Below are 220,489 nucleotides of genomic sequence, written 5' to 3' on the forward strand. Positions count from 1 at the left end.
GAGTTTGATTGTTACGAAACCGTCGGTGGATCATTATTGGGTCAATGTGCCATTGATATATCAGAATAGTGCTGATATCTCATTGTTTTGATGAGATATGGGCTAATTAACTTCGCAAGTGGTGTGGCTTAATCTGTCAGATTTTTAACTTCCAAATGACTTGGCCTGCCCTCACCAAACTTATAGCATGTGTGAACATTGAAGCCCTAAACACACACTAATATTTTCATGATTTCTGAAGAATAGGGGGCGCTGTAATTGATGGTGTAAAATCTGCCTTTTTGGCCTAATTTTGGCCTTTTTCACTGTCGTCGCAGCTACAGGAGCAATGTTGAAATAGACATTTTTCATTTGAAGACCAAAATAAAATACCTCTATCTGATATTGTTAAAAATTGCACAAGCCATGCCGAAGGAGTTATTTTCGTTATTGATGTTGAGTGGTATCATGTTTAGTATTCCAATTTGATAAATACGTTTGCTCATAAAGCAGAAGATTAAACAACGACCAAATGGACCTCAAAAGGTTCCCTTTCATTTTTTTCTTTTTATGGGTGTTCTTTTGAGCTATTTATTTTTTGTGATCCACTCACTTCCTCACATGTGTTCACCATCTCCACTGATGGTCAGACTTCAAATGTGTAATTATTTTATACATCAAAATGTCATGGTTTTGGGCTCCTCCTGTCCCTTTCCCCCCCCTACTGGTCTTTAGTTATTCATACATCGTGTCCACAACTCACCAGCTGAGTCCCATTTTCCATCCCCCTCCTCTCACACCAATTGTTACACACCTGTTCCCCATGACGTTAATTATTCCTGCTATTTCTAGCTCCCCTTTCCCTTTGTTCCCTGTCAGATTATTTTGCCACCCACACAGGAGACACACTCCTCAGTCTTTACGCCGAGTTTTGTCCTACCGTGTCTTGTGTTCATTGTCTAGATCCAGCGTCCGGTCCCGCCGAACAGGAGGAGTCCCAGCTGAACTACGGCCAGCCGGCTTTGTCGGGAACGACAGGCAGAGCGCTCCTCTCCCCAGCCCTCGACCTCTAATGCCCCGTTTCACCGGGAGATCTTCTGTTCCCCTTTTTCTCTGAAGACCTCAGTTGCTGTTTTTGTGCCTGCCTTCGCGGCGTCCTCTAAGTTTGCACCTTCCTATTAAAAGCATTATTTTTCCTGCATCCCGCTTTTGGGTCCTCTCTCTCTCCACACCACAGAATAATCTGACCAACAATGGACCCAGCGGATGAACACCCGATTCGTGCAGCTGTCGAAGCGCAAGGAGCCATGCTCGGGAGACACGACTCGGAGCTAGCCGCTGCTCGCCATGCGGTGGATTCCCTGGCCGCCCAACTTTCGGACTTGTCCGCCCAGGTCCACCACCTCAGGAGAGCCTCTCCTGCTGCTTCCAGGGACTTGGAACCCCCAGAGCCCAGGGTCAATAATCCCCCCTGTTACTCCGGTGAGCCCACACAGTGTCGAGCCTTCCTCACTCAGTGTGAACTGGTGTTCTCACTTCAGCCTGTCACCTACGCTAGAGAGCGAGCGCGAGTCGCCTACGTCATCTCGCTCCTAACCGGACGCGCTCGTGAGTGGGGCACCGCTGCATGGGAGGCTGGGGTTGACTACATCACCCAATTTGACTTGTTTAAGGAGGAGATGATACGGGTGTTCGATCGATCGGCTCATGGCGAAGAGGCTTCTCGCATCCTGTCCACCCTCCGTCAAGAAGGACGCTCAGTTGCGGATTATTCTATCGAGTTCCGCACCCTATCCACCACCTGCGGCTGGAACGAGCCGGCGCTCGTTGCGCGCTTCCTGGAGGGCCTCCGGGCCAGCATCAAGGACGAGGTGATCGCCCGTGAGCTGCCTACTCGCCTCGACCCTCTTATTGAACTGGCAATAAGAATCGAGAAGAGATTTGACCTTCGTCATCGCTCCAGGGTGGTGGACATTCCTCAACCGGCCGCCTCCCCCACCCACTCCCACCCTAACCCCCGGGCTGAACCGGAGCCCATGCAGCTGGGTGGACTGCGCCTTACCGCTAAGGAGAAGGAGCGTCGCATCACAAACCGTCTCTGCATGTACTGTGGCGCGGCCACCCACTTCGTGTCAACCTGTCCAGTAAAAGCCAGCGCTCGACAGTAGAGGAGGGATTACTGGCGAGCGCTACTTCCATCTCTCCGTCAAAATCGTGCACCCTGATTCCAGTAGCCCTGCGGTGGGCGGGGTCATCGGTCTCATGTAACGCCTTAATAGACTCTGGGGCAGAAGGGAATTTTCTCGATGAGACATGGGCCCGAAAGCAAGGTATCCCGTTGAAGGAACGCGGGGGGGTCACCCCCCTTTTTGCCCTAGATGGTAGCTCCCTACCTAGGGTCCACCTCCAGTCCACTCCCTTATCGCTCACTGTTTCCGGCAATCACCATGAGACTCTTTCCTTTTTAGTGTTTCGCTCCCCCTTTGCCCCGTTAGTGCTGGGGTACCCCTGGTTAGCCAAACATAACCCTCATATTAACTGGTCCACTGGTTCCATCCTCTCTTGGAACCTGTCTTGTCATGTCGAATGTTTGTTGTCTGCTAACCCCCCCGTCTCTCCTGTCGCTGTGTTACAGGAGGAGCCGGGTGACTTGGCCGGGGTACCGGAGGAGTATCATGACCTGAGAGCGGTCTTCAGCCGTTCACGGGCTACTTCTCTCCCTCCCCATCGTCCATATGATGGCGCTATCGACCTGCGTCCCGGGACCACGCCCCCGCGCGGTAGATTGTTCGCCCTGTCCGCCCCAGAACGCGAAGCACTAGAGAAGTATCTGTCAGAATCCCTTAGCGCCGGAACTATCGTGCCTTCCGCCTCACCTGCTGGTGCCGGTTTTTTCTTCGTTAAGAAGAAGGACGGCACTCTGCGTCCGTGTATCGACTACCGGGGGCTTAACGACATAACCATTAAGAATCGCTATCCCTTGCCGCTCATGTCGTCTGCATTTGACTTGTTACAGGGAGCCAAGGTTTTTACCAAGCTGGACCTTCGTAACGCGTACCATCTCATCCGCATTAAGGAGGGAGATGAATGGAAGACCGCGTTTAATACACCGTTAGGGCACTTTGAGTATCGGGTACTCCCGTTCGGCCTCGTCAACGCTCCGGCCGTCTTCCAGGCCTTAATTAACGACGTTCTAAGAGACATGCTGAATATCTTCGTCTTTGTTTATCTGGACGATATATTAATCTTCTCCCCGTCCCTCCAGGTCCACGTACAACAGGTGCGCCGTGTTCTGCAACGCCTCCTCGAGAACCGCCTATTCGTTAAGGCAGAGAAATGCACCTTTCACGCGTCTTCCGTCTCCTTCCTCGGTTCCGTTATCTCAGCCGAGGGGGTGAGTATGGACGTCTCTAAGGTAAAGGCGGTTACGGAGTGGCCCACCCCTGACTCCCGTGTCGCGCTCCAGCGTTTCCTGGGCTTTGCTAATTTTTATCGACGTTTTATACGCAACTTCAGTCAAGTCGCAGCGCCCCTTACCGCTTTAACATCAGTAAGGTCAGGTTTCAAGTGGACAGAATCCGCGCAGAGAGCGTTTGATCGTCTCAAATCCCTTTTCACCACGGCGCCTATTCTCGTCACCCCTGACAGCTCCAAGCAGTTTATTGTCGAGGTCGACGCGTCGGAGGTGGGTGTTGGGGCCGTCCTTTCCCAACGCTCCTCTTCTGATAATAAGGTGCATCCGTGCGCTTTTTTTTCTCACCGCCTTTCGCCCGCAGAGCGCAACTACGACGTTGGTAACCGCGAGTTGTTGGCCATTCGCATGGCTCTGGAGGAGTGGCGTCAGTGGCTGGAGGGCTCTACCGTGCCGTTTGTCGTTTGGACGGATCACCGCAACCTAGATTACATCCGATCTGCGAAGAGACTTAATGCTCGACAGGCTCGTTGGTCCTTATTCTTTACCCGTTTCGACTTCTCCATTTCGTTTCGTCCGGGCTCTAAGAACGTGAAGCCCGACGCACTCTCACGCCTCTTCGATTCCCCAGACACCTCCTCCGCGCCTAAGGAGGTCATCCCCCCCTCACGAGTTATCGGGTCTGTTGTCTGGGGAATAGAAAGAATTGTTAAACGCGCCTTGTCTCACTCTGTCGCTCCGCGTAAGGTACCTAGGAACCTCCTTTTCGTTCCCGTAGTGGTTCGGTCAGCTGTTCTCCGGTGGGCTCATACCTCTAAACTGACTGCCCATCCTGGCGTCAGGGGAACACTGTTCACAATTCGCCAGCGCTTCTGGTGGCCCACTCTCGACCGTGATGTACGACGTTTCGTCGCCGCCTGCACCATTTGCGCGCAGACTAAGTCTAGCAGCGCCCCGCCAGCGGGATTTCTAAGACCGTTACCCACACCGTCCCGTCCGTGGTCTCACATTGCCCTTGATTTTATTACTGGTCTACCCCCGTCAGCTGGCAACACAGTTATTCTCACGGTCGTGGATCGATTTTCTAAGGCTGCGCATTTCATCCCCCTCGCTAAACTCCCCTCAGCCAAGGAGATGGCCCAAGTCCTTGCTACGCATGTCTTCAAGCTACACGGTCTCCCCACTGACGTCGTCTCGGACTGGGGCCCTCAATTCGTGTCCCTATTCTGGAAGGAATTCTGCCGTCTTATGGGTGCAGCCGTCAGCCTGTCCTCTGGGTTCCACCCCCAGACCAATGGTCAGGCCGAACGCACTAATCAGATCGTGGGTCGTCTTCTGCGTAGTCTGGCATTTAGTAACCCTTCCTCTTGGGCAGATCAGCTGCCATGGGCAGAATATGCCCATAATTCGTTGCCGACGTCTGCCACCGGCCTGTCCCCGTTCTACGGCTGCCTGGGTTACCAGCCTCCCTTGTTTGCCTCACAGGAGGCTGACTCTAATGTCCCGTCGGTAAACGCTTTCATTCGCCGTTGTAAGCGCACCTGGAGGAGAGTTAGGTCCGCGCTCTGCCGTGCCAAGACCCGCACTCGCAAGTATGCCGACAGACGTCGGGTTAAGAGCCCTAGGTATCTTTGCGGTCAGAAAGTGTGGCTTTCCACTCGTAACTTACCCCTCCAAACCACGTCTCGCAAATTGGCCCGCCGCTTTATCGGACCTTATCGGATTTCCAAGGTCATTAATCCTGTCGTGGTCAAGCTCAAACTTCCCCCCGGTCTTCGTCGCGTCCACCCTGTCTTCCATGTCTCGTGCATCAAACCGGTCGTACGCACTCCCCCCCGCGCCCCCCGCGCGCCCCCGCCCCCTCCGGTGCGCGCTGAGGATGAGTCTATTTACACCGTGCGTAAACTCCTGGATATGCGCCGGCGGGGTCGTGGTCACCAGTTTTTAGTTGACTGGGAGGGCTTTGGTCCTGAGGCGAGGAGTTGGGTCCCCTCACGGGACATCCTGGACCGCTCTCTGGTTGATGATTTCCTCCGCACCCGCCAGGTTCCCCCCTTGGGAGCGCCAAGCGGCGCTCCTTGAGATGGGGGCACTGTCATGGTTTTGGGCTCCTCCTGTCCCTTTCCCCCCCCTACTGGTCTTTAGTTATTCATACATCGTGTCCACAACTCACCAGCTGAGTCCCATTTTCCATCCCCCTCCTCTCACACCAATTGTTACACACCTGTTCCCCATGACGTTAATTATTCCTGCTATTTCTAGCTCCCCTTTCCCTTTGTTCCCTGTCAGATTATTTTGCCACCCACACAGGAGACACACTCCTCAGTCTTTACGCCGAGTTTTGTCCTACCGTGTCTTGTGTTCATTGTCTAGATCCAGCGTCCGGTCCCGCCGAACAGGAGGAGTCCCAGCTGAACTACGGCCAGCCGGCTTTGTCGGGAACGACGGGCAGAGCGCTCCTCTCCCCAGCCCTCGACCTCTAATGCCCCGTTTCACCGGGAGATCTTCTGTTCCCCTTTTTCTCTGAAGACCTCAGTTGCTGTTTTTGTGCCTGCCTTCGCGGCGTCCTCTAAGTTTGCACCTTCCTATTAAAAGCATTATTTTTCCTGCATCCCGCTTTTGGGTCCTCTCTCTCTCCACACCACACAAAATGATCATTTTTACATTAATTGATAAAAAAAATCTTGAAAAACCACATTTTGGATTGTCTTATAAATATTATTATTCATGTTTATATAAATTTAATTGAATTAAAAATGATTGAAAAACAACTTGATCAATTTGCTCATTGTTTTTATTTTACTTTGAGACAAAGCAACAGAGCTCTTCATGATCAGCAGGGTCCTCTGTTGCAGCTCTCTAATGGTACTGTCTTCCCAGGGACGACACCACCACAGCCAAGAACTTCTGGAAAGCTGCCTGGACTTCTCCAGTGAAGGCTGCACCGAACTGAGCAGCAACCACGATGGTCAGGCAGTCGGAGAGGAGCTGCAACACAACGAGCATCAGAAACATCAGCAGCTGGTCCTCTTTTTAACACTAGTTGTTGAACAAGATCATCAGCTGAACGCTACCTTGAAGTTGTCGGGGTCCACGTGCAGTTTCTCGGAGTGCAGCACGCTCAGCTCGGCGTAGGCTGCCTTGATGTTGTCCATGTCCTTCACAGCCCGCTCCAGTCCGTTCAGAATAGTTACTCCGTGTTTTGCTACCAGCGGATTTGCCGTGATGGCTGCGGCGTTGTAGAGGTTGCCAAAGTTACCGAAATACCTCTGAGTCCATGGGTAGACGACCAGACACCTGAGGAGAACACGTCAGTGTTACACAGTTAGATGTGGGGAGAGGGAACATGTGACTGAAGGACATCGTGATATGTTGAGGATTTGGTCTCATGCACACCTTGTTAACACAGAGCCAAGACTCACCTGCTCAGAGCTGCAGGACCCACGACATTATAGTCGATCTTGGCGAAGATGTCCTTGATGGTAGCGCGCTCGAATTCTGTCCATGCAACCATTGTGCTGATTCTTCTGTGCTGCTCAGATGATTCTGCTCTCGGACATCAGATGCTCTTTTTAAAGGCCCCCTGCTCCCCTCCAGCAGCAAGTGACTAGATGGGCGGTGGGCCGGCCAAGGTCTGTGTGAGTGAAACGATGATAATAGAAGGGCGTATCTTCTCCGCCTAGTTATCTCTGCATGAAACAGAGAACAAGTAACAGCTGTAAAGTGTCCTCCACAGCTGCACAGAGACCAAGATGCAAATGTGCAAAGGGCCTCAGAGCCACGATAATTTATATAAAAGAGATAGTCGGTACTCTAAGAGGCAACAAGAGCCAAACTGTAAAAAAGGAGGAGGTCAAATACTGTTAACAGCTGTCCCCTCCTTGAAGTTCTGAGCATCAGAACCTTGGACAGCGATCTTTACATAAAAAAATCATCTTACATTATACTCCACTACATCATTGGACCACTTTAAAACACTTTATTTTCATTTATGAAACAATGGATCAAGTGAATGTAATGAGCCCCACCTTTATCAATTGAGTTACTTTAACACATCAAAGATTATAGCGGTGATGTTAAAATCGTGAATCTGAAATGTGGCATTTCTTTCACTTTTACTAATTTAAATATCTTTCATTGCTAATATACATTTTTTTACATAAGTCACAAAACAAATACTTCTTCCACCATTGTTTCGGGGGTATTTTTAATTTGGAGTTCTAATTCCCCCCACGTGAAAGCTGATGGTTTGAAAAGATCTTGAAAAGTTCCAAGAAGCTCGAGCGGCACAATGAGAGGTTTTTCCTTATCTCATGGGGCTGCAACAACACGTGTGGAACGCCTTGCAACATATCTCAGAGGAGGTACCGGGTGTGTCCATGCTTTGTTTCAAGTATAAAAACCTCTCGAGTTTTGGCAGCATTCAGCAAGACTCATTCAACAACCAAGATGACCACTCTCTCCGCCAAGGACAAGAAGGTAGTCAAAGCCTTCTGGGCCAAAGTGTCTGGAAAGTCGGAGGAAATCGGCAGCGATGCTGTTGCCAGGTAACTATGCTCATGAGCTGAGGGACGTATCCAGAGCCTTTAATGACGCGTGAACGCATAACCCATTTGTTATTGATGTTTGTCTTTTTCACCCAGGATGCTGAGGGTGTACCCGCAGACCAAGACCTACTTCTCCCACTGGAAGGACCATAGCCCCTCCTCCCCCGATGTGAAGAAGCACGGACTGACTGTGATGGCTGGAGTTGGAGAAGCTGTGGCCAAAATCGACGACCTCAAAGGAGGTCTCCTGAACCTCAGTGAGCTGCATGCCTTCACTCTGCGTGTGGACCCGGCCAACTTCAAGGTGCAGAGACGGACTCACTCCGAGACAATGAACTGTGATGCAGAGTCTTCCTCAAACCTGGACCGAAGAGCGGACACAAGCCTCCATGTATGTAACATATGTGTAATTGTTTTGTTTTGACAGATCCTCTCCCACAACCTCCTCGTGGTCATGGCCACCATGTTCCCCGACGACTTCACCCCTGAGGTCCATGTGTCTCTGGACAAGTTCCTGGCTGCTGTGGCTCTGGCTCTGTCTGAGAAGTACCGATAAACAGCAGGAGAAGAGGCTGCATAGCAGGAGCTCACTGTGCATAATGATCAATAAAAGCATCCATGCAAAAAACAAAGCTACTGTTGTTCTCTGGTTACTTTGAGATGGATTGTGTCATGTGTCAAAAGTCGAATCTACAGCGCAAAGCAGACTTTAACAACTGCAACAAGTCGCAGTTTACACTCATTTAAACATTAGAGCATTAACACTATAATCTAATATTTCTGCTGTAAATTTATCAGTGTCCTCGCTACGAATAGTCGTAGAGGAACCTATTGTATTTCAAGGAATTATTATTAGGGTCCTCGCTACGACTAGTCGTAGAGGAACCTATTGTATTTCAAGGAATTATTATTATTATTATTCTCACAGACCGCGGGCCTTTTTGGGGCCTTTATCATATTCAAAAAGTTGTTAAATTTGGCATGGATATCTGGACTGTTAAAAAAATTGTCTCTATAGCGCTCTCTAGAAATTTCTAAAAGACCACACTAGGCCACTTTCCGCCCCCAATGTACGATCAACTTGAAAGTTGGCACACAGGTCCTCTTCTGCATGCTCTACAAAAAAATCAAACATGGTATGCAAATGCGCCTAACTAGGATTTTCCACCATTTTGAATTTAGTGAAAAACTAATTTTTGGCAATTTCTCCTAAACGCCGAGTTTGATTGTTACGAAACCGTCGGTGGATCATTATTGGGTCTATGTGCCATTGATATATCAGAATAGTGCTGATATCTCATTGTTTTGATGAGATATGGGCTAATTAACTTCGCAAGTGGTGTGGCTTAATCTGTCAGATTTTTAACTTCCAAATGACTGGGCCTGCCCTCACCAAACTTATAGCATGTGTGAACATTGAAGCCCTAAACACACACTAATATTTTCATGATTTCTGAAGAATAGGGGGCGCTGTAATTAATGGTGTAAAATCTGCATTTTTGGCCTAATTTTGGCCTTTTTCACTGTCGTCGCAGCTACAGGAGCAATGTTGAAATAGACATTTTTCATTTGAAGACCAAAATAAAATACCTCTATCTGATATTGTTAAAAAGTGCACAAGCCATGCCGAAGGAGTTATTTTCGTTATTGATGTTGAGTGGTATCATGTTTAGTATTCCAATTTGATAAATACGTTTGCTCATAAAGCAGAAGATTAAACAACGACCAAATGGACCTCAAAAGGTTCCCTTTCATTTTTTTCTTTTTATGGGTGTTCTTTTGAGCTATTTATTTTTTGTGATCCACTCACTTCCTCACATGTATTCACCATCTCCACTGATGGTCAGACTTCAAATGTGTAATTATTTTATACATCAAAATGATCATTTTTACATTAATTGATAAAAAAAATCTTGAAAAACCACATTTTGGATTGTCTTATAAATATTATTATTCATGTTTATATAAATTTAATTGAATTAAAAATGATTGAAAAACAACTTGATCAATTTGCTCATTGTTTTTATTTTACTTTGAGACAAAGCAACAGAGCTCTTCATGATCAGCAGGGTCCTCTGTTGCAGCTCTCTAATGGTACTGTCTTCCCAGGGACGACACCACCACAGCCAAGAACTTCTGGAAAGCTGCCTGGACTTCTCCAGTGAAGGCTGCACCGAACTGAGCAGCAACCACGATGGTCAGGCAGTCGGAGAGGAGCTGCAACACAACGAGCATCAGAAACATCAGCAGCTGGTCCTCTTTTTAACACTAGTTGTTGAACAAGATCATCAGCTGAACGCTACCTTGAAGTTGTCGGGGTCCACGTGCAGTTTCTCGGAGTGCAGCACGCTCAGCTCGGCGTAAGCTGCCTTGATGTTGTCCATGTCCTTCACAGCCCGCTCCAGCCCGTTCAGAATAGTTACTCCGTGTTTTGCTACCAGCGGATTTGCCGTGATGGCTGCGGCGTTGTAGAGGTTGCCAAAGTTACCGAAATACCTCTGAGTCCATGGGTAGACGACCAGACACCTGAGGAGAACACGTCAGTGTTACACAGTTAGATGTGGGGAGAGGGAACATGTGACTGAAGGACATCGTGATATGTTGAGGATTTGGTCTCATGCACACCTTGTTAACAAAGAGCCAAGACTCACCTGCTCAGAGCTGCAGGACCCACGACATTATAGTCGATCTTGGCGAAGATGTCCTTGATGGTAGCGCGCTCGAATTCTGTCCATGCAACCATTGTGCTGATTCTTCTGTGCTGCTCAGATGATTCTGCTCTCGGACATTAGATGCTCTTTTTAAAGGCCCCCTGCTCCCCTCCTGCATGTGACCGGATGGGCGGTGGGCCGGCCAAGGTCTGTGTGAGTGAAACGATGATAATAGAAGGGCGTATCTTCTCCGCCTAGTTATCTCTGCATGAAACAGAGAACAAGTAACAGCTGTAAAGTGTCCTCCACAGCTGCACAGAGACCAAGATGCAAATGTGCAAAGGGCCTCAGAGCCACGATAATTTATATAAAAGAGATAGTCGGTACTCTAAGAGGCAACAAGAGCCAAACTGTAAAAAAGGAGGAGGTCAAATACTGTTAACAGCTGTCCCCTCCTTGAAGTTCTGAGCATCAGAACCTTGGACAGCGATCTTTACATAAAAAAATCATCTTACATTATACTCCACTACATCATTGGACCACTTTAAAACACTTTATTTTCATTTATGAAACAATGGATCAAGTGAATGTAATGAGCCCCACCTTTATCAATTGAGTTACTTTAACACATCAAAGATTATAGCGGTGATGTTAAAATCGTGAATCTGAAATGTGGCATTTCTTTCACTTTTACTAATTTAAATATCTTTCATTGCTAATATACATTTTTTTACATAAGTCACAAAACAAATACTTCTTCCACCATTGTTTCGGGGGTATTTTTAATTTGGAGTTCTAATTCCCCCCACGTGAAAGCTGATGGTTTGAAAAGATCTTGAAAAGTTCCAAGAAGCTCGAGCGGCACAATGAGAGGTTTTTCCTTATCTCATGGGGCTGCAACAACACGTGTGGAACGCCTTGCAACATATCTCAGAGGAGGTACCGGGTGTGTCCATGCTTTGTTTCAAGTATAAAAACCTCTCGAGTTTTGGCAGCATTCAGCAAGACTCATTCAACAACCAAGATGACCACTCTCTCTGCCAAGGACAAGAAGGTAGTCAAAGCCTTCTGGGCCAAAGTGTCTGGAAAGTCGGAGGAAATCGGCAGCGATGCTGTTGCCAGGTAACTATGCTCATGAGCTGAGGGACGTATCCAGAGCGTTTAATGACGCGTGAACGCATAACCCATTTGTTGTTGTTTGTCTTTTTCACCCAGGATGCTGAGGGTGTACCCGCAGACCAAGACCTACTTCTCCCACTGGAAGGACCATAGCCCCTCCTCCCCCGATGTGAAGAAGCACGGACTGACTGTGATGGCTGGAGTTGGAGAAGCTGTGGCCAAAATCGACGACCTCAAAGGAGGTCTCCTGAACCTCAGTGAGCTGCATGCCTTCACTCTGCGTGTGGACCCGGCCAACTTCAAGGTGCAGAGACGGACTCACTCCGAGACAATGAACTGTGATGCAGAGTCTTCCTCAAACCTGGACCGAAGAGCGGACACAAGCCTCCATGTATGTAACATATGTGTAATTGTTTTGTTTTTACAGATCCTCTCCCACAACCTCCTCGTGGTCATGGCCACCATGTTCCCCGACGACTTCACCCCTGAGGTCCATGTGTCTCTGGACAAGTTCCTGGCTGCTGTGGCTCTGGCTCTGTCTGAGAAGTACCGATAAACAGCAGGAGAAGAGGCTGCATAGCAGGAGTTCACTGTGCATAATGATCAATAAAAGCATCCATGCAAAAAACAAAGCTACTGTTGTTCTCTGGTTACTTTGAGATTGTGTCATGGGTCAAAAGTCAAATCTACACCACAAAGCAGACTTTAACAACTCCAACAAGTCACATTTTACACTAAATTAAACATCAAAGCGTCAACACTTATTTAATTACTTAAGCTGTAAATTTGTTTTAAAAATAAATGGGAAGTTATTTGACTAATCAATATTCATTGTTGCTACAAAACCATGAAATATTTGTTCTTTCTTTCAAATAATAAACTTAGCTCTCCTCCTCATTTTAAATGTTAAAAGAAGATCTGTCAGTAAGGGTGATTTATTTACAAAAGAATTGTTTGTTGCAGCCTTACTCATCATTTTTTAATACATTTGAATCATGTTGTTACATTCTAATTATTTATAGATTTAAGTAAAAATGAAAGAACAAAACCTCAATTAAAACATAACTTTTTCTGAAATTAATGTTTTCATCAGAATTCTAAAATTGATTGACTCTTTTGTGAGCCACGAGGAAGGAATTAGCATATTTGTACATATGAGTATTATGATGACTTCAACCCGACTCTTTATCAAATACTTGCTTTCAAGGCTTCTTTAATTGCAACAATGTATTTATCATCTATTTAAAGTAAAACTGATATTTGATTCCAATCTAATTCTAAAACAATTACACAAACATTAAAACTAGGGCCGGGACTTTAGCGCGTTAATTACGATTAATTAATTACAATGTGAATTAAGATTAATTACTTAAAAAATAACACATTAAACATTTTTTATGCATTTTTACACTTATTTTTTGCACAGCGGAACGTTTCTCACTGGATGAGTTTCGGAGGACCGATTATACTGGAGCACCAACTAGCGTTCATGACTTCAGACAACAACAAACCACTGTGAACATGAACGAAGAAGCTGACGAGACCGTGTCGGTTGGCCCCGTGAATGGGAAATCTTATTATAATAAACAAACGGATGGAAGCGTCGATAAGAGGTTGTGTGCCAGCTGTGCAACAAGGAATTCACATCGAGCCTCAAGTATCACCTCAACGCAAAACAATTAGCAGCTAGCGTGGACGTTAGCCCGACTACGAGTACAAGGACCCACACCCAACCCACACTGCACCAGATGACTGGTTTAAGGACCAGGGTAACTAAGTCCACGTCTGAAAAAATAACCAATGTTCTGAATGTACTTAAAAGTATTGGTCTACTTAAAAAAACATGGTTTACAGAAGGTCTACTTACCTATAGGCTACCTGAATTTCTGAAAGTACTAGATTTCTAAATATGCTATTGCTACACTTGACTGATGGAATTGGTTGAACAAAAATAAAAATCCATATGAAAAAAATTACTTCTCACTGTTCTCAGGTCAAATATTTATGCAATTAAAATGCGATTAATTTTGATTAATTAATTACTAAGCCTCTAATTAGATTAATATTTTTAATCGAGTCCCGGCCCTAATAATATATATATATCATATATATTGACCTTACATATATTTTTTTATAATATATATATATAATTTTTAATTATAATTTAATTTTTTACCTATTATTTAAAAAAAATATTTTCTGTGACATTTTTTGACCGTACATATTTTGACTTTTTTCACAATATTTTTTTTCTGGAAAATGATCTTTGATGGAGCAACCTACACGTCCCTGTCACTAATGCCAAATGCCCCAAATTTCTGTACTTTAAACCTTATCTGGGTTCAACCCTCAAGGGACATCGTGGCTCTTCCCAAATCCTTTTTTAGTTTTGGATAACTGACATTTATAAAAAATCATAATGGGATATTGCCCCAGAGACGGATTGGTGCATCTTGGAGGATCAACCATGCTATTCATCCTTCCTGCATTGGTAAAGGCACAAGTGAGTTGAATTTGAATGTAACAGAGAATTGGAGGGTGGATGCACTAAAAAGGGTAAACAAATCTACACCCTGTGCCAGACTGTCAGTTTAAGGTTGTCCACAGGATGCCCTGAAGTAGACAAACATGTGATTGTCTTGAAAAATGCCCTCAGAGGCTGTAATAAGTTTCATGTCAGTGTGACCACTGAATGAGACACATCTGCTCATCTTTACTGACTCATCCGGCCTTCTCTCCCGTCAAAAAGGTGGAACCCTATAGGCTATGTAGCATGGCTAATAAGTGATAAAAGCTTAATTAGCAATTAACATTAAATTTAGTCAATTCATCATCCAAAAGAATCTTCATCATTCTTGACAATGCCATCATAACTCAAGTGAAGCTTGAACCCACAACCTACAGGGTAAGGACAGTAGCTCCTCAGCTATTGTGCTGCACTACCTCACCATGCACAAATTACATTTTTGTTTCTCGTATTTAACCTTGAGACTGCTACTCAAACCTCAAAACTCTTTCAATCCAGAAGTGATGTCTGCATGAAGGGGCATGAACCCACAACCTCAGACAGCAGGTTGGAGCCTGCAGCCCTTCAGTTGTTCCCTTATGCAATTCAAGCACATGCCTCATTGTGTCCGTTTCTCATATTAGACCTTGGGATTGTTTACTAAACCACAAAACTGTTTCAAAGTTTACAGTTTGAAGCCCTGACTGCAACCAAACCCTCCTTCTGAGAGAGCAGGTTTGAACTGAGGATCCTCCACACTTCAGCCTTCCTGCTATCTCCCTGCACTGTTCCACCACACACCTGTTGATGCTTTTGAATCCAACCTCAATTCTCATAGATTCTCAGGCTGGAATCCACAACACAACACACTTGTCTGCTGGAATTGGTTGAACAAAAATAAAAATCCATGTGAAAAAAATGACTTCTCACTGTTCTCAGGTCAAATATTTATGCAATTAAAATGCGATTAATTTCGATTAATTAATTACAAAGCCTCTAATTAATTAGATTAATATTTTTATTCGAGTCCCGGCCCTAATTAAAACGTTATTTTGTTTGTATTTTTAATCACACAACGGTGTCATCAACTTGTGTTTTGAATAAGCTTTCATTTGTCTTTTTTTTAGAGCATTCGTCTTCTGCTTTAACAAAATGTCATCAACGATTGTGTTGCCCTGAAGGTCAGCTTCTGTGGATTATTATAAAGAAACAGACGACCTGGTTCATGAATGAATAACTAATGAAATGCATTTAGTGTACACCATGATACGGCCACTTTTTTTATACGCCAAACATTAGTTTGCATGTTCTCCCCATGTCTGCCTAGTTTCTCTCCAGTTTCGTCCCGCAGTCCAAACACATGCTGTTGGGGTTTGGTTAATTGGTGACTCCAAGTTTACCGTCTGAACTTCTGATCAAGAATCACTATGGTTACCTTCGGCCCTGCTTGGCAGAGAAGTCATAAAAAGTCAACTGGCTCGAGTTTCAAAATTAGGAAGAATTTAATAACTAGCAGAAGTAATGAGCAATATAGGTACAAAGATAAATAAAATATGAATAGTGCAAAATAGAGATGTGCCCAGGTCCAAGTCTCATACGACCATCAATATTGGCTCTGCCTGCTCCTTCTCCAGCTCAGCTCTTTCAATCTCCGGGGGGGGGGGGGGGGGGGGGCGTGTTGCTTGTGCTGCAGGCGTATGTGATTGGCTGCACATTCAAGCCAAGCTCCTCCCTTGTCAATTCCTTTCTTCTCCAAGGCATCACATGACTTCACCCTTCTGGCTCCATCTGATGGTCGAATCTGAAATCCCTCACTGACCTGACCAATCCCTTTTCACATATTACTGCAGAACATCCGATGCTTACATCTTTGGCTTAAAGCTTTGTCATGTAAACATAACATAGCATGCATAAAAACATCACATTTCATCACATTTTAACCATTGTGTTTAACTCAGTTCTATATGATCCAAAATCTGAATATTTGCCTCGCAGGGCTGTCTTACATCCTTTGCTCATTCACTACTTTACAGGGGAAAAACTCCCCAAAAGCCTTCTTTGGGGATCAAATTGGGAGAAATCCATAAAGGACGGAAATTAGCATCCCTACCCAGGTTTTGACATTACATCGTGACTGAAATGTTAATGTATGCAGTAATTATATTACCTAAATTACTGTAAATTGTGCTTGATTCACGTTGCATCCACTTCATCTAACATGTTAATGTAATAACTACTATCCAACGTCAACAAACTACAATTCTACGCTAAACATTTCTACCACTAGGTGTACTCTACTGCTTAAATCCCTAACAGTGTGAAAGTGAGAGTGAATGCATGTCTGTCTCTCTATCAGCCCTCAAGGATGTCCCCCTCTCTCAGCCGACATTAGATTGACTACAGCATCCTGCGACCCTCTAAAGATGACCGGCATAGAAGACTGACTTGAATATTATTATTCATTGTCATACAAACTACATTAGACATTGTTGAAAGACCACTTTATGGATTTGCGCACTGTTTTATTTTACTTTGAGACAAAGAAACAAAGCATTTCATGATGTGGTGGTTCTCTGTTGCAGCTCTCTAATGGTACTGTCTTCCCAGGGAGGACACCACCACGGCCAAGAACTTCTGGAAAGCTGCCTGGACTTCTCCAGTGAAGGCTGCACCGAACTGAGCAGCAACCACGATGGTCAGGCAGTCGGAGAGGAGCTGCAACACAACGAGCATCAGAAACATCAGCAGCTGGTCCTCTTTTTAACACTAGTTGTTGAACAAGATCATCAGCTGAACGCTACCTTGAAGTTGTCGGGGTCCACGTGCAGTTTCTCGGAGTGCAGCACGCTCAGCTCGGCGTAGGCTGCCTTGATATTGTCCATGTCCTTTACAGCCCGCTCCAGCCCGTTCAGAATAGTTACTCCGTGTTTTGCTACCAGCGGATTTGCCGTGATGGCTGCGGCGTTGTAGAGGTTTCCAAAGTTACCGAAATACCTCTGAGTCCAGGGGTAGACGACCAGACACCTGAGGAGAGCACGTCAGTGTTACACAGTTAGATGTGGGGAGAGGGAACATGTGACTGAAGGTCATCGTGATATGTTGAGGATTTTGTCTCATGCACACCTTGTTAACACAGAGCTAAGACTCACCTGCTCAGAGCTGCAGGACCCACAACATTATAGTCGATCTTGGCGAAGATGTCCTTGATGGTAGCGCGCTCAAATTCTGTCCATGCAACCATTGTGCTGATTCTTCTGTGCTGCTCAGATGATTCTGCTCTCGAAAGATCAGATGCTCTTTTTAAAGGCCCCCTGCTCCCCTCCAGCAGCATGTGACTGGATGGGCGGTGGGCCGGCCAAGGTCTGTGTGATTGAAACGATGATAATAGAAGGGCGTATCTTCTCTGCCTAGTTATCTCTGCATGAAACAGAGAACAAGTAACAGCTGTAAAGTGTCCTCCACAGCTGAGATGAAGATGCAAATGTGCAAAGAGCCATTATAATTTATATAAAAGAAATCGTCGGTACTCTAAGAGGCAACAAGAACCAAACTGTGAAAAAGGAGGAGTCCACAAACTGTTGAAACTTTGAGTCATAGCCTAAAGAATGCATAATGACTGAGACGGGAGAAAACAATGTCAGTGTTTTACCCAGAGACAGACAATGACTTAATGACAGCTGCCTGTCAGTGTGACAGACAGCTGTCCCCTCCTCGAAGATCTGAGCATCAGAACCTTGGACAGCGATCTGTGCATTTATCGTCAGAATGTTGAACGATCACCTAAATCACTTTTGTCAAACTTATGTTTGTTTTTCATTTCTTCATCCGGCACCAACATCAAAGGACACATCAAGGGGGGTTTATGTATGATCTCAAAGTGATGATTTAATTCCTTTGTTTGAGCCAGTAACTCCTCACAGCTCACCAGGCCTGAACAGATGCATCCACAAATCTTAACCAAAAAGTATTTGAAATGATGAAGTAGAACCTTACGACCTGAATGGGAAGCTTTTTAAAGTAAAAGAAATGCATACAGCGGGTGAAAAAAGTATTGAACACGTCACCATTTTTCGCAGTAAATATATTTCCAAAGAAGCTACTGACATGAAATTTTCACCAGTTTTTGGTATCAATCCAAGTAATACATACATACAAAGAAAGTTGTGTGTAATAATGTAAAATGCCACAGGGAAAAAGTATTGAACACATGAAGAAAGGGAGGTGCAATTCAGACCCTTCTCAGTAAAAATTAATATCAGCTGGTTCAGTCCCAACTGATGGGCAACAAAAAGGTCTCATTGCTAAGGTGTCACACAAGACACATCCCATGATGGGTAGAAGCAAAGAACTGTCGCAAGACATGTATGTATGAATTACTTGGGTTGTTACCAACATCTGGTGAAAATGTCATGTCTATACCTCCTTTGGAAATATATTTACTGAGAAAAATGATGATGTGTTCAATACTTATTTCACCCGGTGTATGTGTAAATTTACATTGCTCTTCCGGTTTTCACAAATCCAACATGGACTAAAGGGTGGATTCAGGTATATTGGGACATTTTTTGTAATTGTATCTTCCTGTTTGATGCTGACCACACCCCTGTGTGATGTCACCTACATTATGTTATCTGCTTCCTAAGCACCCCTAACTTTACCACATCAAGGCATAAGTAGCATAAGTCCCAAATTACCCGATGTCCCAATATACCTGAATTCACCCTTATATTTCACTTTGCATCTTCTCTACCTCAATTGAATTGCTGTATTTATGAATGTAAATATATTTAATTGCTAATATGCATACTTTTTCATGAATAAAAACAATAATACTTCTTCCACCATTGTTTCGGGGGTATTTTTAATTTGGAGCTCTAATTCCCCCCACGAGAAAGCTGATGGTTTGAAAAGATCTTGAAAAGTTCCAAGAAGCTCAAGCACCACAATGAGAAGTTTTTCCTTATCTCATGGGGCTGCAACAACACGCGTGGAACGCCTTGCAACATATCTCAGAGGAGGTACCGGGTGTGTCCATGCTTTTCTTCAAGCATAAAAACCTCTCGAGTTTGGGCAGCATTCAGCAAGACTCATTCAACAACCAAGATGACCACTCTCTCCACCAAGGACAAGGAGGTAGTCAAAGCCTTCTGGGCCAAAGTGTCTGGAAAGTCGGAGGAAATCGGCAGCGATGCTGTTGCCAGGTAACTATGCTCATGAGCTGAGGGACGTATCCAGAGCGTTTAATGACGCTTGAACGCATCACCTATTTGTTGTTGTTTGTCTTTTTCACCCAGGATGCTGAGGGTGTACCCGCAGACCAAGACCTACTTCTCCCACTGGAAGGACCATAGCCCCTCCTCCCCCGCTGTGAAGAAGCACGGACTGACTGTGATGGCTGGAGTTGGAGACGCTGTGGCCAAAATTGACGACCTCAAAGGAGGTCTCCTGAACCTCAGTGAGCTGCATGCCTTCACTCTGCGTGTGGACCCGGCCAACTTCAAGGTGCAGAGACGGACTCACTCCGAGACAATGAACTGTGATGCAAAGTCTTCCTCAAACTTGGACCGAAGAGCGGACACAAGCCTCCATGTATGTAACATATGTGTAATTGTTTTGTTTTTACAGATCCTCTCCCACAACCTCCTCGTGGTCATGGCCACCATGTTCCCCGACGACTTCACCCCTGAGGTCCATGTGTCTGTGGACAAGTTCCTGGCTGCTGTGGCTCTGGCTCTGTCTGAGAAGTACCGATAAACAGCAGGAGAAGAGGCTGCATAGCAGGAGCTCACTGTGCATAATGATCAATAAAAGCATCCATGCAAAAAACAAAGCTACTGTTGTTCTCTGGTTACTTTGAGATGGATTGTGTCATGTGTCAAAAGTCGAATCTACAGCGCAAAGCAGACTTTAACAACTGCAACAAGTCGCAGTTTACACTCATTTAAACATTAGAGCATTAACACTATAATCTAATATTTCTGCTGTAAATTTATCAGTGTCCTCGCTACGAATAGTCGTAGAGGAACCTATTGTATTTGAGATTGTGTCATGGGTCAAAAGTTGAATCTACAGCGCAAAGCAGACTTTAACAACTCCAACAAGTCGCAGTTAACACTTAATTAAACATTAAAGCTTTAACACTATAATCTAATATTTCAGCTGTAAATTTATTTTAAATGATTTTCTTAGAAAACCCTAAAATATGAATTATTTCTGTATTCACACAAATTATTACTGTAATTTAGCTCTCTTTCTCATTTCGATATATATGAAATTAAGAGCTGGGGTACCAAGACACCAAACATCTGGGGACGTCTCTGCGGAGACTTTTAAATCCATGTTATTTAGGTGAAAATGGAGTGTACTTGTACGGCGCTTCTCTAGTCATCCGACCACTCAAAGCGCTTTAACACCACATGATATCATTCACCCATTCACACCTCTTCACACACTGATGGCAGAACCTACCATAGACAGTGGCACCTGCCCATTCACGCACTGTAGTCGCAGCTACAGGAGCAATGTTGAAATAGACATTTTTCATTCGAAGACCAAAATAAATTACCTCTATCTGATATTGTTAAAAAGTGCACAAGCCATGCCGAAAGGAGTTATTTTCGTTATTGATGTTGAGTGGTATCATGTTTAGAATTCCAATTTGATAAATACGTTTGCTCATAAAGCAAAAGACCAAACGACGACCAAATGGACCTTAAAAGCTTCCCTTTTATTTATTTCTTTTCATGAGTGTTCTTTTGAGCTATTTATTTTTTGGGATCCACTTCATCACATATGTGTTCACCATGATGGTCAGACTTCAATTGTGTAATTAATTTATTCATCGAAATAACATATTTTTACATTAATTGATTTAAAAATTCTTGAAAAACCACATTGTGGATTTTCTTATAAATATTATTATTTATGTTTATATCAATTGAATGAAAAATTATTGGAAAAAAAACGTGATCGATTTGCTCATTGTTTTTATTTCATTTTGAGACAAAGCAACAAAGCTCTTCATGATCAGCGGGGTCCTCTGTTGCAGCTCTCTAATGGTACTGTCTTCCCAGGGAGGACACCACCACGGCCAGGAACTTCTGGAAAGCTGCCTGGACTTCTCCAGTGAAGGCTGCACCGAACTGAGCAGCAACCACGATGGTCAGGCAGTCGGAGAGGAGCTGCAACACAACGAGCATCAGAAACATCAGCAGCTGGTCCTCTTTTTAACACTAGTTGTTGAAGAAGATCATCAGCTGAACGCTACCTTGAAGTTGTCGGGGTCCACGTGCAGTTTCTCGGAGTGCAGCACACTCAGCTCGGCGTAGGCTGCCTTGATGTTGTCCATGTCCTTCACAGCCCGCTCCAGTCCGTTCAGAATAGTTACTCCGTGTTTTGCTACCAGCGGATTTGCCGTGATGGCTGCGGCGTTGTAGAGGTTTCCAAAGTTACCGAAATACCTCTGAGTCCAGGGGTAGACGACCAGACACCTGAGGAGAGCACGTCAGTGTTACACAGTTAGATGTGGGGAGAGGGAACATGTGACCGAAGGTCATCGTGATATGTTGAGGATTTGGTCTCATGCACACCTTGTTAACACAGAGCTAAGACTCACCTGCTCAGAGCTGCGGGACCCACGACATTATAGTCGATCTTGGCGAAGATGTCCTTGATGGTGGCGCGCTCGAATTCTGTCCATGCAACCATTGTGCTGATTCTTCTGTGCTGCTCAGAAGATTCTGCTCTCGGACATCAGATGCTCTTTTTAAAGGCCCCCTGCTCCCCTCCCTGGCTTGATGGGCGGTGGGCCGGCCAAGGAGCCCACCATTTCTTAGATTTGCAACATTGATAACAGTAGAAAGACTTCTAAAACCTTTCAGACAGAAATACTACCTTGGTCTATTGGTTCTGGTTCATTAGTTGTATTCGTTTGCCCAATAAAAACCTCATTTCTGAACGATTCGGTTTGAAATAAGGAATGGAACTGTTAAATGTTACAGGGTTGGTTTTAACAATCCGCTTAAAATTGTCGTTGAAGCACATTCCTCTCGACATGAGAGCAACTTTCTCTTAATATTGATGGTTGTGTGTTGTCCTTCTGATAATGCACACTTTTGAAGGTTGCTGTTATACATCGACTTCTAGCTGTTTTAATTTTGAAATCGATCTGTTGCCTTGGTATCACATTATCGTGAACGAATTGTTTTACTCCAGATCAAGAGTGAACTGAATATGTTGATTCTTTGTCTGAAGCTGCCACCTAGTGGTTCATGAGGGGAGACAAATATAAGAGTCCGTTTTATTTTTTACCTGCACAGAAATGTATGATCCCGTCTTTGCGTCCCATAGAATCAACAATTTAACCGAATATTGTACTCGTTGTAATAACGTAAATGTTAAATGTTACATGTAAATGTTAAATATAAATCTAAATATTAAATCTAAATGTAGATTTAACATTTACATTTATATTTAACATTCATATATAACATTTAACATTTATTATTTAACAACTTTGTGTTACTGCCAAACATTGTACTTGGAAAAGTTGTTGCATGTATTTACATGATTTTGTCTCTAAATGTTGGAAAAAGTGACATGTGACTACTGTCCTGGTTTTTTATTCATATGATAAAGCTAAATGTACGAAAACTGCGCAACATTTTAGAACGTGCAACATTTTACAAACGGCGCCCCATATTCTTTTACTTTACTTTTACTTTTTTGTTTGCGTGTTTTCATTATCTGTGTGAGCTTTAAAGTGGATGTTGGTGTTGCAGATTGCAAGGTTTTATTTGTTGCCTCCCTTATGATTTTATCGACAGGTGCGTCCCGGAATTGTCTGCAGGATAGAGAGCCTGGCGTGATGCAGGGGCATCTGGAGCAGCACGGACCTTACCACTTGCCTTTACCAATTTCGTGTCCTTTTTTATATTTCTTTTGAGGTGCAAATGTTTGTTGGAATTTCAACCCGTTTCTCTTTCTTTAATTTGTTTATTTACATTTTCTATTTATTTTGATCAATCTATTTCATCCCCAATGCCTCTATGGGCATTAAGACGCCACCTCTCCCCAGTTAAAGCAATGTCAAATACACTTAAGTAATCACATTTAAAAAAATATAAATGATGAAATACAAATAAAATTGATTTACTGCAAATCCAAACATATTCAACAACAAAAGACATTCAAATTACTTAAATAACTGTTCAATACAATCTCAACAATCTACAGCCAAGACGATGTCTGGAGCTACATTTTTAGGGGGAGAACGTGCAGACTCCACGCGGCGGGGCATAAAAGAATGCGTCACCCCAATAGAAAAGGTCACACCCACTTTGGGCCCTCATTTGATTGGACAGACAGGTCCGTTGACATTGTTTATCATTAAAAAAAATATGGGTTGAGATAAATAACTGCAATCTTCACCTAGAATGACTTTTAAACGCTGCTATTGTCACGTCGGCTGGTGCAGGTAGGCAGGGAGGGAGGGAGGACTCAGAGTTTCCAGACAAGCGCTCTTTAATAATTCCGAGGATTGCGGACTGACGTGCACCATCAACAAACGATGACGCGACAAGGGACACCAGGCACACAGGGTTTAAATACTTAAGGGAGGTGCAGGTGATTGGACACAGGTGGAAACAATCAGACAATCACAGGACAAGACAGGAAGTGAAGTTACCCCAGGGACACAAGAAACATGAAATGTTAGAATATTTGGGAAAAACCCCTAAATCTGTAACAAGTATAATCCCAATCACAAAATAACGACGCTCTTGTTTTTTCCCATGCACTGTACTAATTGGTTTTTGTGACGATTTAAATGTCATAAAAGAAGAAAACATGTATTCCATACATGTACACCGAGCCATCGCGAGAAGTTTATCTTACGCGACCTGCAGCATATAGTTTGGAAGGTGTCCAAATGCGCTGCTGCCTATCTTGGATGCGGCTCGGGTGTGCTCATGCACTGTTTTTTGCAATATTCTAAAAAAGTTTATCATTCAATCGTCAAGTTAAGTGTCAGTTCTAGGATGCATACGGCCTTCTAAAAAGGCTAAACTGCATAAGCTGCTTCCAGAATACGTCATTTTATCTCAATTTATTCCTGCCTCGAATACCAGTATTCACTCTTACAAAGTATTTATGGTGCCGGTGATAAATCCGCAGAAATATAAGTGTATTGTTGAAAGTTCTTTGAGTGAACATTTTTATTTTAGCATTTCTTTTACCACAGGGAAATAACTATTAATGATACGAAGAGCGCCTATAATAATAATAATAATAACAGTAATAATAATAATACACGTAACACATAATGTGATCATTATATTATGATGCATAAACATTTAAAGGTGATGCTGATAATACTGTTGTACCCTTCTTAAAACAACCATTTGCAGGACTTCTTCACTTCTTTAGTTCGGTAAAGTTAGCAAGATATTCACAGATTCAGACTTCACGGTTCAATAGCTCGTCAGCGAAACGACGATAAAACACAAACGACACCTTCCTGTAACCTGTAGTTATGTCGACAACCAGCTACAACCCAAATAACCTATAACTTGACCAATACGGACCAGTGCAGGAGCGGTACAAATCACATTCATCTTAACGAGTGGCCGTTCGTGAGGTGAGTGCGCAGGGACCGTCTGCAAAATGCAATGCGGAAAAACACATTACAGAAAAAATCAATAACTTCACTATTATGAATGCTAGAACCACCAAAATCATAATATATCTCCACGAGCTATCCATAATAGTGGAGTTATTGAATATTTCTTTTTATATGCATTGTACTTGGCAGACGGTCCCTGCGCACTATTCAATCGGTGAATATCTTGCTAACTTTACCGAACTCTTTTCTTTCATCTTTTTTAATTCATAATAAAACATTGAATGGTTTGGAACGTCTATTTCTCCCCATAATGAGAGAAAATCTATCACTTTCACATCGCCCTGTTTGATAAAACCATGAACACACACAGTGATGAGTGGTTGAATTGTTTCATTTATTTACTCCATTGAGACATGACCATCAACAGAGCTTTTCGTTAAGAGCGTGCGGGCTCTCCGCTGCAGCTCTCTAATGGTACTGTCTTCCCAGGGAGGACACCACCACGGCCAGGAACTTCTGGAAAGCTGCCTGGACTTCTCCAGTGAAGGCTTTGCCCAACTGAGCAGCAACCACGATGGTCAGGCAGTCGGAGAGGAGCTGCAACACAACGAGCATCGGAAACATCAGCAGCTGGTCCTCTTTTTAACACTAGTTGTTGAACAAGATCATCAGCCGAACGTCACCTTGAAGTTGTCGGGGTCCACGTGCAGTTTCTCCGAGTGCAGCACACTCAGCTCGGCGTAGGTGGTCTTCATTTCGTCCATGTTCTTCACGCCGCGGTCCAGTCCGTGGAGGATTGTCGTTCCGTGTTTTGCTACCATCGGATTTCCCATGATTGCGGCGGCGTTGTAGAGGTTTCCAAAGTTACCGAAATACCTCTGAGTCCAGGGGTAGACGATGAGGCACCTGAGGAAACAGAGAAAAACAGTCACAACTCAAAATACAGAACTGAAGTCTCACACATAAAACATAGACATAAATATATAAAATAGAAAACATGTCTCACCTGGTGAGAGTTGCAGGACCCACGACCTCATAGTCCAGCTTGGAGAAGATGTCCTGGATGGTGGCGCGCTCGAAGTCAGTCCATACGACCATTTTGTCAGCTGTAGATGTGATCCACTACTGCTTAGTCGGTTCCTGATTCCACTTTAATAGACCTATTCAACTCCTCCCCCAAATATGAGATTGTTATCTCTACCAATCATTCGGTCGAGTGGCTAAGTGGGTTGGCCGAGTACGGTTTTGCAAAATATGATAAAGAAAGGGATCATCTGCTCCGAGAAGATGAAACATATATTTATGGGCGTGATGTGTAATTCGGCAATATTAGGATAACAACTAACCCACACCCCCTCGTTGTAAGAGGCAGGGAGTGATAGCAGTTACTTCTATAATATTTAAACGGGGAAACTGACCATTAACTCCAGGTGTCAACTTGTCATACATCAATGAATAAAACCAAAATATCCAAATATTCGAAGAAATGTGAAGAAATGTACAACTTAAACACGGATATAGCTCTTTTGTCTCATAAATTGATCTGTTAATTACATTTGTCACACGGATGTGTAATGTGCATCTAACATTATATATTAATATTCATTAATAGTTTTTACCATTCGATAATTGATAAGATAATGAAATAAATCACCTAAAATAGGAGATCAGGAAAACAAAAAACGAAAACAAAATCAATAAATTCTCAATCTTAATTACTTTTAGAATATAGTGTTATAGTCGTTTGTGGTCTAATTATGTCAAACGGTTATTGCTAATATGATGATTAACAGCCACACTTAATGCACTTGTTTGAAACCAAAAGGGTCTCATTTTATAACCACTATAATGCTATTCAATCACTGTGTGCAGACACCAATATGCACACATATTTAAATACACCATCTCACAACTGGCGAAAATAACGTATTAATAATGCATGCAAAAACTCAAGGATTCAAAAATGGCCGTGTTTAAAAAAAAAACTATAGAGTTTGTGGGAGGTTTATCACATGTCGACTGCAACATATCACTTGGAACCTGTCCAAATCTGGCTATCTAGAGGTGGCCGGGGACGCGCCCCTGCGCTGTTTCGTGTATAAAACACCCAACGTTTGAGCTGATCGTCATTCAACCAAACAACCGGCAACAAGATGAGTCTCACCGCTAAGGACAAGGAGGTAGTCAGGGGATTCTGGGCAAAGGTGTCCAGCAGGGCCGGGGATATCGGATCCGAGGCTCTGTCCAGGTAAATGCAGACTGCAGGAACTGTTCCTAAAATACCTGTCACTAAAGAGCTATTCAGCAGTCGCTTATTCACTCGCGCTCTTGTGTTCCTCAGGATGCTGGCGGTGTACCCTCAGACCAAGACCTACTTCGCCCACTGGAAGGACATGAGCCCCGGATCTGAGCCGGTGAACAAACACGGAAAGGCCGTGATGGGTGGAGTTGCAGACGCTGTGGCCAAAATTGACGACCTGAATGCGGGTCTCCTGAACCTCAGTGAGCTGCATGCCTTCACTCTGCGTGTGGACCCTGCCAACTTCAAGGTAGACGTCATAGGATTCACACAAGCTTCCGGTCGAGACCAAATTTAAAACCTGCACCCTGTGGTACTCAGAGCCTTTAAGTATTTTATACACGAATGCTTGGTCATGCTTTAAATTCAATTCCGCTCTTTTCACAGATCCTCTCTCACAACATCCTCGTGGTCATGGCAAGTCTGTTCCCCAAAGACTTCACCCCTGAGGTCCACGTGGCCATGGATAAGTTCCTGGCTGCTTTGTCCCGTGCCCTTGCCGAGAAATACAGATAAACGGTCGACAGGTGCCTCTGGCGCACAGCAGGATGGTCTTTGATAAGATGCTCTCTGTCAGTCTGAATACCAATAAAATATCAAATGCAATGAACATGTTTGTGTGGAGTGAATCTTTCTCAATCCGGTGGCCTCCGTTTTTTAAATGGGTTAAACTCAGGTCAATTGATATTGCAATAACGATATTAGGACCTAAATGCAATAGAAAAAATAAAATATATCACATTTGACATATGACGAAATGAAATTTAACATACTTAAAGAGCAAAGTATTTAAAGTATTATCTAATATTAAACCAAGTAACAGCTGTTAACAGCTGAAAACTCAATATTTCAGAGTGGTTGCCCACTTTTATTTTTGTGCTGCAATGTAATAATTGTTTATTTTCTACCCCACTATATTTAAAAGAGAAATTTCAGTAGTATAAAAATAATAGATGTGATTAGATTATCATTATTATAAGTACATTGTAATAATACAAAACAGGATTTTTTGATTATTGGAATCATAATGTAAATCGTGGAAAGCGGTCATTTTGACTAAATTATAAATGATATAATTATTAATATAAGATTTCAGCAGAAAACACGTACATTTTTTCCTTTTGTTTTGTATTTATCTAATTAGAGCTTTTCGTCCACATGGGAGAGTCGATGGTTGCAGCTTGGTCTTCGCTGTCTTTAATGAAAGATGGTTGAATGGTTTTGAATGTCTCTTTCTATCCTGCATTTATTGTGAAAACGGCTATTGTTTAATCATAGACACAGACAGAGTGATTGAAATGCTTATCGTTTTATTTATTCCATCGAAACATGACAAACAACAGAGCTTTTCGTGATCAGTATGTGAGGATCCTCTAGTGGTACTGCTTTCCCAGGGAGGACACCACCACGGCCAGGAACTTCTGGAAAGCTGCCTGGACTTCTCCAGTGAAGGCTTTGCCCAACTTAGAAGCAACCACGATGGTCAGGCAGTCGGAGAGGAGCTGCAACACAACGAGCATCAGAAACATCAGCAGCTGGTCCTCTTTTTAACACTAGTTGTTGAAGAAGATCATCAGCTGAACGCTACCTTGAAGTTGTCGGGGTCCACGTGCAGTTTCTCGGAGTGCAGCACGCTCAGCTCGGCGTAGGTGCCCTTGATGTTGTCCATGTTCTTCACGCCGCGGTCGAGTCCGTGGAGGATGGTCGTTCCGTGTTTTGCTACCATCGGATTTCCCATGATTGCGGCGGCGTTGTAGAGGTTTCCAAAGTTACCGAAATACCTCTGAGTCCAGGGGTAGACGATGAGGCACCTGAGGAAACAGAGAAAAACAGTCACAAATCAAAATAAAGAACTATATTCTTACACATGCTTGCGGAGGAAAACATTTTAAAAAGAAAAAGAAAACATGTCTGACCTGGTGAGAGCTGCAGGACCCACGACCTCATAGTCCATCTTGGAGAAGATGTCCTGGATGGTGGCGCGCTCGAAGTCTGTCCATTCGACCATTTTGTCAGCTGTAGATGTGATCCACTAGTACTGAGTGGGTCAGTACGCGATGCAATTTATTAAAGAGCGTTTCACCCCTCCCAATAATTTGCGATTGGAATTCAATCCAATCATAGGATAGAACGGTTAAGTGGGTTGGCCGAGGAGTACGATTTTGCCAAATTGATAAAGAAAATGTTAAGCTGCAATTCTTAGATTGTGTCTGAATCAGAAGAAATTAATCCTACATGGCTGAACATCAAGAAATGTGTCTGTCATGATAAGACATTTAGGCAAAGTCTAGGTTTGTTTGATGCCAAAACGCACTAAAAACCAGGCTGAAAGAGACCGTTTAACAGAACTATACTTTCATACTCTTTTACTCCACAGCTATCTGTAACAGACTGCAAAATTCTGATTTAACTAATATAACGTCAACCTTTTGAAAAAACATATATTTCATCACTGCTAATAATAACATCCAGTTAAAGTGTAATGTGACGCGTTTACGGGCACTGTGTTAAATTTGTCTGTTAGTAATAAATTATACAAATCTAGAAGACGTTAAAAAAAAGTAAATCATGCAGTGGGGGCTCTATTTTCCGTCAATGTAATATCGTTTCATGAAAATCCCAACTTATTAATTATCTTCTTTATTGCGTTATGCAAATACATATAAATGAGATGCATCTTTTTATTGTTTTCCTGCAGCTCACTTTCGATGTGCACTACATTTTTTAAATATCATAATACAAGGCAAATAATGTTGTTCATTTTATTTTGACCCTAAATGGTTATTAAGCATATTTCCAGATCGGCCATCTTAATGTAGACAAGCGTGAAGAAGATCAGACGAACATGCAAGATATGCGCAGGATGGACGGACAGACCAAGGGCGTAACCATGAATTACACTTTGGGGGGGAGGGGGGTCCAAATGAATACCCTTCCCCATAGCTTTTTTTGTCAAGTGCATTGCCTACAATTCTATATCCATATATGCCTGGCCACTGCTTTCAGCATGCCTGTCTCGTTCCCTGGCTCTCTGTGATGTCTGCATTGTGACCACATGTCATTTAAAAAGCATTCATTAGTGCCGTATATGATGCAACATGGAAAAAATGTTTCAGATACCTTAACTGATTTTTTATTCCCAAACTCCCAAGAACATTGAAGGAAAACCACTTGAATAATAACAATTTGTAATATATTTTCAGGTAGACCACAAGGGAATAAACCTTAGGGAGAAAGATGTACAATACATTGAGTTCCTAACAGAGATCTTTCAAATAATTGCGAGTAGCAAGCCAGGTGGGAAGGACCATTGCAGGGAAAACATCATCAGATAGAACCACCATCATCATAGGGTATAGGGTAATGTTATGATGACAATAATATGATTTAATAAAAAATGTATAATGATAATGATGATAGCAGCAACAGGTGTCAGCACGGCCATGGCAAGAGGCAGGAACCGGGTCCAGAGTGAACCATGATCCATGGAAACCTGTGAGGCAAGAAAGCACAAATGTGATGCGCATTAATGTTTACAGCAATAGATATGGAAAAAATCAATGGTGTCAGGGGCCTTTGTGGGATCGTTTGTCCAACATATAGGCCACATTTGCTGTTTACTATTGTAGTGATATCGTATATGTTATACCATCACCAAACACACAGTTATTAAGACCACAAGCGGGATGGAGTAAAGCACTGACCATTGTCGAAATACGGGGAGGAGGATCCAATAAGCAGCCTCTGTTTTAGCCGAGCACTTTTCAAAGTGACACAAAACAATCTCAGCCGTGTGACATGGAAGTGCGGTATGACCCCAGGCCTCGACGTCATTTCTAGTTGAGACTTTAATTCGTTCCCGTCGCGTTTTCGCGTCTGGCAGACAATAATACGCCCTTCGACGGAGCCAACGTCCGCCGTCAGGTCGAAAGGTTCGCCGGGGAACGACCTCGTTGCGTCGTGGCTAACGTGTCGTTAGCTAGGATGCTAACGTGCCGTTATTTAGGATGCTAACGTGCTGTTATTTAGGATGCTAACATGACGTTCAACCCCTTCGCCGGGTTACCAGAGGACCGAAAGTCCATATACAGTCAGTCACAAAATGGCGTGTACAGAACTGGCGATAAAACCAGCCCCATTAGCGTCATACTGGTTAGCTCTGGCAGCCGGGGCAACAAACTGCTCTTTCGGTACCCCTTCCAAAGAGTGGCCGAATGCCCGTCGTCTGTGACAGGTAGGCGCAGTGTACCTGTTAGCTCAGGAAGCTCCATTAGCCGGAGAGTCACAGTTCAACCCCGAAACGCTAAGTTACGTTAGTCTTTATTCGGGGAATAATCTCGGGGCCCCTCGACTCTCACATACTTATTCATTAACATATTGAGGACAACAGTTTCAAACAGTACCCAAATAACTGCCCACAACCATATGGTGCCTCCGTGATTCTTTTATCACGGAGGCATCGTGATGTTGTTGTGCATACGTCATTGTGGTTGTTTGAGCTTACTGTTGTGATTGGTTTTCGTGTGTCGGTTATTCTTCCCACATCATTAAAAATAGTTATCAATTAGCTGCAGATAATTTACCAGCATACATGCCTTCAATATATTTTACGTTTAAGTTAACTGGCTTTACCAAACACTGGAAACCTGCCTCTGCAAAGAGCAACAACCATAAATATTATACTTCATAAAGCTAAAAACCTGACACGTGACGTTAAGGTTGTTTCTTTGAACAAATGTTTTTGTGACTTGAAAGGGAAAAACATTTTGACTAATGTGTTTACTTTTGTAATTTCTGTATAAATAATCACGTGAACTGACTAATCCTATTATTTATGTCCACAAGCAAAGCAACGAAGTCCATATGCTCTGATCACAACCGGGGATGTTGTTGAAGATCCGGATGGCGATTCAAGGTATTTATGGGGGTCTTTATTTAATATTTAAACTAATCTTAAACTGAGCAATTTGACTAGGTGGGCACAGCCCATTCTAAGATCCAAAATTAATCACTTAGTCTCAAAAGGTTTTACTGCGCTGTGTTGAATCACATTTTTTAAAGACCGTATTGCATTATTCAAGATAATTTTAGGTGCAGAACCATATCTAATTTAACTAAATTTAACTCTTTAACTGTTGGTGATGAAGTGAGTTTTTCCACTGGGCAATTCATCATGAACAGCTGTGCTTGGCAATACATCAACATTATTTCAATATCGTTTTATCAGATGAGATATTGTTTTTGATAACGTAACATAAATTGTCATTTCTGAGATAAATTGCTCTTTACTGTCAAGGAATGTCATCTCAACAAAAGAGACTGGTGTATTTGTTTACTTAGTTATTACATCCACATTACTGACTATCTGTCAAGAGTCTAACTGTTAATATTTTGTGAAAGCACCAAAGATCTATCCTAGAATATTAACAAATTATCAAAGTATTTAGTTAAACCTTTTTATTATTAACAGACTGAGGAAGATCAAAGATTTTGATGTCTGTTTCATGCTTCCACTTTACAGATGGTAGTGCCGGTCGGTTGTTGGTCAGCTGAAGTTACTTTGGCTTCAGGTCCGTAGAGAGAAGATCATTCAAAGTATTTCAAATTCAGCTCACTAGGCAATAGGACACAAAACTCTCCAAAATAAACAGGCTACGGTTTTGCAGCTTTTAACTTTATAGAGAGGTTAGCTAAAGGTTAACATTAAAATCTGGAACTGAGAACACATCATGCATAAATGAAACAATTTAAAAATCAATTCTAGCTGTAGTATACTATATATTAAGACACAGAGCAGGCCATGGACTCACAGCTTTTGGGCTTTTAAGATGACAATGACCACATTAATATTCCGTCAGGGTAAACTGGTAATTTGCTTGAATCAACCTGCAGACGAGCATTTTCACATCACACTATGACAGGTTTGTTGTGTTTTTATGCATTCAGCCCAACTGTGTGTTGCATTTTCCCTTTTGTTTGCTTTTTTTCTTCTTTTTTATGGCCCAATTCCCATTTCAGAGAACAATCTCCACTAACTGACGAACAGTTGGTAGAAGGGTAAGACCACATCATTCTAAACCACCTTTCCTCCGCTTAGATCACCCATGTCTTTTTTTTTTTTAAATCCCCTTCTTCTTTCCTATTTTGTGTCCTTTATCAATACCCCACCCTAATCTCAGTAAAATCCTTCATCAGTAGCAGATCCAGTCAATCGGTGCTTTGGTCAATTCAGGACTGCAGTTCTGCTTTCGTCTGTACTGTATGGCCCTTTGGAGAGAAAAGAAATCAAACAGTTTGAAACTATAATTAAGAATTAATTTAAATTCATTATATTAGTTAAAAAAAAAAACAAGACTAAATATATACATCAAATGCAAACTACAATAAAGCAAATACAACATGTTATTTTTTAATTGTGCTGTGCGGTAAGTCTGAAGTGTGTTTAATTGGTTTCTGAAGGTTAACGCCTTCATTTGTGTCCCTTTGATTGCAGCATGAGCTACTTAAGTCAAACCAGCATGTGTCTTTAAATTTCTGCATCTGTTCAACTTCGCTGTTGTTGCAAAGAGGCCTCTTCCTCTTTCCTCCTGTCCGATGGCCACATAAGCTTTTTATTTTATTTGTGCTGTTGAATTACATTTACAGGCAGATACATCTTATTAACGCAAACCCCTCTTATAGACAGGAATGTGCACAATGTAAGCAGTTCATTGAAAATGTCTTACTTGTCCCAGCTGTTGTTGTGCTTTAACCTCCCACCACACTGTGCCACACCGTTTTTCTTATTGAGGATGTTTTTTTTATCTTCTTTAAGGTTCTCGGACATCATCCTCGCCACCATTCTGGCCACCAAGTCTGAAATGTGTGGGAAAAAGTTTGAACTGAAGATAGACAATGTTCGATTTGTGGGTCATCCTACTCTCCTTCAGCATCCCTCCATCATTCCAGTAAGGAAGAAAAAAAGTATTTTTTCCCCGTATTTTTAAAAAAAAGATGTAAGAAGTTTTCGTTTAGATGACTTATTGTCAAATAAATGACATCATATTGAAGATACATTAACTGTAAATGCATAGTTTGTGAACACTACAGAAGAAGTGATGTATTGTCTTTAGAATCACTAATCTAATCGTTTTGGCCCTTAACTTCTTCATTATAAACTGTATTTGTGTTTATTTATGTGATTTATGATGTCAATTTTAAAAAACGTCTTGAATTCTATACATTTCTTTATTTTACAATTGTTTGTATTAATAGTGTCTGCCAAATGGCTCCCATGAGTCCATAAGACTATTTCTTACTCCATATTTATGTCAGCTTTGAACTCACCTCTCATGCTGCCAAGATGAAGGTATTTCAAAGGGATATTGATATGCCTGGGCAATTTATCAACATTATATTGATATTAAGATATCAGATATGAGTTGTTAATAATATTTAATAGAGAATTTGAATATTTCATTTCCTACATATTGCCCAGCCCTGGTAATAGGTGATAAAAAAATGTAAAATGCAATGCAGTCCAATAACATTTTTTATTAAACGGTTCCTCATGTGTAAATATCAGCAACACCTTTCATTTTGCAAAACAACACCTTGTTTGTGACTTAATAGGTCTCTGGTCAAAATAAATTTTATTATAATTATATATTATTTATTTATACATTGTGCCGGTGTAGCTTTTATTTTGTTAGATTTGTTGCATGAATTATTTATATATCACATTTAAATCAACATGATGCACATTTTACAAGTTTTTTGTGAACATGTATTTTATGCATTTAATGAAAAACCTATTCTATCCTAAGCAGGTTTCTAAAACGGATCCTTCACCCAAGAGAGAAATGCCTACAATGATCTTGTTCAGTGTGGTGTTTGCACTCAGGGTAGGAAATGACTTCAAGCTAAATAATTTGTAATATTCTATTAGGTTTAGAATTGTACTTGTGTATAAACTTCAATTTCGCATATCATTTAGTCAGCTGACTGTGGGTGGGACACCCACATTCGGTGTTCTGTTAATCTGTGTTTACTGTGAACGGGACGGGTGTGAGCCAGTGATAATATTCCAGTAAACTCTCACTATCTGTGAGAGCATGGGAACCAAGAGGGAGTGGGGGCCAATGCACTATGCTTAATCATGCTGCCCAACAGGGGACCGCCTGTTCCTGCCCCTGCTGAGTCACTGCAGCCAGTCAGTCCCAGTACAGCTGAGGTCGAAAAGTGCTCAGTCATGTTTTCAAGACTTTATCTGCTCAGCAACTGTTGTATTTGTACCCCGAACAACAAAAATAATTTTGGCTTGTTCTAACATTGGTTTAATTTCACAAAATTTCACACAATTAAACCATTCAAATTTGTTTACCAATAAATTATTTCATAATAAATGTTCATTTATATACATTCAAATTGTTTATTTTTGAATCTACTCTGAAAGAAAAGGATGAATGCTGATCCACCCAGCGATGCCAAGAGGAGCTGTTCATTTTATAGATTTGGTCCATCCACACTGACATACCCAAGATAACAGAATATTAGAAATACCAGTTTGATGTCTACAAAACCCCTGACTAAACTTCAGTATATCAAACGAGTCCTACTGAGGACGTGGTTCACTTTACGTAATAGGTCTCCCTCTCATCTTTGGCGTCTACAGGCGAATGCTGACCCGTCTGTCATCAGCTGCATGCACAACTTGTCCCGCCGCATTGCCATAGCCATGCAGCACGAGGAGCGGCGCTGCCAGTACCTGACCAGAGAGGCCAAGCTGATGCTGGCCGTTCAGGATGAGATCACCACCGTGACCGAGAGTGAGATACACAAGGGTCTAATTGTGTATAGCTACTCATTTATTGTTGCGCAGTATAACTTATCAGTATACTAATGTTTTAATAAAGTGTAATAATTTCTTTCTGCGTTTTTCAAGCGGATGGAAGCCCCCAGTCCCCATTCAGACAGATTCTCCCCAAATGTAAACTAGCCAGGGACCTGAAGGAGGCCTATGACAGGTGTGTGATTAGATGTAATACATTGCTGTTTTTGTTTTATTACCCCTCCTTCTTTTTTGCCAGGCAGGATGCAAATTGTTCACATAGCTGACCCTAACGTTCATGTTGTTGCAGCCTTTGTACAACTGGCGTTGTGCGACTACACATCAACAACTGGCTGGAGGTGAGCTTCTGCTTACCCCACAAGATCCACAGGATCGGTGGCGCCTACATCCCCCCTGAGGCGTTAGAGCGCAGCCTCAAGGCAATAAGGTTCGTGACTAAAATAAACCGTTTATACGGTGATCTATTTGGTTTTGGTCAGCAGTTGTGGAATTGAAAATTCTCTATCATAACGAACCACAGACACTCCGCCCAACCCCCCGCTTCTCAAAGTGATATGCAGATCGAGCTTTAAGTCGCATAAGTCATGATTATATTCATATGTTATGTTTAAATCCAACTTTTAGTTTATTTTAGCACTATCTATTTGCAAATATAGTTTTCTTCTTTTTACAGAAATGCAACATCTCTTGTATGTTGAAGAAAAAATGTGAAATATGCTTTTTTGCTCATTTTTATATTGTCAATTTATTTTCAACATATTTCGTAATCGAACCTTAAAAAGCATCTTATTGTTTTTTTTTATCTGACTCAACTACGAGACTGCCTCGTCAAAGAAAAATAACAATAAGAAGGGATGAACTCATGATTTTGTCACCCTTATACTTAGTCAGCCACGCAAGCAGCATCAGTTATTTTCAAAGGAGTCTTGTGTCTTTAACGGCTGATGAAGGGCTTGTAAATTAGGAGCTTCAATGCTGACTTACTGCTCAAACCTTCTGGAGAAACCAATGAAAAGCTTTGTGTGGAATATACTGCCACCTATTGTTACTTTAGCATAAATACATCAGAGTTGTTAAAAAATGCTCCCTCTTCTATTATCTCTCTTTAGAAGCTGTAAAGTGTGGTCGGTTTGTGCCTTTGGATACTCAGTTGTTGCGTACACTATTCCCATTTGACCTGATCTGTTGATTCAGAAGCTGCGTGATCTGTCCTTTGATCCTTCAGACCCTATCATGCCCTGTTGCTGCTGGAGAGTGAGAAGGCACTGCTGAGCCAACTTCCTCTGGACTGCTCTCCTGCAATGGTGCGCCTCATTAAAACCTGCTCAGCGGTGAAAAACCTGCAGCAGCTCGCACAAGATGCGGACCTGGCTTTACTTCAGGTGGATACAAGCCAAAGGGCAACCATGGGAGAGATATCGGATTGTGCTTTTTACACACAGCAAAGAAATGTATCAGTAGATGCTGTTTGCCCAGAGAGGTGTTGATGGTGTTACTGCCATCTAGTGGACAGCAAAAGTAGTTTCGTTTCCTTCCACAGTTGGATTTGAATTGCAAATTGTCTTCCTGTTTGAATGATTAGATTTCACATCATCCATATCATTCTTAAACTCTTTTTCCTCTCAGATCTTTCAAATTGCTGCTCATTTGGTTTATTGGGGCAAAGCAATCATCATCTACCCGCTGTGTGAGAACAACGTCTACATGCTGTCTCCTCATGCCAACATCTGCCTGTGAGCATTAAAAACGATTACCGCAGAGCTGATGAACCATATGTCGTTATGTTGTTATAAAATGTCCTCGTATTAATAGCCTTCACTTTACAACCTCTTTGAAGATTGATTTTAAAGCGGTGTCAAAGGGAGACGCTGAAATAATGTCTTCCATCTCCCCCGGGGTAGATACTCCCCGTTGGCTGAACAGTTTGCCCAGCAGTTTGCTGGTCATGATCTGCCCTCCATGCTGGCCAAGTTCTCCCTGCCCGTCGCCCTGGCTGAGTTCAGAAACCCCCTGGAAGCTCTGGCACAGGAGGTAAGACTATTAGACAAAGAATTAGTATCAAGTACAATGACGAATCAGGCAACAACTCTTAATATGTGTACATCGAACATTAAATAAACAATAATACATGTGGCTGGAAAGTGAGACAACCCTCCTGGTTCCAATGTAAGTCAACTCTATTCAAAATTCTCTATTGTATAATTTGTTTTCTGTTTCTTTATCGGTAAAATAATTAGATTTTTTAACCCAGAAAGAAAAGAAAGTCATCCTCTAAAACTGAAAAGGGGGCAATTTACTTGGAAATAACAGGCTTTTTTTCTAAAAAATGAAGCAAAATTGAGGTAACATTTTTCTGGTAAATCCCTGGCAGATAGCAGATTGTAAAAGCAGAACCATCTGGTGTTTTCCTCTGACCCGTCCTGTTCTTGGCGTGGCTGTGGTCGATTTAAAACATCTGACCCGGTCGGGGCGACGATGCCTCACGGTGTTTATCGGTGACGTTTGCTGCTCTGACCAGGCCCAGCTGATCCAGATGGTGGTGTGGATGCTCCAGCACCGCCTGCTGATACAGCTGCACACCTACGTCTGCCTGCTGGTGGCGCCCAGCGAGGGAGAGCCCGGGTTGAGGGATGAGGACCCTCCGCTGGCTGCCCGGGTCGGAGGCCGCAGTCTCAGCACCCCTAGTGCGCTCAGTTTTGGCTCCCCGAGTATGTGTCCCCCCCCCCCCCCTCGCTGAGCTCTCTCCTCTGCCCATCTCTTAGAGGTGTAACATGCCGATACCTAATCTACGATCACCTTTCTGCTTCCCGTGTATAGCCAGCAGTGATGACATGACCCTCACCAGTCCCAGTATGGACAACTCCAGCGCGGAGCTGCTGCCCGGCGGGGACTCTCCGCTTAACAAGAGGATGACAGAGACGCTGCTCGCCAGTCTGTCAGAGCACGAGAGGCAGGTTATTCTCAACATCCCTGCTGCACAAAACCCAGAGGATCTGCGCATGTTTGCCAGGTAATTATGCCACAAGTCTGTTGCTGTTTCTCAGCTTTCCGTTGGCGCTCTATTTTCAGACATGTTAAAAGCCCCTCTACGTTATCAAAGTAGGGCCGAGTGCCGCCGAGATTTTATTAGACCCATCTCGCACAGGGTGACTCATAATGTGCTCACATGGTTGCTGTTATTGTAGAGCCGTAAGGCGCCTCAACAGATGGGATGCACCCCAGTGAAGTCAGTGATTCATGATGTTGTTAATCGCTGTTAACGCTTTGTCTCTTAGGAAATAAGATATTTTTGCATTAGTTTGGAGAAAAAAAAAAGTGAAATTATTTCACATAATAAGAAATTTAACAAAAACAAATTTGTCTGGAAAGTAGAGACTACTCGTTAGTTCTGCATGTGTATAAAATAGGAAATACATCACATTTCTGTTTGAGCTATATAAAAAAAATATCTTAACTGCTTCCAGGCTGCTGCACTATTTCCGGGGCCATCACCACCTGGAGGAGATTATGTACAACGAAAACATGAGGCGGTCGCAGCTCAAGACACTGTTTGACAAGTTCCGCAGTGTCCTTGTGGTGACCAACCACGAGGATCCCATTATTTCAATCTTTCAGTCACCCATGGAGTAGTCGGTATCAGCTCTCATCAACTGGAAAATGTTTGAGAGCGGCTGCGCTCACAGCTAGGTGCTATTGCTCAGCAGTGCTATTTTAATATGAACTGACACAATTTCAAAAATGTATAAAGTGTTCTTCGCCGATGAGCCAAATGTTTGTTTACAATATTAAATTATTTTGTACGTATCAGAAATGAAGCGTTTACTCTGAACGTTGGAACTATTGGTAGCCTCCCCCATCCCAGATGTGTTAGATCGTCTGTATTTACAGATTAACAGATGGGGCCCACTTTGTAACAATCATTCCAGACCTTCAGCTACCTCGCCTCAGGCATCCCAGAAGGTGGAGAGAAAAAGACCGGAAGAAAGAGAAGGAGCCTAAACATCAGAGGCTATTTACGAGGAGACAATCAAAAGGGGGGGAAGAGAGTCACAAGAAGAGAATTTCTGTTTATTAAAAAACAATGACGGAAATCCTAAAACCAAAAAAGTCATGAGTAAAAGATGTTGATAATGGCTAATAATATTAATTAGTAATTTAGCCGACTTAAACTCTTATCTGTTAGTTTAAAGTGAAACTTTGCATCAGTACCATGAAAACATCTTGCACAAGATAATCAAGACATATAACCACCTTGTCTTCCTTTTTGATTTTTTTCTGCTGCCTAAATGTAGAAGTCAACAGAAGGGAACAGATGGCCGAGTAGTTAAAGGGATCTTCCTGCTACGCGTCCGACCCGTTCATTGCATTCCCAGACCGCCTCTCTGCCTCTCTATTCGCCACGCTCACACAGGGGTGGCCTCGAAGATAGAACCGCCACGGCTTCTTGGCCCATTCCCCGTGAGATTCAATTCCAACGCTGGGCGCCGACACAATGTCGCGGGGTTCCGGCGGAGTGGCGCTGGGCTCCCTCTCCAGCCACACGTCTGGGTCGGAGGCCAGGTCTCTGCGATCAAAACAGCGGGATATATTTAGGGCCTGGCACAGCTTGGAAGGGCCGTTGCAGAGCTCCTTTTCCTTCAGTTGTCGGGCTCCCGCTTTGCGCCTGGCCGCCCTCAGCTCCCTCATGGCGCGTTGACCCCGCAGAGGCTCCAGAGAGCGCAGCAGCACGGCGGCACCCTCCCCTGGGGTCACAGCACAAAGTATGCATCAGTCAAACAAGGCTCCACTCTGTCTCCGTCCTCTGGCCCTTTCATACGCTGCGGTTTTGACCTGAGATATGTTAACAGTAAACACTTGGAATTGCCCGAACCAAAGAAGAGCTTCATAAAATGTGTCCGTTCGCATGCTTCAGTAGAAGTAACGTCCATGGCCTTTACCTTCGCTCGACACGTTCATACAGAGGTAGATGCCATAGATGGGATACACGTAGATGGTGCCGGGCTCCATGAACATGGCTGCGTTCCTCTGGGTGCGTTTGCCTCCAGCGGAGTGGGACGCTTTGTCCTCCCCTCCGAGGTATGCTTCTGTTTCCACTATTCTCCCCCGCAGCTCGGTGCCATCTGCACACCGGCGAACCAGCTCCTGCAGGGACAGAGAACAAGACAGATTATATTTTATTATGATTAGTCAATTGATTAGTATATTGATAGAGATTTAGCACAAATGGCAAAACATTATTTTGTGTTTTAAAGTCTTCTGTCTTTAATATGCATTTACTTTACTGTGGATCTCACAACCAGACATTTCACGATGTGTGACCATGGCCTTCGTGGCCCTATTTGTGATGGGCAGTTAATTTCAGTCCTGTATTACAGATGAACGATCCGGATGCATTTTGTTTTTTTTTATATAAGGGTGTAACTTGTCAACTGAATTCAATGTTCTTGATTGTTGGACACAATCTGTCTACCGATCAATAAATGGCTCTTGGTTATCATTACTAAACAAATGGATGTAAAAGGTGAGATGGCAGCATTACCTTGCCAAGCAATGCTTTAGCCAAACTGATACAGGGTTGGTTGAAAAAATCCTCCTTAAGTCTGTGCTGACATAATTCCGTCTCAGCACTTTGAGGATATTCACACTGCTTATTCAGTTTGGCAGGTGAAACCTTCAAATCCGTGGGATTTAATCCTAATGCGGTCTTTCTTTTTCTCCCTGCCATCCAACCGTAACCGCGAAACCCCTGAAACGTGATAAAAACCGCTTTTAACAGTTTTCAAATGCCAGCAGCACGTTTCTAGATAATTTGGACCATTTACGCACAGCGCTGGTCCCAGTAAACAGGAAATAACGACGGTCGTGCGTCTCTTAAAGGGGCCGCGCACTATTTCGTTACCATTCAATATCAGTAATTACGTGTGTTTGTCCAGGCTGTGAGGAGGAAGGTCCACCTTCCTACAGTGTTCTTAGTTTCCTTAAAATGGCAGCAAAATGTCCCCCCACTCCTCGGCCTGCCCTTAATATCTCCGCAGCCTTTTGATATCACTCCGCTGGTATAGGAAATGTTATAAATAGAGCTGGTTATGTTCATGCCGCCCTGGGCCCAGGAAGTAGACAGCGCCAGGTTGGCCCCAGGCTTCGGGTCCATAAAATAAAACAGGAAATCACAATACAACATAGACACGAGACAACCTGAGTGGCACCGCTTCTTGGACATGACATGCCAGCAGATGTGTTTCCTCTTACCACTGCCATCGGTTATTTTTGCATGTCTCAGGTTTCACTTCCTAAATAGCTCATTTCTTCTTGAGGCTCCATGTTTCTCTGCAAGTCTGTGGCTTCAAATGACTGATATTTATATACCGAAACCTTAAAAGTCTAAAAAACAGCTGCAGCAATTCAAATTTTTCAGATTCTGGAGTTTACACAAATGAAGTGAGAGCGAGATTATCTTACTCTCACTTCATTTGTGTAAACTCCAGAACGATAACAATCAAAATCTTTCACTAGCACTTTGAAATTGCATTATTGGAAAATCCGATGAGACTGAAAGCATCAGAAGATCATGTTTTTTCTGTTTCAACGTGCACATTGTTGTCACTAGCTTTGCTGCAGCTGTTGGCAGCTGGATGTGAGTTTGTGTCACTTGTTGTTCTTTTAAAAAGGGTCAAATGCGAAAAGTTGGCACATAACCATCCAAATCTTTCACTAGCACTTTTGAAATTGCATTATTGGAAGTTGTGTATTGCAGGACTTTGAGTGAGTTATGAAATTCACTTCATTGAAAAATGTAAATGTCTTAGATGTTCCTGTCCTCGTGTTCCTCCTGATTTCTTAGTCACACCTACGTTCACCTGCCCACAATCATGATATTTATGTGCCCTGGCTAACGCAAAATAATTTATGAAGTAATCTGTGCACATATACTTTAGAGTCAATCATGAATGGTGAAAGGCACCTGCACAAAAACAGTTGATTTCATATGAACATTTTGTTTATGTGTTTAATTCTGTAAATGGAGCTAAGTGTGTTTTCTTTGTGCTCAGAGGTGAGTTCAAAGCACGTTTTCACTGTGCAGATATAATGAACAGATTGGAGAGACTGTCCAACTGGCTCCAGTTAGACCAACGTGGAAGTTTCATATGTGTGATCCCATGCAAACTCAGGGACCTTCCTTGTTGCTCAGCTATAAAAACATCACATCAGTCTGTTGAGTTCACAGCTCGTCAGGTTCAACATAACCATGTTCTCAATAGCTCTGCTGCTGCTGTTGGCAGCTGGATGTAAGTTCCTCTTGATTCATCAAAGTCATTCCTTATTCTTGTATAACTTGATGTTAAAGAAAAATCTTTTTTAACAGGTGTGAAGTGTGAGCAGTTGACGCAGCCGGCCTCTGTGACTGTGCAGCCCGGTCAACGTCTGACCATCACCTGTCAGGTGTCTTATAGTCTAAGCAGCTACCTCACAGCATGGATCAGACAACCTGCAGGGAAAGGACTGGAATGGATTGGAATGAAATATACTGGAGATTCATTCTACAAAGATTCACTGAAGAGCAAGTTTAGTATCGACTTGGATGCTTCCAGTAAAACAGTGACTCTAAACGGACAGAATGTGCAGCCTGAAGACACGGCTGTGTATTACTGTGCAAGAGAACCACAGTAACACAAACCATCAGTACAACTGAACAAAAACCTCTCAGTGCCTGAACACTTGTTACACAAAGCCACCAGAGGAGGAGTCCTCAGACCACCAATGATTCAACACCAGCTCACTGTTACAGCAGTTTAAATAACTACATGTTACAATTACTAAAATTCTATTCTATGTATTTCCTGAATAAAAAGTTAATGACACGTTTATTACTTCAATGGCATGCCCTGAATTTTACGAGCAATAAAAATAATTGATTGGGGTTTTCTTCAGATCTTGAGTTAAAAGCTTAGAACCAAACTTTTGTCAAACCTGGACTTTAAAGAGGACTCAGATGCAGAAGGACGGACGTGTTAAGACGTTTTTATTAGGATCTCTCACACTGAGTGACAAAATTAACACCTATGAAAATTCTATAAAATCTATAAAATGTATTAAAAGAAATTATCTATGAACAGAACATCACTCATTACAGAGGAGTACCTATAAACGTGAATTATAAACTCAAAACCACTCCCTAAGGAGGAAAACAAATAATGCAATGAACAACTCGAGACTATTCTTGTCAGTACTCGGGGTGCGAGGGCAAGGAGGGAGGACTCAGATGCGGAGTATTTGTTGAAAAATAAAAGGACTTTAATCGTCAAAACTCAAAATCGCTCCAACCAAAAAAAGGGGAGGAAGGAGGAGAAAACAAAACAGACAAAAAAAAATAACAGGGACCTGGACTTGAAAACACAAATGACTTACTTGACATGATACAGAAGGTCAACATGTAATGACGCCACACAAGACAAGAGACTCACAGGCCTTAAATACACAAGGGAGGTGCAGGTGATTGAACACAGGTGGAAACAATCAGGCACGGCAGACAATCACAGGGGAACACAGGACAAGGCAGGAAGTGAAGTTACCCAGGGACACAAGAGACAGTGAACTAGAAAATAAAACAAGACAAGAACCCAAACCGTGACAGTTCTTGAGAAAACTCACAAACAAAAATTCACTTTCAACGGAGTCTATCAAAATAACTATGAAAACTCTAGATTAATCTATTAAAACTTAACAACAGAAAATCACTCGTAAGGAGGTGGAAAAAAACGGATAAATGATCGAAAGAAGCAAAACAAGGGTTACTGAGGCTGTGGTGGCAGGCTTGGGTGAACGAAAGATCAAAACACTCAGGCTCAAGATGATTGAACACATGATGATGCAATAAGACAAACATTTACTCCCTGGGCTCTTGCAGGGAAACATTTTCCTCGTCATTGCATTTTAACCCTCTCTGTTGTAAAGCACCTCACGAAGAGGACTTTACTGTCTAGTGTAGGAGTTCTTCTCAATTAAAGTGAAAACTTTGCTTTAAAAAGCAATATAACATTGGCTTCATCATTTCTGGATTATCTTGTGTTACATTAGACAGAATCCTCTGAGAGTGAAACATATTCAAATGTTATAAAGGGACTAACAGTAAAACAAGGACAGAGGACACTGTTGAATCAAAGAGGAGGAGTCAATGCAAAACTCAGATGTCTTTCTCCTCTACTTATGTGGCTGCAGAGAGGAGGACAGAGGACAGTGGACACACAGTTAACCATGAAGGACTTTAGGACAGGACTGCTGCTTTTAACTGTCTTCTGCTCAGGTGAAGAATTTCTCTGATCTTGATTCCACACGTTTCCACTTGCTGTTAACGTATCACATGACATGCAGATCTTCTTCTCTTGACAGGTGTTGATGGTCAGACTCTGACACAATCCGAAGCAGTGATTAAAATGCCTGGAGAATCACACAAGTTGACTTGTACAACATCTGGATTCACATTCAGCAGCTACTGGATGCACTGGATCAGACAGGCTCCTGGAAAAGGACTGGAATGGATCGCTTACATCGGCAGATCTAGTTCTCCTATTCATTACTCCCCATCAGTTAAGGGTAGATTCACCATCTCCAGAGATGACTCCAGCAGTAAACTGTATCTACAGATGAACAGTCTGAAGACTGAGGACACGGCTGTGTATTACTGTGCTAGAGACCCACAGTGAGAGACAATGATGAGAGAGCTGTTCAAAAACTACTTCCTCTATTCACCTCGTCCACTGAGAACATTCAGACGTCTCTGTGTCACTTGTCCTGAACCAAAGATATAATGAAAGTGTTTATTATTTTATTACCAAAATGTCAGGGTGTATTAAAAGGATACAGATTTTAAATATTACATTACATATATATTTTTTTATAATATAACGTTCATTTTCCTTTACATTTTTAAATAATCCAAGCTAAGACAAACTAACTACAAAATATTTTGTTAATTGACACTGAACAATGGCCCTGAACCCAAATGCACTACTCCTGAGACGAGGTTCGAAATCAACGTTTATTTACAAAAGGCAACAAATGAAAATCCCTCTCAGCAGAGGAACAAACCCTAAACTACATCTAAGAACCAAAAGGATCTAGAAAATAAACACTAGGCTGAAAAAGGAGCCAACAGAAAGCGAACCTGAACAAGGTACAAAGAACAAAGCAACACTTGTCAAAGGACATTGGTCCACACGGGTTCTCTGTAACGTGGGACAAGACCAACTGGCCCAGGACAAAGGGAGACGCAGACAATACACACACAGGGTAAGGACACAGGTGGAAACAACCAGGGGCAGAAAATCGGTCCGGCACACAGGGGGAAGGAGCAAGTTGCCTGAAACAAGAGGAGGGTTGATTTTCAAAATAAAACAGGAAGTCACAAGACAACGTAGACACGAGACAATCTGACTGGCATCGCTTCTTGGACATGACATGCCAGCAGATGTGTTTCCTCTTACCACTGCCATCGGTTATTTTTGCATGTCTCAGGTTTCACTTCCTAAATAGCTCATTTCTTCATGAGGCTCCATGTTTCTCTGCATGTCTGTGGCTTCAAATGACTGATATTTAAATACAGAAACCTTAAAAGTCTAAAAAAACACCTGCAGAAAATGAAATTCAAATATTCATTTAGATGAAGTCAGATTATCTCCCTCTCACTTCATTTGTGTAAACTCCAGAACAATAATCATCCAAATCTTTTGAAATCTTTTGAAATTGTATTATTGGAACATCCCATAAGACTCAATGCATCAGAAGATCATGTCTTTTCTGTTTCATCTTGCACCTTGTTCTCAAGAGCTCTGCTGCAGCTGTTGGCAGCTGGATGTGAGTTTGTGTCACTTGTTGTTCTTCTTATAAAAAGGGTCAAATGCAAAGAGTTGACACATCGAGTGCTAGCAGCTTACATCACAGGCTGCATTGATAAATGGTTTCCAAACTTCAAATAATACTTTGACTTTCTAAAAACTGAGACACAACAATGACACTAAATTACATTATGTGGAATATAAAGAAAGTCTTTTGGGAGTGAAAAAGTTGTGTCAGTTTTCTCTCTCTGTTACTAAAATGAATTCCACTCTTTTCATCTTTGACTGACACCTGATCCTTGAACTATTTCAAAGATTGTTCCTTCATATGGAGAGAATTTTCTATTTCAATAAAGTTATATAACTATTAATAAATTCTTTCTGCTGTGTTTTAACTGCTGAAGAGTTCCAAACCATATGTTTGTGTAGAGAACATTAATTGTTTGCAATAAAGTTGTTTTATTAGAAAGAAAATGTAGCTACATCTCTCTAACCTTTGATGGGATTTGTTTCAGTTGTCATTTTGTCTCTAACCCCTCCTGTCTTTTCTGTTCCTGTCCTCGTGTTCCTCCTGATTTCTTATTCACACCTACGTTCACCTGCCCACTACCTCACCTCGTCTCCCAGTTTTCTCTCTGCTCTTGAGTCACTCCGCTGCCCCAGAAACGTAACAATCATGATGTTTATGTGCCCTGGCTAACACAAAATAATTTATAACGATTAAATAATCTGGACTCAGTACTTTAGAGTCAATCATGAATGGTGAAAGGCACCCGCACAAAAACAGTTGATTTCATATGAAAATTTTGTTTAATAATCAGAAAACATGCCAAACAAGCAACAAATTTTCTTTGTTAGCAATTATGAATTAATTGAGAGTTTCTTATTGAAAGAAAAAGTTGACATCTGTTTAAGTTCTATAAATGCAGCTAAGTGTGTTTCGTGGAAGTTTCATATGTGTGATCCCATGCAAACTCAGGGACCTTCCTTGTTGCTCAGCTATAAAAACATCACATCAGTCTGTTGAGTTCACAGCTCGTCAGGTTCAACATCACCATGTTCTCAATAGCTCTGCTGCTGCTGTTGGCAGCTGGATGTAAGTTCCTCTTGATTCATCAAAATCATTCCTTATTCTTGTATAACTTGATGTCAAAGAAAAATCTTTTTTAACAGGTGTGAAGTGTGAGCAGTTGACGCAGCCGGCCTCTGTGACTGTGCAGCCCGGTCAACGTCTGACCATCACCTGTCAGGTGTCTTATGCTCTTAGCAGTCACCACACAGCATGGATCAGACAACCTGCAGGGAAAGGACTGGAATGGATTGGCAGTGAACGTGTTGGATACACCTCATACTACAAAGATTCACTGAAGAGCAAGTTTAGTATCGACTTGGATGCTTCCAGTAAAACAGTGACTCTAAACGGACAGAATGTGCAGCCTGAAGACACCGCTGTGTATTACTGTGCAAGACACCCACAGTAACACAAACCATCAGTACAACTGAACAAAAACCTCTCAGTGCCTGAACACTTGTTACACAAAGCCACCAGAGGAGGAGTCCTCAGACCACCAATGATTCAACACCAGCTCACTGTTACAGCAGTTTAAATACATACGTGTTGTTACAATTACAAACGTGCTATTCTATATATTTCCTGAATGAAAAGTTGATGACACTTTTATCAAATGCTAACATTGAATTTAAAAAGCAATGAAAACAATGAATCTGAGTTTTCTTCAGATACTGAGTTAGACTCTAAGAATCAAAATATAGCAACAATTTGTTGGTGTTATTATTATTATTATTATTATTATTATGTATTTCTGACACACTTGAATGGGAATAACCTGAACTTTAGTATGTTTCCCACAATGGAAAATACAATTGTTTGTAGTAAGTTGTTATTTGTTGTTGCTGTTAAGGTGAGAAAATAACTTTGCTTTGTTGGTTTTGTAAATGTCTGACCTGTGCTATATTTATGTGGCCTTTATCAAAATGATGCTCTGAAGAATAAGTTCATCTACAGCAGAGACACTTCTCCCTCCAACAGTGACTTTAAATGCACAGAATCATCAAACTGAGGACACAGCTGTGTGTTGCTGTGTGCGTTATCCCTCAGAGATACAAACCACCAACAGACCTGCACAAGTACCAGCAACCATGTGACTCACCCACACACTGTCAAACACATATAAATAAATACATTATGAAGCAGTTTTTTAAGAATTCAAAACCAAAAACCAAGACATTAAAGATACTGTTCCCCATTTAAACTATAGTATATACAAAGTAATTATCAGCTCAATATAATAAAATTAGAAAAATACATTTGTACTTTTCCTATAGCACAAATATTTTTACATTATGAATAGTTGTCATTAATTTGGAGCTTTTACATCACCCTTCTTTGCTGTTGTGTACTCATTTAATTTCACCTGCTTTCCATTTTGTCTTTTGAAACCTGTTGAGGGAGGTTCATGCAAATTGTTCCTTCCTTAAAATCATGCCGTATGCAGCTCTAATGTCATTGATGACGCAGCAACTGGGCTACTAATATATCTTGAAAACATTCAGAGCAGAACACAGTGGATGAAGTGTTAACAAGTGTTAAAACACAATGGAAAATATGATTTTCTGGAGTTTGTTCTTCATAGTTACTATTAATGGTGAGAACAGTTTCTGCTTTAACATGTGGAGACACTCACTTATCTACCTGTGAGGTGTGCTGATTACAATGTCTTTTCTTACAGGAGTTTGGAGTGAGATCAAACATGAACAGTCTCCCTCCGAGGTGAAAAAACCTGAAGAGAAAGTGAAGATGTCATGTATCATATCAGGTTATGACATGACAGACTACAGCATTAACTGGATACGACAGAGGCCAGGAAACGCTCTGGAGTGGATTGGGTGGATGGACGCAGGCAGCAACTCTCCTACTTTTAGCAGCTCCTTTCAAAGCCGCTTCATCATGACTGAAGATGTGCCCAAGAGCACTCAGTACCTGGAGGTCACGAGCCTGACAGCAGAAGACTCAGCTGTTTACTTCTGTGCTCGAGACACAGTGACTGAAGACAGTGGAGCAGCTGAACAAAAACATCCACAGACAACAAACAGCAACGTTGACTTGAGGAGATTTGGGTTTTCTCACAAACTGCAAAAGTACTTTAATATATTTAATATCTTCATGATGTTGCATCACTCACAGTTATATATAAAGTGTTCTTTCACTTGTAAACAAATTAATTAATTCTAAATGACTAATGACATGAATGATTAATTATATGAAAATAAGTTTCCAAGTGGCTCTCTGGTTGGTAGGATCAGGGTATATTTATGTTTCGAATACTCTGGAGCTACTTTTATCGATACCGTGTTGTAATAATAATAATTTATTATTTTATTTATTTATTTAAATTAAACAAATAAATTCAAAACAGGATAGGAATTCATTCATAACTTAATAAATAATTAAATGAATACACAATATTGTTTGTTTGTTCAGTTTTGTTTCTATTGTTTCAATGCCTCTATATGCTGTTACTACTACATCTAAAATGTCAAGATCAAGAACATTATTCTATTTTTATATATATTTTTTATAAATGATAAAAACACACTACTTTACTGACTCATTTGGCCAGGAGGAAAGTTTACAAAATCATTTTGTTGAAATACAACAAGTGGGTCTTATTCTTAAAGTGTTGACTTAATATTCTAATCCACTAAATAACAGCAAAGCGCTCATGAACTAATTCAATCTTCAAGTGGTTCACCTCGGTGTCTCCGTTAGTGTTGCAAATTATATTTCATTTCTGACCAATAATCCCTGAATGTGTCACACATTTCCTTTAATGTAAGTGAAATTGAAATGTCTGAAAATCTAGAGGAACGACTCCTGACTTTTCTCTTCTTCAGCCAACAATAAAGTGAAAGCCAAGCTGGTTCTAGTTCTCTGCTCCCTGTGAGGAGGAGTCAATGCAAAACTCTGATGTCTTGTACCTACAAGAGGAGGAAAGAGAGCAGAGGACACACACAGTTAAACATGAGGCACTGCAGGACAGGACCGCTGCTTCTAACTATCTGCTGGGCAGGTGAAGCTTTTCACTCATTCTGTCACTTCATAGAGTTGGAAACCAGTTGAAGTTTGTGTGATTCTCTCTGTGCTGATTAATGATTTCTCTGCAGGCGTTTCCAGTCAGACTCTGAGTGAGTCTGAACCAGCGCTGAAGCTCCCAGGAGAATCCCATAAACTGACCTGTACCTATGCAGGAATATCAGATGATGATGCTCATATCAGCTGGATCAGACAAGCTGAAGGAAAAGGACTGGAGTGGATAGCCCACATTTCTGCTCCCAATGGACAAAATAAATATTATTCCACGTCTGTCCTGAATCGTTTCACCATTTCCAGAGACAACGCCGTGGACCAGGTGTCTCTGCAGATGAACAATCTGACGACTGAAGACTCTGCTGTTTATTATTGTGCTCGGATGCCACAGTGATGCAGGAAGCCACACAACTGTACAAACACTTCACCCATTTCACTGTGTCAGTCGCTGATACTAAGGATTTATAAAATACCCCCTAGTGTTGATTGTTGGAACCAGGGGGAGACACTGGAAGGATGGACTAGATAAACTAGAAGTTCATTCAAAGTTAATTTTCATCATATTCAGCAACCGTACTATCTCACTGAAAAGTAATTGAGGTAACAAATATGTTTTCACTCCTTACGTTTTTGTCCTTTCTGCAAGTTGTGTGCAAGTAGAGTGTCAGGAACGGGGAAGGCAGAGGCAGGCGGGAGGACCCAAACACAGACTTGCAAACAAAAAGGTACTTTTAATAATCAAACTCATGCAGAACATCCAGAACACACACAGGCTGCAGGCTGCATACATGCAATGACGCCACCAGGGGCACAAGACACACAGGGCTTGAATACACAGGGGAGGTGCAGGTGATTGGACACAGGTGGAAACAATCATGGACACTGCAGACAATCACAGGGGATGACAGGACAAGGCAGGAAGTGAAGTTAACACTACAAAATAAAACAGGAAGTATACAAAAACCGTGACATAGAGGAGGGTCAGCGCCATTTAATTTGACGTCCAAAACCCACTGAACACTGAAAGCTCATGTCATCTTTGTTCTTGATTAAAAACAAAAACCCTGCTGAATATTTGTCTCCTGTTTACTATGCTAATGTATTTTCAATTTGGTCAATTTTTGGTCAATTTTTCAAGTAATGGTGAATTAAAATGATGCCATAATGTTTTATTAGATTAATGTCTAAATCATGAGTTTAACTGTGATGAAGTTCCAAGTCTCCAGCTGTGTGGGAACTGTCTCCTCTTTGATCCCATCTGTCTCTGTGGACCAAAGCTGTGTGGAGGGAGCAGAAGGTGTGAACTTCTCTGGAAAATACATTTTTTATTCATAAGATACTTTGTAACTGATCTTCTACCACAATTATAAAACAGTCCAAATAAAGCATATCAGCATGAACTGCAGCATGAGGAGCCTCTGCAGACAGCAGCATCATTAAAGTGAAAGTGAAACTATGTGGGGTTGAATCACACGTCTGACACACAGTCAGACACGTCAATTGTGGTTTGTGTTGATCAAATCAAACATTAACGCAGTGGTTAAAACATCCATCACATTCTTTATTGACCCTTCGACTGACAGCAAATTCTTATTTTGGTATCATCTGTTCTGTTAAAACAATAATATTCAATAATAATAAAGCAATAATATTTTGTACATATAGAATTATTGCTTTGATCCTGTGAATTTACCCTCTGAGGGACTAATAAAGGATTCTTATTTCATTTGATATCATATTTTGTTTACTATGTTTGCTTCTCTTTTGATGTGATACTGTAGGTTACATCATATTTGGATAAAGACGTCACTCAGCCATGTGGAAATGATAGTGTGCTTGTGTTAAACAGAAAGGCTTCTGAATGTGTCGTTGTTACAAACCAACAAGCGTTTCTTCAGTTTCCTGGTGATTCTAAACATATCATCTTCCTTTCTGCACCTCTGGGACCACACCGGAAACTTTTTAGAAACTGTCAGAACTACAAACTGCATTCCAGCCTTTTTATGTGTGTACCTTTATTTAAATTGTATCCTTAAACTTTAATTTAAAAAAAAACAGCGATAATTATCACCCTTTCAATACAGATGAGTTTTTATAAGAATCTTACTTTTTAAACTGTTGTTATATTTCTAACTAATGTTTTTAAAGAGAAACTACTGTCATTGTTTGAATATAAAATGACTTATTTAAGTTTTACTGCAACTACCTTAAACCCTGAAGTTGTGAGAGGTAAAAAAGTTAGAAGGAATTTAATTTGAAAAGAAGAAAAGAACAGCTGAACTGTGAGGGTTTGAAAAAGGAAAGAACAATAATACAATAATGATAAAAGTATTTCTTGTCTCACCACATAACAGTAACTTGACAAAAGGATAAAATTAAACATAGCCATTCAAATGTGTTACAAACTATAAAACAACTGCTGTTTTAAATTAAATTCAATTCCTTTCAGTTTTTCTGATTCAAACATGTGTTTACCATTCTGTATGAAAGACACTTAATTTAACAATTAAATATGGATTAAAAAACATATAATTTAGGAATCTTACATCCTTTTCAACCGTTATATTGATTAGAATATGAGTTTGTTTTTAGTCTTACCCACTGCTGACAATACGTTTCCAGTGCAGGAAGCTGTGGGTGAGGTTTTTGTATTAGTGTTTATCACAGTGTGGGTACGGGGTGGGGTGGCACTGAGATATTCATCCATACAAAAACCTAAGAGCAGAAACTTTAAACTCTCCCATTCTCATTGTGATAAACCAACAGGAAAGACTGTTTTTCAACTGGAATGTAAAGTAAGTACTTCTTTTTATCACTTTTAGATGGATATTAGTCATTAAAAGTTAGTTATTAAGTAGATTAAAGTCACAGAGATAAATGTCATCATCCAGTAAATCAACTTTCACAACTGGTTAAGAATCAGAAAAAAAGAACTCTGAAAGATACAATCATGTCAATATTTTGGGCAAGTTTTTTTGTGTATTTCAGCCACTTAATTACATTTTTTAAGGTATTTTTCTGGTACGACAGGTTTTTGTTGAGCCAGTGACAGGAGATGCATCACTGTGATTACTTCGACTACTGGGGACAAGGGACTGAAGTCACAGTATTGTCAGGTAAGTCACATTTAAACATTGTATTTTTACATTGTATTTGTTATTTATTTGATCTTTAGTGTTAGAGAAGTTTAAATTATGGTCTTATTTGGCTTTACATAAATGTAAAAACCATAAAACAGAGCAGGCAGATGTTTTTAACACAGCTGTTCTTAGAGAGCCTTTGAGAAAGTTATTGTTTGGCAATAACTTTTAATGCAGGTGAAGGTTTTAGCTGAAATGTATTTAAATGGATGGTAATTGCGGCTTATAAACATTTGCATGATTTCTTTATAGCTATTGATACATAAATTTACATATAAATATGTATACATACCTAAAAAGAATAACTGGCTTTTTTCCTTAAAAAATAAAACTTAAACGCTAAAATCCATTAATATTAATTGGCATTTGGAATATTTAGAGATAAACTTTTAATTTCTTTTTTTACACTTACAACGACAACCAAAAGTATTTAAAATTTTATACCGTAAGCAGGGCATAATAAATAAATGAATAGGACATCATAGGAATAGCATATAATATATATAAAAATATTTCGAATATTCTATTTCAATGAGCTCTGTATATATATATATTATATTACATATTATTTTTATTTATTATTAAATATTTTGTATATGATTATTTACTAAATGTTATCTTTCAACACCCAACACAATCTTTTCCTTCATGTCAGAATTTGGACTCAAGATAAATGTTTGGGTATTAAATGACTTCTTCCCAAAAAGACCAAATCAGATAAAAGCAAGACATGGCTACACTTTTTTAATTGATTAATTAAGTATTTAAACAGGCAGTAATTCATACAAGTTCTAATGAATAAACCCAGATCCAGTATCTTTACACAATAAAAAAGCTATTTTTTCTTTTAGATGTATTATTTACCTTATTCACCTTACTTATTTAAGTCTTTAGCTTTATTATACAATGATATTTAATATTTTAATGATCCACTTTCAGAAAAGTAACTGATCTGTGTATAATCATTTCACTTTCACAGAAACAACATCACCAACTCTGTTCCCTTTGGTGAAGTGTGAACCTGACGGTGATAAAATCACCCTCGGGTGTCTTGCACACAACTTCTACCCAGAGAGTCTTACTTTCCAGTGGACCGATGCCTGTGGGGACGCTCTGACTCCTGATCACTATCCTTCAACTCTGAACAACAACAAATATACAAGAGTCAGTTTGGTTAAAGTACCAAAGTCTGACTGGAATTCAAGGCACTCTTTTCAATGTTCTGTGACGCACGAAGGAGGCCCAAGAGGTTTGACACTGGGAAAAAGTATGTAAAGTTTTTTTTACTATCATGGCTCCCTTTCTGCATGTCGAAGAATACAAATGTGTTATTTTTAGAAAAAGTTCTTCATTAATTACTGTTTCTCATGTTTAACCCAATCTGACCAATTTTACATTCATATTTTAAATGAATTATTACAGACTGATCTGTAGACTGATGGATATTTCTGCTCTTTCCTCCACACGATTAGAGGCCTCTTGTTCTATGACAAGAAATATCACAATGACACTGAAACCAACAAGTCTCCAAGACATTTTCATCAACAACCAGGCAAAGTTTGAGTGCAGGATTAAAGGACCGGACAAGAAAACCATTAATCTGATGAAATTCACTTGGCAAATTGATGGAAATGATGAGACGGAGAACATCATTGAAACAACAGACTCCACAGGCAGCAAAATCAGCACTTTGACTCGAAACCACACTGAATGGACGACAATGAACAAAGTGACCTGTTCTGCTACGGACCAAAAAACACACGTTTCTAAAGATCTGATCTACCAACGAGGTATGTTACTAAGTGATAGAGAATGATTAGTAATCTGTAAGTCTGGGGAGAAAGACAGTTTATACACACAAAATATGATCTAAGTTTAGCAAACGCAAAGCTTGAATCTGAACCTGTTCACTAAGGAGAGTTTCTCTTTCAGATGATGCCCCAAAAGTAACAATCCACATCCTCCCATTCGAAGACGTTGAAAATGCTTCTGAGGTCACTATGTTGTGTCTGGTCTCTAGCAAGAAACAGCAGGATGTCTACATCGCCTGGTTAGAAAAAAAAGGAAATAAAACCGAAGTCTATAGCGATGGCATCGACTTCCCCCCTATGAAGACCAAACACGGCTTCTCAGCTACGAGTCTTTACACCACCTCCTTGGATAAGTGGAACAAATACGTCCAGTTCTCCTGCAACGTGTGGTCACCTGGTGGTGAAAAGATCAGAGTGGTGTCTCAGTCCGTTATTAGATCAAATGAATGTAAGGATGTGTAGATTGAGCCTTAAATGTGTCATCTTGTGCTAATGTGCTGTCATGTCTGTGTCCTCTCTGTCATGGAACCCGTCTTTGTGATTGTAAAAGTAACAGCCAGTTTGTCAATTCACTTTGGTTTGTCATCGTATGGTGTTTGAATCTGTCTTTGTCACATCGTCCAAGAGCTTGATAAATGTGTTGACTGTTTCAAATAAATGTTGCATGGAAACAACGTTGTTATATGTTCATGCATGACTTCAATATTCTGAAACACATGTTGTACGAGGAGTTTTTAGCTGATACCTCGTATACTTCCCTCTTCCACTGTTCACATAGATCAACGTAACACATGTTGAGAGTGAACAATGCTTGATTTAAGTTTATGAGCACTATTCAAGTAAGGAATGGGCATCTGTGTGTTACCTTTGTTCACACACACACAGACACACACATCTAACCCACCCATACCCTCCTCTTCTTAAATTCTATTCCAGCTTTAAAACTGCGTGTCGCTATGAGCTGCACAGATGATGCCATTGATGAAGATGAGTACAGCAGCCTGTGGTCCACCACCTCCTCCTTCATATTCCTCTTCATATCCTCTCTCATTTACAGCATGGTGTTCAGCCTGGTCAAGGTAAACATGCAGACTTTCTCTGTGTTTCAGCTGCACTGAGAACTTAAGAAAGTATAAGAGACGATACAGGATTCATAGATTCACTGAATGTGGCCAATGTTTTACTGTGAAAGTTATTAGAATGATCCCAAAAAATGATGGCATCAATAAGTCTTAATAAAATGTGACTAAAGAGACAAAAATGAATACACATTACTTATGTAATTGCTTATCAGCAATATCTGATCTGCTAATGGACATCAAATGATTCTGTCTGAGGGGTGAATTGATCCATCTGGTAACAACAAACCTGTGACTTTAAGGGTCGTGGTGTAGAATTGCATCACTTTCAGTGAACAGAACGTATTTTTCCATGTGGAATCAGCACATGTGGCTGATCCACATCCAGCAGCAGCAGCAGAGTGAAGAACCTCTTCAGGCTCAGACAACGTGCTGCTTTGTGTGTTTTAAATGCTGCAACACACGACACAGACGGCATGTTGAAGTACGGTTATTCTAATGGTTACAGAACAGACTGGACCTGCAGAAAGGTTCATGGCCAAAGCTATTCTGTTGTGAAGAAAAAGAGATCAGCTGTCAATTCTCCATCTGTGTAAATATCTGGATTAAAGTAACGATCAATCTTCATCACTGTTTCATAATATGTAACAATCAATATCATAAATATTTCTTTTGTTTGTTTTTCAGATGAAGAGGCCATGAGATGAGATTGATGCATAGCATGGACTGCACTTCTACATTTATAAGTATTATAAAACATGTAAATGAGTGCTAGATTAAATGATGGTCAAATAAAAGATAGAATTGTAATTGTTAGTCATTTAGATGAATAGATTCCCCTGCATTGACTTCTGTTCTTGCATTATGAATAAACATGTTGTACAATAATTTTCTTGCAGACTTAAATATTGTTTTAAGTTTTATACATTGCCTCATGAATGTAAAATTGCACTAGTTATTTTGTACGATGTTTGTAACTGATACAATTTTAAGTTTCCTTGTTTGTCATTATGTTGAACAATTTGCTTTCATTTAATTCAACAGATATAAAATTTAATATAATATGGACAGACACATACTAACATACAAGAGAACTTCAACAGTTAACAAGTTAAACTGTGAGTTTCCATCAGTTTCCTGTCATTTCTAAACATATCATCTTTAGAGAGTCCCCCCCCCCTCATTGTCCACCTCAGGGACCCCACACCTGTTGTAGTGAAACTACAGAGCTACAAATAAACTTCCTCAAAACTAGAGACCCATCTTCCTGTGCATGTATTTGCATATCAGCGTACAACAAGGCAACATGTGGCTTACATGCAAACTGCAGACACAAAGATCTGTGAAACACCATGAAGTCACATGACAAACGGCAAGATATTAAATAAATCATTTTATGAACAATGTGAAAGTGCATCCATCACATGCAGGGTTTGACTAGTAGAACCATTACCAGTATGTTTGTGTATGATGTTGTTTGTTTGCCTGCTGCAGTTCATGTTTGGTACAGAGATGGAACAGTTTCATCGTGTTCTTCTTGCTCTCTGGACCATCAGGGCAGCACAAGGAGGTGGAAGCTGGAGATCTGCTGGGATCACTGTTTCCTTGAAACTTTTTATTAATTTTGCAATAAAAGTGTATCTCATTACCACTGCTTGACTGACTGAGATATTGTAAGAACGTGAAGAGTCCATCTTCAAATTGTATGACAGTTAAAATATTACTTGGTAAGTTGCACCAGAATGAAGATACAGCAGAACAATTCATGCAAAAACACTGATGCATGTAACGGTGGCAATAAAATGTTTTGCATTTAGGCACATTAATTGTATCATTTTCGTTCATGAAACATGTGTACTATAAATATATATATGAATAAATGTACACCTGTTTTAAAAGATTCATATATTTTAGTGTATTAACTTTTCTGGAGTTGTAAACATTCATTAATAACAACATGAAGTATGCACACTTACTTCAAACATAGTGTACATGTGGAATAAGTTTCTCACAGCTTGAACTACATGGGAACGATAGATGACCAACTTCTTGTGAGCTGTGTGTTCATTCTTCGTAGTGATTTGTCAGTTCATGACTCAGCATGTGCACATCTGTCCCTACTCTCAGTGCTTGAGTGAAAGCTACCAATTGTCATGAAACGTTTCAGACCCCCAGCTGGTGGATGTGCTGGAGGAACATTATTTAACGCCAGCTCATAGTTTGAGAACAAGTCTTTCTTGAACTTTACAGATTGCACATATATGTTAACCACCCATTTCATACATGGTGGAATGAGTTAATGTCTCTTAGCAGCTCCCCTGCCACTGGAACAAAGTCCAGTAAAGTAACACATGTTCAATACTATTATTAATTTAATTCAGCTCACATATATAAATGACATCAGACTACTGAAAACATTTGAATGTATTTTTATAAATATGAATCAAAATGTCATTAAATGCTGACATATTCCTTAAACGCCAATGAAATGACCATATATATTGTATATCTACAGAGGATATCGTTGGATGCTGTATTGCAATAAGTGCAAAAAGAATATTTGAAACATGTAAACATTTTTTCCATTAAAAGACGTTACCACAAACTACATATACGTACATACAGCAGGTCATAAATCAGCATCGTTGTATTACTCATCTTGACCACTAGAGGGAGACAAAGCTCCACATACAGAGGTGCAGATTTGCAACATTGATCAGGAATCAGGAACATTTATTGCCAAAATATGTTACAGTGATTACAGTGATACAATGGACCACAAAACAAATTAAATGAAGTATTCTATTTACAACTCAACTCCACAGTATGAAATAAAATAGAAAGCTCTAAAATAGGTATAAAGGATAAAAAGCAGATTAAATTCAGATAAATAGCAAAAGCAGATGAATAGTTTAAAAATAACAAGTCATTGCACTAGCGAACAGATAATCATACTCTACACAACTGTGTTGTGAGTGTAAGTGAAAGTGACAAGTGTACGTACATGTGGAGTGTGAAGGGAGTCACCGGTGGAAAAAAGGACTTCAGTGGGGGACCAGGACTCTGTTCATGAACCCGACTGCAGACGGGAAGAAACTGTGACTTTGTGTCTTAATCTGAACATATTGAGAGGTCTAAACTGGACTCACTAGATGTTATGAGACAGAGGTGCATTCAGTTGAAAGCACTAACAGTTTGTACAGCTTCTCTTTCCCATAAATACAAACACACAGGGTCACTGTAAATGTCACATGTCTACTTTGTGGGTTAACATTAAAACTGTATTAAAGGTAAGTTTTGAGTAATTTATTTAATCCTCAAAGGTCCTGGATGATGGGGATAGAGGTTGGCCTCAGAGGGGTGATCTTGAAGGGAATCTTTTTGAAGGTAGACAGAGGATCGGGTCATTAAAGGTAGTACAGGTGATGTTAAGACAGCATTCAAGATGTTGATCAATTGCAAACTTCATACATGTGCATCTGCAACAAGTCAGATAACTATTAAAAGTGCTCAATTAGAGGAACATACAGTGAGCATTCCATCCATCCACATATCCCTTCATTAAACTGGATTTTTCTTTCAGGTTGTGAAGGGACCGAGCAATTACCAGGTGTAAAATAATACATCTTCTTTCATGTGTCACCACGTGTTTGACACTATTCCAGACTTTGGTCTGCTGTGACAGAACAGTTCATCCCTCTGTTGAATCAAAAAGGAGGAGTCAATGCAAAACTCAGATGTCTTTCTCCTCTACTTATGTGGCTGCAGAGAGGAGGACAGAGGACAGTGGACACACAGTTAACCATGAAGGACTTTAGGACAGGACTGCTGCTTTTAACTGTCTTCTGCTCAGGTGAAGAATTTCTCTGATCTTGATTCCACACGTTTCCACTTGCTGTTAACGTATCACATGACATGCAGATCTTCTTCTCTCGACAGGTGTTGATGGTCAGACTCTGACACAATCCGAAGCAGTGATTAAAAGGCCTGATGAGTCACACAAGTTGACTTTTACAACATCTGGATTCACATTCAGCAGCTACTGGATGAACTGGATCAGACAGGCTCCTGGAAAAGGACTGGAGTGGATCGCTTTCATTCACACACAAAGTTCTCATATCTATTACTCCCCATCAGTTAAGGGTAGATTCACCATCTCCAGAGATGACTCCAGCAGTAAACTGTATCTACAGATGAACAGTCTGAAGACTGAGGACACAGCTGTGTATTACTGTGCTAAAGAGACACAGTAACACAAACCATCAGTACAACTGTACAAAAACCTCTCAGTGCCTGAACACTTGTTACACAAAGCCACCAGAGGAGGAGTCCTCAGACCACTAATGATTCAACACCAGCTCACTGTTACAGCAGTTTAAAAGCTTACAGAAAAGGTTACAAGCACTAATATGACATGAAATAAATTATTTCCCTCATCAATTGTAAATTATAACTTGCACAAACGATTTTAGGACACACAGGATTTTATTCGCTCCTCAAACTAAGCTTACAAGAAGACTTTTGTACATCTGGAAATGAAGTGCTGGATAAACAATGAATAAACTATATTTATTAACAGTAGCAACATTCCATTGTTCGTAAGATAAATTGAACAAAAGCTTTTGACAAGTAAAACATTTGTTCAAATGTAACAAGTGATTCCAAGTTACATTTCTTTTATCTTCCTCTCGACCAAACTGATCCTCAAATTTCTGGCTTTATTCTTTTTTCCACGGCTCCATTTGCAAAACAAAGTGTCAAAAGCACCTCAGCTGTAATGTTTGTTATAGTTTGGTATTTCTAACTCATTGTTTTGTTGTATATTGCAATCTATTCTCTATCTATAATTAATTTTTCATTTTTGTGGAACTGTGGAGTTCTGAACCTCTGATGAAGGAACTAAACTGTTACCTTCGCCCCTTCTGAGACGAGACGTTATAAAGAGTCAAGTGGCTCTCATGAACATATTGGTTCACAGCTCCTTTCATCTCAGGGGGGGGGGGGGGGGGGGGGTAAACAAATTAAAAAGCCAGGATACAGCTAGATGATTATTAAAAGAGAAAAGAAACATGGTTAGTCAGGAGAAACAGAGGACACTGTTGAATCAAAGAGGAGGAGTCAATGCAAAACTCAGATGTCTTTCTCCTCTACTTATGTGGCTGCAGAGAGGAGGACAGAGGACAGTGGACACACAGTTAACCATGAAGGACTTTAGGACAGGACTGCTGCTTTTAACTGTCTTCTGCTCAGGTGAAGAATTTCTCTGATCTTGATTCCACACGTTTCCACTTGCTGTTAACGTATCACATGACATGCAGATCTTCTTCTCTCGACAGGTGTTGATGGTCAGACTCTGACACAATCCGAAGCAGTGATTAAAAGGCCTGAAGAATCACACAAGTTGACTTGTACAACATCTGGATTCACATTCAGCAACTACGGGATGAACTGGATCAGACAGGCTCCTGGAAAAGGACTGGAGTGGATCGCTGCCATCACCACATCTAGTTCTAGTATCTATTACTCTCCATCAGTTAAGGGTAGATTCACCATCTCCAGAGATGACCCCAGCAGTAAACTGTATCTACAGATGAACAGTCTGAAGACTGAGGACACGGCTGTGTATTACTGTGCTAGAGACACAGTGAGAGACAATGATGAGAGAGCTGTTCAAAAACTACTTCCTCTATTCACCTCGTCCACTGAGAACATTCAGACGTCTCTGTGTCACTGGTCCTGAACCACAGATATAATGAAAGTGGTTATTATTTTAAAATATCAGGTTGTATTTAAAGGACACACATTCTAAATATAACATTATATATGTATATATCTGTGTATATATAAATATATATTTAACGTACAAAATATTTTGTTAATTGTCACAACTGAACTATGGCCCTGAACCCAAATGAACGACTCCTGAGACGAGGTTCAAAATCAACGTTTATTTACAAAAGGCAACAAATGAAAATCCCTCTCAGCAGAGGAACAAACCCTAAACTACATCTAAGAACCAAAAGGATTTAGAAAATAAACACTAGGCTGAAAAAGGAGCCAACAGAAAGCAACCTGAACAAGGTACAAAGAACAAAGCAACACTTGTCAAAGGACATTGGTCCACACGGGTTCTCTGTAACGTGGGACAAGACCAACTGGCCCAGGACAAAGGGAGACGCACACAATACACACACAGGGTAAGGACACAGGTGGAAACAATCAGGGGCAGACAATCGGACCGGCACACAGGGGGAAGGAGCAAGTTGCCTGAAACGAGAGGAAGGTTAAATTTAAAAATAAAACAGGAAGTCACAAGACAACGCAGACACGAGACAACCTGACTGGCACCGCTTCTTGGACATGACATGCCAGCAGATGTGTTTCTTCTTACCACTGCCATCGGTTATTTTTGCATGTCTCAGGTTTCACTTCCTAAATAGCTCGTTTCTTCACAAGGCTCCATGTTTCTCTGCATGTCTGTGGCTTCAAATGACTGATATTTAAATACCAAAACCTTAAAGTCTCAAAAACAGCTGCAGAAAATGAAATTCAAATATTCATTTAGATGAAGTCAGATTATCTCCCTCTCACTTCATTTGTGTAAACTCCAGAACGATAACAATCCAAATCTTTTTAAATCTTTTTAAATTGTATTATTGGAACATCCCATAAGACTCAATGCATGCGAGTGCATACAGAACATTAATTGTTTGCAATGAAGTTATTTTATTAGAAAGAAAATGTAGCTACATCTCTCTAACCTTTGATTGGATTTGTTGCAGTTGTCATTTTGTCTCTAACCCCTCCTGTCTTTTCTGTTTATGTCCTCGTGTTCCTCCTGATTTCTTATTCACACCTACGTTCACCTGCCCACTACCTCACCTCGTCTCCCAGGTTTCTCTCTGCTCTTGAGTCACTCCGCTGCCCCAGAACCGTTACAATCATGATGTTTATGTGCCCTGGCTAACACAAAATAATTTATAACGATTAAATAATCTGGACTCAGTACTTTAGAGTCAATCATGAATGGTGAAAGGCACCCGCACAAAAACAGTTGATTTCATATGAAAATTTTGTTTAATAATCAGAAAACATGCCAAACAAGCAACAAATTTTCTTTGTTAGCAATTATGAATTAATTGAGTTTCTTATTGATAGCAAAAGTTGACATGTGTTTAAGTTCTATAAATGCAGCTAAGTGTGTTTTCTTTGTGCTCAGAGGTGAGTTCAAAGCACGTTTTCACTGTGCAGATATAATGAACAGATTGGAGAGACTGTCCAACTGGCTCCAGTTAGACCAACGTGGAAGTTTCATATGTGTGATCCCATGCAAACTCAGGGACCTTCCTTGTTGCTCAGCTATAAAAACATCACATCAGTCTGTTGAGTTCACAGCTCGTCAGGTTCAACATCACCATGTTCTCAATAGCTCTGCTGCTGCTGTTGGCAGCTGGATGTAAGTTCCTCTTGATTCATCAAAGTCATTCCTTCTACTTGTATAACTTGATCTTAAAGAAAAATCTTTTTTAACAGGTGTGAAGTGTGAGCAGTTGACGCAGCCGGCCTCTGTGACTGTGCAGCCCGGTCAACGTCTGACCATCACCTGTCAGGTGTCTTATGCTCTTAGCAGCTACCGGACAGCATGGATCAGACAACCTGCAGGGAAAGGACTGGAATGGATTGGAATGAAATATACTGGAGATTCAGACTACAAAGATTCACTGAAGAGCAAGTTTAGTATCGACTTGGATGCTTCCACTAAAACAGTGACTCTAAACGAACAGAATGTGCAGCCTGAAGACACGGCTGTGTATTACTGTGCAAGACTGGCCCACAGTAACACAAACCATCAGTACAACTGAACAAAAACCTCTCAGTGCCTGAACACTTGTTACACAAAGCCACCAGAGGAGGAGTCCTCAGACCACCAATGATTCAACACCAGCTCACTGTTACAGCAGTTTAAATAACTACATGTTACAATTACTAAAATTCTATTCTATGTATTTCCTGAATAAAAAGTTAATGACACGTTTATTACTTCAATGGTGTGCCCTGAATTTTACGAGCAATAAAAATAATTGATTGGGGTTTTCTTCAGATCTTGAGTTAGAAGCTTAGAACCAAACTTTTTCAGACCTGGACTTTAAAAAGGACTCAGATGCAGAAGGACAGACGTGTTAAGACGTCTTTTTTAGGATCTCTCACACTGAGTGACAAAACACCTGTGAAAATTCTATATAATCTCTAAAATGTATTAACAAAATCAGAAAGAAATTATTTATAAACAGAAAATCACTCTTCACAGAGGAGTATCTTTAAACATGAACTTTAAACTCAAAATCACTACCTTAGGAGGAAAAACAAAAAATGCAATGAACAACTCAAGACTAATCTTAAAAAAACTTAGACAAAAATTTACTTTGAAAGGAGTCTATCAAAATAACTATGTAAACTCTAGATTAATTTATGAAAACTTAACAGAAAATCACTCGTAAGGAGGTGGAAAGAATCGGATAAATGATCGAAGAAGAAGCAAAACAAGGGTTACTGAGGCTGTGGTGGCAGGGTTGGGAGAAAGGTCAAAACACTCAGGCTCAAGATGATTGAACACATGATGATGCAATAAGACAAACATTTACTCCCTGGGCTCTTGCAGGGAAACATTTTCCTCGTCATTGCATTTTAACCCTCTCTGTTGTAAAGCACCTCACGGAGAAAACTTCACTGTCTAGTGTAGGAGTCAATTAAAGTGAAAACTTTGCTTTTAAAAGCAAAATAACATTGGCTTCATCATTTCTAGATTATCTTGTGTTACATTAGACAGAATCCTCTGAGAGTAAAACCTATTCAAATGTAATAAAGGGACTAACAGTAAAACAAGGACAGAGGACACTGTTGAATCAAAGAGGAGGAGTCAATGCAAAACTCAGATGTCTTTCTCCTCTACTTATGTGGCTGCAGAGAGGAGGACAGAGGACAGTGGACACACAGTTAACCATGAAGGACTTTAGGACAGGACTGCTGCTTTTAACTGTCTTCTGCTCAGGTGAAGAATTTCTCTGATCTTGATTCCACACGTTTCCACTTGCTGTTAACGTATCACATGACATGCAGATCTTCTTCTCTCGACAGGTGTTGATGGTCAGACTCTGACACAATCCGAAGCAGTGATTAAAAGGCCTGATGAATCACACAAGTTGACTTGTTCAACATCTGGATTCACATTCAGCAACTACGGGATGAACTGGATCAGACAGGCTCCTGGAAAAGGACTGGAGTGGATCGCTTACATCAGCATATCTAGTTCTTATATCTATTACTCCCCATCAGTTAAGGGTAGATTCACCATCTCCAGAGATGACCCCAGCAGTAAACTGTATCTACAGATGAACAGTCTGAAGATTGAGGACACGGCTGTGTATTACTGTGCTAGAGAGACACAGTAACACAAACCATCAGTACAACTGTACAAAAACCTCTCAGTGCCTGAACACTTGTTACACAAAGCCACCAGAGGAGGAGTCCTCAGACCACCAATGATTCAACACCAGCTCAGTTTAAATACCTACATGTTACAATAACTAAAGTGCTATTCTATGTGTTTCCTGATGAAAAAGTGGATGACATGTTTATTAATTGTCCTACATTGAATTTTACAAGCAATGAAAATGATCAGTTTTATTATTATTATTCACTTCTGAAAGGAGGAAAAAAACAAAATTTTAGTATGTTATCCCACAATGGGAAATAATTGCTTGAGTAAATTATTTGTTTAGGCTTTCTCACCGTAGGAACTCAATCGCAGACCAAGTTGCAAAAAACACAAACAAGTTTATTTTCTCAGAATTCCAAAACATCCAAAAGACGGCAAAACCAGCCTTTCGGGCATCGATCCTCACACACTGAATAACAATCTAACAACTGAAAACAGAAAGACAGTTATTTATAGGAGGAGAAACTAACGAGATGGAGATGAGAGGGGACAGGTGAGTGACAAGCCCGGGATGTAGCAGAGGGCGGAGTCTACAGACAAGGACAATCACATGACACAATAAACACACCGGGGGAAACCAGTGGCTTAACACAACACAGTGACCACAGTGAAACATGTCTTTGACCCCAGGGATCCTAACAGTTACTGCTATTAAGTAGAGTAAAATCTGGTTTGTTGGTTTTGTAAATTCTGACCTGTGCTATATTTATGTGGCCTTTATCAAAATGATGCTCTGAAGAATAAGTTCATCTACAGCAGAGACACTTCTTCCTCCAACAGTGACTTTAAAAGGACAGAATCATCAAACTGAGGACACAGCTGTGTGTTGCTGTGTGCGTTATCCCTCAGAGATACAAACCACCAACAGACCTGCACAAGTACCAGCAACCATGTGACTCACCCACACACTGTCAAACACATTTAAATAAATATGTTATGAAGCAGTTTTTGAAGAATTCAAAACCAAAAACCAAGACATTAAAGATACTGATCTCCATTTAAAATATAGCATATACAAAGTAATTATCAGTTCAATATAGTAAAATTAGAAAAATATATTTGTACTTTTCCTATAGATCAAATATTTTTACATTATGAATAGTTGTCATTAATTTGGAGCTTTTACATCACCCTTCTTTGCTGTTGTGTACTTATTTGATTTCACCTGCTTTCCATTTTGTCTTTTGAAACCTGTCGAGGGAGGTTCATGCAAATTGTTCCTTCCTTAAAACAATGCCGTATGCAGCTCTCATGTCATTGATGACGCAGCAACTGGGCTACTAATATATCTTGAAAACATTCAGAGGAAAACGCAGTGGATGAAGTGTTAATAAGTGTTAAAACATAATGGAAAATATGATTTCCTGGAGTTTGTTCTTCATAGTTACTATTAATGGTGAGAACAGTTTCTGCTTTAACATGTGGAGACACTCACTTATCTACCTGTGAGGTGTGCTGATTACAATGTCTTTTCTTACAGGAGTTTGGAGTGAGATCAAACATGAACAGTCTCCCTCCGAGGTGAAAAAACCTGAAGAGAAAGTGAAGATGTCATGTATCATATCAGGTTATGACATGACAGACTACTTCATTCACTGGATACGACAGAGGCCAGGAAACGCTCTGGAGTGGATTGGGTGGATGAACGCAGGGAACAACGCTCCTACTTTTAGCAGCTCCTTTCAAAGCCGCTTCATCATGACTGAAGATGTGCCCAAGAGCACTCAGTACCTGGAGGTCACGAGCCTGACAGCAGAAGACTCAGCTGTTTACTTCTGTGCTCGAGACACAGTGACTGAAGGCAGTGGAGCAGCTGAACAAAAACATCCACAGACAACAAACAGCAACGTTGACTTGAGGAGATTTGGGTTTTCTCACCAACTGCAACAGTACTTTAATATATTTAATATCTTCATGATGTTTCATCACTCACAGTTATATAAAGTGTTCTTTCACTTGTAAACATGTGAATTAATTCTAAATGACTAATGACATAAACGATTAATTATATGAAAATAAGTTTCCAAGTGGCTCTCTGGTTGGTTGGATCAGGGTATATTTATGTTTGTAATACTATGGAGCTACTCTTATCAATACCATGTTGTAATGAATGCTTTTAAAAGCACATGAAGAATAAACAAATTAATTCTAAACATAATAGGAATTCATTAAAAAAATACACAACATCGTTTGTTCAGTATTGTTTCTATTTTTATCGAAGCCTCTATATGCTGTTATTAATACATCTTAAATGTCAAGATCAAGTACATTTTCTTTTTGTATATATATATTTTTATGAATGATAAGACAGACATCAGATAATCTTTCCTCTTCTACTTTACTGACTGCTTTGGCCAGCAGGAAGGTTTACGAAATAATTTTGTTGAAATACAACAAGTGGGTTTCAAATGGAAAACATGTTCATCCATGTTGAAAAAACGTATTAATAAAGTGTTGACTTAATATTATAAACCACTAAATAACAGTAACAGGCAAAGTGCTCATCAACTAAATTAATCTGTACTTCAGCTGGTTCACCTCGACGTCTCCACTGTCTGTGTGTGTGTTTGTCTTTGTGTGTCTGTGTGTGTGTCTTTGTGTGTGTGTGTGTGTGTGTGTGTGTGTACACAGACAGCAGCAGAGATTGTTGCTGTAGCCTGATAATAAATTACTACAAACATTAAAAAGTACCAATAAAAAAAAGCACTTCTGATCTTTAATAATTTAGAGCTTGTGTTTAATACTGAGTGTTTACTACCTCTATTAAATGTAAAAAACAAAATGCTGTCATTAGAGCCATGTTAATGTTTCCGTTCTGAGCTGCTATGAAACATGTAGGTAGAAAAGTTAACAAAACATAATGATTCTTAGTTTCACATCATTATTAACTGATTGAAACATAGTGTTGCAAATTATAATTCGACCAATAATCTCCCTGAATGTTTCACATATTTCCTTTAATGTAAGTTAAAACGTCTAAAAATCTAGAGGAATGACTCCTGACTTTTCTCTTCTTCACCCAACAATAAAGTGAAAGCCAAGCTGGTTCTAGTTCTCTGCTCCCTGTGAGGAGGAGTCAATGCAAAACTCTGATGTCTTCTACCTACAAGAGGAGGAAAGAGAGCAGAGGACACACACAGTTAAACATGAGGCACTGCAGGACAGGACTGCTGCTTTTAACTATCTGCTTGGCAGGTGAAGCTTTTCACTCATTCTGTCACTTCATAGAGTTGGAAACCAGTTGAAGTTTGTGTGATTCTCTCTGTGCTGATTCATGATTTCTCTGCAGGCGTTTCCAGTCAGACTCTGAGTGAGTCTGAACCAGCGGTGAAGCTCCCAGGAGAATCCCATAAACTGACCTGTACCTATGCAGGAATATCAGATGGTGATGCTCATATCAGCTGGATCAGACAAGCTGAAGGAAAAGGACTGGAGTGGATTGCTTCCATTTCTGCTCCCAGTGGAAGTGATAAATATTATTCCACGTCTGTCCTGAATCGTTTCACCATTTCCAGAGACAACGCCGTGGACCAGGTGTCTCTGCAGATGAACAGTCTGACGACTGAAGACTCTGCTGTTTATTATTGTGCTCGGAGGCAACAGTGATGCAGGAAGCCACACAACTGTACAAACACTTCACCCATCTCACTGTGTCAGTCGCTGATACTAAGGATTTATAAAATACCCCCTAGTGTTGATTGTTGGAACCAGGGGGAGACACTGGAAGGATGGACTAGATAAACTAGAAGTTCATTCAAAGTTAATTTTCATCATATTCAGCAACCGTACCGTCTCACTGAAAAGTAATTGAGGTAACAAATATGTTTTCACTCCTTACGTTTTTGTCCTTTCTGCAAGTTGTGTGCAAGTAGAGTGTCAGGAACGGGGAAGGCAGAGGCAGGCGGCAGGACCCAAACACAGACTTGCAAACAAAAAGGTACTTTTAGTAATCAAACTCTGAAACTACAAAATCACAAAGGCCAACAGGAACAAAACGCAGACGAAGACCAGGAACAAACATCCATGCAGAACATGCAGAACACACACAGGCTGCAGGCTGCATACATGCAATGACGCCACCAGGGGCACAAGACACACAGGGCTTGAATACACAGGGGAGGTGCAGGTGATTGGACACAGGTGGAAACAATCATGGACACTGCAGACAATCACAGGGGATGACAGGACAAGGCAGGAAGTGAAGTTAACACAGGGACACAAGAGGCAGGAAACTACAAAATAAAACAGGAAGTTTACCCAAACCGTGACATAGAGAGGTTCAGCGCCATTTAATTTGACGTCCAAAACCGACTGAACACTGAAACCTCATGTCATCTTTGTTCTTGATTAAAAACAAAAACCCTACTGAATATTTGTCTCCTGTTCACTTAAATTCTATGCTAATACATTTTCAATTTTGTAATGGTGAAATATAATGATGCCATAATGTTTATTTCGAATAGTGTCTAAAGCTTATCATGAGTTTAACTGTGATGAAGTTCCAAGTCTCCAGCTGTGTGGGAACTGTCTCCTCTTTGATCCCATCTGTCTCTGTGGACCAAAGCTGTGTGGAGGGAGGAGAAGGTGTGAAATTCTCTGGAAAATACAACTTTTATTCATAAGAGACTTTATAACTGATCTTCTACCACAATTATAAAACAGTCCAAATAAAGCATATGACCATGAACTGCAGCATGAGGAGCCTCTGCAGACAGCAGCATCATTAAAGTGAAAGTGAAACTATGTGCGGTTGAATCACACGTCTGACACACAGTCAGACACGTCAATTGTGGTTTGTGTTGATCAAATCAAACATTAACGCAGTGGTTAAAACATCCATCACATTCTTTATTGACCCTTCGACTGACAGCAAATTCTTCTTTTGGTTTCATCGGTTCTGTTAAAACATGTTTGCAATAATATTTTGTACATATAAAATTCTTGCTGTGATCCTGTGAATTTACCCTTTGAGGGACTAATAAAGGATTATCTTATTTCATTTGATCACATCTCGAATTTGCTTTTAAGTTGATAGTACTATATGTGTTTTATTTTAATATTATTTAATTATCACATGACTTGCAAACCCATATTACAATGCAGTGTCATTTACATGTGTTATTATAACAAACATTAAAGCTTGTAGTCATCGTAAATGACAAAATTTCACGTATTAAAATGTGAAATATTAAAAATGTGTTTGTTAGTTTTGCTGTATGAGAATAATAAATGTTGCTATTTCATATAATATGATTTTGTTTACTATGTTTGCTTCTCTTTTGATGTGATACTGTAGGTTACATCATATTTGGATAAAGACGTCACTCAGCCATGTGGAAATGATTGTCTGCTTGTGTTGAACAGAAAGGCTTCTGAATGTGTCGTTGTTACAAACCAACAAGCGTTTCTTCAGTTTCTTGGTGATTCTAAACATATCATCTTCCTCTCTGCACCTCTGGGACCACACCGGAAACTTTCTAGAAACTGTCAGAACTACAAACTGCATTCCAGGTTTTTTCTGTGTGTACGTTTCTTTAAAATGTCTTCTTAAACTTAATTATTGCTGTATGTATTTTTCTTTATTATCACCCTTCCAATACAGATGTTTTTCATGAGAAATACATATTAATAACTTCCTACGTTATACTTTCAATGTTTTTAAACTGTTTCGAACTAATCTTTTTTTTTTTTAAATACTGTCATCGTTTGAATATAAAACTATTTAGTTTTACTGCAACTACCTTTAAAACCCTAAAGTTGTGAGAGGTAAACAAGTTAGAAGGAATTTAATGGGAAAACAAAAAATATCTGAATTGTGAGGGTTTCAAAATGAAAAATAACAATAATCCAATAATGATAAAAGTATTTCTTGACCGATCACATCACATAACAGTAACTTGACAAACGGATAAAAATTAACTTAGGAGATCAAAAGTGTTACAACCTATAAACAACTGCTGTGTTAAATTAAATTACTTAAAGACATTAAAATTAACAAATATATATGGATTAAAAACAATACGCAAAAGATAAGTAACATATAATTTAGGAATGTTACATCCTCAAACCGTTTTATTGATTAGAATATGAGTTTGTTTTAAGTCTTACCCACTGCTGACAATACGTTCCCAGTGCAGGAAGCTGTGGGTGAGGTTTTTGTATTAGTGTTTATCACAGTGTGGGTATGGGATGGCACTGCGATATTCATCCATACAAAAACCTAAGAGCAGAAACTTTAAACTCTCCCATTCTCATTGTGATAAACCAACAGGACGGACTGTTTTTCAACTGGAATGTAGAGTAAGTACTGTGTTTATCACTTTTAGATGGATATTAGTCATTAAAAGTTGATTATTAGGTAGATTAAAGTCACAGAGGTAAATGTCATCATCCAGTTAACTATCAACTAACTAATTAACTTTCACAACTTGTTAAGAATCAGAAAAAATTAACTTTGAAGATACAATCATTTAATTCTTTTTTTCTAGTTTTCTGTGTGTTTCAGTCACTTAATTAACTTTTTAAAGGTATTTTTTCTGGTACGACAGGTTTTTGTTGAGGCACTGACAGGAGATGCATCACTGTGATTACTTCGACTACTGGGGACAAGGGACTGAAGTTACAGTGACTTCTGGTGAGTAATTATCAAATGTATTTAGTTGATAAATAGACTTTTCTATATTTTTCCCGGTTTATTATGAAATTAATGTTGATTTCAAGTCTGCTTAAACTAAGATGTAATAAACATTTAAAAAATAGTAAATCCAAGTAAAAGAGCAAAGAGATGAGGGTAAATGGTAAAAGGGTATATTCACTAGTTGGTGGATAAGTACAATCACTTATTTAATAAAAAAAGCTGTTAAGTATTTTGCACTAAAAAGGTCACTAATTACTTGGGAAAAGTACCAATAATGATCATGTCTAGTAAGCAGGTGAAAGAGTCTTCATATGGACAGTAGAAGTGGCCTGGGTAATATGTCATATTTAGACCTCAGTGGCTCCAAAGGTGTCTTTAAGTGAATATTTTTGCCCTTTGGATGTAATGTCATGTTACACTGTGACGGTGCTTTTGATTACTGGGGAAAAGGCACCATGGTCACCGTCACCTCAGGTAAGATACTCTTATTTTTCTTTCTCTAAAGATTTAGAATTATAAACAGCATTGGAATTGTTTCAGCAATGAAGTTGTGATTGCATTTCTTTAATTTCTGGGATTCTGACGTTAAATCTTCTAAATTGGTAGAATTTGTTTAAATTGTGGAATTTAAAATCATAATTAGTTTCATCTTCTGAGCCCTTTTGTGTCAAAGTCAAGGTAAATATGTCAGAGGGTAAATTGTTGTTAGATAACCGACCTCGGGAAGTGTAGATATCTGGGAACAGGTTTTTTATGCAGTGGTTCATCATTTGTGGAACTGTGACGCTTTTGATTACTGGGGAAAAGGCACCATGGTCCATGGTCACCTCAGGTATGACATCTTAATGGTTCTGACTAGAGCAGGACATTACAGACATGACTTAAATATTCACTATAATTTAATGTAGCCCTAACTCATAGCCATAGATTAGACAGCAATGAACATTTTGTTGCAAGACAATTCCTTTTGTGAAGAGCTAAGATTGTTTAGTTCGGTTGGATTGCAAATCTATCAAAAACCTCATATTGAAGTTTAATTTGAGTGTTTTCCAAAAACAAGACGGACATTAAGTGATGAGTTTTTGTGAAACGTTTGAATTGAATTTCTTCACTGTGACAACTGGGCTTTCGACTATTGGGGAAAAAGCACTTTGGTAAAAGTTTTATCAGGTTATCAGGAGTTTTGTTCAATTTAAAAATATCATCAGTGTGTTTTAGTGTCTTATTTAAAGCAACATCTCAATTGTTACTTCAAAAGTAGAGGTTTTAATGGTTTAAGTTTCTTTAAAAGCCCGATACCGATATTTTCAGCACAGGATGAAACGTTGGATATTTGCTTAAAACATATTTGGCTATGTTTATTTCTCTAAATTATATTTTTAGTATAGAAGTGTATTTTTATAACATCATGGGATTATTTAAATATAAAGGCAGACTTGTGCAATTGCTTTTAGACGTGGCCACAAAATACATTCAGCATGATAATGATTTTTATTACTATGGAAAAGGTACCTCAGTAACTGTTTTATTAGGTAAAAATCCTTTTATAAATATTTGTATAGATAACTGCTGAATTTGATATGAAGTATTATGTTTCTGTAACCATATGACTGTCATCAATATATTATAATAAATGGTAACTGTGGAAACAGTGACTTAACACTTCCATTACTTTAATTTAAAAGGATATACTAGGCATTATTGTCAAAGTTGTGCATTAAATGTAATTAACCTGAAACATAGAGGTACGTATATTGAGAGCAATATATTAAATGGTAAAAACGCTGTGGCTCCTCCACTACTGACCCAAAACTCTCTAAATATTATTTAAACTGAAAAAGTTTCCAATTAAATTTTTAAATTGTAATCTTATCTCTTTTTTCCATTTCTAGTCCCTTTGACCAGACCGACGGTGTTCCCTCTGATGCAATGTGGTTCTGGGACTGGAGATACAGTCACTCTCGGCTGCTTTGCCAGCGGCTTCTCGCCCTCCTCGCTGACCTTTGCATGGAACAAAGTGAATGGAGCCGCCTTGACCGACTTCATCCAGTACCCTCCAGTTCAAAAGGGAAACTTATATTCCAGGGTCAGTCACGTCCGAGTGAGCAGACAGGACTGGTGGACAAAGGATGCCACTTTCCAATGCGCGGCGACCCATGCAGCAGGACGGGTAGAGGTCACCATCCAAGGGCCAAGTAAGACTCATGCTACGTGATGGATGAATGCCTTTGAGTCCATCATTTAACATCTAGTAGGTTTATAGTGTGTTTTATTCCTGCAAGATGGCAATTGACTAATTTTAGTATTAAAAACTAGAGTTTGTTATGATAATATTTATGTAAAATACCTTAAATATAATTCAAAAAGTCTACTGAGTCTTAGTTTATAAGTTAACTCTAATTTTGGGGTTTGGTGCATTTTCCTGAGAATTGTATTTGGTGAAACCGTTATTTTTACCAGTCAATCAAACAAAACAGTGAAAAAAAATTGGTTTATAAAAATTCAATAATTTTAAACGAACATCAGCGAAGAGCATAGAACTACATTTTAATAAAGTAAAATAGATTCAAATGTCCTTGAATATGTTTGATTTCACAACAGGCCTCACAGACAAACCAAACAGTCAGGTGGAACAAGAAGGCTGACGCTCTTATTTCATTCTCTGCTTCTATACTTTACGTCCTCTGCACCGTCTCAGAACAGATTATTGCACCATTTTCTGCTTATTTTCATCAATCTGCATTATTTTACTTCTTCTTGATGTCAGTCTGCCCCCACTTTCATTGTTTGTTGATTATTAACATTCAATCTGAGTTTGCTCGCTGGTTGCAAAAGCAAGCATTAAAGCTCCACTGTTTTTTCTCTGGTCAAATATTAACAGAGTGGAGAAGTGACACCTTGCAGCGTCATGAGAAGCCATGTGACCTCTCTGTGAAAACATGTAAAGTGATATGAGACATTCAAATGTGCGCTCTGCTTCTCTAACTGACTCCTCACACCTGGTGTCAGTGATGCACTGTTGCTCTTTGCACTGTTTCACTTCTGTATTTTGGTCCTTTTTTGGGACCCGGGTGTTACTCAATGCTTCCGCTTGCTGCTGGCTCTGATCCCTCTGCCCTGCCATGCTGCATCTGTGCAACAGCCCCGTGTCCACCTGACTATGAGACACCACACCCTGTACAAGTAGCACTCTGCCATCTAGCCTACATACAGAGACACCATGTTTAGAATTAAGACAACACAGGTTACCTGACCAAGACCTTAAGGTATGTGCGACTGAAAGGATGAAGTCTGCTCATATTTTTAAAACATGTACATCTGGTGGTTGAGGCGAGTAACGATGTAAATCTCTCCCCAATATCTCAGGACAAGTTTCTCCAAACGTCACGTTACACCCAGTTTGGCAGGGTGAATTCGGGAAGTCACCAGTCAGACTCATCTGCAACAGTCAAGGCTTCTTTCCAGACCAACTGAGTGTGGAGTGGAAGCAGGAAAACAAAGCTCTAAACGTTGTGCAAACCCAAACCAAGCTTCAGAGTGTGGAGGGAGAGGAGAAAACCTTCAGTCTGAGCAGTGAGATTGAGCCAGATATGACTGAGTGGGCACAGGGCTCAAGTTTTACGTGCACATCTGTTCACATCAATCAGAGGTTCATGAAGACCACAAGTATTTGTCAATGTAAGTACGTCTGTCTACTGTCTCACAGCGCAATATAGAAATGTGAATATTACAAGATGTAAAGCGGTATATGAACGGTTACATTAGATCAACAAACAAAAATGTTTTTTGTTCCTAAAGATCAAGCAGCAGCCTCTCCTTCCATCGACGTGGAGATTCCCGACTTCAAGAAAGTCATGACAGAAGAATCTCCCCTAAAAGCAACATGTTTTGTCCACACTGGTCTTAAGGCCAAGGTGACGTGGCTGCTGAATGAGGGAGACCCAGCGGGTGGCACCGTGACACAGGACACCAACACAACTCATTCAGTCAGTGAACTGACGCTTCCTTCAAGTCGATGGAAACAACTCAAGTCTATAACATGTCAAGCTGACCACAAGTGCTTCTCCTCTACTAAGAAGACTGTGCAAATTGCAGGTGAGACAACCACACGCCATGAATGTCATGTGACATGTGTCTTTAGTGAGCTTTATTAGGTGAATAACAGTTTACTGGTGTAATTATTTTATCGTAGATAGAGATCAGTATAGGATTACGGGCCCATTTAGATTCATTTGATCTTTTGCATTGACTAAAATAAAGAATATCAAAATTCCATCTGATCCAGATCCACCAGACCTAACCCTATTTGACAAATTTACATTACATTCACATTTTAAATGAATAATTTCAGACTGATCTGTAGACTGATGGATATTTCTACTCTTTCCTTCACATGATTAGATCCCTGTGGTCCTGTGATAAGTAATATCACAATGACACTGAAACCAACACATCCCAAAGACATTTTCATCAAATACCAGGCAAAGTTTGAGTGCAGGATTGAAGGACTGGACGAGAACGCCATGAATGAAATGAATTTCACTTGGCAAATTAATGGAAATGATGAGACGAAGTACATCAGTGAAAGAAGAGACTCCACAGGCATCAAAATCAGCACTTTGACTCGAAACCACACTGAATGGAAGACAATGAACAAAGTGACCTGTTCTGCTAAGGACCAAAAAACACACATTTCTAAAGATCTGATCTACCAACGAGGTATGTTACTAAGTGATGGAGAATGATTAGTAATCTGTAAGTCTGGGGCGAAAGACAGTTTATACACACAAAATATGATCTAAGTTTAGCAAACGCAAAGCTTGAATCTGAACCTGTTCACTAAGGAGAGTTTCTCTTTCAGATGATGTCCCAAAAGTAACAATCCACATCCTCCCAATGGAATATGTTGAAAATGCTTCTGAGGTCACTATGTTGTGTCTGGTCTCTAGCAAGAAACAGCAGGATGTCTACATCGCCTGGTTAGAAGGGGAAAAAAAAACTAATGGCGTCTATTACGATGGCATCGACTTCCCCCCTATGAAGACTGAACACGGCTTCTCAGTCACGAGTCTTTACACCACCTCCTTGGATAAGTGGAACCAACACGTCCAGTTCTCCTGCAACGTGTGGACACCTGGTGGTGAAAAGTTCAAAGATGTGTCTCAGTCCGTGATTAGATCGAATGAATGTAAGAATTGAGCCTTAAATGTGTCCCCTTGTGCTAATGTGCTGTCATGTCTGTGTCCTCTCTGTCATGGAACCCGTCTTTGTGATTGTAAAAGTAACAGCCAGTTTGTCAATTCACTTTGGTTTGTCATCGTATTGTGTTTGAATCTGTCTTTGTCACATCGTCCAAGAGCTTGATAAATGTGCTGACTGTTTCAAATAAATGTTGCATGGAAACAACGTTGTTATATGTTCACGCATGACTTCAATATTCTGAAACACATGTTGTACGAGGAGTTTTTAGCTGATACCTCGTATACTTCCCTCTTCCACTGTTCACATAGATCAACGTAACACATGCTGAGAGTGAACAATGCTTGATTTAAGTTCATGAGCACTATTCAAGTGAGGAATGGGCATCTGTGTGTTACCTTTGTTCACACACACACACAGACACACACATCTAACCCACCCATACCCTCCTCTTCTTAAATTCTATTCCAGCTTTAAAACTGCGTGTCGCTATGAGCTGCACAGATGATGCCATTGATGAAGATGAGTACAGCAGCCTGTGGTCCACCACCTCCTCCTTCATATTCCTCTTCATATCCTCTCTCATTTACAGCATGGTGTTCAGCCTGGTCAAGGTAAACATGCAGACTTTCTCTGTGTTTCAGCTGCACTGAGAACTTAAGAAAGTATAAGAGACGATACAGGATTCATAGATTCACTGAATGTGGCCAATGTTTTACAGCGAATGTTATTAGAATGATCCCAAAAAATGATGGCATCAATAAGTCTTAATAAAATGTGACTAAAGAGACAAAAAATGAATACACATTACTTATGTAATTGCTTATCAGCAATATTTGATCTGCTAATGGACATCAAATGATTCTGTCTGAGGGGTGAATTGATCCATCTGGTAACAACAAACCTGTGACTTTAAGGTTCGTGGTGTAGAATTGCATCACTTTGAACAGAACGTATTTTTCCATGTGGAATCAGCACATGTGGCTGATCCACATCCAGCAGCAGCAGAGTGAAGAACCTCTCCAGGCTCAGACAACGTGCTGCTTTGTGTGTTTTAAATGCTGCAACACACGACACAGACGGCATGTTGAAGTACGGTTATTCTAATGGTTACAGAACAGACTGGACCTGCAGAAAGGTTCATGGCCAAAGCTATTCTGTTGTGAAGAAAAAAAGATCAGCTGTCAATTCTCCATCTGTGTAAATATCTGGATTAAAGTAACAATCAAACGTCATCACTGTTTAATAATAAGTAACAATCAATATAATAAATATTTCTTTTGTTTGTTTTTCAGATGAAGAGGCCATGAGATGAGATTGATGCATAGCATGGACTGCACTTCTACATTTATAAGTATTATTTCTGGTTTTAAAAACATTTAATTGAGTGCTAGATTAAATGATGGTCAAATAAAAGATACAATTGTAATTGTTAGTCATTTAGATGAATAGATTTCCCTGCATTGGCTTCTGTTCTTGCATTAGGAATAAACATGTTGTACAATAATTTTCTTGTAGACTTAAATATTGTTTAAAGTTTCATACATTGCCTCATAAATATAAAATTGCACTAGTTATTTTGTACGATGTTTGTAACTGATACAATTTTAAGTTTCCTTGTTTGTCATTATGTTGAACAATTTGCTTTCATTTAATTGAACAGATATAATATTTAATATAATATGGACAGAAACATACTAACATACAAGAGAACTTCAACAGTTAACAAGTTAAACTGTGAGTTTCCATCAGTTTCCTGTCATTTCTAAACATATCATCTTTAGAGAGTCCCCCCCCCCTCATTGTCCACCTCAGGGACCCCACACCTGTTGTAGTGAAACTACAGAGCTACAAATAAACTTCCTCAAAACTAGAGACCCATCTTCCTGTGCATGTATTTGCATATCAGCGTACAACAAGGCAACATGTGGCTTACATGCAAACTGCAGACACAAAGATCTGTGAAACACCATGAAGTCACATGACAAACGGCAAGATATTAAATAAATCATTTTATGAACAATGTGAAAGTGCATCCATCACATGCAGGGTTTGACTAGTAGAACCATTACCAGTATGTTTGTGCATGATGTTGTTTGTTTGCCTGCTGCAGTTCATGTTTGGTACAGAGATGGAACAGTTTCATCGTGTTCTTCTTGCTCTCTGGACCATCAGGGCAGCACAAGGAGGTGGAAGCTGGAGATCTGCTGTGATCACTGTTCCCTTGTAACTTTTTATTAATTTTACATTAAAAGTGTATCTCATTACCACTGCTTGACTGACTGAGGTATTGTAAGAACATGAAGAGTCCATCTTTAAATTGTATGACGGTTAAAATATTACTTGGTAAGTTGCACCTGAATGAAGATACAGCAGAACAATTCATGCAAAAACACTGATGCATGTAACAAAATGTGTGTTAAAATTAATTGTATCATTTTCTCAAACGAATCTTTTATGAAACATGTGTACTATAAATATATATATATGAATAAATGTACACCTGTTTTAAAAGATTCATATATTTTGGTGTATTAACTTTTCTGGAGTTGTAAACATTCATTAATAATAACATGAAGTATGCACACTTACTTCAAACATAGTGTACATGTGGAATAAGTTTCTCACAGCTTGAACTACATGGGAACGATAGATGACCAACTTCTTGTGAACTGTGTGTTCATTCTTCATAGTGATTTGTCAGTTCATGACTCAGCATGTGCACATCTGTCCCTACTTTCAGTGCTTGAGTGAAAGCTACCAATTGTCATGAAACGTTTCAGACCCCCAGCTGGTGGATGTGCTGGAGGAACACTATTTAACGCCAACTCATAGTTTAAGAACAAGTCTTTCTTGAACTTTACAGATTGCACATATATGTTAATCACCCATTTCATACATGGTGGAATGAGTTAATGTCTCTAAGCAGCTCCCCTGCCAGTAAACTAACACATGTTCAATACTATTATAAATTTAATTTAGCTCACATATATAAATGACATCAGACTACTCAAAACATTTGAATGTATTTTTATAAATATGACTATGCTTTCTCCTTTTAGACTAAATGATGATGATCCCTGCACAAATCCCATAATATAATTATGGTTTGTTTTTCTTGTTTTAAAATGTAAGTGATTCACATAAATTGTTATTACATGTTATGTAACCGGTATCTTGATTAGGGCTATAAATGTGTTTTATTATGTGTGCAGTGCATCTGTGTAAGAGGAAAATTGCTGACAATAATACTCAAATAAATTACACACACGTTTTTGTTGTGACTTAAACGCCAATGAAATGAACACATATACTGTACATCTACAGATGATGTCATTGGATGCTGTATTCCAATAAGTGCAAAAAGAATATTTTAACAATGTAAACCCAGCAGGTTTGTAACACAAACAAGCTACGTATACATACAGTAATTTATAAATCAGCATCGTTGTATTACTCAGATTGACCACTAGAGGGAGACAAAGCTCCACATACAGAGGTGCAGATTTGCAACATTGATCAGGAATCAGGAATCACGAACATTTATTGCCAAAATATGTTAGACATTGATAGGTATTTCTGCTACCTTACCGAGAGGTGAGAACAAACCACAGACAAGTCGTATATATTTCACTTTGCAAAGGGGAAGCCCAGCCACACAGCGTATGCAGTGTCGACTTCCGACGAACTTTCCTTTACAACAGCCTTTTTTTCGCATCCATCACACATACACAACAACAGGGTGGAACATGGGGACGGGGGCTTCCTCTGTTCTAGAGGGGTTCAGAGTTCATATGTATTGATATCTACTCCTGTGTCAGGGGTGCAGAGTCCATGTGTATTGATTTCTACTCCTATGTAGTGATATTTTACCTGTGTCGGGTGCAGAGTTCACAAGCACGCGCTTATGTGTACAACATCTGTGTAAGGGGTGCAGAGTTCACAAGCACGCGCTTATGTGTACAACATCTGTGTAAGGGGTGCAGAGTTCACAAGCACGCGCTTATGTGTACAACATCTGTGTAACGGGTGCAGAGTTCACATGCACGCGCTTATATGTACAACATCCTGTGTTACAGTCAGCTGGTGCTGTACCACTCCTTAGCCGCACGTGATAAATTTCTATAAGATGTTCCAAAAGCATAATAATCACCCACTGTGCCCTATCAGACATAGAAGGAATTTAACTGTTGGAGCATAACATTCAACATAATGACAATGATACAATGGACCACAAGACAAATTAAATGAAGTATTCTATTTACAACTCAACTCAACAGGATGAAATAAAATAGAAAGCTCTAGGGATAAAGGATAAAAAGCAGATTAAATTAAAAATAAATAGTTTAAAAATAATAAGTTATTGCACTAGCGAGCTGTTTGTACAGCTTCTCTTTCCCATAAATACAAACACACAGGGTCACTGTAAATGTGTGCACATGTCTACTTTGTGGGTTAACATTAAAACTGTTTTAAAGGTAAGTTTTGAGTGACTTATTTAACCCATAAAGGTCCTGGATGATGGGGATAAGAGGTTGGACTCAGAGGAGTGATCTTGAAGGGAATCTTAAAGTTTGAAGGTAGAGAGAGGATCGGGTCATTAAAGGTAGTACAGGTGATGTTAAGGGAGCATTAGAGATGTTGATCAATTGCAAACTTTATACATGTGCATCTGCAACAAGTCAGATAACTATTGAAAGTGCTCAATTAGAGGAACATACAGTGAGCATTCCATCCATACACATATCCCTTCCTTAAACTGGGTATTTCTTTCAGGTCGTAAATTGGCCGAGCAAATACCAGGTGTAAAATAATACATCTTCTTTCAGGTGTCACTATGTGTTTGACCTTATTCCAGGCTTTAGTCTGCTGTGACAAAGCAGTTCATCCCTCTTTTATAGCCTCCTTCTATATGCAAAGTAAACTTCCTCACAGCCTCCTTTAAAGACTTGATATCACGCTGTCAGTCGCAGCAGAAGAGGAGAAGCTCCCATCAGATCAACCTCCACACCAACATGTTCTCTGTAGCTCTGCTGCTGCTGCTGGCCGCTGGATGCTGTGAGTCTCACTGAGGCAGAGACATGGACATCACAGCACACTGACTGCTCACTGTTATTACACTGATACACTATTTCATGTTTGCCTCCACAGGTGTGAAGTGTGAGCAGTTGACGCAACCGGCCTCTGTGACTGTGCAGCCCGATCAACGTCTGACCATCACCTGTCAGGTGTCTTATAGTCTTAGCAGCTACCGGACAGCATGGATCAGACAACCTGCAGGGAAAGGACTGGAATGGATTGGAATGAAATATACTGGAGATTCATACTACAAAGATTCACTGAAGAGCAAGTTTAGTATCGACTTGGATGCTTCCAGTAAAACAGTGACTCTAAACGGACAGAATGTGCAGCCTGAAGACACGGCTGTGTATTACTGTGCTAGAGACCCACAGTAACACAAACCATCAGTACAACTGTACAAAAACCTCTCAGTGCCTGAACACTTGTTACACAAAGCCACCAGAGGAGGAGTCCTCAGACCACCAATGATTCACCACCAGCTCACTGTTACAGCAGTTTAAAAGCTTACAGAAAAGGTTACGAGCACTAATATGACATGAAATGAATTATTTCCCTCATCAATTGGAAATTATAACTTGCACAAACGATTTTAGGACACACAGGATTTTATTCGCTCCTCAAACTAAGCTTACAAGAAGACTTTTGTACATAAAAAATGAATAAACTATATTTATTAACAGTAGCAACATTTCATTAAGTAAGATGCATTGAACAAAAGCTTTTGACGAGTAAAAAATGAGTTTAAATGAAACATGTGATTCCAAGTTACATTTCTTTTATCTTCCTCTCGACCAAACTGATCCTCAAATTTCTGGCTTTATTCTTTTATCCACGGCTCCATTTGCAAAACAAAGGGTCAAACGCACCTCAGCTGTTATGTTTGTTTTAGTTTGGTGTTTCTAACTCATCTCTTCTCTTTCTATATTTAATTTTTCATTTTGTGGAACTGTGGAGTTCTGAACCTCAGAACAAGGAACTAAACTGTTACCTTCGCCCCTTCTGAGACGAGACGTTATAAAGAGTCAAGTGGCTCGAGTTTAAAAATGAAAAAGAATGTAATAACTAACAGAAGTAATAAGCAATAGATGTATAAATAGTATAATATTATTTTGCAAAACCCTCTCATATGAACATATTGGTTCACAGCTCCTTTCATCTCAGGGGGGGTAAACAAATGAAAAAGCCAGGATACAGCTAGATGATTATTAAAAGAGAAAAGAAACATGGTTAGTCAGGAGAAACAGAGGACACTGTTGAATCAAAGAGGAGGAGTCAATGCAAAACTCCGATGTCTTTCTCCTCTACTTATGTGGCTGCAGAGAGGAGGACAGAGGACAGTGGACACACAGTTAACCATGAAGGACTTTAGGACAGGACTGCTGCTTTTAACTGTCTTCTGCTCAGGTGAAGAATTTCTCTGATCTTGATTCCACACGTTTCCACTTGCTGTTAACGTATCACATGACATGCAGATCTTCTTCTCTCGACAGGTGTTGATGGTCAGACTCTGACACAATCCGAAGCAGTGATTAAAAGGCCTGATGAATCACACAAGTTGACTTGTACAACATCTGGATTCACATTCAGCAGCTACGGGATGAACTGGATCAGACAGGCTCCTGGAAAAGGACTGGAGTGGATCGCTGTCATTTACACAACTACCATCTATTACTCTCCATCAGTTGAGGGTAGATTCACCATCTCCAGAGATGATTCCAGCAGTAAACTGTATCTACAGATGAACAGTCTGAAGACTGAGGACACGGCTGTGTATTACTGTGCTAGAGACACAGTGAGAGACAATGATGAGAGAGCTGTTCAAAAACTACTTCCTCTATTCACCTCGTCCACTGAGAACATTCAGACGTCTCTGTGTCACTTGTCCTGAACCACAGATATAATAAAGATAGTGATTATTATTTTATTACCAAAATGTCAGGGTGTATTTAAAGGATAAACATTCTAAATATAACATTATGTACATATTATATATACATTATATATAAACATTTTTTTTTATAATATAACATTCATTCTCCCTTACTTTATTAACTATTCTAAGCTATGACAAACTAATAAATACAAAATATTTTGTTAATTTCACGACTGAACAATGTCCCTGAACCCAAATGAACGACTCCTGAGACGAGGTTCAAAATCAACGTTTATTTACAAAAGACAACAAATGAAAATCCCTCTCAGCAGAGGAACAAACCCTAAACTACATCTAAGAACCAAAAGGATTTAGAAAATAAACACTAGGCTGAAAAAGGAGCCAACAGAAAGCAACCTGAACAAGGTACAAAGAACAAAGCAACACTTGTCAAAGGACATTGGTCCACACGGGTTCTCTGTAACGTGGGACAAGACCAACTGGCCCAGGACAAAGGGAGACGCAGACAATACACACACAGGGTAAGGACACAGGTGGAAACAACCAGGGGCAGACAATCGGACCGGCACACAGGGGGAAGGAGCAAGTTGCCTGAAACGAGAGGAGGGTCGATTTTCAAAATAAAACAGGAAGTCACAAGACAACGTAGACACGAGACAACCTGAGTGGCACCACTTCTTGGACATGACATGCCAGCAGATGTGTTTCCTCTTACCACTGCCATCGGTTATTTTTGCATGTCTCAGGTTTCACTTCCTAAATAGCTCATTTCTTCTTGAGGCTCCATGTTTCTCTGCATGTCTGTGGCTTCAAATGACTGATATTTAAATACCGAAACATTAAAGTCTCAAAAACAGCTGCAGAAAATGAAATTCAAATATTCATTTAGATGAAGTCAGATTATCTCGCTCTCACTTCATTTGTGTAAACTCCAGAACGATAACAATCCAAATCTTTTGAAATCTTTTGAAATTGTATTATTGGAACATCCCATAAGACTCAATGCATCAGAAGATCATGTCTTTTCTGTTTCAATGTGCACCTTGTTCTCAAGAGCTCTGCTGCAGCTGTTGGCAGCTGGATGTGAGTTTGTGTCACTTGTTGTTCTTCTTATAAAAAGGGTCAAATGCAAAGAGTTGACACATCGAGTGCTAGCAGCTTACATCACAGGCTGCATTGATAAATGGTTTCTAAACTTCAACAAATACTTTGATTTTCTACAAACTGAGACACAATAACGACACAACATTACATTATGTGGAATATAAAGAAAGACTTTTGGGAGTGAAAAAGTTGTGTCAAGTTTCTCTCTCTGTTACTAAAATGAATTCCACTGTTCTCATCTTTGACTGACACTTGAACCTTGAACTATTTCAAAGCTTGTTCCTTCATATGGAGAGATTTTTCTATTTCGATAAAGTTCTAAAACTATTAATAAATTCTTTCTGCTGTGTTTTAACTGCTGAAGAGTTCCAAACCATATGTTTGTGTAGAGAACATTAATTGTTTGCAATGAAGTTGTTTTATTAGAAGGAAAATGTAGCTACATCTCTCTAACCTTTGATGGGATTTGTTGCAGTTGTCATTTTGTCTCTAACCCCTCCTGTCTTTTCTGTTTATGTCCTCGTGTTCCTCCTGATTTCTTATTCACACCTACGTTCACCTGCCCACTACCTCACCTCGTCTCCCAGGTTTCTCTCTGCTCTTGAGTCACTCCGCTGCCCCAGAACCGTTACAATCATGGTGTTTATGTGTCCTGGCTAATGCAAAAAAATGTATAAAGATTAAATAATCTGGACTCAGTACTTTAGAGTCAATCATGAATGGTGAAAGGCACCGGCTCAAAAACAGTTGATTTCATATGAAAATTTTGTTTAATAATCAGAAAACATGCCAAACAAGCAACACATTTTCTTTGTTAGCAATTATGAATTAATTGAGAGTTTCTTATTGATAGCAAAAGTTGACATGTGTTTAAGTTCTATAAATGCAGCTAAGTGTGTTTTCTTTGTGCTCAGAGGTGAGTTCAAAGCACGTTTTCACTGTGCAGATATAATGAACAGATTGGAGAGACTGTCCAACTGGCTCCAGTTAGACCAACGTGGAAGTTTCATATGTGTGATCCCATGCAAACTCAGGGACCTTCCTTGTTGCTCAGCTATAAAAACATCACATCAGTCTGTTGAGTTCACAGCTCGTCAGGTTCAACATCACCATGTTCTCAATAGCTCTGCTGCTGCTGTTGGCAGCTGGATGTAAGTTCCTCTTGATTCATCAAAGTCATTCCTTCTACTTGTATAACTTGATGTTAAAGAAAAATCTTTTTTAACAGGTGTGAAGTGTGAGCAGTTGACGCAGCCGGCCTCTGTGACTGTGCAGCCCGGTCAACGTCTGACCATCACCTGTCAGGTGTCTTATGATCTTAGCAGCTACCGGACAGCATGGATCAGACAACCTGCAGGGAAAGGACTGGAATGGATTGGCAGTGAACGTGTTGGATACACCTCATACTACAAAGATTCACTGAAGAGCAAGTTTAGTATGAACTTGGATGCTTCCAGTAAAACAGTGACTCTAAACGGACAGAATGTGCAGCCTGAAGACACGGCTGTGTATTACTGTGCAAGATACCCACAGTAACACAAACCATCAGTACAACTGAACAAAAACCTCTCAGTGCCTGAACACTTGTTACACAAAGCCACCAGAGGAGGAGTCCTCAGACCACCAATGATTCAACACCAGCTCACTGTTACAGCAGTTTAAATAACTACATTTTACAATAACTAATAATGTATTCTATATGTATCCTCAGGAAAAAGATCATAACACTTTTGTTGCCTACACTGAGTTGTATTACTATTATATATTTCTGTAGAATAAGTTCATCTACAGCAGAGACACTTCTTCCTCCAACAATCACATGACACAATAAACACACCGGGGGAAACCTGTCGCACAACACAACACAGTGACCACAGTGAAACATGTCTTTGACCCCAGGGATCCTAACAGTTACTGCTATTAAGTTGAGTTAAATCTTTTTTGTTGGTTTTGTAAATGTCTGACCTGTGCTATATTTATGTGGCCTTTATCAAAATGATGCTCTGAAGAATAAGTTCATCTACAGCAGAGACACTTCTTCCTCCAACAGTGACTTTAAAAGGACAGAATCATCAAACTGAGGACACAGCTGTGTGTTGCTGTATGCGTTATCCCTCAGAGATACAAACCACCAACAGACCTGCACAAGTACCAGCAACCATGTGACTCACCCACACACTGTCAAACACATTTAAATAAATATGTTATGAAGCAGTTTTTTAAGAATTCAAAACCAAAAACTAAGACATTAAAGATACTGATTCCCATTTAAACTATAGTATATACAAAGTAATTATCAGCTCAATATAATACAATTAGAATAATATGTTTGTACTTTTCCTGTAGCACAAATATTTTTACATTATCAATAGTTGTCATTAATTTGGAGCTTTAACATCACCCTTCTTTGCTGTTGTGTACTTATTTGATTTCACCTGCTTTCCATTTTGTCTTTTGAAACCTGTTGAGGGAGGTTCATGCAAATTGTTCCTTCCTTAAAACAATGCCGTATGCAGCTCTCATGTCATTGATGACGCAGCAACTGGGCTACTAATATATCTTGAAAACATCCAGAGCAGAACGCAGTGGATGAAGTGTTAACAAGTGTTAATACATAATGGAAAATATGATTTTCTTGAGTTTATTCTTCATAGTTGCTATTAATGGTGAGAACAGTTTCTGCTTTAACATGTGGAGACACTCACTTATCTACCTGTGAGGTGTGCTGATTACAATGTCTTTTCTTACAGGAGTTTGGAGTGAGATCAAACATGAACAGTCTCCCTCCGAGGTGAAAAAACCTGGAGAGAAAGTGAAGATGTCATGTATCATATCAGGTTATGACATGACAAGCTACTATATTCACTGGATACGACAGAGGCCAGGAAACGCTCTGGAGTGGATTGGGTGGATGAACGCAGGGAACAACTCTCCTACTTTTAGCAGCTCCTTTCAAAGCCGCTTCATCATGACTGAAGATGTGCCCAAGAGCACTCAGTACCTGGAGGTCACGAGCCTGAAAGCAGAAGACTCAGCTGTTTACTTCTGTGCTCGAGACACAGTGACTGAAGACAGTGGAGCAGCTGAACAAAAACATCCACAGACAACAAACAGCAACGTTGACTTGAGGAGATTTGGGTTTTCTCACCAACTGCAACAGTACTTTAAGATATTTAATATCTTCATGATGTTGCATCACTCACAGTTATTTAAAGTGTTCTTTCACTTGTAAACGCATTAATTAATTCTAAATGACGTAAATGATTAATTATATGAAAATAAGATTCCAAGTGGCTCTCTGGTTGGTAGGATAATGGTATATTTATGTTTGTATTACTATGGAGCTACTTTTATCAATCCCATGTTATAATGAATGCTTTTAAAAGCACATGGAGAATAAACAAATTAATTCAAAACAAACATTGTTTGTTTGTTCAGTATTGTTTCTATTTTTATCGAAGCCTCTATATTCTGTTATTTATACATCTTAAATGTCAAGATTAAGTACATTTTATTTTTTTATATATATATTTTTTATAAACGATAAGACAGGCATCAGATAATCTTTCCTCTTCTACTTTACTGACTGCTTTGGCCAGCAGGAAGGTTTATGAAATAATTTTGTTGAAATGCAACAAGTGGGTTTCAAATGTAAAACATGTTCATCCATGTTGAAAAGACTTTTTTTAATAGTTTTGACTTAATATTCTATTGCAGTAAATAACAGTAACAAGCAATGCGCTGATCAACTAAATCAATCTGTACTTCAGCTGGTTCACCTCGACGTCTCCACTGTCTGTGTGTGTGTGTGTGTGTGTGTGTGTACACAGAGAGCAGCAGAGATTGTTGCTGTAGCCTGATAATAAACAAACATTAAAAATCACCAATAAAATGAAGCACTTCTGATATTTAATAATTTAGAGCTGCTGTTTAATACTGAGTGTTTACTACCTCTATTAAATGTAAAAAACAAAATGCTCTCATTAGAGTCATGTTAATGTTTCCGTTCTCAGCTGCTATGAAACATGTAGGTAGTTTCACATCATTATTAACTGATTGAAACATAGTGTTGCAAATTATAATTCATTTCTGACCAATAATCCCTGAATGTTTCACACATTTCCTTTAATGTAAGAGAAATTAAAATGTCGGAAAAACTAGAGGAACAACTCCTGACTTTTCTCTTCTTCAGCCAACAATAAAGTGAAAGCCAAGCTTGTTCTAGTTCTCTGCTCCCTGTGAGGAGGAGTCAATGCAAAACTCTGATGTCTTCTACCTACAAGAGGAGGAAAGAGAGCAGAGGACACACACAGTTAAACATGAGGCACTGCAGGACAGGACTGCTGCTTCTAACTATCTGCTGGGCAGGTGAAGCTTTTCACTCATTCTGTCACTTCATAGAGTTGGAAACCAGTTGAAGTTTGTGTGATTCTTTCTGTGCTGATTAATGATTTCTCTGCAGGCGTTTCCAGTCAGACTCTGAGTGAGTCTGAACCAGCGCTGAAGCTCCCAGGAGAATCCCATAAACTGACCTGTACCTATGCAGGAATATCAGATGGTGATGCTCCTATCAGCTGGATCAGACAAGCTGAAGGAAAAGGACTGGAGTGGATCGCCCACATTTCTGCTCCCAGTGGACAAAATAAATATTATTCCACGTCTGTCCTGAATCGTTTCACCATTTCCAGAGACAACGCCGTGGACCAGGTGTCTCTGCAGATGAACAGTCTGACGACTGAAGACTCTGCTGTTTATTATTGTGCTCGGAGGCCACAGTGATGCAGGAAGCCACACAACTGTACAAACACTTCACCCATCTCACTGTGTCAGTCGCTGATACTAAGGATTTATAAAATACCCCCTAGTGTTGATTGTTGGAACCAGGGGGAGACACTGGAAGGATGGACTAGATAAACTAGAAGTTCATTCAAAGTTAATTTTAATCATATTCAGCAAACGTACTATCTCACTGAAAAGTAATTAAGGTAACAAATATGTTTTCACTCCTTACGTTTTTGTCCTTTCTGCAAGTTGTGTGCAAGTAGAGTGTCAGGAACGGGGAAGGCAGAGGCAGGCGGGAGGACCCAAACACTGACTTGCAAACAAAAAGGTACTTTTAATAATCAAACTCTGAAACTACAAAATCACAAAGGCCAACAGGAACAAAACGCAGACGAAGACCAGGAACAAACATCCATGCAGAACATGCAGAACACACACAGGCTGCAGGCTGCATACATGCAATGACGCCACCAGGGGCACAAGACACACAGGGCTTGAATACACAGGGGAGGTGCAGGTGATTGGACACAGGTGGAAACAATCATGGACACTGCAGACAATCACAGGGGATGACAGGACAAGGCAGGAAGTGAAGTTAACACAGGGACACAGGAGGCATGAAACTACAAAATAAAACAGGAAGTTTACCCAAACCGTGACATAGAGAGGGTCAGCACCATTTAATTTGACGTCCAAAACCCACTGAACACTGAAACCTCATGTCATCTTTGCTCTTGATTAAAAACAAAAACCCTGCTGAATATTTGTCTCCTGTTCACTTAAATTCTATGCTAATTCATTTTCAATTTAGTAATGGTGAATTATAATGATGCCATAATGTTTTATTAGATTAATGTCTAAATCATGGCTTTAACTGTGATGAAGTTCCAAGTCTCCAGCTGTGTGGGAACTGTCTCCTCTTTGATCCCATCTGTCTCTGTGGACCAAAGCTGTGTGGATGGAGGAGAAGGTGTGAAATTCTATGGAAAATACAACTTTTATTCATAAGAGACTTTATAACTGATCTTCTACCACAATTATAAAACAGTCCAAATAAAGCATATGACCATGAACTGCAGCATGAGGAGCCTCTGCAGACAGCAGCATCATTAAAGTGAGAGTGAAACTATGTGCGGTTGAATCACACGTCTGACACACAGTCAGACACGTCAATTGTGGTTTGTGTTGATCAAACCAAACATTAACGCAGTGGTTAAAACATCCATCACTTTCTTTATTGACACTTTGACTGACAGCAAATTCTTTTTTTGGTATCATCTGTTCTGTTAAAACATGTTTGCATTCACTTGATATTATCTTGAATTTGCTTTAAAGTTGATATTACTGTATGTGTTTTACTTTAATATTATTTTTACATGACTTTTAAACTCATTTGATAATATTACAATACAATTTTAATGTCAATCACAAGTTATAACATACATTCAAGCTTTTAGTGATTTTAAATGACAAAATGTCACATTTTGAAAAATAAGCTTGTAGTCATTGTTAATGACAAAATTTCACGTATTAAAATGTGAAATATTAAAAATGTGTTTGTTTAATTTTGCTGTATGAGAATAATAAATGTTGCTATTTCATATAATATGATTTTGTTTACTATGTTTGCTTCTATTTTGATGTGATACTGTAGGTTACATCATATTTGGATAAAGACGTCACTCAGCCATGTGGAAATGATTGTGTGCTTGTGTTGAACAGAAAGGCTTCTGAATGTGTCGTTGTTACAAACCAACAAGCGTTTCTTCAGTTTCCTGGTGATTCTAAACATATCATCTTCCTCTCTGCACCTCTGGGACACACCGGAAACTTTTTAGAAACTGTCAGAACTACGAACTGCATTCCAGCCTTTTTCTGTGTGTACTTTTCTTTAAAATGTATTCTTAAACTTTAATAAAGAACAATACATACAGCAATAATTATCACCCTTCCAATACAGATGTTTTTCATGAGAAATAAACATCTAAACGTCTAAACTTCCCACGTTATGCTTTCAATGTTTTTAAACTGTTGTTATATTTCGAACTAATGTTTTCAAAGAGAAAATACTGTCATTGTTTGAATATAAAATTACTTATTTAAGTTTTACTGCAACTACCTTAAAATCCTAAAGTTGTGAGAGGTAAAAAAGTTAGAAGGAATTTAATTGGAAAAGAAAAAAAGAAGAGATGAAATGTGAGGGTTTGAAAATGAAAATGAACAATAATACAATAATGATAAAAGTATTTCTTGACCCACCACATAACAGTAGCTTGACAAACGGATAAAAATAAACATAGGAAATCAAATGTGTTACAACCTATAAACAACTGCTGTGTTAAATTAAACTGAAAATGACATTTAAATTTACAAATAAATATGCATAATGTAATAAATACAATAACGTAAAATATAAGTAACATATAATTTAGGAATCTTACATCCTTCAACCGTTTTATTGATTAGAATATAAGTTTGTTTCTAGTCTTACCCACTGCTGACAATACGTTTCCAGTGCAGGAAGCTGTGGGTGAGGTTTTTGTATTAGTGTTTATCACAGTGTGGGGTATGGGAGGCACTGCGATATTCATCCATACAAAAACCTAAGAGCAGAAACTTTAAACTCTCCCATTCTCATTGTGATAAACCAACAGGACGGACTGTTTTTCAACTGGAATGAGAAGTAAGTACTGTGTTAATCACTTTTAGATGGATATTAGTCATTAAAAGTTATTTTATAGGTAGATTAAAGTCACAGAGGTAAATGTCATCATCCAGTAAATCAACTTTCACAACTGATTGAGAATCAGCAAAAAAAGAAAAACTCAAAAGATACAATCATTTCATTATTTTGAGCAAGTTTTTTGTGTGTTTCAGTCACCTAATTAAGTTTTGAAGGTATTTTTCTGGTACGACAGGTTTTTGTTGAGCCAGTGACAGGAGATGCATCACTGTGATTACTTTGACTACTGGGGACAAGGGACTGAAGTCACAGTATCGTCAGGTAAGTCACATTTAAGCATTGTATTTTACTAAAACCTTTATATATTTGGTATTTATTGATCTTTAGTGGTAGAGAAGTTTAAATCATGGTCTTATTTGGGTTTACATAAATAAAAAACAGAAAACCAAGCAGGCAGATGTTTCTAACACAGCTGTTCTTAGAAAGTCTTTAAAAAAGTTATTCTTTGGCAATAACTCTAAATGCAGGTGAAGGTTTGAGCTGATCTAGAATATATTCAGATGGATTGTAATTGTGAATGATGAACATTTGCATCATTGTATTCACAATATTACGTAAACGCTCAAATCCATCAACAACAATAATGAAAATAATGGATTATTTACAGATAAACTCATAATTTTGTTAACACAGTTACGTTATATTCATTATAACAATTACCGAAGGCTTTTCAGTATTATACAGAAAGAAGTTCGTATTGAATAAATAAATTGGACATCAAGGATACATTAATTTAGAAATATATAGAATTTGAGAAATTTCTACTATAAGCTCTGTAGTTACATATTACATGATTTTACACATTTTGTTATGTCTCTGATTATTTACTAAATTTTATCTTTAAACAGCAAACACACTTTTTTCCCTCGTGTATAAAGTTAATCTGAAGATAATGTTTGGGTATTAAATGACTTCCATCCTTTTGGTATCAAACCAAAGCAAGTGAAAATCTTTTAATTGAGAAAGTATTTATGAGAACATGGCCGTAATTCATACAAGTTCCATTGAATGAACTCAGATCCAGAATATTCTTACATTATTCCATTATTCATTATTCCTATATGAAGGTATGCAAGAGTGCGAAAGTGTTATTTATTAAAGTCTTAAGCTTCATCATACAATGATATGTAATATTTTATTGATCGACTCTCAGAAAAGTAACTGATCTGTGTATAATTATTTCACTTTCACAGAAACGACTGCATCTCCAACTCTGTTCCCTTTGGTGAAGTGTGAACCTGACGGTGATAATATAACCCTCGGGTGTCTTGCACACAACTTCTTCCCAAAAAGTCTTACTTTCCAGTGGACCGATGCCTGTGGGGACGCTCTGACTGCTGATCGCTATCCTTCAACTCTGAACAACAACAAATATACAGGAGTCAGTTTGCTTAAAGTACCAAAGTCTGACTGGGATTCAAGGCACTCTTTTCAATGTTCTGTGACGCACGAAGGAGGCCCAAGAAGTTTGACACTGGGAAAAAGTATGTAAAGTTTTTTTTTACTGTCATGGCTGCCGTTCTGCATGTCTAACAGTACAAATGTGTTACAGTTAGATAAAGTTCTTTATTTATTACTGCTACTCATGTGTAACCCAATTTGACCAATTTTATATTCACATTTTAAATTAATTATTACAGACTGATCTGTAGACTGATGGATGTTTCTGCTTTTTCTTCCACACAATTAGAGGCCTCTTGTTCTATGATTAGAAATATCACAATGACACTGAAACCAACAAATCCCAAAGACATTTTCAACCAAAACCTGGCAAAGTTTGAGTGCAGGATTGAAGGACTGGACCAGAACGCCATGAATGAAACGAAATTCACTTGGCAAATTAATGGAAATGAGACTGAGAACTTCATTGAAACAACAGACTCCACAGGCATCAAAATCAGCACTTTGACTCAAAACCAAGCGGAATGGAAGAAAATGAACAAAGTGACCTGTTCTGCTAAGAACCAAAAAACACAAATTTCTAAAGATCTGATCTACCAACGAGGTACGTTACTAAGTGATGGAGAATGATTAGTAATCTGTAAGTCTGGGGAGAAAGACAGTTTATGCACACAAAATATGATCTAAGTTTAGCAAACGCAAAGCTTGAATCTGAACCTGTTCACTAAGGAGAGTTTCTCTTTCAGATGATTCCCCAAAAGTAACAATCCACCTCCTCCCAATGGAAGACGTGATGAATGCTACTGAGGTCACTATGTTGTGTCTGGTCTCTAGCAAGAAACAGCAGGATTTCTACATCACCTGGTTAGAAGAAAGTAGATCTGATGTCAGCGTCTATAACGATGGCATCGACTTCCCCCCTATGAAGACCAAACACGGCTTCTCAGCTACGAGTCTTTACACCACCTCCTTGGATAAGTGGAACAACCACGTCCAGTTCACCTGCAACGTGTGGACACCTGGTGGTGAAAAGATCAGAGTGGTGTCTCAGTCCGTGATTAGATCAAATGAATGTAAGGATGTGTAGATTGAGCCTTAAATGTGTCCCCTTGTGCTAATGTGCTGTCATGTCTGTGTCCTCTCTGTCATGGAACCCGTCTTTGTGATTGTAAAAGTAACAGCCAGTTTGTCAATTCACTTTGGTTTGTCATCGTATTGTGTTTGAATCTGTCTTTGTCACATCGTCCAAGAGCTTGATAAATGTGCTGACTGTTTCAAATAAATGTTGCATGGAAACAACGTTGTTATATGTTCACGCATGACTTCAATATTCTGAAACACATGTTGTACGAGGAGTTTTTAGCTGATACCTCGTATACTTCCCTCTTCCACTGTTCACATAGATCAACGTAACACATGTTGAGAGTGAACAATGCTTGATTTAAGTTTATGAGCACTATTCAAGTGAGGAATGGGCATCTGTGTGTTACCTTTGTTCACACACACACACAGACACACACATCTAACCCACCCATACCCTCCTCTTCTTAAATTCTATTCCAGCTTTAAAACTGCGTGTCGCTATGAGCTGCACAGATGATGCCATTGATGAAGATGAGTACAGCAGCCTGTGGTCCACCACCTCCTCCTTCATATTCCTCTTCATATCCTCTCTCATTTACAGCATGGTGTTCAGCCTGGTCAAGGTAAACATGCAGACTTTCTCTGTGTTTCAGCTGCACTGAGAACTTAAGAAAGTATAAGAGACGATACAGGATTCATAGATTCACTGAATGTGGCCAATGTTTTACTGTGAAAGTTATTAGAATGATCCCAAAAAATGATGGCATCAATAAGTCTTAATAAAATGTGACTAAAGAGACAAAAATGAATACACATTACTTATGTAAATGCTTATCAGCAATATCTGATCTGCTAATGGACATCAAATGATTCTGTCTGAGGGGTGAATTGATCCATCTGGTAACAACAAACCTGTGACTTTAAGGGTCGTGGTGTAGAATTGCATCACTTTGAACAGAACGTATTTTTCCATGTGGAATCAGCACATGTGGCTGATCCACATCCAGCAGCAGCAGAGTGAAGAACCTCTCCAGGCTCAGACAACGTGCTGCTTTGTGTGTTTTAAATGCTGCAACACACGACACAGACGGCATGTTGAAGTACGGTTATTCTAATGGTTACAGAACAGACTGGACCTGCAGAAAGGTTCATGGCCAAAGCGATTCTGTTGTGAAGAAAAAGAGATCAGCTGTCAATTCTCCATCTGTGTAAATATCTGGATTAAAGTAACGATCCATCTTCATCACTGTTTAAGGATATGTAAAAATCAATATAATAAATATTTCTTTTGTTTGTTTTTCAGATGAAGAGGCCATGAGATGAGATTGATGCATAGCATGGACTGCACTTCTACATTTATAAGTAGTATTTCTGGTTTTAAAAACATGTAAATGAGTGCTAGATTAAATGATGGTCAAATAAAAGATACAATTGTAATTGTTAGTCATTTAGATGAATAGATTCCCCTGCATTGGCTTCTGTTCTTGCATTAGGAATAAACATGTTGTACAATAATTTTCTTGTAGACTTAAATATTGTTTAAAGTTTCATACATTGCCTCATAAATATACAATTGCACTAGTTATTTTGTACGATGTTTGTAACTGATACAATTTTAAGTTTCCTTGTTTGTCATTATGTTGAACAATTTGCTTTCATTTAATTCAACAGATATAATATTTAATATAATTTGGACAGAAACATACCAACATACAAGAGAACCTCAACAGTTAACAAGTTAAACTGTGAGTTTCCATCAGTTTCCTGTCATTTCTAAACATATCATCTTTAGAGAGTCCCCCCCCCCCTCATTGTCCACCTCAGGGACCCCACACCTGTTGTAGTGAAACTACAGAGCTACAAATAAACTTCCTCAAAACTAGAGACCCATCTTCCTGTGCATGTATTTGCATATCAGCGTACAACAAGGCAACATGTGGCTTACATGCAAACTGCAGACACAAAGATCTGTGAAACACCATGAAGTCACATGACAAACGGAAAGATATTAAATAAATCATTTTATGAACAATGTGAAAGTGCATCCATCACATGCAGGGTTTGACTAGTAGAAACATTACCAGTATGTTTGTGTATCATGTTGTTTGTTGGCCTGCTGCAGTTCATGTTTGGTACAGAGATGGAACAGTTTCATCGTGTTCTTCTTGCTCTCTGGACCATCAGGGCAGCACAAGGAGGTGGAAGCTGGAGATCTGCTGGGATCACTGTTTCCTTGAAACTTTTTATTAATTTTGCAATAAAAGTGTATCTCATTACCACTGCTTGACTGACTGATATTGTAAGAACGTGAAGAGTCCATCTTCATATTGTATGAAAGTTAAAATATTACTTGGTAAGTTGCACCAGAATGAAGATACAGCAGAACAATTCATGCAAAAACACTGATGCATGTAACAGTGGCAACAAAATGTTTTGCATTTAGGCACATTAATTGTATCATTTTCGTTCATGAAACATGTGTACTATAAATATATATATGAATAAATGTACACCTGTTTTAAAAGATTCATATATTTTAGTGTATTAACTTTTCTGGAGTTGTAAACATTCATTAATAACAACATGAAGTATGCACACTTACTTCAAACATAGTGTACATGTGGAATAAGTTTCTCACAGCTTGAACTACATGGGAACGATAGATGACCAACTTCTTGTGAGCTGTGTGTTCATTCTTCATAGTGATTTGTCAGTTCATGACTCAGCATGTGCACATCTGTCCCTACTCTCAGTGCTTGAGTGAAAGCTACCAATTGTCATGAAACGTTTCAGACCCCCAGCTGGTGGATGTGCTGGAGGAACATTATTTAACGCCAGCTCATAGTTTGAGAACAAGTCTTTCTTGAACTTTACAGATTGCACATATATGTTAACCACCCATTTCATACATGGTGGAATGAGTTAATGTCTCTTAGCAGCTCCCCTGCCACTGGAACAAAGTCCAGTAAAGTAACACATGTTCAATACTATTATAAATTTAATTTAGCTCACATATATAAATGACATCAGACTACTGAAAACATTTGAATGTATTTTTATAAATATGAGTCAAAATGTCATTAAATGCTGACATATTCCTTAAACGCCAATGAAATGAACATATATATTGTATATCTACAGAGGATATCGTTGGATGCTGTATTGCAATAAGTGCAAAAAGAATATTTGAAACATGTAAACATTTTTTCCATTAAAAGACGTTACCACAAACTACATATACGTACATACAGCAGGTCATAAATCAGCATCGTTGTATTACTCATATTGACCACTAGAGGGAGACAAAGCTCCACATACAGAGGTGCAGATTTGCAACATTGATCAGGAATCAGGAACATTTATTGCCAAAATATGTTACAGTGATTACAGTGATACAATGGACCACAAAACAAATTAAATGAAGTATTCTATTTACAACTCAACTCCACAGTATGAAATAAAATAGAAAGCTCTAAAATAGGTATAAAGGATAAAAAGCAGATTAAATTCAGATAAATAGCAAAAGCAGATGAATAGTTTAAAAATAACAAGTCATTGCACTAGCGAACAGATAATCATACTCTACACAACTGTGTTGTGAGTGTAAGTGAAAGTGACAAGTGTACGTACATGTGGAGTGTGAAGGGAGTCACCGGTGGAAAAAAGGACTTCAGTGGGGGACCAGGACTCTGTTCATGAACCCGACTGCAGACGGGAAGAAACTGTGACTTTGTGTCTTAATCTGAACATATTGAGAGGTCTAAACTGGACTCACTAGATGTTATGAGACAGAGGTGCATTCAGTTGAAAGCACTAACAGTTTGTACAGCTTCTCTTTCCCATAAATACAAACACACAGGGTCACTGTAAATGTCACATGTCTACTTTGTGGGTTAACATTAAAACTGTATTAAAGGTAAGTTTTGAGTAATTTATTTAATCCTCAAAGGTCCTAGATGATGGGGATAGAGGTTGGCCTCAGAGGGGTGATCTTGAAGGGAATCTTTTTGAAGGTAGACAGAGGATCGGGTCATTAAAGGTAGTACAGGTGATGTTAAGACAGCATTCAAGATGTTGATCAATTGCAAACTTCATACATGTGCATCTGCAACAAGTCAGATAACTATTAAAAGTGCTCAATTAGAGGAACATACAGTGAGCATTCCATCCATCCACATATCCCTTCATTAAACTGGATTTTTCTTTCAGGTTGTGAAGGGGCCGAGCAAATACCAGGTGTAAAATAATACATCTTCTTTCATGTGTCACCACGTGTTTGACACTATTCCAGGCTTTGGTCTGCTGTGACAGAACAGTTCATCCCTCTGTTGAATCAAAGAGGAGGAGTCAATGCAAAACTCACATGTCTTTCTCCTCTACTTATGTGGCTGCAGAGAGGAGGACAGAGGACAGTGGACACACAGTTAACCATGAAGGACTTTAGGACAGGACTGCTGCTTTTAACTGTCTTCTGCTCAGGTGAAGAATTTCTCTGATCTTGATTCCACACGTTTCCACTTGCTGTTAACGTATCACATGACATGCAGATCTTCTTCTCTTGACAGGTGTTGATGGTCAGACTCTGACACAATCCGAAGCAGTGGTTAAAAGGCCTGATGAATCACACAAGTTGACTTGTACAACATCTGGATTTACATTCAGCAGCTACCCTATGAACTGGATCAGACAGGCCCCTGGAAAAGGACTGGAGTGGATCGCTTTCATTCACACACAAAGTTCTCCTATTTATTACTCTCCCTCATTCAAGGCTAGATTCACCATCTCCAGAGATGACTCCAGCAGTAAACTGTATCTACAGATGAACAGTCTGAAGACTGAGGACACGGCTGTGTATTACTGTGCTAGAGAGACACAGTGAGAGACAATGATGAGAGAGCTGTTCAAAAACTACTTCCTCTATTCACCTCGTCCACTGAGAACATTCAGACTGTCTCTGTGACACTTGTCCTGAACCACAAATATAATGAAGATAGTGATTATTATTTTATTACCAAAATGTCAGGGTGTATTTAAATGATAAACATTCTAAATATAACATTATACATATTATATATACATTATATATATAAACATTTTTTTTTATAATATAACATTCATTCTCCCTTACTTTATTAACTATTCTAAGCTATGACAAACTAATAAATACAAAATATTTTGTTAATTTCACGACTGAACAATGGCCCTGAACACAAATGCACGACTCCTGAGACGAGGTTCAAAATCAACGTTTATTTACAAAAGGCCACAAATGAAAATCCCTCTCAGCAGAAGAACAAACCCTAAACTACATCTAAGAACCAAAAGGATCTAGAAAATAAACACTAGGCTGAAAAAGGAGCCAACAGAAAGCAACCTGAACAAGGTACAAAGAACAAAGCAACACTTGTCAAAGGACATTGGTCCACACGGGTTCTCTGTAACGTGGGACAAGACCAACTGGCCCAGGACAAAGGGAGACGCAGACAATACACACACAGGGTAAGGACACAGGTGGAAACAACCAGGGGCAGACAATCGGACCGGCACACAGGGGGAAGGAGCAAGTTGCCTGAAACGAGAGGAGGGTTGATTTTCAAAATAAAACAGGAAATCACAACACAACGTAGACACGAGACAACCTGAGTGGCACCACTTCTTGGACATGACATGCCAGCAGATGTATTTCTTCTTACCACTGCCATCGGTTATTTTGCATGTCTCAGGTTTCACTTCCTAAATAGCTCATTTCTTCTTGAGGCTCCATGTTTCTCTGCATGTCTGTGGCTTCAAATGACTGATATTTAAATACCAAAACCTTAAAAGTAAAAAAAACAGCTGCAGCAAATGAAATTCAAATATTAATTTAGATGAAGTCAGATTATCTCGCTCTCACTTCATTTGTGTAAACTCCAGAACGATAACAATCCAAATCTTTCACCAGCACTTTTTAAATTGCATTATTGGATGTGGTGTATTGCAGGACTTTGAGTGAGTTATGAAATTCATTTTATTGGAAAAAGATTTAAATTTAGATTCAGATTATTTATACATGTTTTAAATGGAATCAAGGCTTTGACAACACTATCTGAAAGAAATACGATTATCCCTTGTGAAGCACTCATTAAAAACATCCCATGAGACTCAAAGCATTAGAAGATCATGTATTTTCTGTTTCAACGTGCACCTTGTTGTCATTAGCTCTGCTGCAGCTGTTGGCAGCTGGATGTGAGTTTGTGTCACTTGTTGTTCTTCTCATAAAAAGGGTCAAATACGAAGAGTTGACACATCGAGTGCTAGCAGCTTACATAACAGGCTGCATTGATAAATGGTTTCTAAACTTCAACAAATACTTTGATTTTCTACAAACTGAGACACAATAACGACACAACATTACATTATGTGGAATATAAAGAAAGTCTTTTGGGAGTGAAAAAGTTGTGTCAAGTTTCTCTCTCTGTTACTAAAATGAATTCCGCTCTTCTCATCTTTGACTGACACTTGAACCTTGAACTATTTCAAAGCTTGTTGCTTCATATGGAGAGTTATTTTTCTATTTCGATAAAGTTCTAAAACTATCAATACATTATTTCTGCTGTGTTTTAACTGCTGAAGAGTTCCAAACCATATGTTTGTGTAGAGAACATTAATTGTTTGCAATGAAGTTGTTCTATTAGAAAGAAAATGTAGCTACATCTCTCTAACCTTTGATGGGATTTGTTTCAGTTCTCATTTTGTCTCTAAACCCTCCTGTCTTTTCTGTTTATGTCCTCGTGTTCTTCCTGATTTCTTATTCACACCTACGTTCACCTGCCCACTACCTCACCTCGTCTCCCAGGTTTTTCTCTGCTCTTGAGTCACTCCGCTGCCCCAGAACCGTTACAATCATGATGTTTATGTGCCCTGGCTAACGGAAAATAATTCATAAAAATTAAATAATCTGTACGCATATACTTTATAGTCAATCATGAATGGTGAAAGGCACCCGCACAAAAACAGTTGATTTCATATGAAAATTTTGTTTAATAATCAGAAAACATGCCAAACAAGCAACAACTTATCTTTGTTAGCAATTATGAATTAATTGAGAGTTTCTTATTGAAAGCAAAAGTTGACATTTGTTTAAATCTGTAAATGCAGCTAAGTGTGTTTTCTTTGTGCTCAGAGGTGAGTTCAAAGCACGTTTTCACTGTGCAGATATAATGAACAGATTGGAGAGACTGTCCAACTGGCTCCAGTTAGACCAACGTGGAAGTTTCATATGTGTGATCCCATGCAAACTCAGGGACCTTCCTTGTTGCTCAGCTATAAAAACATCACATCAGTCTGTTGAGTTCACAGCTCGTCAGGTTCAACATCACCATGTTCTCAATAGCTCTGCTGCTGCTGTTGGCAGCTGGATGTAAGTTCCTCTTGATTCATCAAAGTCATTCCTTCTTCTTGTATAACTTGATGTTAAAGAAAAATCGTTTTTAACAGGTGTGAAGTGTGAGCAGTTGACGCAGCCGGCCTCTGTGACTGTGCAGCCCGGTCAACGTCTGACCATCACCTGTCAGGTGTCTTATAGTCCTAGCAGTCACCACACAGCATGGATCAGACAACCTGCAGGGAAAGGACTGGAATGGATTGGCAGTGAACGTGTTGGATGGACATCATACTACAAAGATTCACTGAAGAGCAAGTTTAGTATGAACTTGGATGCTTCCAGTAAAACAGTGACTCTAAACGGACAGAATGTGCAGCCTGAAGACACGGCTGTGTATTACTGTGCAAGACACCCACAGTAACACAAACCATCAGTACAACTGAACAAAAACCTCTCAGTGCCTGAACACTTGTTACACAAAGCCACCAGAGGAGGAGTCCTCAGACCACCAATGATTCAACACCAGCTCACTGTTACAGCAGTTTAAATACCTACATGTTGTTACAATTACTAATATGCTATTCTATATTTTTCCTGATTGAAAAGTTGATGACACGTTTATTAATTGCTATACAAGAATTTTACAACCAATGAAAATAATCAATCCGAGTTTTCTTCAGATATTGAGTTAGACGCTGAGAACCAAAACTCAGCATATATCATATTTATTGGTTTTCAACATTCTCAGATGTAATGTTATTTTGTATTTCTGACACACTCAAATGGGAATAACCTGAACTTTAGTATGTTTCCCACAATGGAAAATACAATTGTTTGTAGTAAGTTGTTATTTGTTGTTGCTGTTAAGGTGAGAAAATAACTCTGCTTTGTTGGTTTTGTAAATGTCTGACCTGTGCTATTTTTATGTGGCCTTTATCAAAATGATGCTCTGTAGAATAAGTTCATCTACAGCAGAGACACTTCTTCCTCCAACAGTGACTTTAAAAGCACAGAATCATCAAACTGAGGACACAGCTGTGTGTTGCTGTGTGCGTTATCCCTCAGAGATACAAACCACCAACAGACCTGCACAAGTACCAGCAACCATGTGACTCACCCACACACTGTCAAACACATTTAAATAAATACATTATAAAGCAGTGTGTGTGGCTAGTTACTCCCCGAAGTAGACATTGTCTGGTAATTTAATGTATTTAAGAGAACATCCTGCATTGTGATCATTGCAGCTGATCCGCAAAAAATGTTGAATTTGAAACTAAAATTGAAGACAAATAAATACTAATCTCCATTTAAAATATAGTACATTAAAATCATTATCAGCTCAACATGTCAGAAAAATATGTTTTTGTACTTTTCCTGTATCACAATTTTTTTTACATTATGAATAGTTGTCATTAATTTGGAGCTTTTACATCACCCTTCTTTGCTGTTGTGTACTTATTTGATTTCACCTGCTTTCCATTTTGTCTTTTGAAACCTTTTGAGGGAGGTTCATGCAAATTGTTCCTTCCTTAAAATAATGCCGTATGCAGCTCTCATGTCATTGATGACGCAGCAACTGGGCTACTAATATATCTTGAAAACATTCAGAGCAGAAAGCAGTGGATGAAGTGTTAACACGTGTTAAAACATAATGGAAAATATGATTTCCTGGAGTTTGTTCTTCATAGTTACTATTAATGGTGAGAACAGTTTCTGCTTTAACATGTGGAGACACTCACTTATCTACCTGTGAGGTGTGCTGATTACAATGTCTTTTCTTACAGGAGTTTGGAGTGAGATCAAACTGGAACAGTCTCCCTCCGAGTTGAAAAAACCTGGAGAGACAGTGAAGATGTCATGTATCATATCAGGTTATAGCATGACAAGCTACAACATTCACTGGATACGACAGAGGCCAGGAAACGCTCTGGAGTGGATTGGGAGGATGAACACAGGGAACAACTCTCCTACTTTTAGCAGCTCCTTTCAAAGCCGCTTCATCATGACTGAAGATGTGCCCAAGAGCACTCAGTACCTGGAGGTCACGAGCCTGACAGCAGAAGACTCAGCTGTTTACTTCTGTGCTCGACACACAGTGACTGAAGACAGTGGAGCAGCTGAACAAAAACATCCACAGACAACAAACAGAAATCTCAAAGGACAGTACTTTAATATACAGTATATCTACTTTAGAGCCCAATATTGTCAGAATAGGATGCTGGTGCAGGCGGAAGGGAGGACTCAAACGCAGGAGTTCCAGACGTGCTCTTTATTCCAAAACATAAGACTCTCCCAACGTTCCGGACCTGGACAAAAGTTGCACCCATGTGCATTTTTTTCTCGACGCCTGTCTCCTGCAGAGATCAACTATGATGTCGGTAACCGGGAACTTCTAGCTGTAAAGTTGGCTCTGGAAGAGTGGAGACATTGGCTGGAGGGATCAGAGATCCCTTTCATTGTGTGGACGGACCACAAGAATCTGGCCTACATCCAGTCAGCCAAACGTCTTAACCCCCGCCAGGCCCGGTGGGCATTATTTTTCGGACGTTTCAATTTCTCCATCACGTTCCGCCCAGGATCAAGGAACATCAAGCCGGATGCCCTGTCCCGCCAGTTCGCGGTAGAAGAGTCCTTGAGGGGATCAGATACTATCCTGCCCGCATCGTTGGTGGTGGGAGCTCTGACCTGGGAGGTGGAGGCAGCAGTTCGGGAGGCGCAGGACGTGAACCCAGACCCCGGCACAGGACCGGCAAATCGGCTGTTTGTTCCGGAGTCAGTCCGCTCTCAAGTCCTGCAGTGGGGACATGCCTCTCGGTTCGCGTGTCATCCAGGGATTAGTCGTACGTTGGCTCTCCTCAGACGACACTTCTGGTGGCCTGCCATGGAGGGGGACACTAGGGGATATGTCCTCGCCTGCCCGGTTTGTGCCCGGGCCAAAGCTTCTCACCGACCACCGATGGGGCTGCTCCGCCCCTTACCCACGCCTGGTCGCCCTTGGTCCCACATAGGGGTCGACTTTGTCACTGGTCTACCTCTTTCGGATGGGATGACAACAATACTGACCATTGTGGACCGGTTCTCCAAAGCAGCCCATTTCATTGGCCTCCCTAAGCTCCCGTCAGCCCATGAGACGGCTACCCTATTAACAAATCATGTCTTCCGCCTTCATGGTATCCCATTGGACATTGTCTCCGACCGTGGCCCTCAGTTCATCTCGCGAGTTTGGAAGTCATTCTGCCACGCCCTGGGAGCTACGGTCAGCCTGTCATCTGGTTTCCACCCTCAGACTAACGGACAGACTGAGAGGGCTAATCAGGACTTGGAGGCTGCCATACGCTGTGTGGCCGCTTCAAACCCAACTTCCTGGAGTACTCACCTGAGTTGGATAGAGTATGCACACAACTCTCTACCTTCTGCTGCCACTGGAGCATCACCATTTGAGGGATCATTGGGTTATCAACCCCCACTATTCCCAGCCCAGGAGGAGGACTTGGCTGTTCCATCGGTGCAACATCATCTTCGACGCTGTCGCAAGATTTGGAGGGACACCCAGGCAGCGCTGTTGAGGACAGCTGAGAGGAACAAAAGGATTGCTGATCGACACCGAACCCAGGCACCCAATTATACACCAGGCCAGAGGGTGTGGCTGTCGGCTAAGGACATTCCTTTGAAGACCGACTCTAGAAAATTAGCACCACGCTTCATCGGCCCATACGTAATTAAGAAGGTCATTAACCCCTCCACAGTCAGACTCATCATCCCAAAGTCCCTCAGAGTTCACCCTACCTTTCATGTCTCCCAGCTAAAACCAGTTGTTACCAGTCCTCTGTCCCCTCCGGCCACTCCCCCTCCTCCCGCCCGGGTCATTGACGACCATCCTGCTTATACAGTCAGACGACTACTAGATGTTCGACGGCGAGGCCGGGGTTTTCAATATCTCGTGGACTGGGAGGGTTACGGCCCAGAGGAGAGGTCTTGGGAGCCTCGTTCACGCATTCTGGATGCTGACCTTGTCCGGGACTTTCACAAGGCCCACCCGGACAAGCCGAAGAAATCGCCTGGAGGCTTCCGTTGAGAGGGGGGTACTGTCATGCTGTCAACTGTCAGCCCAGCAGCCCCTCGTGTTTTTGTCCCTATTAACCTTGTTTTCCAGGCCAGTCAACGGGAGAGAGCCACTCCCCCGTGCTCTGTTGCAGAGGGTGTGGCTGAAACAGCTGACGGGGATTTGCAATCTAGGATGGCCCTACATAAGCCTGGGTCCTCCTGCCATTCGTCGCCAGATCGTTCCGTCATTTGAGCGGTAGCTACACGTACAGACCATCTGGTCCTTTATGAGAATTTGATGCTATTACTCACCTGTCTGATCTTTTGTCCTAGAGTACCGGGACCCCGACTCGCCTGCTGACTGGCCTTATTCAGAGGACACCCCACTCCTGACTAGAGCTGTTTTCTGCACTCTTTGTTTTTGTCTATAGAATAAATCTATTTTTTGCTCCCGAAGACCTCCCTGTGACTCCTCTGTGCTGCGCTTGGGTCCACGCCCTTCACTACAACGTCACAAATATATTTTAAAGCCACATCTAAACATTTATTATCTCCATGATTTCAAATCACTCACAGTTATATAAAGTGTTTAGTTAATTGCAAAAGCATAAATTAATTCTTAAATACGAATGCCATAAACTATAAATTATATAATCATCAGTTTCCAAGTGGCTCTCTGGTTGGCAAAAGTATCTTTACACTTGCAATACTATGGAGCTACTCTTATCAATACTGTGTTGTAATTATTGCTTTTAAAAATCCATAAATAAACAAATAGATTTAAAACATGAACATACAATGAACATTCCATCCATTCTTAATCCCTTCAGTAAACTGTTTTTTTATTGCCAACAATTTTTCAACACAGATTAAAGTTTCAACATGAATCATGATGTCTGTATCTCAGGTGCTGCTGCCTTTTGCAACTTGATGTCTGGAGTCTCTCTGGTATTCTCAAGGTGAACAATTCTGCTTCAAGTGTATTTAGTTAAAAAGAACAGTGACTCTAAAGGGACGCAATGTGCGGCCTGAAGACACTGCTGTCCATCACTGTGCAAGAGACCCACAATAACACAAACTATAGGAACAAATTAATTACTACTTAATTACTACAAATTCTAAATATTGGTTTATTTTTGCACATTCTGAAGTTCAACATCAGCACACTCAGCAAAACATAGTCTCAATGAAACTTCATATGTAGATTAGGCATATATTCAATAATATGTTGATGAGTTTAAATATTGATCTGCTAGTTTGACATGCCTGCATTATTGTATTTCTTTGAGAGGTCCATTTAAGCTAATGTTTAAATTAATAAATACATCTTCTTTCAGGTGTCACTACGTGTTTGACACTATTCCAGGCTTTAGTCTGCTGTGACAGAACAGTTCATCCCTCTTTTATAGCCTCCTTCTATATGCAAAGTAAACTTCCTCACAGCCTCCTTTAAAGACTTGATATCTCGCTGTCAGTCGCAGCAGAAGAGGAGAAGCTCCCATCAGATCAACCTCCACACCAACATGTTCTCTGTAGCTCTGCTGCTGCTGCTGGCCGCTGGATGCTGTGAGTCTCACTGAGGCAGAGACATGGACATCACAGCACACTGACTGCTCACTGTTATTACACTGATACACTATTTCATGTTTGCCTCCACAGGTGTGAAGTGTGAGCAGTTGACGCAGCCGGCCTCTGTGACTGTGCAGCCCGGTCAACGTCTGACCATCACCTGTCAGGTGTCTTATGATCTTGGCTACTACACAGCATGGATCAGACAACCTGCAGGGAAAGGACTGGAATGGATTGGAATGAAATATACTGGAGCGTCATACTACAAAGATTCACTGAAGAACAAGTTTAGTATCGACTTGGATGCTTCCAGTAAAACAGTGACTCTAAACGGACAGAATGTGCAGCCTGAAGACACGGCTGTGTATTACTGTGCTAGAGACCCACAGTAACACAAACCATCAGTACAACTGTACAAAAACCTCTCAGTGCCTGAACACTTGTTACACAAAGCCACCAGAGGAGGAGTCCTCAGACCACCAATGATTCAACACCAGCTCACTGTTACAGCAGTTTAAATACATACACTGTAGGAGCCATATCGAGCTACTGTATATTCATGTTTCTTTCCTCCAAAGTAGTGTGGGTGTGTGTGGGTGTGTGCATGTGTGTGTGTGTGGGTGTGTGTGTAGGCAGGCCTTAAAGACAGGAAGACCGAGCAGTGGGTGTGGCTGAGAAAGGAAACAGTCTTTTGACCGTGTGGTGGAGTGACGTGAGGAGCCATGACGTGACAAGCCGTCTCCCACCAAATAAGAGACTACATTAGTTGAATTGTGTTTATTATTTTTACTTCATTTTTGGTTTGTAAAATCTTTCCACGGAAGAGCAATAAATGGTCATTGCACCAAACCGGATCAATTTCTACTCCTCATCTTTAAAACTACACGCGTCAGGATATCCAGCTCAGCCACCGGAAGTAGCTGATCAGGGGTTAAAGGGACCAACTGAAAAGGCTTCTACATACACATTACAATTACTAATATGCTATCCCCAACAACCGTTAATCACCACTTTGTTTTTGTTTTGCATGCTTTTACTTTTTATTATTCATTTTTATCATTTGCATGTTTTGATTATATATGTGTGGTGCCTAATGTAATATTGCAGATGCGGTTTTATTTTTTTTACCTACCTCATGTTTTTAACAAGTGAGTCTTTTTGTTAGGCACGACGTAGGCACGTGTGTTCCTCACACAGTTAAACCCTTTGTCTGTAGGTAACTCTATATGTATGTGTGGAGGGACGGGTGAATCTGTTAGTAAATTAGAAATCAAAGAAAGAAGGAAAGACTTAGAAATCAAAGAAAGAAGGAAAGACTTAAAGTAAAACAGATTCGGAACAATGAGGCACAATAGCAGTTCATACAAAAAAAACAATCTCTCGTTAAACAACACCAAGACAAAAATAACGACATATGCTAATTTAACCTCTGCCCAGACTTAGCCTTACTGTGTGTTAATGAGGTCTTCTGTGTTTCCTCGAGTCTCGTTTAACTCGGTCCTTTGTTGCGGGGATTGTTGAGTATTAAATATAATCATGCATGCTCACGCTAGACTGTAATTACACTTGAACAATAATTGAGAAATATTAATTAAGGCCGTGTAGGGGCCGTATCACACAAATATGTCGATAAAGAGCTGCATGCACTCTCAGGGTCATGTTCATACATTGGACTGGGGGCGGGGGGGCCATGTCTCACACACAAAACATCCTAATTATGCAGTGAACCTGTTGCTAAAAATCTGCATGCACTCTCAGGGTCAAATGTAGATAAAACTGAATATTGAGAATAACATGTTTCACACACAAAACATCGTAAGTATGCAGTGAACTCGTGAACAACGAGAGGCGTGATGATCCGAGAGCCTGAAGGGATGGACATCCCTGTGCTCCAATGGGGCTCTCCTAAGGTCCTAAACAAAGAGCCGCCTCCATCATAGTAAACCAAACAAAAATGCTCTTAAAGACTATATGTTACGTCCACAATGTGGAACAATAACAACCAATTTTCAGAATCACGGTGCTGTTGTAACCTGAGCGCACTATGTATTAAGCTCCCTTTCTTTGCTGTTGCTAAATAGCTTGAAACAGGTCCGTGCACATATAACTTTATTAAATTCTCCAGTATAGTCCTTGCTTTGCTCGCACGACAGGATCGATGATGGTGATGATGATGACTGTTGGGTTTCTTGGTGGCACAAAAGCTGTTGGTGCTCTTGTGTGCTCTTCACTCGAGTTGTATCCCAGGGGGTAGAAGAAGTTTTCCTTCTTGGTGAGCTGCTTGGGCCGACTGGGGGAGCCGGACTTCAATGGAGCAGTTGGAAAAAGGTTGGAGATGCCTGAATCCTTAATCCTGAGTCCAGTCTGGCAAGTTGACTTGAGGAGGCGCCCTTCAACCTCTAATCGATGTCACGGTTTGGGTCTGCTTGTCTTATTTTGTAGCTTTCTTGTGTCTCGTGTCTCTGGGTAACTTCACTTCCTGTCCTGTGATTGCCTGATTGCTTCCACCTGTGTCCAATCACCTGCACCTCCCTTGTGTATTTAAGCCCTGTGTGCCAGTTGTCCTTTGTCGCGTCATTGTCCATGTCAGTCCTCGTTGGTGCACGTTTTTGGCTTCTGTTTAGTTCTATGGTGAATAAAGATCACCTTCTAAAACTCTGTGTTTGAGTCCTGCCTGCCTGCCTGCCTCCGTCAACCTGCACCCAGCACAGATCGTGACAATCGACGCAAGTAAAAATTGATCTGAGGAGATACTGCAGTCTTAGCCTTGCCCAGATCTCAGGGCTGTTTCACCCAGAGAGAGAAATCACACCAAGGTGTGATGGCACGTTCCTTTTGGGGGTTTTATGTCCTGCAGCAGAAAACTGGGTTGGAAAGTCAGCCTTGGTTTTACACTATAGTGGAGCCCAACACTATTGAAAATGTACTGTAGAAATGCATGAATTCATTATAAAACACCCAATACCATGATGAACCAAAACGTTTTCTTGCCACTGACAATACATAATTTTATTACAAGTATACAAATTATCAGATCATCCTACAAGCTCAGTTGGCTGATCATCATCAGCCCCCCTACGACATAGTGGCATTTTGCTTGACAAGGTTCGAATCCTGGTTGTGGCGAACTTTTAATAAATGTTCTTTTGTGTATTTATTCATACGTGGCAATTGTATTGTAAGTGAGTCACTTACAATACAATTGTTATCGCTGCAATAGATATGGGATGCATTTTGAAATTTTGAATTTTTCAGCAATATGTTTGCAAATGTGTGACGACACAAGACAACATCTGCCGCTGTCGGGGGAAAACAAACATGCATGCGTAGCCAAACCAGTAGTTCAAAAACCAGTAGGAACGTAACACCATCACTGAAAAATGGGTTCTCGTTTGAGACTTCATGAGCAAATACAGGATCCCTTTGTGTTCATGTCATGTCTGACATTTAAACTCAACATTTAGATTTAGATTTAACATTTATATATAACATTTAACATTTAGATTTAAATTTAACATTTACATTTAACATTTATATATAACATTTATATATAACATTTATATATAACATTTAACATTTAGATTTAAATTTAACATTTACATTTGACATTTATATATAACATTTAACATTTACATTTAGGGTTAGGGTTAACGCAAAATTTGCGAAAACTGCGGAGGATTTTAGAACGTGCAACATTTTACCAACGGCGCCCCATTGTTTAACCAATTTAAGGGCGACTACGCCTGTGTGGTGGAAAAATTATATAACCCGATGTTTTCCTTTGTTCGTGGTTCACAAGCTTAAGCAACTGTTAATGGCCTGTGGACTGCTGAGGCTTGTGTTTAAAAAAATATACTGTATCACAACTATTTAAAAAAAATCTGTTTTATTGAAACTTTTTAATATATGTATCATCCTGTGAGAGCCTTTTTCTTTTGTTTTATGCCACAGAGGTTTTATTTCTCATCCAAATTACTTTTACAGGTTTTACTGCACAATGTATGTAACTCAATACCTGTTTTTTTACTCCTGTAAAACTACCATTTTTATGTATAATTATACAATTGGAAAAAAAAACTTACTAAAAAGAAAAAGACAAATGATTTACCAAAATCAGTAGAGCCTAAAAAACGAAGATAAACGCAATACATTGAAAGTGAGTAGCAGAATTCTCCTTTTTGGGGTAGTTGTTTAGTCACGGTGCTGGAAAAAAGTCATAAATTATATTGCTTTCTAATGCGTGTTGCCAGTCTTGTTCGGATGAAACAAGCTTAGACAAAGGATTATTTTAGGAAAAGTAATATAATAAAGTTACAAATAATAAAAAACAAAACAAAAGCAACAACTTTTAAATGTTTAAAGGGTATAATTTAAAATACAACAGTACATAACACTGACCATGTTTCATGATTTCCCCGCTGAGTCCACAGAACAAGAATGAGCCAAGCAACATATCAGTGGGTGGTTTTTGTACGAGCACAATGTACTGTGTATGGTGGGAACCACAGTGATATGGCTCCATACAAAAACCTGCCATGAACGGAACTGAGGCGCAGTGACTCCAAAAGAAGAGAAGCTCAGATCATAAAATCACTACTCTGAACTACAAACAACTAGTGGAAGGAAGAATACATTTGGAATTCTATATTATTCAATTTTAGCTTAAAAATAATATATTATATATACTGTATATATATTTTTTTTTTCTCACATATTGAAAAACAATTGAAGGACTGCTGATAACTTACAGTTAATTTGATATAAATATTTATCCACTTTGGTGATATGCCTGAAAAAGATCCTCTAAATAATGCATCACCTTGTCAGAGCCTACAGTTTTGTTATTGTTCTTGTTATTAAATGTAATCACTTAAGTTACCTGGTTTCCCCAAATCACTAGACTCATAAAAATAAATGTTAAGTGGACAAGTGGAACATCAAATTAATGGGGATTGTATGTTTTGCCCTTTATTCTGACAAACAATCATAAAAACCCAGATCTGTGACTACTTTGATGTCAGTCTGTATTAAGTGTGTTTTAAATGTAAGATATTCAATTTACTGCATGCATGTGTTTCATTTTACTATCCTTTATTTAAAAAGCACATCTGTACAAGCACATATGTTGTTAAAGTGGAAAACAATTATTATAAACAATTATTTCTATAATAAGAGATGCTATCCAAAGACAAGTAAAAATATCTGCCGGTTTTTGAGTTGTGATTATCAACATGCACACTGGTTAATATTTATGTAACACAGGAAACAGGTGCTTCCACAGCCTGTTAACAAACTGTAACTTTAGACCACAGCACTAATAATAGTAACATGATGATAAGTTACACACATTAATGCAAAGGTGAAAAGGATTTGGAAAAAGAAAAAGACTGATAATACGATTTCAATAATAAGCATCAATTAAAATGATAACTTTGCCGAAGATTTCGTAAGAATCGGACCAAGCGTCTTGGAGGTGTTCGCCAAAACGTGTTTCGACACAAAATTCTAATTGGCGGAAAAAAACCCTAGAGCATTTGCATACCATAATTTTTTGTAGAGAACAACCAAGAGCATCTGTGTGCAAAGGATCGAGTAAATTGATTTTTCGAAATTTCCCCTTAGGGAGCACTTAGGGGGGCGCTAGAGAGCACTTTTTTTTATCCCCTAATTGCGGGACCCCAAGAATATCTAAATTTTTCGCACTTCTGAAGCGCATGCAAAAATTCAAGAGTTTTTGAACCTGATAAAGTCCCCAAAAGTGTGATTGAAGTGGCAGAAATATAATAATAGTTCTTGCAAACACAATAGGGCTTCGCCCGACTTTCAGTCGGCTCAGGCCCTAATAATTCACCACAGAGTGAAATAAAATTTTCCTAAAAAAAGTTACCAATATTCAGCTAAATAATCAGGACATTGGCATTGATGCTCATTTCTGATAATGTAACATTGTGAGCTACGCTAACAGCTAAAACACTTTTTCAGGTACATATTGATACGTTCAGGCTCTGTTAATGTTTAGTAAAAATGAATATTGGAAGATGAGCAAAAGAACACATAGTTGTTTGAAGGAGATGTTGCCATAGCAACATAACGATTAGAGATGAACTATGACTTGTTTATATTAGCTATGATAATACAGTTACTGTGTATTGGCTTTAATCCATTAGTGTCAGGTTCGTCAGCTGGGAATCAGGACTTAAACCGAAATCGAGGCCAAAAGGTTTTATCATTTTAAAAACAAATGTGACCCTGAAAGTTTTATTTTGGTTGTTAAACATTGAAAAATACAACATTGTATTTAAAATTAAAATTTAATATAAAAAGTATTTATTTTTTATATTTCAGCGTGGTCCAGTTAGAGAGAATTTCCTCCTGCAAAAGTCTGTGACATCACAATTGTGTTTAATATGCGCTGTAATTTTCGTATTGAAGTATCCAACAGTTGAATTAACATTTGTGTGTAATTCATTAACAACTGACTGTCAGGAAGTGTTTAAGCCATTAGTTTGTATCAAGTTTTCCTCTTTCACACAGCAATACATGAGATGATGAAAGCACACTTGATAGAAAATGAATGATGTTTACTTTTGTAGTTTGTTCTGTACATTAAGTGTTTAAATGCAAGTTAACAGGGTAACAGTATTTTAACTGAATCAACTCAATGCAGCAGATCTGGATCTGACGGGTCTGATCCAGAGGAAGTGTTGCCTAACTGTTGTCAACTCAGACTCATATTTTATGTGACCCAGACCACAGGAAATGTGTCTCAAGGGATGTGGTAATAAGGAGTCCACTGGGAATTGCTTTGCCATTAAAACATGTTCCCTGGTTTAAATGACTATTTGTATTGGAAGCACGTTGGAATATATCACTGTGATGATTACTTTGACTACTGGGGGCAAGGAACTCAAGTCACTGTGACTTCTGGTGAGTAATTAACTCTTTTAAGTGAAGATTATTCTGTATTTTTACCAGTTGATTATGAAATTCATGTTGAGATTAATGTTTTTAAAGTGAAAATACTGCCATCGTTTGAATATAAAATTACTTATTTAAGTTTTGCTGCAACCACCTAAAAACCCTAAAGTTGTGAGAGGTAAACATGTTAGAAGGAATTAAATGGGAAAAGAAAAAATAACTGCTGAAGTGTAGTTTAAAAAAAAAGAACAATAAAACAATTATGATGAAAGTATTTCTTAAACCAACCACATAATAGTAGCAGTGCCGAAAGGATCAAATGAAACAGCAATTCAAATGTGTTAAAAACTATAAAACAACCGCTGTGTTCAATTAAATTCCTTTCAGTTTTTCTGATTCAAATATAAGTGTTTGACATCACATATGAAAGACATTTAAATTGATAAATAAATATGGATTAAAAACAATAACGTAATAGATGAGTGACTTGTAAATTAGAAATATTGCATCCTTTTCAATCGTTCAATTAATTAAAATATGAGTTTGTTTTTAGTTTTACACACTGCTGACAATAAAATTCCAGTGCAGGAAGCTGTGGGTGAGGTTTTTGTATTAGTGTTTATCACAGTGTGGGTACATGGGGGGCACTGAGATATTCATTCATACAAAAACCTATAAGCAGAAACTTTAAACTCTCCCATTCTCATTGTGATAAACCAACAGGACAGACTGTTTTTCAACTGGAATGTAGAGTAAGTACTGTGTTCATCACTTTTAGATGGATATTAGTCATTAAAAGTTAGTTTATAAGTAGATTAAAGTCACAGAAGTAAATCATCATCCAGTATATCAACTTTCACAACTGATTGAGAATCAGCAAAAAAAGAAAAACTCTAAAGATACAATCAAGTCTTTATTTTGAGCAAGTTTTTTGTGTGTTTCAGTCACCTAATTAAGTTTTTAAGGCATTTTTCTGGTACGACAGGTTTTTGTTCAGGCAGTGACAGGAGATGCATCACTGTGATGCCTTCGACTACTGGGGACAAGGGACTGAAGTTACAGTGACTTCTGGTGAGTAATTATCAAATATATTAAGTTGATAAATAGTGAAGACTTTTCTATATTTTTCCCGGTTTATTATGAAATTAATGTTGATTTCAAATCAGCTTAAACTAAGATATAATGGACCTAAAAATAGTAAATCCAAGTATTAGAGCAAAGAGATGAGTGTAAATGGTATATTCACTAAGTACAATCAGTTATTAGATGAAAAAGGTTGTTAAGTATTTTTGCACTAAAAAGGTAACTAATTACTTGGGAAAAGTACCAATAATGATCATCTCTAGTAAGCAGGTGAAAGAGTCTTCATATGGACAGTAGAACTGGCCTGGGTAATATGTAATATTTAGACCTCAGTGGCTTCAAAGGTGTCTTTAAGTGAATGTTTTTGCACTTTGGATGTAATGTCATGTTACACTGTGACGGTGCTTTTGATTACTGGGGAAAAGGCACCATGGTAACAGTCACATCAGGTAAGACATCTTAATAGTTCTGATTAGAGAAGGACATTCCAGACATTACTTAAATATTCACTATAATTTAATGTAGCCGTAACTCAGCAATCAACATTTTGTTGCATGACAAGATTGTTTAGTTCAGTTGGATTTCAAATCTATCAAAAACCTCATAATGAAGTTCAATTTGCTCAACATCTCAATTGTTACTTTAAAAGTTAAAGGTTTTAATGCTCTACGTTTCTTTAAATGTCCAAAATTGCTATTTTCAGCACAGGATAAAACGCTGGATATTTGCTGCAAACATCTTCGGCTTTGTTTATTACTCTAAATTGTATTTTTAGTTTAGAAGTAATTTTTAAAACATTGTGTGATTCATTAAATGTAAAGGCAGACTTGTGTGTTTGCATTTGCTAAGTACATTCAGCATGATAATGATTTTTATTACTGTGGAAAAGGTACCTCAGTAATAGTAATAAAAGTAGTTATTAGGTAAATACTATATACTATATCAATATTTTATACATACCTTCTGAATTTAAATTTATTTTTTATGTTTTTGTAACAATATGAATGGCATCAATGTTATATAATGAATGTAACTATGGGAACGGTGACTTAACACTTCGATTTCTTTAATTTAAAAGGATATACTATGGATTATGGTCAAACTTGTGCATTTAATGTAATTTACCTTTATATATACAGAAAAAAAAATCTCTAAAATATTCAATGCCGGAGGTTAAACTTGCTGCAACCAAACAAATAAATTACATTCTGAATTATAGAGGAACGTGTATTGAGAGCAACATCTTAAATGGTAAAAATGCCTTGCCTTGTTCCATGACTGACTCTCAATTGTCTTTTAAGTATTATTTATACTGAAAAAGTCTCAAATTTAATTTTTAAATTGTAATCTTATCTCTTTTATTCCTTTTCTAGCCACTTCAACCAGACCGACGGTGTTCCCTCTGATGCAATGTGGTTCTGGGACTGGAGACACAGTCACTCTTGGCTGCTTTGCCAGCGGCTTCTCGCCCTCCTCGCTGACCTTTGCATGGAACAAAGTGAATGGAGCCGCCTTGACCGACTTCATCCAGTACCCTCCAGTTCAAAAGGGAAACTTATATTCCAGGGTCAGTCACATCCGAGTGAGCAGACAGGACTGGGAGGCAAAGGACGCCACTTTCCAATGCGCGGCGACCCATGCAGCAGGACGGGTAGAGGTCACCATCCAAAGACCAAGTAAGACTCATGCTACGTGATGGATGAATGCCTTTGAGTCCATCATTTAACATCTAGTGGGTTTATAGTGTGTTTTATTCCTGCAAGATGGCAATTGACTAATTTTAGTATTAAAAACTAGAGTTTGTTGTGATAAAATGAATATAAAATATCCTAAATATAGTTCAATAAGTCTACTGAGTATTAGTCTCTAAGTTGAATCTATTTTTGGTGCGATTTTGGTTTGGTGAATTTTGCTGAGAATTGTATTTGGTGAAACCGTTATTTTTACCAGTCAAACAAATAAAAAAGTAAAAAATAATTGTTTTTAAATCAACAATTTGAAGGGAACATCTGAGCATGAAACTACAGTTTTACTGAAGTGAAGTAGCTTTACATGTCCTTGAATATGTTTGATTTCACAACAGGCCTCACAGACAAACCAAACAGTCAGGTGGAACAAGAAGGCTGACGCTCTTATTTCATTCTCTGCTTCTATACTTTTTGTCCTCTGCACCGTCCTCAGAAAACATTATTGCACCATTTTCTGCTTATTTTCATCAATCTGCATTATTTGACTTCTTCTTGATGTCAGTCTGCCCCCACTTTCATTGTTTGTTGATTATTAACATTCAATCTGTGTTTGCGCGCTGGTTGCAGAAGCAAGCATTAAAGCTCCACTGTTTTATTATGTCATTTATTTAATTACATTCACAATATCTCATAACACTTTTCACAATTGCTTCTGCATATATATATATTTGTGTATGTGTTTTTTTTCAGTTGTGGTTATTGAATTGCCGACTCTTAAAGTGTTGGCCTCCTCTGATGAGGAAACCGAGGTTTCCTTCTCCTGCCTTGCCAAAGACTTTTCACCCGACGATTATGACATCAAATGGCTGAAAAACAACCAAGAAGTCCAAAACAAAATATTCGAAATCAAAACCATGACTGCTGAGGGCAGAAAGGATGAAAATGGAACCACACTGTACAGTGCCACCAGTTTCCTCATGCTGCCGTCCAGCGAGTGGACTCATGGCACTGAGTTGACGTGTCAGTTTAAGGGTAAAGGTCCAACATTCATGAATTCATCGCTGACTTACAAAGACACAGACACCTCTTGTGAGTAAATTCCACATTTTTCATCAAGAGATTCAAGGTAGATGTCGTTGCATTTTGTGTTTTGAAGCTATTTCCATTAAAAAGTTACTTCTTGGCAGGTGAGGGATGTCCTAAACCAGATGTGGAGGTCACAATCGAAGGCCCCACAATGGAGCAGATGTTCGTAAGCAGACAAGGAACCGTGAAATGTAATGTCAAGGTCAACAAACCATCAGTTCATAAGATTTCGTGGGAGAATCAGCACAAACAGGCAATAGCTGGAGTCTCAAAATCCCCCCCCAGAGGAAGCAAAGAAATAAGCCTTTCACTTGACATTGAGTATGACGAATGGAGCCGGGGGACAAAGTTCTACTGCGTTGTTGAACATAACGATTGGATTGAACCACTGAAGACGCCCTACGAAAGGATTCCTGGTAAGTGAACCAACCAGCGACTGTGTTTTGATTTCTCTCGTTGTACCATCAGACACGCCGTGGGTGTCAATGCGTCACGGACATTTCCTGCAGTGCCGTCGCTTGTTTCATCCGCGGCAGAAGCTCTAAACGTCCCTCTCACACTTGCAGGAGGAGAAACTCAGCGACCTTCTGTGTTCATGCTTCCACCGCTAGAACACACTAGAAAAGACACGGTGACCCTCACTTGCTACGTGAAAGACTTCTTCCCTCGGGAGGTTTTCGTGTCTTGGCTTGTTGATGACGAGGAAGCAGATTCAAAGTACAAGTTCCATACCACGAACCCTGTAGAAAACCAAGGGACCTTCTCTGCTTACGGCCAGTTGTCTTTCAGCCTGGAGCAGTGGCAAAAGAGCGACGTGGTGTACAGCTGTGTAGTTCACCACGAGTCCGTGGCTAACACCACTAAAGCTATCGTCAGGTCCATTGGGTACAGAAGCTTTCAAAACACCAACCTGGTCAACCTCAACATGAACGTCCCTGAAACGTGCAAGGCCCAGTAGATGTTCTCCTGCCTTGCTGTGTCTTCTGCTGTTTGTTGCTTGTCATGTGACATTGTGTTTTGCCTTTTAATTCAGTTAAAAAAAACTAATAAAAACAGCTCTTTGCAACTCTGTTGATGTTTGTCGCCTGCTGTTCACGTCTTTATTCAACACATGTTTACAGCTACATGTTTACTGTCAGCGTCACAGTGGGATCCTGTGTGTGGCCTTCAGGATGTTTGACACTAATGAATCAAACTCACCAAACCATTTTATAGCATGTAGAATAACACTAGAGCAACTCACTAACTACTACTACATGTGTTCATTGACTGTGCGATGTTTGTGTGACTTGTCTTTGTGTTTGCATTTACTCCGCTGGGTCTTGCACTCCCTTCACAAGAAAGATGATGGTCGAAGGTCTAATTCCAGCTCTGTGCTTTAAATCATTAATACACTGATTCACAAGCCAAGTCACGCCTGCCACAACATTAATGAGGACTTTCAAAAGCAAGTCAGGATCATGTTGGGAGGAATTAAATCAACATTAAACAAGGAAATGCAAATGAATTAGTCTATATGGTTAAAAATAACAATTTAATAAGTAACAAAACATCTGCATGAACAATTCTTTTAATTGATGGTTGACTATTTTAAACGTAGACTTTAACTAGATCTACTCTGAGCTGATAAGTATTAAAGTACGCTACTCTAACACAGGAAAATGAACAGAATTTGGTCATTGAGCTCTTGTTGAAGCCTGCGTTTTGCCCAAAGTGCTCACTAAATAATGACTGTACACTACATGCAGACTTCTACAAGGGGAACAGTACGATGGAGGCAGAAGAAGATCACATGGGGAGCACAGGCCTCACCTTCATCCTACTCTTTCTCATCACTCTGCTGTTCACCATAGCAACCACTGCTTACAAGGTGATGGAGACGCTTTATGTTACTGATGAGCACAGATTTGGAGTCATTTATCAAATGCAACTGCAAAAGAAGACAGTTGTAAAATATATATATTTGTTTATTTTTTACAGTGTGACTTATTTCTAAATTCTTTCTGTCTTTTCAGGTTAAATGAAACAAGGTGAAACTTTGCTTTGAATTTTCTTTTTGAAAATGTCTTATAAACTCACAGTATCATGTAAGTAATCACATTCGTCCGTTTTCATTTTAATTACAAGAGCTTTCTGTCTTTAAAAAAATAAATCTTTAAAAGAATTTAAATTTGATGTTGCTTATACTTCTTCTCTTCCATTGCTCAGAAATGATTCATACTGCATGTTGTTTGAACTATAATCAATCATTTATTACACTCACAACTGTACTTATTTTCTCAAGCATTTCATCTTTAAAGAAATAATACACTATGCATTATGTTCTCATGTTCATCACCTCCCCAGAACCAGGAACCATCCACTCATGTTCAACTTAATATGAAAATGTGCACTTCTCAGGTCTAATATTAACCGAGTGGAGAAGTGAAACCTTGCAGCGTCATGAGAAGCCATGTGAACTCTCTGTGAAAACATGTAAAGTGATATGAGACATTCAAATGTGTGCTCTGCTTCTCTAACTGACTCCTCACACCTGGTGTCAGTGATGCACTGTTGCTCTTTGCACTGTTTCACTTCTGTATTTTGGTCCTTTTTTGGGACCCGGGTGTTACTCAATGCTTCCGCTTGCTGCTGGCTCTGATCCCTCTGCCCTGCCATGCTGCATCTGTGCAACAGCCCTGTGTCCACCTGACTATGAGACACCACACCCTGTACAAGTAGCACTCTGCCATCTAGCCTACATACAGAGATACCATGTTTAGAATTAAGACAACACAGGTTACCTGACCAAGACCTTAAGGTATGTGCGACTGAAAGGATGAAGTCTGCTCATATTTTTAAAACATGTACATCTGTCGGTTGAGGCGAGTAACGATGTAAATCTCTCCCCAATATCTCAGGACAGCGGGTTGTCTCTCCAAACGTCACGTTACACCCAGTTTGGCAGGGTGAATTCGGGAAGTCACCAATCAGACTCATCTGCAACATTCAAGGCTTCTTTCCAGACCAACTGAGTGTGGAGTGGAAGCAGGAAAACAAAGCTCTAAACGTTGTTCAAACCCAAACCAAGCTTCAGAGTGTGGAGGGAGAGGAGAAAACCTTCAGTCTGAGCAGTGAGATTGAGCCAGATATGACTGAGTGGGCACAGGGCTCAAGTTTTACGTGCACATCTGTTCACATCAATCAGAGGTTCATGAAGACCACAAGTATTTGTCAATGTAAGTACGTCTGTCTACTGTCTCACAGCACAATATACAAATGTGAAAATTACAAGATGTAAAGCGGTATATGAACGGTTACATTAGATCAACAAACAAAAATGTTTTTTTTCCTAAAGATCAAGCAGCAGCCCCTCCTTCCATCGACGTGGAGATTCCCAGCTTCAAGAAAGTCATGACGGAAGAATCTCCCCTAAAAGCAATATGTTTTGTCCACACTGCTCTTAAGGCCAAGGTGACGTGGCTGCTGAATGAGGGAGACCCAGCGGGTGGCACCGTGACACAGGACACCAACGCAACTCATTCAGTCAGTGAACTGACGCTTCCTTCAAGTCGATGGAAACAACTCAAGTCGATAACATGTCAAGCTGACCACAAGTGCTTCTCCTCTACTAAGAAGACTGTGCAAATTGCAGGTGAGACAACCACACGCCATGAAAACCAGATGTCTTGTGACTGCATGGTGCATGAATGAAGAAGCCTGCTGGGTTTTCTGTCTGTTTCATCCAGAGCCTGCAGTTACAGATCCATTGATTGAGATCAGGAGATCTCTGAAAGATCTGCTGAAAGGAGACAGCGCTGTGCTGGAGTGTGATGTCACGACACTCTGGTCACGTGACCTGTACATCACCTTTCAAGGCAACGGTGTTGACATCTCCGACAAACAGTATGTTGAACTTCCTGCAGCCTCGGGCCTCCTTTCAGTCAGTAGAAGATTCTCTGTCCCATTAAGTGAGTTGAAGAAAGACGCAAGTTTCACCTGCAAAGTGAATCAAGGATTCTCCAACAGCTTTGAGTCAAACTCCACAGGCAGTTTCTTTGGTGAGAGGAGCAGCTCTTCATTCCCTTAGTGGTGGTTCACTCCATGTGTCACACTTAGTTGATCAGAAATAGACCCATTCATTGATTCATTGAAGCACTGATTCATCTCATATTTAGTAGAGCCATCGATGGCACTTCTTCTGGCCCCCGGTGAAGACTCAGGACCACAGAGACTCCTGTGCTTTGCTTGGGGCTTCAACCCTCAAGTGAAGTGGTCTTCAGAGTCCGAGCACAGACCTCCATCAACTAATGACGTCAGCATGGGTGAAGATGGACGCGTGGCGGTGACCAGTCATCTCCACGTCCCTCAAACAGAGTGGAGAACAGGGAAGGTCTTCACGTGTGAAGTATCTGACAAGTCTCTGAACGCAAGTGTGAGGAAGCACATCAGCCTCTGCTCAGGTAAAAGGAAAACGTGACAGACAGAGAGGAATTCATCTTCCATCAAGCATGACACCTTTGGTCTTCACACACTTGATTGGTTTTGCCTTTTGTGCCATTTCAAATGTCTCTTTTTCAGTAACTCCTGCATCATCTCAGATAGTCGGCGTCTACGTTCAGGGACCAGCAGCAGAAGAGCTTCTGAACAAGGAACAGGTGACTATCACCTGTCTTCTGGTCGGTCCTTCTCTCAATGATTTCTCCGTGACCTGGAAAGTAGGTGAGAACAATCATTCCCACGATGGCCATGAGGATTCTCCAGTGAGTCACAGCAACGGTACAGAAACTGTGCAGAGCTTCTTCAATGTGTCAGCGGCGGATTGGAATGGATTCAAACAAGTGTCTTGTGAGGCAAAGCACCGATGCTCCAAACTGGGCCACGAGGATCAAATAACCAAAAGCAGAGGTAGTGTCATCCACAAAAGGCCTTCATTTGTCTCTTTGTGATTATACATGTTTTTCTGTGGATATTTTCAATCTTTACGTTGACGTTTGTGGAAGCTGTCAGGGATTAAATTAGAAATGTTGAAAGCTTGATTTACCTCTTTTTGTCTTTCTAAAGAGCTGCATCCACCAACAGTGAAGATAACACCACCCACTGTGGATGACCTTTCTACCTCCGACCCCCTTGCAATTATTTGCCAAGTCTCTGGATTCTTCCCGTCTGGTATCCGAGTGTACTGGGAGGAGGAGGGCCAGAGACTGCCTCCGACTCACTTCACCAACAGTCCAACATGGAAATACACCGGGAGCAGCACGTATTCCATGATCAGCAGACTGAACGTCTCAAAAACCAACAACAAGGAGTCTACGTATTCTTGTGTTGTCAGACACGAGTCATCGGAAACGCCTTTTGAAAGCACTATAAAGGACGTCTTTGGTGAGCTGTGGATGAGAATGAAGTAAATGACAGTTTACCGGTGGAGTTCATTTCATCGTAGACAGAGATCAGTACAGAATACAGGCTCATACTGATTTATTTGATCGATTCTATTGGTTGAAATAAAGATAATCCAAATCGTCAACGACTTTCCTCCCTGTTTTCCAGCCACAGTGACCCACAGCAAACCCTCAGCGACCTTGCTCCAGGGCTCCGGTGAGCTTGTGTGTCTGGTCTTTGGCTTCAGCCCTGCAACCATTAACATCACTTGGTTTCTTGATGACACCAAGGGACTGTTGGACTACACCACTAGTGAACCCCACAGAGGCCCAGATGGAACGTTCAACATTCAAAGCCACCTAAATGTGTCCCGAGTCATATGGTTACCTGGCGCCAACATCACCTGCAGGGTGACACATGCAAACATCACCCTGTCCCTGGATGTCTCTAAACCAGGTGCTAGTTTGAGTCTTTCTTGAACTGTACAGATTGCACATATATGTTAACCACCCATTTCATACATGGTGGAATGAGTTAATGTCTCTTAGCAGCTCCCCTGCCACTGGAACAAAGTCCAGTAAAGCAACACATGTTACACGTTTCCATTCATTCACAGACTCCTTGAAGGACTGTCATTTCTTCGATGACATCATGCATGCTGAAGTGAACCAGGACACAGGTGTGGAAAGCTGGTATTTTGGGTTCACTTTCCTGGTTCTTTTCCTCACCTCCTTTATCTACGGTGTCTCTGCCACCATGATTAAGGTAAGAAACAACAGTACTGCAATGTTATTCTAAAGTCATCTTCCAGTAACACAACTCTAATCTCTGCTATGTTCAATACTATTATATTGTAATTAGCTAACATATATAAATATATAAATTAAATCAAATTTACCAAAATATTTGAATGTATTTTAATTGTCATTAAATGCTGACATATTCCCTATGCTTTCTCCTTTTAGACTAAATGATGATGAACCCTGCACAGATGTCATTATATAATTATGTTTTGGGTTTTCTTGTTTTAAAGTTTAAGTGATTCACACATATTGTTATTAGATGTTATGTAACCGGTTTCTTCTTTAGGGCTATAAATGTATTTTATTATGTGTGCAGTGCATCTGTTTAAGAGGAAAATTTCTGATAATAATAAATAAATAGAATACACATACTTTTTTGTTGTGATTCAAACACCAATGAAATGAACATATATATTGTATATCTACAGATGATATCATTGGATGCTGTGTTGCAATAAGTGCAAAAAGAGTAATTCAACCATGTAAACCTTTTTTTCATTAAAAGATGTTACCACAAACCGTCTACATATACATACAGTAAGTCATAAATCAGCATTGCTGTATTACTCAGGTTGACCACTAGAGGGAGACAAAGTTCCACATACAGAGGTGCAAATTTGCAACATTGATCAGGAATCAGAAACATTTAATGCCAAAATGTGTTAGAGATACAAGAACTTGACATGACGTTCGGTGCATAACATCCGACAGTAAGACAATGAGTCAATGGACGACAAGACAAGTAAAATGGCATGTTCAATTTACAATTTAACTCTATGGTATGAAATAAAAAAGAAAGATGTTCACACAAATAGGCTACATATACAAACAGTAGGTCATAAATCAGCATCGTTGTATTGCTCAGACTGACCACTAGAGGGAGACAAAGCTCCACATACAGAGGTGCAGATTTGCACATTGATCAGGAATCAGGAACATTTATTGCCAAAATATGTTAGACATACAAGGAATGTAACTGTTGGAGCATAACATCTGACAGTAAGACAATGAGACAATAGACAACAAGAGAAATTAGATGGTGTGTTCTATTTACAGTTCAACTCCACGTTATGAATTAAAATATAAAGCTCTGAGCTAGGGATAAAGGATAAAAAGCAGATTAAATTAAATTTATTAGAAAAAATAAATAATTATTAAAAATGAATAGTTTAAAAACAATAAGTCAGAACAGATAATCATACTCTACACAACTGTGTTGTGAGTGTATGTGAAATTGACAAGTGTACGTACATGTGGAGTGTGAAGGGAGTCACCGGTGGAAAAAAGGACTTCAGTGGGGGTCCAGGACTCTGTTCATGAACCCGACTGCAGACGGGAAGAAACTGTGACTTTGTGTTTTAATCTGAACATACTGAGAGGTCTAAACTGGACTCACTAGTTTTTATGAGACAGAGGTGCATTCTGTTGAAAGCACTAACAGAGACTGTTTGTACAGCTTTTCTTTCCCATAAATACAAACACACAGAGTCACTGTAAATGTGTGCACATGTCTACTTTGTGGGTTAACATTAAAACTGTTTTAAAAGGTAAGTTTTTAACATTAAAACTGTTTTAAAAGGTAAGTTTTTAGAAGCTTGTTTAAACCATACTGGTCCTGGATGATGGGGATGAGAGGTTCGTCTCAGAGGGGTGATCTTGAAGGGAATCTTAAAGTTTGAAGGTAGACAGAGGATCGGTTCATTGAAGGTAGTACAGGTGATGTTTTCAAGCATTCATGATCTTGATAAATTGCAAACTTCATACATGTGCATCTGCAACAAGTCAGATAACTATTGAAAGTGCTCAAATAGAGGAACATACAGTGAGCATTCCATCCATCCACATATCCCTTCATTAAACTGGATTTTTCTTTCAGGTTGTGAAGGGGCCGAGCAAATACCAGGTGTAAAATAATACATCTTCTTTCAGGTGTCACCATGTGTTTGACACTATTCCAGGCTTTGGTCTGCTGTGACAGAACAGTTCATCCCTCTTTTATAGCCTCCTTCTATATGCAAAGTAAACTTCCTCACAGCCTCCTTTAAAGACTTGATATCACGCTGTCAGTCGCAGCAGAAGAGGAGAAGCTCCCATCAGATCAACCTCCACACCAACATGTTCTCTGTAGCTCTACTGCTGCTGCTGGCCGCTGGATGCTGTGAGTCTCACTGAGGCAGAGACATGGACATCACAGCACACTGACTGCTCACTGTTATTACACTGATACACTATTTCATGTTTGCCTCCACAGGTGTGAAGTGTGAGCAGTTGACGCAGCCGGCCTCTGTGACTGTGCAGCCCGGTCAAGGTCTGACCATCACCTGTCAGGTGTCTTATAGTCTTGGCTACTGGACAGCATGGATCAGACAACCTGCAGGGAAAGGACTGGAATGGATTGGAATGAAAGATACTGGATCGTCATACTACAAAGATTCACTAAAGAACAAGTTTAGTATGGACTTGGATGCTTCCAGTAAAACAGTGACTCTAAACGGACCGAATGTGCAGCCTGAAGACACGGCTGTGTATTACTGTGCAAGATACCCACAGTAACACAAACCATCAGTACAACTGAACAAAAACCTCTCAGTGCCTGAACACTTGTTACACAAAGCCACCAGAGGAGGAGTCCTCAGACCACCAATGATTCAACACCAGCTCACTGTTACAGCAGTTTAAAAGCTTACATGTTACAAATACTAATATGCTATTCTATGTGTTTCCTGATGAAAAAGTTGATGACACGTTTATTACTTCAATGGAATGCCCTGAATTTTATGAGCAATAAAAATAATTGAAGCTTAGAACTTAGAGTTAGAAGCTTAGAACCAAACTTTTGTCAAAACTGGACTTTAAAGAGGACTCAGATGCAGAAGGATGAACGTTTCTAAGACGTCTTTATTAGGATCTCTCACACTGAGTGACAAAATAAACTATTAAAATTCTATATAATCTCTAAAATGTATTAACAAAATCAGAAAGAAATTATCTATGAACATGAAATCACTCTTTACAGAGGAGTATCTATAAACATGAACTATAAACTCAAAATCACTCCCTTAGGAGGAAAACGAAAAATGCAATGAACAACTCAAGACTATTCTAAAGAAAACTCACTAAACAACAAAAATTCACTTTCAAAGGAGTCTATCAAAATGACCAATGAAAACTCTAGATTAATCTGTGAAAACTTAACAACAGAAAATCACTCGTAAGGAGGTGGAAAAAAACGGATAAATAATCGAAAGAAGCAAAACAAGGGTTACTGAGGCTGTGGTGGCAGGCTTGGGTGAACGAAAGATCAAAACACTCAGGCTCAAGATGATTGAACACATGATGATGCAATAAGACAAACATTTACTCCCTGGGCTCTTGCAGGGAAACATTTTCCTCGTCATTGCATTTTAACCCTCTTTGTTGTAAAGCACCTCACGGAGAGGACTTTACTGTCTAGTGTAGGAGTTCTTCTCAATTAAAGTGAAAACTTTGCTTTAAAAAGCAATATAACAATGGCTTCATCGTTTCTAGATTATCTTGTGTTACATTAGACAGAATCCTCTGAGAGTGAAACATATTCAAATGTTATAAAGGGACTAACAGTAAAACAAGGACAGAGGACACTGTTGAATCAAAGAGGAGGAGTCAATGCAAAACTCAGATGTCTTTCTCCTCTACTTATGTGGCTGCAGAGAGGAGGACAGAGGACAGTGGACACACAGTTAACCATGAAGGACTTTAGGACAGGACTGCTGCTTTTAACTGTCTTCTGCTCAGGTGAAGAATTTCTCTGATCTTGATTCCACACGTTTCCACTTGCTGTTAACGTATCACATGACATGCAGATCTTCTTCTCTCGACAGGTGTTGATGGTCAGACTCTGACACAATCCGAAGCAGTGATTAAAAGGCCTGATGAATCACACAAGTTGACTTGTTCAACATCTGGATTCATATTCAGCAACTACGGGATGAACTGGATCAGACAGGCTCCTGGAAAAGGACTGGAGTGGATCGCTTACATCAGCAGATCTAGTTCTTATATCTATTACTCCCCATCAGTTAAGGGTAGATTCACCATCTCCAGAGATGACTCCAGCAGTAAACTGTATCTACAGATGAACAGTCTGAAGACTGAGGACACGGCTGTGTATTACTGTGCTAGAGACCCACAGTAACACAAACCATCAGTACAACTGTACAAAAACCTCTCGGTGCCTGAACACTTGTTACACAAAGCCACCAGAGGAGGAGTCCTCAGACCACCAATGATTCAACACCAGCTCACTCTTACAGCAGTTTAAAAGCTCACAGAAAATGTTATGAGCACTAATATGCCATGAAACAAAATATTTCCCTCATCAATTGTAAATTATAACTTGCACAAACGATTTTAGGACACACAGGATTTTATTCGCTCCTTAAACTAAGCTTACAAGGGGATTTTTGTACATCCGGAAATGAAACACTGGATAAAAAATGAATAAACTATATTTATTAACAGTAGCAACATTTCATTAAGTAAGATGCAATGAACAAACGCTTTTGACAAGTAAAAAAATTGTTCAAATGTAACAAGTGATTCCAAGTTACATTTCTTTTATCTTCCTCTCGACCAAACTGATCCTCAAATTTCTGGCTTTATTCTTTTTTCCACGGCTCCATTTGCAAAACAAAGTGTCAAAAGAACCTCAGCTGTTATGTTTGTTTTAGTATTTCTAACTCATTGTTTTGTTATATAATGCAATCTATTCTCTATCTATAATTAATTTTTCATTTTGTGGAACTGTGGAGTTCTGAACCTCTGATGAAGGAACTAAACTGTTACCTTCGCCCCTTCTGAGACGAGACGTTATAAAGAGTCAAGTGGCTCTCATGAACATATTGGTTCACAGCTCCTTTCATCTCAGGGGGGGGGGGGGGGGTAAACAAATGAAAAAGCCAGGATACAGCTAGATGATTATTAAAAGAGAAAACAAAACATGGTTAGTCAAAAGATACAGAGGACACTGTTGAATCAAAGAGGAGGAGTCAATGCAAAACTCAGATGTCTTTCTTCTCTACTTATGTGGCTGCAGAGAGGAGGACAGAGGACAGTGGACACACAGTTAACCATGAAGGACTTTAGGACAGGACTGCTGCTTTTAACTGTCTTCTGTGCAGGTGAAGAATTTCTCTGATCTTGAATCCACACGTTTCCACTTGCTGTTAACGTATCACATGACATGCAGATCTTCTTCTCTTGACAGGTGTTGATGGTCAGACTCTGACACAATCCGAAGCAGTGATTAAAAGGCCTGGAGAATCACACAAGTTGACTTGTTCAACATCTGGATTCACATTCAGCAACTACGAGATGCACTGGATCAGACAGGCTCCTGGAAAAGGACTGGAGTGGATCGCTTACATCAGCACATTTAGTTCTCCTATTCATTACTCCCCATCAGTTAAGGGTAGATTCACCATCTCCAGAGATGACCCCAGCAGTAAACTGTATCTACAGATGAACAGTCTGAAGACTGAGGACACGGCTGTGTATTACTGTGCTAGAGACCCACAGTGAGAGACAATGATGAGAGAGCTGTTCAAAAACTACTTCCTCTATTCACCTCGTCCACTGAGAACATTCAGACGTCTCTGTGTCACTTGTCCTGAACCACAGATATAATGAAGATAGTGCATATTATTTTATTATTATATTTTTATAATATAACATTCATTCTCCTTTACTTTATTAACTATTCTAACTTATGACAAACTAATAAATACAAAATATTTTGTTAATTTCACGACTGAACAATGGCCCTGAACCCAATTGCACAACTCCTGAGACGAGGTTCAAAATCAACGTTTATTTACAAAAGGCCACAAATGAAAATCCCTCTCAGCAGAGGAACAAACCCTAAACTACATCTAAGAACCAAAAGGATCTAGATAATAAACACTAGGCTGAAAAAGGAGCCAACAGAAAGCAACCTGAACAAGGTACAAAGAACAAAGCAACACTTGTCAAAGGACATTGGTCCACACGGGTTCTCTGTAACGTGGGACAAGACCAACTGGCCCAGGACAAAGGGAGACGCAGACAATACACACACAGGGTAAGGACACAGGTGGAGACAATCAGGGGCAGACAATCGGACCTGCACACAGGGGGAAGGAGCAAGTTGCCTGAAACAAGAGGAGGGTTGATTTTCAAAATAAAACAGGAAATCACAAGACAACGTAGACACGAGACAACCTGAGTGGCACCGCTTCTTGGACATGACATGCCAGCAGATGTGTTTCCTCTTACCACTGCCATCGGTTATTTTTGCATGTCTCAGGTTTCACTTCCTAAATAGCTCATTTCTTCTTGAGGCTCCATGTTTCTCTGCATGTCTGTGGCTTCAAATGACTGATATTTAAATACCGAAACCTTAAAAGTCCAAAAAACAGCTGCAGCAAATTCAAATATAAAAATTCTGGAGTGAGAGTGAGATTATCTTACTCTCACTTCATTTGTGTAAACTCCAGAACAATAACAATCCAAATATTTCACTAACACTTTTGAAAATGTATTATTGGAACTAGTGTGTTGCAGGGGTTTGAGCGAGTTATGAAATGAATTCATGAAAAAATGTATGAAAGAATCAAATATTGATTCAATCTTAGGTTTTATTAATAATAAATGTTCCATATGGAATAAAGGCTTTGACAACACCCTCTGAAAGAAGTAAGATTTTCCCTTGTGAAGCACTTATTAAAGACATCCCATGACACTCAAAGCATGAGAACCTCTGATACAGCTGTTGGCAGCTGGATGTGAGTTTGTGTCAGTTGTTGTTCTTGACAGAATAACTTTATGATTCACGAAAAAAATAATTGTGTTTTTTAAAAGGGGTCAAATCTGAACAGTTGACACATCGAGTGCTAGCAGCTTACGTCACAGGCTGAATTGATGAATGGTTACTGAACTTCAACAAAGACTTTCTATAAACTGAGACACAACAACAACACAACATTACATTATGTGGAATATCTAATATTGTCTTTTGTGAGTTTCGCTCTCTGTTACTAAAATAAATTCCACTGTTCTCATCCTTGACAAACACTTGGATTTACTCTTTCATTGTAACATTCCGTTAATCCCACGTGTGTGTTTCCTGGTCATTTTGTCTCTAACCCTCCTGTCTTTTCTGTTCCTGTCCTCGTGTTCCTCCTGATTTCTTATTCACACCTACGTTCACCTGCCCACTACCTCACCTCGTCTCCCAGGTTTCTCTCTGCTCTTGAGTCACTCCGCTGCACCAGAACCGTTACAATCATGATGTTTATGTGCCCTGGTTAATGGAAAATAATTTATAAAATGAAATAATCTGGACTCAGTACTTTAGAGTCCATCATTAATGGTAAAAAGTGCCGGCACAAAAACAGTTGATTTCATTCTAACATTTTATTTAATAATTTAAAACATGCCAAACAAGCAACAACGTATCTTTGTTAGCAATTTTAAATTAATTGAGAGTTTCTGATTTGAAAGCAAGAGTTGACATGTGTTTAAGTTCTGTAAATGGAGCTAAGTGTGTTTTCTTTGTGCTCAGAGGTGAGTTCAAAGCACGTGTAGCGACAATTTACCATCTTGTCACTAGTTAGAGGTGTTTGTAGGGCTATTTGACGCGTGGTTCCAAACAAATCCACTTCCAGTCCAATGCTGCATTTATCTTCTTTATTTTGTCTCGGTTCTGATGCTCAAACACATTGCAATCAATAGGTTTGGTCCACCATTATTCGTGATCCTCACGGTCAAAAACTGTTTGCTTCCCCATTACACCTGGCCTCCCTTGCTCTCTGATTACCTATAAACCCATACTCCACCCAGTGTTCTCCAGTGGAACAGCCATTTGAGAGCATAATGGCTCTTACAGCACATTTTCACTGTGCAGATATAATGAACAGATTGGAGAGACTGTCCAACTGGCTCCAGTTAGACCAACGTGGAAGTTTCATATGTGTGATCCCATGCAAACTCAGGGACCTTCCTTGTTGCTCAGCTATAAAAACATCACATCAGTCTGTTGAGTTCACAGCTCGTCAGGTTCAACATAACCATGTTCTCAATAGCTCTGCTGCTGCTGTTGGCAGCTGGATGTAAGTTCCTCTTGATTCATCAAAGTCATTCCTTCTTCTTGTATAACTTGATGTTAAAGAAAAATCTTTTTTAACAGGTGTGAAGTGTGAGCAGTTGACGCAGCCGGCCTCTGTGACTGTGCAGCCCGGTCAACGTCTGACCATCACCTGTCAGGTGTCTTATGATCTTAGCTACTACACAGCATGGATCAGACAACCTGCAGGGAAAGGACTGGAATGGATTGGAATGAAACATACTGCAGCGTCATACTACAAAGATTCACTGAAGAGCAAGTTTAGTATCGACTTGGATGCTTCCAGTAAAACAGTGACTCTAAACGGACAGAATGTGCAGCCTGAAGACACGGCTGTGTATTACTGTGCAAGATACCCACAGTAACACAAACCATCAGTACAACTGAACAAAAACCTCTCAGTGCCTGAACACTTGTTACACAAAGCCACCAGAGGAGGAGTCCTCAGACCACCAATGATTCAACACCAGCTCACTGTTACAGCAGTTTAAATAACTACATTTTACAATAACTAATAATGTATTCTATATGTATCCTCAGGAAAAAGATCATAACACTTTTGTTGCCTACACTGAGTTGTATTACTATTATATATTTCTGTAGAATAAGTTCATCTACAGCAGAGACACTTCTTCCTCCAACAATCACATGACACAATAAACACACCGGGGGAAACCTGTCGCACAACACAACACAGTGACCACAGTGAAACATGTCTTTGACCCCAGGGATCCTAACAGTTACTGCTATTAAGTAGAGTTAAATCTGCTTTGTTGGTTTTGTAAATGTCTGACCTGTGCTATTTTTATGTGGCCTTTATCAAAATGATGCTCTGTAGAATAAGTTCATCTACAGCAGAGACACTTCTTCCTCCAACAGTGACTTTAAAAGGACAGAATCATCAAACTGAGGACACAGCTGTGTGTTGCTGTGTGCGTTATCCCTCAGAGATACAAACCACCAACAGACCTGCACAAGTACCAGCAACCATGTGACCCACCCACACACTGTCAAACACATTTAAATAAATATGTTATGAAGCAGTTTTTTAAGAATTCAAAACCAAAAACTAAGACATTAAAGATACTGATTCCCATTTAAACTATAGTATATACAAAGTAATTATCAGCTCAATATAATACAATTAGAAAAATATGTTTGTACTTTTCCTGTAGCACAAATATTTTTACATTATGAATAGTTGTCATTAATTTGGAGCTTTTACATCACCCTTCTTTGCTGTTGTGTACTTATTTGATTTCACCTGCTTTCCATTTTGTCTTTTGAAACCTGTTGAGGGAGGTTCATGCAAATTGTTCCTTCCTTAAAACAATGCCGTATGCAGCTCTCATGTCATTGATGACGCAGCATCTGGGCTACTAATATATCTTGAAAACATCCAGAGCAGAACGCAGTGGATGAAGTGTTAATAAGTGTTAAAACATAATGGAAAATATGATTTCCTGGAGTTTGTTCTTCATAGTTGCTATTAATGGTGAGAACAGTTTCTGCTTTAACATGTGGAGACACTCACTTATCTACCTGTGAGGTGTGCTGATTACAATGTCTTTTCTTACAGGAGTTTGGAGTGAGATCAAACATGAACAGTCTCCCTCCGAGGTGAAAAAACCTGAAGAGAAAGTGAAGATGTCATGTATCATATCAGGTTATAGCATGACAAGCTACTTCATTCACTGGATACGACAGAGGCCAGGAAACGCTCTGGAGTGGATCGGGAGGATGGACGCAGGCAGCAACTCTCCTACTTTTAGCAGCTCCTTTCAAAGCCGCTTTATCATGACTGAAGATGTGCCCAAGAGCACTCAGTACCTGGAGGTCACGAGCCTGACAGCAGAAGACTCAGCTGTTTACTTCTGTGCTCGAGACACAGTGACTGAAGGCAGTGGAGCAGCTGAACAAAAACATCCACAGACAACAAACAGCAACGTTGACTTGAGGAGATTTGGGTTTTCTCACCAACTGCAGAAGTACTTTAAGATATTTAATATCTTCATGATGTTGCATCACTCACAGTTATTTAAAGTGTCCTTTCACTTGTAAACGCATTAATTAATTCTAAATGACGTAAATGATTAATTATATGAAAATAAGATTCCAAGTGGCTCTCTGGTTGGTAGGATAATGGTATATTTATGTTTGTATTACTATGGAGCTACTTTTATCAATCCCATGTTATAATGAATGCTTTTAAAAGCACATGGAGAATAAACAAATTAATTCAAAACAAACATTGTTTGTTTGTTCAGTATTGTTTCTATTTTTATCGAAGCCTCTATATTCTGTTATTTATACATCTTAAATGTCAAGATTAAGTACATTTTATTTTTTTATATATATATTTTTTATAAACGATAAGACAGGCATCAGATAATCTTTCGTCTTCTACTTTACTGACTGCTTTGGCCAGCAGGGAGGTTTATGAAATAATTTTGTTGAAATGCAACAAGTGGGTTTCAAATGTAAAACATGTTCATCCATGTTGAAAAGACTTTTTTTAATAGTTTTGACTTAATATTCTTTTGCAGTAAATAACAGTAACAAGCAATGCGCTGATCAACTAAATCAATCTGTACTTCAGCTGGTTCACCTCGACGTCTCCACTGTCTGTGTGTGTGTGTGTGTGTGTGTGTGTGTGTGTGTGTGTACACAGAGAGCAGCAGAGATTGTTGCTGTAGCCTGATAATAAACAAACATTAAAAATCACCAATAAAATGAAGCACTTCTGGAATTTAATAATTTAGATCTGCTGTTTAATACTGAGTGTTTACTACCTCTATTAAATGTAAAAAACAAAATGCTCTCATTAGAGTCATGTTAATGTTTCCGTTCTGAGCTGCTATGAAACATGTAGGTAGTTTCACATCATTATTAACTGGTTGAAACATAGTGTTGCAAATTATAATTCATTTCTGACCAATAATCCCTGAATGTGTCACACATTTCCTTTAATGTAAGTGAAATTAAAATGTCTGAAAAACTAGAAGGAACGACTCCTGACTTTTCTCTTCTTCAGCCAACAATAAAGTGAAAGCCAAGCTGGTTCTAGTTCTCTGCTCCCTGTGAGGAGGAGTCAATGCAAAACTCTGATGTCTTCTACCTACAAGAGGAGGAAAGAGAGCAGAGGACACACACAGTTAAACATGAGGCACTGCAGGACAGGACTGCTGCTTTTAACTATCTGCTGGGCAGGTGAAGCTTTTCACTCATTCTGTCACTTCATAGAGTTGGAAACCAGTTGAAGTTTGTGTGATTCTCTCTGTGCTGATTAATGATTTCTCTGCAGGCGTTTCCAGTCAGACTCTGAGTGAGTCTGAACCAGCGGTGAAGCTCCCAGGAGAATCCCATAAACTGACCTGTACCTATGCAGGAATGTCAGATGATGATGCTGATATCAGCTGGATCAGACAAGCTGAAGGAAAAGGACTGGAGTGGATCGCCCACATTTCTGCTCCGAGTGGACAAAATAAATATTATTCCACGTCTGTCCTGAATCGTTTCACCATTTCCAGAGACAACGCCGTGGACCAGGTGTCTCTGCAGATGAACAATCTGACGACTGAAGACTCTGCTGTTTATTATTGTGTTTGGAGGCCACAATAATAAACGACAGCGACAAACACTTCACCCATCTCACTGTGTCAGTCGCTGATACTAAGGATTCATAAAATACCCCCTAGTGGTGATTGTTGGAACCAGGGGGAGACGCTGGAAGGATGGACTAGATAAACTAGAAGTTCATTCAAAGTATTCAGCAACCGTACTATCTCACTGAAAAGTAATTGAGGTAATAAATATGTTTTCACTCCTAATGTTTTTGTTCTTTCTGCAAGTTGTGTGCAAGTAGAGTGTCAGGAACGGGGAAGGCAGAGGCAGGCGGGAGGACCCAAACACTGACTTGCAAACAAAAAGGTACTTTAAATAATCAAACTCTGAAACTACAAAATCACAAAGGCCAACAGGAACAAAACGCAGACCAGGAACAAACATCCATGCAGAACATCCAGAACACACACAGGCTGCAGGCTGCATACATGCAATGACGCCACCAGGGGCACAAGACACACAGGGCTTGAATACACAGGGGAGGTGCAGGTGATTGGACACAGGTGGAAACAATCATGGACACTGCAGACAATCACAGGGGATGACAGGACAAGGCAGGAAGTGAAGTTAACACAGGGACACAAGAGGCAGGAAACTACAAAATAAAACAGGAAGTATACAAAAACCGTGACATAGAGAGGTTCAGCGCCATTTAATTTGACTTCCAAAACCCACTGAACACTGAAAGCTCATGTCATCTTTGTTCTTGATTAAAAACAAAAACCCTGCTGAATATTTGTCACCTGTTCACTTAAATTAGTATATGCTAATTTTTTTGAACAATTTTTGTAATGGTGAATTATAATGATGCCATAATGTTTTATTAGATTAATGTCTAAATCATGAGTTTAACTGTGATGAAGTTCCACGTCTCCAGCTGTGTGGGAACTGTCTCCTCTTTGATCCCATCTGTCTCTGTGGACCAAAGCTGTGTGGAGGGAGGAGAAGGTGTGAACTTCTCTGGAAAATTCAACTTTTATTCATTAGAGACTTTATAACTGATCTTCTACCACAATTATAAAACAGTCCAAATAAAGCATATGACCATGAACTGCAGCATGAGGAGCCTCTGCAGACAGCAGCATCATTAAAGTGAAAGTGAAACTATGTGCGGTTGAATCACACGTCTGACACACAGTCAGACACGTCAATTGTGGTTTGTGTTGATCAAATCAAACATTAACGCAGTGGTTAAAACATCCATCACATTCTTTATTGACCCTTCGACTGACAGACAATTCTTCTTTTGGTATCATCTGTTCTGTTAAAACATGTTATCATTAATATGATATAATCTTGAATTTGCACTGTATGTGTTTTATTATAATATTATTTAATTTTTACATGACTTTTAAACTCATTTGATAATATTACAATACAATTTCATGTTAATCACAAGTTATAACAAACATTCAAGCTTTTAGTGATTTTAAATGACAAAATGTCACATTTTGAAAAATAACATGTTTTTGTTTGTTTAATTTTGCTGTATGAGAATAATAAATGTTGCTATTTCATATAATATGATTTTGTTTACTATGTTTGCTTCTCTTTTGATGTGATACTGTAGGTTACATCATATTTGGATAAAGACGTCACTCAGCCATGTGGAAATGATAGTGTGCTTGTGTTAAACAGAAAGGCTTCTGAATGTGTCGTTGTTACAAACCAACAAGCGTTTCTTCAGTTTCCTGGTGATTCTAAACATATCATCTTCCTCTCTGCACCTGTGGGACACACCGGAAACTTTCTAGAAACTGTCAGAACTACAAACTGCATTCCAGCCTTTTTCTGTGTGTACTTTTCTTTAAAATGTATTCTTAAACTTTAATATAAAAAATACAAACAGAAATAATTTTCACCCTTCCAATATAGATTGTTTTTTTTACAAGCACTACACATTCATATTTATACTTTCAAACGTTTTCGTATATTTCAAAGTAATGTTCTTTGAAGAGAAAATTAAAATATAAAATTACATTTCTCAATACAAGACCGAGTAATTCACTACATAAAAACCCTGAAGTTGTGAGAAGTAAATACTGTAAGTTAGAAATGGAAAGTAAATAAGAGCAGAAGTGCGACGGTTAGAAAAAGGAAAGAACAATAATGCAATAATGATAAAAGTATTTCTTGACCCACCACAAAACAGTAGCTTGACAAAAGGATCAAATTAAACATTCCTTTCAGTTTTTCTGGGTCAAATTTAAGTGTTTGACATTCCATATGAAAGAGATTTAAATTAACAAAGAAATATGGAATAAAAACAACGACGTAAAAAATTAGTACCTTGTAAATTAGGAATCTTACATCCTCAACCGTTATATTGATTAGAATATGAGTTTGTTTTTAGTCTTACCCACTGCTGACAATACGTTTCCTGTGCAGGAAGCTGTGGGTGAGGTTTTTGTATTAGTGTTTATCACAGTGTGGGTATGGGGGTATGGGGGGCACTGAGATATTCATCCATACAAAAACCTAAGAGCAGAAACTTTAAACTCTCCCATTCTCATTGTGATAAACCAACAGGACAGACTGTTTTTCAACTGGAATGTAGAGTAAGTACTGTGTTTATCACTTTTAGATGGATATTAGTCATTAAAAGTTAGTTTATAAGTAGATTAAAGTCACAGAGGTAAATGTCATCGTCCAGTAAATCAACTTTCACAACTGATTGAGAACCACCAAAAAAAGGAAAACTATAAAGATACAATCATGTCATTATTTTGGGAAAGTTTTCTGTGTATTTCAGTCACTTAATTAAGTTTTTAAAGGTAACTTTCTGCTATGACAGGTTTTTGTTGAGGCAGTGACAGCAGATGCATCACTGTGATGCCTTGTACAACTACTACTACTTTGACTACTGGGGACAAGGGACAAAAGTCACAGTATCGTCAGGTAAGTCACATTTAAACATTGTATTTCTGCTAAAACATTTACATATTTGTTATTTATGTGATCTTTAGTGGTAGAGAAGTTTAAATGATGATCTTATTTTGGTTTACATAGATATTAAAACCAGAGCAGGCAGATGTTTCTAACACAGCTGTTCTTAGTAAGCCTTTGAAAAAGTTATTTTTTGGCAATAACTCTAAATGCAGGTGAAGCTTTGAGCTGAAATGGATGCTAATTGCGGCTGATAAACATTTGCATGATTGAATTTACATTTTTAGAAAGTAAGTAATGTATTTTCTTTTCCCATTTTTTCCAAATAAATTAGAAATATAATTTTTATATATATATATATATATATATATATTAATATAAAAGGGAGCCAGTTATTCTTTATATCTATCTATACATAAATATACATATAAATATGTATATAAACCTATAATGAATAACTGGTTTTGCTCCTTCAAAAATAAAACGTTCAAATCAGTTAAAAATAATCAGCATTTAGAGATTTAGAAATAATAAGAGATACACTTTGAATTATTTTTTACACTCATAACGAGAACCAAAAATGAAAAAAATATATAATTTAAAAAATATATATTACAACGTAAGCAGTGTGTATTTAATAAAGGAATAGGACATTATAAGAATAGCTTACAATGTAAACAATATGCCAAAATATTCTATTTTTAATGAGCTCTGTGGTTAAATTACATATTAATTTATTACATATTTTGTTATGTGTATGATAATTTACTCAATGTTATCTTTCAACACCAAAAACACGTGTTTGTCTCATATCAGATCTTAGACTGAATATGAATGTTTGGTTATTAAATGACTTCTACCCAAATAGTATCAGACCAAAGCAAGACCTGGAGAAAATGTTTTTAATTGAAGGAATTATTTAAACAGGGCAGTAATTTATAATGAATACCAATGAATACACTCGGATCCAGTATCTTTATACAATAAAAATATGCAAAAGCTCTTTCTTTGTTTAGATGTATTATTCACTAAAGTCTTTAACTTTATTATAAAATAATATTTATTATTTTAATGCTCCACTTTCAGAAAAGTAACTGATCTGTGTATAATTATTTCACTTTCACAGAAGCGACTGCATCACCAACTCTGTTCCCTTTGGTGAAGTGTGAACCTGACGGTGATAAAATCACCCTCGGGTGTCTTGCACACAACTTCTACCCAGAGAGTCTTACTTTCCAGTGGACCGATGCCTGTGGAGCCACTCTGACTGCTGATCAATATCCTTCAACTCTGAACAACAACAAATATACAGGAGTCAGTTTGCTCAAAATACCAAAGTCTGACTGGGATTCAAGGCGTTCTTTTCAATGTTCTGTGACGCACGAAGGAGGCCCAAGAAACGTGACTTTGGAAAAAAGTATGTGATGTTTTATTTACAATCATGGCTCCCTTTCTGCATGTCTAAGAGTACAAATGTGTTATAGTTAGAAAAAGTTCTTCATTCATTACTGTTTCTCATGTTTAACCCAATCTGACCAATTTTATATTCACATTTTAAATGAACTATTACAGACTGATCTGTAGACTGATGGATATTTCTGCTCTTTCCTCCACACGATTAGAGGCCTCTAGTCCTGTGATAAGTAATATCACAATGACACTGAAACCAACAAGTCCCAAAGACATTTTCAAACACAACCAGGCAAAGTTTGAGTGCAGGATTGAAGGACTGGACCAGAACGCCATGAATGAAATGAATTTCACTTGGCAAATTAATGGAAATGATGAGACGAAGTACATCAGTGAAAGAAGAGACTCCACAAGCATCAAAATCAGCACTTTGACTCGAAACCACACTGAATGGAAGACAATGAACAAAGTGACCTGTTCTGCTAAGGACCAAAAAATACACATTTCTAAAGATCTGATCTACGAACGAGGTACGTTACTAAGTGATGGAGAATGATTAGTAATCTGTAAGTCTGGGGCGAAAGACAGTTTATACACACAAAATATGATCTAAGTTTAGCAAACGCAAAGCTTGAATCTGAACCTGTTCACTAAGGAGAGTTTCTCTTTCAGATGATGCCCCAAAAGTAACAATCCACATCCTCCCAATGGAAGACGTTGAAAATGCTACTGAGGTCACTATGTTGTGTCTGGTCTCTAGCAAGAAACAGCAGGATGTCTACATCGCCTGGTTAGAAGGGGAAAAAAAAACTAATGGCGTCTATTACGATGGCATCGACTTCCCCCCTATGAAGACCGAACACGGCTTCTCAGTCACGAGTCTTTACACCACCTCCTTGGATAAGTGGAACAACCACGTCCAGTTCACCTGCAACGTGTGGACACCTGGTGGTGAAAAGATCAGAGTGATGTCTCAGTCCGTGATTAGATCGAATGACTGTAAGGATTGAGCCTTAAATGTGTCATCTTGTGCTAATGTGCTGTCATGTCTGTGTCCTCTCTGTCATGGAACCCGTCTTTGTGATTGTAAGAGTAACAGCCAGTTTGTCAATTCACTTTGGTTTGTCATCGTATTGTGTTTTAATCTGTCTTTGTCACATCGTCCAAGAGCTTGATAAATGTGCTGACTGTTTCAAATAAATGTTGCATGGAAACAACGTTGTTATATGTTCACGCATGACTTCAATATTCTGAAACACATGTTGTACGAGGAGTTTTTAGCTGATACCTCGTATACTTCCCTCTTCCACTGTTCACATAGATCAACGTAACACATGTTGAGAGTGAACAATGCTTGATTTAAGTTCATGAGCACTATTCAAGTGAGGAATGGGCATCTGTGTGTTACCTTTGTTCACACACACACACAGACACACACATCTAACCCACCCATACCCTCCTCTTCTTAAATTCTATTCCAGCTTTAAAACTGCGTGTCGCTATGAGCTGCACAGATGATGCCATTGATGAAGATGAGTACAGCAGCCTGTGGTCCACCACCTCCTCCTTCATATTCCTCTTCATATCCTCTCTCATTTACAGCATGGTGTTCAGCCTGGTCAAGGTAAACATGCAGACTTTCTCTGTGTTTCAGCTGCACTGAGAACTTAAGAAAGTATAAGAGATGATACAGGATTCATAGATTCACTGAATGTGGCCAATGTTTTACTGTGAAAGTTATTAGAATGATCCCAACAAATGATGGCATCAATAAGTCTTAATACAATGTGACTAAAGAGACAAAAAATGAATACACATTACTTATGTAATTGCTTATCAGCAATATCTGATCTGCTAATGGACATCAAATGATTCTGTCTGAGGGGTGAATTGATCCATCTGGTAACAACAAACCTGTGACTTTAAGGGTCGTGGTGTAGAATTGCATCACTTTCAGTGAACAGAACGTATTTTTCCATGTGGAATCAGCACATGTGGCTGATCCACATCCAGCAGCAGCAGCAGAGTGAAGAACCTCTCCAGGCTCAGACAACGTGCTGCTTTGTGTGTTTTAAATGCTGCAACACACGACACAGACGGCATGTTGAAGTACGGTTATTCTAATGGTTACAGAACAGACTTGACCTGCAGAAAGGTTCATGGCCAAAGCTATTCTGTTGTGAAGAAAAAGAGATCAGCTGTCAATTCTCCATCTGTGTAAATATCTGGATTAAAGTAACAATCAAACGTCATCACTGTTTAATGATATGTAACAATCAATATCATAAATATTTCTTTTGTTTGTTTTTCAGATGAAGAGGCCATGAGATGAGATTGATGCATAGCATGGACTGCACTTCTACATTTATAAGTATTATTTCTGGTTTTGAAAACATTTAATTGAGTGCTAGATTAAATGATGGTCAAATAAAAGATACAATTGTAATTGTTAGTCATTTAGATGAATAGATTTCCCTGCATTGACTTCTGTTCTTGCATTATGAATAAACATGTTGTACAATAATTTTCTTGCAGACTTAAATATTGTTTAAAGTTTTATACATTGCCTCATAAATATACAATTGCACTAGTTATTTAGTACGATGTTTGTAACTGATACAATTTTAAGTTTCCTTGTTTGTCATCATGTTGAACAATTTGCTTTCATTTAATTCAACAGATATAATATTTAATATAATTTGGACAGAAACATACTAACATACAAGAGAACTTCAACAGTTAACAAGTTAAACTGTGAGTTTCCATCAGTTTCCTGTCATTTCTAAACATATCATCTTTAGAGAGTCCCCCCCCCCTCATTGTCCACCTCAGGGACCCCACACCTGTTGTAGTGAAACTACAGAGCTACAAATAAACTTCCTCAAAACTAGAGACCCATCTTCCTGTGCATGTATTTGCATATCAGCGTACAACAAGGCAACATGTGGCTTACATGCAAACTGCAGACACAAAGATCTGTGAAACACCATGAAGTCACATGACAAACGGAAAGATATTAAATAAATCATTTTATGAACAATGTGAAAGTGCATCCATCACATGCAGGGTTTGACTAGTAGAAACATTACCAGTATGTTTGTGTATGATGTTGTTTGTTTGCCTGCTGCAGTTCATGTTTGGTACAGAGATGGAACAGTTTCATCGTGTTCTTCTTGCTCTCTGGACCATCAGGGCAGCACAAGGAGGTGGAAGCTGGAGATCTGCTGTGATCACTGCTTCCTTGTAACTTTTTATTAATTTTGCATTAAAAGTGTATCTCATTACCACTGCTTGACTGACTGACTGAGATATTGTAAGAACGTGAAGAGTCCATCTTCAAATATGACTTGGTAAGTTGAACCTGAATGAAGATACAGCAGAACAATTCATGAAAGAACACTGATGCACGTAAAGGTGGCAACAAAATGTGTTGCATTTAGGCACAACAATTGTATCATTTTCTCAAACTATTCTTTAATGAAACATGTGTACTGTAAATATATATGAATAAATTCACAGCTGTTTTGAAAGATTAATATCTTTTAGTGTAGTAACTTTTCTGGAGTTGTAAACATTCATTAATAACAACATGAAGTATGCTCACTTACTTCAAACATAGTGTGCATGTGGAATAAGTTTCTCACAGCTTGAACTACATGGGAACAATAGATGACCAACTTCTTGTGAACTGTGTGTTCATTCTTCATAGTGATTTGTCAGTTAATGACTCAGCATGTGCACATCTGTCCCTACTCTCAGTGCTTGAGTGAAAGCTACCAATTGTCATGAAACGTTTCAGACCCCCAGCTGGTGGATGTGCTGGAGGAACATTATTTAACGCCAGCTCATAGTTTGAGAACAAGTCTTTCTTGAACTTTACATATTGCACATATATGTTAACCACCCATTTCATACATGGTGGAATGAGTTAATGTCTCTAATCAGCTCCACTGCCACTGGAACAAAGTCCAGTAAAGTAAGACATGTTACACGTTTCCATTCATTCACAAACTCCTTATTTTGTACAATGTTTGTAACTTTGTCTGCTTATACATTTTTAAGTTTCCTTGATTGTCATTATTTTGAACGATTTTCATTTCATCTAATTTAACAGACATAATATTTACAATAATATGGACAGACACATACTAACGTACAAGAGAACTTCAACAGTTAACAAGTTAAGCTGTGAGTTTCCATCAGTTTACTCAAAACTACTCAAAACATTTGAATGTATTTTTATAAATATAAGTCAAATTGTCATTAAATGCTGACATATTCCCTATGCTATCTCCTTTTAGACTAAATGATGAAGATCCCTGCACAAATCCCATAATATGATAATGTTTTGTTGTTTTAAAGTTTAAGTGATTCACAATTTTTTTTATTATATGTTATGTAACCATTTTCTTGATTGGGATTATAAATGTGTTTTATTATGTGTGCAGTGCATCTGTGCAAGAGGAAAATTGCTGACAATAATAAATAAATAAAATACACATACGTTTTTGTTGTGACTTAAACGCCAATGAAATGAACATATAAATTGTATATCTACAGATGATATCGTTGGATGCTGTATTCCAATAAGTGCAAAAAGAGTATTTCAACAATGTAAACATTTTTTCCCAATAAAAGATGTTAACACAAACAGGCTACATATACAAACAGTATGTCATAAATCAGCATCGTTGTATTACTCAGATTGACCACTAGAGGGAGACAAAGCTCCAAATACAGAGGTGCAGATTTGCAACATTGATCAGGAATCAGGAACATTTATTGCCAAAATATAGTAGACATAGAAGGAATTTAACTGTTGGAGCATAAAATTCAACATAATGACAATGATACAATGATCCATGAGAAAAATTAAATATAGTATTCTATTTACAACTCAACAAGGGATAAAGGATAAAAAGCAGATTAAATTAAAAATAAACAGTTTAAAAATAATTAGTCATTGCACTAGCGAACAGATAATCATACTCTACACAACTGTGTTGTGAGTGTATGTGAAAGTGACAAGTGTACACACATGTGGAGTGTGAAGGGAGTCATCGGTGGAAAAAAGGCTGTCAGTGACCCACTACAAACGGGTCCGCGACCCACTAGTGGATCGGGACCCACCAGTTGAGAAACACTGCACTAGATGTTATGAGACAGAGGTGCATTTAGTTGAAAGCTCTAACAGATACTGTTTGTACAGCTTCTCTTTCCATAAATACAAACACACAGGGTCACTGTAAATGTGTGCACATGTCTACTTTGTGGGTTAACATTAAAAAAGTTTTAAAGGTAAGTTTTGAGTAACTTATTTAATCCACAAAGGTCCTGGATGATGGGGATAAGAGGTTGGCCTCAGACCAGTGATCTTGAAGGGAATCTTAAAGTTTGGAGGTAGAGAGAGGATCGGGTCATTAAAGGTAGTACAGGTGATGTTAAGAGAGCATTCAAGATGTTGATCAATTGCAAACTTTATACATGTGCATCTGCAACAAGTCAGATAACTATTGAAAGTGCTCAATTAGAGGAACATACAGTGAGCATTCCATCCATCCACATATCACTTCATTAAACTGGATTTTTTTTCAGGTTGTGAAGGGGCCGAGCAAATACCAGGTGTAAAATAATACATCTACTTTCATGTGTCACCATGTGACACTATTCCAGGCTTTGGTCTGCTGTGACAGAACAGTTCATCCCTCTGTTGAATCAAAGAGGAGGAGTCAATGCAAAACTCAGATGTCTTTCTCCTCTACTTATGTGGCTGCAGAGAGGAGGACAGAGGACAGTGGACACACAGTTAACCATGAAGGACTTTAGGACAGGACTGCTGCTTTTAACTGTCTTCTGTGCAGGTGAAGAATTTCTCTGATCTTGATTCCACACGTTTCCACTTGCTGTTAACGTATCACATGACATGCAGATCTTCTTCTCTTGACAGGTGTTGATGGTCAGACTCTGACACAATCCGAAGCAGTGATTAAAAGGCCTGGAGAATCACACATGTTGACTTGTACAACATCTGGATTCACATTCAGCAGCTACTGGATGAGCTGGATCAGACAGGCTCCTGGAAAAGGACTGGAGTGGATCGCTGCCATCACCACATCTAGTTCTTATATCTATTACTCCCCATCAGTTAAGGGTAGATTCACCATCTCCAGAGATGACTCCAGCAGTAAACTGTATCTACAGATGAACAGTCTGAAGACTCAGGACACGGCTGTGTATTACTGTGCTAGAGACACAGTGAGAGACAATGATGAGAGAGCTGTTTAAAAACTACTTCCTCTATTCACCTCGTCCACTGAGAACATTTAGACGTCTCTGTGTCACTTGTCCTGAACCACAGATATAATGAAGCTGTGTTATTGTATGTATATTGGATGTGCTTATTATATTATTACTAAAATGTCAGGGTGTATTAAAAGGATAAACATTCTAAATATAACATTACATATTTATATATATATTTATGATATAACATTCCTTCTCCTTACCTTATTAACTAATCTAAGCTATGACAAACTAATGAATACAAAATATTTTGTTAATTGTCACGACTGAACTATGGCCCTAAACCCAAATGCACGACTCCTGAGACGAGGTTCAAAATCAACGTTTATTTACAAAAGGCAACAAATGAAAATCCCTCTCAGCAGAGGAACAAACCCTAAACTACATCTAAGAACCAAAAGGATCTAGAAAATAAACACTAGGCTGAAATAGGAGCCAACAGAAAGCGAACCTGAACAAGGTACAAAGAACAAAGCAACACTTGTCAAAGGACATTGGTCCACACGGGTTCTCTGTAACGTGGGACAAGACCAACTGGCCCAGGACAAAGGGAGACGCAGACAATACACACACAGGGTAAGGACACAGGTGGAGACAATCAGGGGCAGACAATCGGACCGGCACACAGGGGGAAGGAGCAAGTTGCCTGAAACAAGAGGAGGGTTGATTTTCAAAATAAAACAGGAAATCACAAGACAACGTAGACACAAGACAACTTGACTGGCACCGCTTCTTGGACATGACATGCCAGCAGATGTGTTTCCTCTTACCACTGCCATCGGTTATTTTTGCATGTCTCAGGTTTCACTTCCTAAATATCTAATTTCTTCATGAGGCTCCATGTTTCTCTGCATGTCTGTGGCTTCAAATGACTGATATTTAAATACCGAAACCTTAAAAGTCCAAAAAACAGCTGCAGAAAATGAAAATCAAATATTAATTTAGATGAATTTAGATTATCTCACTTTCACTTTATTTGTGTAAACGATAACCATGCAAATCTTTCACTATCACTTTTGAAATTGCATTATTGGAACTGGTCTATTGAAGGACTTTGAGTGAGTTATGAAATTAATTTTATTGAAAAAAAAAAAAAATTAAAAGTTTTAGATGTTCCTGTACTCGTGTTGCTACTGATTTCTTATTCACAGCTACGTTTACCTGCCCACCACCTCACCTCGTCTCCCAGGTTTCTCTCTGCTCTTGAGTCACTCCGCTGCCCCAGAACCGTTACAATCATGATATTTATGTGACCTGGCTAATGGAAAATAATTTATAAAAATGAAATAATCTGTACTCATAGACTTTAGAGTCAATCATGACTGGAGAAAGGCAACAGTTGATCTCATACTAAAATGTTGTTTAATAATTAGAAAATATGCCATCAAGCAACAACTTATCTTTGTTAGCAATTAAAAATTCATTTGACATGTGTTTAAATCTGTAAATGCAGCTAAGTGTGTTTTCTTTGTGCTCAGAGGTGAGTTCAAAGCACGTTTTCACTGTGCAGATATAATGAACAGATTGGAGAGACTGTCCAACTGGCTCCAGTTAGACCACTGGGAAGTTTCATATGTGTGATCCCATGCAAACTCAGGGACCTTCCTTGTTGCTCAGCTATAAAAACATCACATCAGTCTGTTGAGTTCACAGCTCGTCAGGTTCAACATCACCATGTTCTCAATAGCTCTGCTGCTGCTGTTGGCAGCTGGATGTAAGTTCCTCTTGATTCATCAAAGTCATTCCTTCTTCTTGTATAACTTGATGTTAAAGAAAAATCTTTTTTAACAGGTGTGAAGTGTGAGCAGTTGACGCAGCCGGCCTTGTGACTGTGCAGCCCGGTCAACGTCTGACCATCACCTGTCAGGTGTCTTATAGTCTTGGCTACTACACAGCATGGATCAGACAACCTGCAGGGAAAGGACTGGAATGGATTGGAATGAAATATACTGGAGCGTCACGCTACAAAGATTCACTGAAGAGCAAGTTTAGTATCGACTTGGATGCTTCCAGTAAAACAGTGACTCTAAACGGACAGAATGTGCAGCCTGAAGACACGGCTGTGTATTACTGTGCAAGATACCCACAGTAACACAAACCATCAGTACAACTGCACAAAAACCTCTCAGTGCCTGAACACTTGTTACACAAAGCCACCAGAGGAGGAGTCCTCAGACCACCAATGATTCAACACCAGCTCACTGTTACAGCAGTTTAAATACCTACATGTTACAATTACTAATATGCTAATCATGCATGCTCACGCTAGACTGTAATTACACTTGAACAATAATTAAATAATAATAATTAGGGCTGTGTAGGGGCCGTATCACACAAGTATGTTGCTAAAAATCTGCATGCAATGTAGATAAAACAGAATATTGCGAATAACAATAATAATGCGAATAATAATACAATTAGAAAAATATTAGAAAAATATGCTTATACTTTTCCAGTAGCACAAATATTTTTACATTATGAATAGTTGTCATTAATTTGGAGCTTTTACATCACCCTTCTTTGCTGTTGTGTACTTATTTGATTTCACCTGCTTTCCATTTTGTCTTTTGAAACCTGTTGAGGGAGGTTCATGCAAATTGTTCCTTCCTTAAAACAATGCCGTATGCAGCTCTCATGTCATTGATGACGCAGCATCTGGGCTACTAATATATCTTGAAAACATTCAGAGCAGAACACAGTGGATAAAGTGTTAACAAGTGTTAAAACATAATGGAAAATATGATTTCCTGGAGTTTGTTCTTCATAGTTACTATTAATGGTGAGAACAGTTTCTGCTTTAACATGTGGAGACACTCACTTATCTACCTGTGAGGTGTGCTGATTACAATGTCTTTTCTTACAGGAGTTTGGAGTGAGATCAAACATGAACAGTCTCCCTCCGAGGTGAAAAAACCTGGAGAGAAAGTGAAGATGTCATGTATCATATCAGGTTATAGCATGACAAGCTACAACATTCACTGGATACGACAGAGGCCAGGAAACGCTCTGGAGTGGATTGGGAGGATGGACACAGGGAACAACTCTCCTACTTTTAGCAGCTCCTTTCAAAGCCGCTTCATCATGACTGAAGATGTGCCCAAGAGCACTCAGTACCTGGAGGTCACGAGCCTGACAGCAGAAGACTCAGCTGTTTACTTCTGTGCTCGAGACACAGTGACTGAAGACAGTGGAGCAGCTGAACAAAAACATCCACAGACAACAAACAGCAATCTCAAAGGACAGTACTTTAATATATATCTACTTTAGAGCCCAATATACTGTATTTTAAAGCCACATCTAAACATTTATTATCTCCATGATTTCAAATCACTCACAGTTATATAATGTGTTATGTTAATTGAAAACGCATAAATTAATTCTTAAATACGAATGCCATAACCAATATATATTATATAATCATCAGTTTCCAAGGGGCTCTCTGGTTGAGATAAGTATCTTTACACTTTTAATACTATGGAGCTACTCTTATCAATACTGTGTTGTAAAAATTGCTTTTAAAAATCCATAAATAAACAAATAGATTTAAAACATGAACATACAATAAACATTCCATCCATTCTTAAATCCCTTCAGTAAACTGTTTTTTTTATTGCCAACGATTTTTTAACACAGTTTAAACATGAATCATGATGTCTGTATCTCAGGTGCTGCTGCCTTTTTCAACTTGATGTCTGGAGTCTCTCTGGTATTCTCAAGGTGAACAATTCTGCTTCAAGTGTAATTAGTTAAAAAGAACAGTGACTCTAAAGGGACAAAATGTGCGGCCTGAAGACACTGCTGTCCATCACTGTGCAAGAGACCCACAATGACACAAACTATAGGAACAAATTAATTACTTGACACATCAACAAAGCCTAAATATTGGTTTATTTTTGCACATTCTGAAGTTCAACATCAGCACACTCAGCAAAACATAGTCTCAATGAAACTTAATTTGTAGTTTAGGCAGATATTCAATAATATGTTGATTAGTGTAAATATAGATCTGCTAGTTTGACATGCCTGCATTATTGTATTTCTTTGAGAGGTCCATTTAAGCTAATGTTTAAATTAATAAATACATCTACTTTCTTGTGTCACCACGTGTTTGACACTATTCCAGGCTTTGGTCTGCTGTGACAGAGCAGTTCATCCCTCTTTTATAGCCTCCTTCTATATGCAAAGTAAACTTCCTCACAGCCTCCTTTAAAGACTTGATATCACGCTGTCAGTCGCAGCAGAAGAGGAGAAGCTCCCATCAGATCAACCTCCACACCAACATGTTCTCTGTAGCTCTGCTGCTGCTGCTGGCCGCTGGATGCTGTGAGTCTCACTGAGGCAGAGACATGGACATCACAGCACACTGACTGCTCACTGCTATTACATTGATACACTATTTCATGTTTGCCTCCACAGGTGTGAAGTGTGAGCAGTTGACGCAGCCGGCCTCTGTGACTGTGCAGCCCAGTCAACGTCTGACCATCACCTGTCAGGTGTCTTATAGTCTAAGCAGCTACAACACAGCATGGATCAGACAACCTGCAGGGAAAGGACTGGAATGGATTGGAATGAAATATACTGGAGCGTCATACTTCAAAGATTCACTGAAGAGCAAGTTTAGTATCGACTTGGATGCTTCCAGTAAAACAGTGACTCTAAACGGACAGAATGTGCAGCCTGAAGACACGGCTGTTTATTACTGTGCAAGAGAACCACAGTAACACAAACCATCAGTACAACTGAACAAAAACCTCTCAGTGCCTGAACACTTGTTACACAAAGCCACCAGAGGAGGAGTCCTCAGACCACCAATGATTCCCCACCAGCTCACTGTTACAGCAGTTTAAATACCTACATGTTACAATTACTAATATGCTAATCATGCATGCTCACGCTAGACTGTAATTACACTTGAACAATAATTAAATAATAATAATTAGGGCTGTGTAGAGGCCGTATCACACAAGTATGTTGCTAAAAATCTGCATGCAATGTAGATAAAACAGAATATTGCGAATAACATGTTTCCCACACAAAACATCGTAAGTATGCAGTGAACTGGTGAACAACGAGAGGCGTCCGAGAGCCTGAAGGGATGGACATCCCTGTGCTCCAATGGGGCTCTCCGAAGGTCCTAAACAAAGAGCCGCCTCCATCATAGTCACCAAACAAAAAGACTATATGTTACAACTACAACGTGGAACAATAACTAAACAAAAAACAATTTTCAGAGTCAAGGTGCTGTTGTAATCCGAGCGCACTATGTATTAAGCTCCCTTTCTTTGCTGTTGCTAAATAGCTTGAAACAGGTCCGTGCACATATAACTTTATTAAATTCTCCAGTATAGTCCTTGCTTTGCTCGCACGACAGGATCAATGATGGTGATGATGATGACTGTTGGGTTTCTTGGTGGCACAAAAGCTGTTGATGCTCTTGTGTGCTCTTCACTCGAGTTGTATCTCAGGGGGTAGAAGAAGTTTTCCTTCTTGGTGAGCTGCTTGGGCCGACTGGGGGAGCCGGACTTCAATGGAGCAGTTGGAAAAAGGTTGGAGATGCCTGAATCCTTAATCCTGAGTCATATCCGGCAAGTTGATTTGAGGAGGCGCCCTTTAACCTTTAATTGACGTGAGTTGATTTGTAAAAATTGATCTGAGGAGATACTGCAGTCTTAACCTTGCCCAAATCTCAGGGCTGTTTCACCCAGAGAGAGAAATCACACCAAGGTGTGATGGCACGTTCCTTTTGGGGGTTTTATTTCCTGCAGCAGAAAACTGGGTTGGAAAGTCAGCCTTGGTTTTACACTATGATGGAGCCCAACACTATTAAAAATGTACTGTAGAAATGCATACATTCATTATAAAATACCCAATACCATGATGAACCAAAACGATTTTCTTGCCACTGACGATATACAATTTTATTACAAGTATACAAATCATCAGATCATCCTACAAGCTCAGTTGGCTGACGATGTAATGCAGCCCCCCTACGACATAGTGGCATTTTGCTTGGCAGGGTTCGAATCCAGGTTGTGGCGAACTTTTAATAAAGGTTCTTTTGTGTATTTCTTCAGTGATGTAGTGCTCACTTATACAATCATTATCGCTGCAATGGATATGGGATGCATTTTGAACATTTTCAGCAATATGTTTGCAAATGTGTGACTACACAAGACAACATTTGCCGTTGTCGGGGGAAACCAAACATGCATGCGTAGCCAAACCAGTAGTTCAAAAACCAGTAGGCACGTAACACCGTCACTGAAAAATGCGGTCTCGTTTGAGACTTTATGAGCAAATACAGGATCCCTTTGTACTCATGTCATGTCTGACATTTAAACTCAACATTTACATTTAACATTTAGATTTAGATTTAACATTTAGATTTAGATTCAACATTTAGATTTACATTTAACATTTGCATTTAAATTTAACATTTAGATTTACATTGAACATTTAAATAAAACATTTAACATTTACATTTACATTTACATTTAACCTTTACATTTAGGGTTAGGGTTAACGCTAAATGTACGAAAACTGGGCAGGATTTAAGAACGTGCAATATTTTACAAACAGCGCCCCATAGTTTAACCAATTTAAGGGTGACTACGACTGTGTTGTGGAAAAATTATATAACCTGATGTTTTCCTTTGTTCGTGGCTCACAAGCTTAAGCAACCGTTAATGGCCTGTGGACTGCTGAGGCTTGTCTTTTAAAAAATATACTGTATCACAACTATTTAAAAAAAATCTGTTTTATTGAAACGTTTTAATATATGTATCATCCGTGAGTGCCTTTTTCTTTTGTTTTATGCCACAGAGGTTTTATTTCTCATCCAAATTACAAGGTTTTACTTCACAATGTATATAACTCCATACCTGTTTTTTTACTCCTGTAAAACTACCATTTCTATGTATAATTTTACAATTGGAAAAAAAACTTACTAAAAACTACCATTTCTATGTATAATTATACAATTGGAAAAAAATCTTACTAAAAAGAAAAAGACAAATGATTTACCAAAATCAGTAGACCCTCAAAAACGAAGATAAACTCAATACATTAAAAGTGAGAAGCAGAATTCTCCTTTTTGGGGTAATTGTTTAGTCACGGTGCTGGAAAAAAGTCATAAATTATATTGCTTTCTAATGCGTGTTGCCAGTCTTGTTTGGATAAAATAAGCTCAGACAAAGGATTATTTAAGGAAAAGTAATGAGAAAGTTACAAATAATCAAAAACAAAACAAAAGCAACAACTTTTAAATGTCAACGGGTATAATTTAAAATACAACAGTACATAACACTGACCATGTTTCATGATTTCCCCGCTGAGTCCACAGAACAAGAATGAGCAAAGCAACATATCAGTGGGTGGTTTTTGTACGAGCACGTTGTACTGTGTATGGTGGGAGCCACAGTGATATGGCTCCATACAAAAACCTGCCATGAAGGGAACTGAGGCGCAGTGACTCCAAAAGAAGAGAAGCTCAGATCATAAAATCACTACTCTGAAGAAAGGTTGGATTCAAACAACTGGTAGAAGGAAGCATACATTTGTGGTTCTTTTTTTAAATTTTAGCTTAAAAATCAATATAATATAATAATATATTTCACATACTGAAAAACTATTGAAGGAGTACTGATTACTTACAGTTAATTTGATGTAAATAATTATCCACTTTGGTGATATGCCTGAAAAAGAATCTAATAATAATGCATCACCTTGTCAGAGCCTAAAGTTTTGTTATTTGCTTCACACACTGGAGAAATGTGATCACTTGAGTTACCTAGTTTCACCAAATCACTAGACACATTAAAATAAATGTTAAGTGGACAAGTGGAACATCAAATTAATAGGGATTGTATGTTTTTCAGTTTTACTTTTTATTCTGACAAACAATCATAAAAACACAGATCTGTGACTACTTTGATGTCAGTCTGTATAAAGTGTGTTTCAAATGTAAGATATTGGTCAATCACATTAAGAATGTACTATCCTTTATTTAAAAAGCACATCTGTACGAGCACACACGTTGTTAAAGTGGAAAACAGTTGGACTATAACAAGAGATGCTATCCATAGAAAAGTGAAAATATCTGCATGTTTTTGAGTTGTGATTATCAACATGCACACTTCTTAATATTTATGTAACACAGGAAACAGGTGCTTCCACAGCCTGTTAACAAACTGTAACTTTAGACCACAGCACTAATAATAGTAACATGATGAAAAGTTACACACAATAATGCAAAGGTGAAAAGGATTTGGAAAAGGGAAAAGAATGATTTTAAGATTTCAATAATAAACACTTCACAAAAAACAATTCACCACAGAGTGAAATAAAATTTTCCTAAAATAAGTTACCAATATTCAGAAAAATAATCAGGACATTGGCATTGATGCTCATTTCTGATTTTGGAAGATGAGCAAAAGAACACATAGTTGTTTGAAGGAGATGTTACCATAGCAACCTAACGTTTAGAGACGAACTATGACTTGTTTACATTAGCTATGATAATACAGTTACTCTGTATTGGCTTTAATCCGTTAGTGCCAGGTGCATCAGCTAGGAATCAGGACTTAAACGTATGGAGCCAAATTGAGGCCAAAAGGTTTTATCATTTTAAAAACAAATGAAGGGAGCCTGAAAGTTTTGGTTTGGTTGTTGAACATTGAAAAATACAAAAATGTATTTAAAATAAAAAATGGTCCAAAAAAATTTATGGAAAATGTATTTGTTATATTTCAGCGTGGTCCAGTTAGAGAGAATTTCCTCCTGCAAAAGTCTGTGACATCACAATTGTGTTTAATATGCGCTGTAATTTTCGTATTGAAGTATCCAACAGTTGAATTAACATTTGTGTGTAATTCATTAACAACTGAGTGTCAGAAGGTGTTTAAGCCATTAGTTTGTATCAAGTTTTCCTCTTTCACACAGCCATACGTGAGATGATGACAGCACACTTGATAGAAAATGAATGATGTTTACTTTTGTAGTTTGTTCTGTACATTAAGTGTTTAAATGCAAGTTAACAGGGTAACAGTATTTTAACTGAATCAATTCAATGCAGCAGATCTGGATCTGACGGGTCTGATACAGAGGAAGTGTTGCCTAACTGTTGTCAACTCACACTCATATTTTATGTGCCCCAGACCACAGGAAATGTGTCTCAAGGGATGTGGTAATAAGGAGTCCACTGGGAATTGCTTTGCCATTAAAACATGTTCCCTGGTTTAAATGACTTTTTGTATTGGAAGCACGTTGGAATATATCACTGTGATGATTACTTTGACTACTGGGGGCAAGGAACTCAAGTCACTGTGACTTCTGGTGAGTAATTAACTCTTTTAAGTGAAGATTATTCTGTATTTTTACCAGTTGATTATGAAATTCATGTTGAGATTAATGTTTTTTAAAGTGAAAATACTGCCATCGTTTGAATATAAAATTACTTATTTAAGTTTTGCTGCAACCACCTAAAAACCCTAAAGTTGTGAGAGGTAAACATGTTAGAAGGAATTAAATGGGAAAAGAAAAAATAACTGCTGAAGTGTAGTTTAAAAAAAAAGAACAATAAAACAATTATGATGAAAGTATTTCTTAAACCAACCACATAATAGTAGCAGTTTCGAAAGGATCAAATGAAACAGCAATTCAAATGTGTTAAAAACTATAAAACAACCGCTGTGTTCAATTAAATTCCTTTCAGTTTTTCTGATTCAAATATAAGTGTTTGACATCACATATGAAAGACATTTAAATTGATAAATAAATATGGATTAAAAACAATAACGTAATAGATGAGTGACTTGTAAATTAGAAATATTGCATCCTTTTCAATCGTTCAATTAATTAAAATATGAGTTTGTTTTTAGTTTTACACACTGCTGACAATAAAATTCCAGTGCAGGAAGCTGTGGGTGAGGTTTTTGTATTAGTGTTTATCACAGTGTGGGTATGGGGTGGGGGGCACTGAGATATTCATTCATACAAAAACCTAAGAGCAGAAACTTTAAACTCTCCCATTCTCATTGTGATAAACCAACAGGACAGACTGTTTTTCAACTGGAATGTAGAGTAAGTACTGTGTTCATCACTTTTAGATGGATATTAGTCATTACAAGTTAGTTAATAAGTAGATTAAAGTCACAGAAGTAAATGTCATCATCCAGTAAATCAACTTTCACAACTGATTGAGAATCAGCAAGGAAAGAAAAACTCTAAAGATACAATCAGGTCATTATTTCGAGCAAGTTTTTTGTGTGTTTCAGTCACCTAATTAAGTTTTTAAGGCATTTTTCTGGTACGACAGGTTTTTGTTCAGGCAGTGACAGGAGATGCATCACTGTGATGCCTTCGACTACTGGGGACAAGGGACTGAAGTTACAGTGACTTCTGGTGAGTAATTATCAAATATATTAAGTTGATAAATAGTGAAGACTTTTCCATATTTTTCCCGGTTTATTATGAAATTAATGTTGATTTCAAATCAGCTTAAACTAAGATGTAATGGACCTAAAAATAGTAAATCCAAGTATTAGACCAAAGAGATGAGTGTAAATGGTATATTCACTAAGTACAATCAGTTATTAGATGAAAAAGGTTGTTAAGTATTTTTGCACTAAAAAGGTAACTAATTACTTGGGAAAAGTACCAATAATGATCATCTCTAGTAAGCAGGTGAAAGAGTCTTCATATGGACAGTAGAACTGGCCTGGGTAATATGTAATATTTGGACCTCAGTGGCTTCAAAGGTGTCTTTAAGTGAATGTTTTTGCACTTTGGATGTAATGTCATGTTACACTGTGACGGTGCTTTTGATTACTGGGGAAAAGGCACCATGGTAACAGTCACATCAGGTAAGACATCTTAATAGTTCTGATTAGAGAAGGACATTCCAGACATTACTTAAATATTCACTATAATTTAATGTAGCCGTAACTCAGCAATCAACATTTTGTTGCATGACAAGATTGTTTAGTTCAGTTGGATTTCAAATCTATCAAAAACCTCATAATGAAGTTCAATTTACTCAACATCTCAATTGTTACTTCAAAAGTAAAAGGTTTTAATGCTCTACGTTTCTTTAAATGTCCAAAATTGCTATTTTCAGCACAGGATAAAACGCTGGATATTTGCTGCAAACATATTTGGCTTTGTTTATTACTCTAAATTGTATTTTTAGTTTAGAAGTAATTTTTAAAACATAGTGTGATTCATTAAATGTAAAGGCAGACTTGTGTGTTTGCATTTAGACGTGGCCGCTAAGTACATTCAGCATGATAATGATTTGTATTTCCGTGTAAAAGTTACCTCAGTAACCGTTTTATTAGGTAAATACTATATACTATATAAATATTTTATACATACCTTCTGAATTTAAATTAATTTTTTATGTTTTTGTGACAATATGACTGACATCAATGTTATATAATGAATGTAACTATGGGAACGGTGACTTAACACTTCGATTTCTTTAATTTTAAAGGATATACTATGGATTATAGTCAAACTTGTGCATTTAATGTAATTTACCTTTTTATATACAGAAAAAAAATAAATCTCTAAAATATTCAATGGCAGAGGTTAAACTTGCTACAACCAAACAAATAAATTACATGCTGAATTATAGAGGAACATGTATTGAGAGCAACATCTTAAATGGTAAAAATGCCTTGCCTTGTTCCACTACTGACTCTCGATTGACTTCTAAGTAGTATTTATACTGAAAAAGTCTCAAATTTAATTTTTAAATCGTAATCTTATCTGTTTTTTTCCTTTTCTAGCCACTTCAACCAGACCGACGGTGTTCCCTCTGATGCAATGTGGTTCTGGGACTGGAGACACAGTCACTCTTGGCTGCTTTGCCAGCGGCTTCTCGCCCTCCTCGCTGACCTTTGCATGGAACAAAGTGAATGGAGCCGCCTTGACCGACTTCATCCAGTACCCTCCAGTTCAAAAGGGAAACTTATATTCCAGGGTCAGTCACATCCGAGTGAGCAGACAGGACTGGGAGGCAAAGGACGCCACTTTCCAATGCGCGGCGACCCATGCAGCAGGACGGGTAGAGGTCACCATCCAAAGACCAAGTAAGACTCATGCTACGTGATGGAGGAATGCCTTTGAGTCCATCATTTAACATCTAGTGGGTTTATAGTGTGTTTTATTCCTGCAAGATGGTAATTGACTAATTTTAGAATTAAAAACTAGAGTTTGTTATGATAAAATGAATGTAAAATATCCTAAATATAGTTCAATAAGTCTACTAAGTATTAGTCTCTAAGTTGAATCTATTTTTGGTGCGATTTTGGTTTGGTGAATTTTGCTGAGAATTGTATTTGGTGAAACTGTTATTTTTACCAGTCAAACAAACAAAAAAGTAAAAAATAATTGTTTTTAAATCAACAATTTGAAGGGAACATCTGAGCATGAAACTACAGTTTTACTGAAGTGAAGTAGCTTCACATGTCCTTGAATATGTTTGATTTCACAACAGGCCTCACAGACAAACCAAACAGTCAGGTGGAACAAGAAGGCTGACGCTCTTATTTCATTCTCTGCTTCTATACTTTTCGTCCTCTGCACCGTCTCAGAACAGATTATTGCACCATTTTCTGCTTCTTTTCCTCAATCTGCATTATTTTACTTCTTCTTGATGTCAGTCTGCCCCCACTTTCATTGTTTGTTGATTATTAACATTCAATCTGTGTTTGCTCGCTGGTTGCAGAAGAAAGCATTAAAGCTCCACTGTTTTATCATGTCATTTATTTTATTACATTCACAATATTTCATAACACTTTTCACAATTGCTTCTGCATATATATATATTTGTGTATGTGTTTTTTTTCAGTTGTGGTTATTGAATTGCCGACTCTTAAAGTGTTGGCCTCCTCTGATGAGGAAACCGAGGTTTCCTTCTCCTGCCTTGCCAAAGACTTTTCACCCGACGATTATGACATCAAATGGCTGAAAAACAACCAAGAAGTCCAAAACAAAATATTCGAGATCAAAACCATGACTGCTGAGGGCAGAAAGGATGAAAATGGAACCACACTGTACAGTGCCACCAGTTTCCTCATGCTGCCGTCCAGCGAGTGGACTCATGGCACTGAGTTGACGTGTCAGTTTAAGGGTAAAGGTCCAACGTTCATGAATTCATCGCTGACTTACAAAGACACAGACACCACTTGTGAGTAAATTCCACATTTTTCATCAAGAGATTCAAGGTAGATGTCGTTGCATTTTGTGTTTTGAAGCTATTTCCATTAAAAAGTTACTTCTTGGCAGGTGAGGGATGTCCTAAACCAGATGTGGAGGTCACAATCGAAGGCCCCACGATGGAGCAGATGTTCGTAAGCAGACAAGGAACCGTGAAATGTAATGTCAAGGTCAACAAACCATCAGTCCATAAGATTTCGTGGGAGAATCAGCACAAACAGGCAATAGCTGGAGCCTCAAAATCCCCCCCCAGAGGAAGCAAAGAAATAAGCCTTTCACTTGACATTGAGTATGACGAATGGAGCCGGGGGACAAAGTTCTACTGCGTTGTTGAACATAACGATTGGATTGAACCACTGAAGACGCCCTACGAAAGGATTCCTGGTAAGTGAACCAACCAGCGACTGTGTTTTGATTCCTCTCGTCGTACCATCAGACACGCCGTGGTCGTCAATGCGTCACGGACATTTCCTGCAGTGCCGTCGCTTGTTCCATCCGCGGCAGAAGCTCTAAACGTCCTCTCACACTTGCAGGAGGAGAAACTCAGCGACCTTCTGTGTTCATGCTTCCACCGCTAGAACACACTAGAAAAGACACGGTGACCCTCACTTGCTACGTGAAAGACTTCTTCCCTCGGGAGGTTTTCGTGTCTTGGCTTGTTGATGACGAGGAAGCAGATTCAAAGTACAAGTTCCATACCACGAACCCTGTAGAAAACCAAGGGACCTTCTCTGCTTACGGCCAGTTGTCTTTCAGCCTGGAGCAGTGGCAAAAGAGCGACGTGGTGTACAGCTGTGTAGTCCACCACGAGTCCGTGGCTAACACCACTAAAGCTATCGTCAGGTCCATTGGGTACAGAAGCTTTCAAAATACCAACCTGGTCAACCTCAACATGAACGTCCCTGAAACGTGCAAGGCCCAGTAGATGTTCTCCTGCCTTGCTGTGTCTTCTGCTGTTTGTTGCTTGTGATGTGACATTGTGTTTTGCCTTTTAATTCAGTTTAAAAAAAACTAATAAAAACAGCTCTTTGCAAATCTGTTGATGTTTGTCGCCTGCTGTTCACGTCTTTATTCAACACATGTTTACAGCTACATGTTTACTGTCAGCGTCACAGTGGGATCCTGTGTGTGGCCTTCAGGATGTTTGACACTAATGAATCAAACTCACCAAACCATGTTATAGCATGTAGAATAACACTAGAGCAACTCACTAACTACTACTACATGTGTTCATTGACTGTGCGATGTTTGTGTGACTTGTCTTTGTGTTTGCATTTACTCCGCTGGGTCTTGCACTCCCTTCACAAGAAAGATGATGGTCGAAGGTCTAATTCCAGCTCTGTGCTTTAAATCATTAATACACTGATTCACAAGCCAAGTCGCGCCTGCCACAACATTAATAAGGACTTTCAAAAGCAAGTCAGGATCATGTTGGGAGGAATTAAATCAACATAATCAATATTGTGCAAGGAAATGCAAATGAATTAGTCTGTATGGTTAAAAATAACAATTTAACAAGTAACAAAACATCTGCCAGTACTGTTTTTTTAATTGAAGGTTGGCTATTTTAAACTTAGACTTTAACTAGATCTAATCTGAGCTGATAAGTATTAAAGTATGCTACTCTAACACAGGAAAATGAACAGAATTTGGTCATTGAGCTCTTGTTGAAGCCTGCGTTTTTCCCAAAGTGCTCACTAAATAATGACTGTACACTACATGCAGACTTCTACAAGGGGAACAGTACGATGGAGGCAGAAGAAGATCACATGGGGAGCACGGGCCTCACCTTCATCCTACTCTTTCTCATCACTCTGCTGTTCACCATAGCAACCACTGCTTTCAAGGTGATGGAGACGCTTTATGTTACTGATGTGCACAGATTTGGATGATTCATTTATCAAATGCAACTGCAAAAGAAGACAGTTGTAAAATATATATATTTGTTTATTTTTTACAGTGTGACTTATTTCTAAATTCTTTCTGTCTTTTCAGGTTAAATGAAACAAGGTGAAACTTTGCATTGAATTTTCTTTTTGAAAATGTCTTATAAACTCACAGTATCATGTAAGTAATCACATTTGTCAATTTTCATTTTAATTACAAGAGCTTTCTGTCTTTTAACAAATAAATCTCTAAAAGAATTTAATATTTGATGTTGCTTATACTTCTTGTCTTTCATTGCTCAGAAACTGTTCATACTGCATGTTGTTTGAACTATAATCAATCATTTATTATACTCACAACTGTACTTATTTTATTTTCTCAAGCATTTGATCTTTAAAGAAATAATACACTATGCATTATGTTCTCATGTTCATCACCTCCCCAGCACCAGGAATCATCCAATCATGTTCAACTTAATATGAAAATGTGTGGACTTCTCAGGTCTAATATTAACAGAGTGGAGAAGTGAAACCTTGCAGCGTCATGAGAAGCCATGTGAACTCTCTGTGAAAACATGTAAAGTGATATGAGACATTCAAATGTGTGCTCTGCTTCTCTAACTGACTCCTCACACCTGGTGTCAGTGATGCACTGTTGCTCTTTGCACTGTTTCACTTCTGTATTTTGGTCCTTTTTTGGGACCCGGGTGTTACTCAATGCTTCCGCTTGCTGCTGGCTCTGATCCCTCTGCCCTGCCATGCTGCATCTGTGCAACAGCCCTGTGTCCACCTGACTATGAGACACCACACACTGTACAAGTACCACTCTGCCATCTAGCCTACATACAGAGACACCATGTTTAGAATTAAGACAACACAGGTTACCTGACCAAGACCTTAAGGTATGTGCGACTGAAAGGATGAAGTCTGCTCATATTTTTAAAACATGTACATCTGGCGGTTGAGGCGAGTAACGATGTAAATCTCTCCCCAATATCTCAGGACAGCGGGTTGTCTCTCCAAACGTCACGTTACACCCAGTTTGGCAGGGTGAATTCGGGAAGTCACCAATCAGACTCATCTGCAACATTCAAGGCTTCTTTCCAGACCAACTGAGTGTGGAGTGGAAGCAGGAAAACCAAGCTCTAAACGTTGTGCAAACCCAAACCAAGCTTCAGAGTGTGGAGGGAGAGGAGAAAACCTTCAGTCTGAGCAGTGAGATTGAGCCAGATATGACTGAGTGGGCACAGGGCTCAAGTTTTACGTGCACATCTGTTCACATCAATCAGAGGTTTATGAAGACCACAAGAATTTGTCAATGTAAGTACGTCTGTCTACTGTCTCACAGCGCGATATACAAAATGTGAATATTACAAGATGAAAAGCGTTATTTGAACCGTTTAAATTAGATCAACAAACCAAAATGTTTTTTTTCCTAAAGATCAAGCAGCAGCCTCTCCTTCCATCAACGTGGAGATTCCCAGCTTCAAGAAAGTCATGACGGAAGAATCTCCCCTAAAAGCAACATGTTTTGTCCACACTGGTCTTAAGGCCAAGGTGACGTGGCTGCTGAATGAGGGAGACCCAGCGGGTGGCACCGTGACACAGGACACCAACACAACTCATTCAGTCAGTGAACTGACGCTTCCTTCAAGTCGATGGAAACAACTCAAGTCTATAACATGTCAAGCTGACCACAAGTGCTTCTCCTCTACTAAGAAGACTGTGCAAATCGCAGGTGAGACAACCACACGCCATGAAAACCAGATGTCTTGTGACTGCATGGTGCATGAATGAAGAAGCCTGCTGGGTTTTCTGTCTGTTTCATCCAGAGCCTGCAGTTACAGATCCATTGATTGAGATCAGGAGATCTCTGAAAGACCTGCTGAAAGGAGACAGCGCCGTGCTGGAGTGTGATGTCACGACACTCTGGTCACGTGACCTGTACGTCACCTTTCAAGCCAACGGTGTTGACATCTCCGACAAACAGTATGTTGAACTTCCTGCAGCCTCGAGCCTCCTTTCAGTCAGTAGAAGATTCTCTGTCCCATCAAGTGAGTTGAAGAAAGACGCAAGTTTCACCTGCAAAGTGAATCAAGGATTCTCCAACAGCTTTGAGTCAAACTCCACAGGCAGTTTCTTTGGTGAGAGGAGCAGCTCTTCATTCCCGTAGTGGTGGTTCACTCCATGTGTCACACTTAGTTGATCAGAAATAGACCCCTTCATTGATTCATTGAAGCACTGATTCATCTCATCTTTAGTGGAGCCATCGATGGCACTTCTTCTGGCCCCCGGTGAAGACTCAGGACCACAGAGACTCCTGTGCTTTGCTTGGGGCTTCAACCCTCAAGTGAAGTGGTCTTCAGAGTCCGAGCACAGACCTCAATCAACTACTGACGTCAGCATGGGTGAAGATGGACGCGTGGCGGTGACCAGTCATCTCCACGTCCCTCAAACAGAGTGGAGAACAGGGAAGGTCTTCACGTGTGAAGTATCTGACAAGTCTCTGAACGCAAGTGTGAGGAAGCACATCAGCCTCTGCTCAGGTAAAAGGAAAACGTGACAGACAGAGAGGAGATAAATTCATCTTCCATCAAGCATGACACCTTTGGTCTTCACACACTTGATTGGTTTTGCCTTTTGTGCCAATTCAAATGTCTCTTTTTCAGTAACTCCTGCATCATCTCAGATAGTCGGCGTCTACGTTCAGGGACCAGCAGCAGAAGAGCTTCTGAACAAGGGACAGGTGACTATCACCTGTCTTCTGGTCGGTCCTTCTCTCAATGATTTCTCCGTGACCTGGAAAGTAGGTGAGAACAATCATTCCCACGATGGCCATGAGGATTCTCCAGTGAGTCACAGCAACGGCACAGAAACTGTGCAGAGCTTCTTCAATGTGTCAGCGGCGGATTGGAATGGATTCAAACAAGTGTCTTGTGAGGCAAAGCACCGATGCTCCAAACTGGGCCACGAGGATCAAATAACCAAAAGCAGAGGTAGTGTCATCCACAAAAGGCCTTCATTTGTCTCTTTGTGATTATACATGTTTTTCTGGGGATATTTTCAATCTTTACGTTGACGTTTGTGGAAGCTGTCAGTGATTAAATTAGAAATGTTGAAAGCTTGATTTACCTCTTTTTGTCTTTCTAAAGAGCTGCATCCACCAACAGTGAAGATAACACCACCCACTGTAGATGGCCTTTCTACCTCCGACCCCCTTGCAATTATTTGCCAAGTCTCTGGATTCTTCCCGTCTGGTATCCGAGTGAACTGGGAGGAGGAGGGCCAGAGACTGCCTCCGACTCACTTCACCAACAGTCCAACATGGAAATACACCGGGAGCAGCACGTATTCCATGATCAGCAGACTGAACGTCTCAAAAACCAACAACAAGGCGTCTACGTATTCTTGTGTTGTCAGACACGAGTCATCGGAAACGCCTTTTGAAAGCACTATAAAGGACGTCTTTGGTGAGCTGTGGATGAGAATGAAGTAAATGACAGTTTACTGGTGGAATTCATTTCATCGTAGACAGAGATCAGTACAGAATACAGGCTCATACTGATTTATTTGATCGATTCTATTGGCTGAAATAAAGATAATCCAAATTGACAAAGACCTTTCCTCCCTGTTTTCCAGCCACAGTGACCCACAGCAAACCCTCAGCGACCTTGCTCCAGGGCTCCGGTGAGCTTGTGTGTCTGGTCTTTGGCTTCAGTCCTGCAACCATTAACATCACTTGGTTTCTTGATGACACCAAGGGACTGTTGGACTACACCACTAGTGAACCCCACAGAGGCCCAGATGGAACGTTCAACATTCAAAGCCACCTAAATGTGTCCCGAGTCATGTGGTTACCTGGCGGCAACATCACCTGCAGGGTGACACATGCAAACATCACCCTGTCCCTGGATGTCTCTAAACCAGGTGCTAGTTTGAGAACAAGTCTTTCTTGAACTTTACAGATTGCACAAATATGTTAACCACCCATTTCATACATGGTGGAATGAGTTAATGTCTCTTAGCAGCTCCCCTGCCACTGAAACAAAGTCCAGCAAAGTAACACATGTTACACGTTTCCATTCATTCACAGACTCCTTGAAGGACTGTCATTTCTTCGATGACATCATGCATGCTGAAGTGAACCAGGACACAGGTGTGGAAAGCTGGTATTTTGCGTTCACTTTCCTGGGTCTTTTCCTCACCTCCTTTATCTACGGTGTCTCTGCCACCATGATTAAGGTAAGAAACAACAGTACTACAATGTTATTTTAAAGTCATCTTCCAGTAACACAACTCTAATCTCTGCTATGTTCAATACTATTATAAATTGAATTTAGCTCACATATATAAATGAAATAAAACTTACCCAAATATTTGAATGTATTTTTTTAAATATAAATCAAATTGTCATTAAATGCTGACATATTCCCTATGCTTTCTCCTTATAGACTAAATGATGATGAACCCTGGACAGATCTCATCATATAATAATGTTTTGTTTTTCTTGTTTTAAAGTTTAAGTGATTCATGTATATTGTTGTTAAATGTTATGCAACTTCTCTTCTTTTCTTCTTTAGGGCTATAAATGTGTTTTATTATATGTGCAGTGCATCTCAGGTAAATTGCTGACAATAATAAATAAATAGAATACACATTTTATTGTTGTAATTTAAACACTAATGAAATGAAAAAATATTTTGTATATCTACAGAGGATATCTTTGGATGCTGTATTGCAAAAAGAGTATTTCAAACTTCAAACTTTTTTTCCATTAAAAGACGTTACCACAAACTACATATACGTACATACAGTATGTCATAAATCAGCATCGTTGTATTACTCAGGTTGACCACTAGATGGAGACAAAGCTCCAAATACAGAGGTGCATATTTGCAACATTGATCAGGAATCAGGGATTTTTGTCAAAAAATGTAAGACATACAAAGAATTTGACGGTTGGAGAATAACATCCGACAGTAAGACAATGAGACAAAACAAGACAAATGAAAGGGTCTGTTCTTTTTACAATTCACCTCCACAGTATGAAATAAAATAGAAAGCTCTGAGCTAGGGATAAAGGATGAAAAGCAGATTACATTTAAAATAAATAGTTTAAAAATAATAAGTCATTGCACTAGTGAACAGATAATCATACTCTACACAACTGTGTTATACAAAGATGTTAGCAGTTTATACAGTAATATATAAATCAGCATCGTTGTATTACTCAGATTGACTACTAGAAGGAGACAAAGCTCCACATACAGAGGTGCAAAAAACATTGATCAGGAATCAGGAACATTTATTGCCAAATTATGTTAGACATAGAAGGAATTTAACTGTTGGAGCATAACATCCGACAGAATGACAATGAGACAATGGACAACAAGACAAATTAAATGGTGTTATATATTTACAATTCAACTCCACAGTATGAAATAAAATAGAAAGCTCTGAGCTAGGGATGAGGGAAAAAAAGATTAAATTAAAAATAAATAGTTTAAAAATAATAAGTCATTGCACTAGCGAACAGATAATCATACTCTACACAACTGTGTTGTGAGTGTATGTGAAATTGACAAGTGTACGTACATGTGGAGTGTGAAGGGAGTCATCAGTGGAAAAAAGCACTTCAGTGGGGGTCCAGGACTCTGTTCATGAACCCGACTGAAGACAGGAAGAAACTGTGACTTTGCCTTTAATCTGAACATACTGAGAGGTCTAAACTGGACTCACTAGATGTTATGAGACAGAGGTGCATTCAGTTGAGAGCTCTAACAGAGACTGTTTGTACAGCTTCTCTTTCCCATAAATACAAACACACAGGGTCACTGTAAATGTGTGCACATGTCTACTTTGTGGGTTAACATTAAAACAGTTTTAAAAGGTAAGTTTTGAGTGACTTATTTAACCTACAAAGGTCCTGGATGATGGGGATAAGAGGCCTCAGACCAGTGATCTTGAAGGGAATCTTAAAGTTTGGAGGTAGAGAGAGGATCGGGTCATTAAAGGTAGTACAGGTGATGTTAAGAGAGCATATCCCTTCATTAAACTGGATTTTTCTTGCAGGTTGTGAAGGGGCCGAGCAAATACCAGGTGTAAAATAAAACATCTTCTTTCAGGTGTCACCACGTGTTTGACACTATTCCAGGCTTTGGTCTGCTGTGACAGAACAGTTCATCCCTCTTTTATAGCCTCCTTCTATATGCAAAGTAAACTTCCTCACAGCCTCCTTTAAAGACTTGATATCACGCTGTCCGTCGCAGCAGAAGAGGAGAAGCTCCTATCAGATCAACCTCCACACCAACATGTTCTCTGTAGCTCTGCTGCTGCTGCTGGCCGCTGGATGCTGTGAGTCTCACTGAGGCAGAGACATGGACATCACAGCACACTGACTGCTCACTGTTATTACACTGATACACTATTTCATGTTTGCCTCCACAGGTGTGAAGTGTGAGCAGTTGACGCAGCCGGCCTCTGTGACTGTGCAGCCCGGTCAACGTCTGACCATCACCTGTCAGGTGTCTTATGATCTTGGCTACCGGACAGCATGGATCAGACAACCTGCAGGGAAAGGACTGGAATGGATGGCCAATGGATGTGATGGATGCACCTCATTCTACAAAGATTCACTGAAGAGCAAGTTTAGCATCGAATTGGATGCTTCCAGTAAAACAGTGACTCTAAACGGACAGAATGTGCAGCCTGAAGACACGGCTGTGTATTACTGTGCAAGAGAACCACAGTAACACAAACCATCAGTACAACTGAACAAAAACCTCTCAGTGCCTGAACACTTGTTACACAAAGCCACCAGAGGAGGAGTCCTCAGACCACCAATGATTCAACACCAGCTCACTGTTACAGCAGTTTAAATAACTACATGTTACAATTACTAAAATTCTATTCTATGTATTTCCTGAATAAAAAGTTAATGACACGTTTATCACTTCAATGGCATGCCCTGAATTTTACGAGCAATAAAAATAATTGATTGGGGTTTTCTTCAGATCTTGAGTTAAAAGCTTAGAACCAAACTTTTGTCAAACCTGGACGTTAAAGAGGACTCAGATGCAGAAGGACGGACGTGTTAAGACGTTTTTATTAGGATCTCTCACACTGAGTGACAAAATTAACACCTATGAAAATTCTATAAAATCTATAAAATGTATTAAAAGAAATTATCTATGAACAGAACATTACTCATTACAGAGGAGTACCTATAAACGTGAATTATAAACTCAAAACCACTCCCTAAGGAGGAAAACAAATAATGCAATGAACAACTCAAGACTATTCTTGTCAGTACTCGGGGTGCGAGGGCAAGGAGGGAGGACTCAGATGCGGAGTATTTGTTGAAAAATAAAAGGACTTTAATCGTCAAAACTCAAAATCGCTCCAACCAAAAAAAGGGGAAGAAGGAGGAGAAAACAAAACAGACAAAAAAAAATAACAGGGACCTGGACTTGAAAACACAAATGACTTACTTGATATGATACAGAACGTCAACATGTAATGACGCCACACAAGACAAGAGACTCACAGGCCTTAAATACACAAGGGAGGTGCAGGTGATTTAACACAGGTGGAAACGATCAGGCACGGCAGACAATCACAGGGGAACACAGGACAAGGCAGGAAGTGAAGTTACCCAGGGACACAAGAGACATTGAACTAGAAAATAAAACAAGACAAGAACCCAAACCGTGACAGTTCTTGAGAAAACTCACAAACAAAAATTCACTTTCAACGGAGTCTATCAAAATGACCAATGAAAACTCTAGATTAATCTGTGAAAACTTAACAACAGAAAATCACTCGTAAGGAGGTGGAACGAATCGGATAAATGATCAAGAAGAAGCAAAACAAGGGTTACTGAGGCTGTGGTGGCAGGCTTGGGTGAACGAAAGATCAAAACACTCAGGCTCAAGATGATTGAACACATGATGATGCAATAAGACAAACATTTACTCCCTGGGCTCTTGCAGGGAAACATTTTCCTCGTCATTGCATTTTAACCCTCTCTGTTGTAAAGCACCTCACGGAGAGGACTTTACTGTCTAGTGTAGGAGTTCTTCTCAATTAAAGTGAAAACTTTGCTTTAAAAAGCAATATAACATTGGCTTCATCATTTCTAGATTATCTTGTGTTACATTAGACAGAATCCTCTAAGAGTAAAACCTATTCAAATGTTATAAAGGGACTAACAGTAAAACAAGGACAGAGGACACTGTTGAATCAAAGAGGAGGAGTCAATGCAAAACTCCGATGTCTTTCTCCTCTACTTATGTGGCTGCAGAGAGGAGGACAGAGGACAGTGGACACACAGTTAACCATGAAGGACTTTAGGACAGGACTGCTGCTTTTAACTGTCTTCTGTGCAGGTGAAGAATTTCTCTGATCTTGATTCCACACGTTTCCACTTGCTGTTAACGTATCACATGACATGCAGATCTTCTTCTCTTGACAGGTGTTGATGGTCAGACTCTGACACAATCCGAAGCAGTGATTAAAAGGCCTGATGAATCACACAAGTTGACTTGTTCAACATCTGGATTCACATTCAGCAACTACGGGATGAACTGGATCAGACAGGCTCCTGGAAAAGGACTGGAGTGGATCGCTTACATCAGCAGATCTAGTTCTTATATCTATTACTCCCCATCAGTTAAGGGTAGATTCACCATCTCCAGAGATGACTCCAGCAGTAAACTGTATCTACAGATGAACAGTCTGAAGACTGAGGACACGGCTGTGTATTACTGTGCAAGAGAACCACAGTAACACAAACCATCAGTACAACTGTACAAAAACCTCTCGGTGCCTGAACACTTGTTACACAAAGCCACCAGAGGAGGAGTCCTCAGACCACCAATGATTCAACACCAGCTCACTGTTACAGCAGTTTAAAAGCTTACAGAAAAGGTTACCAGCACTAATATGCCATGAAACAAATTATTTCCCTCATCAATTGGAAATTATAACTTGCACAAACGATTTTAGGACACACAGGATTTTATTCGCTCCTTAAACTACCGGTAAACTTACAAGGGGATTTTTGTACATCCGGAAATGAAACACTGGATAAAAAATGAATAAACTATATTTATTAACAGTAGCAACATTTCATTAAGTAAGATGCATTGAACAAAAGCTTTTGACAAGTAAAAAATGTGTTCAAATGTAACAAGTGATTCCAAGTTACATTTCTTTTATCTTCCTCTCGACCAAACTGATCCTCAAATTTCTGGCTTTATTATTTTTTCCACGGCTCCATTTGCAAAACAAAGTGCCAAAAGCACCTCAGCTGTAATGTTTGTTTTAGTTTAGTATTTCTAACTCATTGTCTTGTTATATATTGCAATCTATTCTCTATCTATAATTAATTCTTCATTTTGTGGAACTGTGGAGTTCTGAACCTCTGATCAAGGAACTAAACTGTTACCTTCGCCCCTTCTGAGACGAGACGTTATAAAGAGTCAAGTGGCTCTCATGAACATATTGGTTCACAGCTCCTTTCATCTCAGGGGGGGGGGGGGGGGGGGGGTAAACAAATTAAAAAGCCAGGATACAGCTAGATGATTATTAAAAGAGAAAACAAAACATGGTTAGTCAAAAGATACAGAGGACACTGTTGAATCAAAGAGGAGGAGTCAATGCAAAACTCAGATGTCTTTCTCCTCTACTTATGTGGCTGCAGAGAGGAGGACAGAGGACAGTGGACACACAGTTAACCATGAAGGACTTTAGGACAGGACTGCTGCTTTTAACTGTCTTCTGCTCAGGTGAAGAATTTCTCTGATCTTGATTCCACACGTTTCCACTTGCTGTTAACGTATCACATGACATGCAGATCTTCTCTTGACAGGTGTTGATGGTCAGACTCTGACACAATCCGAAGCAGTGATTAAAAGGCCTGGAGAATCACACAAGTTGACTTGTTCAACATCTGGATTTGACTTCAGCAGCTACAATATGTACTGGATCAGACAGGCTCCTGGAAAAGGACTGGAGGGGATCGCTTTAATCGGCAGATCTCCTATGTATTACTCCCCATCAGTTTGGGGAAGATTCACTGTCTCCAGAGATGACTCCAGCAGTAAACTGTATCTACAGATGAACAGTCTGAAGACTGAGGACACGGCTGTGTATTACTGTGCTAGAGACCCACAGTGAGAGACAATGATGAGAGAGCTGTTCAAAAACTACTTCCTCTATTCACCTCGTCCACTGAGGACATTCAGACGTCTCTGTGTCACTGGTCCTGAACCACAGATATAATGAAGATAGTGCATAATATTTTATTATTATATTTTTATAATATAACATTCATTCTCCTTTAATTTATTAACTATTCTAACTTATGACAAACTAATAAGTACAAAATATTTTGTTAATTTCACGACTGAACTATGGCCCTAAACCCAAATGCACGACTCCTGAGACGAGGTTAAAAATCAACGTTTATTTACAAAAGGCCACAAATGAAAATCCCTCTCAGCAGAAGAACAAACCCTAAACTACATCTAAGAACCAAAAGGATCTAGAAAATAAACACTAGGCTGAAAAATTAGCCAACAGAAAGCGAACCTGAACAAGGTACAAAGAGCAAAGCAACACTTGTCAAAGGACATTGGTCCACACGGGTTCTCTGTAACGTGGGACAAGACCAACTGGCCCAGGACAAAGGGAGACGCAGACAATACACACACAGGGTAAGGACACAGGTGGAGACAATCAGGGGCAGACAATCGGACCGGCACACAGGGGGAAGGAGCAAGTGGCCTGAAACGAGAGAAGGATTTTCAAAATAAAACAGGAAATCACAAGACAACGTAGACACGAGACAACCTGACTGGCACCTCTTCTTGGACATGACATGCCAGCAGATGTGTTTCCTCTTACCACTGCCATCGGTTATTTTTGCATGTCTCAGGTTTCACTTCATAAATAGCTAATTTCTTCTTAAGTCTCCATGTTTCTCTGCATGTCTGTGGCTTCAAATGACTGATATTTAAATAATTATATATAAATAAAAGCTGCAGCAAATTTAAATATTAAAATTCTAGAGTTTACACAAATGAAGTGAGATTATCTTACTCTCACTTCATTTGTGTAAACTCCAGAACGATAACGATCCAAATATTTCACTAACACTTTTGAAAATGTATTATTGGAACTAGTGTATTGCAGGGGTTTGAGCGAGTTATGAAATGAATTCATGAAAAAATGTATGAAAGAATCAAATATAGATTTAATCTTAGGTTTTATTATTAATAAATGTTGCATATGGAATAAAGGCTTTGACAACACCCTCTGAAAGAAGTAAGATTTTCCCTTGTGAAGCACTTATTAAAAACATCCCATGACACTCAAAGCATGAGAACCTCTGATACAGCTGTTGGCAGCTGGATGTGAGTTTGTGTCAGTTGTTGTTCTTGACAGAATAACTTTATGATTCCCGAAAAAAATAATTGTGTTTTTTAAAAGGGGTCAAATCTGAACAGTTGACACATTGAGTGCTAGCAGCTTATGTCACAGGCTGAATTGATGAATGGTCACTGAACTTCAACAAATACTTTTAGTTTCTATAAACTGAGACACAATAACAACACAACATTACATTATGTGGAATATCTAATATTGTCTTTTGTGAGTTTCGCTCTCTGTTACTAAAATAAATTCCACTGTTCTCATCCTTGACAAACACTTGGATTTACTCTTTCATTGTAACATTCCGTTAATCTCACGTGTGTGTTTCCTGGTCATTTTGTCTCTAACCCCTCCTGTCTTTTCTGTTTATGTCCTCATGTTCCTCCTGATTTCTTATTCACACCTGCGTTCACCTGCCCACTACCTCACCTCGTCTCCCAGGTTTCCCTCTGCTCTTGAGTCACTCCGCTGCACCAGAACCGTTACAATCATGATGTTTATGTGCCCTGGCTAATGGAAAATAATTCATAAAATAAAATAATCTGGACTCAGTACTTTAGAGTCCATCATTAATGGTAAAAAGTGCCGGCACAAAAACAGTTGATTTCATTCTAACATTTTATTTAATAATTTAAAACATGCCAAACAAGCAACAACGTATCTTTGTTTGCAATTTTGAATTAATTGAGAGTTTCTGATTTGAAAGCAAGAGTTGACATGTGTTTAAGTTCTGTAAATGGAGCTAAGTGTGTTTTCTTTGTGCTCAGAGGTGAGTTCAAAGCACGTTTTCACTGTGCAGATATAATGAACAGATTGGAGAGACTGTCCAACTGGCTCCAGTTAGACCAACGTGGAAGTTTCATATGTGTGATCCCATGCAAACTCAGGGACCTTCCTTGTTGCTCAGCTATAAAAACATCACATCAGTCTGTTGAGTTCACAGCTCGTCAGGTTCAACATCACCATGTTCTCAATAGCTCTGCTGCTGTCGTTGGCAGCTGGATGTAAGTTCCTCTTGATTCATCAAGTCATTCCTTATTCTTGTATAACTTGATGTTAAAGAAAAATCTTTTTTAACAGGCTTTAAATGTGAGCAGTTGACGCAGCCGGCCTCTGTGACTGTGCAGCCCGGTCAACGTCTGATCATCACCTGTCAGGTGTCTTATGCTCTGAGCAGCTACCGGACAGCATGGATCAGACAACCTGCAGGGAAAGGACTGGAATGGATTGGATATAAATATACTGGAGCGTCATACTACAAAGATTCACTGAAGAGCAAGTTTAGTATCGACTTGGATGCTTCCAGTAAAACAGTGACTCTAAACGGACAGAATGTGCAGCCTGAAGACACGGCTGTGTATTACTGTGCTAGAGACCCACAGTAACACAAACCATCAGTACAACTGAACAAAAACCTCTCAGTGCCTGAACACTTGTTACACAAAGCCACCAGAGGAGGAGTCCTCAGACCACCAATGATTCCCTAACAGCTCATTGTTACAGCAGTTTAAATACCTACACATTACAATTACTAATATTATATTCTATGCATTTCCTGAATACGTTGATGACACATTTATTAATTGTGCTACATTGAATTTTACAAGCAATGAAAATGATCAGTTTTATTATTATTTACTTCTGAAACACTCCAAATTTTTTTTTTGTATGTTATCCCACAATGGAAAATAATTGCTTGACTAACTTATTTGTTTAGGCTTTCTCACCATAGAAACTCAATCGCAGACCAAGTTGCAAAAAACCCAAACAAGTTTATTTCCTCCAAAACAGAATTCCAAAACATCCAAAAGATGGCAAAACCTGCCTTAAAAAAAGGGAAAAAAAAACAAGGGACTCAAAATACAGCCAACCAAAAGACACACTTATTCATAGGAGGGGAAACTAACGAGATGGAGATGAGAGGGGACAGGTGAGTGACAAGGCCGGGATGTAGCAGAGGGCGGAGTCTACAGACAAGGACAATCACATGACACAATAAACACACCGGGGGAAACCTGTGGCTTAACACAACACAGTGACCACAGTGAAACATGTCTTTGACCCCAGGGATCCTAACAGTTACCGCTATTAAGTTGAGTTAAATCTGCTTTGTTGGTTTTGTAAATGTCTGACCTGTGCTATATTTATGTGGCCTTTATCAAAATGATGCTCTGAAGAATAAGTTCATCTACAGCAGAGACACTTCTTCCTCCAACAGTGACTTTAAAAGCACAGAATCATCAAACTGAGGACACAGCTGTGTGTTGCTGTGTGCGTTATCCCTCAGAGATACAAACCACCAACAGACCTGCACAAGTACCAGCAACCAGGTGACTCACCCACACACTGTCAAACACATTTAAATAAATATGTTATGAAGCAGTTTTTTAAGAATTCAAAACCAAAAACTAAGACATTAAAGATACTGATTCCCATTTAAACTATAGCATATACAAAGTAATTATCAGCTCAATATAATACAATTAGAATAATATGTTTGTACTTTTCCTTTAGCACAAATATTTTTACATTATGAATAGTTGTCATTCATTTGGAGCTTTTACATCACCCTTCTTTGCTGTTGTGTACTTATTTGATTTCAACTGCTTTCCATTTTGTCTTTTGAAACCTGTTGAGGGAGGTTCATGCAAATTGTTCCTTCCTTAAAATCATGCCGTATGCAGCTCTCATGTCATTGATGACATGTCATGATATCTTGAAAACATTCAGAGCAGAAAGCAGTGGATGAAGTGTTAATAAGTGTTTAAACGTAATGGAAAATATGATTTCCTGGAGTTTGTTCTTCATAGTTACTATTAATGGTGAGAACAGTTTCTGCTTTAACATGTGGAGACACTCACTTATCTACCTGTGAGGTGGGCTGATTACAATGTCTTTTCTTACAGGAGTTTGGAGTGAGATCAAACTGGAACAGTCTCCCTCCGAGGTGAAAAAACCTGAAGAGAAAGTGAAGATGTCATGTATCATATCAGGTTATAGCATGACAAGCGCCTATATTCACTGGATACGACAGAGGCCAGGAAACGCTCTGGAGTGGATTGGGTGGATGAACACAGGGAACAACTCTCCTACTTTTAGCAGCTCCTTTCAAAGCCGCTTCATCATGACTGAAGATGTGCCCAAGAGCACTCAGTACCTGGAGGTCACGAGCCTGAAAGCAGAAGACTCAGCTGTTTACTTCTGTGCTCGAGACACAGTGACTGAAGACAGTGGAGCAGCTGAACAAAAACATCCACAGACAACAAACAGCAACGTTGACTTGAGGAGATTTGGGTTTTCTCACCAACTGCAACAGTACTTTAATATATTTAATATCTTCATGATGTTTCATCACTCACAGTTATATAAAGTGTTCTTTCACTTGTAAACATGTGAATTAATTCTAAATGACTAATGACATAAACGATTAATTATATGAAAATAAGTTTCCAAGTGGCTCTCTGGTTGGTAGGATTATGGTATATTTATGTTTGTAATACTTTGGAGCTACTCTTATCGATACCATGTTGTAATGAATGCTTTTAAAAGCACATGAAGAATAAACAAATTAATTCTAAACATAATGGGAATTCATTAAAAAAATACACAACATCGTTTGTTCAGTATTGTTTCTATTTGTATCGAAGCCTCTATATGCTGTTATTAATACATCTTAAATGTCAAGATCAAGTACATTTTCTTTTTGTATATATATATTTTTATGAATGATAAGACAGACATCAGATAATCTTTCCTCTTCTACTTTACTGACTGCTTTGGCCAGCAGGGAGGTTTACGAAATAATTTTGTTGAAATACAACAAGTGGGTTTCAAATGTAAAACATGTTCATCAATCTTGAAAAGACTTATTAATAAAGTGTTGACTTAATATTCTAAACCACTAAATAACAGTAACAGGCAAAGTGCTCATAAACTAAATTAATCTGTACTTCAGCTGGTTCACCTCGACGTCTCCACTGTCTGTGTGTGTGTTTGTCTTTGTGTGTCTGTGTGTGTGTCTTTGTGTGTCTGTGTGTGTGTGTGTGTACACAGACAGCAGCAGAGATTGTTGCTGTAGCCTGATAATAAATTACTACAAACATTAAAAAGTACCAATAAAAAGAAGCACTTCTGATCTTTAATAATTTAGAGCTCCTGTTTAATACTGAGTGTTTACTACCTCTATTTAATGTAAAAAACAAAATGCTGTCATTAGAGCCATGTTAATGTTTCCGTTCTGAGCTGCTATGAAACATGTAGGTAGAAAAGTTAACAAAACATAATGATTCTTAGTTTCACATCATTATTAACTGATTGAAACATAGTGTTGCAAATTATAATTCGACCAATAATCTTCCTGAATGTTTCACATATTTCCTTTAATGTAAGTTAAAACGTCTAAAAATCTAGAGGAATGACTCCTGACTTTTCTCTTCTTCACCCAACAATAAAGTGAAAGCCAAGCTGGTTCTAGGTCTCTGCTCCCTGTGAGGAGGAGTCAATGCAAAACTCTGATGTCTTGTACCTACAAGAGGAGGAAAGAGAGCAGAGGACACACACAGTTAAACATGAGGCACTGCAGGACAGGACCGCTGCTTCTAACTATCTGCTGGGCAGGTGAAGCTTTTCACTCATTCTGTCACTTCATAGAGTTGGAAACCAGTTGAAGTTTGTGTGATTCTCTCTGTGCTGATTAATGATTTCTCTGCAGGCGTTTCCAGTCAGACTCTGAGTGAGTCTGAACCAGCGGTGAAGCTCCCAGGAGAATCCCATAAACTGACCTGTACCTATGCAGGAATATCAGATGATGATGCTCATATCAGCTGGATCAGACAAGCTGAAGGAAAAGGACTGGAGTGGATCGCCCACATTTCTGCTCCCAATGGACAAAATAAATATTATTCCACGTCTGTCCTGAATCGTTTCACCATTTCCAGAGACAACGCCGTGGACCAGGTGTCTCTGCAGATGAACAATCTGACGACTGAAGACTCTGCTGTTTATTATTGTGCTCGGATGCCACAGTGATGCAGGAAGCCACACAACTGTACAAACACTTCACCCATTTCACTGTGTCAGTCGCTGATACTAAGGATTTATAAAATACCCCCTAGTGTTGATTGTTGGAACCAGGGGGAGACACTGGAAGGATGGACTAGATAAACTAGAAGTTCATTCAAAGTTAATTTTCATCATATTCAGCAACTATCTCACTGAAAAGTAATTGAGGTAACAAATATGTTTTCACTCCTTACGTTTTTGTCCTTTCTGCAAGTTGTGTGCAAGTAGAGTGTCAGGAACGGGGAAGGCAGAGGCAGGCGGGAGGACCCAAACACTGACTTGCCAATAAAATGGTACTTTTAATAATCAAACTCATGCAGAACATGCAGAACACACACAGGCTGCAGGCTGCATACATGCAATGACGCCACCAGGGGCACAAGACACACAGGGCTTGAATACACAGGGGAGGTGCAGGTGATTGGACACAGGTGGAAACAATCATGGACACTGCAGACAATCACAGGGGATGACAGGACAAGGCAGGAAGTGAAGTTAACACTACAAAATAAAACAGGAAGTATACAAAAACCGTGACATAGAGAGGGTCAGCGCCATTTAATTTGACGTCCAAAACCCACTGAACACTGAAAGCTCATGTCATCTTTGTTCTTGATTAAAAACAAAAACCTTGCTGAATCTTTGTCTCCTGTTTACTTAAATTCTATGCTAATGTATTTTCAATTTGGTGAATTTTTGGTCTATTTTTCAAGTAATGGTGAATTAAAATGATGCCATAATGTTTTATTAGATTAATGTCTAAATCATGAGTTTAACTGTGATGAAGTTCCACGTCTCCAGCTGTGTGGGAACTGTCTCCTCTTTGATCCCATCTGTCTCTGTGGACCAAAGCTGTGTGGATGGAGGAGAAGGTGTGAACTTCTCCGGAAAATACAACTTTTATTCATTAGAGACTTTATAACTGATCTTCTACCACAATTATAAAACAGTCCAAATAAAGCATATGACCATGAACTGCAGCATGAGGAGCCTCTGCAGACAGCAGCATCATTAAAGTGAAACTATGTGCGGTTGAATCACACGTCTGACACACAGTCAGACACGTCAATTGTGGTTTGTGTTGATCAAATCAAACATTAACGCAGTGGTTAAAACATCCATCACATTCTTTATTGACACTTCGAATGACAGCAAATTCTTCTTTTGGTATCATCTGTTCTGTTAAAACATGTTTGCATTAATTTAATATAATCTTGAATGTGCAGTGCAATGTGTTTTATTATAATATTTATTAATTTTTAAATGACTTTTAAACTCATTTGATAATATTACAATACAATTTCATGTCAATAACAAGTTATAACAAACATTTAAGCTTTTAGTGATTTTAAATCAAAATATGACAAAATTTCACATTTTGAAAAATAAAATGTTTTTGTTTGTAAGTTTTGTTTACAGTTTACAGTTTTGCTGTATGAGAATAATAAATGTTGCTATTTCATATAATATGATTTTGTTTACTATGTTTGCTTCTCTTTTGATGTGATACCGTAGGTTACATCATATTTGGATAAAGACGTCACTCAGCCATGTGGAAATGATTGTGTGCTTGTGTTGAACAGAAAGGCTTCTGAATGTGTCGTTGTTACAAACCAACAAGCGTTTCTTCAGTTTCCTGGTGATTCTGAACATATCATCTTCCTCTCTGCACCTCTGGGACACACCGGAAACTTTTTAGAAACTGTCAGAACTACAAACTGCATTCCAGCCTTTTTCTGTGTGTACTTTTATTTAATTTGAATTCTTAAACTTTAATAATAAAAAAAACAGTGATAATTATCACCGTTTCAATACAGATGTTTTTCATGAGAAATAAACATTTCTAAACTTTCTACGTTATACTTTCAATGTTTTTAAACTGTTTCGAACTAATGTTTTTACAGAGAAAATACTGTCATCGTTTGAATATAAAACTATTTAGTTTTACTGCAACTACCTTAAAACCCTGAAGTTGCGAGAGGTAAAAAAATTAGAACGAATTAAATGGGAAAAGGAAAAAAAGAAGAGATGAAGTGTGAGTGTTTGAAAATGAAAAATAACAATAATCCAATAATAAAAGTATTTCTTGACCCATCACATAACAGTAGCTTGACAAACGGATAAAAATAAACATAGGAAATTAAATGTGTTACAACCCATGAACAACTGCTGTGTTAAATTAAATTAATTAAAGACATTAAAATTAACAAATATATATGGATTAAAAACAATACGCAAAAGATAAGTAACATATTTTAGGAACCTTCAACAGTTTTATTGATTAGAATATGAGTTTGTTTTTAGTCTTACCCACTGCTGACACTACGTTTCCAGTGCAGGAAGCTGTGGGTGAGGTTTTTGTACTAGTGTTTATCACAGTGTGGGGTATGGGACGCACTGCGATATTCATCCATACAAAAACCTAAGAGCAGAATCTTTAAACTCTCCCATTCTCATTGTGATAAACCAACAGGACGGACTGTTTTTCAACTGAATTGTAGAGTAAGTACTGTGTTTATCACTTTAAGATGGATATTAGTCATTAAAAGTTTGTTTATAAGTAGATTAAAGTCACAGAGGTAAATGTCATCATCCAGTAAATCAACTTTCACAACTGATTGAGAATCAGAAAAAAAAGAAAAACTCTAAAGATACAATCATGTCATTATTTTGAGCAAGTTTTTTGTGTGTTTCAGTCACTTAATTAAGTTTTGAAGGTATTTTTCTGGTACGACAGGTTTTTGTGAGCCAGTGACAGGAGATGCATCACTGTGATTACTTTGACTACTGGGGACAAGGGACTGAAGTTACAGTATCGTCAGGTAAGTCACATTTAAACATTGTATTTTTACTACAACGTTTATATATTTAAAGTGATTGCTAGTGGTAGAGAATTTTAAATGATGATCTTATCTCGCTTTACATAAATGTAACAACCATAGATCAGATGAGGCAGATGTTTCTAACACAGCTGTTCTTAGAAAGCCTTTAAAAAAGTTTCTTCTTTTGGAATAACTCTTAATGGATTTTAATTGCGGCTGATAAACATTTGCATTACTACATTCATATTTTTAGAGAGTTTTAATCTATTTTCTGTTTCTTACTATTAATTATACAGGAATGATGTATTCATCAACAGTCCATCAACAGAAATCAGCATTTGAATTATTGAGAGATAAACTTTTGATTTTGTTTTTACATTTATTATAGCGATAACCAAAAGCCTTTTTATTATTATACCGTAAGCACTCCGTATTAAATGAATGAATAGGACATCATAATAATAAGTTACAATACTTGAAAAATATAAAGAACATGGCAAAATATTTTAATGAGGTGGAGACATGACATGCAGAAAATGTTTTTAATTGATTAATTCTTAATTAAAACGGGGCAGTAATTCTTTGAAGTTCCACAGATACAACTCTGATCCAGAATGTTCTTACATTATTCCTGAGAAAAATGCAAGAATAATCCAAAGTGCTTTCTTCTTACTGAAGTATTTTTCACTGAAGCAACTGATCTGTGGAAAATTATTTCACTTTCACAGAACCGACTGCATCACCAGCTGTGTTTCCTTTGGTGATGTGTGAACCCGAGTGTGCAGATAAAATCACCCTCGGGTGTCTTGCACACAACTTCTTCCCAAAGAGTCTTACTTTCCAGTGGACCAATTCTAGTGGAGCCGCTCTGACTGCTGATCAATATCCTTCAATTCTGAAGAACAACAAATATACAGGAGTCAGTTTGCTCAAAGTAACAAAGTCTGACTGGAAATCAAGGAGCTCTTTTCAATGTTCTGTGACGCACAAAGGAGGCTCAAGCAGTGTGACACTGGGAAAAAGTATGTGATGTTTTATTTACTCTTTACTATTGTTTGACTATTATTTACTCATTTTATTCATGAAATGTTCTTTAATGAACCCTGTTCATATATAACACAATCTGACTAATTTTATATTCACATTTTAAATGAATTATTAAAAAACTGATCTGTAGAATGATGGATATTTCTGCTCTTTCCTCCACATGATTAGAGGTCTGTGGTCCTGTGATAAGTAATATCACAATGACACTGAAATCGACAAATCCCAAAGACATTTTCAACAACAACCAGTTAAAGTTTGAGTGCAGGATTGAAGGACTGGACCAGAACACCATGAATGAAATTAATTTCACTTGGAAATTAGATGAAAACATTAAAACGGAGAACATCAGTGAAACAAGAGACTCCACACGCAGCAAAATCAGCACTTTGACTCGAAACAGCTCTGAATGGCAGACAATCAACAAAGTGACCTGTTCTGCTGAAGGCCCAAAAACACACGTTTCTAAAGATCTGCATATCTACAAAGGAGGTATGTTACTAAGTGATGGAGAATGATTAGTAATCTGTAAGTCTGGGGAGAAAGACAGTTTATACACACAAAATATGATCCAAGATTAGCAAACGCAAAGCTTGAATCTGAACGTGTTCACTAAGGAGAGTTTCTCTTTCAGATGATGTCCCAAAAGTAACTATTCACATCCTCCCAATGGAAGACGTCAAGCAAGGAGCTGAGGTCACTATGTTGTGTCTGGTCTCTAGCAAGAAACAGCAGGATTTCTACATCGCCTGGTTAGAAGGGGAAAAAAACAATGTCAGCGTCTATAACGATGGCATCGACTTCCCCCCTATGAAGACTGAACACGGCTTCTCAGCTACGAGTCTTTACACCACCTCCTTCAAAAGTTGGAACAACACCGTCATGTTCTCCTGCAACGTGTGGACACCTGGTGGCAGAAATTTCACACAATTTCAAGTGTCTTCTTTGGCGATTAGATCAAATGAATGTAAGGATTGAGCCTTAAATGTGTCATCTTGTGCTAATGTGCTGTCATGTCTGTGTCCTCTCTGTCATGGAACCCGTCTTTGTGATTGTAAGAGTAACAGCCAGTTTGTCAATTCACTTTGGTTTGTCATCGTATTGTGTTTGAATCTGTCTTTGTCACATCGTCCAAGAGCTTGATAAATGTGCTGACTGTTTCAAATAAATGTTGCATGGAAACAACGTTGTTATATGTTCACGCATGACTTCAATATTCTGAAACACATGTTGTACGAGGAGTTTTTAGCTGATACCTCGTATACTTCCCTCTTCCACTGTTCACATAGATCAACGTAACACATGTTGAGAGTGAACAATGCTTGATTTAAGTTCATGAGCACTATTCAAGTGAGGAATGGGCATCTGTGTGTTACCTTTGTTCACACACACACACAGACACACACATCTAACCCACCCATACCCTCCTCTTCTTAAATTCTATTCCAGCTTTAAAACTGCGTGTCGCTATGAGCTGCACAGATGATGCCATTGATGAAGATGAGTACAGCAGCCTGTGGTCCACCACCTCCTCCTTCATATTCCTCTTCATATCCTCTCTCATTTACAGCATGGTGTTCAGCCTGGTCAAGGTAAACATGCAGACTTTCTCTGTGTTTCAGCTGCACTGAGAACTTAAGAAAGTATAAGAGACGATACAGGATTCATAGATTCACTGAATGTGGCCAATGTTTTACTGTGAAAGTTATTAGAATGATCCCAAAAATGATGGCATCAATAAGTCTTAATAAAATGTGACTAAAGAGACAAAAAATGAATACACATTACTTATGTAATTGCTTATCAGCAATATCTGATCTGCTAATGGACATCAAATCATTCTGTCTGAGGGGTGAATTGATCCATCTGGTAACAACAAATCTGTGACTTTAAGGGTCGTGGTGTAGAATTGCATCACTTTCAGTGAACAGAATGTATCTTTCCATGTGGAATCAGCACATGTGGCTGATCCACATCCAGCAGCAGCAGCAGAGTGAAGAACCTCTCCAGGCTCAGACAACGTGCTGCTTTGTGTGTTTTAAATGCTGCAACACACGACACAGACGGCATGTTGAAGTACAAAGTTATTCTAATGGTTACAGAACAGACTGGACCTGCAGAAAGGTTCATGGCCAAAGCTATTCTGTTGTGAAGAAAAAGAGATCAGCTGTCAATTCTCCATCAGTGTAAATATCTGGATTAAAGTAACAATCAAACGTCATCACTGTTTAATAATATGTAACAATCAATATCATAAATATTTCTTTTGTTTGTTTTTCAGATGAAGAGGCCATGAGATGAGATTGATGCATAGCATGGACTGCACTTCTACATTTATAAGTATTATAAAACATGTAAATGAGTGCTAGATTAAATGATGGTCAAATAAAAGATAGAATTGTAATTGTTAGTCATTTAGATGAATAGATTCCCCTGCATTGACTTCTGTTCTTGCATTATGACACATGTTGTACAATAATTTTCTTGCAGACTTAAATATTGTTTAAAGTTTTATACATTGCCTCATGAATGTAAAATTGCACTAGTTATTTTGTATGATGTTTGTAACTGATACAATTTTAAGTTTCCTTGTTTGTCATTATGTTGAACAATTTGCTTTCATTTAATTCAACAGATATAAAATTTAATATAATATGGACAGACACATACTAACATACAAGAGAACTTCAACAGTTAACAAGTTAAACTGTGAGTTTCCATCAGTTTCCTGTCATTTCTAAACATATCATCTTTAGAGAGTCCCCCCCCCCCTCATTGTCCACCTCAGGGACCCCACACCTGTTGTAGTGAAACTACAGAGCTACAAATAAACTTCCTCAAAACTAGAGACCCATCTTCCTGTGCATGTATTTGCATATCAGCGTACAACAAGGCAACATGTGGCTTACATGCAAACTGCAGACACAAAGATCTGTGAAACACCATGAAGTCACATGACAAACGGAAAGATATTAAATAAATCATTTTATGAACAATGTGAAAGTGCATCCATCACATGCAGGGTTTGACTAGTAGAACCATTACCAGTATGTTTGTGTATGATGTTGTTTGTTTGCCTGCTGCAGTTCATGTTTGGTACAGAGATGGAACAGTTTCATCGTGTTCTTCTTGCTCTCTGGACCATCAGGGCAGCACAAGGAGGTGGAAGCTGGAGATCTGCTGTGATCACTGTTTCCTTGAAACTTTTTATTAATTTTGCAATAAAAGTGTATCTCATTACCACTGCTTGACTTACTGATATTGTAAGAACGTGAAGAGTCCATCTTCAAATTGTATGAAAGTTAAAATATTACTTGGTAAGTTGCACCTGAATGAAGATACAGCAGAACAATTCATGCAAAAACACTGATGCATGTAACGGTGGCAACAAAATGTTTCGCATTTAGGCACATTAATTGTATCATTTTCGTTCATGAAACATGTGTACTGTAAATATATATGAATAAATGTACAGCTGTTTTAAAAGATTCATATCTTTTAGTGTATTAACTTTTCTGGAGTTGTAAACATTCATTAACAACAACATGAATAATGCACACGTACTTCAAACATAGTGTACATGTGGAATAAGTTTCTCACAGCTTGAACTACATGGGAACGATAGATGACCAACTTCTTGTGAGCTGTGTGTTCATTCTTCATAGTGATTTGTCAGTTCATGACTCAGCATGTGCACATCTGTCCCTACTCTCAGTGCTTGAGTGAAAGCTACCAATTGTCATGAAACGTTTCAGACCCCCAGCTGGTGGATGTGCTGGAGGAACATTATTTAACGCCAGCTCATAGTTTGAGAACAAGTCTTTCTTGAACTGTACAGATTGGACATATATGTTAACCACCCATTTCATACATGGTGGAATGAGTTAATGTCTCTAAGCAGCTCCCCTGCCACTGGAACAAAGTCCAGTAAAGTAACACATGTTCAATACTATTATAAATTTAATTCAGCTCACATATATAAATGACATCAGACTACTCAAAACATTTGAATGTATTTTTATAAATATGAGTCAAAATGTCATTAAATGCTGACATATTCCTTAAACGCCAATGAAATGAACATATATATTGTATATCTACAGAGGATATCGTTGGATGCTGTATTGCAATAAGTGCAAAAAGAATATTTGAAACATGTAAACATTTTTCCATTAAAAGACGTTACCACAAACTACATATACGTACATACAGCAGGTCATAAATCAGCATCGTTGTATTACTCATCTTGACCACTAGAGGGAGACAAAGCTCCACATACAGAGGTGCAGATTTGCAACATTGATCAGGAATCAGGAACATTTATTGCCAAAATATGTTAGACATACGAGGAATGTAACTGTTGGAGCAGAACATTCAACATAATTACAGTGATAGAATGGACCACAAAACAAATTAAATGAAGTATTCTATTTACAACTCAACTCCACAGTATGAAATAAAATAGAAAGCTCTAAAATAGCTATAAAGGATAAAAAGCAGATTAAATTCAGATAAATAGCAAAAGCAGATGAATAGTTTAAAAATAACAAGTCATTGCACTAGCGAACAGATAATCATACTCTACACAACTGTGTTGTGAGTGTAAGTGAAAGTGACAAGTGTACGTACATGTGGAGTGTGAAGGGAGTCACCGGTGGAAAAAAGGACTTCAGTGGGGGACCAGGACTCTGTTCATGAACCCGACTGCAGACGGGAAGAAACTGTGACTTTGTGTCTTAATCTGAACATACTGAGAGGTCTAAACTGGACTCACTAGATGTTATGAGACAGAGGTGCATTCAGTTGAAAGCACTAACAGTTTGTACAGCTTCTCTTTCCCATAAATACAAACACACAGGGTCACTGTAAATGTCACTTGTCTACTTTGTGGGTTAACATTAAAACTGTATTAAAGGTAAGTTTTGAGTAATTTATTTAATCCTCAAAGGTCCTGGATGATCTGGATAGAGGTTGGCCTCAGAGGAGTGATCTTGAAGGGAATCTTTTTGAAGGTAGACAGAGGATCGGGTCATTAAAGGTAGTACAGGTGATGTTAAGACAGCATTCAAGATGTTGATCAATTGCAAACTTCATACATGTGCATCTGCAACAAGTCAGATAACTATTAAAAGTGCTCAAATAGAGGAACATACAGTGAGCATTCCATCCATCCACATATCCCTTCATTGAACTGGATTTTTCTTTCAGGTTGTGAAGGGGCCGAGCAAATACCAGGTGTAAAATAATACATCTTCTTTCATGTGTCACCACGTGTTTGACACTATTCCAGACTTTGGTCTGCTGTGACAGAACAGTTCATCCCTCTGTTGAATCAAAGAGGAGGAGTCAATGCAAAACTCCGATGTCTTTCCCCTCTACTTATGTGGCTGCAGAGAGGAGGACAGAGGACAGTGGACACACAGTTAACCATGAAGGACTTTAGGACAGGACTGCTGCTTTTAACTGTCTTCTGCTAAGGTGAAGAATTTCTCTGATCTTGATTCCACACGTTTCCACTTGCTGTTAACGTATCACATGACATGCAGATCTTCTTCTCTCGACAGGTGTTGATGGTCAGACTCTGACACAATCCGAAGCAGTGATTAAAAGGCCTGATGAATCACACAAGTTGACTTGTACAACATCTGGATTCACATTCAGCAGCTACTGGATGCACTGGATCAGACAGGCTCCTGGAAAAGGACTGGAGTGGATCGCTGCCATCACCACATCTAGTTCTAGTATCTATTACTCTCCATCAGTTAAGGGTAGATTCACCATCTCCAGAGATGACCCCAGCAGTAAACTGTATCTACAGATGAACAGTCTGAAGACTGAGGACACGGCTGTGTATTATTGTGCTAGAGACACAGTGAGAGACAATGATGAGAGAGCTGTTCAAAAACTACTTCCTCTATTCACCTCGTCCACTGAGGACATTCAGACGTCTCTGTGTCACTTGTCCTGAACCAAAGATATAATTGAAGTGCATATTATTTTATTATTATATTTTTATAATATAACATTCATTCTCCTTTAATTTATTAACTATTCTAACTTATGACAACTAATAAATACAAAATATTTTGTTAATTGTCACTGAACAATGGCCCTGAACACAAATGCACGACTTCTGAGACGAGGTTCAAAATCAATGTTTATTTACAAAAGGCAACAAGTGAAAATCCCTCTCAGCAGAAGAACAAACCCTAAACTACATCTAAGAACCAAAAGGATTTAGAAAATAAACACTAGGCTGAAAAAGGAGCCAACAGAAAGCAACCTGAACAAGGTACAAAGAACAAAGCAACACTTGTCAAAGGACATTGGTCCACACGGGTTCTCTGTAACGTGGGACAAGACCAACTGGCCCAGGACAAAGGGAGACGCAGACAATACACACACAGGGTAAGGACACAGGTGGAAACAACCAGGGGCAGACAATCGGACCGGCACACAGGGGGAAGGAGCAAGTTGCCTGAAACGAGAGGAGGGTCGATTTTCAAAATAAAACAGGAAAGCACAGGACAACGTAGACACGAGACAACCTGACTGGCACCGCTTCTTGGACATGACATGCCAGCAGATGTGTTTCCTCTTACCACTGCCATCGGTTATTTTGCATGTCTCAGGTTTCACTTCCTAAATAGCTCATTTCTTCTTGAGGCTCCATGTTTCTCTGCATGTCTGTGGCTTCAAATGACTGATATTTAAATACCGAAACCTTAAAAGTAAAAAAAACAGCGGCAGCAAATGAAATTCAAATATTAATTTAGATGAAATCAAATTATCTTACTCTCACTTCATTTGTGTAAACTCCAGAACGATAACAATCCAAATCTTTCACCAGCACTTTTTAAATTGCATTATTGGAACTGGTGTATTGCAGGACTTTGAGTGAGTTATGAAATTCATTTTATTGGAAAAAGATTTAAATTTAGATTCAGATTATTTATACATGTTTTAAATGGAATCAAGGCTTTGACAACACTATCTGAAAGAAATACGATTTTCCCTTGTGAAGCACTCATTAAAAACATCCCATGAGACTCAAAGCATTAGAAGATCATGTATTTTCTGTTTCAACGTGCACCTTGTTGTCATTAGCTCTGCTGCAGCTGTTGGCAGCTGGATGTGAGTTTGTGTCACTTGTTGTTCTTCTCATAAAAAGGGTCAAATACGAAGAGTTGACACATCGAGTGCTAGCAGCTTACATCACAGGCTGCATTGATAAATGGTTTCTAAACTTCAACAAATACTTTGATTTTCTACAAACTGAGACACAATAACGACACAACATTACATTATGTGGAATATAAAGAAAGACTTTTGGGAGTGAAAAAGTTGTGTCAAGTTTCTCTGTCTGTTACTAAAATGAATTCCACTCTTCTCATCTTTGACTGACACTTGAACCTTGAACTATTTCAAAGCTTGTTCCTTCATATGGAGAGTTATTTTTCTATTTCGATAAAGTTCTAAAACTATTAATACATTATTTCTGCTGTGTTTTAACTGCTGAAGAGTTCCAAACCATATGTTTGTGTAGAGAACATTAATTGTTTGCAATAAAGTTGTTTTATTAGAAAGAAAATGTAGCTACATCTCTCTAACCTTTGATGGGATTTGTTGCAGTTGTCATTTTGTCTCTAACCCCTCCTGTCTTTTCTGTTCATGTCCTCGTGTTCCTCCTGATTTCTTATTCACACCTACGTTCACCTGCCCACTACCTCACCTCGTCTCCCAGGTTTCTCTCTGCTCTTGAGTCACTCCGCTGCCCCAGAACCGTTACAATCATGATGTTTATGTGCCCTGGCTAACACAAAATAATTTATAACGATTAAATAATCTGGACTCAGTACTTTAGAGTCAATCATGAATGGTGAAAGGCACCCGCACAAAGACAGTTGATTTTATATGAAAATTTTGTTTAATAATCAGAAAACATGCCAAACAAGCAACAACTTTTCTTTGTTAGCAATTATGAATTAATTGAGAGTTTCTTATTGAAAGCAAAAGTTGACATTTGTTTAAGTTCTATAAATGCAGCTAAGTGTGTTTTCTTTGTGCTCAGAGGTGAGTTCAAAGCACGTTTTCACTGTGCAGATATAATGAACAGATTGGAGAGACTGTCCAACTGGCTCCAGTTAGACCAACGTGGAAGTTTCATATGTGTGATCCCATGCAAACTCAGGGACCTTCCTTGTTGCTCAGCTATAAAAACATCACATCAGTCTGTTGAGTTCACAGCTCGTCAGGTTCAACATCACCATGTTCTCAATAGCTCTGCTGCTGCTGTTGGCAGCTGGATGTAAGTTCCTCTTGATTCATCAAAGTCATTCCTTCTTCTTGTAGAACTTGATGTTAAAGAAAACTCGTTTTTAACAGGTGTGAAGTGTGAGCAGTTGACGCAGCCGGCCTCTGTGACTGTGCAGCCCGGTCAACGTCTGACCATCACCTGTCAGGTGTCTTATAGTCTTGGCTACTACACAGCATGGATCAGACAACCTGCAGGGAAAGGACTGGAATGGATTGGAATGAAACATACTGGAGCGTCATACTACAAAGATTCACTGAAGAGCAAGTTTAGTATCGACTTGGATGCTTCCAGTCAAACAGTGACTCTAAACAGACAGAATGTGCAGCCTGAAGACACGGCTGTGTATTACTGTGCTAGAAGAGACACAGTAACACAAACCATCAGTACAACTGAACAAAAACCTCTCAGTGCCTGAACACTTGTTACACAAAGCCACCAGAGGAGGAGTCCTCAGACCACCAATGATTCAACACCAGCTCACTGTTACAGCAGTTTAAAGTTACAATTACTAATGTGCTATTCTATATTTTTCCTGAATGAAAAGTTGATTGACACTTTTATCAAATGCTAACATTGAATTTAAAAAGCAATGAAAACAATGAATCTGAGTTTTCTTCAGATACTGAGTTAGACTCTAAGAATCAAAATATAGCAACAATTTGTTGGTGTTATTATTATTATTATTATTATGTATTTCTGACACACTTGAATGGGAATAACCTAAACTTTAGTATGTATCCAAAAATGGAAAATGTTATCGTTTGTAGTGAGTTAAGTTATTTGTTGTTGCTGTTAAGGTGAGAAAATAACTTCGCTTTGTTGGTTTTGTAAATGTCTGACCTGTGCTATATTTATGTGGCCTTTGTCCAAATGATGCTCTGAAGAATAAGTTCATCTACAGCAGAGACACTTCTTCCTTCAACAGTGACTTTAAAAGGACAGAATCATCAAACTGAGGACACAGCTGTGTGTTGCTGTGTGCGTTATCCCTCAGAGATACAAACCACCAACAGACCTGCACAAGTACCAGCAACCATGTGACTCCCCCACACACTGTCAAACACATTTAAATAAATACATTATAAAGCAGTGTGTGTGGCTAGTTACTCCCCGAAGTAGACATTGTCTGGTAATTTAATGTATTTAAGAGAACATCCTGCATTGTGATCATTACAGCTGATCCGCAAAAAATGTTATTTGAACAAAAAAGATGAATTTATATGAGAACAAACCATATTTGGAAATTAAACTAGTTTGTATGAATTTAAAACTACAATTGAAGACAAATAAATACTAATCTCCATTTAAAATATAGTACATTAAATCATTATCAGCTCAATATGTCAGAAAAATATGTTTTTGTACTTTTCCTGTAGCACAAATATTTTTACATTATGAATAGTTGTCATTAATTTGGAGCTTTTACATCACCCTTCTTTGCAGTTGTGTACTTATTTGATTTCACCTGCTTTCCATTTTGTCTTTTGAAACCTGTTGAGGGAGGTTCATGCAAATTGTTCCTTCCTTAAAACAATGCCGTATGCAGCTCTCATGTCATTGATGACGCAGCATCTGGGCTACTAATATATCTTGAAAACATTCAGAGCAGAAAGCAGTGGATGAAGTGTTAATACGTGTTAAAACATAATGGAAAATATGATTTCCTGGAGTTTGTTCTTCATAGTTACTATTAATGGTAAGAACAGTTTCTGCTTGAACATGTGGAGACACTCACTCATCTACCTGTGAGGTGTGCTGATTACAATGTCTTTTCTTACAGGAGTTTGGAGTGAGATCAAACATGAACAGTCTCCCTCTGAGGTGAAAAAACCTGAAGAGAAAGTGAAGATGTCATGTATCATATCAGGTTATGACATGACAGACTACTTCATTCACTGGATACGACAGAGGCCAGGAAACGCTCTGGAGTGGATTGGGAGGATGAACGCAGGTAGAAACTCTCCTACTTTTAGCAGCTCCTTTCAAAGCCGCTTCATCATGACTGAAGATGTGCCCAAGAGCACTCAGTACCTGGAGGTCACGAGCCTGACAGCAGAAGACTCAGCTGTTTACTTCTGTGCTCGACGCACAGTGACTGAAGACAGTGGAGCAGCTGAACAAAAACATCCACAGACAACAAACAGCAACGTTGACTTGAGGAGATTTGGGTTTTCTCACCAACTGCAACAGTACTTTAATATATTTAATATCTTCATGATGTTTCATCACTCACAGTTATATAAAGTGTTCTTTCACTTGTAAACATGTGAATTAATTCTAAATGACTAATGACATAAACGATTAATTATATGAAAATAAGTTTCCAAGTGGCTCTCTGGTTGGTTGGATTATGGTATATTTATGTTTGTAATACTATGGAGCTACTCTTATCAATACCATGTTGTAATGAATGCTTTTAAAAACACATGAAGAATAAACAAATTAATTCTAAACATAATAGGAATTCATTAAAAAAATACACAACATTGTTTGTTCAGTATTGTTTCTATTTTTATCGAAGCCTCTATATGCTGTTATTAATACATCTTAAATGTCAAGATCAAGTACATTTTCTTTTTGTATATATATATTTTTATGAATGATAAGACAGACATCAGATAATCTTTCCTCTTCTACTTTACTGACTGCTTTGGCCAGCAGGGAGGTTTACGAAATAATTTTGTTGAAATACAACAAGTGGGTTTCAAATGTAAAACATGTTCATTCATGTTGAAAAGACTTATTAATAAAGTGTTGACTTAATATTATAAACCACTAAATAACAGTAACAGGCAAAGTGCTCATCAACTAAATTAATCTGTACTTCAGCTGGTTCACCTCGACGTCTCCACTGTCTGTGTGTGTGTTTGTCTTTGTGTGTCTGTGTGTGTGTCTTTGTGTGTGTGTGTGTGTGTGTGTGTGTGTGTACACAGACAGCAGCAGAGATTGTTGCTGTAGCCTGATAATAAATTACTACAAACATTAAAAAGTACCAATAAAAAGAAGCACTTCTGATCTTTAATAATTTAGAGCTCGTGTTTAATACTGAGTGTTTACTACCTCTATTAAATGTAAAAAACAAAATGCTGTCATTAGAGCCATGTTAATGTTTCCGTTCTGAGCTGCTATGAAACATGTAGGTAGAAAAGTTAACAAAACATAATGATTCTTAGTTTCACATCATTATTAACTGATTGAAACATAGTGTTGCAAATTATAATTCGACCAATAATCTCCCTGAATGTTTCACATATTTCCTTTAATGTAAGTTAAAACGTCTAAAAATCTAGAGGAATGACTCCTGACTTTTCTCTTCTTCACCCAACAATAAAGTGAAAGCCAAGCTGGTTCTAGTTCTCTGCTCCCTGTGAGGAGGAGTCAATGCAAAACTCTGATGTCTTGTACCTACAAGAGGAGGAAAGAGAGCAGAGGACACACACAGTTAAACATGAGGCGCTGCAGGACAGGACTGCTGCTTTTAACTATCTGCTGGGCAGGTGAAGCTTTTCACTCATTCTGTCACTTCATAGAGTTGGAAACCAGTTGAAGTTTGTGTGATTCTCTCTGTGCTGATTAATGATTTCTCTGCAGGCATTTCCAGTCAGACTCTGAGTGAGTCTGAACCAGCGGTGAAGCTCCCAGGAGAATCCCATAAACTGACCTGTACCTATGCAGGAATATCAGATGATGATGCTGATATCAGCTGGATCAGACAAGCTGAAGGAAAAGGACTGGAGTGGATCGCTTACATTTCTGCTCCCAGTGGACAAAATAAATATTATTCCACGTCTTTCCTGAATCGTTTCACCATTTCCAGAGACAACGCCGTGGACCAGGTGTCTCTGCAGATGAACAGTCTGACGACTGAAGACTCTGCTGTTTATTATTGTGCTCGGAGGCCACAGTGATGCAGGAAGCCACACAACTGTACAAAAACTTCACCCATTTCACTGTGTCAGTCGCTGATACTAAGGATTTATAAAATACCCCCTAGTGTTGATTGTTGGAACCAGGGGGAGACACTGGAAGGATGGACTAGATAAACTAGAAGTTCATTCAAAGTTAATTTTCATCATATTCAGCAACTATCTCACTGAAAAGTAATTAAGGTAACAAATATGTTTTCACTCCTTACGTTTTTGTCCTTTCTGCAAGTTGTGTGCAAGTAGAGTGTCAGGAACGGGGAAGGCAGAGGCAGGCGGGAGGACCCAAACACAGACTTGCAAACAAAAAGGTACTTTTAATAATCAAACTCTGAAACTACAAAATCACAAAGGCCAACAGGAACAAATCGCAGACGAGGACCAGGAACAAACATCCATGCAGAACATCCAGAACACACACAGGCTGCAGGCTGCATACATGCAATGACGCCACCAGGGGCACAAGACACACAGGGCTTGAATACACAGGGGAGGTGCAGGTGATTGGACACAGGTGGAAACAATCATGGACACTGCAGACAATCACAGGGGATGACAGGACAAGGCAGGAAGTGAAGTTAACACAGGGACACAAGAGGCAGGAAACTACAAAATAAAACACGAAGTATACAAATACCGTGACATAGAGAGGGTCAGCGCCATTTAATCTGACGTCTAAAACCCATCTATGAACACTGAACCTTTGTGTCATCTTTGTTCTTGATTAAAAACAAAAACCCTGCTGAATATTTGTCTCCTGTTCACTTCCATTCTATGCTAATATATTTTCAATTTTGTAATGGTGAAATATAATGATGCCATAATGTTTTATTAGATTAATGTCAAAAGCTAATCATGAGTTCCAAGTCTCCAGCTGTGTGGGAACTGTCTCCTCTTTGATCCCATCTGTCTCTGTGGACCAAAGCTGTGTGGAGGGAGGAGAAGGTGTGAACTTCTCCGGAAAATACAACTTTTATTCATAAGAGACTTTATAACTGATCTTCTACCACAATTATAAAACAGTCCAAATAAAGCATATCACCATGAACTGCAGCATGAGGAGCCTCTGCAGACAGCAGCATCATTAAAGTGAGAGTGAAACTATGTGCGGTTGAATCACACGTCTGACACACAGTCAGACACGTCAATTGTGGTTTGTGTTGATCAAATCAAACATTAACGCAGTGGTTAAAACATCCATCACATTCTTTATTGACCATTCGACTGACAGCAAATTATTTTTTTGGTATCATCTGTTCTGTTAAAACATGTTTGCATTCACTTGATATTATCTTGAATTTGCTTTAAAGTAGATATTACTGTATGTATTTTACCATATTATTTTTTTTAAATGACTTTTAAACTCATTTGATAATATTACAATACAATTTTAATGTCAATCACAAGTTATAACATACATTCAAGCTTTTAGTGATTTTAAATGACAAAATGTCACATTTTGAAAAATAAGCTTGTAGTCATTGTTAATGACAAAATTTCACGTATTAAAATGTGAAATATTAAAAATGTGTTTGTTTAATTTTGCTGTATGAGAATAATAAATGTTGCTATTTCATATAATATGATTTTGTTTACTATGTTTGCTTCTCTTTTGATGTGATACCGTAGGTTACATCATATTTGGATAAAGACGTCACTCAGCCATGTGGAAATGATTGTGTGCTTGTGTTGAACAGAAAGGCTTCTGAATGTGTCGTTGTTACAAACCAACAAGCGTTTCTTCAGTTTCCTGGTGATTCTGAACACATCATCTTCCTCTCTGCACCTCTGGGACACACCGGAAACTTTTTAGAAACTGTCAGAACTACAAACTGCATTCCAGCCTTTTTCTGTGTGTACTTTTCTTTAAAATGTATTCTTAAACTTTAATAAAGAACAATACATACAGCAATAATTATCACCCTTCCAATACAGATGTTTTTCATGAGAAATAAACATCTAAACGTCTAAACTTCTCACGTTATGCTTTCAATGTTTTTAAACTGTTGTTATATTTCGAACTAATGTTTTCAAAGAGAAAATACTGTCATTGTTTGAATATAAAATTACTTATTTAAGTTTTACTGCAACTACCTTAAAATCCTAAAGTTGTTAGAGGTAAAAAAGTTAGAAGGAATTTAATTGGAAAAGAAAAAAAGAAGAGATGAAATGTGAGGGTTTGAAAATGAAAATGAACAATAATACAATAATGATAAAAGTATTTCTTGACCCACCACATAACAGTAGCTTGACAAACGGATAAAAATAAACATAGGAAATCAAATGTGTTACAACCTATAAACATCTGCTGTGTTAAATTAAACTGAAAATGACATTTAAATTAACAAATAAATATGCATAATGTAATAAATACAATAACGTAAAATATAAGTAACATATAATTTAGGAATCTTACATCCTTCAACCGTTTTATTGATTAGAATATAAGTTTGTTTTTAGTCTTACCCACTGCTGACACTACGTTTCCAGTGCAGGAAGCTGTGGGTGAGGTTTTTGTATTAGTGTTTATCACAGTGTGGGTACGTGGGCTATGGGACGCACTGCGATATTCATCCATACAAAAACCTAAGAGCAGAAACTTTAAACTCTCCCATTCTCATTGTGATAAACCAACAGGACAGACTGTTTTTCAACTGGAATGAGAAGTAAGTACTGTGTTTATTACTTTTAGATGGATATTAGTCATTACTAGTTATTTTATAAGTAGATTAAAGTCACAGAGGTAAATTTCATCATCCAGTAAATCAACTTTCACAACTGATTGAGAATCAGCAAAAAAAGAAAAACTCAAAAGATACAATCATTTCATTATTTTGAGCAAGTTTTTTGTGTGTTTCAGTCACCTAATTAAGTTTTGAAGGTATTTTTCTGGTACGACAGGTTTTTGTTGAGCCAGTGACAGGAGATGCATCACTGTGATGCATTTGACTACTGGGGACAAGGGACTGAAGTCACAGTATCGTCAGGTAAGTCACATTTAAGCATTGTATTTTACTAAAACCTTTATATATTTGGTATTTATTGATCTTTAGTGGTAGAGAAGTTTAAATCATGGTCTTATTTGGGTTTACATAAATGTAAAAAACAGAAAACCAAGCAGGCAGATGTTTCTAACACAGCTGTTCTTAGAAAGTCTTTAAAACAGTTATTCTTTGGCAATAACTCTAAATGCAGGTGAAGGTTTGAGCTGGTCTAGAATATATTCAGATGGATTGTAATTGTGAATGATGAACATTTGCATCATTGTATTCACAATATTACGTAAACGCTCAAATCCATCAACAACAATAATAAAAATAATGGATTATTTACAGATAAACTCATAATTTTGTTGTCACAGTTACGTTATGTACATCATAACAAAAACCAGAAGGCTTTTCAGTATTATACAGAAAGAAGTTCGTATTGAATAAATAAATTGGACATCAAGGATACATTAATTTAGAAATATATAGAATTTGAGAAATTTCTACTATAAGCTCTGTAGTTACATATTACATGATTTTACACATTTTGTTATGTCTCTGATTATTTACTAAATTTTATCTTTAAACAGCAAACACACTTTTTTCCCTCGTGTATAAAGTTAATCTGAAGATAATGTTTGGGTATTAAATGACTTCCATCCTTTTGGTATCAAACCAAAGCAAGTGAAAATCTTTTAATTGAGAAAGTATTTATGAGAACATGGCCGTAATTCATACAAGTTCCATTGAATGAACTCAGATCCAGAATATTCTTACATTATTCCATTATTCATTATTCCTATATGAAGATATGCAAGAGTGCGAAAGTGTTATTTATTTAAGTCTTAAGCTTCATCATACAATGATATGTAATATTTTATTGATCGACTCTCAGAAAAGTAACTGATCTGTGTATAATTATTTCACTTTCACAGAAACGACTGCATCTCCAACTCTGTTCCCTTTGGTGAAGTGTGAACCTGACGGTGATAAAATCACCCTCGGGTGTCTTGCACACAACTTCTTCCCAAAAAGTCTTACTTTCCAGTGGACCGATGCCTGTGGGGACGCTCTGACTGCTGATCGCTATCCTTCAACTCTGAACAACAACAAATATACAGGAGTCAGTTTGCTTAAAGTACCAAAGTCTGACTGGGATTCAAGGCACTCTTTTCAATGTTCTGTGACGCACGAAGGAGGCCCAAGAAGTTTGACACTGGGAAAAAGTATGTAAAGTTTTTTTTTACTGTCATGGCTGCCGTTCTGCATGTCTAACAGTACAAATGTGTTACAGTTAGATAAAGTTCTTCATTTATTACTGCTACTCATGTGTAACCCAATTCGACCAATTTTATATTCACATTTTAAATTAATTATTACAGACTGATCTGTAGACTGATGGATGTTTCTGCTTTTTCTTCCACACAATTAGAGGCCTCTTGTTCTATGATTAGAAATATCACAATGACACTGAAACCAACAAATCCCAAAGACATTTTCAACCAAAACCTGGCAAAGTTTGAGTGCAGGATTGAAGGACTGGACCAGAACGCCATGAATGAAACGAAATTCACTTGGCAAATTAATGGAAATGAGACTGAGAACTTCATTGAAACAACAGACTCCACAGGCATCAAAATCAGCACTTTGACTCAAAACCAAGCGGAATGGAAGAAAATGAACAAAGTGACCTGTTCTGCTAAGAACCAAAAAACACAAATTTCTAAAGATCTGATCTACCAACGAGGTACGTTACTAAGTGATGGAGAATGATTAGTAATCTGTAAGTCTGGGGAGAAAGACAGTTTATGCACACAAAATATGATCTAAGTTTAGCAAACGCAAAGCTTGAATCTGAACCTGTTCACTAAGGAGAGTTTCTCTTTCAGATGATTCCCCAAAAATAACAATCCACCTCCTCCCAATGGAAGACGTGATGAATGCTACAGAGGTCACTATGTTGTGTCTGGTCTCTAGCAAGAAACAGCAGGATTTCTACATCACCTGGTTAGAAGAAAGTAGATCTGATGTCAGCGTCTATAACGATGGCATCGACTTCCCCCCTATGAAGACCAAACACGGCTTCTCAGCTACGAGTCTTTACACCACCTCCTTGGATAAGTGGAACAAATACGTCCAGTTCTCCTGCAACGTGTGGTCACCTGGTGGTGAAAAGATCAGAGTGGTGTCTCAGTCCGTTATTAGATCAAATGAATGTAAGGATGTGTAGATTGAGCCTTAAATGTGTCATCTTGTGCTAATGTGCTGTCATGTCTGTGTCCTCTCTGTCATGGAACCCGTCTTTGTGATTGTAAAAGTAACAGCCAGTTTGTCAATTCACTTTGGTTTGTCATCGTATTGTGTTTGAATCTGTCTTTGTCACATCGTCCAAGAGCTTGATAAATGTGCTGACTGTTTCAAATAAATGTTGCATAGAAACAACGTTGTTATATGTTCATGCATGACTTCAATATTCTGAAACACATGTTGTACGAGGAGTTTTTAGCTGATACCTCGTATACTTCCCTCTTCCACTGTTCACATAGATCAACGTAACACATGTTGAGAGTGAACAATGCTTGATTTAAGTTTATGAGCACTATTCAAGTAAGGAATGGGCATCTGTGTGTTACCTTTGTTCACACACACACAGACACACACATCTAACCCACCCATACCCTCCTCTTCTTAAATTCTATTCCAGCTTTAAAACTGCGTGTCGCTATGAGCTGCACAGATGATGCCATTGATGAAGATGAGTACAGCAGCCTGTGGTCCACCACCTCCTCCTTCATATTCCTCTTCATATCCTCTCTCATTTACAGCATGGTGTTCAGCCTGGTCAAGGTAAACATGCAGACTTTCTCTGTGTTTCAGCTGCACTGAGAACTTAAGAAAGTATAAGAGATGATACAGGATTCATAGATCCACTGAATGTGGCCAATGTTTTACAGCGAAGGTTATTAGAATGATCCCAAAAAATGATGGCATCACTAAGTCTTAATAAAATGTGACTAAAGAGACATAAAATGAATACACATTACTTATGTAAATGCTTATCAGCAATATCTGATCTGCTAATGGACATCAAATGATTCTGTCTGAGGGGTGAATTGATCCATCTGGTAACAACAAACCTGTGACTTTAAGGTTTATGGTGTAGAATTGCATCACTTTCAGTGAACAGAACGTATTTTTCCATGTGGAATCAGCACATGTGGCTGATCCACATCCAGCAGCAGCAGAGTGAAGAACCTCTCCAGGCTCAGACAACGTGCTGCTTTGTGTGTTTTAAATGCTGCAACACACGACACAGACGGCATGTTGAAGTACAAAGTTATTCCAATGGTTACAGAACAGACTTGACCTGCAGAAAGGTTCATGGCCAAAGCTATTCTGTTGTGAAGAAAAAGAGATCAGCTGTCAATTCTCCATCAGTGTAAATATCTGGATTAAAGTAACGATCAATCTTCATCACTGTTTCATAATATGTAACAATCAATATCATAAATATTTCTGTTTGTTTTTCAGATGAAGAGGCCATGAGATGAGATTGATGCATAGCATGGACTGCACTTCTACATTTATAAGTATTATTTCTGGTTTTAAAAACATTTAATTGAGTGCTAGATTAAATGATGTTCAAATAAAAGATACAATTGTAATTGTTAGTCATTTAGATGAATAGATTTCCCTGCATTGGCTTCTGTTCTTGCATTATGACACATTCTGTACAATAATTTTCTTGCAGACGTAAATATTGTTTAAAGTTTTATACATTGCCTCATGAATATAAAATTGCACTAGTTATTTTGTACGATGTTTGTAACTGATACAATTTTAAGTTTCCTTGTTTGTCATTATGTTGAGCAATTTGCTTTCATTTAATTCAACAGATATAATATTTAATATAATATGGACAGAAACATACCAACATACAAGAGAACTTCAACAGTTAACAAGTTAAACTGTAAGTTTCCATTAGTTTCCTGTCATTTCTAAACATATCATCTTTAGAGAGTCCCCCCCCCCCTCATCGTCCACCTCAGGGACCCCACACCTGTTGTAGTGAAACTACAGAGCTACAAATAAACTTCCTCAAAACTAGAGACCCATCTTCCTGTGCATGTATTTGCATATCAGCGTACAACAAGGCAACATGTGGCTTACATGCAAACTGCAGACACAAAGATCTGTGAAACACCATGAAGTCACATGACAAACGGAAAGATATTAAATAAATCATTTTATGAACAATGTGAAAGTGCATCCATCCCATGCAGGGTTTGACTAGTAGAACCATTACCAGTATGTTTGTGTATGATGTTGTTTGTTTGCCTGCTGCAGTTCATGTTTGGTACAGAGATGGAACAGTTTCATCGTGTTCTTCTTGCTCTCTGGACCATCAGGGCAGCACAAGGAGGTGGAAGCTGGAGATCTGCTGTGATCACTGTTTCCTTGTAACTTTTTATTAATTTTGCATTAAAAGTGTATCTCATTACCACTGCTTGACTGACTGAGATATTGTAAGAACGTGAAGAGTCCATCTTCAAATATGACTTGGTAAGTTGCACCTGAATGAAGATACAGCAGAACAATTCATGAAAGAACATTGATGCACGTAAAGGTGGCAACAAAATGTGTTGCATTTAGGCACAACAATTGTATCATTTTCTCAAACTATTCTTTTATGAAACATGTGTACTGTAAATATATATGAATAAATTTACAGCTGTTTTGAAAGATTAATATCTTTTAGTGTATTAACTTTTCTGGAGTTGTAAACATTCATTAACAACATGCTTACTTACTTCAAACATAGTGTACATGTGGAATAAGTTTCTCACAGCTTGAACTACATGGAACGATAGATGACCAACTTCTTGTGAGCTGTGTGTTCATTCTTCATAGTGATTTGTCAGTTCATGACTCAGCATGTGCACATCTGTCCCTACTCTCAGTGCTTGAGTGAAAGCTACCAATTGTCATGAAACGTTTCAGACCCCCAGCTGGTGGATGTGCTGGAGGAACATTATTTAATGCCAGCTCATAGTTTGAGAACAAGTCTTTCTTAAACTTTACATATTGCACATATATGTTAACCACCCATTTCATACATGGTGGAATGAGTCAATGTCTCTCAGCAGCTCCACAGCCACTGGAACAAAGTCCAGTAAAGTAACACATGTTACACGTTTCCATTCATTCACAGACTCCTTATTTTGTACAATGTTTGTAACTTTGTCTGCTTATACATTTTTAAGTTTCCTTGATTGTCATTATTTTGAACAATTTTCATTTCATCTAAATTAACAGACATAATATTTACAATAATATGGACAGACACATACTAACGTACAAGAGAACTTCAACAGTTAACAAGTTAACCTGTGAGTTTCCATCAGTTTACTCAAAACTACTCAAAACATTTGAATGTATTTTTATAAATATAAGTCAAATTGTCATTAAATGCTGACATATCCTCTATGCTTTCTCCTTTTAGACTAAATGATGATGATCCCTGCACAAATCCCAAAAATATGATAATGTTTTGTTGTTTTATATTTTAAGTGATTCACATTTTTTTTTATTACATGTTATGTAACCATTTTCTTGATTGGGATTATAAATGTGTTTTATTATGTGTGCAGTGCATCTGTCCAAGAGGAAAATTGCTGACAATAATAAATAAATAAAATACACATACGTTTTTGTTGTGACTTAAACGCCAATGAAATGAACATATAAATTGTATATCTACAGATGATGTCATTGGATGCTGTATTCCAATAAGTGCAAAAAGAGTATTTCAACAATGTAAACATTTTTTCCCAATAAAAGATGTTAACACAAACAGGCTACACATACAAACAGTATGTCATGAATCAGCATCGTTGTATTACTCAGATTGACCACTAGAGGGAGACAAAGCTCCAAATACAGAGGTGCAGATTTGCAACATTGATCAGGAATCAGGAATATTTATGGCAAAAATATGTTAGACATACAAGGAATGTAACTGCTGGAGCATAACATTCAACATAATGACAATGATACAATGAACCATGAGACAAATTAAATATAGTATTCTATTTACAACTCAACAAGGGATAATGGATAAAAAGCAGATTAAATTAAAAATAAACAGTTTAAAAATAATTAGTCATTGCACTAGCGAACAGATAATCATACTCTACACAACTGTGTTGTGAGTGTATGTGAAAGTGACAAGTGTACACACATGTGGAGTGTGAAGGGAGTCATCGGTGGAAAAAAGGCTGTCAGTGACCCACTACAAACGGGTCCGCGACCCACTAGTGGATCGGGACCCACCAGTTGAGAAACACTGCACTAGATGTTATGAGACAGAGGTGCATTTAGTTGAAAGCTCTAACAGAGACTGTTTGTACAGCTTCTCTTTCCATGAATACAAACACACAGGGTCACTGTAAATGTGTGCACATGTCTACTTTGTGGGTTAACATTAAAACTGTTTTAAAAGGTAAGTTTTGAGTGACTTATTTAACCCACAAAGGTCCTGGATGATGGGGATAAGAGGTTGGCCTCAGACCAGTGATCTGGAAGGGAATCTTAAAGTTTGGAGGTAGAGAGAGGATCGGGTCATTAAAGGTAGTACAGGTGATGTTAAGAGAGCATTCAAGATGTTGATCAATTGCAAACTTTATACATGTGCATCTGCAACAAGTCAGATAACTATTGAAAGGGCTCAATTAGAGGAACATACAGTGAGCATTCCATCCATCCACATATCACTCCATTAAACTGGATTTTTTTTCAGGTTGTGAAGGGGCCGAGCAAATACCAGGTGTAAAATAATACATCTACTTTCATGTGTCACCATGTGACACTATTCCAGGCTTTGGTCTGCTGTGACAGAACAGTTCATCCCTCTGTTGAATCAAAGAGGAGGAGTCAATGCAAAACTCAGATGTCTTTCTCCTCTACTTATGTGGCTGCAGAGAGGAGGACAGAGGACAGTGGACACACAGTTAACCATGAAGGACTTTAGGACAGGACTGCTGCTTTTAACTGTCTTCTGTGCAGGTGAAGAATTTCTCTGATCTTGATTCCACACGTTTCCACCTGCTGTTAACGTATCACATGACATGCAGATCTTCATCTCTTGACAGGTGTTGATGGTCAGACTCTGACACAATCCGAAGCAGTGATTAAAAGGCCTGATGAATCACACAAGTTGACTTGTACAACATCTGGATTCAACTTCAGGAGCTACGAGATGCACTGGATCAGACAGGCTCCTGGAAAAGGACTGGAGTGGATCGCTTACATCAGCACATCTAGTTCTCCTATTCATTACACTCCATCAGTTAAGGGTAGATTCACCATCTCCAGAGATGACTCCAGCAGTAAACTGTATCTACAGATGAACAGTCTGAAGACTGAAGACACGGCTGTGTATTACTGTGCTAGAGAGACACAGTGAGAGACAATGATGAGAGAGCTGTTCAAAAACTACTTCCTCTATTCACCTCGTCCACTGAGAACATTCAGACGTCTCTGTGTCACTTGTCCTGAACCACAGATATAATGAAAGTGCTTATTATTTTATCACCAAAATGTCAGGGTGTATTTAAAGGATACACATTCTAAATATAACATTATATATCTATATATATATATTTAATGTGGGACAAGACCAACTGGCCCAGGACAAAGGGAGACGCAGACAATACACACACAGGGTAAGGACACAGGTGGAGACAATCAGGGGAAGACAATCAGACCGGCACACAGGGGGAAGGAGCAAGTGGCCTGAAACGAGAGGAGGGTTGATTTTCAAAATAAAACAGGAAGTCACAAGACAACGTAGACACGAGACAACCTGACTGGCACCGCTTCTTGGACATGACATGCCAGCAGATGTGTTTCCTCTTACCACTGCCATCGGTTATTTTTGCATGTCTCAGGTTTCACTTCGTAAATAGCTCATTTCTTCATGAGGCTCCATGTTTCTCTGCATGTCTCTGGCTTCGAATGACTGATATTTAAATACCGAAACCTTAAAAGTCCAAAAAACAGCTGCAGCAAATGAAAATCAAATATTCATTTAGATTATCTCACTTTCACTTTATTTTTGTAAACGATAACCATCCAAATCTTTCACTATCACTTTTGAAATTGCATTATTGGAACTGGTCTATTGAAGGACTTTGAGTGAGTTATGAAATTAATTTTATTGAAAAAAAAAAAAAAATTAAAAGTTTTAGATGTTCCTGTACTCGTGTTGCTACTGATTTCTTATTCACACCTACGTTCACCTGCCCACTACCTCGCCTCGTCTCCCAGGTTTTTCTCTGCTTTTGAGTCACTCCGCTGCCCCAGAACTGTTACAATCATAATATTTATGTGACCTGGCTAATGGAAAATAATTTATAAAAATGAAATAATCTGTACTCATAGACTTTAGAGTCAATCATGACTGGAGAAAAGCAACAGTTGATTTCATACAAAAATGTTGTTTAATAATTAGAAAACATGCCAAACAAGCCACAACTTATCTTTGTTAGCAATTAAAAATTCATTTGACATGTGCTTAAGTTCTGTAAATGGAGCTAAGTCTGTTTTCTTTGTGCTCAGAGGTGAGTTCAAAGCACGTTTTCACTGTGCAGATATAATGAACAGATTGGAGAGACTGTCCAACTGGCTCCAGTTAGACCAACGTGGAAGTTTCATATGTGTGATCCCATGCAAACTCAGGGACCTTCCTTGTTGCTCAGCTATAAAAACATCACATCAGTCTGTTGAGTTCACAGCTCGTCAAGTTCAACATCACCATGTTCTCAATAGCTCTGCTGCTGCTGTTGGCAGCTGGATGTAAGTTCCTCTTGATTCATCAAAATCATTCCTTCTTCTTGTATAACTTGATGTTAAAGAAAACTCTTTTTTGACAGGCTTTAAATGTGAGCAGTTGACGCAGCCGGCCTCTGTGACTGTGCAGCCCGGTCAACGTCTGACCATCACCTGTCAGGTGTCTTATGCTCTTAGCAGCTACTACACAGCATGGATCAGACAACCTGCAGGGAAAGGACTGGAATGGATTGGAATGAAATATACTGGAGGGTCATACTACAAAGATTCACTGAAGAGCAAGTTTAGTATCGACTTGGATGCTTCCAGTAAAACAGTGACTCTAAACGGACAGAATGTGCAGCCTGAGGACACGGCTGTGTATTACTGTGCAAGATACCCACAGTAACACAAACCATCAGTACAACTGAACAAAAACCTCTCAGTGCCTGAACACTTGTTACACAAAGCCACCAGAGGAGGAGTCCTCAGACCACCAATGATTCAACACCAGCTCACTGTTACAGCAGTTTAAATAACTACATTTTACAATTACTAATATTGTATTCCGTTTACTGAGGAAAAAGATCATAACACTTTTGTTGCCTACACTGAGTTGTATTACTATTATTTATTTCTGTAGAATAAGTTCATCTACAGCAGAGACACTTCTTCCTCCAACAGTGACTTTAAAAGGACAGAATCATCAAACTAAGGACACAGCTGTGTGTTGCTGTGTGCGTTATCCCTCAGAGATACAAACCACCAACAGACCTGCACAAGTACCAGCAACCATGTGACTCACCCACACACTGTCAAACACATTTAAATAAATACATTATAAAGCAGTTTTTAAAACATTCAAAACCAAAAACCAAGACATTAAAGATACTAATCTCCATTTAAACGTTAGCATATACAAAGTAATTATCAGCTCAATATGATACAATTAGAAAAATATGTTTATACTTTTCTTGGACCACAAATATTTTTATTTTTACATTATGAATAGTTGTCATTAATTTGGAGCTTTTACATCACCCTTCTTTGCTGTTGTGGACTTATTTGATTTCACCTGCTTTCCATTTTGTCTTTTGAAACCTGTTGAGGGAGGTTCATGCAAATTGTTCCTTCCTTAAAACAATGCTGTATGCAGCTCTCATGTCATTGATGACGCAGCAACTGGGCTACTAATATATCTTGAAAACATTCAGAGCAAAACGCAGTGGATGAAGTGTTAACAAGTGTTAAAACATAATGGAAAATATGATTTCCTGGAGTTTGTTCTTCATAGTTACTATTAATGGTGAGAACAGTTTCTGCTTTAACATGTGGAGACACTCACTTATCTACCTGTGAGGTGTGCTGATTACAATGTCTTTTCTTACAGGAGTTTGGAGTGAGATCAAACATGAACAGTCTCCCTCCGAGGTGAAAATACCTGGAGAGAAAGTGAAGATGTCATGTATCATATCAGGTTATAGCATGACAAGCTACTATATTCACTGGATACGACAGAGGCCAGGAAACGCTCTGGAGTGGATTGGGTGGATGAACGCAGGCAGCAACTCTCCTACTTTTAGCAGCTCCTTTCAAAGCCGCTTCATCATGACTGAAGATGTGCCCAAGAGCACTCAGTACCTGGAGGTCACGAGCCTGACAGCAGAAGACTCAGCTGTTTACTTCTGTGCTCGAGACACAGTGACTGAAGACAGTGGAGCAGCTGAACAAAAACATCCACAGACAACAAACAGCAACGTTGACTTGAGGAGATTTGGGTTTTCTCACCAACTGCAAAAGTACTTTAATATATTTAATTTCTTCATGATGTTGCATCACTCACAGTTATTTGAAGTGTTCTTTCACTTGTAAACGCATTAATTAATTCTAAATGACGTAAATGATTAATTATATGAAAATAAGATTCCAAGTGGCTCTCTGGTTGGTAGGATAATGGTATATTTATGTTTGTATTACTATGGAGCTACTTTTATCAATCCCATGTTATAATGAATGCTTTTAAAAGCACATGGAGAATAAACAAATTAATTCAAAACAAACATTGTTTGTTTGTTCAGTATTGTTTCTATTTTTATCGAAGCCTCTATATTCTGTTATTTATACATCTTAAATGTCAAGATCAAGTACATTTTATTTTTTTATATATATTTTTTTATAAACGATAAGACAGGCATCAGATAATCTTTCCTCTTCTACTTTACTGACTGCTTTGGTCAGCAGGGAGGTTTATGAAATAATTTTGTTGAAATGCAACAAGTGGGTTTCAAATGTAAAACATGTTCATCCATGTTGAAAAGACTTTTTTTAATAGTTTTGACTTAATATTCTATTGCAGTAAATAACAGTAACAAGCAATGCGCTGATCAACTAAATCAATCTGTACTTCAGCTGGTTCACCTCGACGTCTCCACTGTCTGTGTGTGTGTGTGTGTGTGTGTGTGTGTGTGTGTGTGTGTGTGTGTGTGTGTGTGTGTGTGTGTGTGTGTGTGTGTGTGTGTGTACACAGAGAGCAGCAGAGATTGTTGCTGTAGCCTGATAATAAACAAACATTCAAAATCACCAATAAAATGAAGCACTTCTGATATTTAATAATTTAGAGCTGCTGTTTAATACTGAGTGTTTACTACCTCTATTAAATGTAAAAAACAAAATGCTCTCATTAGAGTCATGTTAATGTTTCCGTTCTGAGCTGCTATGAAACATGTAGGTAGTTTCACATCATTATTAACAGATTGAAACATAGTGTTGCAAATTATAATTCATTTCTGACCAATAATCCCTTAATGTTTCACATATTTCCTTTAATGTAAGTGAAATTAAAATGTCTGAAAAACTAGAGGAACAACTCCTGACTTTTCTCTTCTTCAGCCAACAATAAAGTGAAAGCCAAGCTGGTTCTAGTTCTCTGCTCCCTGTGAGGAGGAGTCAATGCAAAACTCTGATGTCTTGTACCTACAAGAGGAGGAAAGAGAGCAGAGGACACACACAGTTAAACATGAGGCACTGCAGGACAGGACTGCTGCTTCTAACTATCTGCTGGGCAGGTGAAGCTTTTCACTCATTCTGTCACTTCATAGAGTTGGAAACCAGTTGAAGTTTGTGTGATTCTCTCTGTGCTGATTAATGATTTCTCTGCAGGCGTTTCCAGTCAGACTCTGAGTGAGTCTGAACCAGCGCTGAAGCTCCCAGGAGAATCCCATAAACTGACCTGTACCTATGCAGGAATATCAGATGATGATGCTCCTATCAGCTGGATCAGACAAGCTGAAGGAAAAGGACTGGAGTGGATCGCCCACATTTCTGCTCCGAGTGGACAAAATAAATATTATTCCACGTCTGTCCTGAATCGTTTCACCATTTCCAGAGACAACGCCGTGGACCAGGTGTCTCTGCAGATGAACAATCTGACGACTGAAGACTCTGCTGTTTATTATTGTGCTCGGAGGCCACAGTGATGCAGGAAGCCACACAACTGTACAAAAACTTCACCCATCTCACTGTGTCAGTCGCTGATACTAAGGATTTATAAAATACCCCCTAGTGTTGATTGTTGGAACCAGGGGGAGACACTGGAAGGATGGACTAGATAACCTAGAAGTTCATTCAAAGTTAATTTTAATCATATTCAGCAACCGTACTATCTCACTGAAAAGTAATTAAGGTAACAAATATGTTTTCACTCCTTACGTTTTTGTCCTTTCTGCAGGTTGTGTGCAAGTAGAGTGTCAGGAACGGGGAAGGCAGAGGCAGGCGGGAGGACCCAAACACTGACTTGCAAACAAAAAGGTACTTTTAATAATCAAACTCTGAAACTACAAAATCACAAAGGCCAACAGGAACAAAAGGCAGACGAGGACCAGGAACAAACATCCATGCAGAACATCCATCTTTGTGGTTGATTAAAAACAAAAACCCTACTGAATATTTGTCTCCTGTTCACTTAAATTCTATGCAAATACATTTTCAATTTTGTAATGGTGAAATATAATGATGCCATAATGTTTTATTAGATTAATGTCTAAAGCTTATCATGAGTTTAGCTGTAATAAAGTTCCAAGTCTCCAGCTGTGTGGGAACTGTCTCCTCTTTCATCCCATCTGTCTCTGTGGACCAAAGCTGTGTGGATGGAGGAGAAGGTGTGAACTTCTCCGGAAAATACAACTTTTATTCATAAGAGACTTTATAACTGATCTTCTACCACAATTATAAAACAGTCCAAATAAAGCATATCACCATGAACTGCAGCATGAGGAGCCTCTGCAGACAGCAGCATCATTAAAGTGAAAGTGAAACTATGTGCGGTTGAATCACACGTCTGACACACAGTCAGACACGTCAATTGTGGTTTGTGTTGATCAAACCAAACATTAACGCAGTGGTTAAAACATCCATCACATTCTTTATTGACCATTCGACTGACAGCAAATTCTTCTTTTGGTTTCATCTGTTCTGTTAAAACATGTTTGCATTAATTTAATATAATCTTGAATTTGCACTGCAATGTGTTTTATTATAATATTTATTAATTTTTAAATGACTTTTAAACTCATTTGATAATATTACAATAAAATTTCATGTCAATAACAAGTTATAACAAACATTTAAGCTTTTAGTAATTTAAATCAAAAAATGACAAAATTTCACATTTTGAAAAATAAAATGTTTTTGTTTGTAAGTTTTGTTTACAGTTTACAGTTTTGCTGTATGAGAATAATAAATGTTGCTATATCATATTATATGATTTTGTTTACTATGTTTGCTTCTCTTTTGATGTGATACTGTAGGTTACATCATATTTGGATAAAGACGTCACTCAGCCATGTGGAAATGATTGTGTGCTTGTGTTGAACAGAAAGGCTTCTGAATGTGTCGTTGTTACAAACCAACAAGCGTTTCTTCAGTTTCCTGGTGATTCTGAACACATCATCTTCCTCTCTGCACCTCTGGGACACACCGGAAACTTTTTAGAAACTGTCAGAACTACAAACTGCATTCCAGCCTTTTTCTGTGTGTACTTTTCTTTAAAATGTATTCTTAAACTTTAACAATACATACAGCAATAATTATCACCCTTCCAATACAGATGTTTTTCATGAGAAATAAACATCTAAACGTCTGAACTTCCCACGTTATGCTTTCAATGTTTTTAAACTGTTGTTATATTTCGAACTAATATTTTCAAAGAGAAAATACTGTCATTGTTTGAATATAAAATTACTTATTTAAGTTTTACTGCAACTACCTTAAAATCCTGAAGTTGTGAGAGGTAAAAAAGTTAGAAGAAATTTAATTGGAAAAGAAAAAAAGAAGAGATGAAATGTGAGGGTTTGAAAATGAAAATGAACAATAATACAATAATGATAAAAGTATTTCTTGACCCACCACATAACAGTAGCTTGACAAACGGATAAAAATAAACATAGGAAATCAAATGTGTTACAACCTATAAACAACTGCTGTGTTAAATTAAACTGAAAATGACATTTAAATTTACAAATAAATATGCATAATGTAATAAATACAATAACGTAAAATATAAGTAACATATAATTTAGGAATCTTACATCCTTCAACTGTTTTATTGATTAGAATATGAGTTTGTTTTTAGTCTTACCCACTGCTGACAATACGTTTCCAGTGCAGGAAGCTGTGGGTGAGGTTTTTGTATTAGTGTTTATCACAGTGTGGGTACGTGGGCTATGGGACGCACTGAGATATTCATCCATACAAAAACCTATAAGCAGAAACTTTAAACTCTCCCATTCTCATTGTGATAAACCAACAGGACGGACTGTTTTTCAACTGGAATGTAGAGTAAGTACTGTGTTCATCACTTTTAGATGGATATTAGTCATTAAAAGTTATTTTATAAGTAGATTAAAGTCACAGAGGTAAATGTCATCATCCAGTAAATCAACTTTCACAACTGATTGAGAATCAGCAAAAAAAGAAAAACTCTAAAGATACAATCAAGTCTTTATTTTGAGCAAGTTTTTTGTGTGTTTCAGTCACTTAATTAAGTTTTGAAGGTATTTTTCTGGTACGACAGGTTTTTGTTGAGCCAGTGACAGGAGATGCATCACTGTGATTACTTTGACTACTGGGGACAAGGGACTGAAGTCACAGTATCGTCAGGTAAGTCACATTTAAACATTGTATTTTACTAAAACCTTTATATATTTGGTATTTATTGATCTTTAGTGGTAGAGAAGTTTAAATCATGGTCTTATTTGGGTTTACATAAATGTAAAAAACAGAAAACGAAGCAGGCAGATGTTTCTAACACAGCTGTTCTTAGAAAGTCTTTAAAAAAGTTATTCTTTGGCAATAACTCTAAATGCAGGTGAAGGTTTGAGCTGGTCTAGAATATATTCAGATGGATTGTAATTGTGAATGATGAACATTTGCATCATTGTATTCACAATATTACGTAAACGCTCAAATCCATCAACATCAATAATAAAAATAATGGATTATTTACAGATAAACTCATAATTTTGTTGTCACAGTTACGTTATGTACATTATAACAATTACCGAAGGCTTTTCAGTATTATACAGAAAGAAGTTCGTATTGAATAAATAAATTGGACATCAAGGATACATTAATTTAGAAATATATAGAATTTGAGAAAAATTCTACTATAAGCTCTGTAGTTACATATTACATGATTTTACACATTTTGTTATGTCTCTGATTATTTACTAAATTTTATCTTTAAACAGCAAACATACTTTTTTCCCCCTATGTATAAAGTTAATCTGAAGATAATGTTTGGGTATTAAATGACTTCCATCCTTTTGGTATCAAACCAAAGCAAGTGAAAATCTTTTAATTGAGAAAGTATTTATGAGAACATGGCCGTAATTCATACAAGTTCCATTGAATGAACTCAGATCCAGAATATTCTTACATTATTCCATTATTCATTATTCCTATATGAAGATATGCAAGAGTGCGAAAGTGTTATTTATTAAAGTCTTAACCTTCATCATACAATGATATGTAATATTTTATTGATCGACTCTCAGAAAAGTAACTGATCTGTGTATAATTATTTCACTTTCACAGAAACGACTGCATCTCCAACTCTGTTCCCTTTGGTGAAGTGTGAACCTGACGGTGATAATATAACCCTCGGGTGTCTTGCACACAACTTCTTCCCAAAAAGTCTTACTTTCCAGTGGACCGATGCCTGTGGGGATGCTCTGACTGCTGATCGCTATCCTTCAACTCTGAACAACAACAAATATACAGGAGTCAGTTTGCTTAAAGTACCAAAGTCTGACTGGGATTCAAGGCACTCTTTTCAATGTTCTGTGACGCACGAAGGAGGCCCAAGAAGTTTGACACTGGGAAAAAGTATGTAAAGTTTTTTTTACTATCATGGCTGCCGTTCTGCATGTCTAACAGTACAAATGTGTTACAGTTAGATAAAGTTCTTCATTTATTACTGCTACTCATGTGTAACCCAATTCGACCAATTTTATATTCACATTTTAAATTAATTATTACAGACTGATCTGTAGACTGATGGATGTTTCTGCTTTTTCTTCCACACAATTAGAGGCCTCTTGTTCTATGATTAGAAATATCACAATGACACTGAAACCAACAAATCCCAAAGACATTTTCAACCAAAACCAGGCAAAGTTTGAGTGCAGGATTGAAGGACTGGACCAGAACGCCATGAATGAAACGAAATTCACTTGGCAAATTAATGGAAATGAGACTGAGAACTTCATTGAAACAACAGACTCCACAGGCATCAAAATCAGCACTTTGACTCAAAACCAAGCGGAATGGAAGAAAATCAACAAAGTGACCTGTTCTGCTAAGAACCAAAAAACACAAATTTCTAAAGATCTGATCTACCAACGAGGTACGTTACTAAGTGATGGAGAATGATTAGTAATCTGTAAGTCTGGGGAGAAAGACAGTTTATACACACAAAATATGATCTAAGTTTAGCAAACGCAAAGCTTGAATCTGAACCTGTTCACTAAGGAGAGTTTCTCTTTCAGATGATTCCCCAAAAGTAACAATCCACCTCCTCCCAATGGAAGACGTGATGAATGCTACAGAGGTCACTATGTTGTGTCTGGTCTCTAGCAAGAAACAGCAGGATTTCTACATCGCCTGGTTAGAAGAAAGTAGATCTGATGTCAGCGTCTATAACGATGGCATCGACTTCCCCCCTATGAAGACCAAACACGGCTTCTCAGCTACGAGTCTTTACACCACCTCCTTGGATAAGTGGAACAAATACGTCCAGTTCTCCTGCAACGTGTGGTCACCTGGTGGTGAAAAGATCAGAGTGGTGTCTCAGTCCGTTATTAGATCAAATGAATGTAAGGATGTGTAGATTGAGCCTTAAATGTGTCATCTTGTGCTAATGTGCTGTCATGTCTGTGTCCTCTCTGTTATGGAACCCGTCTTTGTGATTGTAAAAGTAACAGCCAGTTTGTCAATTCACTTTGGTTTGTCATCGTATTGTGTTTGAATCTGTCTTTGTCACATCGTCCAAGAGCTTGATAAATGTGCTGACTGTTTCAAATAAATGTTGCATAGAAACAACGTTGTTATATGTTCATGCATGAATTCAATATTCTGAACCACATGTTGTACGAGGAGTTTTTAGCTGATACCTCGAATACTTTCCTCTTCCACTGTTCACATGGATCAACGTAACACATGCTGAGAGTGAACAATGCTTGATTTAAGTTTATGAGCACTATTCAAGTGAGGAATGGGCATCTGTGTGTTACCTTTGTTCACACACACACACAGACACACACATCTAACCCACCCATACCCTCCTCTTCTTAAATTCTATTCCAGCTTTAAAACTGCGTGTCGCTATGAGCTGCACAGATGATGCCATTGATGAAGATGAGTACAGCAGCCTGTGGTCCACCACCTCCTCCTTCATATTCCTCTTCATATCCTCTCTCATTTACAGCATGGTGTTCAGCCTGGTCAAGGTAAACATGCAGACTTTCTCTGTGTTTCAGCTGCACTGAGAACTTAAGAAAGTATAAGAGATGATACAGGATTCATAGATTCACTGAATGTGGCCAATGTTTTACAGCGAAGGTTATTAGAATGATCCCAAAAAATGATGGCATCACTAAGTCTTAATAAAATGTGACTAAAGAGACATAAAATGAATACACATTACTTATGTAAATGCTTATCAGCAATATCTGATCTGCTAATGGACATCAAATGATTCTGTCTGAGGGGTGAATGGATCCATCTGGTAACAACAAACCTGTGACTTTAAGGTTTATGGTGTAGAATTGCATCACTTTCAGTGAACAGAACTTATTTTTCCATGTGGAATCAGCACATGTGGCTGATCCACATCCAGCAGCAGCAGAGTGAAGAACCTCTCCAGGCTCAGACAACGTGCTGCTTTGTGTGTTTTAAATGCTGCAACACACGACACAGACGGCATGTTGAAGTACAAAGTTATTCCAATGGTTACAGAACAGACTTGACCTGCAGAAAGGTTCATGGCCAAAGCTATTCTGTTGTGAAGAAAAAGAGATCAGCTGTCAATTCTCCATCAGTGTAAATATCTGGATTAAAGTAACGATCAATCTTCATCACTGTTTCATAATATGTAACAATCAATATCATAAATATTTCTGTTTGTTTTTCAGATGAAGAGGCCATAAGATGAGATTGATGCATAGCATGGACTGCACTTCTACATTTATAAGTATTATTTCTGGTTTTAAAAACATTTAATTGAGTGCTACATTAAATGATGGTCAAATAAAAGATACAATTGTAATTGTTAGTCATTTAGATGAATAGATTTCCCTGCATTGGCTTCTGTTCTTGCATTATGACACATGTTGTACAATCATTTTCTTGCAGACTTAAATATTGTTTAAAGTTTTATACATTGCCTCATAAATATAAAATTGCACTAGTTATTTTGTACGATGTTTGTAACTGATACAATTTTAAGTTTCCTTGTTTGTCATTATGTTGAGCAATTTGCTTTCATTTAAATAAACAGATATAATATTTAATATAAAATGGACAGAAACATACTAACATACAAGAGAACTTCAACAGTTAACAAGTTAAACTGTGAGTTTGTATTAGTTTCCTGTCATTTCTAAACATATCATCTTTAGAGAGTCCCCCCCCTCATCGTCCACCTCAGGGACCCCACACCTGTTGTAGTGAAACTACAGAGCTACAAATAAACTTCCTCAAAACTAGAGACCCATCTTCCTGTGCATGTATTTGCATATCAGCGTACAACAAGGCAACATGTGGCTTACATGCAAACTGCAGACACAAAGATCTGTGAAACACCATGAAGTCACATGACAAACGGAAAGATATTAAATAAATCATTTTATGAACAATGTGAAAGTGCATCCATCACATGCAGGGTTTGACTAGTAGAACCATTACCAGTATGTTTGTGCATGATGTTGTTTGTTTGCCTGCTGCAGTTCATGTTTGGTACAGAGATGGAACAGTTTCATCGTGTTCTTCTTGCTCTCTGGACCATCAGGGCAGCACAAGGAGGTGGAAGCTGGAGATCTGCTGTGATCACTGATTCCTTGTAACTTTTAATCAATTTTGTATTAAAAGTATATCTCATTACCACTGCTTGACTGACTGAGATATTGTAAAAACATAAAGAGTCCATCTTCAAATTGTATGACAGTTAAAATATGACTTGATAAGTTGCACCTGAATGAAGATACAGCAGAACAATTCATGAAAGAACACTGATGCACGTAAAGGTGGCAACAAAATGTGTTGCATTTAGCCACAACAATTGTATTATTTTCTCAAACTATTCTTCTATGAAACATGTGTACTGTAAATATATATGAATAAATTCACAGCTGTTTTGAAAGATTAATATCTTTTAGTGTAGTAACTTTTCTGGAGTTGTAAACATTCATTAACAACATGCTTACTTACTTCAAACATAGTGTACATGTGGAATAAGTTTCTCACAGCTTGAACTACATGGGAACGATAGATGACCAACTTCTTGTGAGCTGTGTGTTCATTCTTCATAGTGATTTGTTAGTTAATGACTCAGCATGTACACATCTGCCCCTACTCTCAGTGCTTGAGTGAAAGCTACCAATTGTCATGAAACGTTTCAGACCCCCAGCTGGTGGATGTGCTAATGCCAGCTCATAGTTTGAGAACAAGTCTTTTTTGAACTTTACAGATTGCACATATATGTTAACCACCCATTTCATACATGGTGGAATGAGTTAATGTCTCTTAGCAGCTCCCCTGCCACTGGAACAAAGTCCAGTAAACTAGCACATGTTCAATACTATTATTAATTTAATTTAACTCACATATATAAATGACATCAGACTACTCAAAACATTTGAATGTATTTTTATAAATATGAGTCAAAATGTAATTAAATGCTGACATATTACCTATGCTTTCTCCTTTTAGACTAAATGATGATAATCCCTGCAAAAATCCCATAATATAATAATGGTTTGGTTTTCTTGTTTTAAAGTTTAAGTGATTCACATTACTTGTTATTACATGTTATGTAACCGGTATTTTGATTAGGGCTATAAATGTGTTTTATTATGTGTGCAGTGCATCTGTGTAAGAAGAAAATTGCAGACAATAATAAATAAATAAAATACACACACGTTTTTGTTGTGACTTAAACGCCAATGAAATGAACATATAAATTGTATATCTACAGATGATGTCATTGGATGCTGTATTCCAATAAGTGCAAAAAGAGTATTTCAACAATGTAAACCCAGCGGGTTTGTAACACAAACAGGCTACATACTGTATATATACAGTAATATATAAATCAGCATCGTTGTATTACTCAGATTGACCACCGGAGGGAGACAAAGCTCCACATACAGAGGTGCAGATTTGCAACATTGATCAGGAATCAGGAATCAGGAACAGTTATTGCCAAAATATGTTAGACATAGAAGGAATATAACTGTTGGAGCATAACATTCAACATAATGACAATGATACAATGAACCATGAGACAAATTGAATGAAGTATTCAATTTAAAACTCAACTCCACAGGATGAAATAAAATAGAAAGCTCTAAAATAGGGATAAAGGATAAAAAGCAGATTAAATTAAAAATAAATAGTTTAAAAATAATAAGTCATTGCACTAGCGAGCTGTTTGTACAGCTTCTCTTTCCCTTAAATACAAACACACAGGGTCACTGTAAATGTGTGCACATGTCTACTTTGTGGGTTAACATTAAAACAGTTTTAAAAGGTAAGTTTTGAGTGACTTATTTA

At 38.9% G+C, this 220,489-nt stretch overlaps 18 protein-coding genes and 27 gene segments (V, D, J or C); 38 read left to right on the forward strand and 7 right to left on the reverse strand.

Moving 5' to 3' along the window:
• Positions 1-6,167: 6,167 nt before the first annotated feature.
• LOC134132973 (hemoglobin subunit beta-like) lies at positions 6,168-6,957 on the reverse strand. The gene is made up of 3 exons (XM_062566062.1): positions 6,814-6,957; positions 6,466-6,688; positions 6,168-6,379 (listed from the first exon to the last, which is right to left on the reverse strand). The coding sequence occupies exons 1-3, from the start codon at positions 6,903-6,905 to the stop codon at positions 6,251-6,253; spliced, it is 444 nt and encodes a 147-aa protein (XP_062422046.1). The 5' UTR covers positions 6,906-6,957; the 3' UTR covers positions 6,168-6,250.
• Positions 6,958-7,827: 870 nt separating this feature from the next.
• Positions 7,828-8,555, forward strand: LOC134132975 (hemoglobin embryonic subunit alpha-like). Its single transcript, XM_062566073.1, has 3 exons — positions 7,828-7,938; positions 8,035-8,242; positions 8,366-8,555. The coding sequence occupies exons 1-3, from the start codon at positions 7,841-7,843 to the stop codon at positions 8,492-8,494; spliced, it is 435 nt and encodes a 144-aa protein (XP_062422057.1). The 5' UTR covers positions 7,828-7,840; the 3' UTR covers positions 8,495-8,555.
• Positions 8,556-9,943: 1,388 nt separating this feature from the next.
• Positions 9,944-10,716, reverse strand: LOC134132974 (hemoglobin subunit beta-like). Its single transcript, XM_062566063.1, has 3 exons — positions 10,590-10,716; positions 10,242-10,464; positions 9,944-10,155 (listed from the first exon to the last, which is right to left on the reverse strand). Exons 1-3 carry the CDS (start codon positions 10,679-10,681, stop codon positions 10,027-10,029), a joined length of 444 nt encoding a protein of 147 aa, XP_062422047.1. The 5' UTR covers positions 10,682-10,716; the 3' UTR covers positions 9,944-10,026.
• Positions 10,717-11,598: 882 nt separating this feature from the next.
• Positions 11,599-12,293, forward strand: LOC134132976 (hemoglobin embryonic subunit alpha-like). The gene is made up of 3 exons (XM_062566074.1): positions 11,599-11,711; positions 11,805-12,012; positions 12,136-12,293. Exons 1-3 carry the CDS (start codon positions 11,614-11,616, stop codon positions 12,262-12,264), a joined length of 435 nt encoding a protein of 144 aa, XP_062422058.1. The 5' UTR covers positions 11,599-11,613; the 3' UTR covers positions 12,265-12,293.
• Positions 12,294-16,763: 4,470 nt separating this feature from the next.
• On the reverse strand, positions 16,764-17,488 carry LOC119219809 (hemoglobin subunit beta-like). The gene is made up of 3 exons (XM_037475217.2): positions 17,364-17,488; positions 17,016-17,238; positions 16,764-16,929 (listed from the first exon to the last, which is right to left on the reverse strand). The coding sequence occupies exons 1-3, from the start codon at positions 17,453-17,455 to the stop codon at positions 16,801-16,803; spliced, it is 444 nt and encodes a 147-aa protein (XP_037331114.1). The 5' UTR covers positions 17,456-17,488; the 3' UTR covers positions 16,764-16,800.
• A 1,806-nt stretch (positions 17,489-19,294) lies between these two features.
• Positions 19,295-20,044, forward strand: LOC119219810 (hemoglobin embryonic subunit alpha-like). Its single transcript, XM_037475218.2, has 3 exons — positions 19,295-19,415; positions 19,509-19,716; positions 19,840-20,044. The coding sequence occupies exons 1-3, from the start codon at positions 19,318-19,320 to the stop codon at positions 19,966-19,968; spliced, it is 435 nt and encodes a 144-aa protein (XP_037331115.2). The 5' UTR covers positions 19,295-19,317; the 3' UTR covers positions 19,969-20,044.
• Positions 20,045-21,183: 1,139 nt separating this feature from the next.
• LOC119219807 (hemoglobin subunit beta-like) lies at positions 21,184-21,950 on the reverse strand. The gene is made up of 3 exons (XM_037475214.2): positions 21,830-21,950; positions 21,482-21,704; positions 21,184-21,395 (listed from the first exon to the last, which is right to left on the reverse strand). The coding sequence occupies exons 1-3, from the start codon at positions 21,919-21,921 to the stop codon at positions 21,267-21,269; spliced, it is 444 nt and encodes a 147-aa protein (XP_037331111.1). The 5' UTR covers positions 21,922-21,950; the 3' UTR covers positions 21,184-21,266.
• Positions 21,951-25,208: 3,258 nt separating this feature from the next.
• LOC119219805 (hemoglobin subunit beta-2-like) lies at positions 25,209-26,000 on the reverse strand. Its single transcript, XM_037475212.2, has 3 exons — positions 25,842-26,000; positions 25,519-25,741; positions 25,209-25,432 (listed from the first exon to the last, which is right to left on the reverse strand). Exons 1-3 carry the CDS (start codon positions 25,931-25,933, stop codon positions 25,304-25,306), a joined length of 444 nt encoding a protein of 147 aa, XP_037331109.2. The 5' UTR covers positions 25,934-26,000; the 3' UTR covers positions 25,209-25,303.
• A 937-nt stretch (positions 26,001-26,937) lies between these two features.
• On the forward strand, positions 26,938-27,744 carry LOC119219813 (hemoglobin subunit alpha-1). Its single transcript, XM_037475221.2, has 3 exons — positions 26,938-27,083; positions 27,177-27,384; positions 27,522-27,744. Exons 1-3 carry the CDS (start codon positions 26,989-26,991, stop codon positions 27,648-27,650), a joined length of 432 nt encoding a protein of 143 aa, XP_037331118.1. The 5' UTR covers positions 26,938-26,988; the 3' UTR covers positions 27,651-27,744.
• A 683-nt stretch (positions 27,745-28,427) lies between these two features.
• LOC119219804 (hemoglobin subunit beta-2) lies at positions 28,428-29,209 on the reverse strand. Its single transcript, XM_037475211.2, has 3 exons — positions 29,051-29,209; positions 28,723-28,945; positions 28,428-28,636 (listed from the first exon to the last, which is right to left on the reverse strand). The coding sequence occupies exons 1-3, from the start codon at positions 29,140-29,142 to the stop codon at positions 28,508-28,510; spliced, it is 444 nt and encodes a 147-aa protein (XP_037331108.1). The 5' UTR covers positions 29,143-29,209; the 3' UTR covers positions 28,428-28,507.
• A 1,720-nt stretch (positions 29,210-30,929) lies between these two features.
• nprl3 (NPR3-like, GATOR1 complex subunit) lies at positions 30,930-39,768 on the forward strand. 4 transcript variants are annotated; one of them, XM_037476633.2, is made up of 14 exons: positions 30,930-31,368; positions 31,980-32,049; positions 33,153-33,191; positions 33,949-34,081; positions 34,940-35,017; positions 35,788-35,941; positions 36,058-36,139; positions 36,254-36,391; positions 37,190-37,346; positions 37,591-37,697; positions 37,866-37,995; positions 38,483-38,672; positions 38,782-38,974; positions 39,429-39,768. In XM_037476633.2, exons 1-14 carry the CDS (start codon positions 31,173-31,175, stop codon positions 39,592-39,594), a joined length of 1,833 nt encoding a protein of 610 aa, XP_037332530.2. In that variant the 5' UTR covers positions 30,930-31,172; the 3' UTR covers positions 39,595-39,768. The 4 variants fall into 4 exon arrangements, with proteins under 4 accessions (XP_037332530.2, XP_037332532.2, XP_037332531.2 ...); XM_037476634.2 differs by having other exon boundaries at positions 30,931-31,368; positions 34,943-35,017; XM_037476635.2 differs by lacking the exon at positions 33,153-33,191.
• Positions 39,769-40,011: 243 nt separating this feature from the next.
• mpg (N-methylpurine DNA glycosylase) lies at positions 40,012-42,343 on the reverse strand. Of its 2 annotated transcripts, none has more exons than XM_062566069.1 (3): positions 42,214-42,343; positions 40,902-41,106; positions 40,012-40,706 (listed from the first exon to the last, which is right to left on the reverse strand). In XM_062566069.1, exons 1-3 carry the CDS (start codon positions 42,220-42,222, stop codon positions 40,306-40,308), a joined length of 615 nt encoding a protein of 204 aa, XP_062422053.1. In that variant the 5' UTR covers positions 42,223-42,343; the 3' UTR covers positions 40,012-40,305. The 2 variants fall into 2 exon arrangements, with proteins under 2 accessions (XP_062422053.1, XP_037332534.2); XM_037476637.2 differs by lacking the exon at positions 42,214-42,343 and adding an exon at positions 41,504-41,871.
• Positions 42,344-43,210: 867 nt separating this feature from the next.
• On the forward strand, positions 43,211-43,851 carry LOC119219964 (Ig heavy chain V region 5A-like). The segment is given in 2 exon segments: positions 43,211-43,250; positions 43,328-43,851. Coding segments are annotated over 2 exon segments (345 nt in total).
• Positions 43,852-45,179: 1,328 nt separating this feature from the next.
• On the forward strand, positions 45,180-45,665 carry LOC119219973 (Ig heavy chain V region 6.96-like). The segment is given in 2 exon segments: positions 45,180-45,265; positions 45,352-45,665. Coding segments are annotated over 2 exon segments (363 nt in total).
• A 2,086-nt stretch (positions 45,666-47,751) lies between these two features.
• Positions 47,752-48,390, forward strand: LOC134132951 (Ig heavy chain V region 5A-like). The segment is given in 2 exon segments: positions 47,752-47,892; positions 47,970-48,390. Coding segments are annotated over 2 exon segments (348 nt in total).
• Positions 48,391-49,390: 1,000 nt separating this feature from the next.
• On the forward strand, positions 49,391-56,476 carry LOC134132984 (immunoglobulin gamma-1 heavy chain-like). The gene is made up of 5 exons (XM_062566199.1): positions 49,391-49,462; positions 49,547-49,909; positions 55,024-55,311; positions 55,517-55,834; positions 55,977-56,476. The coding sequence occupies exons 1-5, from the start codon at positions 49,414-49,416 to the stop codon at positions 56,315-56,317; spliced, it is 1,359 nt and encodes a 452-aa protein (XP_062422183.1). The 5' UTR covers positions 49,391-49,413; the 3' UTR covers positions 56,318-56,476.
• LOC119219971 (immunoglobulin heavy variable 3-48-like) lies at positions 50,839-51,621 on the forward strand. The segment is given in 2 exon segments: positions 50,839-50,887; positions 50,982-51,621. Coding segments are annotated over 2 exon segments (366 nt in total).
• Positions 56,477-62,120: 5,644 nt separating the features above from the next.
• LOC119220537 (Ig heavy chain V region 914-like) lies at positions 62,121-62,684 on the forward strand. The segment is given in 2 exon segments: positions 62,121-62,184; positions 62,271-62,684. Coding segments are annotated over 2 exon segments (453 nt in total).
• A 959-nt stretch (positions 62,685-63,643) lies between these two features.
• LOC134132946 (Ig heavy chain V region 5A-like) lies at positions 63,644-64,993 on the forward strand. The segment is given in 2 exon segments: positions 63,644-64,390; positions 64,468-64,993. Coding segments are annotated over 2 exon segments (369 nt in total).
• Positions 64,994-67,690: 2,697 nt separating this feature from the next.
• Positions 67,691-68,605, forward strand: LOC119219968 (immunoglobulin heavy variable 1-3-like). The segment is given in 2 exon segments: positions 67,691-67,826; positions 67,911-68,605. Coding segments are annotated over 2 exon segments (531 nt in total).
• A 971-nt stretch (positions 68,606-69,576) lies between these two features.
• Positions 69,577-70,036, forward strand: LOC134132985 (Ig heavy chain V region 914-like). The segment is given in 2 exon segments: positions 69,577-69,625; positions 69,720-70,036. Coding segments are annotated over 2 exon segments (366 nt in total).
• A 2,573-nt stretch (positions 70,037-72,609) lies between these two features.
• LOC134132943 (immunoglobulin heavy constant mu-like) lies at positions 72,610-80,315 on the forward strand. The segment is given in 9 exon segments: positions 72,610-72,730; positions 72,979-73,064; positions 74,960-75,262; positions 76,434-76,745; positions 76,866-77,162; positions 77,469-77,786; positions 77,929-78,255; positions 78,738-78,880; positions 79,562-80,315. Coding segments are annotated over 8 exon segments (1,776 nt in total).
• Positions 80,316-83,216: 2,901 nt separating this feature from the next.
• On the forward strand, positions 83,217-83,722 carry LOC119219975 (immunoglobulin heavy variable 4-38-2-like). The segment is given in 2 exon segments: positions 83,217-83,324; positions 83,418-83,722. Coding segments are annotated over 2 exon segments (348 nt in total).
• Positions 83,723-84,692: 970 nt separating this feature from the next.
• Positions 84,693-97,879, forward strand: LOC119219978 (immunoglobulin gamma-1 heavy chain-like). Its single transcript, XM_062565936.1, has 8 exons — positions 84,693-84,752; positions 84,839-85,140; positions 94,069-94,132; positions 95,065-95,355; positions 95,562-95,876; positions 96,019-96,345; positions 96,836-96,978; positions 97,659-97,879. The coding sequence occupies exons 1-8, from the start codon at positions 84,704-84,706 to the stop codon at positions 97,671-97,673; spliced, it is 1,506 nt and encodes a 501-aa protein (XP_062421920.1). The 5' UTR covers positions 84,693-84,703; the 3' UTR covers positions 97,674-97,879.
• LOC134132950 (Ig heavy chain V region XIG14-like) lies at positions 87,219-87,995 on the forward strand. The segment is given in 2 exon segments: positions 87,219-87,497; positions 87,575-87,995. Coding segments are annotated over 2 exon segments (348 nt in total).
• Positions 90,589-91,740, forward strand: LOC134132945 (Ig heavy chain V region 914-like). The segment is given in 2 exon segments: positions 90,589-90,714; positions 90,809-91,740. Coding segments are annotated over 2 exon segments (420 nt in total).
• A 5,624-nt stretch (positions 97,880-103,503) lies between the features above and the next one.
• Positions 103,504-104,252, forward strand: LOC119219974 (Ig heavy chain V region 5A-like). The segment is given in 2 exon segments: positions 103,504-103,754; positions 103,832-104,252. Coding segments are annotated over 2 exon segments (348 nt in total).
• Positions 104,253-109,254: 5,002 nt separating this feature from the next.
• On the forward strand, positions 109,255-121,195 carry LOC134132944 (immunoglobulin mu heavy chain-like). The segment is given in 8 exon segments: positions 109,255-109,331; positions 109,425-109,706; positions 114,808-114,821; positions 116,189-116,261; positions 118,709-119,011; positions 119,774-120,112; positions 120,211-120,525; positions 120,676-121,195. Coding segments are annotated over 8 exon segments (1,761 nt in total).
• A 933-nt stretch (positions 121,196-122,128) lies between these two features.
• LOC134132942 (Ig heavy chain C region, membrane-bound form-like) lies at positions 122,129-126,275 on the forward strand. The segment is given in 9 exon segments: positions 122,129-122,909; positions 123,010-123,327; positions 123,447-123,743; positions 123,838-124,149; positions 124,267-124,551; positions 124,670-124,996; positions 125,153-125,470; positions 125,639-125,926; positions 126,087-126,275. Coding segments are annotated over 8 exon segments (2,097 nt in total).
• A 2,113-nt stretch (positions 126,276-128,388) lies between these two features.
• Positions 128,389-128,939, forward strand: LOC119217834 (immunoglobulin heavy variable 4-38-2-like). The segment is given in 2 exon segments: positions 128,389-128,431; positions 128,525-128,939. Coding segments are annotated over 2 exon segments (345 nt in total).
• A 1,029-nt stretch (positions 128,940-129,968) lies between these two features.
• LOC134132955 (immunoglobulin gamma-1 heavy chain-like) lies at positions 129,969-144,044 on the forward strand. Its single transcript, XM_062565935.1, has 7 exons — positions 129,969-130,047; positions 130,134-130,444; positions 140,887-140,935; positions 142,050-142,340; positions 142,546-142,863; positions 143,006-143,332; positions 143,815-144,044. Exons 1-7 carry the CDS (start codon positions 129,999-130,001, stop codon positions 143,994-143,996), a joined length of 1,527 nt encoding a protein of 508 aa, XP_062421919.1. The 5' UTR covers positions 129,969-129,998; the 3' UTR covers positions 143,997-144,044.
• On the forward strand, positions 134,346-134,891 carry LOC134132954 (immunoglobulin heavy variable 4-38-2-like). The segment is given in 2 exon segments: positions 134,346-134,399; positions 134,477-134,891. Coding segments are annotated over 2 exon segments (342 nt in total).
• Positions 144,045-148,138: 4,094 nt separating the features above from the next.
• On the forward strand, positions 148,139-148,618 carry LOC134132986 (immunoglobulin heavy variable 3-21-like). The segment is given in 2 exon segments: positions 148,139-148,194; positions 148,281-148,618. Coding segments are annotated over 2 exon segments (387 nt in total).
• Positions 148,619-151,294: 2,676 nt separating this feature from the next.
• On the forward strand, positions 151,295-151,913 carry LOC119219967 (Ig heavy chain V region 1-72-like). The segment is given in 2 exon segments: positions 151,295-151,415; positions 151,500-151,913. Coding segments are annotated over 2 exon segments (453 nt in total).
• Positions 151,914-152,834: 921 nt separating this feature from the next.
• LOC119217807 (immunoglobulin mu heavy chain-like) lies at positions 152,835-168,313 on the forward strand. Its single transcript, XM_062565934.1, has 13 exons — positions 152,835-152,959; positions 153,053-153,346; positions 157,898-157,969; positions 160,426-160,728; positions 164,746-165,063; positions 165,185-165,481; positions 165,576-165,887; positions 166,005-166,289; positions 166,413-166,739; positions 166,896-167,213; positions 167,383-167,670; positions 167,837-167,985; positions 168,195-168,313. Exons 1-13 carry the CDS (start codon positions 152,917-152,919, stop codon positions 168,201-168,203), a joined length of 3,015 nt encoding a protein of 1,004 aa, XP_062421918.1. The 5' UTR covers positions 152,835-152,916; the 3' UTR covers positions 168,204-168,313.
• A 1,712-nt stretch (positions 168,314-170,025) lies between these two features.
• Positions 170,026-170,677, forward strand: LOC119219976 (immunoglobulin heavy variable 3-30-3-like). The segment is given in 2 exon segments: positions 170,026-170,097; positions 170,191-170,677. Coding segments are annotated over 2 exon segments (348 nt in total).
• A 2,798-nt stretch (positions 170,678-173,475) lies between these two features.
• Positions 173,476-174,022, forward strand: LOC134132949 (Ig heavy chain V region 6.96-like). The segment is given in 2 exon segments: positions 173,476-173,531; positions 173,615-174,022. Coding segments are annotated over 2 exon segments (357 nt in total).
• A 2,121-nt stretch (positions 174,023-176,143) lies between these two features.
• On the forward strand, positions 176,144-176,620 carry LOC119219977 (Ig heavy chain V region 5A-like). The segment is given in 2 exon segments: positions 176,144-176,183; positions 176,260-176,620. Coding segments are annotated over 2 exon segments (345 nt in total).
• Positions 176,621-177,893: 1,273 nt separating this feature from the next.
• On the forward strand, positions 177,894-185,933 carry LOC119220538 (immunoglobulin gamma-1 heavy chain-like). Its single transcript, XM_062565937.1, has 7 exons — positions 177,894-178,001; positions 178,086-178,396; positions 183,002-183,062; positions 183,791-184,084; positions 184,278-184,598; positions 184,741-185,073; positions 185,556-185,933. The coding sequence occupies exons 1-7, from the start codon at positions 177,953-177,955 to the stop codon at positions 185,735-185,737; spliced, it is 1,551 nt and encodes a 516-aa protein (XP_062421921.1). The 5' UTR covers positions 177,894-177,952; the 3' UTR covers positions 185,738-185,933.
• On the forward strand, positions 179,748-180,573 carry LOC134132948 (immunoglobulin heavy variable 3-30-3-like). The segment is given in 2 exon segments: positions 179,748-179,796; positions 179,891-180,573. Coding segments are annotated over 2 exon segments (366 nt in total).
• An 8,056-nt stretch (positions 185,934-193,989) lies between the features above and the next one.
• On the forward strand, positions 193,990-201,768 carry LOC134132987 (Ig gamma-2A chain C region, A allele-like). The segment is given in 6 exon segments: positions 193,990-194,119; positions 194,204-194,657; positions 196,025-196,278; positions 200,269-200,559; positions 200,766-201,080; positions 201,223-201,768. Coding segments are annotated over 6 exon segments (1,704 nt in total).
• LOC134132947 (immunoglobulin heavy variable 3-48-like) lies at positions 195,872-196,700 on the forward strand. The segment is given in 2 exon segments: positions 195,872-195,920; positions 196,015-196,700. Coding segments are annotated over 2 exon segments (366 nt in total).
• A 4,563-nt stretch (positions 201,769-206,331) lies between the features above and the next one.
• Positions 206,332-217,213, forward strand: LOC119219972 (immunoglobulin gamma-1 heavy chain-like). The gene is made up of 7 exons (XM_062565938.1): positions 206,332-206,398; positions 206,485-206,780; positions 214,255-214,318; positions 215,255-215,545; positions 215,751-216,065; positions 216,208-216,534; positions 217,025-217,213. Exons 1-7 carry the CDS (start codon positions 206,350-206,352, stop codon positions 217,204-217,206), a joined length of 1,524 nt encoding a protein of 507 aa, XP_062421922.1. The 5' UTR covers positions 206,332-206,349; the 3' UTR covers positions 217,207-217,213.
• On the forward strand, positions 208,137-208,684 carry LOC134132953 (Ig heavy chain V region 5A-like). The segment is given in 2 exon segments: positions 208,137-208,189; positions 208,267-208,684. Coding segments are annotated over 2 exon segments (345 nt in total).
• Positions 211,179-212,008, forward strand: LOC119219970 (immunoglobulin heavy variable 3-48-like). The segment is given in 2 exon segments: positions 211,179-211,227; positions 211,322-212,008. Coding segments are annotated over 2 exon segments (366 nt in total).
• Positions 217,214-220,489: the final 3,276 nt, after the last annotated feature.

This window comes from Pungitius pungitius, chromosome 12 (assembly GCF_949316345.1).
Source record: "Pungitius pungitius chromosome 12, fPunPun2.1, whole genome shotgun sequence".
Lineage (NCBI taxonomy): Eukaryota > Metazoa > Chordata > Actinopteri > Perciformes > Gasterosteidae > Pungitius > Pungitius pungitius.

What these genes read in the sequence shown, in the direction of transcription:
- LOC134132973 (XM_062566062.1), bottom strand. Translation starts at nt 6,905, where the DNA reads ATGGTTGCATGGACAGAATTCGAGCGCGCTACCATCAAGGACATCTTC. An exon ending in GGTCCTGCAGCTCTGAGCAG is followed by an intron (nt 6,689 to 6,813) that starts GTGAGTCTTGGC and finishes TGTTCTCCTCAG; the next exon opens with GTGTCTGGTCGTCTACCCAT. An exon ending in TGGACCCCGACAACTTCAAG is followed by an intron (nt 6,380 to 6,465) that starts GTAGCGTTCAGC and finishes GTTGTGTTGCAG; the next exon opens with CTCCTCTCCGACTGCCTGAC.
- LOC134132955 (XM_062565935.1), top strand. Translation starts at nt 129,999, where the DNA reads ATGAAGGACTTTAGGACAGGACTGCTGCTTTTAACTGTCTTCTGCTCA. An exon ending in AAAAGTCACAGTATCGTCAG is followed by an intron (nt 140,936 to 142,049) that starts GTAAGTCACATT and finishes TCACTTTCACAG; the next exon opens with AAGCGACTGCATCACCAACT. An exon ending in AGATCTGATCTACGAACGAG is followed by an intron (nt 142,864 to 143,005) that starts GTACGTTACTAA and finishes TTTCTCTTTCAG; the next exon opens with ATGATGCCCCAAAAGTAACA.
- LOC119217807 (XM_062565934.1), top strand. Translation starts at nt 152,917, where the DNA reads ATGTTCTCTGTAGCTCTGCTGCTGCTGCTGGCCGCTGGATGCT. An exon ending in GCTGCTGGCCGCTGGATGCT is followed by an intron (nt 152,960 to 153,052) that starts GTGAGTCTCACT and finishes TTGCCTCCACAG; the next exon opens with GTGTGAAGTGTGAGCAGTTG. An exon ending in GCACATCAGCCTCTGCTCAG is followed by an intron (nt 166,290 to 166,412) that starts GTAAAAGGAAAA and finishes TCTCTTTTTCAG; the next exon opens with TAACTCCTGCATCATCTCAG.
- nprl3 (XM_037476633.2), top strand. Translation starts at nt 31,173, where the DNA reads ATGACGTTCAACCCCTTCGCCGGGTTACCAGAGGACCGAAAGTCCATA. An exon ending in AGCATCCCTCCATCATTCCA is followed by an intron (nt 34,082 to 34,939) that starts GTAAGGAAGAAA and finishes TTCTATCCTAAG; the next exon opens with CAGGTTTCTAAAACGGATCC. An exon ending in CGGACCTGGCTTTACTTCAG is followed by an intron (nt 37,347 to 37,590) that starts GTGGATACAAGC and finishes TTTTCCTCTCAG; the next exon opens with ATCTTTCAAATTGCTGCTCA.
- LOC119219807 (XM_037475214.2), bottom strand. Translation starts at nt 21,921, where the DNA reads ATGGTTGCATGGACAGAATTCGAGCGCGCCACCATCAAGGACATCTTC. An exon ending in GGTCCCGCAGCTCTGAGCAG is followed by an intron (nt 21,705 to 21,829) that starts GTGAGTCTTAGC and finishes TGCTCTCCTCAG; the next exon opens with GTGTCTGGTCGTCTACCCCT. An exon ending in TGGACCCCGACAACTTCAAG is followed by an intron (nt 21,396 to 21,481) that starts GTAGCGTTCAGC and finishes GTTGTGTTGCAG; the next exon opens with CTCCTCTCCGACTGCCTGAC.
- LOC134132974 (XM_062566063.1), bottom strand. Translation starts at nt 10,681, where the DNA reads ATGGTTGCATGGACAGAATTCGAGCGCGCTACCATCAAGGACATCTTC. An exon ending in GGTCCTGCAGCTCTGAGCAG is followed by an intron (nt 10,465 to 10,589) that starts GTGAGTCTTGGC and finishes TGTTCTCCTCAG; the next exon opens with GTGTCTGGTCGTCTACCCAT. An exon ending in TGGACCCCGACAACTTCAAG is followed by an intron (nt 10,156 to 10,241) that starts GTAGCGTTCAGC and finishes GTTGTGTTGCAG; the next exon opens with CTCCTCTCCGACTGCCTGAC.
- LOC134132976 (XM_062566074.1), top strand. Translation starts at nt 11,614, where the DNA reads ATGACCACTCTCTCTGCCAAGGACAAGAAGGTAGTCAAAGCCTTCTGG. An exon ending in GGCAGCGATGCTGTTGCCAG is followed by an intron (nt 11,712 to 11,804) that starts GTAACTATGCTC and finishes TTTTTCACCCAG; the next exon opens with GATGCTGAGGGTGTACCCGC. An exon ending in TGGACCCGGCCAACTTCAAG is followed by an intron (nt 12,013 to 12,135) that starts GTGCAGAGACGG and finishes TTGTTTTTACAG; the next exon opens with ATCCTCTCCCACAACCTCCT.
- LOC119219810 (XM_037475218.2), top strand. Translation starts at nt 19,318, where the DNA reads ATGACCACTCTCTCCACCAAGGACAAGGAGGTAGTCAAAGCCTTCTGG. An exon ending in GGCAGCGATGCTGTTGCCAG is followed by an intron (nt 19,416 to 19,508) that starts GTAACTATGCTC and finishes TTTTTCACCCAG; the next exon opens with GATGCTGAGGGTGTACCCGC. An exon ending in TGGACCCGGCCAACTTCAAG is followed by an intron (nt 19,717 to 19,839) that starts GTGCAGAGACGG and finishes TTGTTTTTACAG; the next exon opens with ATCCTCTCCCACAACCTCCT.
- LOC119219972 (XM_062565938.1), top strand. Translation starts at nt 206,350, where the DNA reads ATGAAGGACTTTAGGACAGGACTGCTGCTTTTAACTGTCTTCTGTGCA. An exon ending in ACACGGCTGTGTATTACTGT is followed by an intron (nt 206,781 to 214,254) that starts GCTAGAGAGACA and finishes AGCCAGTGACAG; the next exon opens with GAGATGCATCACTGTGATTA. An exon ending in AAGTTTGACACTGGGAAAAA is followed by an intron (nt 215,546 to 215,750) that starts GTATGTAAAGTT and finishes CCACACAATTAG; the next exon opens with AGGCCTCTTGTTCTATGATT.
- LOC119219805 (XM_037475212.2), bottom strand. Translation starts at nt 25,933, where the DNA reads ATGGTCGTATGGACTGACTTCGAGCGCGCCACCATCCAGGACATCTTC. An exon ending in GGTCCTGCAACTCTCACCAG is followed by an intron (nt 25,742 to 25,841) that starts GTGAGACATGTT and finishes CTGTTTCCTCAG; the next exon opens with GTGCCTCATCGTCTACCCCT. An exon ending in TGGACCCCGACAACTTCAAG is followed by an intron (nt 25,433 to 25,518) that starts GTGACGTTCGGC and finishes GTTGTGTTGCAG; the next exon opens with CTCCTCTCCGACTGCCTGAC.
- LOC119219804 (XM_037475211.2), bottom strand. Translation starts at nt 29,142, where the DNA reads ATGGTCGAATGGACAGACTTCGAGCGCGCCACCATCCAGGACATCTTC. An exon ending in GGTCCTGCAGCTCTCACCAG is followed by an intron (nt 28,946 to 29,050) that starts GTCAGACATGTT and finishes CTGTTTCCTCAG; the next exon opens with GTGCCTCATCGTCTACCCCT. An exon ending in TGGACCCCGACAACTTCAAG is followed by an intron (nt 28,637 to 28,722) that starts GTAGCGTTCAGC and finishes GTTGTGTTGCAG; the next exon opens with CTCCTCTCCGACTGCCTGAC.
- mpg (XM_037476637.2), bottom strand. Translation starts at nt 41,689, where the DNA reads ATGGCAGGGAGAAAAAGAAAGACCGCATTAGGATTAAATCCCACGGAT. An exon ending in CTAAAGCATTGCTTGGCAAG is followed by an intron (nt 41,107 to 41,503) that starts GTAATGCTGCCA and finishes CTGTCCCTGCAG; the next exon opens with GAGCTGGTTCGCCGGTGTGC. An exon ending in TATGAACGTGTCGAGCGAAG is followed by an intron (nt 40,707 to 40,901) that starts GTAAAGGCCATG and finishes CTGTGACCCCAG; the next exon opens with GGGAGGGTGCCGCCGTGCTG.
- LOC119220538 (XM_062565937.1), top strand. Translation starts at nt 177,953, where the DNA reads ATGGAAAATATGATTTCCTGGAGTTTGTTCTTCATAGTTACTATTAAT. An exon ending in CTTCATAGTTACTATTAATG is followed by an intron (nt 178,002 to 178,085) that starts GTGAGAACAGTT and finishes CTTTTCTTACAG; the next exon opens with GAGTTTGGAGTGAGATCAAA. An exon ending in GGCGATTAGATCAAATGAAT is followed by an intron (nt 185,074 to 185,555) that starts GTAAGGATTGAG and finishes ATTCTATTCCAG; the next exon opens with CTTTAAAACTGCGTGTCGCT.
- LOC134132984 (XM_062566199.1), top strand. Translation starts at nt 49,414, where the DNA reads ATGGAAAATATGATTTTCTGGAGTTTGTTCTTCATAGTTACTATTAAT. An exon ending in ACATCCACAGACAACAAACA is followed by an intron (nt 49,910 to 55,023) that starts GCAACGTTGACT and finishes TCACTTTCACAG; the next exon opens with AAACAACATCACCAACTCTG. An exon ending in AGATCTGATCTACCAACGAG is followed by an intron (nt 55,835 to 55,976) that starts GTATGTTACTAA and finishes TTTCTCTTTCAG; the next exon opens with ATGATGCCCCAAAAGTAACA.
- LOC134132975 (XM_062566073.1), top strand. Translation starts at nt 7,841, where the DNA reads ATGACCACTCTCTCCGCCAAGGACAAGAAGGTAGTCAAAGCCTTCTGG. An exon ending in GGCAGCGATGCTGTTGCCAG is followed by an intron (nt 7,939 to 8,034) that starts GTAACTATGCTC and finishes TTTTTCACCCAG; the next exon opens with GATGCTGAGGGTGTACCCGC. An exon ending in TGGACCCGGCCAACTTCAAG is followed by an intron (nt 8,243 to 8,365) that starts GTGCAGAGACGG and finishes TTGTTTTGACAG; the next exon opens with ATCCTCTCCCACAACCTCCT.
- LOC119219809 (XM_037475217.2), bottom strand. Translation starts at nt 17,455, where the DNA reads ATGGTTGCATGGACAGAATTTGAGCGCGCTACCATCAAGGACATCTTC. An exon ending in GGTCCTGCAGCTCTGAGCAG is followed by an intron (nt 17,239 to 17,363) that starts GTGAGTCTTAGC and finishes TGCTCTCCTCAG; the next exon opens with GTGTCTGGTCGTCTACCCCT. An exon ending in TGGACCCCGACAACTTCAAG is followed by an intron (nt 16,930 to 17,015) that starts GTAGCGTTCAGC and finishes GTTGTGTTGCAG; the next exon opens with CTCCTCTCCGACTGCCTGAC.
- LOC119219978 (XM_062565936.1), top strand. Translation starts at nt 84,704, where the DNA reads ATGAAGGACTTTAGGACAGGACTGCTGCTTTTAACTGTCTTCTGCTCA. An exon ending in ATTACTGTGCTAGAGACACA is followed by an intron (nt 85,141 to 94,068) that starts GTGAGAGACAAT and finishes AGCCAGTGACAG; the next exon opens with GAGATGCATCACTGTGATTA. An exon ending in AAGTTTGACACTGGGAAAAA is followed by an intron (nt 95,356 to 95,561) that starts GTATGTAAAGTT and finishes CCACACAATTAG; the next exon opens with AGGCCTCTTGTTCTATGATT.
- LOC119219813 (XM_037475221.2), top strand. Translation starts at nt 26,989, where the DNA reads ATGAGTCTCACCGCTAAGGACAAGGAGGTAGTCAGGGGATTCTGGGCA. An exon ending in GGATCCGAGGCTCTGTCCAG is followed by an intron (nt 27,084 to 27,176) that starts GTAAATGCAGAC and finishes TGTGTTCCTCAG; the next exon opens with GATGCTGGCGGTGTACCCTC. An exon ending in TGGACCCTGCCAACTTCAAG is followed by an intron (nt 27,385 to 27,521) that starts GTAGACGTCATA and finishes CTCTTTTCACAG; the next exon opens with ATCCTCTCTCACAACATCCT.